Here is a 243,793-nt window from a genome sequence, read left to right as displayed (position 1 = left end):
ATCGCTACAAAAAAACATGCAAGTCATTCAGAGTCCCCGTCCGCCCTGTAGAGAGCACATTACACCACAACACTGTCTTGTTGTCAATATGGCCCGCTCTGCTGTATTGCTCTATATTAACTGTGTGCATTAAACATGTTGATCCTGTCAAGACGCACATGAAACCCATTTACCATCCCCGGATTAAGGTTACAAATCTTCTTCACGCTAACAACCAGCACAAACAGAAGCCGTCAGATGGAGATGATAACACACAGCTGTGAGATCCGCATTGTATTCAGAGATGTTTTGAAGAAGGAGGTCCGTCCACCTTCTTCCTGACAACCCGCAGAGCCTTTCGGGCTTCACAAATGAACCAATTGAGCCACGTAGGTAGCCCACTTCTTTAGAGGGCCGATGGAAATGTCATGACTGAAACGCTCTCTCTTCAGCTATTCAGATAAGAGATTTCAGCTTGACATCATTTGCATTTTTGTGTGAATGCAGCAGTTTTTTTTTTCACTTTGGGTTTGGGTCAGATGCGGCTGTGTGCTGAGCTCTGGATGAAAAACGGAGATCATCCACCGTATCGTGAGCTGCCATCATGATATGTGCTCAATGCTCAGTGATCTCATCTTTGTACTCCTCTCAAAGGCTTTGACATGAGGAAAGGGAAGCAAATGCGATGGGGGCATCCATCCAGATGTCATGACATTTTCAATTTAGAAACCCTGTAGTGACGGAGAGGAGACTGAAATATCTCAGATATCCTCTCAGCACCTCTAACATTTAGATCTATTCAAATGCATGCTGTTCAGATGGGCTATTTTCAAAAGTTTTAGTAGTTTCACCTTAAAATCTCCCACTTTGAGGAAGTTTAAAAAGGTCACATTATGATAAAGTTAAAAAAAAAAAGTGAAAAAAGTGAAATTTTTTTAGTCTAATTTTCCACTCTGTCATCGAAGTACATATCTCCAGTCAAAGCACAAGTCAGGTTGCCAACCACAATCAATTCAACAATTAATACAGCTTTTGCAAAATCTGTATGCAAATCCACAGTTGCAATCTCATTGAATTCAATGCTTTCCTAAAACAGTATGCAGGGCACACTGCTTTTTAAATGCTGAGCTATGATGACACCAAGTGGACAAAGAGGGAACACCATCAGCTGCATGGGGTCTGGTCTGAAGTTTAGTTGAGCCTAGGGTTATTTTTTTTCTCTTCAGGCGTGTATCTATTTGTGTCTGTGACCTCATCCACAAGCAATGAGACACTTCGGTCAGTTGTTTGTTTTCTGAGCGTTTCTGTCGGCCAGACCCGCTGGATGTGACACAGTCGAATCAACCGACTCTTCCCTCAGAAAACATCTGGGTGCAAGATGCCCAAACGCATGAGCCGCGTCTCTTCGCTCCTGTTACCCATTCTTCTCTCATTCATTCTTTTTTTTTTTTCTGTCTGCATGGATTCCTTTCTACTTTCCTCTACGTCTCCTCCCTGCTTCTGTCTCCCCACTCCCTTTTTTCTTTAGAGGTCAACGTCCAAATCTGTGTTTGTCTACAAGCAGAGTGAAGCTTCGTGATTAACCAGAAAATGAATACAGCATCTGCTGCTCACTGACAGAGTGCTGTAGGGAGGATGTCTTTGCGAAGGCCGGCCCAGACGTTAGCATCGTCCTCATCAACATGCTATTCTCACGAGTGGAATATAAGAAAACTATAAGGAGAACACAATGTGCCAAACTACTTTTTTTTCTTTTTTTTTTTGGAATAGTTCAACAATTTTGGAGAAATAATTAGTTGTTCGCTTGTGGAGAGCTAGAAGAGCAGATTAATTTATAATGGTTTGCACAGAGCTGTTTGTGCTAAGCTAACCAGCTGCCGGTTGTAGCTTCATATCACTGTCCATCATGCGTCTCACAGACATGTTAATGGCATCGATCTCCTCATTCAATCAGGAAACTATTTCAGAAAACTATAGAATTAATGAGCAAAATAAAAGTAACATCCAGCCATTATCTGAAAACTCTTATCCTTTTCAGGGTCACAGGGGGGCTGGAGCTGATCCCAGCTGACATTAGGCGATGGCAGGGAACACCCTGGACAAATTGATAAAAGGTAACATTTAACCTCAAATCAAACAATCAAGCCTCTGCTTACTTTGTCCTCGCTTCAGTTTCATATCTGAAAAGATTTGATTATGAATAGATTAACATGTCAACTTCCCCCTCTCATGTGTAAAACAGAACCCATCGGGCCGGTCCATGTGTTTTCAGCATGTTGTTTATTTCTCCTGGAATGTTTACTTGTATTAAACTCTGAGCGGTAACAGGTGTGCAGCGGATGCACTTTGAATGGCATCAGAACGGTGCACGGTAGGACTTAACTGACATTGTCCGCTCAGATCTGTTTGAGCTTGCTGTTCCCTCAGACTCTTATCCCCCTGTTCCTGACAAACCAGCTCCTCCTGAATCCTGAGTCCAGACGTTTCCTGTCCCCCAGGGATTCAGAGCAGCATCTCATCCGTGTGTGACTGTGAGTGTATTACGATCGAGATGTGCACTGAATCCTCAGGGCTTAGGTTAACAGAGAGTCTGGAGGTTGTGACGGGGCAGTCGCCCCCCCTCCCACCTTCCTCTTCATTCCAGTCCGCATTTCATTATGACAGGAATCTTAAATCATAGGAAGGCTTCAGGGACCGGTCCAACAGGAGGGATCAGGGGGGGATCTGGACATGATCAGAGGAAATGGTTTGTATGTCAGAGAGAAAGAATCTAACCGAGACAGTCCTCTTCATCATTCATCCTCAGGTCTGGGAGATGCATTACCTTCTGTGCTTTTGGATTTTAAAACTAAACTTCTTTTCATATTATGGTAATACTTCATTTTACATGTCTGTATATTTCCTAATAATGGCCCCAACAGTTTCCTCTGAAGTTTGCCAGAATGCATTGTGTAATTTTTCCACTCATAAAAGGAAAAAATCATAGACAGACACACATATGAAATTTGTCAGTAGCCACTAACAACTATTTTTCAATTTGGCCTTTTCCTTTCAAGACGTGACGACATGCCTCTGCCATCGTTGTCATCGTCTTTCAGCAAGAAATGTTTTTTTTTTGTCTTTTTTTCAAGTTCAATTTATAATGTGTTCAGTATTATGATGGAACATTTTTCTGACATCACGATGACAAAAATGCGGTTCCCTCGCCAAAGCAGCCGAAACTTATTAAAGGAAATGACTGAAAATGTGTTGCTTCTGTGCACAGAAATGAACATAATGCATGTACTGAATTTATCACACCTTACACTCACTCTTATTTTTCATTCTTAAAGGAGCTACAAGGACATTTCAACATTGTTGATTCTAGTGGCCCCTGTGGACAAGAGAGGTATGAGTACCACCGCCTCCTGTCATTAACATCCTGAACTTCCCGATCTTTTAACATACCTTTTATCTTTTTTAAGCAGAGATGTTTGCAGAATGTATAGCGATGAGGTAATGTAACCTGTTGTGGCTATGTAAGATCTAAGTACAATCTGTATCAGTGCCGTACCATCAGACTACAGAGCAACTTCTTTCCTCAAGCTGTGAGACTCCTCCATTCAGTTTCAGCACTTCGCCACATGAAAGCGTTTTCATTTTATGACTTATCCAACCTGCATAAGTTGGAATCTGACCAGGTGATTTGCATTAAGAATACCTAAACAGTACAATCCAATCTTCTTCCTGACAGTTTTGTTTGCTTATGAAGGTCATATGGAAACATCATTATTACATTAAAGCTGTTTCATAAGCAGTTAAAAACTCCTTATAGTGCATTTTAAACGTCTTAAATATTGTTTCACCATGTTCAATCGCACAACTCTTTGCATCTTATGCAATGGTATGTGCGCTTTAACAGTCAGGCCAGAGGCAGAAAGAATGTGTACATTTCCTGGTCCATTTCACACATATGTTACGCACATATGTTTACAGTACTCCGCCACACTCTCTCTCCAAGAGGCCCCGGCCCCCTGCTTGGGGAGTGCCGGACGAGAGGGAAGGAGATAGTGAGCGAATAAGAGGAGTCTGATCGGAAGCCAGTGTTGGCACCGCTTCCCTGCCCCAGCCGGACCTCAAGCGTGTGGGCCCTTGGCGGGTGGATAGACAGGCGGTTCTGGGACTTGGAGGAGGAAGAGTGGCCAGCTGGAGTGGTAACAGAGTGGTATTGTGAGCTGACTGACCGACTGACTGACGCCTCAGCGGAGCAGAGACGCAGGCTGCCGGGGTGGCCTCTTTCTGGGCCCCACAGGGCCCCTCTGTGCTGACGCACTGCTGGAAGTGGGTCAGACAGACACAAGAGCTCAGTGGAGAGTGATCGGAGAGTGTACACTCAGCAGAGATCCCAAGACAAAGAGGCATCTAAACAGAGAAGCTTGTGTACAGTGAGCTGGAAGAGACGGACAGAAGGTTGACGTAGTGCTGTGAAAGCTTCGGTGGAGAGATGATCGTCGGATCTCAGATTCTGCCTGATCACAGAGCAAGATTCATCTGTTTAATGCGAACCATAACCTAAAATGGGAAATGACATCTGCCTGATGCATCTTTATGTCGATTTATTAGTGGAAATCCATCAGTGTGCCCAAGATTCAGCCTCTGTTTCTGTCATTCATCCCTGAAAAAAGCCAATGATGTAACAGCTACTGTGTTTCCCTGCTGCCACATACAGAGTAATGATTATCACCAAGAGGAGTTGGACAGCTTATGACAACATGAAAAGGCCTCTTTGAAAAAAAATGTTCAAAGCAAGAGGCTGTAGCTTCTCTTGCCAGAGGGAGGCAGTGTTCTCATTCAATGCACATTAACATTCTTCACAGCATCCATTTTGCCTCCAATTCTTTGCAGCTCTTAAGCTGCAAAATGATCGCCAGCCACAGAAGCAGAGAGCAGCTAGTTATCTTGTTATTGATGTGGGCACTTTGAACAGAAAAGGGCTGCCACACTCTGGCAGACGACAGGCCGGAGCACAACAAGACAATAAAATAGAGATCTGAGAAGTCAGAGGAATGTGAAGAATGGGAGAGTAAAAACCTCCCTGAGGACGGACAGAGGCGGTGTCACACTTAAACCTGAAACATGCTTGGAAATACAATAAAGTTATGTTTATGAGTTTGTTCAGGGCATCGTGGCCACACGCAGCTGAGGAGCGATGCACTGGTAGAGCGAGGCGCTCAAACCTAAAGTCAAATATGTCAAACCCCACCTTCACTTGGCATTTATGATCGCTGTGAAAACAGAGAATGAATGGCTTTTGTGTTCGACTGTGGCTTTGAGTCTCGTCCAAACATTTCTCAAAGTGCACAGCAAAACAGATTTTATACCTTGAACAGTTTAAGGAAAGTTCCACTTTTAGCAACGTGTGTATGTTTGTGGAGGATAAACCGGCTGTGAGGTTATGATTTACATGTGTCCTGGCGCCCTGTCAGAGCATCATCTGGTTACCCGTTGTGTTTGTTTAGAAACTGAACATGCTTTGTGTTTTTCCTCCCACACGCAGCCGCCGCAGCAGGGAATCCAGTGAGCTGAAATGGATCGGAGTTTAAAGATAAAAAAAAAAAAAAAAAAAAAACTTCTGGGAGAATGAATGAATTGCACAGAGGAGACGTGCAATATGGACACGAGACAGACCACACCGTCACATGCTTGATCTTGGTAAATACTTTATATGCAATTGTTTCTTGATCTTTGCAAACACTGTATAGAAAACACTTAAGGTAACATTTGTCAAACATTTAAAGCGCGTCTGAGCTTTCAGACAGACATGACACAGTAATCTACAGCTTTTAAACACTCGCCCCCCCGCTCTGGTCTGTCCATACACACCTGTCACTACACTTCCCCGCCACATACAACCCCTTCCAGACACACACACAGACACAGAAACACACACACTCACACAGCCACCGCTATCAGGCTCTCCACTTATTATTCACAGTAGGCTTTATAACACTGTTTCTGTATTGTATGATGGTTCTCAACAATTTTTTTATTATTTAAAATAGCTATCAACATTTATGCTGTAATATTTGGAAAGTGATACATTTGTATTTACATAAGCTTATTGAGCAAGATTCAAATACAATGTATGTGTACATATGTATAATTGTATGTAGGTGTGTATATTTGAGTGAGTGTATGAGTGTGTGTGCATGTGTGTGTGTGTGTGGACCAGAGCCACCCGATCGTTCTGTCTGAATTTCCACTGATAGCGTTGAGTCTGTTCAATACAGTCCAGTTAGAAAAGGAGTAAGGTGGCGCGGAGCTCTGATGAGTTTCTGCTCCGCGGCCTCAGCCGCTCTGAGAGGTGATGCAGAGCAGAGTGAAGCTGGTCACCGACCGTCTCTTACAGCTGTCTGTGATAGCACGAGGAAGTTATGGGAGACTGAAGTGACTGGAGATGGTGCGAGGTGCTCACAGCACGTTGGACTCATCATACATTCAAGCAGAGGCCAGGAGGTGTCAGTCGTTATCTTGGACGGCTGCGTTTAAGGGTCCTACAACCTCAGTGACTGGCACATTCAGACTCTCACACTTTTCATTTCATTACGAGATAAAAGTAAGAAAACGTGGCAAATGGTCACAGTACCATGTCTGATTTTTTTTTTCTTTTTAAATGCCTCCTTTAGCATCAAAAACGGATGCTTCCGGGGCGATGAGAAGTCTTCACTTCCAGCTAATCGTACAACACCCCATCTTTTAATCTTCTTCTCTTTTCTCGTTCACACACAGAGATGCAAGCACTCACGTGTACATTCATATACACAAAGTACAGAAGTAAGCAATTACACCTACACACACGGAGAAAAAACAAGGTCGGCACACACGCACATGGCCACACATACACGCTGGGACCTGGGTAAGAGACCAAACTAATGTGAGAGGAAAGTGAGGCACATAATCTGACAGGCCAAATCCGGCCTGAATTTTGGTATACTCAAAACAGAAGTCAGATGCGGATGATTAAGGTGTCGCAGACAGGCCCAGGCTTTCAGCCCAGTGAGAACTTCTAAACTGTAACGTCTATATAGCACCTATATTCTACCAGGTGCCTTCCATACTCTGAATCTTTAGGTACCTATTAGGCGGAGACAGCGGTAGAGGCTCTGGCTCCGTCGTCCACATGAGCAACAGCGATGCCGGCGAATAATTTGGGGGTTTGGACTAAGGTACCGTAGTGATGATATGAATAGTGCTTAAAGGCTTAGCTTTTCTTTCACATCCTCATTTGCTATTACCGAGGTCGAAGGCATTGAAACAGAGATCCACATAATTAAACATTTAAAGAATTTATGTGCTCCAACAGTCTCATAAACTGGGTTGGGACCCTAAATAGGTCACAGGCCTATTTCTGCCGGGTCCCTACATGGCAAGAGTAGCAATAGGTTGTCATGAGCTGGGGTCAGAAGAACAGGGAGGAAAGTTTGTTGTTTCCGAACTGAGAAAAAAGCTTAAGAACCACAAACAGTGTCTCTGCTGGGCGCAGGAGTGACAGTGGTTGAAAACAGAAATGTCGTGTCAATCTCTTGAGGGCGTTTACAGAGGTGCTTGAATGGCCCCTGTGGGTCTTTGAGAGCCATTTATTCAAAGTGGCAGCACTTTGCTATCCCTGTATGTAAATGTATTTTATAACTCCTTTTTCATCTACCTTCCCTTTAAGCTACTTCATTATCCAGGGTCAGTTGATTTTGTTTCCTAATTGATAACAGAAAGTGATAGTAGGGGAGAATGAGAGAGAGAAGGTTATCTATCCATCCTTCCAGTCGCCCCTCGCATTGTTAGGATGGGGACAAGGAGTCTGGGCGAGTTTCAGTTCAACCGTCGTCCGGGGTCGAGTCTTCGGGGGTGGATGAGTCCTCAGCAAAGTCGTCCGACGAGCCGCTCTTGTGAATGCGGCCATCGCTGCGCATGCTGTGGAAAGTCTTGCGGAAAGCCTCCATCATGGAGTGCGCCAGCTTCTTGGCCTCAAGCTTGCTCTCGCACTCCACAGCGTGGCAGTCCATCTGGAAGGACAGGTCGTCGTTGATCTCCCGGTAGATCCAGGCAAATACGTTGGGCGTAATGTTGTGGTCGGCTGTGCAGTAGGCGATCCGCGCCACCTGATAGGTGTCCATGGTTACAGAGGCCTCGCCGTGCTCGTCCAGGTGGTGAAGACGCACCTGGAAGGGTCGAATTTCCAGCAGAGAGTTGCCTGCGGGGATGGTGCCCTGCTGTTGGGCGATGGCACGACGCTCCACCAGACCCACCACCGCCGACTCTGTGCAGCCAGACAGGAACTGGGTCCCAGAGATGGTCACCTTACCAAGGTAGGCCACCTGCAGGAAATGAGAAGAAGAGACACTATTAGACTTGTCTTTTCTAAGCAAGGTATAACTAAAGTAAATATGCAGTCGGCTACATATACACCACTATGCTTTCTACTGCAGTGTTTCACAGAATTCACACAATCAGCTGCAGAGGGAAAAACAGAGACCCTGCCTCAAACCCTAAAATGTATTAATTAATTCCAGTAAAGGAATGTTTTGAGAAGGGATTTGAAAGATGTTACAGATGTAGCTTGTCTAATCTGAATGAGCAGTGTGTTCCGAACTCCAGGGGACACCTGTTGGAATAACCCACAGAGCCCATTCATCTAACGAGTTGCACCGACATGTAGGGGGTCTGCAAATCAGTGAGATATCTGGGCACAAGGCCATTTAATGCCTTTGAAGTCAGCAATAAAATATTAAGATCAATGCAGAACTTTACAGGGAGTCAGTGTAATTTGGTTAGGACTGGGGTAAAGTGCATTTATCTCTTGGTAGCGAACGTAATTCAAGCAGAAGCGTTCTGTACCAAGTGGACCTGGTGGAGGGAGCACAGACTGATACCACCATAAAGTGCATCATGGTTGTCCAGGTCAGAAAAAAATAAAAACTTAATGTGAAGGGACAGGACGTGTAGGACACAAAAATGACCAAATTTGAGAGAAAGGCAAAATAACTAGTCATATTCGTTCACTCATACGTCCAGGGAACAAAGAGCTGCTTCAAAATCAACACCAAGATTTCAAGGAGTCTGCTTGGTCCAACTAACTACTAAATCGGTCTTTTCAAAAACATAAAATGTAATAAGCGACAACATTTCTGGCAGTTTTCAAATATGAAACCATTACTGTACTGGGGACTAATCAATGTGGAACAGATTGAAAAAGTAATGTTTCACTGCGAGCATGTTCAGTGTAGATCTGTAGGTTAATTAACCTCAAAAACCGGGGTGCTTTCAGGCTCTCTCGAGTGGTGATGAGAGGCTTTTCTAATTTTCTGTGGTTACAGTGCTGACATGCTGAAGGCTGTGCGTGTGCTACTTCCCAAAGAGGAGAAATAACGCTGCGTTGAGCTGTGGCTGCAGCAAGGACCATAGAATACCATAGTAATGACACCGCATACCAGGAGAGCGATAGACTGAGGAGATGGAGAAGGATAACAGGAGAGGGAGAGGGAGAATTAAGCTGGAGTTTTCTATGGGAATGTGGCCAATTCGAGAGCGGTCCAGGAATAATGGCTGACTTGTGCGCTTTCTCTACATGGTGTTCTTTATAGCTTTATAAAAATACACAGAGGAGGAGCCTGCTATGAGTCGAACCCTCAAAGAGTTTTCACTCCTGTCTGTGTTTATACTGGGGCAGGGGAATACTACTCCCTCTCAAGAGTTCATTACAGCTGGCTTACATGCAGAACACACTTGACACATGGCTGCAGATAACATGAGTGCAATGATAAGTGTGAATACCAAAAGGAAAGATATGTATCGTATAACACTCTGGAGCATTTATTTAAGATGTGGCCTGTATTCGCGGCCCAATGTCATTCCCTTCAGAAATGTAAATCTTTTTAGTTCTTGCTTTGTATTATCTGACAACAGCAGATCAACAGATACAGCAGTCAGACAGACATGGTGTGGAGGACCCGAACAATGACAAAAAAGCAGGAGTCCCGCTTTTATTCACTGCGTTGATCTGACTGCTTCTCTTCTTTCACAAGTTTTGTTTAGTCTGCAACCATCAAGTCCACTTGCCCTCATTCTCCGCCATGATTTTGACTGAATGGGATCTTTCAGAGTAAGCGCGGAGGACAGTCAGCCAGTCACTCAGTCCTTGAGTCAACCGACCTCTCGGTTAGACAGCCAACAGCATTTGCTGTGAAGCCACGAAGAAATGCAAAAACACCAACGGCTCTGCTGTATTTTTCTGTAAAATCATGCACTGTCTGTGATACCAAAGCCTGGACTCCCCAACAATTTAGCTCATACATGAAGGATTACAAGAATTGAAAGATGCTAATTCTAAAAAAGGAGGAAATGAAAGTGATGGCGCTACAGCAGAAGGGGAGATAAAGAGGAAGCTAGTGAGAAGCAACAGGGAACAAACAGACATGTATCCTTGGGAAACAATGAGGCATTTATCTTCCCTGACTGTAAGTGACCCCTTTCAGATAATATCCAAAAATACGCTGGCTCACTTTCTTTGCAAATGTGAGATGAGAAGATTGATATTCATGTTGTAGCATAAGACTGAGAGCAGCAAGAAATAGCTAGCCCGACTGTTAGGATTGGGCGACGCCAACCGTTTTGGCATATCACGATGTTTACAGCGAAACAGTGCGATTGACGATGATAGCTAACACCAAACAACACCGAGAGAAACATAAACAGCAGCCCAGAGAAAACAAACACCACTGCCAACGATGAAACCTAACGTCCCGGGTTCACCAAACTAGGCAGGAAAATAGTAAATGGGGCACTAAGAGGTAACTTTAGCAGTTACGATCCTCTATGGATGATGGTACCATCCATCAACTCAACCACACTGGCTGTCCACACATTTAAACACCTGTCTCCTAGCTCACCTGTTAATGCACTGAATTTTATTTGTTAAATCCGTACTCAAACTGAATTGAAACAATGACTAACTGTGGTTTCAGGGGTAGTTAGATATATTATAACTTCACTACCAGAAAGGTGGATTAGTTCCCAAAATTGCGGCGCGACATGACACTGATTCTCAGTTTCCTATAGGCAGCAGTAAAAGATCCAGGCAGTGAAAGCAGCTGCCTCCTCATGCCTGGTTTTCATTAGTGGTGACCGCGGGGTGGGACATACGGCCTTTCGCACCCGATCCATCATCCAGCTGAGTACCACAGGTCTGCAGGAGCAGCCTGGAGGCGGGGCGGTTTGCTAGTTGACCACACTGACACCCTCTCGCAGCCAAAAGGCGGTCAGTCACTCAGCCAGCCAACACATCCAAAGACTGCGCCAAGATACATCAACCATCCACAGTGTGCTGTTTGTATGTCAAACAGCCATAAAGAGTCATTGTGGACTTCTTTTCTCTGTCTTTCCTGTTTTGATATCCGGTTACTTGTTTAAACTACGAACGATTCTACTGATTTCTTGCCTCCTTGATGAAGGAAGGCCGACTGCTGAGCCAGGTTCACTTCACTTACAGGGACTGGGAGGAGGCCAAAACCCAAAAAAGGCAATTAATGTTGTCTCACAATCTACATGTGTCTTCTCCAGTGCAATCTGGTTAATGTGCCTGGTTTAATAATGTTCACCACTTGGGATGAAGGGCCACCAAAGAGGGGCTCGGTGAAGAGTTGCAGCTGCTTGATATTCAGCCTGAAAGAACCATTCAGACTGATGTTGTCTCCTTTTTACCAAGGGAATGATTTGATTATTCTCTAACTAATCATTACTGACTGGTATATCCGCTACAGTGAGTTAGTATTAAAATGTACAATAATCACAGCTTCCTGTGATCATAGGATGTGTGAAAATGAGGAGACTAGTATGAATAGTAGGGCAGTCCAGAAAGAGGGGACAAAGAAGGAAGATGGTCAGAACAGAGGCAGCTTCATATCTGCATCCAAAAACTACAGCAGAAAACACCCAGTTAATGTTAACTTTCTCTCCGAATATTCACTTTTAAAGACAAGTTTGATGACAACATAAACTTGTACACAACAGGTAAAGTTGCTTGTGTGTGTGTGAGTGTAGCGGGTGGAGAGAAAGATAAGTGACAAGTGTGTGAGGTGAGGAGGTCACCAGCCTGAGCAAACATTACATTGACGTTACATTGCTCGAGCAGAAAGATGAGAGACGATAGAAAATGCTTTTTTTTTTAAAAACTGCTCATAATGTTCATAAAAAACTAAAACAGCAAAACTGAATCATCAGTTAATATAGCATGTGTACGAGAAAAGCTGAATGTTTAAGCATTTATTTTATGGACACTGACTTTTCTTTATATCATTCGGTATAAGTCATTCATGAACAGGTCAACATATTACCATCATCATCAAATTTGTATATGACTGCTCATTTGTACATTCTCACACACAAAAAAAAGGAATTAATGTGGTGTTTTAGCTGCAAAATATTCAAGCAGCCAAGCTCAGTGCAAATCCAACCAAGGATCAACTATCTGGCTGTGGGGCAGAAAACATCATCACCGCAGGCAGAAATACGACTGCTAAAATAATGGACGTACACTAGATAATTTGCTCTCTGGAGCCAACAAGACACTCAAATTTGAGGCAGCAGTCTAGAGAGACAAAAAAAAAACTAGACAGGTGCCACTGAAATACATTTATAACCACCGATATGGTGCCTACAAGTTACCACTCATGAGGGATGAGATCTGCTGAGCCTACACTTTCTCAGTAAACTTGTCCTCAACATAACTAACAACATCAGCCAGTCAGACCGCGTACAGGTACAGTTGACATAAATACATGAGTTCTTGTTTACATCATAAGAAATGACGATAATCTCTGGACTGAGCTCAGAAAATAACAGTGATCCACTGAGCAGCTCTGCCCATCGTAGGCTAACTTAGACCTTATTCACAGGATGGCCTTTTTTGCCTCCAACTTCACGCTCAGGGTGGGAAACTTGAATTTGCTGGGATAATGTTATGCTGCTGTGTTCCAGGTTGCAGCTCATACAAACAATGACAAATTGTTGCCATTTTACAGCTACGCAATCTATCGGCAACTGAAAAGATAATGAGCGGTGAAGATTTGGTGGTGAACCCACCACATTTCAAGGTAAAACACATTTGCTTGCTCGTCAGCTGGTGTTAGCGTTCAAGATGTTCCTATCTTTCACTACACCCTGTGTGTTTCACCAGATTTAGACAAATGTATTCAAGATGTGTGAATTAATTTAAACCTTTCCTAATCGTGTTGCATCAAAACTGTGTCGTATCAAACAGCGACATTAGCTAGAGTTAGCTAGGTTGAATGCTAATTTCAGCCAAACCTGTTGATTAACAAGTATGGTCCAGTGTCCCTCTAAATTTGTCTTCACAGTTATTAATCACTCAGGAAGTGGTGAAATGATAATTTGTCAGACTGCCTCCATTTATATGACTTGTACCCTTGAACACAGCAGTATGACATTTGAATTTAGCACCTGAGTGTGACGACGGTAATGGCCGCCGTCTTTGCAGTTGTTTGATGCAAGAAAGTGTACAACAACACAAAAAGATTTGGACTATTTTCCGCTGGATCTAATCCCTTTAATTAATTCTACTTTTGTAGGCTGTGAAGCAACATTTGGTATCAGTATGTGCTTGATCACATCAAATACTTGCTGATTATGTGAAGTGGTTTTATTTTGAGTTTGCAGGCATCAGACACCAAAAAAATCAACTCCACTCAGGCTGAGCCACGAACTTGAAAAATAAAAAAGGCACATAATCTGGCAGATAATAACAGGAATATTGGCCAGCAGAAATAACACATAATCAGACAACTGTTTTTTTTTTCTGATACTTCCTTCCAACAATTACTTCTACTTTCTTGAAAATACGGTGGAGACTTGAAACCTAGCCCTCTGATAGAATAATACTGAAAATAAAAGACACCATTTCATCACCAGCTGGGCAGTGCATCGCCCAAATCTTGTTTTGGTTCGTCGGGAAACTTTACGGAAAGTCATACTTTTGCAGGCTGAAAGAAGCCAGGGAGGGATGCAGATAATCGCACCAGATTGAAAGCACAAATTTTTTATCTAACATCTGACACCAGCTGAGTTAAACAGCAGGCCTCGAAGCAGCAGCACGGGCGGCTCTGTGCACCATCTGTGCGCCTGGAAGCGAGCGAACACAGAGGAGGACCTGAGACACTTTCGTGGGTGACTTTTAACAGCTACAGAGTGCGTTTCTCAGAGTGTCTCTGTGAACGTGTGAGAACGTCAGGACGGTTTCCAAAGGTACAAATCATGGGCTGTGATTGGAACAATGGAGAGACGCACTTCAGTTGAACCGATCATAAATTCTGCAGCAAGGGGGAGGCATGATTCAGGCTGGACTCTGTGAGCTGCTACCACGATCTCCAAGCAAAACCACGGGGGCCTGCGTGAGTCAGTGTTTGTGCACCGAGCCACTCCAGCTCGAGCGTTCTACACATCAAGCTCTGGATAAAATTGATACATCAATCCATCCGTCGTCCCAGACCAGAACACATCTGCTGTCCTCCGCTCTGGCAGCCTGCTCACCAGTCGTCTCAGTGCTGGCAAGTCAGGCGGGCGGCTTAAATCATTCCAGAGTCCTCTCCTTTGTTTCAACTTTCCATGTGTTTCTCCTCCACTCTGAAACTCCGTTGTCTCTCCTTCCCTCCACTCTCTCCTCTCTCTTTCCTTCTCCCATCATCTGTTCCCCCCCCCCATCCGGTCTCTCCTCTATCCTCACATCCCCTCTTCTGTTCTGGACGGCCCTCTGCAGCTAACTCTTGCCAGCTCTATACCATCAGACTGAATATATTGATTCCATATGAAGCGATACGGAGACAGAAATAAAGATTGGTTATGGGAACAAAGGCCTCGGGGGCCGCAAGGAAGGAATGCTACAAAGAGAAATGGAGCAAACATGGACAGAAACACAGACGGATTGGCTGAGGGAAGGAGCTGAAATTCAAGCCATCCGCTGGATTTGTGCTGCAGACAAGAAACAACATGTGTACAGTATGGATACCTGAGAGAAGGAGAAAAACAAAGAAATGGAGTGTGAGTTTGTTTGTGAGTGTGACACAGAGAGTGGGGGAGTACGGCTAAACATTTGCATGTGTGGTGAGACACGTGGCCACCATTACTGACTCTTGGCTTACGGAAGAAAATTGTCCTATTCTGTTCTCTCTCTTTCTCCTACAAGGAGAAGCTCCTGGCGGACCCGCAGCGCGCAGGTCACGCGACCGACAGCGACAGCTGAACTCGTTGGTAGCTCTGTTAAATCGCCTACTCATGCTATAAAAGTGCAAATAAAAATTCACATTTTAGGAAATTAGGTTTTGCAGAGAGTTAGACAAGAAAAGCGCTACACTCAGATGCCTTTAATGCCAGTAAGTGTTAGGCTACCACCAGCAGCTGGCAAGCTTAGCTTAACACACAGGCCCTGTTCAGACACGGTACTAACCTCCATCCTGTGTGATCTGATCACAAGAGGGCAGCTCAGCAGTGAATTCCCACAAGATGCACTAAGGGTGAATTTGAGATCCTATCACTCGGACCATATTCAGAGGTTGACCTGGAAGCATATGGCCAAAGGACTACCCTCACTGATGCCCTCTGTAGGTACACGCCTGCAACAACAGCTGTCTGATGCCGTACTTGGCATCTCTTTCCTGCCAAAGTTAGCAGCAAACGTTTCCGCCATGAGAAGTGACTGCAGTATATCACCAGACTCCTTTAAAAATCGCACATTTCTAAGAGTTGAGGAGAAACTTAACAATCTTTTTCAAAACAACTGCAGCAAGTCTCTGATCTTTCTTCTTGATCTCAAGTAAATTTGGCATTAAATTCAACACATTAAGTGGTTTTTTCCCTTGTGGGTGCATTGCTGTTGTCGCCTATCAGCTAAATTACATCACATGAGGAGACTCCCTTAAAAATTGCCCAATTTTGTGAGTTGGTGCCACTTGAGTAACTTTATACACTCTGTGAAACATTTTCCATGACAAAATTATTATTATTTGAGCCTTCTAGTAAAGTGGACAAATGTTTTATATAAAGTTGTTTCTTTTTTTGTCAGTTTCTCCCAGAGTGTTGGCTACTACTGATGGTCCCCTGGTCACAAACAACAATGCATTTTATTCACTGCAAACGGAGAGAGAGCTGAGAATTGAGACCTGATCACAAGTGGTCGCTCGAGACACAAGAGGAGATGCATGTTAAGGTGTGAATGGTAAACAGGGGGTAACAGCTAGCATAGCTCAGTCCAAAAGTATCCAAATCTGCAAAATCCACAAGTAGATATCGGTATATTTTAAAGGACCACAAGCCCAAAAGGTTGTGAGTCACTGCCCCCCCCTCCCACCCCCAAGTCTGGCACTTGACTTATCAGGGGGGTCTGTACAAATACGTGCAGCACAGCTTAAGTTCTGTTTGTGTTTCTGCACTACAAAAGACTGGTGCATGCATGCCAGCACAGTCACTCTGCCATCACTGTCATGCCAACAGGAATTATTTCTGTTTTTAAGGATAAATGAGGCAAACAGATTTTAACATTTAACATGTTTTTGATGAGTCACTGGATGCAAACCCAACAATGCCTGAAAAACCACAATTATGGAATGAACAGGGATAAACAGACTGAAATGAAGGAGAGGAGAGACGGTGACTGAAAGTTATTGCTGTAAACAGATGGAGGAAAAAGCAGACAGAAAGAAAGAAGTGAACGCAAACACGGACGGACGAAAGTGAGCAATACGCAGAGGGAGACAGGAAAAACATCCGCAGCCCAGCGAGTGAGCTGGTGGGAAGAGAGACAGGAACATCCTGGTCCCCTCACACACAACACACACTGTCTGTGTGTCTGTCTGTGTCCATAAGAGTCTGTATTAGTGTGTAAGCACACAGGCATGCGTGTGTGTATGAGAGGTGTAGATCTGCAGGGCAGCTGCTGCCGCTGGAGCCACAGCTGGTTCGGTCATCAGCAGAGAAACGCAACAGAGGGGATGAGAAAGGAAAAGAGGAGGAGGTTTGGGAAAAGGAGGAGGAAGAGACACTTAGTGGAATCAATGAGGAGATACCTGTCCCTACGGAGAGGTTTTGGGAACATGGAGAAAGAGGACGAAAGGGGTCTGAGATGACAGGAAGAGGGGCTGCGAGCAGAACAAGGCAGCAGTTGTTGAGGAAAGCAGCTTGGTCCTGTTAGATCAGGTCTGGGAACAGACTGTGCAGTGAAGGTACAAACAGGCAGCAACACTTCTGGAACCGGCCCTCACACCATCAGGCACTTTCCCAGAAACTGGTCCAAGGACAGAGTGGTGGTGCAGACACAACACACTGTCTATGTCTCAATATGTGCCTGTTTTCTATTCCGCCTCCCCCCCCCCATGGGCAGGTTTTGTTCAAACTAGTAAAAGTTTGTTTTTCCAAATGGCAGGAGATGAGATGTCCGTGTGGAAATACGACTGTTTTGTTCATGACTCAGTGGCTGGCTATTCGGAAACTTATCAGGTTTGTATCTGGCAGTGGTGATCTTCTGTCGGATGCCAAAAGTAAGAAAAATATCTGGTATTATCAGTGTCTTAAGACATGCTTGTAACTTCCAAAAAGTCGAGCTATCAGGAAAGAAAGAAAAGATGGGTTCACAAGAGGTTAATAACTAACAGTGACGGTGATCTACGGCCAGTTTATGTCGATGGCCAAGAACTCTTCACAGTTTAGTCTATTCGTTCAATTATAAAGCCTGAGACAAACAATATGTTTCACTTTCTGCTGAGAGTTAGATGTTTGTTTGTTAATTCTGAAGGTACCACCAGTAGCCAGTCGCTTAGCTAAGCATAAAAAACTGGAAACAGGAGGAAAGCTATCTTGGTTTTGTTCAAAGATAACAAAATCAACTAATAGCACCTCCGTAGTTCAGTAATCTTGTTAATCTTGTTGGGTCGATTCAAAAACATAGGTGTAGAAATGACAATTCTCCATGTTACTGGTGGTTTACCGCTGTGTTTCCACTGCCTGGTAAGACTCAGCTTGAACTGACTGCAGCTGGACTCTTAGCTGATGACATCACTTTTTTGGATTTGTACATAGTGGTGTTAAATGTGGTCCACAACAAGGACTATAACAATATCAATAAATACATTATTCTACAAATCATTCTCACCCAAGAGGATGGCAGAGTCCACACCACAACTATAAAGACAACGACAGCGGGGAACGATATGGCAGGCATCACTTTCAGAGCGATGAACGATTTGACCGAGACAGCCACAATCCATCCAAATATACAGCGCCATTAGTGATCACCTTTTTTTCACCAAGAGTACTAATTATGTTGGTTTCCAGTCATAGCTGACCTCTTTTACCAGGATAACTGATGTTGAATTAAAAGTGTAACTAACATTTGTCTTGAAAAGACGACAACTAGAGTGCTGCATTCTCCAAAGACCTCATCTTTGAAGAATTTTCGTAAAACCATATCCCTCTAGGGATTTTCCTTTCAATATACAGCAGTAGCAAGATATCAATATTCATTTTGCTAAGCCGCCGACACAGCTGGAACGCTCCGTGTGTGCTCAGCGCTGCAGTTCACAGAACTTAATCGTTCATCAGTGTGTCTGCTCGCTGATCATCATCATTACAGTTACTGTTATAGTGATTGTTCTTGGTGTGGACAGCCCAGAAAAGAGAAGTGAGTGGGTTAGGGGTGGGCTTAATATATTTTTCAGGTACGCGAGTAGGAAAAGTTTTCAAGCAGACAGAACTTACTAGTTTATTCTACATCTGAAAAGTGTCCCTCTTAAGTATGCATAGTATCGAGGTCAGAATTTCATGGTTTTGTATCCAAAATATGTGTTGTATATTCATCAACCAGTATGTAGTTACTGGATTTTTGTACTTCCTCCCAGTACAAAAATGATGCAGCAAGTTCTAGCTAATACACAACTGTCCCGCTGTCAGAGATGGAGGTTATCCTGGTGTCGTCCCTCAGTCGGCCCCTGCGTCTGGATCCCCCAACATGACTGGGAATGCGCTGCTTGGGAATGCGGCATTCCTGAGGAGGTTGTTAACATTCCTCTAAACTTATTGAATCAGCACAGTGCAGCTGGCTCCGCTTGCCACGGCATGCAAAGATGGATGAGGGTTTATTTTAAAAAAAAAAAAAAAAAAAAGAAGAATAAGAAGCGCTGTGTGTATTTGCTTGTTTGTGTTGCACGGTGAGAAGACGATGCTGCGCGCATGTGTGTGTGTGCCAGTACAAAACAGAGTCTGAGTGTTTGAATGTAAGTGAAGACAGGAGCACCTCAGTGTATATGAAAGACGCTTTCACATTGCCTGCCCTTTACATACAGCCTGCCATAGGGTGAGATTCTCAGTAGCCCAACGACGGCAGTAAAATGTGTTTAAGCTGAGCCGCTCATTAACTTTCCACTCGAGTGACACTGGTGCCAGTTACGTTTTCAATCCCCGGCCACAAAATATGGTCTCACCCACACAAATCTGCAATGCAAATGAAAAAGGGGCATTAACAAGCCTTATTTTCTTTACAAACACATGGTATTAGTCCAGGCACACAAAATACTGTATCTACTGTACATGAGGGCCACACCGGGTCACTGGGATACGACTGCAGTGCACTTAGTCCAGATTTCTGCACAGTGAAAGTTTTGAGCATTACTATAAAGATGTTCTGAGTAGGCACAGCACACACTGTCACAGAGCCATCATATGCTTAGACTGAAGTTGTGCCACCACTGGCTATCCAGAAAGTACTGTCTGTTATATGGGAACAGCCTGGGTCAATCAGTTGATCTGAGGGAAGTCTGGAGAAACAGCGCCACCAGAGACGGCACGGGCGGCCTTTAAACACCACAACAAACACACTTTTCAACACTTTAAATTTCACAAACATAACCAACTTAAAACAGTGTACTTTCCAAATTCTGTCAATTTTGCATTCTCCAAATATGGTGACAGCCAAGGTTGTCACGATACCATAACTGAAGATACAATACTACCTAAACTAGGATGACATTCATCAGAATGCACACCTCCACCAAAGCAGCCTCCTTTATCTGCATCAAACTGATACCAGCCACTTAAATACACCTCATTTTTTTTTAAATCAAGAGATCAACATTCTTGGATCAATCCCTTTATCCAGGTCTGCACAAAAAGTTGGGTCTATTCTGGGCCGAGAGCCGTCCTCCATCCAACTTCTGTGGAAATCCGTTTAGCAGTTCTTGTGTAATCCTGCTCAAACACCAACCAACCGACAAACAATGGACCCTTGGCAGAGGTTAAAAAACAATACAGTGCCTCTTTCGATACAATGACCAAAACGAGAGGTCTCACTTCCCTCTAACCTTACACTCTGAGAGTGTACACCGACTCATGTGACATCAGTTGATAAATTTATAAGACTTTCGGCAGCTTTCTCTGGAGCCTAAAAGACCTCATACAACTTTTCCACAAATGCAGTTGCAATCACCAAAACCAGTTCCCCTTGAAGCAGGGAAAGACAGGAATGTTTGTACCTTGCAAAAGCATAGAAAACATCTGTTTAAGCACACACACATAATAATAAAAACACTGATACAAAGGCTCCATTAGATAAAGACACAGACACACACACATTCAGCAGCGAACCGCGAGCACCGGTCATCCCACCCCGGAGGTTAGTAATCATCTAAATGTCATCACTGTGTGTTCTGTTCTCTGGAGAAGAAGTGATGGTACGTCCAGCAGCACACTGACTGACATCAGAATACCAAGTGCAGAGAGACAAAAAAGGCCCTCTGCCTGACAGATTAGATAAAGACACGGTGGGACCGGCACGCTCTGGGCTGCTGGTGTGAATGATGTCAGTGTGGGGAGAATCACACACTCACACACACATACACATCACTGGTTGGGTTTCACTGTACATATAGTGCAATGAGTGAAATTATGTCCAGCAGAAGCAGCAGGTCGGTGCTCTCAAGTGTCATGCACAATGCAAGGACCCTGAAACTGAAGCAGCTAAATGGAATTCAGCCATCATCATTATTTACAACTTAGGCACTTTCTGTCGACGCTAGTCAGCGTGTAAAGAGTGGAAAAGAAAAGAAACGTGACAGCTGGTGTGATTTCTGCCAGACAGAAGCAAAAACTCTCTTTTTATTAACACCACCTATCGACAAATTCAGTGGATACTACTCTTATGTCTGGATGTGAAATATAACACTACAGCCACCAGCTGGTTAGCTTAAGTTAGCAGAAGATGTTACTGTTCGCACCCAAGAAATAATCTAGTAGCAGGAAACTGAACTTCTCTTTTCAGATTTGTTTATATTCAACAAACTAGATGTAAAATGTTATTCAGTGTATTTTTGAGCTGTTTCCCACTTTGTTTCCAGGCTTTGTGTTGGGCTAAGCTAAATGGCTGCTGATATAAGAGTGGTGTCACGATCCTTACATAATTCTTGACAAGAGAGTGATTGTATTCATGTCCTAAAATTATATAAGAACTAAAATCTAAGATAAGGAGCAAATCTTCACAACTGAGAGGCTGGAACTAGGAAACATTTGGTACTTTTGCTTAAAAACTACACGGATACTAGAGATCGCCATGTTCTAATATCAACATCTAGCAACTACTTTTTTCAGTTTTCAGTACTGACATGTTACTTGCCAAAACGGAAAATCTAGTTCCCACTTCTATGCACTGTCTCATCGCTAAGCTGCCACAAATGTAATGTGGACGTGAATCAGACACTCCTGCGCTCATTTACTGTACACAAGTTATACATGCATAGCCAAAGGGCTTCATGCAAAGGTAGGCATTTACATTTTTTTCTTAACAGGCTTCTAACCTGCCAACTCTGAAGAACTGTGAACTCCCTTCTTGACAGAAGAAGGAAAGCGTAAAAAGGAAAGGCTTACTACATACTCTTGAAAGAAGAGAACGGACCAGATTCACACACAACAGACTCACGAGGAAGGAGCTGTATTTTGAGCAGACGCCAGAGTAATTTCACCATTGTCATGGACTATGACCGTGGAGCAGAACACATTTTCTCAATGAATGTGGAGTGGACTGCTTTGACAGCAGCAGGCCGGGCAGGGCAATGAGAGGTGGCCTTTCATCCTTGCTAGCTATTAGCTTTGGCAGGGGGACAGTGGTCCTCAGCCAGCCTTCCTGCCTGCCTGTAAACTGGGAGCGCAACTGGGGGCTGGGAGAGAGCAGACCGAAGGAGAAAGTGGTGAGAAATGAAAGAGAGGGAATATAAAACACTCCACGAGGACAATAAATGGTATTATATTGTTCTGTAGCATATAAAAGCCAAGCAGGAAGGCCGGTAAGGCTGCAGTAAGACCACTGTCTCCTTGCTTTTTCTCTCTTAAATAGAAAATAAAGTCTCTTTGAGGTCTAGGCAGAGGTGCTGAAGCAGGTGGGCAGACAGATATGCAGCCAGGCAGGTAGTGACTCAGACAGGAAGTTACACAAGCCAGCAGATGCAGGCGGCGAGGCAGACAGACTTGCAAATAAGGAGGTCGCAGACAGATGAGGGAAATGATTTTTTTTTCTTTTTTTTGTGCGGCTGGTATTCTGCTGAATAGCTGTAGAGCTATCCATGGCAACACGGCTTTGGCATGCTCAGAAATGCTGGAAGAGCAGCGAGTGCAGAAGACGAGCGGGCAGCGAGTGGATGCTGGGATTCACACCAGACAGAGAGAAACAGCGAGTCCAGATCGGTGCAGCGTGCACCCAGGCGATATATCAATATTTATCCTCTATCATAGCAGTGATTGCCAACGGGATGATTCAACGGGCTGCTGTGTGCCACTGATGCCTGTATTCCCACTGGAATACTGTACATTATTACACTGTTTAGTTTGGATAAACAGCTGGCTACATCTGGACGCTCTGATTGCCATCTGAGATTCAAAACATTTTCCAAGTTAAAGGGTAGTTTGGCGCGCCACAAAACGCTGCCAGTGCACGACCGGTAATTAAAAACAATTAAGCATGACGCACTGAACACCAGGATGCTGATGAGTCAGAAACCTGTGATATGATATTATCTCTCTGAGTAAGGAGGGAAAGTCTTAGTTCTGATCTTGTGTCCCTGTGTTAAGTTTTGTTATATTATTGAGTATTTATATGTTGTGGTCTAATTGCTTAATTTCCTCCATGTGACAACTGAAGCGAGAAAGGTGTCGGTAGAGTATCTTCAAGCTAAAGATGATCTAACCTCGGTTACACTGGGCCTTTAAAAACAATCAATCAATTGTTCAACTGTGCATCTTTACTGTATTTAGTTAGACTAGACAGCTGGTTACATCTGCGCACTTCAAAACATTTCCGGAGCATGACTAATAATTAAAAACAATTAGGAATGACTCAGTGAACACCAGGGTGCTGATGAGTCAGTAACATGTGACAAAATATTACCCCACTGAGTTTAGGACGTTTAGTAAGACGTCTTACACACAGAGAATTTGGAAAAATACATTATCCAAGTTCATCGCTCAACAGGCATCGCCTACAAGGCTGTTCTTTTCCTACAGTCCTCTATTGTGCACTTTGTCACGTTTTTGTAGGTTGAAATATTGTATAATATTGTATAATGATTTTTTAAAAGTCGAAATACAGTTGTGCATGCATCCCCATTCCAGCGCACGACAACACAGCTTTACCCAAAACAGGGATATCCAAGGCATCAAAGCAAGGACCAGTTCAGGGCCTAACTGGGCCTTTAAAAACAATGAATAAACTGTCAAAACTGTTGCCATTTTTAAACATTTATAATTCCTGTCAGTCACCTTTGTACATATCATGGAGAAGTACAGTGAAAAAGGAAAGGTGTTGGCATCAGTTCCAGTCAAGCCAGCTTCAGCTGTGCATTCTGAGAATTTCGGAAGCACAATTGCAGAAGATGAGCAGGAAGAGCAGTGTAACAGCTCGTCCATGTCACATCATGTTCTTTTGTTATCGTCACAGACACTGACAATCTGTGGGATTTCATTTCATTCTCATCTTAATTCAACGGATTAATAATAAATCATAGTATTATTTAAGATTTAGTTACTACCGAGGGTGGGCCAAAGGACGGCAAATTTGGATTCTTTTATAAGATTTTTATCAATGAAAATGCTGCTAGTTAATAAGACTTCAGTCTTCTGTGTGCGTGTATCTCTCCCAGCCAGACCAAACTCGTCTGTTCTGCCAGTGAAGGCCGTCTTACTGACTTTCACTTCATGTTCATCATTGGGAAGTGCCGATTAGGACTCAGCAATTTTGGTCTTTTAGCTTCTTTGGAAAAGGTTTTATACAATGTGTGCGCACATATTTATCGTGTGTGTGTGTGTGTGTGTGTGTGTGTGTGTGTGTGTGTGTGTGTGTGTGTGTGTGTGTGCTCGTACATCATAGTGTGTGTTTCTGTTAGCTCTTCTGCAAAGCGATCCAACGAACACAGATTATCTGCAACAAGCATGTGGACTGTGTGTTCCATATGTGTGTTTCTTGGCAATACTTTCAACAGGGACACATTTTTTTCCCTCAAATCTGAACATCGCTGCCAGATACGAAACGTTTATTTTAGTTAGGTTAAGATGGAAAAGCTTCAGTTCCTGTTCCGACACGCTTGTTAATGGCGCAGCGCAATTGACCAAAAGCAACATTTCACTCACAAAACAAAAATCCTCACACCCACACAGTCGTCTCACATGTGCCCGCATTCATCTCATCCCGTTTATTTGTTTAGCTCACGCTGGTGTGGTGCGAGGCAAGACAAACACACAGAGACACACTCAGTTAAAGTGTTATGTGTAATAATAGAGCGTGGCTGCTATTTTAATCTGCCCCCCCCCCGTCTGTCTGTTTTGGGGACAGAGAAAAGAGAATGGGCTGTGAGTCAACAGCTCATTGGATCAAACTCTACATCTGACACTGAGCAGAACCAGGAGGAGTAGACACACACATGTGCAGGTGCCCGCACACACAGATTTTACTATTATTCAAGAATTCAGACACAAAAACTTCAAAAAGTGTGTGCTGAGGCAGTGCAGAGTGAGAATGAATAAAACGTGTGTCCAGAAAGGGAAAAACAGTTGGATTATGGTTCTATTAATGCTATTATCGAATTACTGTTCAGGAACAGAGGTGGCTTTGTGGATTATTAGGCTCATGTGATCCCACCTTGTATCCAGCATGGGTCCGGCTCTTTGTGAGCGGTGTGGTGGAGCAAAGCTCGATGGCCTCGGGCTCGTGAAAGATCACCGTGGGCAACGGCTCCTTCCTCAGCGTCAGCACGTTCAGCTTGGTCTTCAGCATGGTCTGGAAGTGCTGATGGAGACAAGAGAGGAACACACACCGAGCTTTAGGCAAACTTACAATCGAACTTACGATTCCTTGTTGACATTGCTCAAGGCTGTAAGAAATGCAACCTCCACAACGTCAGCGTTTTGGGGGTTTTGTCAATTAAAGGTGTGTAAAACAGAACAGGAGATGATGAGTCTCGCCTCCTTTAAGACTCGATTTTCCTCTGTGTGTAAATGTGGCGAACTTTCATGAGGCTCAAATGGTTAAAACACCAACGAGACACATCAGGATATTATTTTTTAAGCTTTTGTTAGACATACCAGCATGAAATTGAAGGCAGCAGTGTTCCAGATTTACAGGACCCTCACACACACAGAGCAGAGAAAACAAATCTCAGTGGTGAAAACTGGAGATGAAGACTGGAAGTGAGATGGTGTGAGAGGTTTACTCAGATTGAAGTGGAATGTGAGGAGCAGATGAAGGGGGAGCTGCCCTCGCCGCCTCCATCGAAACAGAGAGGAGAGAGCTCTCATACTACGGTCCATGGCCGGTGTTTCCTGAAGCCGAGCAGGACCACATGGTGGATCTGGCCCCGTGGAATTTTTGGGCCTTTTTGGAAATGGTCGAGACCAAACTCAGCAGCTAATGAAATGGCATGTCTGCTTGGCTGTGTGTCGGCAGCCACCCTCCATTATCAAAGATCACATATCGCTGGCAGCAAGTCAGTGGAAATCATTTCTTACACATGAGCAATAACCTTTGTGAAGAATACTTCACCTGCAGATGTTTTCAATCAGGTGTTTTTATATCAGTTTGTTACTCACTTTGCAATTTCTTGGTAACAGTTTTAACAGATTTTGAAAATGTCTAGAGGTGGAATTTGTAGAACATGGTCAGAATTCAAAGGTCACCTCAAAAACATTGGGGGCAGCATATCACCATAGTAACCAACAACAGCTGCTCTTTGCTAGCTTGGCTGTAGCTAGCTACTGCTAATTAGCTCATTGCTCATTAGATATGGAGCTGATGTTTGTCTGGGCTGAGATCTTGGATCACAGGGGGAGTCACACAGACGACAGAGCCCAGCTCAAATGGATCTGGCAGTCTTAAGTGAGAGTGAACACAGCTGGATACATAACTGAGACTGAACACGGCATCCAAGACCGACTAAGGACAGTTGGACAGCAGGGGACACAGAATGGAGGTGATTTACAGAGTCGGACATCAGACATGGACATGTTTTCACATCTTACTCTATGAATTCGGGATTTATTTCAAGCAAAGAAACAAGATTGTCTTTGGCGATTTTGGACAAATTGCTCTTTCAATTTACCACAGCTGCACTCAGAGACTAATAAAGACGCCATGTTTGGAAATTGCTTTGATTCGGACCTGCTTTTTAACTTCATAACTCTATGGGAATGTCGATCCGTCCATGTTGGTTTGTAGGTCAGTCTGCCACCTTGGTCCAGACCTATATATCTAAACAACTGTTATCTGGGCTGCTACGACATTTTGCACAGATATTCATGGTCCCCAGATGTTGAGTCTTAATGACTTTGGTTCCAGCCTTGGACTTTGGAATTTGATTCCCTTTGGTGATTACCACTCAGACAGCGCCATCACCAGGTTTGGACTGAATATCTGCTGAACTTAACCTCATCACACTCCACTGTACTAGTGAAGTGTCAGCATGCTAAAAAGCTAAACTAAGGCGAACATGGTAAACATCATACCTGCTTGACATCGGCATGTTAGCGTCGTAAGTAGCTGTTTTTCCATCCATGTATTTTTAAGCACGTTTAGAAGTTATCACATTGGAAAGTGTTGATAATTTAGGTTCAATAATATTTCTTTGAAGGACCACTGTTCTGTTTAGTACAGGCAACCTTTACAAATGCTTCCATTCACTATTTTCCTTTTCTGTTTGGCACTTCAAAGCTGTTTTCCAAGTTGGACCTGCACAATGTCAATTTTTTAAATGCAGCAGATGGTCAACATTTTCAGCCGATGAAAACAGTCAACCCTGCCAACAGAGGCTCTCATCAATCTTCCGTGTTGGTTTGTTTGGTCGGGACAAGCAGGAAAATCCTCAATCAACTTCAAGAAACAGGTCTGGTGTCCAGTTTCTAAATTTGACACCACTGCATGAAATATTGTTACATAAATGTACTACACATACTGAACTCAAAATATTTGTGAGGCTATTTTGTTTTTCTCATGGATCGGTTATTTGCAGTTTGGCTCATCAGTGCCTGTGACATATTAACCGGTACATCAATTTGATGTTGTCCTAAAACATTTAATCATTCTAAGATTTCCATATTGTATCCTGATTGTCCTTGTCTTCATCTGCGGCTCAAACTAATTAGATTTTGGGGTCCTGTTTGCCAAGAGCTGAGTTAGAAAGATTTGTGAAATACTGCATGCACATATTACATGTTATGTAGCATACAGCTAACTGCATGTCCTACAGCTACTCCTACTCCAACACGTCTAATTCTATGATGATGCTCTACAGTACTACAGACAACCTGTTGGAGCAGAAACAGGCCTGCTGAGACCACATCTGAACCTCCATGTTGGGAGAAGAATGATGGGGGGGGGGAGCTGTCAGGGAAGAGGAAGATAAGGCAAGAAAAAAAACAAGGAGCAGATGACAGAGAAAAGGAGAAAAGGCAAGATGGAGTTGTGAAAGTAAAGCCACATGTGTGTAAACGTTCGCTGACCTCCGCGTCAGCACTTTACAGCTTCCTGACAGCGGCTCGCATTCCTGCGGTTGGCCCCGGTACGGAGAGACGAGGAGGTGGGGGACTGTGGTGGACTCCCCAACTCCTCCACCCCCAGGAGCAAAAAAACCCTGAGCGGAGGGGCCGCTTGTGGAGTAATACTGGAATTCTATTCATAATATTTTCACAGTATTTCATTGTTTTTTTATTTCTCAAGTCCCGATAGTCTTCTCATCAAGTTACTGCTGTTACTGATTCTATTTCTGACATTGACTTGGACCCAGGCAGGTTTTCTGTCTCCACCATCACGGCAGTGTGGGTTGGGTGGGTTCTGAGCTGGTTACAAGACAAGGGTCCTGTCTACGCTTGAGATCTAAAGGCTAAACAATGGCTGCTGTCAGAAGAAAACCTCAAATCTCAAAATAACCGTCCTCTGTCAGGATTATGAAAAACAACCTTGCTTTTAGATCGACACTTGAGCAATCATTCAGGGGCCCGATCTCCACACATATTATGTAAATGTTTGTTTTAAGTGAAAGAAGTCTACACATTGAATATATATATCCAGGGGTGTTGGGATTCTACAAATGATCCATTATGATTTTTAATATTGATTTACACCAAAGCACTTTTTTTCAGCACTGAAGGCTATGCAAATGTTACCCGTTATCTGGATTTGTGAAGATCAACAGATGATTGGATTTATGCCCAGCCAACTGTAATTCATAGTTTCAAATCCTTCCTTCCGAGTACAGCTTGACTTTAGCCTGGCATTTTGCAGGTTAGGGTTTGGCAAGTTCAAATAATATTTATCCAAAATAAAGAATCCACAGGTCTACAAAAAGAACACACCCTTCAAGGATTAAACAATAATCGACAGAGATTCAGTTTGTGACAAAGTTTGGTTTCCCAAATCTGACCCGAGTAACCCTCTTTCCAAATAAATCATTAAAGGATCTCTCTATAAGTTTACATACATATGAAACTGGACTTTACCCAAACCATGTTCTGTTCCTCAACCTAGCCGAATAGTTTTGGCTCCAAATCCAAACAAAACTGTAACGGTCAGACAACATTAACCGGGTGTTTGTCTGGTACACCTGTCACTGGTGCTCTCCAATGGTCATATATGCTGTTTTGGGAATCATTGGTAGATGACCAACTCTCTTTTTTTGTTACGAGTACACGTTGCAAACCTCATAGTAGGATCTTTAAAAATGTCTCAGCTCTGCCAAGGTTTGAAAAAGTGATACCCAACAACCTGTCTGGCTTCATGTCCTCAACACCACTCCCTGGGATCTTTGTTGACTGTGATATGTCTGAAAACCAGCCCACATGTACCGAAACTGCCAAGAAGTTGACGTGTCAGTACTGATATCCATTTTATGATGGAGTGAGTCGATGGAGCGCATGATTTCTCCTCCAAACAAAGTTACCTTGTTTTGATGGATCCAGGAGGACTGTTTCAAAACAATCACTGAGATGAATTTTCCTCAGTGCAGCTGTTAATTATTCCATTACAGAGGGCGAACCCTCTGTCATGTGTTCATATATTAGTGTAAAGTCACAGAGCCAAGATATAAAGGAAAGCTGCATAAAATAAACGCTTTAGGCTTGCACACATTCATCCTGGACTCTGATTCTCAACAATTCACATAAATGAGAAAAAGATTCTATGTAATGCAGGTGAATGAACAAGGTTTATCTTTAAGTATATGATGCATCCCACAACTATTTTGCTCTAGTCTGCAACTTTTTGTCACATTGCACACCATTACATATCACTTCCTCTCTTCCTCTCACTTCTCTCTCTATATTCAGACTTCCTGCACATCCAATCAAACTTCTGTCATAACATTTAGGGTCTACATATTTCGCAGTATGACTGTAAAGTTAGATGCATCAGCACTGACTCATTGCTGCCTGCACCCATGTGATTAACTTGTATTTATAGTGCAAAGAAGTCACAATAAAAAAGGAACTTGGCATTTCCATTCCATTTCCAGAACTGCTCCTGCCTGTAACTTTTACGACAATTCACTCATTTATATTTCATGGATCCCACCGCCCGTAAAATACGTACAAAATCAGAAGACAAACTTTATCCCGCAATATGTGATATAGGCGGAGCTTTTGTCTGAGAGGAGCACTAGTGATTAAAATTGAGCGGACAACCAAGGTCACACAGACGCAGTGCTGCCAGCTAATTCTGAATGGCTGCACGTCAAGTATGTCTCTGATTACGGCTAGAAATCATCAAGACAAGTGTCATCAAGACAAGTGCACATGCTAATTTTCAAAAGAGTCTCTACCATAAAATAACTGTGAATTCTGCATTTGAAAATATGTAAATCCTGGAAAATACTTGAACAATCAGGTCCGAGCAGACAGGCTTTGGAGAGTGTCTTGGTGCAGTTTGACTCCTGCAGTGATGAGCTTAACAGGTCACAGATGGCAAGTTAAACTTTTGGCCCCCTGAGGGAGCATTCTTACAAGAAAAAAGGTTCTCGGGTCAATCTCATGGTAGGAAACTGCATAACAGGGTAGAAACAGACCTCTGCCACGCCTACTGACACTCACAAAATAGGGGTTATAGGGATGTGATGATGATAAACAGTAGAAAACAGCTGGAAATTATGATAGGAAACCAGCAGAAGCAAAACGGACAGATGTTCCGTGTCTAAGAAGCATGGCAATCTAAAAAAAAAATTGCCCCTTGGATGCAGAAAAAGGCTCATCCTGAAAACTCAAGGCATGGTTCATCATGTAAAGCACGTTTAGGAGCTTAACACAGACCTCAAGACCAAAACAGTTTGTCTACAGCATTAGCCTGCCTCGGTCACATCTGCGTACACCAAACCCAGATGCACATGTTGCGGGCTCCGAGATGAAAGAGTGTGTATAGCTCCGTGCCAGATGCTGTAGGTCTGTCGGGTGCTGGCACAGACAGTAGGACATCCCTGTTTGTTATCAGGTCGTCTGTTCTGCATCTCATGTTTTCATTTGCGAAAGAAGGACCAATCAAGTGAGGAGCTGGAGCTGGAAGAGCGTCATAAAACTGTTGGGATGGTCGCTTCAACTTGCCTGGAAGCAGCGTCATATGCCCCTGCACTCGGAACTGGGAAAAGAAAAACTACCTCCAATGCCAAACATCAAATTGGAACTCCAGGTCGGCTACTCGGGCATATTCACCAGCATAAACACACAATATCACAGCAGCATGGTGGCACACAGTGAACAATTACTTTTTAACCCTCATCATTTGTTGTGTGAAAAGTGCATTAAATACAACTTCGTAGTTGTCGTTTTTGCTTTCACGTTCATTCAGTTGATTTGTGTTCGACAGAAGTCTTGGAGAGTACGCAGCCGACTCCTCTTGTCTCTTATAAAGTGCTAAAACAGACTTGACAGGCGTCCATGTTTTCCCATGCAGTTGCACTGGGACGCTTTTAGTTTGGAAGTCAGAACTACCAACTTGGAAATATTGACTTCCAACAATGGATTGTAGCGTCAGGAAGGACTCTGGAGTGGTCCACTCGGCACAAATCGGCATGTTTATACTAGTAGTGGCAAATCAATGCGACCAACAGTGCCAGCGGAGAAGGCCTCCAAATCTCAAACAACTCTGTTTCCACAACTACGACTCATTAACATGACTTGTGTGTATTCTTCAGGCCTAACAAAAAAACATCTGCAAAGCTCATGTTCTGAAAAATCTAGAACCAGCATTCACATCCATGTTTGCTTGCTAGCAGGCTTCACTTCTGCCATATGCCAGTTCACTGGCATTTTTCTTGACTCCTCTGTGGAAAAGTAGGAAATCCTTGGCAGAAACGTGCATCCTGTCACCCACGGCTTTTGTGTCCTTAAAGTGAAACTCTTGCCAAAATGCAACCTAGGGTTTTTTTGTGAATGTGTATGAATCAAACCTTTTGTAAAAGCATAACTACGACGAAAGAGGCACTTTTAAGATTTACCATATTTTCGTTTTCGGGTCAAGCTCATTTTCAATGGGGGGTGCATGGGGCAATTTTACGCTAGCATCAAAAAAGCTATTCTTAAAACACTAAGAAGACTTGACACAACATGAAACACCTTGACTCTCCTCCATGTTATGTCGCATTGTGAAATCGACACTTCTTGGCTGCCATGACAACTGGGAGCGGAACAAGCTACTGCTAAGGTGAATTGTTCAAAAACTCCCTTTTTAGTAAACTCTGTGTACACAAACAATGTTCTCAGTGCTCATGTTCATGTGTAGATGTGTTCATGTGTAAAATGCGATTTTGATGCTATCATAAAAGGGCCCCTGCACTCCATTGAAAATGAGCTTGACCCGAAAATGAAAATACGGTAAATCTTATAAGTGCTGCCTCCGTCCTTATTATGCTTTTACACGAAGGTTTGACTCATACAGATTCAAAAAAAAAAAGCCTAGGTTGCAGTTTGGCGAGAGTTTCACTTTAAGAGTGTGAAAGACAATAGCCAAATAGGCACATGGTCGTAAAAACTCTGTCCAAATAACAAAACAACAGACATCAAACCAGCGTCACCACATCCCACATGGAAATATTTTGTGAATGGCTAACATTTGAATCATTGTTTTTCTTCCGTTGTGCCATTGGCCAGCAAGTAAACAGCACATCTGCTAGAGATACACATCAAATGAACTGTTTGTGAATTTGTTCCTCAAAATGGGGCCAGTTCAACCAACAGTCCGTGCCGTTCCCAACAATATCCTTACTTTGAAGCTTAACAAAACTTGCGTAATTCTGGACTGGCGACCAGCTCCATCCAGCCCTTGTTTGTATCTCATTTCTACACACAAACACATCCTCCCTTCTGGGACCTTACTGAAGAACTGCGCTATGGTCCACAGGTAGAGGGGGAGGAGGCTGTTCACTCAGCATATGTTGACAGTTACTTCCTCGAGCTAAAAGTCCGAGGCACCCCTCCAGTTCTTTGCATGGTGAGGATCAGGCAGTGCAACTTTCTAAACTGTCATTCTATGTGTTTACAGCCTCCCCCTCTGATCCTGGGACAGTTTATGAGAGGAAAGATGTCTGAAGGGGCTTCACCCAAACTGGACTGTGGGAGGTCCCTACGCAGAGGAAGAGCTGTTTTTCTCTACCGTGATTGGAGCACTGGAGCGTGTGGGAGGGAGAAGGCTGATGACAAAATGTCGTTATTGGTGGGTTACTTCTGCAAAAGGAAGTGGCCATTAAAGTACCCAAACCTCAGAGCCTGGGGGTGGCAATCTCCGGCTGGTAGTAAAAACATCAACAAGTCTTTGACGTAAACAATGAACCCACAGGAAAATCTTGAATAGTCTGCACAGAGTCAGGGGCGAAGAAAAAGGACCTGCTCCTGACAGAAAACATGGCCCGCTGTCAAGAACATGGACAGTTTAGATGTGGTCCAATATTCACCTTCCCATCTGATAGAAAACAGTGTACAGGATGTCCAAAATATTTTAAGAAAGAGCCGACTTTCACCTCCTAAAATGTCACTGGGCGGTTTAATGATCTGTCATCTGTTTGTTTATTCATCAGTGGCCAGTGTGTTTTCATCAGACATCACTAACGCGCTTATGATGAGGCCTGTAGCCTGTTCTCAACTTTAATTTCCACTTGGGTCCATTCATGCTACACCTCAGACACTGCTGTGCAAATTACTTTTGATTGTTGGCACTCTAGTCCAAATTATTACATTCGTCATGAGCTTCTTCAAACTACATTTCAGAGCTGCAACTATACACCAACTATTGATTGAGAAATTGAAAGAAAATTATCTACCGCCTATTATTTCTCTTAGTTTCAGTCATGTTGAAAGGAAAAGTGCCAAACCTTTGCTGGCTCCAGCTTCTTCTTGCAATATGTAGCAGCTACTCTGGTGGTATGCTGCCCCCTACATGTTTGGAGTATAAATTCAACAGGTGGCCAATTCTTACATATTGCACCTTCAAAATGTAAGGATCCACCACTTTTGTCTTTTATGACAGTAAATGAAAAGTCTGAGCTCTGGGAAAGTGAGATGAGAATTTTTCACAGTCTTTTGAAATTTTGCAGACTAAATGACCAATCAGCTACTCCTTAGTCATTAGTTGCCGCCCTGATGCATTCAACTGTAACGTACCTCTCTTCAGTGGCACAATTCCCAGCGAATGGAGATCCGGACCATTAAAAACAACATGAGATGAATATAAAAACAAAAGCCAGAAAGTATGAGCTATGGAAATGGCCTGTGCAGAAGGAAAAGCTAAAGAACAAAAATCTAAATTACATAGCTGCAACAGTTCCCTCATGACAAATGGGAAGGATCAAACTTTCTGTCAAATGCAAATCCTTGAGAAATTATAACTTCCGCAAATAGGAGATTATGCCCATTCATCATATACGAAGAGCCAAACCAGTGTGCCAAAAGCTATTTGTTCACAAGAGGCAAATGTGTGCTGGCTGAAAAAAAATCAACGTGTCGAGGGAACCATGGGAATTTTGTGCCAGTCTGCTCGTGGATTCCTTTTGCCACCAAGGACACAGTCTCAACAACATAGCTGTGGCCACAAAACAACCTCAGCCAGACAAAGAGACAGACAGACGGACCAAGGGTTAGACATACAAACAAATAAAGACAAGCAAGAGGCAAAGATGCACAGACAGAGGCTGGTTCTCACCGTGTTTGACCTCAGTCAGCCATTTCAGCGCTGTCAGGTCCACATCTTTTTATGCGCTCTGTCTGTCAGTGTCACACACATTAACGTGTCAAAAGTGGAAACCATGGCTAAAGAAAGAGCTGCTGACTCGAGGAAAAAACATGTTTGGTAGCCCTGGGGATAATCAAAAGGGAAGCATAATTTTTTGTGTGTGTGTGTGTGTATGCATGCTTAACCTGCCTGCCAACTTACATCTGTGCGTGTATCTGTGTGTGCATCTGTGCCCAGACCACTGTATATTGCGCAATCTGTCGTTGAACTAACATAGCCTCTGCCTGGGGGAGGAAGGGCCCCCCGAAACTGATCGAGGCATGTGGTCAGCGGGAGGCAGGAGGGATGAGGAAATGGACACAGAGAGAAAAACAGAGAGGCACGATGCAGCACCAACACACCGCGTCGTCAGACACACACACACACACACACTTTGCTCCCAAAACACTTTTTATTGTAAACAAGCAAGAAGCTCGGCATTGGTGATGCGACCTGTATCTCTTCCTCACCCCCACACACCTCCATCTAGCTCGTTTTTTTTTTTCCCCCTCCTCTTCCCGCCTGAGCGTGAGACAAAAATGCAGCAAGACATCAGGTGTTGCTATGGCAACAGAGGACAGCACAAGTGAGAATAATATGGACGGATGCCACAGTAAATGAAAACAACAAAACAGAAGATAATAAACACTAGTACATTCTGGATCAGCTACCTGAGGCAGGCTCTGGAAAAGACCGTCATTCCCCAAAAGAGGTGGAGGATACAAAGCAGGCAGGTGTTGCCATTTGCTGAACTACAACCTTTCACTTACTGATCCAAACGATCACTGACCGCCACGACTGTTATTCATAATGGCTTTTCGGCAATCCGGGTTGACCTTGTTTATTCTCCAAATTCTCAAACCAGAGTCATCCATCAAGTTAAATGTTGCCAATCAGCGTGTCGTAGTTTTGAACTGGACAGAACAGACATTCCAAACTCTTTATCAACTTTTGGCCACAGCTGGTCTCCAGGAGGTGCGCTGCTGTGAGCCAGGAATTGCAGGTTATTGGAAGTAATCTACCTTTTTTTTTTTTTTTTTTTTTCCTCCAGCAAGTACGGCGCTTCCATATTGTGCATTTACTTCAAGGCCACTTAACGGCGCCTGTCATTCAACCCTCCCTGCCAGGCACTGCTGCGTTCATGGATGGGAGCAATTCCTGCGCTTGGAACTACCATATTAAGAAGCCCCATGCTGGATCTATCAGAGTTTTCAAAAAGATCATTATGCTCAATACACCCATATCCCCTACCACTGAGCCCTACCCCTCCATTTTGTGTGTTCACATTTGTTTTTTCTTGTTCTCATACAGGAGTCGGGCTAAGTTTTGGGGCTATATGGGCCTCCAAACACCAACACCTCAAACAGAGACTGTCTGTTTTTTATAATGACCATAAAACAGTTGCTACTAGTCTCAGTAGTTAAATAGCTAGGTAGCTTACTTTACACTGTTATAGCTAATGTGTGCACAACAGTCGTATATTTTGACGTATTTCATTCTTGCTTCCCAACCTTTGATGCCTTAGGACGCCTGAAATCAATAACAAAAATCATGCATCAAAGCTGCTGCACTTATGTACCGCTCCATTAACGTCAGTGTTATCAGGCTGCTAATGTTTTATCTGCTGTCTTGATTGAGCGCGACATACATAAGCGCCATTGACGACTGATGATGATGTATGCAGGTCTTGAGACTTTAACCGCTTCCTGTTGTAGCTGTTTTCTGAGGGGCGGGGGGGCATTTGAAAACAAGAGTAGGGGTAAAACTTAGACATGGGATAAAGCCATATGTTACAGTTTGGCCGCACCTTTGGCTGAGGTATGAAAATTGAAGGTTATCATACCACGAACATCTGCTTATCTACAGCACTGAATTCTACATATAGTATCAATGTTTGGGTTTTTATCAAGTTTCAGGTCTGTTGGGACATGATATTTTGCAAAATTACTGTATAATAAAGCTTCTGTTCAACCAAAAACCCTTTCTGTTTTCATTCCTCTTACAGGCACCGTAGATGATAATAATAATTGTTTAACACTGTATACCATGAAACCGTGATCGTTTCTGAGATGGAAACTTGAGGGTCGGCGTGAGCGCTTATTTGCACGTCGGAATCTGATAATCACAATAACTAAATAAATGCCCGCATTTCCCTGTTTGTGAAGCAAGGCTTCCTGCAGCATACTCTCCCAGGCCGAGCTGAGAGAGTCCTGGTGGGATTTTCTCAGACTTTAGAAAAAGCTCCCATCAGCGGCCCTCTAACTGTTCTCACAGGCTCAGAGTCACACTCCCCACGGGAAGCAAACTGATCGTCAAGTGCAAATCCCCAGTCAGTGGCGGGGAATAGCTCCGACCACTGTTTCGCACACAATCTGAATCCAAAGGTTTCCCAATCGAAACAGGCGGTAAAAATCATATTTGTTCATTCACACAGAGAGGATGCATGACAGTGTGGATGCACCGTGCTGTTCTGCACTCCCACGAAATGTGAAGAAATCAGTACAGCCCTGCTGCACCGTGTCAGGGTTCGGTGAGTTGGCCCAGGGTTCACACGACACACTGGTCCTATCACTCTGTTCAGAGGGAAGACGGCGGCGAGGTGATAACTGGGGATAAATTCAAAATACATACAGTCGTGAGCAAAAGCATCACAACTAATTGCTAATTTCATCGCAGATTAATCTGCTGATTCACCGATTAGCTGTTTGGTCAATACTATCAGCTGATCCAACGATCTGAAAACTTCTTTTAGAGATTGGAATGCGAAACATGATACTTGGGATAATCTATAATTATTAGGGTTCACAGCAACAACTTTACTCTTTCAGTGCGCAGATGTCATTGTACACCAGTGGTTCGCAACCTTTTTAAGTGGCGACCCCCCCATAAAAAGACAAAGAGACAAAGAGAAGAGACATAATCTGTTTCAAGATAAGCTGTATCATTGAAGTCGGTTGTTAAACTGTCACAAGTGTCTGATTACTACACTCAATGATGATTGCACTAAATGTGTTTAAATGGGCCTATGTATCCATATTGGTTATTTTTCACTCCCTGATATTGGTTTTGGCAACAAAAGTCAAGTATCGGTCATGCTCCTGTGAAAAAAAATTGTTCGTTCTTTCCTCAAAGCTCAAGATGACGACCTAAAATGTTTTGTCCGCAACCCGAAGATATTCAGTTTAGTGTTGCAGGGGAGTAAAGAAACCATAAAATATTCACACTTCAGAAGCTGGAATTAAAGAACTGTACCTCTTTTTTTTTCTTAAAATTGACTCAAATCAAGTAATCATTCCAGCTGCGGTGAACACCCGTGTAAATAAATTACACTCACCAATTATTTCAAGCTTGTGCTACACGACTGTTGACGGCGCTTTATGTTTTTTTTTCTTCTTTAACTGTCGGCTAGTTGGTATGACTGGAAAGGAACTACTCAGGCTGCGGAAAATGTGAGATATGCGGTGTCTTGGTGACACTTGTTGAGCGGGACAATGGAGCCCAGTGGTGATCCAAAGCACTCCAGGTTCATCCAAAGATCACAACGCAGTGTTTGACCCGGTTAATCAATAACAGCTCATTTATAAAGCACAGAGGGAGAGCCATCCATGAGGTGCAGCGTCTGCGTTCAAATTAAAGGTGCAGTATGTAGTTTTGTGGAGAGGATGATGGCTAAACAATCTCTCTTTGTTGTCATGACTGGACCGACTGAGTAAACAAACCGAGCTTAAACGACAAAACAACTTCATACTGTTTTACGCTGTTTATATGTGGCGGACCCTGCCACGTTTCTAGCTTCAAACAGTGGGGCCTCGTTTTCCTCTGAGAACAGCTTGTTAGATCAATATATCTCAATGTGTATTATTCCCTCATGGATGTTGTAAATAAGAAGAGTCTCAGTTTGCAATCTCTTCCCCTAAACCGCGTAGTGGCCCTTTAATCCACAGAGTCGTGGGGGTCACACAGATGTGTGTTCGCGGGATCGTTTACAGTGGCCCCTAAACTCCACATCTGAGCACCGGAACTCTCGGTCTTTTTAATAATTCGTGTTTCCATCTTCTTGACGCCTGGGCAGAAGAGGGGATTGTGCAAGTTCACTTGGCAGGCAGTCCGCAGGCCGACATCTGGAGAGCATTACGTCTGCAGGAGACGTGAAGCCAGGCTCGGTGCACGGTTTGCCCCTGGATATCAAACTACGTGTCATTAACGCTGTTTTTTTTTTTTTGTTTGTTTTTTTTCTTTTTCTTTTTCTCAACAGGTCACACAGGCGGCAGGTTCCTGACCACAGTCTGCTCTCCTTCTCTCTCCCTCTGTCTTTTTCTTTTTTTTTTAAATCCACCTCACAGAGGACCGGAGAGATTATAATAAGCATCCTGATGTGACAACGTGAAGGGGAAAGAAAGAGTGACAACAGGAGGAGGAGGCCTGCAGTGGCAGTCAGTAGGTTAGTGTGACTGGAAGACCGACACGGGCCTGTGAGGGGGGCAAAACAGCCATTTTTAATAAAACAAAAACAAAAAAAAGCTGGGGTATGTTAGTGATTTAAAGCAAAATCTCCAGCGTTTGTAACAGCACAGGAATGCAGCGGGGCTACACATTGTTGCTTGCGTAACGTGGATAGGTGCGTTTAAACGCAGCACCGACAGGGACCCGTTCAGTGAGAGATTAACAAAAAAAAAACAAATGATTCACATTTAAAAGCACGACTAACAACAACCCACACACCGAAACATCTGTGGCTGCTCACAAGCCGTAGCAAGTCTCTCCAGGCTGGAGCCGTGCACACACACACACACACACACACACACACACACACACACACACGGCGGGCTCCAGTGACTGTTGCCGCGGATGAAGCTCCTGTCGACAGTAAACGCCTCACGTCTTACCTGCAATCGCTCCGACGCGGGTTGCCACATATTAGCAGAAGAGAGAGGTGCTCCGTCTTTACTACAGCTGCTGCTCTCCTCGTAGTCCGGCTCACATCTGTTCGCCTTCACGGCTCGCCTCTCTGTCCTCCTTCTCTCCGGACTGCTCGGTAATGAAGGATGTGTTTGCTCCGCCTGGCTGTAGTTCTCGGAGCGGCCAGCAGGTGGAGCTGGCTGCGCTGAGGCGGCGCGGCCTCTGGCTGCTGCGTTCACGTGATTCAGGGAACTCGAGCACTCGAGCAGAGAGAGAGCCCAGCTAGGTGATTTTTTTTTTCCCCAGCCTGAAGGATAAACAAGCTCACGTTTGCGGCTGTGATGGGAATTGTTTCATTTCTGTATTGATGACAGTTTTAGCTTATTGATGACAGGGTGGACAGGGTATAAACTGTAATTCTGCTGTTGGGAGTGTGCTGCTTCGCTTAATCCCACATGCAGACAGTAAACATTATTATTATTTTTCTCAAAACAGAAATGACTCTCAATGGACTTATTTGCAAGAAAAGATTATTTTTCAGTGTCATTTCAAACTCACCAAACATTAAAGGTACACAAATGGATATTCTTACACAGGAAACAAGCTTTGACTGTAGGTCCAGTGGGCCCACAGACATACACCTGAGCCTGCAGCTCCTCTCTCAATCTAGCGTCAGGTAATCATTTTTGGCTTACAGCTCCCACCGTTTCTGGTTTGATTTCACCCACTACCAGAGATGTGGACTCGGGTCATTTTGACTTGGTGTCCGCTCCAGTCCGGTTAGGGTGACTAACAACTTGACAAAAAAGGAAAATACTAGAGAATCGACTTGGACTCATCACTTGACTTGATGTCTGAAATGACTTGTCTGTTCGTGGTTCCAATGCAACTATTAGACAGGTATCCTTGTTGCCTTGTTCATTCTCACTATAAAGGTGAGACTGTAGTCTTGTCCTGCTTGATGTGTTAATTGGCAAAAGAAATGAATGAGTACAGCCTCAGGTGCATTGATGGAATGATGAATGAAACTGAAGAGTTCATTATGTGGCATCATGTGACAAATCTTGTGAAGTTTGTCACTTTGAGAAACAGGCTTTGACACAAGTCACAGGCTGAAGTGGCTGCTGCTGTACGAGCTGCTGAAACAATTGAGAAGCTAAGTCTCCTACTAATAATTTCAGCCAAAAAGCTTTACCAGCTTTCTCAATCATTTTAATATAAAATCACCTTTTAAATGTGATTCTCCAACTCGACACCAAAAGGCGCTCATAATGACACATTATAAAAAGAGGAATTCAAGGCCTCAGAAGATTAGCCACCCAGACCAGAGAGCAGGAATGCAGTTAAATGGAAATGATCGTATAAAAAGCTAACATAAATGGCATGGCATTATTTCAGAGGCGAGTGGCAATAAAAAGTTGGTTACTTTAAAAATCCTCCGCTCTCATAATTCCCAAGTAAACTAAGGCAGCTAAGGACAAAGTCTATGGTGAGGTGCCACAGTCGTGCCCACACGTTTTGATCTTCTTATAGCTTCTCAAAAACAAGTTGTCACAAAAAACATTCTGTCCGTCTGATTGTTTGGAACCGAGATTGGTTTGGTGTGACCTTGTTATTCTGAAAGTGAGGTCTGGAAAATCCGCTGAAGCGCCGTCCATTAGTTTGTGGAAAATATTGAATGAATTCATCTCACTGCTGCCAAAGGTTTGCTCATTTTTTAGACATTGGGTTTTGTAATAAAACCACAGACGTGCCTCCAGCCCAGTGAGAGAGTCAAGGTGGAGGTCCTGAAAGAGGAGGAGAGTCTCTCTAGCAGACCAAACAGTCTGCTGAGCATTCGGAGGGCAAAGGTCAAGCCCAAGGCCTACAAAGCAGACCACGAGCAAAGGTGAGGGCCATCAATAACATCTGCTGCTCTTGCAGTGTGTGCGTACATACGCACATAATATATAGAGGTGTGTTGAGCGACATGACTCCGCAGTCGCAGTCTCTATTTAGAGATGTTTACATGGGGAACATCTGGATGAAGCCTGAGGTCGCTGAGGGTGTTCACATTACCAACACTCCATAAAAGGTCTTTCCCACGGCTGACGCTTCAGTCTGGTGGGTATGACCTTGGGAAAAAAACAGATGCTTTAAAGACGTACGTTTATTTTCTGGTCCTGGTTTTTGTTCTGGACACACCAGAAACTCACTGCTGCATGTTATTGTTTCATCTCATCGTGGCTGAGTTAAAGATGTAGCAGACAACACTACTGCATTAAAATGTCTTAGAACGAGACCTTCGTTGCGTAGTTCTCAATAAAGACTGGCATACATTATCCCACAGTGATCTAAAATTACAAAGGTAGCTGATGTAAAAAGTTAATGTGGCAGATAATTAGAAAATAGAATAGAAAGAATGTGACATCTTGGAGTTTTGGTTAACTTGCGGAGCAGTTAGCCACAGTTGGATTCTCTGTTATCCAATGCACAAGCTTTTTTCATCAGAAGGGTGTATTGTTTAGGTGTAACCCAAACCATGTTTTCCTTAACTAAACCAAGTATTTTAGATCCATAAATAAACTGATTATAAAATAATAAGTGAACATTTAATATATAAAAATTTGTTCCAAACAGAACACAGTCCCTGGTCTCCTGAGTGAGGGAGTCTTGCACTTTTGCTGTTTCATAGCTTCCACCGATGATCCTGGAGCATTAAACATGAGTTATGATGCTGCAGGAATGACTCCAACATGGCGATATCAGATACACTGTCATCCAGCGGTGCTGTTAGTCGGTGAAAACTGGACGATGTATCTGGTCTTTTAAATGTTAGTAACATGGAAACTTGCAGGTGCTGCTACAGCCCTTCCAGGGTGAACATGTGCTGGATGAAAAAGCCATCAGCAGCCTCACGCGTGTGAACAAAGTTACGCTCAAGTTGAACTGGATGGAGATACCAGTGCATAGAGCCATAACGGAACATTACTGGTTATAAATTACTGATGGCTTTCCTCTATGTTGTTTTGTTGGAAAACAAGCATGTGATAGAGTCTTCATCTCTACCAAGGAGGTGGCGAATGCTAGAGGAGCACATCAACAGAGCTACAACAGCTGCATTAATGGGAAATACGCCAAATTCACATAAACTAGAAGCATCCTTTAAGGTAACTACTCGTTTGGTTAAATACCTGCAGCTGCTCCACATATTTCATTATCATATTAACATTAGAGAAACAGTCAGCAGCAATACTCAGTAAGGACTTAAATGACCTGAAAACCTAAACCTAAATGTACCCATGCTGTATTTAAATGTATTGAGATTGATAAGTTAGTGTTTAAACTAGCATGACTAACTCACAGCTGATACTGATAAGACAACCACTCATTTTACATTTTGTAAACTCTAGTTAGATTTGTTGTATTAAAACTCAACATTTGCCTGACCCTTGCAGAACACGTATGCACACTGCACACACCAACACACAACTGAGAGGTGCACACCACCACCCGGCCTGCGAGAGTGTGTAGATGTTGTTAAGTCAATAAAAGCAATTTGGCTTTGTGTTATTGCCTCTATTTACCCAAACTGATAAATAAACAATAATATACATTTCCACATAATTTCTCGGCCCAGTGTACACTACTCAAAATCAGTTAGGCATATTGGGCTATGGGTGTTTATACCCATGTGCCCATGTGCCTGGATATGCAATAAAAGTCAAATAAAAATGTGCTGCATTATTTTTGGAGACCAAATTCCAAAATTGATACAGGTCACAAAGCCAAGCAGTAAAGTAAAACGAATATCCCCAACTAATTTTAAAACATTAAGTGGTGTATACTGTGCATCCCTAGGTCGAATTCAAATATTTTGGTGCCGACTGGAATGTGTCCATAGCAAACATTTTCCCACACGGTGATGGATTTAAATAAAGGTGCTGGCCTTTGCAGACTGTTTGTATTTCTTGTACGGCCGCCTGTGTCTAGACAAAAAGTATTCACACGAGACATCGGGTGAGTAGTTTCACTTGGATCTTTATTGTTTTACATCATTCAACATAGATAATAGGTAATCATGTGGCTGCTGTGTTTGAAATGAGAGAACAGAAAGTCTGAGGGTTAGCTGAGCCTACTGGTAAAACATTGTTTGACCTTGAGAGGAGCAACACAGCTGCACACGGGGGGGGGGTTCCAATTGGCAGGACACAGAAGCACATATATGCTGGAGTCAATATCATCTCTCTCCTCCTCCTCCTCCTCCTCCTCCTCCTCCTCCTCCTCCTCCTTAAAACCAGCAGGAGGTCACTCCAGCAGAGAAACTCTCATCCAGGAACTATTCAACACTGTCAATACTAGAGGTGAATTTGTACACTGGCGTAAACAGGTACACTGAGTAAAACCGACTATATTTCTGTGCAGTGAGAAAATGTACCTACCTATTCTCCTAAATATCACTGAAATACATACAGTAGGATGGCAGAGTCACAGTACTCCAGTAAACCCACTCTCTTTACTATTCATACACCATTGAGAAACTTGCATGTAAAGAACAGGACGATATGCATTTTTAAAAAAAAGAAACGTTCCGTGACTAGCATTTTATACATGTATGTATTTGATCTACTAACCACAAATTACCCCAAAGGAAAATATTTGGCACAATCTCGACAGAGAGAATTATACATCTGCAATGAAAGAAACGTAACAGCTAACAACCAAGTACAAAGGAGTTTAAATGAATGCAGAGAAGAACACCAAATTTAACCATGCACGAAGTAAGGCAACCTACCGCATATTTTTCTTTTTAGATATAGAAAAAGATACAATGTTTGCACTGAGAGGAGCGCAGCTATTTCTACAACACCTGTAAGGACTGCTGTCAGCACTGCTGGCTGAGTTTACACTTAGAAATTTAGGCTCCTGGGTTGTTTTCCCCACCGACAGACAGACAGACAGTCTGGTGCAGACTAAAGTCATCACTCTTGTACAGCAGAGGTTACTGGTAGTGTTGATCAATAATCAATAACTTAAGTAATGCAAAGTATGCTCTTATGCTACAATAAAGCCTTGTCGTGGACTTTGACAGGAAAATAGATGTATCAAATTCCAGATTTGTTCTTTTTTAAACTACAGAGTATGTTTTGTATTTTTTTTCTTCTTTACAATCGATTTTGTTTTGCTGCTATTTTTTTTTTCTTAAGAAATACTTTAAGATTTATACTGACTTTCTGTATATATGCGTGTGTGTGTGTGTGGATGCACATGTGTACACATGTGCAGCTGGGATGGTTGTGTTTTACAAATCCTTCGTCTTGATGAGCGTGACCAAAGGCTTGTCATCAGGACTGTAGTCTTCGTAGGCGATGGGAGTGGCGTCGTACATGGCAGGCCTGGACTTCTTGCCAAATCTGAATAAGAAAGCGTAAAAACACCAACAGAGCATTGACATCAATTCATCATCAAATACAGCTTTACAGTGCAAGCCCATTCTTTGTAACAAGGTTTTGTTTGACGTGGTGCCTAAAAGTAAACAGGACTGAGTGGACACAGCAGAACAGACTGACCTGGGACACCAGGCTGTGTTCACTTTGTCATCAAGGAGAAGTTTATACAGAATCTCACAGAGAAAAACATGGATTTAAGAGAGATTCTCTTTGAAAAAATAAATAATATATGACCTGGGTTAATTCATCTCCCTGATCCTCGGCAACGGCCTTGTGTGGTATTTCCCAAGGAAAAAAAAAAAAACCCTGATGATGACACCAGTTATTTTTTGGATGTTTTAGGACTTGATTGTTCTGCAGCCATTGACTGTACGACTTGGCCCACAAGCTCCAGAAAAAGGGAGTATGTGGACCTTTAGTTGAGAGAGTTTTGTCTAGTATACTTCCCATTTACACAGCAAAAGTACCAACACATTAATCATTATCAGTGACAGGAAATACAGAAAGTGAACCTACCACAAAGCTCAGTCCATACATTCACATCATGTCACTGACCTAGCGTGGCGAATGGAGGCGATGGCGTTGCTGAACTCGCTGTCGATGCTGCGGCAGTTGTAGAACTCCTGGTAGGCGTGGCGCGACGAGCCCTGGTACTCGATGCGGCTGATGCGACAGATGCCCACGATGAGGATGATGAGCATGAGGACGAAGGCCACGCACAGGGCTCCGATGATGATGTAGAGGGAGTGGCGGGGCATGTTGGTCAGGGTGTCCTCAGTGTGTGCTGGCTTCCACTGCAGGTCTGACACACACACACACACACACACACACACACACACAGGGGCATGAAACTTTCCATATGTCAGGTTTTAGATGAATAGCTGAACAGGCGGCATCTGACAGGCTGACTTACGGATCTCACAGCTGGGCCCCACCCACCCAGGTGGACAGTGACAGGTGAAGCCATTCGACTGGTCGATGCAGGTGCCTCCGTGGTGGCAAGGGTTGCTCTCGCACTCGTTGACGTCGACCTCACACTTCTCCCCTGAGTGGACAGGTAAGGTTGTGTTCAAGAGCAGCAAGAAAAACAGCCAAGAGCTGCAACTCTGCCTCCCATCTTATTCTTTATCGGGCCTGAATGTGGCTTTTGTTTAACACGGGACTGTTGAACGCAATTATTTACCATATCCTGGCATTCATCACTAATAATGCTATCCCCACTAATAGACAGCTGGTCTGTTATTCAGGCTGATCGTGACGCCAGTGCTCACCCAGGTATCCAGGTTGGCAGGCGCAGGAAACGTTGAGTCCTGAGCTCTCGCAGCGACCTCCATTCTGGCAGTGCATCTTCAGACACGGATCCTTGTAGACTTCACAGTGTCTGCCTGCACACGCACACAAACACAGCAACAGTGACATGTGGACGTGAAGCTGATTTATAGATGTGCACCTTCGTCTGAAACACATACACACACACACACACCTACAGCGCATACGTACCTTCAAACTGTGGTGTACAGACACACTCGTAGGCGTTGATGAGATCCCTGCAGGTGGCGTAGTTCTGGCAGGGGGCCGACATACACTCATTGTACTCCTCTTCACAGTACAAGCCATGGTAGCCTTAATGGGACACAAAATAGCGTACATATTAATGTCATAGAGTTTTTTAAGAAGCAGGTCATTTTGCTGCATTGCTGACGCACACGGTTGATCTCTTCATTTATGAAGGAGAGGATTCTGCTTGCGCACACCTAAATTCTGTGAGAAACATGACAGAAATTCAGCCCTCCATTTCTCAGTGAGTCATTTTCATGTACAGAGCTTCATCCTAATAGCCAAATCTTCAGGTGTTGTTGCTTTTGGCGGTGCTATGGGACTTGCATGTCTGCAAAACAACCACCGTTATCAACTCTACTTATCATGAAAATGTAATACGAACAGTGCGGCTTCATGCTTGCTGATGGTGGTCAGAGCTGAACGCGAGTATTGTACTATAATAGCCAGCACCTGATCCGGATTTACCCTCTGAGCACTGCTCTCAAAGCTGGTCAGACCTGAGTCACATTCACTCAACAGCTTCATGCTGGGGAAACTACTGTGTGATGTTATTTTACACTAGCAGCTTATTATAAATGCTACTGAAATGTAGTAATGTTTTTTTCAGCCAATTACTAATTACTAATTTATCTCCGTTGCCTCTCAGAAATGGAGGAGGAAAAACCGCCTCTGCCTCTCCTGAACCTTACTACAACACCAGTGTAATGAAAGCTGAAAGTAGCCTTAAGAGCCTTCCTCGTTCGTTGTTCTTGCTCATATCTGACGTAGATGATTCAGAGATTTAATCAATAATGTTTTAGTCAAGCTTACACTGGTGTCCAACCTCAAGGAGGGGTTATTTGGCAGCCTGTATAGTACATCAAAATATGATACCATCCTACATTCATTTCAGAAGTTGTTATTTTTCACTACTCATATATGTCTGTGTGTGTATATATATATATATAGCCAGTGTTTGTTTGGCCACTGAGTTTCAGTGGGTCAGATGACATGCAGTGCACTGTGTTTTCCATGGGATGGCAGCTGTGTACTGACGCAGAATGAGCCTGCAACATCTGAAAACATGGAAAGTGCATGAGTAACTGACAATCAAACCCTCCTCTGCTTCTTCAGTGATAATTGAATGCTAACAAAAAAATGTCTAAGGAATGTAAAAGAGAATATATAGCTGCTTTTTATCAACTAACTTGGATAACACAGGTAGAGACTGGACGATGGATCGCTCAATATATGTGCTGCAGTGTATCAATACCCCTCTATAAAGACCTGGCTGTGTGTTTACATGTTCTATAATCAGGCTGACAAAAACAAGTAAGTACCTGCTCACACTCCCAAACCAGCTACTACACTTCAAAAAAATGTTCCACCGCCCCAGAATCAGCAGAGGACCAGCGTCCCCTGCACATGACTGGGGAAGCAATCTGTTTTCATTCGCTCTGCTCCCTCTTTGACTGACTACACTTCTCAGTTGTGTCCTGATGCTGACAAAGTTTCAACAAACCCCTTCCTGGGGTGAACAGTGAACATGTGTTTGTGGAAGGACAGAGAGGAGAATTAATGAGGAGCCCAGTTAGAGGCTCAAGGGAGTTCTCTGTGAAATGCCAGTGAAATGTCAAGTGCCTTTCCAAGACTCTGTCTGCTTTCTGTGGGCTGGCTGGTGGGCTGGCAAGCCTCTCATGTGTGCTGGATTACAGGGAACTGGAGGAGGGATCCTTCTACATATCAGCTCCCCAGCAGCCTTCTTTCAGACAGCCAGCGGCCATTTACACAACCCTGACACACACAAACACACACGGGCAGACAAGCACACAAACTAGTGCAGCCACTCGTACCTCAGACACCAGCTGGCAATCTGATGAGTCGGAGAAAAGGTCAATTTTGGTCCAAAACGTTCTATGTGCATGTGTGTGTGTGTGTGTGTGTGTGTGTGTGTGTGCGTGTGTGTGTGTGTGTGTGTGTGTGTGTGTGTGTGTGTGTGTGTTTCGATGTAATGTCTGGGACGCTAATTGCAAATCACCAATTCCACCAATCCCATTAGACAAGGCTGTCTGAGTAAAGACGTTTGATTGGCTGGCAGCATCTGCTCAACCGCCACGGTCACAGACAAAGACAATGGATCGGGAGCCACGCGCGCACACACACACACACACACACACACACACACACACACACTTATAAGGCAACTGCGTCACCATGGCAACCAGACAACATGAGAAGGAAATGAGGTGAGGTTAACGACGGAGATATAAAGTGGAGGAAGGACAAAGGGACAAACAGAAATATGAAAGAAATGTGAAGGAGAAAAAAATACGACTGAGGCTGCGGGGAGGAATGTGTAAGAAATGTGAGCAACGGGCGCCTGCTCTGCACACGTGGGCACAGTGAGAGTGAAAGCATTTGAATGAACATGAAGAAACATGACTTGCGGAGGGATTATCGACTCAAACCATAAGAATCATGTATTATATTTAGGAATCACAGAGCTACAACATCGTCACCACTGAACAGAAACACATCGTTCTGAATCCAAATCAATCCGTGAAAGATAAGCTGTGTAGTAATTTAAACGAAACTACCAGAAGACGTAGATAACACGCACAACTAAGACTATCCACTCCAACCAGCAAGGAGTGACCGTCGAGGCCGCTGATGTTATCTGAGCGGGAGCCTCAAATAAGAGATCAAGATGGAGACTGACTTCTGACAGACGGTACAAACACAAGGCAGAAGGGGGCAAAGTGTCAAATCATGTTTATGGGCCACTGGGAAAGTCATCTATCTAACCATCCAAGCAGGATAATTGCAAGACAATGGATAATGATAAGTCATCATTCCACTCGACTGAGTCCATCACAGAGGCGTCGGAACGAACGCCGCGATCATGGCGTCTAAAAATAACTCATCATTCTGCCAGACGATATTTACTGCTACTCTGAGTCTGAGCCGGTGCGCTTATGTGCTAATTATAAAAAAAAACACTTGATTTAGAGAGGCAACAGATTCAGAACAAAATTCAGAAGGTATCTGGACTGGATGTACTGGGAAATGGCACTAAAGTAATAGAGCGGAGAGTCAAAAGTAGAGAGTCTTGATCATGTTGTTTTGGCTCCTGATCCTTGAGTTCCAATACCAAGTCTGAGTGGATAAAACTTTGTATTGTATGCTGTATTTTTTTGTAGCCTTTGATATTCGATTGGTGGATGAGCTGCAGCAGGAAACACTGGTAGAGATTCTGACAGCTGAGCTTGAACAAGAGACTTAAGTTCAGGATCTATTTTGAACCAATAACACAAATTTAACCTACAAATTAACCCAGAAAGATGCGAAGAGGCTGGAGCAGCAGTGCTGGTAAGCAGGTGGAAGGTCCCAGGGTCCCATTATCTCATAGTCTGACTCACCGGCTGTAGACTTTCACTGTAAAGCTTGTCACTGGGCACTTGTCCTTCCACCATCTGCATGACAGTGTTTTTTTTTATTCCTGTCGCAATGTGAAACAAAAGCCTCCAAGACTCTAACTGATCAACTGGCTAAATTTGGCTCTTGATGCCCACAGCGCAGACATGACAGCAGCAGACAGCAGCGGACCAAAGCCTTTATTAACACTTCAGCTTACCTGGGACACACAGACACCTGTAGCTGTTGCCCACGCTGCGGCAGACCCCATGGGCGCAGGGGTTCAGGGCACAGAAGTCCACCAGCTGGGCACACGTGGGGCCGGTGAAGCCCGCTGTGCAGCTACAGCCGAACCCCAGCGGGCCGGGGCCCTGGGCGTAGCATGTCCCGTTATTGTGACAGGGGCTGGAGGCACACGGGTCCACCTTCTGCTCGCATGTAGCACCCTGGTAGCCTGCGAGAGGGGTAAGACGTGGACGAGGGTTGGAAATGGGAGGACAGGGAAGGAGAGAGAGAAAATCATAAAATCACTTGCGTCCCCAACATAGCTACTGGTCCTCATATGCCTGTAAGAAAACAGGAGCTCCGAAGCCGCCAATACACTTAAAATTGTTTCCACCCTTTTCCCAAAATCTCATTATGTGCTAGTGTTCTTATCTACAGGAAAACATTTAACAACACACAGAGAAAGCTGAGGTGCGAGTGCAGGCGGGTTGCCAATGCTGCCCGCAAAAGTCAATTTAGTCTCAGGAGTTTTTTCGTCATTTCAAGGCTTCAAAAGAACCTGCTTACACAACAAGGTGGGCAGAGCAACACAGCAGGGGTTGTGTTTTGTGTGAATCAGGTGGTGCAGTGCAATATGTGACATCCATTATGGTGTGAAATTGTACCCTTTTTTGTGTGCAAATGAGCTCACATTGAAAGGTTCGTGGGTTTGGTTGTCAGAGGCGTACACAAAGACCTCCAAACATGGACGCATGGCGGGTTTTGTCTCTTTCACTTTGGTTTCAAAAAGGTTCACAAATATTCACCTAAACATAAACATATTATTGTTTCAATGCACTTTAAGTTAACAGTAAGGTCGTCAGAAAGTGCTTGTAGTATGTCTGAGAGCCTTTTCCTCTCAGAGCGCTAACCTGTGCAACCATTCGAGGGCAGCAGGAATGTTTTTGTTCCTTTTGCAGTCTCTCTAACTCAAGTACCACACTATGCATTATAGATAAAGATATAGATAGCAGATATATACAAACCTTTGACACTAAACTTATTGCTTGTACAACCCAGTGCAGCGGTTTACTCCACATACTGTAGATTCAAAGATCGTTAGAAGTGTGTGAAGCAACAGAAGGACAGCAGTAGATCAAATTCCTCCGAAAAGCAAAATGATATGTTACCTAATGCATACAGAGTAATTATGACTGCATTAAACAAGCTTGCACACATCTGATCTGGTAACACTTTACATTTAAACAAAGCGATCTTTATTGTGCCTTACAGGTTCTGCATGTCTTGGTGCTGGGTCTGGGTCCTTAGACCTAAAATTCTTGTTCGTTAAGACTTTAAAGAAAGTGTTGTACGTTTTGGGAAATACACTTAATGTACATTGTTTCCGAGAGTGGGATAAGAATATCGATTGGACTGTAGTGTCTATAGCTTTAATGTGAATCGAGGGCCTGGAGGTGATTAGCTCAGCTTACCATTAAGTTTGTAAGCACTTGGTAACGGCTAACCGGGCTTTGTCCAAAGTTTCAAAATACCACCCATGAGCACTTCTTAAGTTCATTCAATAACACAGAAGTTCATCCAAGATTTAAAAATGCAATCATCATCCACCCACTCTCAGGTCAGGTGAAGTTTTGTGGTCGACAATCACTCTCCTGCACAACTGAAGAAGATGGGGAAGAAACCAAAGAGAACATAAAGTGGATCCATGCAGCTCGTCTGGAAGCTCCCAGAGCTTTGGATGTGTTATTTGAACACTGCAGCCGTGGCCGCTGAGCTGAAAGCATCTTTTCAAGTCAATTTGGGATCTTAGGGCTTCCAGAGACTTGGACTGTGCTGGACGAGCTGATACGGAGCAATCTAACGTTTTGTTTGGGGTTTTTATTTCAGCAGTCGCCATCTTCACCTGTTGCTCCAGACAATGCTGTAACACAATGCTCTGATGACAACAAAACTTAAGCCGGCCTTCCATCAGCTTGAGGCTGAGTAGATAAAGACTGTTTCAGATTTAATTTTGGGTGAACTTAAACAACACACTGGATCTCACTCGCAGAATTCATAGATGAACAGAAATGTAAAAATGACCATTTGCAACAGAGCCAACGGCTGTTACCTCCTGCTTTCAGACTTTATGCCAAGCTAAGCTAACACGAGAGTGGTGTAGAACTTTTCGCATCCATCTCTCAGGTAGAAAAGGTGAATATGTCAAACTATTCATTTAAGCCTCAGGTCTTCCCGGTTTTGTGGAAGCTTATGTGGAGTGACTGATCAAAAAAAAAAAAAAAAACATTCTGAGAAAAAGACAGCAAGTGGTTTGGCTCTACAACCTAACAAATCATCGCCTAGAGCAATTTTATGTAATGTTCTTTCTTTTATCCCTTCCTCCTCATTTCAAGAGAAAATAGCAGCTCGGCGGAGAACAAATCCTTGCAGTTACATGGATCGCTAACGATTGTGTGGTAGCAGTGTCTCTGAAGCAGCGTGGTCGTGTTTCTGTCACACCCATCTGCGCTTGTTCTGTGCATCCCGTTGTTCTTTGTGGCTGTCTGCCTGGGTGCTGCAGCCAGTGGTTTCTTCTCCACCTCCTCTCATTAGCCTGTGAGCCTCTGCCACTTTCACCTATCCCCCCCAATCTAAAAATAACTTCCTCCCTCTCTTTTCTCCACCCCTGCTCCTCCTCTACCTCCACCTCCCATGAGAACTGCCACCGTGCTGCAAAGCACACAGAGAGAGAGAGAGAGAGACTCCGTATCCCTATCTGCTGGTACCTCGCTGTGTGCTGGTCCTCTGATTTACAGTGACGCTGTAGTAAATCCCTGTGCTGACTGCACGGGAGTGCACACTCCATTGAGCTAATGAAGAGATCTCTCTCAGGCATCCATTGATCGGCAAGACTTTATCCCAGCCAGCGAGGAGGGCATTTATCATTCAGCAGCAGGGAGACAGGAGTAATCTGCAGCAGTCAGGAAGAAATCTCATCCAAAGCTCTCTCCGTCTCTCTGTCTCCACGGCCTACATCTGCTCCATCCTTTGCTTTTTTTGCTCCTGCGCCTCCTCCTTCCGCGCTCCCGTCATCTCCTCTCCATTCTCGTCTATTATACGCTTTCAAACACACAGATGCTGGCCCACACACTCACACAATTACACAAGCTCTTGCATAAATGAAATGTTATGATTTGTATTTGTTCCGTCATGGCTTAATCCCCTGCTTTCCTCTATGTTTGGCTTCTTTACGTGATTTCAAAAAATATTTAAAGGACCTCCACATCTTGAGCTTAATTTTCTCTTTCTTCCTTTGCTATCGCAACATAACCCCACACACACACACACACACACACACACAGACACGCACACACACCCATTATGACATGAGTCTTGGCAGATGTAGAGGAGTCTGTTTATTCTTGCTGCTGGCATTCAAACCTGCCAACATTAAAAGCAGTTAACAGTTTAAATTTAGCTCCCCCACTCGGCTAATTCTGACTGGAGGCAGTCGAAGCACTGACTCTCACGCTGCCTCCTCTGTCAGCGCGTATCACTGCGTGTGTGAGAGAGAAGGGGAGGAAGATAAAGCGCATGCCACGTCTATGAAAATCATACTATGATAACTGAAAGGTGGAGGGACAGCAGAGACCCAGATACTTCATCAATGTCCTTTTAATTTTACACGTCTACACAAGTGTTGTTGATGTCAGTCTTTGGAGTCCGAGGGTCTAATCTTGTCTGAGCCAGATTCCCATAAAACATGATAATATTTGTGACCCTTCTAGCGTCGCTGACTGATATTATTAAATGGGGAGCAAGCACAGGCTGTCCTGCATTAGAGAAATGTTTAGTTCACACTGGGAGGGTGTGAGGACAAGTTCTAGCAGATCTGGACACCTTTTACAGACCACTTCAATAACCTCTTCCAGTGCACTTTTACCACTTAATCCATCAAAATTAGTGCATTAGTGCAGGTTTTTTAAACACGAGTAAAACCACTAAAAATGGCCTCTTTTCAGGGGTCTGTTCATTTTTTGTCATTTTCATGAAGGCACTCATCTCTGGCATGAGATGCACATGTGCAGCACCAGTCAGAGCTGGAGACGATAAACACATGTGACGGCTGCACAGTCATTTGACGCAAGAGTGAATGCAGATTGTACCTGTTGTTCACTTTAAAGACAAAAGCCAGATGCAAGTGGGTGTTAGTGGCTTTTTTTGTTCAGTGTGAAGGGAGTACAACACAGCAAGCGAAGCAGCTTTTAGTTTCTGTGCTCTGCACTTGGAACAAGCTGTGTACCTGTAGATCAGGTCTTAAACTCTCACTGTTTGGCTTTTTCCAGTGAATTAAATAGATAACTTCTCATTTTACTCCAACAATTCATTTGCGTACATCTGATGTCTCCACCTTTTCTAATCAGCTTTTCTTTTCCTCTTTTAGTTACTGGTCACTATCTGTCGCCGAATGAGCGAACATATGGATGACTGAGCTTTTGCCCCGCTGATGAAAGCCCTTGGATTTGCTGTAATACCGAAGATGTACACTGGGTGTCTGTGGTAACTTTTCCAGAAAATATAACAAGCAGCGCACAGTTAGTGACGCGTTCATCCAGCAGTAGTTTGCATCATAATGACCGGAATACATCAGCCTAATGTTGGACAATGAATAAGTTTTTACGTAACGGCAGGTGCCATTTCCAGAAATCTTCGACTTCCACTTTAAACATCTCTGCTGCCTTTATGATGTGGCTCTGTGATCAACTTGAGATCACAGAGTTGATGCGCCTCTGATGACAGCTGCTACCCTTGACATGCCATCCATCATTTTATTTATATTGCTTGTGTCTGTGCAGGAACGCCTCAAGAAAACTTGAAGGGAATTCATGGATAAGAATGGCAGATTACTGCAAACACTAGCCAGCATGCCAAAATGAGAATCCGTACTCTGTGCATGTTTATTTGGTCGTTTGAGTGAGCTTACATTTCACAAAAAGTGACAGCTCAGGTTACAGGAAAGGTGAGACAACACTTCTTGTTTCTGATTGGATCGAACCCAAAGTCCCTGCCAACCGCTCGTTGTCATATCCTGTTTCTAATGTCGTCTTTCAAGCCTTGAAACTCTTTAAAATGTCCCAAGAATCCCTCTGTCCAATCACAACTAGGAAGTGTTGTCCCACCTTTTGGATAATATTTTTTAAATGTTGTGTTTTCTGAATTGTCTTGTTCTTCAAAATCTTTTTTTTTTTTTTTGGCATTTTGTGAAATTCGCATGCAAGCTTAATCAATCCCAGATCATCCTGTTTGTTGGTAGTCATGAATATTTAGCAAACCCCCAATTCTCCACAATGCACACTGTCACAGAACAGCTTTATGAAAATGAGAATATTTATTCATGCATAGTGTGTTTTCCTACAAGAGTGCATGAGTGTTGTTCGGCATTCTGATTCATCCGTTTATTGATTGGTCACTTGTCCAATGCTGAAGCTTCCTTGTTTATGGATTTCTCATTTACCCATGGAGTCCTTTCTTTCCCTGATCTGCAGCTCTCCCTGCTCATCCTGAAATGTTTCTGTATTTATTCCAATAAAAACAGTCTATTCCAAACTGCTTTTGCTCCTTGTTGCTGTGGATTATTGTTATGTTTTCATATTTTTCATTGTTTCACAGCAGATATTTTGGCGTGTCCCAGTAGGACAGCTAACCACATATTAACTAAACAGAAAAACTGTTCTAGTGCTGCGTTCCAGATTGATTTAACCAGCTGCTACCAGTAAATAAACATGCAGGCAGGTTTGTTTTCGAAAAATTTAAGTTACCTTAAATTGTCCAATTATCTTATTATTTTTTAAAGCACTCTCTGCACAGTTCTCACCACCACCATAACCACTGTTCCTCATATTTTATGTAAATACATGCAATCGTTTTATTTTTTGGCAGCCGCACATTAACAGTACAGTCAGGCGTTGCAGTGTGAGCGAGCCCTGCATCCAGATCGGGAATGAACTGACCGCTGGGAGCTGTACCTGGAACAATGACACAGCCTCCCCGCCAGGTTTTACATCCATCTACTGTTTCTTTAGCTATGCGCCTGAGTCCATTGTTACCTGATGTTATACAGTCACGACATAGTCAGCTGGTAATGTGTTCACCCACTGAAAGTGTGTGTATGTTAAAATGTGGTCCTGGATACACCTGTCGTGGTTTTGTAGTAAATAGGTGTGGTACTACCCACGACCGTGGACTGCTAATGTGATAATGTAGTAATGACTACTGAACGGTCATGGGTTAAAATATGAACATGTTAAAAGGCTGGTGTGATCCATCCCATTGCCACTGTGTGTGTGTGTGTGTGTGTGTGTGTGTGTGTGTGTGTGTGTGTGTGTGTGTGTGTGTGTGTGTGTGTGTGTGTGTGTGTGTGTGTGTGTGTGTGTACGTGCGTGTGCCTACATGGTGTATGTTAATAGCAAACTAGCGTGCTCTTGTTGAGAAATGCTGTTTCTGCAGAAGTTTTGCGGTCATGGGTTTCCCCAGAGAATGATGCAGGTCGCTGAGGCTATGAAGACTAATTAGGCGAGAGGAGGAAGGTTTAAATTAAGCATCTCAGTGGCACAGATACTGTTAAACACGAAGCAGACAAGACAAGTATGTAATAACTGGAATCAAACGGCTGCAAAATCCACACATTATTGCAGGAAATACACATTTCTTTTCTATATGTGTATTTTTTTTCTTTTTGTCTCTTTGGGCTCAGATGATCGTGAGACTCAGACTCATTTTCGTATCTGTATCTCTTATTTCTTCGTTTCACGCTGAAGAAGAAATGACTTCATACTTTAATACAAACAGATGAGAAAACGGATGTGGACTGTGCAGCCACTTCTATTATGGGCACACCGACAATGTATTTCTGGCACATTCCTTCTGAGCAAACATGCACGCACACATGCACACACACACACACACACACACACACACACACACGTACAGATTAGCTCCAGCATGCAGTGATTGGTTTCCTACCTTCGGGACAGTAGCACCTGGGCCCGGCCAGGCTGCTGAAACAAGTGGCTCCGTTTTTGCAGGGCTCAGAAACACAGTGGTCGACCAGCAACTGGCAGCGCTCCCCTTCATAACCTGAGCGACACAGTTTGTAATCAGACTACCGGATTTCTTTCATTACATTTGGTGGAATGCAGCTGAAAGTGCTGTGTTTAAGTAAATAGAGTGAAAACAATGCCGGCTACGATGACATGAAAGGTTCTATTTTGTTGTTGCTGATTTGTACTTGCTTTTAAAATATTTGATTAAAATTTATGAAAGATTGCGTTTCATTATTTGCATGTAAATGTTGGAATATCTGTACTATATTATTTTATTAATCCTAGGAGAAGAGTAGCAGCAAACAATGAGACTATGTTTCCTCAGTTTGTTTTAGTGTTCTCATTTACACTTTCCTCTGGTTCTCTTCATCAGCCCTTTATAGCATGCAAGGCGGTTTTAACAGTCCCATACCTGCATGTGCTATTTGGGAGTGTAAGCGCTCAATCTACTGCCTCTTACACAGGGAAATTGTCCACTCTGTCATGCATGGAGGAGTATACAGATCCCCCAACATACCCTCAGTCGCAGGTGTTAATAGTCCTCACAACAGGACAAAATAATATGACAAAATGGCCGCAGAATATGCTTTAACTATATAAAGTCAAATTTCTACCCACCAACAGCTGGAGTGAAATTAACACTTGGGACAGAGGGCATAGTGTCAGATCTTAGTACAGAAACTGTGCTTTAAAAAGGAGCCATCGGCATCTACTTTTAAAGTAAACTTAACCTTTCAGAGCGCTCCCGTTCAGGGGCCAAAAGCCACAAACACTGGCCTGTCACTGGAAGGTTTGAGCCGTCCAGCTGGGAGGGTACAATGATGCGCCTGAGAAGATGCCATGGTTTCTTCTGACAGCAGGCAGCTGTATCATTGTCAAAAAAACATGGCCATGCGCTCTGGGGCCACTAGAACTGATTAAACCTCCTTATGAATGCACACTTAAACACAGGGATTAGGGGAACTAGAGGAAAGTGTAAATGATAGCTCTGGGCCATGCTCTGTGACAGAACAAACACAAAATAGAGGTAAAATAGAGAACTATTTTTTTTCCTTTGCGTTTCCCTGTGTCCCATAAGGGGCGCCGTAGAGTCCTACAGTAAAGCAATATAGAAGTTAAATTCAAAGGTCCCATATTGTTGAAAGAGAATTGCATGTCTATTTAATCCTCAAGCAGGACTAGGTGCTATAAATATACAGCATATGTGTCAAAACACTCCATCATCCATGGAAAAAAAAAACACACAGCTGTGTTCAGAAGCTGCCTTTAAACAAGCTGTCAGATTTCTGTAAGCTTGTGATGTTACAGCTATACAGTCCCCGCCCTCATCTACACCCGAGCAAGGCTGCAGTTGCAAAAACCAATGCCGAAACCCTGGGGGAGCTGGCTGCTCAGGCTTGTGAGAGTGGAACAATCACAGCAAGGCTTTTGTTTGGGAAGGTGGTATTAAAGAGACAGGAGCAGAGGGTGAATAGCGGTGCTGCAGGGATGGTTAATGTTTTCAGAGAGATCCTTTTTTAAAACATTAAAGCTAGTAAACATTTTCTGATCGACAATCAATTTAAAAGTATGAACCTGAAAAATGAGCTTAATATGGGACCTGAATAAGTCATCATGTCATCAGAGGCACTGACCTGAGCCACCTAGTTTAACTAAATTTGACAATGCCGCCTCTAATCAACTGAGCACACTGGGTTTGTTAGCACTATTCCCTAATGGGATGTGACAGGCAATCAGTGGTCACCCCTGACATTTACCTTCCTACCAGAGGCCGTCTATCCAAGTCCCTGTCCTAAAATAAATCAGACAAGATCGAAGGGTCAGTGCACTCTCTATTCCCGTGTTCTAATTCATAGATTTCCTTAAAAGAGAGGGTTTCAGTTTTCACTGAATCATATACTCATCATAACTCACATCAGGACAACCACGACCACATAATCATGGTGAGAATCTGTCTCCTGGAAGCCTTGTACACATATGAAACACCATATCACCAACAGACCTAAAAGTTCAGAGTTACGATGCACACATGGACACACACACCTGGAGGGCATGCGCAGGTGAAGTTGCGTCCTTCACCCCCCTGCCTGACGTCGCTGCAGGTGCCGTTGTTGCGACAAGGTCTGCGGTGGCACGCGTCAAACTCCTCACAGAAGATTCCGGTGTAGCTGTCCTCGCACTCGCAAAAGAAGGTGCTCTGCAAGAACACAAAATGTCACACGTCATTTCAACAAGCCTTGAAGGGGAAACAGCGGGAGACAGGGACGAGCAGTGGGGGATCAACAGAGGAGAATCTCGTCCGCAAGATTTCCTATTCATGTATAAATTAGTACAGCAGGGTTTTTCTTGTAGCTTTATTCACAATGTTGTTTTGATGATAGTGAACACTCAGCGCTTTGATGCTTTGGTATCTGCTCTTTCTCACCTCAGAGGCCTGTGTGATACATTTGCCTTTCCCGGAGCACTGAGGGTCACTGAAGCTGCTGCCCGGCTCCACGCAGCTGCTGGCCTTCACCATCAGGCTGAGACGCAGGGTGACCTCCGGGGCTGTGGGGGAGCCCACGCGCAAAACACCTACAACAGACAAGTTCAAGGTTTTAAATACGATTCATGTAGCCTTTTGTGGTTATTGATTTGTCATGAAATTGGTACGTAGGAGTTAGGCAGGCTACTTCATTTTCAGCCATGCTGGCGGCTCTGAGGATTCTAATGTCCGTCAGTTGTTTGGTCAGCAACATTGCTGTAAGATTTTGCATTCATGGTCTTCAGAGGATAAACTCTGCTCGACCTAAATGACGTTTCTGTAATTTGTAGTTCTCACAGCTATGAGAAGAAGTGGTAGGAAACATTTTGGCCCCTCTCATGATAAACTGTCACAACACTGGTGACTCAGTGACTTTAAATCTATCGCCATTACTTTGGTTTATGTCGAAATAACTGATAAACTAATGACATTCCCATCAGTCTCACATTTACTTTGTGTTCAGTGCTAATAAGCATGCTAACATGCTAAACTTGGTGAACATGTCAGATATTTTATACCTGCTAGACATATGAATGTTAGTAGCCTTATTTGGACAATGTTGATAATCAGCGAGGATTTAGCTGACGTCAGCCTAACAGTAGCCAGTGTGGCCCACCTGTTGGTATTGCCTCCTCCCAGAGATGCTAGCAATGCTGTAGATTCCTACTCTTGCAACCAAATGTTGTAGGAAGGATATAAAATGATTCCTTGTCTGTAAAGTACACCGTAGCTGCCAACAGAAGACATAATAAGCTGTGGCTGAAAGTGTGAAGAAGAGAAGTGATGCAGGCATTTCTTCATTGAGACCAAAATAGAGCTTATGCCCCTCCGTCTCCATCTTGTCTCTCTGGGTCTAGAAGTTCAGAACATCTCTTATTATATCTTCAATCAAAGCTGACAGCTACACGGGCGCTAGGATAAAAATAGCCTCATGGTGAATATTAACTGCCATTTTTTAGAGGCCGACCTGAGCCAATGGGCTGCATGTCCATCAATGATGAGACACTGATGACGCAAGCCGCGAAAGCCAATCAGAGGGCCCCATGAACCAACTCGTGCCTCTCCGTCATCCCTCGCCAAATGTTCATCAGCCCAATGACATCGAAAGTTGGACCTGCACAGTCACTGCTCGCTCAGATTGTGAAAGCACATTGCCAGCATTCACTAAACAGTGACGTGTGAGGAGGGGAAACGCAATGTCACTGCTCCTCCCTCCTCACTGATGCATGCGTCTTCGCCTTCCTCTCGGAGTTTGACCTTCACTCATCCCTCCTTATGCATCTTTCTTCCTCTCCTCTAATCCCTTTGCGATCTCTTTCTTTTTCCTATCTTTCTCCCTCCTTATCTGTCTCTCTCCCACCCTCCGTTATCCTTCCTCCCCTCTGATTTAACTCCCCAATGTCATCTGCCCCGGTCTCTCTCTGGCTCTCTCTCTCTCTCTCTCTCTTCCTTGAAGAGGAAGCGGAGGCTGCGTTGCCTCAGAGTTAGCAGACGCGTCAAGGTCAACAGACAGGCAGCGTAGTGAAACAGCATCAGGTATGTTGAACACACACGGAGGTCAGCCAGCCCTTCAGTCCACGAGTGAGACTCCAATTAGCCCCCTCCAGCACCAACTGCAGCTCACACCACCTTTTTGGCACGATGTGTACTGTTTCACAAAATCCCTGTGAGCATGCCCTCGTGTGTGAGGCTCAGTATTAGACTACAGATGGAATACCCACATACATAACTCCCCTTTTTTTAAATATGCAAATACAATACCCGGCCTCATATATGCAAATATGCGATTCTCCCCAATGACGTGTTGGGAATAAAAGCTATAAAGACAATTTATTTAAATTCATTAATCCTCGGATGTTTTTTGGGGGGGGAGGGGCTCAGTTGTAAATGAGCTATCTGGAGGTACTTCAAAATGTTCTCTGTTTAGCCTCCCTGTGGTTGTTGAGCAAACACATCATGAATAGGATATAATAAATAATATAATAAGTGTAGTTAAAATGATACTGCGCCATGGCACTAAGGATTTAAAAGAAGCTAAATGATGCAGATGTGTAGTTGAAGTCCGTGTGGGGAAAAAGGCGTCTTAAACCTTATTTTTGGCAAAAGTCACAAAATTTTCGAGCATTGATTTTATTCAATTTTTTTTCTGATTCTATAGATGTATAGACACGTATAGATTCTGTATGTGCATGTTTTTTTTTTTGTCTCTCTGACCACTGAAAGTGTAGTTCTGGCTCTCTCTCCCTCATTCAGCATGGTTGCCTGCCCTTGTTAACCAGAAATGACCTTCCCGGGGATGATGCCAAGATGGCTGTAGAGTGAAGGACGTACCTCAGTCAACTCTTTCTGAGTTATTTGATTGTTGTTTATTTGCAGTTACAGTGGTGAGACCTAACAACGGGTGTGGCTAAGATTTTGAAGGATAAGGTCTCTTACCCCCTTGTGTACAATACGATAAAGTAGACCCGATAGTTACATACATTAGAACATTGGAGGCATCTTACTGAGGAAGTAGTTCTGTCCCATGGGCAGCAACTGATCCGGCACCACCAGTCCATCGGCGGCCTGCAGGAAATACAATGTGGTGCCGTTCACAATGGAGGAGTGCAGGAAGCCCTCTTCATTCACGCGCCACAGCACAGGCGCTCCAGTGGCATTCACCACCAGCCTAGTTGGAGAGACAAAGCAGGGGACGAGAGGATGGTGGATGAGGCGGACAGAGCGGGAAGAAGAATCATAAAGAGAATCTGATTATCGGGTGGGCCTGGACCGCAAGTTTCTACCGATTGCCGTCATCCCTTTTTAATTGGTGACAAGTCTCAGCTGCTCGCTCGGCTTTTGTACTGCAGGTTTGTATTATTCAGTTTAAATAATGGATGGCACCCACAGAAATATATTGAATTCACAAAATCATGAGAGCTCAATTCACACGCTGCGCCCTTATTATTTTCTACATCCAGTGAACACTGCGTTCATCTTGCAAGACATTTCTAAACCAGCATTAAAGATAAGATGAATGAGCTAATCCTCTATGTATTCTCTACTTTTTCTAATCCTTATTTTATTCAAAGTAAGAAGCTTAAAAATAAAATATCACCCTCCATTCTCCATTCTTTGGCAGTCTGAGGGACCCTTTGCCCTGTGCCTGAACCCAGGACTAATGATTAAATGAAAGTCTTTCTGTTGGTTACTCCCAATCGGGCATCATGGTCAGGTGGTGAGTAATGGCTGCCACTGGTCTGACTCAGCAGGGGGAATGTTGAACGGGCATGTGAAATACAGCCAGCGAGGTCGAGGTCTATCTTTCATCAGGACCTCAGACAATTTTTATCAAAGTGAGAAAAACGTTCAATGTGGATAGAGACAAGTAAGAGCGAGAGATAAATGGACACTTGATATTTGAATGTGACTCATTTTGATTTGATACTGTACCTTTCAATGATGACCCTTTTAATGATGTTGCAAGGTAATGCCCTTAGCTTTACACCAATATACATCACTGGGAGAAACACAGACTGCCATGACAGCCTGTCCTCATCCCATACTTATGTTTATTGTGAGGCAGCAAACTTTAGTGACCATAATAATTAAGAAAGGAGCAAAGGAGGATGTCAGGTGATGTAGTACAAAGAGCAACAGAGCCTTCGTATAGGTGAGGTTGTGATGGATGACCACTGATTGTACTCCATGTGAAAGCAAAAGTCAACGTTGACTTGTTTAACTTTGCAAATATGTAGCATACGATCATATTGGGAATCAATCTGTTTGACATCTGCATATGAGGAATTATTTGACTTGAAGGAACGATCAGACATACGGCACTTAAATGGGCAGATCAGCCCGGTCGCCAGGATAAAATGCTGGCAATGAACCACCTATATGTTCATATTTGTATGTGTTATTGGCTACAAAACATGTCATCACATTACTGGTTACAACCTGACTTTATAAACTCCAGACTACGTTCCAACATTTGCAGCCTTGAAACCACCAGCTATTTTTAAGGAGACCTCAGGACATCTCCAGCCAGTTCTCAGGCCACCAAAATAAGGTTTTTATGCCAATCATAAAAATGTCAAATGATCAATGATCAAATATGACATGATCTTTTTCTGACCCTAGCCATGTGTTTTTTGTGCCTTAACCTAACCAGATCATTAGCTCTGCATTGTCACAAGATGAACCCAAAGGAGCATAAGATTGCAACATAAATACAAACTCTCAACATATATGAAACTTATTGCCATTATTGCCAACATTTACTCAGTGGGTTGGCCAGATAGCCAGGATAGACCATATTAGACCATATTAATGCTTACCATGGGATGACACCTTTCAAGTGCCGACCCTCAGGTTGTCAAAGGAATGGTGAAGGGTGTTTACTTTGGCAAATATTCTGATATTATATATAACAATACCTCTGATATGGCTCACACTGGGTACGTCTAAGTAAGGAAAGATCACATATAACAAATAAATGTTGAGGCTAATGTTAAATAAAGGATGTATGAAAGGATGGTGGTGATTAAGCTCATGACTTCAACACACTGCCTGCCTGCTGAAGAGGAGCTGAGCAGCCACAATGAGAGAAGTCCTCTTGAAAGAGAGACAGTCGGGCAGAATTAAAACCCCGTCGCCCAGTGCTGTGAGAGAGGTGCTGTTTCAATGAGGCTCCTCACCGCTTAAATGCTTCCAAGCCCCTCTCTAACCTCACTCCCACACCTGAAATAATCATTCTCATATTAAAAAACACAAATTACAAATTGGTGATTATCCTCTCAGCCCATGCCTTTGTGCTCCTGTTTTAACTGACGAGAACTAATATTTTCATTTCCTCGACAGTATCTTTCATACAAAGAGAAATGACAGTGAAAAATAATATCAGAATGATTCATTATGTGTGCTAAATTAAAGTGGAAACACACAGGAGCGTTAACCGTAAACTCTTTGATTTGGAAAATGAAACATCAGAACCAAACCTGCCCTACGCACCTGTTTTTTATGCATCTTAACTAAAGCAAATACTCAAGATGTGTTTTTGTTTTTTTGTTTAGTTTTTTTTTATAAAAAAAGACAATTTAGAGCTATAAAGGAGAAAACATATGTTGCTCCATACTTGAGCTGCCTTCAGACGAGAAGAGTCCTGCCTGGCACAGCTCAGGACATAAGAGGATATATTTTAGGTCAAGGGCAAGATTGAGCGTCGTAGGTGGATCGGCCCCAAATTTTAAGGTTAAGAGGGAGCTGAGCCTGAAGGAGAGGCCGTGAGCGGAATAATAAGATGGTGGACAGGCAAGCAGCAGCTGAAATGAGTTTTCCTTTGCAGGGTGTCTGGGCTCAGCCTGAGGGACGACATGAGGAGCTCAGATATCTGGGGAATAGACTTCTTCTTCAAGCTGAAATGTGCTATTTGACATATCAAAGGGGGAGTTATCTAAAATGACGAACCATTTTTTGAAATGTGTTAGTAGAAGAAGAAGCTTCACATATATTTTGTTGTCATCTCATTTGCCAAATTCATTAAAGTTGATGTTGTGGCCGGTCAGTCCAGAACTTAATTCATTATTGTTACAAAGCGATTGTATTAATGAAAGTATTATGTAAAACGGTTGATATTCTCATGAGTAAAGCTCTGTGTCAGCATTGCTGATGTTGTTACGTAAAGCGCTTGTATGTGTAATTGTTGGCACATAGGGAGGGTCTACAGTGATATGACAACCCCTCTCTCTCTTTCTTCAGCCCCTCTGGCGCACAAGATCTTTATTACATTGTCATCAGCTTCTCTGAGAGCGATGTCACTTTTGGATCACCGCTTCATTTCCAAGTGTTGCATGTGCGCCTGTGATCTAAGTGTCCTTCACTGCGCTCAGGTGTCGCGTGTAATTATACAGTATGAAAACAAAGCAGCAGCGGTTGATTACCTCGCAGCTCCCAGTCTGCGATGGTGATGAGGGCCCTGAGTCGTGCCTCACATCCACAATGAGGGGCAACATCGAGGGCGCCGCGCGATCACCTTGACCGACCGCCTCTGCATTATTCATTGACCCTTATTTACCGAGCCATTGTTTATGGGTAAACACGCTCCGAGAAGATGGAATACACCTGGAGTGGTGTACTACAGGTGATACAGAGTCTCGGGTCCCAGAGGTGGGTCAGTCAAATGCAGGGTGATTAGTTACAAAAGACGCAAGCTGTGTTGTGTTGCTTTGAAAAGTTGCTGCATGGAAAGTATGCAAATAAAATGCTGCGCGAAGAAGATTCTATTGTGGGTTCTTTTTTTTCTTTTTTTTTTTGCTTTGCGGTGATTATGCAGACTTTACTCTGTGCAGCATGCTTTGTTGTTATTCTTGTTGATCAGCAGCCAAAAAGCAGGCTGAATTTGATTAATTAAAGCAGTTTCGGGGTTAGAGTCTGCTTGTTTGTGTCCTTATTTAACGCCAAGCTGAACACCAATGTATCACTGACCACTTCTGGTTGAAAGTTTCATGTCTGCTGCACCTGTAACCACATCCTGTGTGCACCTCTATATCAGGGAGGTAAGCCTGCATTCCCATTATATCTGTCGGACTGTAATTAAAGCAGCTGAGGTGGAAAATAACCTTAACTCCCGTTTGGTGAAAGAACTACAGAAGTGTTGACACTTAACACAACAGAATAGAGGTAAGGACTTAATCCACATGAGGTGAGAAAAATATAGAGATTTTCATTTAGTGTTCACGTTGCTTTTCTCTTTAAAAAAAGCACTGCATACCTAAACGGGTGTTTTCACTTCTTCTGGCTGATTACGGCTCTGCTCAGGTTGGAGCTTTTCCACTTGATAAAAGAAATGATACAGACGTAACCCTCAAGAAGTTCAAGAAAACTAACAAAATATGTCCATCAGGCACAGTCTGTACACACCCACACAGTCCAGAGAAGTGCGCCAATCAGGCACACAAGTGATAACGCCTGTGTCAGTGGACCATTTACTGTAACAAATACTGAAGTAGACTAAAAAGGCATCCAGCCTTTAATGATCAAATATTCACTTTTTAATGATTTTCGTAGGGTTTTTTTTTTTTTTTTTTTTGGCACAAGGGTTGCCATTCAAATCTAACCACCGTGGTAATAAGTAGGTGGCCGACAAAGTGTTCAGATTTTAAAGCGGTGACATAACAATGTGGAAAAATAATTACTGATGCATTCATGTGAAACAAATGTCGAGCTAATTGCTACTACTTTATTTGTACTGCTAGCATGAGTATTTAGAATGTAACCCTTATTTGTTGATTATACGAGTTTTATTTTTCTAAATTTGTGAAGAGACTAATAACTGAAGACATCAGATAAATACAACAACCTTATGATTCAGAGACAGAAAGAAAGAAAGAAAGAAAGAAAGAAAGAAAGAAAGAAAGAAAGAAAGAAAGAAAGATGGTTGTGATACCCATATCATTTCAGCTGATAACATGCTTACATAGAGTTTAGTAGCATAAGTTGGTTTCTGGCTCCTTAAATCCCAAATATAAGGAAGCTGCCATCTGTAGTCTGCCATGAAAACTGTAACCGATGGGTACTTAAAGGCAACAGGGCAGATAAAATGTAAGGAGAGTGAGAGAAACTGGGCATAACTGGGAGCCTACAGCGACATTTTGGGCCCTGGCTGGTTAATCCGGCCGTGCTCTACGGGGACGGCAGTCACTCATAAAAGGTGCTTAATGTTCCTCTTACTTTACGGTCGTCTCTTCGGGCACCTCCAGAGACAGAGTCAGAGTTCCTGATGTCAGCTCACATAGCTCAGGGCTCACACAGTGCAGACCCTCCGTCACCTGAAGCACACACACACACACACACACACAACATGTAAGGTCTTTGTACATTTCAGAGATAAAACCCACAGGAGCCTGAATTCACTGTGGGACTTATCTCACCCTGTCTGCCTCCCATGGCACCACCAGCAGCCTCTGGCCAGGTTTGGGTTGCCATGGCTGCAGGGTGGGAGGCGCCAGCGTGGTGGAGGGGACCGTGGTTGGCTGCGGCGGTGGCTGAGTGGCGGCTGCGGTGGTGGAGGCGACGGGGGTGGCCAGCTCGGGAGCGGAGGGGGTAGAGGGGTCCCAGTCCGCGGCCGGCAGGTCCAATAGGATCTGATCGCACCTCTCCCCCTCGTAGCCCTCGGTGCACTCGCAGGTGTAGGCCGGCTCCCTCTCCTCCCCGCTCTCGCTCCGGCTGCAGTTTCCATGGAGACAGGGGCTGCTGGCACACGGGTCTGTGAAAAACTGAAAATAACAGAGAAAAATAAATAAAAACAGGAGGAGTCAGAGAGAGAAAAGGAACAAAACATGATTATCTAAGTGTGTTTTTTCACCAGCTGCACTGCTGTCCTCGACTCTGTCTCAGCACCTTTTCCTTTGTCACCTTTTTACAATGACAGCTCACAATGTCAACCTGGGACTCTCCCCACTGGGAAAGTGTAGAAGTGGTTCAAACTCCTAGTGATCATTTCCCTCTTTTTATGCACCTCAGCAACTTCTTTTACAGCTCTCTGACTCAGCTTCCTTTTCCTCGGCTCCGTCCTTGTATTTTAACACATTTTGACTCTTGTTTAAAAATTGTCCCGGGTTTGCATCTTTCCCTCTTTGGCTCCATCCTCCCCCTCTACAGTATGGATGTGCTCACACCTGCACACGCACGCGCACAAACATGGCTTCCCTCGTCATGCGCCAATGAAAAAAATGCGTCCTGACAGCCTCCTTCATGCTGGTTTCCCCCATCAATAATTGATCATATTTGGAGGAAAACATTCCGGTATAGCTATTGAAGGTGAAAGAGGACAGAGCCTAGCTTACGGAGCTTACTGCCTGACACCGTGTTGCCTTTTGCTTGGCTTTTCGGAGCCTTCTTAGTCTTTAAGAAACCTCTATAATCCTGTAGCCTCTTATTTTTTGGCAAATTCTCCAAAGCAGCCTCAGGTATCTTCGGCTCCAGCATTCAAATGCGTTCAGATAAGAGTTTGAATAAAAAGACAGAGAGAAACAACAGAGAGGGGGAACAGAAGGATGGTAGCGATGCTGGTACCAGATCCCCTTGCGCATGCTACGTGCATGTGAACGTACATGCGAGTGTGTGAGAGTGAGAGGCTGCGTCATTAACAGTCCGCTCTCCACGACCGAGTCTCAGCTCATTAGTGCTAATCTCTCTCAGGTTTTTTCTCTCTTTTTTACTCGCGACGCCTCTATGAAACTCTCTCTCTGCTGTGAGGAACAGCAGTCCCAACAGTCCCAGCAGGCCACCGCACACAGTCTGCTGCTCTTATCTCCACCAGGGATTGAGTTTATCAACCTCAGGGCAGCAGCGTGTGCTTGTCTGGGTTGGAGGAGGAATTAAGAGTCCAGCTCGTGACCTTTTTCATCTGTCAGTCCTGGTTTCTTTTGCACCCTAACAGTCTCCACCCGGGCTGTACAGAGTGTTCTTGAACAAGGCACAGAGAGCAACACAACGGGTCTGATGAAAGGGCAAAACTGTACGATCTGAAGTCCGCAGCACAAACACAGTGGCACAGTTATCCCAGTAACAATAAATGCAACATTTTCTGTATCCATTAGCAGATGATATCTCCTGTGTTGTGTTGTTTTGCTTTAAACCCTCCATGGCCACTTTATTAGGTACAGGTAATTTAACTCTAAATTCACAACAGAGGTCAGTTAGCGCTGTTTTAATGGACTGCATCATATAGAAATGTGTTTCCACTCTCATGTTTGTAAAAGTAGGTAGGCAAAGTAGGCAAAGCAATTTTAAATACCTCTGTGTGATGCAGTCCAGTTCAACATCACCGCAAACTAAAATCTCAGTAAATTAATTTTTATCATTTTCAAAAAATAGGATTTATGGCTCAGCTAATTCCATGTGATTAGATTCTTCTGATAGTAGCACTGTGTGACAATTGTGTGACAATTAACAATGTTTTTAATTGTGGTTTAAGTGATTTATCAAGCAAAACTGTAGACCATTCAGGTCACCAGTAAAGGTTTGCTGCTTTTGTCCATTTCTAATCACTGTACACTGACTTAATTAAGGTTTGTTGGCCAAGCAATTGATGAAGCGATCACCCTGTAAAGATATCATATGTGCGTTACATGCTTACATTATCTCAAATGTTTCCTATAATAATTCCTATAATTTAAACCAAGATAAACAAGTCGGCTCAGTGTTTGATTGAATGCCAGTGGGTGTTGTAGTTGTATCAATTACATTTTTTTATCTAGATTATTATTATATTTAGATGATTTATATCATAAACTGTACTGTAGGTCTGTCAGAGATTCAATATGCCCTACACTCTCATGTTTCACTTGTTCGCCTGGTTAGACCTCTTTTCAGGACAATGGAGGTTTTATGAACTTCAGCCCGAGTCTTTAAAAGCGCGGTTTATCTCACAACCACAACTTCTAACTTGGTGGCAGAACTATTCCCTGTATGTCACATTCTCTGCAATGCCATTAGTAGTCATGTATTAAGGCCTATCTTCCTCCAAGATGTTGCGTATTATTCTCCAGCACCTAACAGCTCATCTGCCCCGGGCTCTAGCAAAACCATGTGAATCAATTTCTCCTAAGCAGCTGATAATAACCCACATTAGTCCCTTTATCTATATTCCCACATGGAGCAACAAACAGAAGGAAGAAATCCTCCAAGGCTAAATTAATTGCTTCACAAGGTGCTGTGATCTATTTGCTAATTTGGAATAGCTGCCCCAAGGGAAAGCGGATCAATACGGCCGGATGGGGGGAAACGGCCATGCTACTTAAATTGTTGGCATCATCAGTTTAATCTGGTGGAGAGGCTGGATGAGTCTGTTTCACACACACACACACACACACACACACACACACACACACAATGAAACAAACTGCATAAGATCACAAAAGGAAATAATCTCAGTTGCAGGTTCGTACATTTGGAACGTCATAATTTAAATATGAAACTCAGCAAATGGATGATTTAATTTAAAAAAACACTAAAAACACTGAAGCCGTGACCACTGTGTTATATCTCAGTCTCCACACTGGTAACATATTAATAATGGAAGTGAAAAAGGTTAGACATACACAAATGGCTGACGCAGCCTGGTGTGAATGTCCTTTTTCCATAACTCCAGCTGAAAGTCTTTTTATTGAGTTCAGCTGCTGCTAAAACACTGAGTGTGCAAGATCGAGCACACTGAACAATGCTTTTTGTTTCAGGAGCCTGTTTATCTGCACACCTGACATCCTGACATCCTCTGGCCCTTAACAAAGATGTCGATGGTGACGTGCTGTCACGTTTTTTATTGAGGATTCTAACAGCATCCTGACAGGAAAGGAAATGTTCATAGCCTGATGATACAACCTTCCTTTGAGCTGTAGCTTTATTAAAGGCGCAGTATGTAATAATTTTGGTTGGAAACATTCAAAAATGTACTAAAACAATCCAACCAACTAGCCCTGGCCTGGCATGGTCCAAAGCTCCTGTGCTAGCCGTGTAAGCATCTGCACTCCTTAATATTTATTAACTTGCTAGTGGTATCTTATGTTAGCAGCATTTAATGCTAACTCTGGTGAAATGAAGCACCCTATTTGATTAAATTAGGAGTTTGACGGTTGGTCAATTCTTACTTATTGCACTTTTTAATAAAGAAGGCATGGAAATGTAACCACTCATGTTGTAAGTAAGTTTAAGTTTTTTTCATAAGAAATACATTATCAATGTCCTGAAAACCGTTCAGAAAATCATTACGCATTAAAAAAAAATGAAGCCCTATAATCTGTTACATCACTTAAATGGCATTTGCCACTGTTGTGCTAAAGTGTTCAAGGCATTAAAGACTGTTCATTTGGGCTACAGAGCTGCTGATTAATGAGACAAACTTATTTTAGATAGGCAGACTGCCAGAAGTGTCCTTGAGCAAGTCATTACCGTAAATCCAGCCCAGCAGATCTGAGGCTGCCCTCTGACCTCTGAGAGTGTGAAGAGAGAATTTCCCCACATGGATTAATAATTGTGACAAAGCTGCCTGCTAGCTTCTTTATATGACTCCACACTGAGGCTGAGATGAGTTATTCTGCAGCCTGCAGAAGGTGTATGTGGTAAACTGAGGTGGGTGGTGATGAACAGCGGGCAGTGATGTGGTGTAATGATTTTCTCCACAAAACATGCACTGCCAAATTTTCAAGAGCTCAGAAAAACAGTCTTGTTTGTAGCCTGGACATGATTGAGCAGTATGTAATCCTTCAAATAAAGCTGTAGAGCGATCAATAGCCGCAGTTACGAGGTTATGAGATTCTGGTTTGTATTGCCTGAATCTGCTCAGGAAAACAGCAAAAAAGTTGAATGTGCATGGTGTGTTTTGCGCCTGTTTGTTGTGGAAGAACACGGCCGGCCTGCACAGAGCCCTGAACTCAGCTCAATCCAACACCAAACTCAAACACTGACTGGGGGCCAGACCTTATCGACCAGCATCAGCCTTGGACCTCAATAATAAGAGCAAGTCCCTGCAAAGAAGGTACATTATGTGCACAGTCAATCCCAGTGGGATTCAAGTGGAGCAAGAGGCCTCAAAGCAGATTTATCACCTGAATCTGCAGCTCCCCCCATCCTGCCTGGTTTTCAGCTCATTGTTCAACTGTCCAGCCCAAAACTTTACCGTTGTAGGAAACTCTTCTCAGCAAAAAAAAAGGGTCTAAAAACTCACCGGACACGACCTGCTCAGCATTTAACTACTAATTAACGCTAAAGGACCTTAATGCAAAGCGTTGCTGATCACTGTTTTATTGAAGAGGGTTTTTCTCTGAACGGGAATATCAGCGGCAAAGTTCAACGAGCACCTGTGAACCGACAGGCCTGATGGAGCTGGAGCCATCAGCCGTGTATAACAGCTTTAACTGAGCGCTCCATTTCACCAGTTTATCAGCCACTTACTGTTTATGGGTGACTCATCTGAGTGGTGGGCCATAATACTTCAGGGCTTCACTTTAATGGCCGGGTCGCTTAGCTAATCACACACACACAAAATTAGTTTTGAAGGGCAGTCATGACTCATACAGAAATACAATTGAAACATAGACAAACAACAGAGTTTCATATGAAGGGACTGTAGAGAAGTACTGCAGTGTGACCCCCTACAGCTGTATCAATACTTTATTTGGACTTCATAGCCTCCTCCTGGCCTCCACACTTTCCTGAATCCCACAACAACACACCCAATCGCAGGTAAAAGCGAGAGCGTGCATCTCCTTGAGAAGCTGATCCGGACACTCAGCAGTTCGCCTGATATTGTTCTACAGCTCCTCTGTAATGATCAAGACGTGTTGCCATGGCTACAGTAGCTAGGTAACGTGAGAGCAATTAGCACAAAGTACAGCATGACAAGTGTGTTTGTGCGTGTGTGTTATCACACCCCCACCCCACCTGTTCTCCACACATACAGTATCAATATTTGCCCCAAAAAGTCCCATCATGCTGCAGAGAGACGATCCATCTTACGATCCACTTATTTCCTCATCTGGGCTGTTTATCACCATTTTGCCTCCCTCAGTCAGGCTGATAGCAGCCCCCTGCTGTGGAGGGAGAAAAGATACTGAGAGAATTTGCTTAATCACTCTCTCATGAAAACACTTGCCTCTCTGTCCCTGCAGGAGCTCAGAGAAGCTAGATTTGTCAAAGGGTCCCGCAGGGATGAAGGGAACACATATTGGGTCCTCGGTAACATCTGGATGGCGCCTTTACTGTAATCCACTGATGCCACGGTGTCTGCTGGTGAAGTTTGAACCCTGGCCACACAAACTCTTCAGCCACGACCCTCCACTGAATCCGAGCTGCAGCTTTGAAGTCAGTAACCATAATTACTTCCAGGAATAGTGTGCATTGTTTGAAGCAAGACTTCTTTGCTTTCTTTTTCTCACTGGTGTCAGCTGGGAGAGCGACTGCATCACAGCCATCGACGAGAGAGGAGTTCTTCTTGTGCACAGATGTAATGAGAACGGCTTTCTGAACTTCACTTTTCATGCAGTTAAAACTTATTACAGAGTGAAAGCCAATACACTGACTGACTGATTGGTTCTGACTTGAAAGAGAAGAAGAAAAGAATGCCGTGATCGTCACATGCTTTTGTACACTTTTTTTTTTACACTTTACAGTTACAGACTCTCTCCACATCCCTAAACTTGTATTTTGATCTCGAAACATTTACCAAAAACAAGACAAAACACACAGAATATAAAGTTAAAAATCAATTTGACAGATAGCCCTTTCTATTTTCTAGAGATATTGCGATGATAACACGTCATCCCTACAGCACTCTATCTACAGTTTTAGAGATGGAGGTATTTAGTCAAAACTAAAGTATTGGATCCATTTAAATGTTGCAATGTCGATCTGTTTATACTACCGAAAGAAACACTGTCTGTACTGTGTGTGATGCAAATGAATCCGTGTGCATCAGTCTGTTTTTTTCCTTTTGAAGCTAGCTGCACTCGAGCATGGCAAGAAAAATTAATAGTGTGCAGCACTGCCACTTTGACTTTCATTATTGTTCACAGCAGGGTTCTCTATCGCTACCTCTGTTCTGTATGTTTGTGGTGCTGCAGTGGTGCGAACCAATCACAGCCTGACCTGAAACATAATAAACACCTGTGTTTGAAATTGAATTGGAATCCAGTGGCCATCTGCCACTTTGAATTTTCCATTTCTGGTGCATTTCAGCCACGAATGTCTGCTCATAGAGGTTAGAGGGTAATTTAATTTTGTTTCACCTGGTGCCATTTTGAATCAGTAAGACGGATTGTCTGTGCTAAACATCATCCAGGCATTCATCAGAGTGCTTATTCTGAAGTTTCATCAGCAGTGGTGAGTGTTTACCCACGGATGTGGGAACTAGGGGTCATGTGGGTGCTGTCAGATTTACAAGAAGGCCCAAACTCAACAACTCACAAATTTGGTGATTTTCTAAGGGGAGTCCGGGGAATTTCTCTCCCCACTGTACTTGATGTGGTTGCTTCGACCTGTGATATGTCGGTGTTTGCCGTCTGCTGTAGTACAAAACCCTTTCAAACTGCCAAAAATTATTGTTAACAAAGATTAGATGCACGTTATCCTGGCCATCCGATTAATACAAAGAACATAAATGTCGCGCACCATCAGAAATCTGGTCTATCGTTTCTTTTCGATTGCAGCATTTCAGGCTATGATGAGGCAGTGTGCCGACTGCAGTCTGACTATCAGCAGCAACTTCATGTGTCTACAAGGGTCTTATATTTCATGTTTTACTAATGAGAGACACAGTTAAAAATTGATGCTGGTCTGAACTAGATCCATCTTTCTTTTTAAGACGGAGTGTGTACGTGTCAAGCGTTCACTGTTTGCTGAATTCGAGGCTACCAAGAGAAAGTGGAGCACCTTCTCTGCACCGCGTTACCTCAGAGACGCTGAACAAATATCAAGAGGAAAAAAAATCAGGCAGGGGGGAGAGTACAAAGCTGCAACACACAGGCCACGTACTTTGCAACGCACACGCAGCTATAACTACATTACTCTCCGCGGTGCGACAGCTGCGAAACACACTGCATCACCACGGTGGGCAGGGAATTACAAGCAGAGCTACAACAGCCAAGGAACAAATAGTCTGTAATTATATAATCAATCACACAGCAATTAGCTAGATGAACCGAATTAAACTTTCATATAGCCAGCGGTAATTTTTATCTCGAAATGTGCAGGGCTTAATGAGCACCCGCAATCCAGCTAAAACAAAATATTTAATTCATGATAGTGACAAAATAATACTTGAAAATCATCCCTAAATAGAGCCATCCCCCACCCCCCCGGCAGTCGCCTACTCTCGTGAGGTTTGAGCCCCGGGATGTGATCTGATTATACGAAGACGAACCGAAAACAGATCCAGAAATTAAGTCAGTACATTCAGAAAACCACGAAAATTGCCGCTGGTACGTAATTAACTGTACTAATCAAGTGTAAAATGTGCTGCTGTCAAAAAATGTGTGTGTATTGCATGTACTGCACACAAGCTTTTTGTGAGTTTGGATTTTTTTTGCATCCGCACAGTAAAATGTTGCACTTTCCCAGAGTGCATCCCTGCTTTACGAGTGGAATGAGTCGGGGATTTAAATGCAGCCAAGCAGGAGGAAGTGGGCCAAATGAAGCATAAAGTAAAGCAAATAAACCGAAGAGCGAGGAATCAACAAAGCAGAAAAGTGGTTCAGACGGTGGTTGATGAAGACACAAGAGCTTTTCTGGATACCAAACAGTCTGAAGCCAAGAGGGAAGCTTTCCTCTAATTATGAGACACACGGGGCTCTGTGGGAACCACGAGCAAGGATCGGCCGACCCCAACAGAAACAATGAAACTGTGGAAATATCTTGTATGGATTTGCTCAGTCAAACTGTCTCATACTGCAAAGTGACTACAGGCTTGTCAATGGAACAAGCTCAGTCTGAGGCTTTTTATGTAATTCTCACATCATGATGCAAGACTGTGTCAAACATTTCTATCCTTGGCAGCAAAGTGACGGTTTTGTTCGCAAGAGGATCAACATTTTTGCAAGTGAGTCTAATCTCTCTTCCTTTCCATAACACAAAGGCCTGACAGGAAACCAGCTGAGTAACTGCTTAAGTGTCGAATAAAACTGAGAGACTCGATGAGTCACTGCAAATATGAATGTTTTTGAATCCCTTACGTTTTAATTTCAAAACTTTGTGAGCAGCGAGAACACTGTGGTTTAGTTCTGAGGTTGATGAAATGTGAACAAATGCACTGACACTGTCAAAAATGTCATTTCACTTCAACTCCGAGGGCATTTGACATTTAGTGACTCGAAACAAACACAGTTTCTTAAAGTCAAAATATGCGTTACGCCTGAAAAATTGAATAAACTTAATAAATTTCACCATCATGTCATAACCAAGATGGCTGCTGTTGTAAGGTTGCTTGCCTTCGACCAAAAAGTCAACCCACTGTGCTAAACAGCTGCACTTAAAACAGATAAATTTAACATCAAATGACATTAAAAGGCAGGCGAGACAAAACTCTGAAACGGGAAAAGGCCTGGATTTAGCATACAAGACACAAAAAAACAGAGTATTAGATAAGAGTCCTCATTAAGACAAACAGTATTTTCCATAAAAACGTTCCTGGTAATTAGCATATAGTGTAAAAAAAAAAAAAACAGACAGTATTGTTTACTGGCATCACAAATCATCAAAACCCACATTTTTCAGCAAAAAGGCATTGATACATGGATTCTAAGCTAGGCTACCTGTCTTAGCTTAGCACCAAGTAGCAGACAAAGTTAGCAACTAGCTAGTGAGGAAGGTCTTGCCTGAGCTAAAGATCCAGAGTTTCCTCAGGAGTCGGTAAAGAACAAAATAGAGTTATGAGAGTTAAATATTGGACTTACTTTGTTATGTGGCAATGAACACGACCCCAGCTAAATGCTAACGTTGCTCTGTGTCAACCCAGATGCTGTTTATTTGCTAACTCGTTGGCGACAGCAACTTTCAGCTGAGAAGAAGCAGTGTGTTTGAGATGGCATGACTATGTTTACTATAATATTTTATGATCATTATAGCTTCTATAATTGACTCAAAGTATCCCACGATGCATCACGAAAAGTAGTGTACAACCTGATGGTCACTAAACATGCATCATATACCATCATGTGGGCCTGTTGCACTGGACGGACAAAACCTGAGCAGACTGGTGTCCAGATGTGTTTCTGTACTTGACGGACGAGCTCACTCACTATGTAGTCCTCGATACTGGACTCCAATAATTTGAGGTCACCTGACCAGCTGTTTTAGGCACCTGCGACCATATCAACTCAATCATTTTGAGAAACAGGGTAATGTGGTATTTAAGCAATATCCAGTCATTATCCCAGGCAAACATTATTATTGTTCTGATTTATTACCCTAATCAGTCAGAAATCCACCCAGCATGAAACCCCTCCTGATCCAGCTTCATTACGTCTGCTGTCAGTGCATACACAACTTAAAAATGCCATCTGAGACGCAAAGCCAGAGACTTTTCTCATTTCTGCTACGGTCATGAATGAAGGAGCAGGTGATTGGTAGGATGTACTCCACTGTTATTCTCCTTTAAAATGTGCAGGGTGTCACAGAGACAGGATTGTTGGACAAGCAATAAAGGCACAGAAATCATCAAACAACATTTTAATCGTTTAAGCCTTGGAGTGAAACTGAATAATTGTGTTGTCATCTTGGGACTCAGGCTCATTAAAATATATTAATGCTCTTGTCATAAGAAGAACCAACAGAAACAGACCATTGACCCATTTTAAAGGACTGTGCCTTTTTTAAGAAGCACCACTGTAAAAGAAAACAGGCCACAGGCCTTTAGCAGACAGAATCAAATCATTAACGGAGAGGAGAGGGACAGCTGTCAAGTGATATAAGAGCTGGGGTGCAAACAAGGCTGTTGTAAGTACTTTAATAAAGAAATATTACAACCAAAAATCTTGAGAAAAGAAACACGGAACAGATCAGTCAACACTTTAATGATCCCCGCTGGGAAACTGAGAATGAAAATAAAGATTGAAAAGCTTTTGTTGTTGTTGTTGTTGTTTTGTCAGCATGATTTGTAATGCTGTAATATTGAAAATCAAAAAATGGTACAAAGAGAAAATGAAAAGACGAATGACCCACATGCCCAGATGTCTTCTTGTGGTTCGAGCACAGTGGAACAAGTAGTCAAATATGTTGGCCCAGTTTGTTCTGTGAAAATCCAGCTCTGCAGCTTCAACCCCGAAAGAAATCAGTTTCTACTCGGCTGTCTTCACGAGTGCAGTTCCAAAGGGTCTTCACTGACTTGTATAAATCATGTATTTGATCACGTTGTAAGCCATTTTGGGCTGGAAGTTAAACTGGAATGAAGAGTGTCAGCTGTCGGTTCTGCTAACTGTGGGATGATTGACAAGTGTCAGACAGAGCTGACGCAGGAAGACGAGGTGATCTCTGACAATGAACAACTGACCGAGAGGTTAAAGCTGCAGTCATCTGAATCCCTCACATCAACAATAGACTTGAGTGTGAAAAGATATCTCTCAAGGTGTCAAACCCGCACAGATTTGTTATCTTTTCAATTAGTATTTTGGCTTTCCGGACCACCATTCTGCAACATGACTCCAAAGCAATGCTAATGTTTCTATTCGTCTCCTATTCTGTCCACAAGGTATTTTCAGCTTGTTCCACTGACCCTGAGTGGCAAAAAAAAGCAGAAACAGAGCATTGTTATTTGAAGTCTTGTTTCTCGCAACTTGATTCACATTCGTTGTTTTTGTCTCCACCAACTCCCGACGGTCATACATGGAGATAAACACTCCACTGTGCTCACCAGTTTGCTGCGAAATGTGTAGGTCTACTGTTTTGTGCTGGGTAGCGGCATTTCTCACTGAAAACAGATGGTCAAGAGAGCTGCTTAGAGACAGGAAATCAAAGAAAAGATGCCTGAAAGACACTATAAAAAGTATTGACCATTGTTACCATAAAACATTTTTAACAATTCCAACCGTACGTGAAAATTATGCAGAGCTTTCCACCAGATATACAAAGATAGTGAAAATATTACATTATTAAAAAGACCAACGAGCCAAATTCCCATAAAGTTTGTTGAGCAGCATCATAAAACACATTATTATTCACAGCGAAGCCTGAGGGGGTGTAGCAGGAGAAAGATGGATTGGACTCATTCACGCAGTCCTAAGAGCTGCCCGCTGATACCACTAACAAGCCTTGCTCAGAGGTTATTAAAGTGCACATTGTCTGAATCCAGAGAAACAAATGACTTCCCTAAAACAGATTTTCTGCATCAGAGCGAGCCATGTGACGCGTCTTATTGACGAGTTGCCATCTCTGCCACAGTACGTGTTTACTTTTACCTCTGTTAATATAAAAACCATGCAACGGGTCTTTCTATTAAACTAAATTTGGCTCATGGAATTGAATTCTTCATTCTTCCATAAGCAGATGAGGAGTTTATATCCCAAAACCATTCTGGGATCTGCAACCATCTGCTTCACATTCATCCAAGTGGTTGTACCAACTCATAACGTGCGCTGTGGCCAGAAAAAGTGTGTGTGTGTGTTTTTTCCGAGCGATGCCTTTAATGTTATCTATTTCTGCACATCAAAGCGTCTGCCATCCCTCCCTCTCTCTCTCTCAAACTTCCTGATCACTTCCCGGCCCGGCGGCTTCAAAGCGCAAAACCCCTCTTTCAAAACTCGGATCCGTGAAGCCAACACAAACATGGCCGATGCACCTTGATAAATTTCAATCTGGCCTTGATGCATAAATAGATGTAAATAGGTGGTGAAGTGGAAGGGGAAAAAAACAAGCTAATGAGGTGAAACTCAGATTTGCATCACCGCATTTTGTCTATTCCTCTCCTCGGGTTTTTTGATTGGAGCTTTATTGTTTTGGCGCAAAAAATCTGTCACTCAAAAAGCCGATACGCAACGGGAGGTCATTTGCTCTGCTCTGCAAGCGTCCCGGTGCTGTCATCAAACAAATCACATTAAATAATCTCCCGTGACAACCCTCAAATGTGGGAAAAAAAAAAAAAAAAAGACATTGAGGATTGATGCAAGAAAAATAAAATCAAGAAAACAGTGGTCGAGATGCGGAGGAATACTAAGTGAGAGGAGGGTGATTTAAGAGAGGAGGTGCTGCAAGGATCTATTTATACCTATCCAAGAAGAGCCGGCGCTGCAGGGGGGGACTCGGGCGTCTCTTCTCCAGGGCCGGGACACAGTTGTCTTGTCTTCTTATTCTATCAGACGGGGACTAAATGGATCAGAAGCCGCTCTTGCACTGACAGATAGAAGGTGTTGTGTTGTTTTGTATTACATCTCCCGTGTGCAGCTTTCACACGTTACGGTGACAGCGAGTGTGTCCGCCTGATGGATAATTTCTCTAGCGAGGGCTCCTCACGTCGCAGCAGTTATTCTGGATAAGCTGTGACTTCATCAGTAATGCCAGCAGTCTCGACTGGAACTGACGACAGCACAGCTAAACTAATGCAGCACTTAAGCGGACATGCAAAATGAATAAATCAGACACTTTGGAGCGACAACGGCCCTTAACAAAGACTTTCAGCTGCTCTGTCTGATTTTTCATCGTATCATTATATAAATACAAATTAGCTCACGATGAAAAACATATGAGTGAGCTCACTAAAGCAGAAAATTAGGCTTTGGTTTGGACCAGTGTTCTAAAAGCTGGACGGATTTTCCCGTGCGGCGTCTGTTTTAGGAGAAAAAGATGCAGTGTCGTCTTCATGCAAAGCTTAAACGATCTGAGAACAGGAGGTTCAGACTCGATGACACGCTGTGAACAAAATCAAACTGGCATGTTCACACCGGAGGAATAGAATGAATAGTAACTCCTAACACAACACAATGAATTTGATACAGGACATGATGTCATGTCTGTTGGGCCAAGTGTTCCTGGTTTTCCCTCCATCAGGCACAAACTTGGACACCAAGCTCACCCAGAGTGCGCTGCTCCTTCTTAAGTCATGGTTTGACTTTCTAGTTGTGCCATTTCCTGTTTTATTTTGAAGTTCCGTCCTCTTGTGTCATGTTTTGCTTTTTATTTCCTCCTATTCCGTTCTCACCTATGTTCTATTAGTTAATCACCTCTTGCAGAGTTAAGTCCTCATCGTCCCCTCTTTCCTTTTCAGTTCGTCTGTTGTTTTATGCCCTTGTGTTGCCGTGTCTCCCTTTCTTATCATCCTGTCATGTTTCTGGCTTTTGGTTCCCGATTCCTCACGTTACTTGTGGTGTGTTCTGTTTTGCTTTTGTATCTTGGATTTATCTTCTTTTGTTGTCTTCCTTTTGCCACTAAATTTCTAGGATTCAGATTTCCAGCTTTTGGTTACTAAAGCTTGTTTTTTTTGTTAAGTTACTTGTTTGCTTACCTCAAAAGGATATGCAGCTACATTAAAGGGACAGTTCAACCCAAAATCAAAAACACAGTCTTTTACCTGTAGTGCTAAAGTGCTTCTCTTGAATATAACTAAATATAAGCCCTTCAGCTCCTGTATTGTTGCACTATAAATTAACATCCATGCGTAATGTGTGCAGGCTTATCGGATGCTGTTGAGGTGATGGTGACGGTTTATCATCCACAGTACGAAATGTGAGTTACATCTATCTTTGCAGTTGTGGTCTGACAGCAGACATACTGTAAGCGTATCGCTCATACATTAGATATCAAGGACATTGCAGCAGTAACTATGTGCGCAGCAGCTTCTGCTGTACTGTTCTCTCCGCCGCCTTCTCTAAACCATTAAATCAGATGCAGCCTCTGCTGTGCTCCACAGAAGACTTAATGATTTGGATGGACGCCCTCCTCCTTGCTTTTAAGCTGTCTCTCTGTATGACATGCTGTTTCATCATTACTTTCTGCATAAAAAAGTCATTGCCCACTGAGATCTGACTTACTGAGGAGCAGGAACATTAGTAGTTATATATTACAGTACATTTGGAGTAACAGGTTCGGATATATATACTGTGTGGTTTGTGGTTATAGCATAAATAAACGTCTTTCTGCAGGAAGTAGAAAAACACTATAACGCAATCTGAACGTCTTCCTCTCTTTCAGGCCACAGCTGGTGGAGATGGATGTCATTCTGTGCCGTGATCTACGAGCCCGCCGCTCGCTCTGACCTACATACACAGAAGGTTCCTTGCAGAACAAGATATCCACTGTAAGAAAAAAACAGGTGACACCTACCACTGACATGATTAAGCAGGCGCGGGCATGAAAGCAAATCAGTTTTCAGGCACTAAATCAAAGACACAAGACATCTTGTTGATTCTGAAAGACTGTGATTTTCAGGTCACATTTTATTGTTTTTAAATAGGTAGTGGCGTTTATTAAAAATAACCAAAATCCCTCTTTGCTTCATGTCAGGCTAAAAATGGGTCTGGAGTTGGTCCTGCTGCCACAGGGAATTAGTCACTGCAACGCTGGAAGTGGAACATCCTGTTCCCATTGTCACCACAGAATGTGACATAAATTATCACCGATCATTTTACCTGCCTCTCAGGAAGCCAGGTAACACAGGGAGGGATAACTGGATCATACCAACTAATATTATAGAAAACATGCCATACCTCCTGCTGACTGCCCAGTGTGCTTAATGTGGGCCACAGGATTCGTTCTGTTCCCTTTCTGAATAACAAAAACACGTACAGGAAGTGGCTCTGACATTTTCTCTGTAATGCGCTCTCCACCTGTTGATCTTTTGGCTCCCGTCGTCATTGCACTGTTGCCATGGCGACCCCAGAAGAGCAATGGGGGCACAGCAGTGAAAACTGGGCCTCACAGTGGGAGGCGACACCGGACATGTATCAGCGCTGTCCTCCCACCGGCATTTGTGGGAGCAAATGCTTTTAGAAGTGACGACAGCACAGACGCAGCATTCGTTGCATTCTGTTTGAGGAGCCCCAGACCGTCTGACAGTGATCTGCACCACCACCCACAGAACATGCTCCAATGACGACAGGAAGAAGGGTGCGGGAGGACAGGAGGGATAATCTGAACCGACAATACCTACCTGGCAGAGTTGCCAGAGACATAACATAAATACATATTTTTCCTCTCACCTGTAGTGCTATTTATCCATCTTTTGGCTTGAGTTGCCCAGTTTTTACAGTATTGGCCATAGAGGCGTCTGTCCTCTCTGGAACATTAGGACCCCGACATACCAAGCCGACATCCGTGAACTAGCAGCGCCATCGGCTGACAGGAAAAGGTGGAGAAAACGGTGAAATCATCCAGTCAGAGTGATTTAACCACTGATTCTATACACTCAATCTGCCAAAAAGCTGCCAGCAGGGCCCGCCAAGTGCCAACCATTCTGGACATACTGCTACGACTGAGGCCACAGATGCTCACTGATGACCCCAACATTAGCCCAATGTGTCAGGGCCCTCATCAAACTAAATGGCACTCAGCGTGTGACGATGGTTGTGGTTCTTAAAGAAAGCTTAGAGAAGCAAGCTTGTGGTCATTTTCAAGTGAAAACTTGCATTTGTCTCGCCCTTGTTACCACCACTAAGATGCCTCTGAGCAAGGCCTTTAATCCCAATGATAAAAAAAACTCAACAGCAATGTCTCTTTCCAGAAATCACGACATACTTAGTAAAGATAATCCACAGACCTTGTTGTGAGCAATTTCAAGTGCATCGAGGCGGCTTAGCTTTAGCAAAGTAAGCTAGCTAACGTAACAGCTCAGCCCGAGGAGGCGGCCATTAATGTTCACAGGAGTGCGAGCCTCTGGTGGAAGGAGACCAACATTAGGTATATAGGGACATCTGGGGTTGTAAAAGTTAGAATTTGCAAGTAAAAGCTGAATTAAGATGTTGAAACCTCAACAAAATAACAACACAACCAAAGTATGTAACAGTCACATCATTTAGTTTATCTGGACATTTTGGTTTGGCGTGAACGCTCACGTTAGAACCTTCCTCCATCTATAATTAGTTGCGCTTTTCACAAACGCCCAATTTCTGGCGAACTCATTTTTTAAGACTGAAATTTCACTTTTTGATGAATACATTTCCAGCACAATCCCCAGACGACAGCCAAATTTTCCACAGCTCCTTTCCTATCAGCTGGCAGACAGGCCCAGCTGTTAATACGAGCTAATCTCTGTGTCTAACGCCCGAGGCTGGTGACTGCGCCCCGCTCCTCTGTCTGTCGGAGGTGCTCTGCTGGTCCTGAAGGGATTTTTCTTTTTTTTTCTTTCTTCTTTTTTTTTTTTTTTTAGTTTAAGCTCTCATTTATTGTCACCAGCTAACAGAGGATGTTCAGGACACACATCAGTACACACACACACAGACACTGCAGCATACTGGCTTGTCTCCCAGTTGGCTTCATTAAATAACACATTGTCAGATCAACTTAACTGACAAGTTGTGTGTGTGTGACAGCAGGAGTCAGTTCTGCATCTGCTACTGAGTCACCGTCATTTGGAGGGAAGGAGGAAAACAGAGCAGAGGATGACACACACTCCAACTCAGCCATCAGCCCCTCGTCTGCACACTCAGACACACTCGCGTGGATCCGAGTCTGTGGCGTCCGAGTCTGTTTCCTCGTGGATTTGTGTTTTCTCTTTCCTGGAGCCCCAACCAACCATATCCGCATAGCCATAGGAACATCATTATTGAAATTTGGACAGTACTCAATGGGGAGAGACAAATAATCTCTTGATAATGCTTGAATTGTGCAATGGATCACACATAAGATGTTTGTTAATTTAAAAGGTCATTTTCCAAGTCCAGAAAGTTGCAGTTTGTCGTAGATAAAGTTACATATCATCTAGTTAGTCTTGCTCAATACGTCACAAACATCAACATGGCCGCCAACCCGACACAGAAAGAGCATTAACAAGGCCGAAAACAACAATAAATCTGTCCACAGTGACAGCTGCGCTTATGTGAAAGGAGAGTCATCAGTTCTGTGAGCTGCTAATGCAGGTTACAGGTCTTGGTGAGCATTCAACAAGAGGACGTCCCTAACGCGGCTACTGGCTGAGCAGTCTTTGTTATCACATATTTTTACTTTTCTTTTAAACTGACATTGACACATTGTGTACATCCCAACTCCCCATCAACCTGTTCCTCCTCACCGCTGCAGACTGCATCCCCACTGAATACCTTACACCACGTCTATTTATGTCCATCGCCACATTTAATGCTATTTGTGAACGCTTGGGGATGTAAAAATAAGATGAGATACAAAACAAAAACAACATTTGTGTGTGGGGGCGAGGGCAGCTGGGACTGAGTCAGAAACACTTGGAGGGCTGCAGCATGAGGAAATATGGACACAATAAATGTAAGTGTGCGTTTATGTGTAATTTAACACTATATGTTATTGTTACTCTGTATTTATGAAAATCAAGTGGGAACAAACAAACGGGAATCCAAACAAAGAAATGTGATTCTTATTAATAACACAGTTTTGTTTTCATTGAATTCTTAAAAAAACAGTTAGGAACTACACAGCCACTGACCACCAAACTGAACCGAACAAAAAGGTTTGGATCAACGCAAGGATTCATGATTTCCACCCCTAACACACACACACACACACACACACACACACACACACACACACACACACACACACACACACACACACACTTGCCTCCTGTCACACACACTCATTACGTTGACAGCAGCGACAACAAGCCCAGTCATTAGGAGCGACAGTACAATGACAGTGTCAGAGCAGAGGGTTACTACAGGGGGTGAATTGCTGCTGAGTAAGAGCCGCTCTGCCCTTTTTGACATTATACGACACAACTCGCTTCTCCGTTAAAGATAAAAATAGCAATGAGGGCAGACAAAAAGCAATAGAAAAAGAAAAAAAATGAACACCTAAACTAAACCACCGGGAGAAATGTAATGACTTCATTTTCTATCCAGGACAGAGAGGGAAGTTTCACAGCCAGACTCGAGGAAAATTAAAGAGCCAATGGCGCAGAGATAAGAGCCCTCCTCGTGATGAGTGGCGCCGATAAAATAAGAAATATGGGCGGCAGATATGCGAGCAGTCAGGAGCGCTTGAAAAATGCGGCAAGTGATTAGACCGTAGTTAAGGAAGCAAGAACAAAAAAGAAAGAAACACGAGGGGGGAAGCAGAGATGAAACATGACTGTAGCCTGATGGATTATATTAGGTTTAAATCGCAGCTGGCAGAGGTGTGTGTGTGTGTACACATTACCATCATTACTCTTGTGAATAATATTTACCTTCAGCTATCTGGCGGTTAGATAACACATTTAGCACTTTCACTTTTAGGGATTCAGGTGTAAAGTGTCCTGAAATGCAGCAAGATTCACCATTTTTAATAAAAGTCTACAGCCATGCTACGTGGATGCTAACACGCTCACTGTTGGCGGCTGCGGTGTAGTGTTTTAGGTGTTAAAGGGATAGTCCGTGTCTTTTAGATGACCATCAGCTCGCCCCCCTATTCAAATATTTGCTCAGACCAATCACAGTGTTTGGCAAGAGTGACATGGGCCGATTGTAACGTCTCCACTGCTTGAAGCAGAAGATGCAGAGCCGTAATATTCACACTGTACGTGGTCTCTGATGATACCTCTCTGCCCGCCAACAGACAAACTGATGTCTCATACCTGTCCAAGTTCTCCTGCCAGAACTCATTGTCGAGGTGTTTTTTTGTTTTGAGTTTTATCATTAGTATTTTCCACATATGCTCTTAACCTTAAGTACTAGACCAATTTCTAATCTGTCTGGTTCTGATGACCGTTCTGTTGCTGACCATTTGATGTCTTTGTCAAACGTTAGCCCTGTTGTTTGGAGCCAGCGGGGCGGCTTGTTTCATGAGTTGTATCACGCTGTGTTACAGTTGCTTCCAACACCGTCAGAACAATGTGCAGCTTATTAACAACATCAACACAGATGACTCGTTTTTCTGACAATGTAAGAAAAGTGTTCTCGTGTGCAGTTGAAATCCCCGTGTTTATCATAGTGACGATCCCTCTCGGCCTGCTGACAAACAAACTAATGTCTCACTGTCAAACACTGTAAACTTTGGACTTAAACTGGAGTTCATCATTTCAAAGATATTAGATTGTTTTAATTAGACCTGTATCTTTATTCTTGGAAGAGTATTGTGGTCCTTGGTATTTTTTATATAGGTGTTACCTGCACAGGGGGGCAGATGAAGTGAATATTGTGACTCTAACATTGATCTTAGAAACATTTGATGATTGTTAACAAGTAGAACACAGATAACTCCATTTAAACTGTATCCAAATAGTACAAGAGGTGTTTGAGTAATGACAACAAAATCAAAAAATGTTCACAGCTGCCCCCTAGTCATTTAATGTCACATAGTTAACCTACCAGCTAACTAAGGTTAGCTAATTTACCTGTTGGGCCGCAGCCTCAGTTTACCAAGAACAAGCAGCTAATTCGTAAGTTAGATGTTAACTATTGGGTTGATTTAGCCGTAACTCATCAGAGATGCTTGCAAAGTGACTCAGTACATACTGTAAAATAAGCTCAGAAGGAACATCACACAGGTAAACTACATCTTTAAACATTACAGTCGGCTGAAAACGACAGCAGAGGCAACAAAGTTACATTTTGGGGCTACATCTGGGGCTAAAAAATGGAAATATTTGATCTGGTTGAACAGATCAAGCAAAACTAAATCAAATGTATGACTTTTATCTGTCATAACGGAGCCGTACATTAGATTACTGTAGCGATCGATACCCACAGCATTAGCACTTGGTATTGAGCCGCACATGTCCGCTGCAGGCCTCCATCATCCATATGTATCAGGCCTCACCAGCCCATCATGCCGCCACCTCCTCGTGCACTTCCCACAGATCAAAAGGCCAGGTGATGTGTGATATGGAGATGACCAAAGCGATTGGCCACGAGCCCTCCTGTTCAAAGGCAACGCGGCCTGCCTCGTAACATCTAAGGACATCAACATGAATAGCGGCGATAGCTCGTTGATAATAGCTCAAAGGAGATGCTGATGGGTAGCTGCTGTATCAAAGGCACCGGCAGGGTTATAAGCAGCCGGTTACCAAAGTAACATCCACGCTTTCATCAAACCATCAGTAACTGATTACATACGGATGTGCATGTTTTCCCCTTTGCAAACAATGCAACAGTTTGATGCTGTTCACCGTCTTTGACTGTGAATTCAGCGACAATCTACCTTCATGCTGACAACAAGGGTTGTGGGAAGTCACTCACAGCAGGGGCATCATTGTAAATGGTGTGGGACGTTCATGTGTTTTGTATTCCTTTAAATGGGCCAGAATGACTCACACATAATAGCTGTTAACAACAATTCGAGAACATTTTGTGCCACAGCAGACAGCAAACTGGAACACCAACACGCCACAGGTCAAAGAAGCAACATCAGCTACAGTCGACAGCGGCAAGGGAATGAAGTAGGAGAGAACTTCTCCAGACTCCCTTATGAAATCTCTCAATTTTGTGAATTGTTGAATTTGAGGAAACTTTCTAAACTTTGTGAAACGCTGTCTATGACAAAGTCTTAATCATTTCTGCCTGCTTGAAAATTCGGCATATGTTATACATTAACTTTTTTATGTCTGTTTGCCCCAGCGATGTGTGTGTGTGTGTGTGTGTGTGTAAATTTGTCACTGTTAACAGACACTCCAGTCTGCAGTATAGTTATTACACTTGATTGATAAACCACAGAAGTGTAGAGCTACTCCAGGCTTTACTTCATCACTGTATGGTGCTGCAGCCCCCTCACCCACTCCTACTTCTTGCATCCATGCTCGCAAGATATCTTATAATCTACAAGACACATGTTCCTCCATGCTTCAGCTGAGCTGCTTTGATTTTTAATGATTCTGCATCCCTCCCCCTGGCTCAGGATCTACACAGTTAGCTATCTCTTTTATATTGTAGGCTGTGATGAACATTGTAGCATCTACGGGATGAGGGTGCGGCATTTCAGAAATTGAGATATCCTTAACAGTGACTTCAGTAACAGTGCTGACAGGTATTTTTAGTGTGACAGTGAGGGGGACAGAAACATTGCAGTGGCCATCGGAAACAACTTCGAAAAAAACCTCTATGTTCAGAAATAGAAGAGTGATGTTTAAGAGAAGAGACACTGATGAATAAATGAATATGAGGATAACACTTCTTCTCATCCCTCCAATATTATTATCACCTCAATCATGGAATCATTTGAAGGAAGCTCCATTTTCACCCAAGAACAATAATCCGTTCGTTGGATAAGCGAAGTGTGAGACTGTCCTTAACGCTCATGTAACCATTGCAGCACTTCTTCCTTCATGCTTTCACAGAAATGATAGCAACCCTGCACAGAATGCCCAAATGATCCTCTGCTCTGCACTCTGGCGAACCAAAAATATCCAACAGTGACATTTCTTCAGAACACATAAAACAATATCAATTATATGTGACATGCAGAATTACTCCAAAGGTTAAATATTTCGGATTTTGAACACAAATGCGGGAGCGAACAACTGACTGCGTTGCAAAGACAACGGCATCCTGAGCCATCATCTGAGAGCCGAGCTTCTCTGCTCTTTGCTTTGATAGCCGAGGCGGCCGTGCATGCACGCTGGGTGCATGTGAGTGTTCCTGGAGGAAGACGGTTGATTGTTTAGTTGGCGAACAACTCAACCCCGCGACTGAGATTTACCAATCAACTGCCTTCCAACGCATTCACTCACCCCACATTTAAAACAAACATCCTGATTTGGATCTGAAACAATTCGACTGTTCACTGTTTTGCAGCTCTACTTGATTTCATAAATACTTTGAAAACCACTGTGAAAGGAGTTTATTTATTAGGAGGGGAGCACCGGCACAGGTTCATACGCTTAATCCTCTGATAAAACGACACAATTCACCGGCCACTGAGTTCAACAGAAGTGCGTCACTGAATGGAGCAATAAAAAGAAGGCCCTCTGTAGGAAAAAAGGATGAGAGAGTCCATTGATACACACATATACTGTATGTACTGTATATGTACTGTATATATTTAGATTGATCCATATTCCTTGTGGCTTCTGTCACAGCTCTGACTAACAAGCGAGGGATGTCAGAGAGACCAAAGGCTGGTGATGAGCTTTGAGCTCGGCTTAATTGGATGCAGCTCAGGCTCTATCTGTATCTGTAGCAGCAGCGGGAACGGCCATGGGAGACAAGAGCTGACCAGCGCACACACACACACACACACACACACACACACACACACACACACACACACACACACATACTATTTTCTCACAATTACAGTGACAGCTTCAAGACCCGTCTTTGTTTTACTTTAACTGAGTCCGGTCACAAAGTGGATTTGTTTGAAGGCTTGTGCGTGGGATGGCGGTCACATCCCGCCTGACTGGTAAAGTAAAACCTGTTTTCTGTCCGTGCCAAATGAACGCTACTGTTTGTTCGACAGCATTACAGGGATCGCGGGTGTAAATGGCAAGTTTCTCGCCTGCTTTCACATCTTAACATCTAATCAACATCTTTATCCCGCCGCTGAGTGTCTGAGAAGACAAATCACTCCCGCCGAGCGTGTGAACATTTAACTTGTTTCTGTTGCGGATCAAGTTATGTGAAGAATATGGCAGGAACATGAGTGCACGTTGTATTCTGACAGCGGGGCGTTGCATCATATGTCAAGATGCTTTCACTTTGGCCAAGTCAACACCTTCGTAAATCTTACAGGAATAGTTGGACATTTGTGAAATACGTTTATCCCTTTCTTGCGGGGAGAGTCAAATGAGATGACTGATACCGCTCTCAGGTCTGTGTGCTAAATATGAAGCTCGAGCCAGGGGAGGATTAGCTTAGCTTAGCATGAAGACACAAAACACAGAAAGACAGCTAGCATGACTGTCCACAAGTTAAAATTCAAAACACCCCTTGTACAAGCGTATGGGGGATTATGTCGGGGTTTTTTTTATATGTACAGTCTTTTAATTTCTGGGATTTAAAAGTGCTTCAGAGCAGATTTGGTTACCTTTGGACAGAGCCAGTCGTCATGCTACGCTAATCCACCCCCTGCTGCCTGTAGCTTCAATCTTCTCATCTTCTCATCTTCTTCTCATCTTTTGGCAATAATGTGACTCAAAACTTCTAGTGCTTACATCTCAGAATATTACACAGAATCAGCCTAGCCTATTTTGAAAGGCCCGAAGACTTGAATTATGCATGTAAAAACTGTGAAACAGAGGAACGAGCGGGAGAGCAGCTGTACGCGTTGAGAGAAGGAACGACCGGGGGTAAAACCCTCACATGAGATGTAGAAACCATCATCGCGAGGATCAAACAGCCTCCAGTCCATCACGTCTCTGACACGCTCTGCGCCGGCTAATTAGGTTATTGCAGAACTATGCGCTGCAGAGACGGCTAAATTACTTCAGCGGCTCCTCGGAGGCACCGCCCGCTTCACCTCGTGCTGTCCCACGTCCCCTTTCCCAATAACAGTAAAACAAAAACAAAAAAAACAGCCGTGTGTTCATAATGCCGGGGCGGAGAACTTCCCTGCAAGAGTCTGCCATGATCCACTGCTTTCATAAAGCGGAATCGCTGAGCGACCCAGCCGGAGCAGCCTTGTACGTGCCTCATGACAGACGGCTGGTTTCGCGCCACCGCGGCCCTATTGTTTTGCGGAGCGAGTTACCAAATCCGTCAGGGCAACACAACAGGCCTTTCAATAATGAATAAGCTCGAGACTGAGAAGCTAATAACTCACAAAAAAGGCCAGTTGCAGTGAATTCCAACAAGACAGCTTACAGGCAGCCATCCAGAGGAGGTGCGGGCCAATATTAAAACTTGGCAATTCTAACAAATATATCGGGTTTGTTATCCCCTCGGTGCCCGCTGCTGCGCTTTTGCATTTGGCTGCTTTGATTCCTGCAGTGTAAAACACAGCCGACGATGGGGGGGGCTAAAGTCACAAAACTGGGATTAGCAACTCAGCCAGATAATTTGAAAAAAAAAAAAAACAATGCTGCAAAATATCTTAAAATCAACAGGCATGACCGTGTTTTTAATCCCCAACCTATTGGAGTTTTGGTTTCACAGGTTCAGCCTGGTCTTTGCTCTAATCCCACTGTGTGAGCGGCGCCTCAGGTTTGACACAGAGTTTGAGATAAAAGAAGAGAGAGTGAGAGAAGAGGATGAGTACGTGACACTCATTTACAGCGATATTTCTTCACTAAGCTGCAAAACCAGGACTTGACTCTCTTTTAAGAAGAGATCCATAGTTTTCTTCCACCCCGCCTTTTTCCTCCGTCTCTTAAATCCTGCCCCCTCTACTCATTTTCTTCTCCTCATTTTCTTTCAAGTTCTACTCCTCCCTTCTTACTGGACCGACCGTGTTGTGACGCAGGCAGAGGACGGGGGGATAGCGAACCAGCACCAGGCTCAGCCAATCAGGTCATTTACCAAATCTCAATTGACTGCTGCTCCAGTTTCCATGGAGAGGAAACAACCAGCGGGGGGAGAGTGGAGGGGAGGGGAGGCAAAAAAAATCAATGATTTTCCCCTCGGGGCCCCGGCTTGAGGCCCGGGCCGGACCTAAGATTTGGCGCATAAGAAGGATAAAGCTGAAGTGGATGTTGTTTCACAGCAGAATACAGCACTAAATGAGAGATTTATTTCCCCCTCAGCATGAGAAATATGAAAACGTCCCCTCCTCTCCCCCTCTGCAATGTATTGTCCAGCCTCAGCTCAGGCTGTGTGACAACACTGTCCTCTGTGGTTTGTGTGGAGCCGAGCGCAGTGAAGCAGGCTGCAGAGGTAACACACTGCAGCTGCTTTCTATTCTGAGACGTGAAACCAGGACAGCCAAGGAGACGGCGATCAGGTCCCTGGCCGAACGCTCCACTGGAAGCCTTCAACTCCTTGACTGCACACCTGCACACGGCTTTCACCGCCACGCGTCCCTCTCCATGTAAACACAAGGCGGGGATGCGGCTGCCACCTGTTGGTGATTCAGCTAAAACTCACGCAGTCACCTTGCTGGTTCCCCTCCGTGATGCTGCAGCAGACTCATTTATCCTCTCTGCTGCTGCTGCTGGCGGACGTTCTCTTTCACCCCAGCATGACTCAGAGGCCCAGCTGACTATTGAGCCTACTGCTCCTGAGGCTCGGCCACAGCTCAAATGAATTTCAAAAAAAAGAGGACTGCTTCAGAGCATTTTGAATGTCCTTGACTGGGCAGAAGTGTGAAGACTGAGTGTAGGTCAACCTCAGGGACAAGTGAGAGAATGGATGTATGGAGGTCTGTGATGCTGTTTAGGCATGAAAATCAGCCTGTGACAATTTTCTTCTCTTCTGATTAAAATGTCTTCTTCAAAACAACGTGCTGCACCTTTAAGTACTTTTTCTTATTCCTGACTGGTCAGACATTCCAGTGAATGAATGCAGTGTTGAGACTGGTCATAAGTGTCCCAGATGTCAATACATTTAGCCATGCTTTATTTACTCATTTATTTGTTTGTTTATTTATGAATTTACTTATTTATTGATTGATTTATTTCAGCAGGCATACACATGAAAATTAGAGCACCCCACAGACACGCACCCATCACCATCACCACAGATCCACTGAAACTTCGCTCTGCTTTCTGTCTGCACGGAGGTTAAAACAAAACTTCACACAATGTTTTCGACAACTCACACAGTACATGGTCTCACACACACACACACACACACACACACACACACACGCACACACACACACACACACACACACACAGATCTATAGTCTTCGCTCGCATCTCACTGCTGCCGCTCTTCCCTCCTGTTGCCACAGCAACGCAGCGCTCGTCTCCATGTCTCACTGACAGCACATGCTCCCTTTAAAAGAAAACACACGCACACACACACACACACACACATATCCAACTGCGAGGAGACGCTCGCGCACACCGTCCACCAGGTGTGATGCAGGCTGATCACACACACACACACACACACACACACACACACACACACACACACACACACACACACACACACACCGTGCACAGTGAGCCCTCGCTGGCTCCAGCAGGGAGACGAGTGGTGCTGATGTAGTTACTGTCAGCGGTGAATGATGACGGGAGGAGCGATGATGGATCTCAAAACCAAAAGAAACTGAAAGAATTCCTACTGAAACAGACAAATAACAAGCAGATACAGATCTTCTCTCTCTTTCTCTGACTTTTAAACTGTTTAAAATGAGGACAGGAGCGTGTTTTCTCTGCGTGACGCCCAAACAATCAAATAAGAATAAAAAAGAGCCCTCACATCTTGTACTTGTTAACGCTGCTCTCTCTCTCTCTGATCCTCACACACTGATACCTGAACGTGTTCTTACCTCACAGTTGCGTCCGGTGAAGCCCTGGCTGCACGTACAGGCGTACTCCCAGCTGTCCTCCGGCCTGCCGGCGGACGGCAGCGCCAGGCAGAACCCCCCGTTCAGGCAGGGTCGGCCCTCGCAGGGGTCCGGGCGAGGTGTGGCCTGGGTCGGGGTGGGCTCGGCCGGGGCCGGGGTGTCCGGGGCCAGCTGGAAGGGAGAGGGGACGGCCCCGACGCTGCTGCCGCTGCCGCTGCCGCTCCCGCCGCACAGGAGCAGCAGGAGGAGGAGGAGGAGGAGAGGCGGGGGCTGCGTGAAGCTCCGTGCGGTCTGTGCGGGACGGCGGCGGGGAAGCGCCGGCACACTGCACACACTCATCCTCATCCTGATCCTCTCACTCTGGACTCTGTTCTGCTCCTCTGTCCGGTACTGTGCGGGAGTCTTCCTCCGGCTTTGCTCAGAGCTTAAGCTGCTGCTGCTGGTGCTGCTGCTGCTGCTGCTGGTGCCGGCTGTGCTCAGCGGCAACTGAGAGGTGAGTGTGTGTGATAGAGTGAGTGTGTGTGTGTGTGCTGTGATGTTGAGGCTCAGCTGTGTGCGGGCACAGTGACTGAGAGCAGACTGGCTGCTGCTGTGGAGGCTGAGCGAGAGGAGACAGGGATTCGGGAGGAGAGAGGGAGGGCTCTCGCTTCTTTTTTGTCTCCGAGTCACTATGACGATGATAGCTGACGACACACACACACACACACACACACACACACACACACACACACACACACACACACACACACACACACTCCCCCCTCTCCTCTGCTGCACCCTCCTCATTTGGAGTCTCATCATCCATAACCTCTCCTTGAAGCCGGGCTCTCAAGGAGGCAGAGAGGGAGGCTGTAGTTTGGGAAGATGGAGGAGGAGAAGGAGGGATGGTGGTGGTGGTGGTGGAGGTGTTGATGTTGATGGAGAAACATCCTCATCAGCTTCGCTTTCCATTGACAAACAGGCGGTGTAAACCACAAGTGACATGATGCAGTTCTAAAACAGCAGACTCACGTACAACAACTCCACAGGTACAGTGAGCATGTATGTCGGTGCTGCTTGGGGTCTGCTGATCACAACAGTAAAGCAACAAAGAGAGTTGTTGGATGACGTCATGAAATGGGCAGACATCAGTTTCACCTACAAGGTCACGCTCTTGAGGTGTCAGTCACGTCACCTGTCGTCTCGTCCCGCCTCTCTCTGACGTATCATCTGATGATTCCCCGGAAATCACCGCAACAGAGAGTGTGAAGTAATGTGCACACAACTCCACGCGCACAGTATGTGACACAGGTGCTCTTAATTGCAGTGCACGTGACTCCTGGAACAAAATACACAGCAGCTCATTAATATGAATCCTTTTATACCGTTTGGCCATCTTAGAAATTGGATGTAAAATGTCCCAATTTTTATTCGCAGTTGTTTTAAAGAGCTGATTTTTTTTTTAAATGAACATTTAGTTATTTTAATCACAACTGTTTACTGATTCATTGATTGACTGACTTCGCAGAGTTTATCTGCAGTTCATATGAGGCATCAGCAGGCAAGAGATCTTTTTAATACAGATTTCCATCTTTGTGTTCCCCCAAGTTGTCCCGTGTTGAACTGCTGTGGTGATACACCCTTATTTAAGGATACATTTTTATTTAAAACACTAAATATATCTTACCTAACTTGAAGCCTCATAACATCTGAAATAAAATGCATTATGCCTTAATGATGAGTGTGAACAGGAGGAATGATACAGCTGTTTTGATATATGTTGCGGACTGTAAAGTTTTTGAAAAGTGTGAGTCGATCCCTTAAACCAGAAACTTCAGGTCAGGATACTTGTCTCTGAAACGTTCCCAAACTTTAGCTAGTCTAATATCAAATCACTGAAAAGCCCCTTTAATTGCCTCAATATGAACAGAGTACTAATCCCATTTGAAGAACTAATAAGACTGAGGGAAACACAAACTCCCTCACCTCCTTTTCACCACGAAGGAGCAAAACTTCTAGCCGTCCTTGACCTCGTCCTCTCCATCACACTCTCACCAGTTGCTGTGAGATTTACCACCTCCACCTTCTTTATTCAGAGTAGTTGCATGTTTCACAGCGGGCTGCCGCTCCTGTATGATCAGTGTAAAACCTTGGTGCTTCAGACCTTAACTCTGGCCTCAACTCATCTCCATAAGGAATCCTCCCACAGTGCAGTCAATCTGTCACCTCGCAGCACTGCAGTGTGCTCAGTGTGCTCAGGTGCTCCTGCAGACAGAACACTCAGCCCAGCCTGTTGCTGCTGGTTCTAATGAGCAACACGCAGCATGTAGACCAGTGAGACTCTCCTCAACACAGACTGAAAGTGTTCTCTCTCGTTTTCAATAAAAAAAAATAAAAAGGGAACAGACTCTGAGTGAAAAGCAATTTTAAAGCCATAAAAGTGAAGTATGTCGCGTTGTTTCAACACCTACACACACGTTATGTAATGTCAAATCCACGGCTAAGCTTCCCTCTTCCTTATTATAAGACTTTTGGAGCAGCTTAGAGGCCGAGTGTTGTTTAACCTGCTGAGATCTGCAGAGCAATACTTGTGGTTAATCAAATAAATCGCCTGTGTCACCATCTCCATGGTAACTAAGTCAAGTCCCACAGAGAATAGTTTCCAGCCTGGTGATCCTGAGCCCCACTAGATGTCGCCAAAAACCTCAGATGAGGTCGCACTGTCTTTTAAGAAGGCTCTAAAAAGGTACTCTGTGTAGTTGAGGATGATATTTTAATCAGGAGACCTTCTGATTAAAGTCTGTTTTTTTTAATGTTCAAACAAACCAAATAAATCTGTTATCATGACTGAATTAATAAATAAAATATTAGATGGACCTTTTCTACTTCAAACAGGGTTTTTGGACCTTAAATTCTTAGTCTGAAGTTCTTCTCCAAAACTACATAGTGCCCCTTTAATTTAAAAAGGTATTTTGCTCAGTGTGCATTCATTTCTGTGAAGACTAAGCCAAACAAATTGTTTCTTTTTTTTTTTAAGAACTTTTAAAATCTCAAGAGGATAAACAGAATGAAAACCAGAACACAAGCTATATTTCAAGTCAGAACTCCGCTAAACAGTTCATCCAAACTGCTTGTTTAAGATGAATTCTCTGCTGTTGATCCAATCATTACATATTTTAAATGTTAAGTTTGTCGGTTGCCCCACACTACATCTGAAATGTTCATAAAATATAAGTCCTTTGTTCAGAGGTCATAAGTCTCTCAACAACTCAAAAAGTCCCTTAAAGGAAGAAGGAAAAATAAACAAACTGAGAAACCATCACTTTAGAGGACCAGAGAGCATCAAGATCCCCTCTGACAAATGAACAATCAGAGGACACACTGAAACCTGCTCAACATCAACAAGTGAAGTTCAGCACATCAACATGGGAAAGCAAAGCAATGATGGGTAAATAAAACTAACAAAGATGAGTCAAACAGTTACTTTATTTATGTTCAGGTAAAAACATGAACCTGATGCAGTAAATTATTGCAGATCTTAGAAACCAGCACATGAACGATTGGGGCCAGGAGAACATACAGTGTCGCCCTCCCCTGGCCACAGACTGCAGGTGCACACCACGGTTTGTTCCAAGCCAGCAGTGCAAAGAAAAAAATAATAATAATAATAATCAACTACAGCAAGAAATAAAGACAATATAGAAAATTTTAAAATTAAAAAAAAAAAAAAAAAAAAGGTAAAGCAGACATTCGCACCTCAAACTGGGTGTGAAACTGCATATAAACTTTATTCCATAAATGAACTTGAAATGCTGTCTGGCCATGAAAACAATAAAATGCGACCAGCCAAAGTTTTGTGCCCGGCTACATTATGTGTTGAGGGTTGCTCAGAGCTTGGTCTACCAAGATAACCCTACACATCAGGTAGGGCCCAACAGAAAGACGCTAACTCTATCAAAATAAGAGCAAAACAAATTTACCTGATCAACACATTGGTTACAACTCTTCAATTGAGCTGAAGCTCTCTAGAATAAACGAGGCCAGAACACAATCTCAACTTGGGTAGAAGGAGAAAAAACAAAAGATAATATGCGCTCATCACTACCCGCATTCAACCAACTGCAACTCTCGTTTCCACAACTTGAAGCAAAAGACACACGGGGGGAGGGGGGCCGAACCAAAATGCAACACACAAACTCGGGCCAATATAATACAGAACAAAATGTGAACAGACGAACTGAGGGGAAGAGACATGAGAACAAAGAGCTATTCTATCAAATGTGTAGAATGAGCAAAGTCTGCAAATTTGTCTGTACAAATGATCTTTGGAGCTAAAGTAAACCTAGCTTGCTCAATGGACCCCCCCGCCCCGCCCTCCCCTCCCTATCCTCCCCTACGCCCAATGACGTTTGTCCACCACTCCGGAGAGGAGACATCCCTTTTTTAAATATCACATAGCAATGCAATTTAAAATGTCACCCAGATGTTTTCATCTTTTTTTTAAACATTACTCAACTACTGATATAAGTTTGACTCTCTCTTTTTTTATATTTTAAGTTCTGTGAGTCATGGAACACCTTTCCATTTTTTTATTTTTTAAGGTTTTTTTTGAGAGACAGGGGCAGCAAATATATATTTAAAGTCTTAATTTTTCTGCAAGCTGCTTTCTCTAACAAGAAGGCTGTACACGTAGCCTTAATGTATGTGATTACAAAAAAACTAAGAAGGAAGTCATGATTTCATCAGTCGCTGTAGAAGGCATTTGAATGTGAGATGTGGCGAGATCAGGAAAGGTGGAACGACTGCTGGCCCTCGCGAGCCGCAATCAACAGTTTCTCTCGCATGGTCTCTATGCTGGAATAGTCAGGCAGCTTCAGGTAGTTGACGCAGGTCATGACTGAGGGGAGGAAGTCGTCCGGGTTCTCCGTCGACTCGAATGTCTTCCTCACGATCGTCAGAGGGGGATTTAGGCTCCGGAAACCTTAGACACAAGAGGAACACCAGGTGTCAGGCATAGAGGGTACAGTCGTGGCCTCACATTTTATACATTCAGACAAGCTTAAAGAAATATTTTTTTTTTGTATAGGCCAGAGATCTCTTCATATGTTAAGAGGGCAACATGAAGTGACTCACCTCCGACGGGCAGTCTGGGGCTCCCTGTGACAAACTGCAGAAAGAGTCTCTGCTGCTCAGCGTCGAAGCTGCTCAACACCTCAAACAGGAAACGCACAGCACGGCTGCAAAAATATGTATGAGAAATACACATCAAACACACGTCCTAAAATGAAAGTTTTAATAAGGCAGCTCCCTCCTATTCGGAAAAATTTGTAAGGGGTCATAGGTTTGACCGTCTTCACCTGTCATGTGTGTAGCCGTGGTCCGGTCGACAGCACTCCATCAGCGTCTTGACGTCCCATGTCTCAGATTTACTGCCACACAGCAACTGGTCAAGCTATGGTAGGGGAGGAGAGACAACAAACAATTCAAGAAAAGAAAGAGGGGGCACTGATAACATTTATTTCTGCTAAAAAAAATAATACATACACATAAAGACAACAAAACTAACAAACATGTATGATCAGTAAACGAAGACCAACAACAGCTACGACTGACGGAGAATAATGAAAACATTAGATATGCTTACCTCTTCTGGATAGAAATACTGCAGGTGATGCAACGGGAAGACTGACTCGAAACCTTCCCTGAATGACTCGAACTGTCTGGACACTCCTTCATTTAGAGTCCAGTACACCACCAACTGAGGGAAGAGAAAAGAAAGATTAAGACTGCTGGGAGGAACAAAACATCCGGGCAGACAAAAAAGTACGAATCAGAGTGAGAGTTGCAAGAACAACTGTAACTCTTACCCTGAGGTACTCCTCCAGGTTGTAGATTGTGACTGGGACGTCTTTGCCACCCTTTTTCAGCTCAATGTTTGGGAATCCTGGTAGGGTGAAGTCCAAACCCAGGTCCTCCACTGAGCAGCCGTTCATATTCAGGCTCTCCAGTGCCTGCTGTAGGGTCTCCCTCGTCTGGTGCACACAAACGCAGACACACACAACTTCATTAAGAGAGCAAGAGAAGTGGAGGAGTTTTGCTTTGCAGTGTATTACTAAAATGGGTTATCTATCATAAACACTACGGGTACCAGGAAGCGGGCAAAGCCAAGACCAGTGTTATGACCAGATTCTATTTTTTGTGATGTGTTGAGGATTTAAACTGAGACTTTCAGAGGTAGACACTTCCATGAAAAGTCGAATGCCACTGAGAGACCACAGATGACCTCGGTGCTGTACTTTACCTGTGATCGGTCCTGTTCCAGCCTCTTCTTCTGGCGTATAATATCCTCCAAGTGCTGGATGGACTTTGCCACGCTGGGATCAATGTTCACCAGGTCATGGGAGCTTATAGACATCTCATGCCGTAGCATCCACTTATAAAACGGCAGACCCAGGGGCAGGTCCAGCTGGAGAACGGGAGCAGGAGGAAATAGAAAATAAACACCCGTTTGACAACATAAATGCAGTAAAAGGTGTTGTTTCAAAAAAAAGCAACATTTTAACAGATGTCTTAAGATTATAATGGTTATATCTTAGTTTCTAAAAAGACTTAATAACCAGTGGTAAAAGACAGTCCTAAATGTCAAAACTCCATAGAAAGCAATAGTCTATTAGAGAAATTGAAGTGAAAGTAGAAGCAGTTACCAGTCTGAAGTCCATAATGGCTTTGGCCATTAGCTTTCCTAAGAAACGGAACTTCATTTTGATTTTGGCTATGTGTGCTGGTTTGGTCGTTCTGCCAAAGGGAACAGCAAACAGTCCTCTGGTGCTGAACATGTACTTAGTTCCCTCTTGGCTTCCTGTTGACACAAAGATACAAGTGTGGTCAGAAAAAGTCATTATTCAACATCACACTTTGTATCTACGTCCAGTGTGGCCATATTTAGGTGTAAAATGTTGATCATGGGCCCATCAGTGAGGAAAGACCTGCTGCTCCAAAAACATGCGCTCAGTTTGAGATACCTCATTGATACATTCTTAAAAGAAGTGAAAGCTAACATGGCATCATATCTCTCCACGAGAGAACCACGATACCTTTAGGATTGGCGAGTGTGACCTCTTCACCCCTCCACAGGCCGAGATCGGCTCGCTGGAGCTCCTGAGACACCAGAGCGTAGAACTCCAGAGTGGGGCCAAGCCCTGTGCCAACCTGAGGGAATTTTAAGAGAATCATTAAGAATTACTTCTCCCAAAAGATGAATCAAGACCATTTTATTCATTTATTTATCATGAGCCACTTGTGAAAATAATGTATAATACAAATACCTCATTCTCATACTGAATCTCCAACATTGCCCTGGAGCTGCCAAGGTCCTGCATCACAGACTCGGCCTGTTTTAACAGCTCATCTCGGTTTATCGTCCTCTGAAAACACAAGACAAGGGAGGATAGACATGAGGTTCAATTCAGGTCAGAAACAACTCTGTTTTAACAAATAAGAAACCATATTATAAAAACAGAAAAATTATAAAAAAATCCATTTAGATACAATCAATGTTGATGACTGTATGGATTCCATCATATGTAACATAAGTCCAAAGATTTAACAGGGCAACATCTTGTACCTTCTTCCTGTCAAGACGTGGTGCAACTCTGCTGTCCTGAGAATCTGATTGGTTGATCTCAGGGTTTGTGTCCAGTAGGCGTTGCATGGCTCTGTCACGATCAAAGGCAGTTACGTAGAATAACATCTGCCGGGTGTCAAAGGGGAAGAAGAAGGGGCTGGACAGACAGAGGGAGCAAAGTCAGAACCTGGTCATATTGGCCAAACATAAACACCTCCCTTTAGTCTAAATGAAACACTTACCAGGTCTTTCCGAGCTCAATGAGCCAAGTAGGGATGTTCCCCGTCATGATGACCAGTGGGTCTTGTAACTGACGGTTTGCTTTGGCTGTCAGCTTACTGTTAATGAACTCACTGGTAGGGATGATTTCCTTACACACAGCATTCTGCAAAACAAAATATATTCATCAAACTATGAACAATACTGTTTGCCGACAGGCCTAGGTTTACAGAAAGCCAGTGCAATATTTTAAATGTATTGTGTCTATAACTTTTTTTCACTGCTTTAGAATCCGAGAAGTGTTAAATCCTGTTAAACACTCAACTAAAATATGAAATAAAAACTAATACTTCATGAGACAACAAACAGACTCAAGATGATCCCTTCCTGTAGTAATTCTTCTTTAGAAAAAAAAAAAAAAAAAAGACTTACTTCATACAAGTAGAACCAGTATCTACTGATGGAGTGCAGGACCCTCAGCAGCAAGTTGACCTCTAATGAGGGGTCATCAAAGGTTATGGTCTCTGGTGGCTCCGAAGTGAGGTATGTCTCTAAGGGATTGATGACACTGGGACACACACCATCTGGAAATGATGGGAATCAACAGTAGTTATGAAGTTGACTGTTTATATGGCAAACCTCTAGTTGTCTTGAATCTGTACACAGTACACATGTACTGAGCTAATTAAAAGGAATAAGCAAAAGCAGCTTGTTTTGCCTAAATCTGCACTGGACCAGCCAGCAGCTATATTGTTTGAGATATAGTCTGCAATAGTGAACAGAATTTGAGCAACACATCACTATGAGATGTTTAAGATTCTCACCATGCCACAGCTCATCCTGCTTCTTGGCGTTGCGAGGTGAGGTTTTAGTGGGAGCTGTCTGGGCTCGGCCCCTCTTTCCACCCACAGCATCTTTGCTGCCGTCCTCGTCCTCTCTCACAGGCTTATACCTGTCATGAAACAAGATACAACAGTTTGCTCTGTATGTTTCGATGAACTTCTTCATCAGCTGCAACAGCAGAAGCTGTCAACTCCTTACTTTTGTGATGAGACTTGTGATGCCAAATAGCGCACGATATATCAGGTTGAGGCTAAAATATTACACATTTTGATTTAAAAGAAGATATTTACCATATTGTGTGCGTTTTGGTCCAGATGCCGGCTCGCCCCAGTGGGTTTGCCTCATCATCCGTTGACTCCCTTTCTTCTTCCGCCTGAAGACTGTACTGCCGTACAGCCTGGTATACTGTCATGTTGTATGGTAGCAGGTGGTCACCAATGTAGAACTGTAGTCTGTGACGCACACTGCCAGAATTCAGAAACTGCGCCGCCTGAGAAACAAAACAGATTAAATATTGGTATAACATATCAGTTTTTTCATACTACTGATGTGAGGCGATAGAAGGAATTGGCTATCAATACACATCAACACAAGATTAAGTGTGCTGAGATTAAAAGATGAGCCTCATCTGGTATGAACGGCATCACGTACCAATGATTCATCGATTTCATCATCTGAACCGTCATCATCACTATCTTCATCCTCTTCTCTGATTCGGCCGTACCCTGTGGAGAACAGATTTGAAGTTATGAGCCCAACTGAAGAAAGACTGAATAATCCCTCTTAAGGACAGTTAAGGGGACAACTTTTGGCATTTGGACAATGTGGGGGAACAGCAAGTGCCTGAAGAGAACTTAAATGGCTGGCATCACCTCTCCAATTCTAATTAAACAGTTACTCACCTCTGACAACAAGATATCTCTCAATGGCCTGCACCAGGGCCAGAGGGTCTATCTTCACAGGGCCGCCTTTCCACTGTTTAACATTAGTGCAATCAGGGTGTCTCTGCAGCTGACACTTGAGCTGATGTGTGTTGAAGAACTTCAGCGCCTGAGAGCCCCTGGAGAGATGCATTGAAATCACAGTTTTAAAAATACATACCAAAAAGGAAAACTGTATTTTAACATGACATCGTCATTCTGAATAAGCTGCAAATAATAAACACACAGACCTGCTGCCATTGCCGTTGCCACTGGGGAAATCATGCACTTTAACTGGGAACTGCTCCATTTGGCTCAGGCAGCTGTTCATTTTGTGCACCAGTGCCAGGTACGGCCCATTCTCTGATGGGTCCAAACGACCTACAGGCTCCATTCCTGGAAGCTGCAAACCAAATTGGAGGTTAAAAACATTTTTTTAAATTAGAGACAGTAAAATAACATGTTTCAGTTTCTCACCGGACAGCCAGAGAACACATGGAGGAACCTCTTGAGCCGCACATCACGGCTGAGCAAGTCCCTGTCTGTATTGGAGGTCAGGTAGACCAGGAGCTGCTTCACCAGCCCACTGTGCTGGATCTCAAAAGATGACACATCAGATTCTGATACAATACTGGAGATCTCCACCAGGCACTCCATTCCACCATCCACCTGGGAAACAGGAACATACAATATCAGATAAATGAAGCCATTCAGACAAGCTCTAAAATAGAATACATGTAGTTTAATGTATTGGTAAAGACTTGATTGTATTATCAGTGTTCAATGATGTATCCATTACCTGCAGGTTGAGCTGCTCTGTGGCTGTGCAAAGTCTCTGGAGTACATTCAGTGCAGGGTTACTGCCATCCACATTTTCAGAGTTGAAGTAGCGTTCCACAAACTTACTTGCCTGTTCTTTGATCCAGGCCTTTATTTTGTCTCTACAAAAAAATAAAAAACATAAAACTGATTACCATCTGCAGTCCACACAGCCAGTGACTGTTTCTCTGCATCAACATGAGAAAGCAAGCATGACTAATGACTAACACAGCAGCAGAAAAGACGAAACTTTCTTCATTAACTCTCGTTATCATACCTGTTGTTTGAAATTGAGTCCTTGGGAGGTGCCCTTGCCAGGCCACTCACGCCCGCTGTACGTGAGGGCTCTGAGTTGGCATTGTTGGTCGTGGCACCCAGCTTGCCCCAGGTCTTGGGATTAAGACTGGCCAAGAAGGAAGATTTGGGTGACTGAGTACTGGTAGGGCTCTTGGCTGTAATGAAACAACAAGATGCATTAGGAGGGTTATCAAGGGGCTAAGAATGCCATCACATTTTGTAACAACTCATCAAGTCATGGATTAGTTTCATCACCCATTTCTAATGCAAATGTAAGACTGGTGATATGGTTAGACAAAGTAGCTCAGTGATACAAAATATACAAAACATACATGTAAAACATTTACATTAACATATACTCCTTTGAGGTGTGTTTGGCTTTAAGTTGGCCCTACTTTGGCAAATTCTTGTGTCAATATGTCTAGTGAGGATTTTTTAACATCACACACACATACACACACACACACACACACACAAACACACTCTCTGACTGCAACACTTTACTCACCCTGATTGTCTACTTTATCATCATCTCTTGGAGGAGAGTATTTGGGCCTTCTGGGCCCTCTTTTAGGTAGCCGTTTCCTTTTTAGGACATCGCTTAATCGCCTTGGTTGGGGAGAAAATGTTACGGGCATATATTAAAATACATCAACAAATGAAAGCATGTGTCAGTTACTGAATGAACACAGTACTACTGTCTACTATGCTTGGATTTCCAGTTTCAAGTAGAATTTATTGAGCCAGCTATCAGGCAACATATTAGCTCCAGCTGTTGTGCAAGTTGTGTTCATGAGCTTATTTTCCAGTATGACCCAGAATTTGGACTTGTGCAAAAATATATTTTTACAACACTTGTAAACAGCCAAACCGAAGCCACACGTGGCCAAATACTCACCCCTGTGGGCTGAGGTCCAGAGAGTCGTCCATGCTGTGCTGGAAGCTGGGTGAGCCCAGGTCAGGAGTTGCATTATTAGCAGATGTGGTGGATGCAGTGCTGATGGTGGTTGTGCACAAACTGGCAGTACCACTGGGGCAAGCCTTCGGGGGACTAGTGACAAGAAAGCTCTCAGATTCAGAGAGGTTCTTCACCTGGTGCATCACACCTTGAAGAGAAAGGAGAAAGACATGCATTACAAACTGCCTAAGGCCTTAAATATAGCAGCAATATACTGCAGCTTCTAGGACCTGGCTGAGGACTGTGGATCAATGTAAAGCAACACTGACAGAAACACATTTTACTGCCAAATAAAGTAAAATGTTTACAAACTGCAACGACTTAATGCATGAGTTTTCCATGGGGTTTATAACCTACCTTCTCTTCTGAAGTAGACACTGAAGACATCAGGCAGTTTCTGCATGAGGATCTCAGCCATCTGCAGAGAACCCACTACAATCTTCAGGTCCTGGCTGGATAGCATGGAGGCAATGTGACTGTAGAAATAAATACACAAAAAAGATGAAAGTCAGTGTACATGAAACTCAAGGAAAGTCACCAGCTACCTGGTGTCTGAGATCTAGGTTTTGTATTTGTTGTTGTTTTAATATAAAGCTCCTTAAAGACAGCCATCAGAACCAGCTTTAGTGTCAATGCGAAGAGAGTCCAGGCAATTTTACCTGGACACAGCATGGTTCCTCAGCACATCCTTCAGCAGCTCTGCATCAGCAAAGTAGATGATCCTGAGGATGGCTCTAAGGCACTTGTGTCTGACAGCAGGGCCAGCAGATGAGCTGTACACCTCATACAAGACCCCAAACAGAGTTTTGATAAAGCACTTTGCCAGCTCAGGGTCCTCCTTCATCAATTGGGCTCGTGCATCTTCTCGACGAACCTCCTGATGACTCCCTGGAGGAAGGCAGTGAACAGGTCAGGTTTATTTCATTAAAACTCACCACAAGTTCCTCTTTTATTTAAAGATAAAATACAAAACATTGTTATGTCATTTGCCAGGACTTGTATTACCTGTATTGGGGTTGGCAAGAGGATTTGGTTTCCTCTGGATACCGCGTGCCGTTCCTGTGTCTTCATTGATCTGCTGCATAGAGTTGAAGTCAATTGTGTACACACGGCCCAAGGTTGACAAACTGATCTCATCCTCCCCATTCTGGTGGGCTGTCTGCAGGGCAAGGTAATCAAATACACCCCTACTGTCAGAACAATCACTTTCCACTCACTTCTTTGTTTTTTTGTGAATAACTTATTGGTTTTTGAAAATATCTTATTCTTTTCTATTCATTTTTCTTTTACTTTATGCATATTTGTCTGATTCTTGTCTCCTGTACTTGTTGCATCTTTTGCAGTTCTTTAGCTGTTGCAACAAGTGAATTTCCCTATTGTTGGATAAATAAAGCCCATCTAAACTAATCTTATCTAATGGATATGCTCAAATTGTGTGAGTAAATGAAATGACAAATACTGACACAGCTAATAGACTGAATATTGTAATGTAAGGCAACATTCTAAAAGATTCAACCTATTATTGATCCTTCAAATAGTATACTCTTGTAATGTAGCAGAGGTCCAGAGCGACTGACCAGCATAAATTCTGTCTTGCAATACAATGTCCAGCAAATCACAACTTAAGAGGTTTCAAACATTCAGAAAGTGGGTGACAAAGTCACCTCTGACGCATTTTTATACCTCAATGATGCGGCTGTCAATGCGGTTGTAAGGATGCCAGAGTCCCCGGTCATCCCTCCACTGCCAGATGGCTCCCTCTGTCGTCTGGGCACTGCCCTTCTTCAGCATTACATCAACTGCAAAGATGCCCTCTCTAGGCAGGCAGGGCATCAGCTCACTGCAAGAAGAAGAGCAGGTTTAAGAAACAACACAGTTCTGTTATTCTGTTACATAAACAATCATCAGGTCAAATTAGTTAGATTCCTATATGTTAAAAAAAGGGAAGATGACAACCATTGTTGGCCAAACATTTGTATCTGTGCTTCTGGGAGTTTGGGAGAAGCATGGGTAACATTGGTGGCACTGTTCAGTATTTTCTGAGACTGTGGCGCTGTACTTGTGTCATAGGCTACTTGGGGAATTTCATTTTTTTTCTCTGGTTATAATGCTCTCACACAGCCATCAAGAACTCCCCTGCATGGGCTTGGAATGAAGATTCATCTACTATTGTAAAGAAATACTATTATTTGTTTCAGTAGATATCTAAGAAAAATAATGTACTGTGTTGGACACAGATGCCGATCGGGTCGGACGCCTAGAGAGGTGGGTCAGGTTTTATGATTGCCATTTTCAAGGTGTCACTTAACACCAGTCATTATTAGTGACACAAATAATTAGCTTTTATATTTCATATGAGCTCATTCATGCGTGCTTGTGCCCTCCCAGAACTCCCATTCCCCACGCTGGCTTACTTTCATTTTCAAAAACTGCATCGGTCCAATATTCCTTCGGGCGTTGGTACCAACTTATAACGGGTCAGCTCGGGTAAGTAATGCAATTTGTGCTAATGTCAGAAAACGGGTCGGATACGGTTTTAAGTATGGCGGGTTTGCAAAATATGACCCGTGTAGGACTTTGATCTAACTAACCATTTTAATCCTCTAACTCATTATCAAGCTAAATATCCAACATGCTAGTTAACGTCAACGTCTGCGGTGGAAGACGACGGTAAAATATTTCCTTTCTCTAACACTGGATTTATTTATGCCAACGGTTTTACATGAAATCGGATTTTTTGTGAACATAGAATAACAAACTAGATGCTTCTGATACTCTTCAACTCACTGTACAGTCAGTCATAGATGACATTTTTGTCATTTTGTAACTAATTCATGGCTGCTTTAGAGCGACACACAGACCCACCATCTGTCACCGTGTGTGTGAGTGGAGGAGCGTCCGAGAGCGTGAAGCGCACTGCTCCAGGTTCGAAAACAGCTTCATATTATTATTTTTTCACTAATAAAGCCCTGAATTAGCAGTTCTGAAGTCATTAAAAGTAATGCAAAAAAGAAAAAAAAAAAAAAAAAAGAGAGAGACTGACTGAAACATCGGTATGCGCTGGAAAGGCAGAAATATTTTTTTCACATTCCATATTTAGACTATGATGAGCCGCCACAGTCTCGTCAATGTATGGGAAACACTGAATTTTTAAGGTGTGGCGGCATTTATTTTGCCGTGGTAGTGCTCCACAGTCAATTAAATATAGGGGAAACCCTGCTGTTGTTAGAGATTCTGTAAACAGCAAACATAATACAATGCAAGAACATTTTACAGGCTACCAAGTCTGTCGTGAATTTTTTCATTGTCGTAGGATATTTTGCAGGATTAGCACCCCCAAATCCCTATTTTTCTTGTCATCTTTCCCAGCGTTTTCATAACACACACACACACACGCACAGGCAAAATATATATTACCATATGAGGGAGGTCAGTTCATAGAGCTCCTGGGGGCTCCGAGGTACCAGTTCAATTTGCTCCTGGCAACTGCCGTTTGAAGCACCACACAAGAGGAAACGCAGAGTTTCTGCAATATCTGTTTAGAAAAGGTTACAAAAAGAATAATCATCATCAGCATCTTCAACACACAATATTCCTACACCACTGCTAAAAGTCTATCAAAGCAAATTATTAGGGCTGTAACGATACACATATTGAAACTGAAATTGTGACACTCATATCCACAAACCTGTCTCAACACAACTTCCAGTCCAGATCTAGCCCTATGAGCTATAAGTTGCCCCTTTCACTCAGAGACTCCGCATTAACACCACAGCGGTGCTTTGCCAATTCTCCGCCATTAGTTATTCACACAGAGCGAAGCACCACTGGAGTAAAGATGAACCGCTGTGTAATTCACACAGTAAGCCGGCACTGTATCTCCTAAAGAAACGTGATGGTACACGTCATGATGATGGTGTGTGTGTTTTCAAGGTGTTTCCCTGGTGTCTCCCCTGTCAATCTAAACCCGCGGATCGTTTATAATCATATGGATGCTGTTTTAATGTTTCATGATTGAGATCCTGACCCACCAAACATCCTGGAAGGTGACAAAGTTATGTTTTTCGCTCTAAATTACAGTTACATAAACGCCATCAGTGAACAGGACACTGTCTGACTCTGTCACTCATGAGGACATAGGCTGTTTACAGGGGGAAAGTTCACTGAGGTCTTGCAGAAAGGCCTACCGTTGCGGTGATTTATTTTCATTACAAACACTCAGTGAGTTAAAGTTTTTTGCCGGTGCCAGAGGTTGTTTTACAGGCAGAAATGTGACGAAGAGTCAGTAGGACAGGTGGGAGAACACATATATCTGCTGTATTTTTTTCCTCGTAATTTGCCAAAGACAGTTACAGTTACTGCCTTACTTTTGTTTGACATGTAACGTTGCTTTGTGGGAAATTTCTCTGTATTAAGTTGCGAGAAGGACCTGTGCAGTTAACTGACCATCCGATCGACACGCCCTCATTACACGAAGCCATCTTATCTGTTCACACTGGTTTGGTTCTGCAATAATACGGCCCTGATACCACCTCCAGAGGCATATCAGCGCCGGAGCGAAATTTCACCCCTCACCACCACAGAGATTCACAGAGACGGAGGCGGGTAATTGGCGTACTAAAATCACCAGTGTGAATGGGGCTAGTTATTACGTTACCTTAGTTTGGCTCTGTAATGTTGCTTTGTGAGACATTTCTCTTTATTTAGTTGAGTGAGGGACCTGTGCAGCAAACAGACCATCCCATAGACACGCCATCCATACGCACAGCCGGCTCATCTATACACACTGGTTCAGTTTCACAACACTTCCTCTCTGATACTATCAGACGAATATCACATACAGAAGTTATTGAAATGTTACATAAATAAAATGTTTAGTTAAACAAAAATAAAATAATTAATAATAATTAATAATAATTAATAATAATAATAATAATAATAAATTGCGGTTTGTATGGTACAGTGGGTGAATCGTGAGTTTGGTGTATCATTACAACCCTACAAATTATAGAGGCATTCAATGAGCTGCAAGTTGAAGTTGACAGACAGCACAACAGCATCCTGTGTAGTGACAACATACTGTACTGAAAACACACACACACACACACACACACACACACACACACACACACACACACGCAGAAACAGTAATGACAGATGCGACAAGTAATAGGTGAGTGGCAAGGGTGTGCCCCACTGGGTATGAGCATGTGCGGGTTACTCACTCTGTTTCATTAGCTGGACTGCCAGGCAGGGGCAGTTAGAGCACATAAGGGAAAACATGCGCACCACCATGATAAACATCCCCGAGCTGAGCACAGGCGGGGTCACTACCAGCAGCTGCTGAATGTTGGTCAACAGGTCCCGTGATGCAACCTCCTGCAGCAGGTTCTGTTGACAGACACAGTCACATTAGCGGGGGAGTTGTAGGGGCAATGGAGGAGATAATACAAAAGGTCAAACACGGAAAAAGCAAAACGGTGTAACGTCTTGAAAAGAAATTGAAATATAAACCTCTTCATGCTGAAAGTTGTCCACCAGTCTGGCAAAACAGAGACAAGTGCTTTCGACGGATTTTTTATCCTGAAAAAGAAAGACATGAATATAGCCATTAGTGATTCTTTAGTTAGGTTTAGTTCTTTTTCTGTTAGGTTACAGAAAAAGAAACTGAAATAATCACAATTAAAAGCACCAATGTATGGTTGTGATACAGCTGAGAATTAAAATACTTAAATATGGAAGTAAGCCATTATGACGAAATCCTGACTTCTTTGTAATGATTGACAAACACAAAAGAAAGAAGTAGTAAAACTTCTCTAAAAAGCTGTTTTTGCTTGTTTAAAGGCATGTTTACAGCAATGTTATTTTACTTATTTTTTCCCCTAAAACACGATGTATGATTTTTCATCTTTGTTAATTTTTGTCATTCTTTAAAGCTACTCACACAAAACAGGAGGTGACATTTTTTTAATCTATGTTACGAGACCTTTTGAAAGAGGGACACCAGTTAACATACATTCTGTTTTTACCATGGTCTGGGGGAATACTCGATTCTGATTGGCTGCAGGGTGTCCATTAACCCCTGATATATGGACACCTACTAAGCAGTTCCAGTCAAATTGTCTGTTCACCTCTGTAAATTAATGCACTAGCTGGCTTATCAACTCTGAATATTTAATCTCCAGCACTGAGTGCAGTCCATAAGTCTTTCAGTGCCTTATCCTCTGAACACCACAGGGTGGCGACTGTAACACACAAGCTGCAGAAAGTACAGTTCCCCTCCAAAGCGAATAATCTCACATCCCGTTCACTGTTCAGCTCTCTGCTTCAGGCTGTGGCCACAGTAACGTTACACACAGCCGATCATTTGTTCTTGAAAATCTTGATATCGATTTGGGGACAATGACATGACTGGATAGCTAGCTAGTCTTGTTGTAAAACATGCTGTCAAATTATATTTATTGTTTGTCAACCGTACGCAATGTTACTGACTTTGAATCTTGCTACCATAGCATTAGCTTTCTGGTTCATCACTGAGCGGGCTAGAATATCTCACGTTGCCAAGTCGTATCTATAGTCTCTCCTATTTTCTGGAGGAGTGAACAACGTTTCTGTTGCATAAGAACCTTACGGGAGGGTACTGATTGTTCCAGGTATTAGTCACACCCTCATGTGTTACCAGGGAAATTCAGTTATGGCTTGTGAAAAACTTCATATTTCGATTGTGAAACACATGAAAATATAAATTAATGGTCTAAATTTCTTTTCTTTGGCAAGTGACCATGGTAAAAGCGGGATAATGCCCTTCAAGGTGTCCATAATCAGGAATTAATCGACTTCGCGGAGGCAACCGTCCTCCACTGCGCGTCAGACGGTTCTTAGGCCTCCGTGACGTCCATTAACTCCTGATTATGGACACCTCGTAGGGCATTATCCCTTAGCAGGCGGTTTGTATTACACTTGATCATTTTATACTCATGCCCGTGTGTTTATAATCATTTAATTTTTGGAATGGAAAACTTTCTGCAAGGGGGCACCATAAAGCACTACCTGTGCCAAACCCCTGCTGTGATGGCAATACAGGGAAAAAACATACCTGGTGTGTGAGTCTCTGAGTCAACAGTGGCAGAGAATCAGCAACAAAGTGAAACTCATCTGGAGTAATACTCTGGCAGCAGTTTGCGGCAATGGCCAATGCATTTCTCTGAGCATTGATGCTAAAGAACTCCAGGTACAGGAGGCAGTCAGCGAGCCCGCCCTGTATTAGACAATAAATGGTAACATTATTGTGGTGTATTATTGAGGCTAACAGAGAGAGGGTGATTGAAGAGTGTGATAAAAAGAATGAGTGCAAGTGCAACACTTACAGCCTGCAAAATGGCTTTGCTGTGTCGCCTTGACAACATCTCCAAGGCTGTCAGGGCCTGCTCTGCTACGTCAATGAACTGGATCACCTGAAGCTGCAGACAGGAAGGTGGAAAATGCATTAGCACATCAAACGGCAACCACTGCAAATTAACAAGTGATTAGGGACATAGCGTGCAGTGTTTTACCTTCTCCAGGAAGACAGGAATAGCATCGACCACCACAGCAGAGGATCGAGGGAGCGCCTCCATCATATATGTGAGTGCACGTGAGGCGTGATTCATCTGTGTGCAAACAACAAAGGCATGTCAAAATGGCAGGAGCATTACAAAAATCAATCAAACTAAATGCAACTACATTTTCAACAGTAAAAGTTTGTCATACTCACAATATCAAAGTTATGCTCCATTTGTAACAGTGTAATCTGGGGAAGAAAGTTGAGGGTTTAATAAACAATCAAAAAAGTTGAAACTCATAAAATTTTAAAAAATAACTTTCAACTTCTATGAAAAGATTCTGCAAATTGTAAAATTCTGCAAATGTAAATTAATATTCAGGTGCACATGAAAGACACCTAAGTATAACAGAGATATTTAATGACTAAACAAAATAAGACTAACCAAAGCGGGCACCACATTCTTGACAGGGAATCCGCCAAGTGTTTCCTCATTGCCCATCACCAGCAGCTGGCACATCTCAATAGCCGCTTGAAGCTGCTGAGACTCGTCACCTGTGGCCTGCAGGCCCTGGAGTAGCTGCTGTGCCTTGGAGCCTGGACAAAGAGAATTGTTCAGCTTTTTGAGCTCACCAAGTTCAAAGAACACTGATGCGCAATTAAAAAGGTTGCACTTACTGGCTCCGCTGCCAATGGTCCTGTGAAACAGCTGCGACATGCGAGGTCCAAGAGGCCCGAAAAGATGTGGAGGCAGACCCCTGGCCTCCAGTAGGGCTATAGGGACCAAACAGTGAGGTTTAGAGAGCATATTTACAAATTATAAAACTAAAAAACAACTGTTTACATCATTATAACTGGAGCTATAGCATTAAAATGGGGGGTGTTTGTACAATGGCTTTAACATTTTAAGGACTGACTGGAGAATCTGAGTATCTGAAGGGGATTAACATACCCTGAAGCCTTCCCATTTCAGAGTCATCAGACTCACTCTCTCCAGAGGTGGTCATGCCCACTGCTCCGGCAACTGAGCTCGAAGCTGAACACAAAAAACAGCATTAAATCAATATTTCAATTGAAAAATTTTTAAAAAAGAGGTGGAAAAACAGTTTGTCACACCTAAAAAGGAAAAGGAGGTTTAGTTCCCAGAAAAAAGACAGTGGAAAATTCTCATCATCCACAGATGAATGACACAAGGACAGTTTTTCTACTGTCAAACAAGAATCAATAGTAGTGACATGATGGGTACCTGAAGCCCCTTGTGATGCCTCATCAGTGCGAGCGGCTGATGAGTTGGCCCCATCCTGGTTATTGTCGGAGTCGGCCATTTTCTCCTGTCGGCGAGCGTCGGCTGCCCCGCGCTTGCCTAGGCCTGAGCCCCGCCGACTGTAGTATGATTACAGATGGACAATGTGAGTGAGCAAAAGAGTTATCACACTTTACAGTGCATTCTGTAGCATGAGAATCAAAACTGAAATGTATCAAGACTACTACGGGACTTCATTACAGTCTCTGTAGCAAAAAGCTTTCACTGCTGATAAGTTCAAAGAAGGACAGACAATAAGCATGACACCTGGGTCAGCTCAGGTCTATTTCAACAAGTGTGATGGTGGGAGCAAATGTGAATGTATCCCTTTTTTGTTTTGTGAAAAAGCTTCATCAGCTTGACAGTACTGTCTTTGTCATGTCCAATGGGCTGTTTAGCCATTTTGCTTTAAAAGCTAATCATCATCATCATCATCCCGCAATGGCTGTTGGTTCCAATTGCTTGCGTAGACAGGTGTTTTACACAGAAAACAACAGACTAGTCATCCCATAAAAAAAATTAATTCTGGCAAACTTTACATCACCACACAGCCAAAGTTAGTTTTGATTACTACCATTTGAGAAATTCCCATTGTGTTTGGGGCAACCGTCTGACAAATACAACCACAACAGAAGACAAAGGTAGACATCTAACAACAAAGTGCTCCACAAAAAGAAAACTTAAAAGGTTCCCGAGTTCTTGAACTCTGGAGAGTTTTTCTATGCGAGTACACAGTTGATGTGAAACCTTTGGGACGACTGGGTAACCCACTACTATACTGATCTAGAGGTAGCAGCGAGATATGAGACGGCAAAGTCACAGAAGAAGCGCGCCTTTAGGGTAGCTCGCCTAAATGTTCACTTGATTTTATGATACTGATGATATTAAAGTGGCTCAGAAACAGCAACATTTAAAGTAGCAGAAACATTATGTGCAGTCTTTGTTTACACAATGCTGTATTCTATAGTTTGTGAAGCAAAAAATAAAAAAAATCCCACCTCCTCCATTCAGAGCCACTCTTCCAAAATACACAAATGTTGACTGCCTGACTACACTGACTGCCCCAAAGCTCTCGCTGCTGGCCAGCTGGAGATGTTTTAGTGGGTAGTTTGCTACATTCACCATGCTCTCTCTGCTTTTAAGACAAATAAATACATAAATAACTGCTGAAAATGCCACATCAAGCCAACACAAGCAAAAAAAGGCATCACGGACATACTTTAGTCAGAAAGGCTATCCAGCATGACAGTAACATCGGGTGAGTGATTTATGGTAACATTGGCTGTTGAAGGAGGCCGTTGGTGCCGCCACAGCTGTTCGGCTCAGGGGCTGTGTGTTTTATGCTAACTTTAGCTGCTACAGGAGTGCGTCGCTGCTGCAGTGACTCTTTTATTGGGTTCAGGGGTTGTGGGCACTTCTTGGTGGTTGGTTAGCAGCTCACTGCTGCCACTGCACACTTGTTCTTCATCTTAGAGGCTTTCTGACTCATGTAAATGAGTGATTAAGTTGCTGAAGATCAGGAGTGCAGAACATCATTGTCATTGCTAACCATACCCAACTACCCAATGCCTCACTCACGTGTTAGAAAACACCTCATATTGTCATAAAGACCATAAACAACAAAAAATGGATATTGTTAGCACTCACTGTCAGACTAGCATTTTAGTAGTCCAAAATTTTGGCTAAACTTTCTCTGCCATTCTTGTTACTAGCTCACTAATAACTTCAACAATGCATCTGCCCAGGCAGCCTGTCCAATTTTTTTCTTAGGATTAAATGTGATTGGAGGCCTGCAACAACCACAGCTACAGCATGCAGAGATTCAGAGACTGAATTAAATATGTCAGAGCATTTGAACTACTCATTGCTGTTGGGATATTAAGAAATTTTCTAGATGATAAAAATGCTTTAAAAAAAAAAAAAAAACAACCCTAGCTCAAATTTTCTGAGAGGTATTTCTAATATTTAGGTTACCCTCATTAGTGTGCACACATCATCAAACTATGATGTGTACACACTATCTATACTTCCAAAATGTAATGTTTTTCTTTAGGCATCAATGCACTAAATCACCACTGGGATTTGTACCTGGTGCTGGCACAGGAGCCCGTGGTCTTCTGCCGTGTGCTCCGCCGAAAGCTGGGGAGCTCTGCTGGAGGAGACTCGCTGCGCTTCTTAGTGGATTTCCTCAAACCTGACAAAAAAAAAAGGTGACATTAACCCGACTGTGGACTACCCATCAACACGTCTATCAATGTATTATGAAAGAAATATAGTCTAAATACAAAGCAAATTGAAAACCAGTCTGATATCTGTGTGGATTCGTAGGCCAGATAACTAACTAAGATAATTATATTTGGGTTGAACTATTGACACAAAATGGTGCTTTACTTGTTATACTTTCAAGTATAATTTGGCTGAGGTAATACATTAGAAACCATCTCTCCATCATGATTATTGCTCATAAGTGAGTGAAAAATCCAGTATAGCTGTTTGAGCAAAGAATGATGCAGACTGTTACTTTTGCATATAGTAAAGGCACTACAGTGGTGCCTCTTCAGAGCCCTGTATCACTGACTGGATGGGTATAAATAGTACCCCTACCATGGCCCTATGACAGTGCAACCTTCATTCTAGATCTGTGACTCATAATTCTGTGGTTTAAAAATAAACATTTCAAAAGTTAAGACCAAAAGAATTAATGATATATGTACTATTATTTCCTTTGAACTTATCTTTGTATCATACTAGATCATGTATCAATACTTCACACAAATTTCAGCATAAGTTACCCAAATAAAGCTTAATTATCTAGTCATTTAAAGCAATCGCAAGTATTATCCTATTGTTTAGGCTGTAGTAATATTACTAATTCAATATGATAAAACGGCCAACTGTGCAATGGAGAGCCAACACAAGTAACTGAAACACAAGCAAAGTGCATTGTATATGCTTACTCACCATTATAGCAGATAAATGTGTGTTAAAAGATATCAGAGCCTAATGGATGAAGATCTTAGAGAGATATAAAATTCTTTCCTATCCTGACAGAAGCCGCATATGAGTCCTTCCCTGCCCTCAAACATACCCCTGGTCAGCTGGTGGGTGAACAAGCTAAGCCAACATAGGAGGGGTCTCTCCATTTGGGCCTAGGGCCCAGGGCACAGAGCCCACCTCAGTTTCTATCCTTTCCACTACCTAGAAAAGCCTGACCCCACACTGACCTGAACCGCTTACACACACTTAATCATACACAGGAAATCTCTACTGCAATATCTGTGTGGATGTGAACTATTGTTCGACAATTTCTCCCTTCTTCCTACGAGGGGTGCGTACCTTAATACTTCTCAAGTACTGCAGCATTGCATATTGATAACTGTCAGGCACCAAAAGCTCATTTGATTTCCTCAGGTCAGATATTGCTTTATGAAAGTCAATGTTTAGTTGATCTTCTATAGTACTTTATTTAGACTTATTTAGAGTTCTTGCATGGCAGTTTGTGTTTTCACTGAATCAAGTATGGCATTTGACAAAGTATATTTTAGAGGTCTGACCGATACATCTGATCAGACATCAGTCCACAAACCCAGTTTGTTTGTCCAACAGGGAGCGCAAAAAAAATATAAGGTCTCTTCATTAGAATTCTTTGTAATGTGTTTATGATTGTTTGAAAAACTGTATTAAGCTTTTTGAAATAATAAAACAATATGTGCCCAAATTTACACAGACATTAAAAACGGAATTCAATGTTAACAAGCTAGCTTCCAAGCTATAATACCACATTAGAATACATCCTGAGATAAAAATGCTACCTAGACACCATAACCACATCAAAAGAAATTAACATTTATGAGTTCTTGGATTAATGGTTAGGTTACAGGTTACTAGATAAATACTACCAGAAAGACAAGATATTCTACTTCTACACCATACCTAAGAGAAATCACACATTTGCCTTTATACTGACCAGCAGTATTTATGTTATGATTAGCTTTTCTCCAGTTTCAGGCTGCTGGTGCTTAGCTCTGAAATCTGAGCCAGTTCACCAGCTCAGTGAAGCCTACACTCAGCACATGTGAACTAGATATGGTAGTCAAGATACACACACTTTATTGTCTGCAGTGTGTCAGGGTCACAAACTGTGTTTATACATGATACATGGACATCATGATATGAGTTACACAGATGTCTTGATAAAGGCTTCGGTGCCCAAAACCACTATTTACTAGAGTGGACTGTATTCACCCTTGTCCATATCATCTGAGTGTGTGTGTGTGTGTGTGTGTGTGTGTGTTCTGAATGTGTAAATGTATACACTGTGAATGAGGGAGTGAGCTCAGACACAGCCTTTGTGAATGTTTTACCCCTGCATGTAAATGGATTGTCTAGTCTATTTTCCGACTTGAGCATTTATCAGTATGTGTGCTGTAATGTTACAGTTACAACAAATAGGTTTGCTCCCATAGGTTAAGAGTTAGGTTTTGGAACTGATGCCGTGAATCTATTTGGCTCACAGATCCTGTTCCTAAACATGAAACCTCCATTCATCATTACTTCTTTCACCATACTCAACTTCTCCGATCACTAAAAGAGGGATAATTTAACTCTAATATGACACACTATCTACAATTATGAAATAGTACCAGAGTATTGTATTAAAGCTGTTAAAGGGCTGTATAAGTTTATGGTGTGAAACAGAACCAGTGCTTCTATTATGAATACAGGGGATCCATATACAGGTAATGTGACTCACTTGCTAATTTAGCTTGTAATCCTGATGGCCCAGGTTTGGAGGTTTCAGTTTTGGAGGATCCGGGCAAGGATAGTTTGGGTTTTGGCAGGTTGACTTTGGGGTTGAAACGGGCTGCCCACTCAAATTTTGAAGAGCTGGCGGTTTTGGCCTGCTCCTTGTCACGAGTACTGCGTCGTGGGGAGGGGCTGGAGGCTGAGCGAGAGCGTCGTGCCTTGGTCTGATCTTTTCCTTGTTTGACCCGGGCACCCTGCGTGGTGGCACTGTTGGTGCCTGTGGTTGAGGAAGAGGAAGAGGTGGAGGCAGAGGAGGATGAATCCGTCACGTTGCTACACCCAGCTTTGGCTGAGGCGGCCGATTTAGACGCCAGCTTGGTGGGTTTTGCAGTTCTGCCCTCGGTACGATTGGGGAGGGACCCAGCGGTGCTACTTAGACCGGGGAGAGAGTCCGCTTTCTTCCGTTTCTGGATCGGTGAGGCCCCAGCGGCCCCGCTCTTCTTGCTCTGGCCTCGACCTGACGATGCAGGTGGTTCTGACGCAAGTGATCTCTTCTTGGACTTAGCTGGGCCTTTCTTGGTCTCTGAGGTATTGTCTCTGGGTTGTGGGATTGATTTGGGCTTCTTGGCAGGGGTCGGTCCAAAAGTACTAATTTGGTCTGGAGCTTCGCTTCGCTTCAGCCCTCGGGTGCTTTCACTCTTTGACTGGTGGCCTGGTCGCTCTTGTTCAGATGTCCCTGCAGCTTCTGGCTCGTCTTGTAACACAAATGATGCCACGGACAGAGTAAGACCGCTTCTGTCAGAGAGTAAGAGGAACAACAAAACACCATCTCAGAAAACTCCTCAAGCTGTGGAAAGCGATCAATTACAATGCCATATTCATTGTACTCAATTAGATTTAGAACAAAACCCAAAGCACGCACATAAAATAAGCACCAAGTAGAGAGGAGGGGTACCTTCTTGAGCTGTGCCCTCTGGACTGGCCAGTGACTGAGCTGGCTGTGGCTTTGGAAGCCTTAGAATTAGGTCTTCTACTTTCAGGTGGGGAATTTGCTTTATGTTTTACCTGCTCTGACTGCAACCTGTAAGGTTTAAAATTAAAGAGCAAGTGACAGTGTGGGTTTCTGTAATCAAGCCACATAAAAGAGTCTTGATCAATCCCCAAATCATTTTTGGCTGGCTACATCTGCATATCCTGTGATCATTTACACCTTTAAAGTAGCAAGCAAAAACAGAATTAACCCCCATTTGACTCTGATTAAAGAACAAAAGATAAGTATCCCCTTTGATCACAGAGGATAGAATCATTCTGCATTAAGTTAAAATAAACTAAAGACATACACCCCCAAAACATCAAGTACAAATATTCCTCTACTGAACACCTCATTATTTACTTCCTTAAAACCCCAACTAATATTTCCCACAAACCTTAGTTACTGATACTTATGCTGTATTTCGATTTTAAATTGAAGTAAGTGTGCAAGTCAACTCACCTTCCTGCGACTGTGTGGTCTTGTGGCTGGGCCGCAGCAGTGTTCCTCTGTGAACGGCGCAGTGACCCCCCTGGATTGGAATTAGGCCGGTTGGACATTGGCACCTCTCTCCTGAAGGGACATACCCTTTCTAGACACTACCATTCACTGCAATAGAAGAAAGAAAGTAACCACATATGAACAATGACAGAAATCAACTGTAAGCCCTTTCTCTAGGCTCTCCTAAAACCACTGGGTTGTCCTTGGTTTAAAATAAATTGCTGTGCTGTAGGTGACAGCTTCTTGAATTCTTGTACCATCACACTTAAGCTCAACTCTTGAGCCCATTTGAGATGAACAGGGGAATGAATGTCTCATTGATTTTCTGAAGTCTGTACATCTCCGGCTACAAATTCCCTACAGGAAACAACTGACCAATCCTATGTTGACCCTTTGTGTAGGGGCGATAACAGGCCAAAAGAATATCAGGACAAGGAACTGGACAATTCACTGTTGATACTATTTAAAAAACTGGGCTAAGACTTTGAGTGTTTTTTTTTGTTTTTTTTTATTTTATTTAAACAGTATATCTACAGTAGATTTCTAAATGAAGACAGTAATATGCTTGTTTCTAGATAAACAATAAACAAATAAGGTCCACACATCTCAGTTTCAGTTCCCAGATTCATCTCTTTTTCCAGTGTGAACACAGTCTCCGAATTATAGTCACAAAAAATTCTAGACTTATGTTAACTACTTACAATACACCACTAAACAAATTTCAAAGGTTAACGTACAGTATGCACAAAATTATAATTGTTTTACAGACTTTAAATAGGACAATTCTGTCTACCTGCTTCATGAATACAAAGTCACATAGACCATTTATTTTACATGTGTACTTTTACTTTGCTTTTAACCATTTAACAGAGGAACAATCACTTTTGATTCATCCAGTATTAATAATAATAGCAATAATAATCCCCATCACCAGAATATGAGTTAAAGATATTTATACTACAACCCAAAACTCCATCAAAATAAACCTACTATTAAGGAGTCCTGCATGTCAAAAAAGCAACACAGAGAGAATTATTATCATTAATAATAATCATTATTAAGTTTTAAATATCTTTTTAATGAAAATCAACTAATGTAAATATTGTTACTATTTATCGTTATAATTACCATAATATCCCATAAACATCTAGATACCGAACCAACGAGGCTTGTTGTTGGGGAAATTTTAGTAATAATTTTGTGAGGATTTGAAAGAAAACTTCTTTGACATATAAACTCAAGTACAATATTAATCTAAGTCTCATGAATTAATGACATGAGGGTACTGATAACAAAAGTGATTGATATCTTTTGGACAGACACACACACACACAGCAGGATGATCTAATCAACTGATACACAAAGACTATTAAATCACAACCTAAATACTTTTTGCCATTAAGAAAATGAAGATTAGTAGTTTGCCTATCTAGTAAGACTTTAAATCATGATATCATTGATCATAAAAATACGCCACACTTGGCAAGCTCACAGGGCCATTTTAGGCCTGCACTGACAGTGCATCCTCGTCTTTGTTTATTCGTCCATTCTGACAACTGGTGCAGCACACTCGCGTATAATATGATTAGTAGAGCACATCAAATGATCGGCAGCTTTAAACACTCGCCGGTACAAAGTTTCTGCTACTACACCACTTAACAATCACGACAGTATCCGTTTTTTTATACCCATGATTTACAGAGGCCTATATTTCTGACGTAGTTCTCTACCACCACCGACTAGCATGTTTAGCCACTCATACCCTAGCGACCCATACATTTTGACAGAAGCTTAGTCGCATCCGTATCCACGCACACAAAAAACCCAACAACCCAAAAGCGAAGCTCGTAACCACTGGATATTGAATATGGTGACGAGAAAACGCTAAAAAGCCTAGTTACAACATACCAAATACTCGTTGGTTAAAGTTACGTTGGCTAACGTAGCAGTGGGTACATGGAAATGCGTAGTTGGCGTACCGGTGTGTCAACCAATTTAGCTCCCTATCTAAACGCAATGCCAAATTGAAACAGCTACCTTGTTTGTACAATGTTATGGTATGAAACGGCGATTTTCAACATAATGGTCACGACGGGCCCTTTACGTGCCAAATAACGATATCGTTCACCTGAGATTAGCAACACATCGAAAATGGCAGCATCGGCTTGACCGTCTTTCGAAAGCGGTTTAATGTAATATAGCTAGCAGGCTACCAGTAAACCACTGTATGCTAACTTGGTATTCTGACTGCCATGACACACTGCTGTGTCTGGCAGACGATCGGGTTTACAGGAAAAAATATACATGTCTCGCACGCAAGTTAGCTTACCTTCTATACTGTTTGACAGGATGATCGAATCAAAATTACATTACTGTCAAGTCGCCCGGTAACCAGGCAGATCCTGTATCACTCTCTTAGCAACTGTCAACGCGAATGTTGAGTACACAAGTATAGCTAACTAATGTTAGCTAGCTACGAGGATCACTAATGTTTTCTAAGCTGACTTAAGGCCAATGCCTGCCTCTCATCAGGACACTGGCTAGCATTTTAGCTAATGCTAGCCAGGCAGAAACAAGTAGACTCCTAACAAGCAACGTGTCAACAAAGTCCATACGTTCTTATTTTGAGTTGGATGAAATGGTCGAAATAACGCCAATTATCTTATTTGGCCAGGCGTCTTGGCCAAAATGACAAGTTTCGGGCGAATAATTGGCAAGCTAATGCTAGCTTAGCCCAATAAGATAGCGAATGTTCCTTCAATGACTGTTCACTCGTAAACAGTAAGCTGACAAAAATAAACAATTGGCGGTTAGCTAGACGAGCTACCGTTACTGGTTGGTGTAAATTAAGCTAGCTGCCTAGTTGAAAATAAACCACTAACCTTATCAATACCGAATTAGCTGCTGCGGGGCAGTCACGTAGCTGACGTTAAGCGTTGTCAAACCAAACAAGAGCGTTATAGCTATTACCAGCTAACCTTGGCATGCAAGCTAATTAATATTAGCTAGCCTTGTTGTCGCTGGCTAACGCTTTGCCAGCTCGACAGGATGTTAATGGGATTTATTAGACAAACAACGGCCTCGTCACAACTCCCGAATTCAGTCTTTTGGTAGCATTTTTGTCAGTTTCGTTTAATTTTACAAGTTGTCTAGCTAGCAGCTAGCATGTTAACGCTAGCTAGCAAAAAGAAATGGCCTCTGATACCTTTTAGACACAAAAAAACAGGAAAGCAGGAACGGGATTCGAGCTTTTTTCGCAACACTGAACCATAATTCCTCCGATGTATTTCGGTATAAATTGGTCTCAAAGGTCCAAGAGACTGTTGGCTGAGATGTCACTGAAAATTTCTACCTTTTTGTATAATGTTGTTACCTATTTGTTCCAGTGTTGTAGTTGTAACAGGCAGTGCACCAGCTCCTCTTTTCTCTCTCTACCCCTGCTAGTTTCACATCAGCTGAGGGGCCTACAACTGCAATATACATCCGCGTGATTCATCCGCTCAGGGACTACTTACGTCTGATTGTAGCTTTCAGCATCTGCTTGTTTTTTGCCAACAATGCCGCTGCAACCACTGAAGGTATTGCTCTGTAAAAAAATACTTGTCAGCCGCAGAGTCTCCAGACACAAAGATGGAGCTATATTATCCATTTTTTCAGACATAATCACTGCAACACTGAAGTCATTAGTAACATTAGCTTGTCACAGACATAAAGTATCAATCCGCTGGGTCGTGACCCCCCCTCCCCTCCCCCTTAATAAATATGCATTTAGAAAATCATCTCTATAAATTCATTTGCTGTCGTGCATTACCTTTTATCATCACACCACATCGGTGTTACATTATAATCAATTAAACTGAGTCCTCTGCCACTAAATAAACACTAAATACGGTTTCTTTTCAGTGGTCATGGTTACAGTTCTACGTCCAAAATAGCGTTCTTGCTTAGGGAGCATCTACTTGACTCGAGGGGTCAAAGTCCACCTCCAACAAAAGATTTTTTCCAACTTATCATAACCAAAACTAAGGTTGAGAATTTGTATTAGCTTACATATATAAAGCAGAGTCTCAAGGACCAGTTTGGTAAAGAGTTAAGTCTTGATAAAAAGCACTGTGCAAATGTAACTGAGGCTAGCTTAATGTGCACCTACAAAGAGAGTTGACTAGCTAGCTAGATATAAATGATATCTAATGTTACATACCTTGTAGGCTAAGTTGAAGGACTTCTATACCAATCAGTGTAATTATCACATCGATCACATTGATTTGAGTAATCAGGTTAACAGTGAATTGTTGGCCAGGCCTGTATGCAACCCTGTAATCTTGTTCTAGGGATGTAAATTTTCATCTTGCCTCAGGTCATTTTGGATTCATACAATAGTCACCATGTTCTCCTAGAATGAACTCATAATATCTTTTCTTTGCCCTAACTGTTTTGTTTTTTTTCTAATTTTTGGGTTATCTGAGAATCTCACTGCAGCAGTACACATTACTTCATACTGAAAACTGTTTTTTAATTTTGTTTGGAGAAGTGTTACATTTGGCCACTTTGTTTGGGCCCAGCATTTGATTAGATAGAAAAAGTGTGCTCCTCTAGGTTTTCAAGAATTTGACCCACCAAACTCTGATTTGCCTCTCGTGATCTTTAGAACAGGTTGGTGCTGTTTTTGCGTAGAGTATCCTGGGACATACCATTTTATTTTGTCAAGGAAAGATTGATTACCTGGAGCGCATACCTGATGTCACATTGCTCAGGATCCTGTCTTGCACACAGCAGGAAGATATAACACTGGTGGCACAGGTTTCACATAGGTTCAGACAGTACAGTGTTGTCTTTATCAGACGACACAGGCGTTGTGTGTAACTCTTTACAATTCTTTCTCTCTCTCTCTCTCTCTGGCATGTATGTTGGTGCTTTTATGTATCTATACATTGTACACCTATACATCAGCGTTGTGTTTTGTGGTTGGGCTGAACCAGCTCTGCAATTCTGAGACATTTTGGAGCAGATTGTGAGGAGTCAGTGTGCTGAGGTCACCTGTGACATGGAGGGCGTAGCGAATGTCATGGACTGGTGTGAGATCTTTTTTTTTTTTTTTACCCTTTTCAATACTAGTGGTATAGAGAAGCAAGCAGTGAAGCAGTTGGACAGTTTCATTACTGTATTGATTTTACACTGTGAAACAAGAGCCAGTGTTTCAGTGTGGTTTAGTGAGTGTTCTTTAACATTTTAGAGCTGAGATATGTGATCTACAAATATGTTTATTCCATAGGTTTCAAGGTGCAATGTGTGAAGACCTGTCCAAGGTTACTCCAAACAAACAGAGGGCTGCGTATCACCAGAGTAACCGCAAACTGTTGCTCACTATACCCTTTGCTGTGGTCATCTCTGGCTGAAGTCACTGTAGGTAGTTAGCTCAGTTCGCCGTGCAGCTAGTAGCCCAATTTGGTGACTAGAGTCTTCCTGGACTGCAACTTTGATTTACAGGTGAGCACGTTGGTGTTTACACTGCAGGCAACAGAGCCCGGCAGCCTCGCAATCAATATGGCTAGACACCAGACTGAACAAACATAGCCTCATTGTTCTAATGTTTTAACTAAAACTCTGGCCACATCTTTGACGTTGCACCACTAAAAGTGTTGAATACCCTGCAATACAAACCAGTATTTTGATGCATTGCCTTTTTCTTGTAACACTTTGTATGGCAACAATTACCACCAGCATTCAACGGATACAGGCCATTACTTGCAAGTTATTTATGCTGCAGGGAGAGTAAAGTGAGCATTATTACTTCTAAATTAAATAAGCATACTGTATGATTCGGGCTGCAATGGTATGAGATTTTCATGGTATGACAGACATCACAGAAAACATCCAGGTTTCACTGTGTTACCGTACAGATCATTACATTATCATCATCATCATCATCATCATCATCATCATCAGTTAAAAAGACATTTAAAAGAAAGAAAACAGAAGGATTTTTTTGTTGAATGAATACTTTATTATAATTTATCGATGGATATACAATGTGACATAAACTTGAAATACTGTTTTTTTAAACAGCACTAGTACAGTGGAATTCAATACTACAGATAAGCAAAGGTACATGATGCAATTACCACCCATTTTCATACCCAGTTATATTTTGAGAGTGGTATATTGCTGCAATACTATGTATAATACAGATTTAGTGCAACATTGTGTTTCCTGATAAACTAATAAAACATAATCTAAAAAAGACTTATAACAAAAAAATATTGGTTACTGGTTTGTTTCTATTTTCCTCACAGTCCCAAATAACAACAACACAGCACCAAACGTGAGTCTATCCAATCTTTCAGTCTATAATAGAGTTGAGGAAGCAATCATAAATGGTGCCAGGCTGCTAAAGGGCCAGGCTGCCAGGCAGACAAAACTGTACAGTGGAAAGCACGGTTTGCAGGGAATCAGCCTGAACGCAGGTGGTTTCGTTATTCTGTATCCATTGAATTGTCCAATCCATTTTTACTTCATAATGTCAAATAAAAAAACTTGTTTATAGTCAGTTAGAGCAACCAGAGTCAACATATGGAGGTAAATGTTCAATTTCATGTTGTACTTCCTGTTTACATTTGCCAGTGAACTGTTCTTGCGCCCTCTGCTGAAAGCTCCTTGGCACCCAGTGCTGTCTCTGCCTGCAGTCAGCCTGCGTTTGTATGTACTCTCTGCACTGTGTTCATTTGTGCAGCCAGCAGAGGGAGCAACATGGCAGTGAAAACTAGAGTCAGATGATGGGAGGAGGAGGAGGATCAAGCAAATAAACCCTTGGGTAACGTGTGCAAAACAAGTGTAATTCTGGTTACCATATCCAGGCCTAAAGAGTACAACGCACTTATTCTGGATTGAAACCTTGTTTCAGATACGTCTGTAAGGGCATCTGCCTCTCCGGTGCGACCTCACCTGAAACCAGTTGCGTAAGACAAAGGTATGCACTGTCTTTTTTTCTGTTTCTAACAGGTACCTTAGTGGATCAGAAAGAACATATGGTACAATAAATGTTAACAAAACGGCTACGTACTAAAAGTACCGTCTTTGTTATTGTCACAAAATAGAAACACAAACATGAGTCATTCCAATATTTTATATTTTGTTTTCCAGGACATGTTAAAAAGCAGGTCATTTTCAAACAACAACAACAAAATTCCCCTCAGTATTAAATAATCTCCTGCCTGAATGATAGCTGGATGTTGGAATGATCTGACATGACCGCATACAGCCCTGACGGGTAGGTACTATGGCCTATTATTAGCCTCTGAACACTGGATACCGCCTTCTCAGCTGAGTCTGGTCTGGGAGGAAAAATATTCATTACGTAACAATAAAGGATCTGTCTCCCGACCCACTTCCTGAATACCACAGCAGCAACTAGGCCCCAACTGTGGCAGAGCGGAAGCCTCATCCATTTGTTTGCTGGAGCAGTGGCGGTTGTTTGCTGCTTATCTCTTGCCTCCACACATTCACCACGCCACCCCTCCTTCTCAGCTCCTCTTTATAGGTCAGTGATGCAGCGGGAGTGACGCAGCAGCCTCCAGAAGGCAACTCTACACAGCAGGAACAAGGAACCTCTGCCAGAACCATAGTCCACAGGCAACATCCAGACAGCAGTGAAGAAGGAAGATAGTGAAGGCCTAATCTAGGCCAAAGGGAGAACGGTAGCCTTTCCTGCTTCTAAACAAACAGCGGAGAGACATCCACAGCGGCAGAGACGGGCCCAGCAGGACCGTCTGCACAGAAACATTTTGGTAGGCAAGTCCAAGTACGAGTGCTTGTTAAGGCGGCAACATAAGTGCTACCAGGGATGAGTGTCTTTGTATGCTAAGAGTGTGAATGCTTTGAGAATGAGGATGAGGCCTAGTCAGCCTTGTTCTACGGTCTGTGCCTCTCTGCTGATGAGCGTCTCTACAGGCCGAGGCTGAGTTTACTGAGCATCAGAGGCTCAGAGGCCGGTAAACTTTGTCCTGTTTTTTTTTAAATGCATCCTAGCTGTGATGTGGAGGGCTGGTGACAAAATGCTGCTTACATAATACGTCAATATGATCCACTCTTCAGATTAATATCTAAGGGTTTAAGTCTGGGCAGTACATTTGATTTCATTTGCATCTTTGATTTCACATTTAACTTTCAGACTAAGAAGAAATGTTTTCCTAGTTAATTCATTAACATTATAGCCTGACTAGTGCTGGAGTTTTGGGGCTGTTGCCAGTGGTGATATTGGGAAATAAAACAAATCAGATATTGATTAGTGGCTGATGTAACAGAGCCAAGATATTTACAATTTAACAACAAAACTTACTGTCCCAAATTACGAATGTATCTAGAATAGGCTAATATCGATCAATTATATCTGCTAGCTGGTTCCCAACTAAAGATGTTCCTATATGTTCCTTCCCGATACCGATATATGAAGTAGCCTATTGGACAATACTGAGCACTGATTTGATACCAGTGCGTTAAAAAACATATATATTATTATCATTTAACAGCTTTATACTGCTAACCCTGGATCGATGAGATATGATGATGCCTGATGTGATATGATTGTTGTCACTGTTGTACGGACTGGCTCAGGTTGAACCCTCTGTAAAAAAAGTTTAAAAAACACATACAGAGAATGACTGCCATAGAACTATCTTCAATACATAATTTGATCAGTCATAATTGAAAAAGAACACAAATATCGGTCCTCAGTAATGTGTAAACTTGCCTACACGAGACAAGAAGTTTAGCTTGTGTCAGAGGCATTTCCGATTCTAGTACGGGTATCCGTACCCTATTCAGAACCCTGTAACCTGCCCGAATATGGAAAATATTACTGATGGCTCAGAAGTTAAAAAATGGTCCACTATGGTAAAATTTTATGTTAAAAATTATTTTGAAAGCCACAGCTGCATTTCATTCTATACACAGTTGTAAGTAAACAGTCTATACAGTTCATACAAATTAGCAATTGTTTTGTGTTCACAGGAAGACTATAAGATGGACGTTTGCACAAAGACTTAAGCCTTGTGGTCTGCCCCGAATCAAAACCAGCATTCACTTCAAGTCTCTGAAGCTACTGCAGAGGACTGGAAATGAGGACACAAACTAAAAATGCTCCAGAGATATAAATGTATAAGTATTCTCTTTAAATGCCACTGATGGAATGACTGCCTAGATCTTAGACACTGGCTCACAGAAAACTGCAAATATACTGCAGTCAATTAAAATACATAAAATTGTCCATAGCCTAGCTGTTTCTTTGCTGTGAATTTGAGAACATTTTGACCAACAGGAGTCTCTGGAAATCACAGTCAGCTGCGGTGGCTGCTGCATACTCGACCAGACTCCCCCCTAGTTTCCCAAATTTAGATTTTCTGGCTCCTATTACAGAGAGTATGTACTGCAGCAATTTTAGCCACTACGATTGTTATCTATTCTTTGGTCTTTAGGTGTCACACCAACATGGCCCAGTGTCACACACATTTTAAGGTTTAATTACCTGACAGACTGGTACACTGGCTGGTCCCTCAGGCTAATTTAAGGGGCCAACAAGTAAGCAGGCTGTCAGCACCAAAAGTAGACCACTGAGCCTGTGGTTAATTGTGTGTTCATTAAACCTGTATAATGTGATATATCAAGGACAGAAAAGGGGAAAGGACAATACATCAGCTAAGATTTAGCGTGATTGCTGACTGTATTTCAAGCGACGAAAGCACAGACTCCCCTTAAAAAGCACATTTCATTCCTTTAGGACGATGAGTGCATGCATAATAATACAGCACCTGCTACTTTGTCTTTTGAACTCAACAGTACATACAATTACATGGCACTGAAACTAGATTAAAGTAGGTCTCGGCCAGCATGAGTAGAGGACCCACACAGTCATATGACTGCACTGAGTTGTGTAAATAAAAGAGCTGCTTCCGAGCTCAGAGGCTAGCGAGAGGCTCACAGTGCCATGTCGGGTTCAGCTTCCTCCCCTCCCCCTCGTCTGCAGTGCTGACGCATCTGCTGCTTTTGCATCAATCAGCAGCGTCTACATAGGTATACCGAGAGTCCCCACTGATAGCAGGACTCTCTCTTCCCCCTCAGCCTTGCATTCAGTTTGCACGCTTACTGCAAATGTGAGAGAGAGCATCGATGTTGATCGATGAACATCTGTCCTGTGACTGCTGTGATGCACAATAGGACAGCAGATTCTGCCATCTTCTCTCGGCTTCTGCATTACCTAACCACAGTGACTGCGTAAGCACGGACGAAGGGCTTTGGTGTAATATACTGCTGCACAGACAGAGAGTCTGTGTGCACAAGCCTGAAACAGATGGTGTAGCGTTATGCATTCAAGGTGCATGATCCCTGTTCTATACAGATAATTTAGTTTCATGCAAGAGACGTTTTTGCTTTTGGTCAACATCGATGCATCGGGATCTAGTCGATGCGGTGCTGGGGAGGTTTAATACGGCATTTGTTGCACTCCTCACTCTACGCTGCTACCAGCAATACAGCTGAGTGTTCTCTCTGGCTGTAGCATCGACTACTGAGCTCGCGTGTGATGTAGCACCCAGCATCTCTCCGCTCTCCCTACAGCCCTCTGCCATGCTTAATAAAAGTTGCCGTTTCCTGCTCAGTGGCTCCAGAGCGAACGCTTCAGTTGCCCAGCTAGCACAAAGGCAGACCCATACTCCGGTTTAGCTACATGCTGTATAGCTGTGAGGAACTGCGAGTTATTTCTATAGCTGTAGCAAGACAGAAGAGGGACAGTCAGAGGAGGGCAGGGCAGATCTAGCCCAGGACCTGGGCTGCATGGACAGAGGCGAAGGACGTTGGAGCTTGAGAGATCTGCACACAGAGAGGGAGGGAGAGGAAGAAAGACGTCAGAAGAAGCTCTGCTTCTGACAACACCACCGTTCAGCGACCATCATAGAAAAAAAAAAACTACTTTCGCCTTGCCCTCACGAAACTGTTTTTCACGTATAGTTGGGTATGTTGAGGGTTTTAGAAAAGGGATACTGCACAACACTGTTCCTGTTCGCCCAGCATCGTTTTCTCTGATTTACTAAGGTATGTTTTGCATGGTTTCCCCTCAATTTATAACCTGTTTTGTTGCGGAAGTACGCTTTGCAGAGGTGCGTGAAGTGTCTTTTGCTTTGATATTTCGCTCTTTGTTTGACAAGACTGTCTGTATGCTACACTGTCATTTCTTGGTTTGTGGTTTAGCATGTGGGGATTTTTATTTTACAAGTCGAGACTTAAAAAAATATTTCACATGAGCTCTGAAGGTAAAAGAAGGTTGGGGTGTGGCAAAATCATAAGCACTGATGACAAATTCAAAATTTCCGCTCAGCATGTGGTGGCAAAAAAACCACAACAATTGGTATAAATTGTTAAAAGTGAAAGTGGTAAAGTAAAATGAAAACAAAGAGGAAAAGATGAAACCGTGTCTGTGAGCTGCACCAACTGAGAAATTAGTATAAAAGCGGTGGCACATCACTTGCTGTTATCAGATGAGAAAGTCCTTTGGGTAGCATTTCTCCTGCAGACAAAGACACACAGACCAATACACATGCACAAAGTACATTAACGCGGAGACAAAGCAAACCTCGATTGCTCTGTAGATTGCTGTGTGTTGCAGGTTCTCAGAGAGGGCAGGATGTTTGTGGGAGAGAGGGGACCAAATACCCGGACAGCTAACACGGTCACTTGCCATCCAGCTGAATCCCAATAAGTGCTGCGCCATAGCATGTTGCCATGACAACGGAGGCCTGTCTGAGAAAGAAGGCAGGAGGCTGGTTGTGTTTTCAGCAGCCTGAGAAGCTTAAAGAATGGCGGCCATATTGCATTTGTTGCACGAACGTGAAACTGGAAATTAGAGGGAAAAAAAAAAGATATAACCATTAAATGATCTACATCACTTTGGAGTTTAACAAAAAATACCTTTAAATCTGTTACCTTGAAGAATTACAAGCGATGCGTGATGCAGGGACAGAAAAATAAGCAAACCACGAAACAAAGTTAGATTCTACGGAAGCCAAGAGCAGCCATGCTTGCATATATTTTTGCTCTCATCTCGAGATCAAGTTAATTATTTCTTTATCTCGAGATAACAACACTTGTTCTCTGGTAATAACAGGTTAATTTATACATCATATCAAGAAGACAAGAGGCAGATTTCCTGAGATAATGAGATAACTGATTGAAATGATTTTTGTTTCTCAAGATCACAGGATAAGTAATTGACGTAAGACTTCTGGAATAAGAACAGCGAGAAGTAACATTTCCAGCTCAAATCGGTTGTTATATATTTGTCAAGACTTCTTATATGCATGTCAATATGGCACTCCTCATCCTTGATAAACATTATGAACATTATAATGATAAACATTGCCGGTAATTTAATGTAACTTGACTGGAATACACTCTGTGCTGACTAAATCTCATATGGCGTAATGACAAAGAACACGCGAAGGAGAGACATAAAATATAATCATGGTGCCTCCGGGGCGGCAGATAGCCAAATCATCTCCGGAAGAAACGAAATCATCGTCTCATGCTAAATAGCAAAGTCACTGTATGACTCTGAGTCACAGTAATATCAAAAATAACAGTAATATCAAAAAACAACTGCTCTCTGATCTTAAATTGGATATTTAATTAAAGGCGATGCAGGTGCAATGATTCATCACTTACAAGAACAAGCTGAGTGAGTCTTAGCGGGTACAGTCAGCATGCTACATGGGGCACACTAAATGACTCAGTATGGACTCAAACCAAACTGACTCTGATATTAGTAGGCCACTATTAGAACAACATGCTGACTGATACATCCTCTTTCCCAGTAAGAATGGATGAACTTTAACTTCCTCTAGGGGTTGCAGATTGTAGATTATGGTAGTTTACTGTCAAAATTCACAAATGCTTATTTGTCCATATACGAAAACTATGCAATACCCTGTCTGACCAGAAATACATAAGTGTGTGCCCAGGTGTAACAATTGGAAGATGTGCGTCCCTATGATATAGTATTACAATGTTTTTTTATACAGCAGCTTCTTTGAATAGGCTAGAGATGTTATTGTTTCTGCTCTTCATGGCAGCGATCACTGTACTTCTGTGCTACATTACATTACAACAGTGGAACTTCCTGGCAGCCATTTCACTCATGAGGCATCAATTAACTGTTCCCTGTCGTTAAAGTTGACAAAAAAAACGTACAGGAGGAAAGTAAAAGGGCGCCTCTCTACTGCCGACTGACAAACAACCGAAGAAGGGAACGTATGAGTCATCAGTGCGTAACTGTCTGCATGTCATTTTCACATTAACCTAGACGACTGAACCAGAGCTAATGCAGAGCTGTGGTAGCACACCAAATAGATTACCACCAAAATTGAATTATAATAAGTGATGATAACAAATAAATGTATGACTGAGTGCCCTGCAGCATATTTTGCCAGGTGCAGGTTAAGACCTCTCACATTAAGAGTACAGTTGTTGTTCTTAGAAAGATGGGAGTACTCTCGTGGCTTGGACCTGGGATTAGTTCATAGCCTACTGGGGGTGGTCATAACAACAATATTCCATGTATAATAAACTAGTTAAACCACAGAGAAAATGATCAACTGAACAAAAAGGAAATTAGTAGGCAGACCAGAAGCCATTGCATATAGGATGTTATTAAGACATCAAGCATTTGGTATCAATATAAAAAAAAACTTTTGAATCACAACCTTAACACTACAATTACAGGTCAGAGGCAACATGTCTGGCACAAATTTAGTGTCCTTTGACAAAAACATTTTTCTTGCAGTACCAACAGTATCATTAGTATTGTCAACATGCCTTCCCACATAATTCTTAATAGCTGGGATTTTAAAGAACACCCTTATCAAACATAAAGTAGTTACTCAAAACTGGAATAGCAATCAATAGGTGCATATCTCCATCAAGGCCAAATTCTCCCCTTCTGTACTCACATATAGATACCAGCCAGCTAAATATGCCTATTTTTTCATCAAGATCCAAACACATAATGTTATAGACAGTGAGAAAAAGATCCTGAATCCATCCCTTTATCCAGAAGTTAGTGGGTCTATTCTGGGTCGAGAACCATCCTCCATCAAAACGATGTATTTGTTAGTCCATCAATGAGGTCTTCCCTACAATAATAGAATGAAACAAGGCTTTACACAATGCCTTATTTAGCCTCTAGGAGAGATTAAAGATTGCCTCTACACAGGGAAAACAAGAATAGGATACAGGAAAACAAAAGACGGGAAAAGACTAAGGTTTCACAATTTACATTAGATAATCTTTGATCCTATGTGATCCTGTCGTCTGTCCTAAACTCAGTAGGTGACCCATTCATGAATGTTTAAAGTAACCCTAACCCTTTGCAGGGATTTTCTTTAATGAAACAGGATGGAGATTATGATGCCTTGACTCACCAGAGCTGTTGACCAGACTGTTGGCACTGGAGCTCATCTGTCAGGACATTACCGCCATCTAGTGTTGTAACACTAGAAGAGCTAAAATTATTTTCAAATACAAAATGTACACACATCTTCTGGATATTTTTTTACAGTATTATCCAGATCCACCATTTTGTAATAAGCTGATATTTCTTGTCTTCTTTATTTAGATGACTGTGGTGTCCCCATGCACTCAGAACCTGATGGATAGTGCTCACCCTCACACTGTGCTGAGCAAACTCAACGAGCAGCGCTCCCAAGGCCTCTTCTGTGATGTTACCATCGTGGTGGAAGATGTTAAGTTTCGGGCCCACAGGAACATCCTGGCAGCCTGCAGTGGGTACTTCAGGAACGCTCTGACAACCCCTGAGACATGGAGCTCAAGCCAAGTGCTGGAGCTGATGGACCTGAAGTCTGAGGTGTTCGCCAGTATTCTCAACTTTATCTACTGCTCAAAGGTGACCTCACCTGGAGCAGAGGACACAGGGGGGCTAGTGGAAGCTGGAAAAAGACTTGGAATCCCTTTTTTAGAGAAGCTTGCAGAACAAGAGAAGCAAGATGAATGTGTGAAATACAATGACCCCAGCACAGCCCCATTGTCGAAAAAAACAAAGAAAGAAGCTCCCAGGCCCGACGAGATAGACAGTGCAAAAGGGCCACGTATCACCAATGCCTTTTCTATGACTGAAGTGTGTCCTGGGAACAATCTTTTCACCCCTCTGGTTCAAACTGATGGGGAGAGGCAGCCACCAGATGCGGGACAGCTCCCATCAAGTTGCCCCATAACCTCTTGCCTCAATGGAAGCAATGAGACAACCCAAGCCCTCTCAGAGCACTCATATGCAGTGAGCAAATCTACGGAAGGCAAGGATAGCAGTCAGTGGGACAACAAGAAGGTCTGTAAGCCAGCAATATCACAGCAAAAGCAACTCATTTACAGGAATGCAGGCCCACTTAAAAAACGCCACAGGCTGAGAGGCACTTTGGGTAAAAGTATACTTCCAACACCAGCTGAACCAGAGACAGATAAACCAAATGCAATAAGCCCCACATTACCTGATGATGTTCCTGCAGCACCTACTACAGCCATGACACCACCTCCACTTTTCTCAGAGGCAGAAACAGACAGAAATACAGACCATGGGCTTCCTATAGCCACTGACAATGTTCCAATGGAGTTAGGTCCACCAACCCTTTCACCTCACCCAGAAGAAAGCATTTCAATCTACGGGTGTGATCACTGTCCGGAGATATTCACAAATAAAGCTCTTCTCACCATTCACTCAGAGGTACATAAAAAGCGTTTTGTCAGTCATTTGTTTTGCAAGTTTTGTCACAGAAAGTTCATACACCTCAAACGACTACGCAACCATGAGCAGGTCTGTCCCAGAGTAGCAAGAGGCCCGCCTAAACTAGACGCTGCTGACTTATCAACCAAAGAGGTCCATTCGGATGACATGGCCGACATGGAAAGCATCCCATCACAGATTCCTTCTGCTGACCTCTCCACACCTTACGCCGCTGAGCCGCTTCATGTGGACCAATCAGAGCCTCCACAGAGTGAGAGGCTACTGAGGCCAGGTGGCAGTCAGAGGAGATACAACTGCAGTGTCTGTAAAAGGGTCTATGTCACCATATCCAGTCTGAAGAGGCACGAGAATGTACATTCCTGGCAGAGGGCTTATCCCTGTCATTACTGTAATAAAGTGTTTGCTTTGGCAGAGTACCGTACTAAGCATGAAATCTGGCACACAGGTGAACGCCGTTATCAGTGCATTTTCTGCCTCGAGACATTCATGACATATTATATTTTAAAGAACCATCAGAAGTCTTTTCACGGCATTGATCCCAGTCTAGCCGTTAAGAAAAAATCCGCCAACGGTGGGCTGAAAGCCAGCGTTTATCCAATCAAACTCTACAGGCTTCTGCCCATGAAGTTTAGAAAGAGACAATACAAGACATATAGTCAGACATATTCAGAGAGTGTTGAGAGAGGGGACCAAGCTCCACTAGACAGCAACTCCCTCATCCCTCCTTTTGAAGAAAGTGGTCTGATCAGCCACCCTGATACCGCTTCATTCCCTCTGACATTCATGGCAACAACAAAGATGGTGGCACCGGTCATGCCTCGCATCAGCTTTGACAAGCCATGTGACCAAGATACTGATCAAAGTCTGGACAGTGAATTGGATATTCAGAGAGGCACAAGAAAAGAGGGGGAGAACAGAGATTCATCCTTCATCAACTATGCTAGTACCTTCTCTTTTCAACCTGGTACAGAGTCTCCTTCACTGGATGATCCTTCAGTTCTAAGTAACTCAGGGCACATCAGTCATAATGTGCCATTCTTAAACTCTTTGAACACCGTTAAAAAGTTGAGTGAGCTATCAGCTTCAGCAAAACGAGTTGAGGAAATGACCAAGGAGATACTTCAATCAAGCACTGAGAATCTGGTGCGCGATAAGATGGTGGGGGCAAAGACAGAAACATACATTGCCAAACCCGCATGCCCAGGCCCATCTGTGGATGGTGCAGCCATGCCTCTCTGTCAGATAACAGTGAAAATAGGCAATGAAGCCATCATCCGCCGACAAATCAAAGGATCTAAGCTCTTCCCTAGAAAGAAAAGGAGAATCAGAGATCTGAGTGTGGAGGAGAGTCTGTGCACTCCAACAAGGGAAAACTCAGAGAGCCCCAGACTCCGCCTCAGACAAGAAGTCACTGCTGCCACAGAGACAGAGACGTATGACGATCCCAATGACTGCGACACAGCTGATATGCTTTGGCGTCCCTACTATTCTTACAAAGCTAAAAAGAAAAGGAAGAAGTTGAGATTCAAGCACAGAAAAGCTTTTTTTCACCGTCATCCCGAAACATCTGGGGACAGAATTGCTGATAGTGAAACCCACCTTGATAAAAGTAGTTGGCTGACAGACGGCATCTCAGGTGTTAGTGCAGAGGGGAAACGTGGTCTTAACAGGAACCCCAGCCCCAGGGCCACCTACAACTGTGACATCTGTGACAGCTCTTTTATTACAGAGACCGGTCTCAGAGCTCACGTTATTGGTTCCCACCCATGTTTCTGCCGGACCTGTGGAAAACAAGGTCCCCCTGGTGAAGTACCTGCCGGAGGTGATTACATCTGCAACAACTGTATGGAAAATGGCTCCTGCTTCGATAATACACCCCGGAGCCCAAACCCAGAGAAGAAGTATCGCTGCTCTTTCTGTCCCCAGCGTTTTCTCTACCTTGCCACCAAGAGAAGCCATGAGAAAAAACACCAGGAGACGAATGAGGAGGGATATAATTATGATAGCCTCACACCATGTTCTAAATACTCAGCACACCTGAGTGAAGACAACAGACAAGATACCATCAAAACAGAAGACAGTGACAATCAAGGGAGCCCAGACATAAAAAATGAAAGGCTGGAAGGAGGAGGTTTTTCCATTGATAAAATTAAGCCTAAAATTGAGGATACAACTGACTTTATGTCTTTGACGACATACCAAGACACGTCATACTCCAACATTAAAGGTCCACCGTCACCCTGCACTGACCCATTGCTTTCCTTGACGCCCTCAAAGGTGAAACAGAAAGTGCAGAAGAAAAGGCTCAATGCACATCATTCTATGCATCTCATCTCAAAAAAGCAATCCCGTGACAGAGACAATGACAGCAACAAGGATTTTTTGATGGGCCCAAGAACGACCAATCACAATGATTGTGAGAAGCCCTTTAAACTGTTTAGGAGAAATGACTCTGAAACTAAAGGCGCCCACATTGCTATGCACAAGCCAGATAAATGGATGTGCAAAGAGGAGCCATTTTTTTAAAGACCTTCGAGAACTGCGGCAAACAATAGGCAGAAGAGAAATTGAGGCTCCGCTTCAAGCCACTGCATTGGTTAAGAGATCTAAGAGTTGCAATGTTGTCTTTGCAGCTGAGCTCAATAAAATGTTTTGAATGGACGACACTAAACAAAAGGACCTAATATCAGCGTAGGCGGCAATTTATTCCTTCCTTAACTCGATGAATGACTGATTTTTTCACCTTTGTAGAAGTTGTTTTTTGCATAATATAGGACCCTCTGACACAGACTGTACTTTGTCCATTGTCTATGCATATATGGCAGACTCAACGGTAACCTCAAGAAAATATATGAATGTTGGTAACGTTGCTACAAACAGTGTGCGATTTCAGAGCATTGGTAGAATGTGTTCGACAACTGAAGAGCTGTCTTGTGTGGTTACATCTTCACTTCTTCAAAAATATGTCTGGGAAAACAATATGAATTTTACACATTTCTGAATCTCCCATTCAGTTACTGTAACTGGCATTGATAAGTTGCACTTTATAGTTAGACTATGCTAATCTGTTGGTTAAATACTTTGATAATTCAATTTAAGCACCATTGATATGATTCTAATTTATAATTAACACATGGCACCATTGAGATTAAAGTTACTACTTTTGTGTGTTTATGTATAAAATGTGTAAAAGTATTTAAATAAATGTTGTTGATATTCTAAACAATTACATCCTGTCCTCCTTTAGCCTACTTAGAGATACGGTAAATGCTATGACTATCAATTCACAGTAATTAGTAACCACTGACCAACACGTTAGACTGACTGATAAGCACATGTACTGATACGACAATTTCCCTAAAAGGCATGCAGTTTTTTGTTTTTTTTGTTTTGGGACATTTTGAATAGCAAGATTTAAATCGTCACAAAACCTGTTCCACAGCAAACAATTTCTTAAGTACAAAACCACATGGTGGCCTTCTGCTCCTCCAGGTCCTTCAGGGACCTGCAGCCCATCTGAGAAATTCATTCATCCCCTCGTTCTTTCACCCAAACTGCATCTACATGTAGAGCTGGGCCCCGAGACGCAATTTCCAGATGTTTCCAAATTATTTGCTTCTTTCTAAGACTGGTCAAGTGATGTCACAGATGAGTCATAAATTGTGGCTATAAGTTGCTGCTGCACACTGATTATGCCACGATTATGCCATGGAGTCACCATTTTTACCAAATTGTTCTCAATGTGGCGTGTCATTTAATAGAAGATATCCTATAGCAACACTAATGGCAACAATTAAAGTGATGTTATTGGTGCTATTACAGATTGAATGTGAGCAGAATTTTTATTTACTTTGTATTAATAATTGGGAAACATAGCTAATGGCACCGGGGGCCATTGGATTTTAAGATAAGGACATATTAGTTACTTTAATGTAAAGTAAAATCTTCACATAGTCTGCAGGCAATAACTTCAATGCAAGGCTGAAAAGGGCAAATGATCACAATATTGAAAAATAGTTACTATTGTATTTTAATCAAATATACAATAAAAATCCTACATATATACAAAGTTGTCACATATTACAGTTTTATACATATGTTTACAGTTATTTGTATACTTTAGTAGTTCATGTTTGTGCTTACTTACTCTTGTCGAACTATCTTTCTCTATTTAAATCATAGCTATATTTACAATGTGATATTCCTATTCTCAAGGGAGCAACTGTAACATGCACAATTTCTCCCACGAGGATATCTGCTTACACATAGGTGTTGTGGATTAGTATGTTCACAGAACACACAACTATTTTACAGATGCTCATAATGAAGTTAAAATCCATACCTGAATGCCCTTTCAGGCTCCCTGTTGTGTTTTCACAGAGCCAAAAGCAACATCACCTTCAAAGACAGAAGCACACACAATATCAGTCAAATCAGAAATTAAAATGGGATTTTAATGAAGCTTAAGTTGAATAAATTGCAAATGAAAAATGTCTACAACTGTCTATGATTAACTCATATATGTATACTACACATTCCAATGAAATAAGCATTCACACAGTAATCAGGAAATCCCACTGTAATTACTACCTCCGCTATTTTCCAATGATTTATCCTGCTAAAATCTGCAACCAAGGTAAGTCACAACAACTGTCATATACAATAATGTATTCAATGTAAACGCCACAAACATTACCAGCTGTCCTTTAAATAAACATTTATGAAACGGACCATGGCAGTTGATATTACTATCCTCAATAAGTAGCATGATACCAATGATTTTGGACAAACTGTTGATTTTTAAAATGGCTACATATTAGCCTGCTAACTTTCCCGAGAACATTAGACAAATGAAACTAACATGGCTAGCAGTGGTATTTGCAGAGTTATAAATACTGTCACTCACATTTAAATATAATCTGCCTACCTATATACTTTCTGATTAATGAGTTGTGCGCCTCAGACATTGGTTTTAGAGCAGGGACAGTTCATTCACACCCAGTTCGGTCTGTTTCACACAAGCATGTCATAAAGACACGGTTAGCTAACCTAGAGCACTAGTAACCAAGATAAGCTAGCTAAGCTAGCTTCACAAGTCAAAGTGTAAGTTCTTTGTGAGCACTGTCGTTGCATAATGAGCAACGGCACAGAGACTTTAAATCCTCTTTAAACCTCCTGCCAGCTCCAGATTTAAGTACTAGCCAGAGCGAGGAGCTCGACTTTTGAGGAAGCTTGATATTTCTCCGAACGTTTTAGACACCAGTGTGTACGGACGGGACCTGACGTGACGCGGCAGTGGGGCTGGCTTTCCTCCACTCTGCCTGCATTCATAAACGGATATGATAAACCAGCGCTGAATGCACCGGAGCAGCGACAACAGTCAGCTCTGACCATGGCGGAAGAGGACGACGCGAGGATTCGGATTTTACAGAGCCTGCGGGGTAAAATATGTAAGTTTGACTGGCGAGTCGAGGTTTTCCGTTCTTCACGGGGGGAGAGAGGTCGGTAGAACAGGCGGCGAGCGGCGACAGGGGAAGCCGGAGGGCGCGGCGTGCTATCAACAGTCGATAGTGAGGAGGCAGAGACAGCCAGTTCATCTGGTCGGTCTGCAGGCTGGTGCTCAACGTCAAGTTAGCCTAGCATGCTAGCAGCTGCTACTAGCTTGTTGTGAATGATTTCATTCATCGAGTACGGCCACACGACCACCAGTGAAGGCATTCAAGCTGACTGGGTGTTTTATACGCATTAGATATTAAAATGTGTTCAAATTGGGGCCGTTTTGCGTGGACCGAGCTGCCCTGGGAGCTAAGTTAACGTTGGTGGCAAAGTGGGCTAGCGCGTACCAACCGTCTCAGTCCACCGTCACTTACTCATTCAGTTATAACGTTACAGGTAACTTGGCTGCTGTTAGATAATTATTACATTGTGCTCAGCGGTAACGATCAGCCCAAACGCAACGCTTGTCCAATAACAGCTCAGGCAGCAAAGTAATGATCACTCACCGTTTTCAGTTTAATGGAAGCTTGTCGGGAGTTTAATTGAGACGCCAAGTTTATGTTTAATATCAAACGTTAGAATAAGCCGGAAACATGATATCTCTGTCATCTGTAGTGTCAGTCATGTCATATTGGCTCACAGTGGCATGCTGACTGATTGGTGACGGAGTGACCAACCTGTCGACTTGTCATCAAGTCTTGAGTTTGTTTAATCAGCCCTCTGAATCTCCATTCTTCAGGCTCTCTGATCTGCATGTGGAGGGATTCATAAAAAAGACAGTAAAATGCAATCGTCATGTCGCATCAGTTACGACCGCATCAATGATTAAACCCATCATGGGAATGAGTGAGTTGTCTTGCCCGGAGCAACAAATAATGTATTTTGCAGTTGCCCCAGTGTAGTGATTATGGTATTACAATAGTCGTGCATCTAAATCGGAAACATTGGCTCTAAAGTGAAATGCTTGTCAGGCAAGTTTCCTCATCCTCATTCTCAGGTGGGGCTGGTCCACTGGAGTACCTGCATGCTGTGCACCTGTTGGAATGTACAAGTGTGGTTTTGGCCCATTACTCAAATTCAAGGTGTGAATTAATGCTGTCATCATAAGATTGAGATTCATAATCATGCACTGGTACACAAAGATAACAGGCTGCAATTTTCAACTAATATCCATTACAGTCTTCGCCTACTGCAGCACCATCCTGTTGGTGGTTGAGATATTTGGTTAGCATCCGGATTAGATTTGCTCCCGTGCCATTCCTTATCTCAGTGGGGAAAGTAGAATTAAGTGCTGTCAAAATTATTTAGTTTGAAATAGCTGGTACTGAAGCAGACTTTTATGTTCTTGTTATCATCTTAAATGTGTAACGTGTTTGACAAAACAGTGAGTAAGTAAACGTTAATGTAGACCGTGTAATGACCGGTTATAAACACGGCTGGGCTTTTTATATTTACTGGAAGGTGACTAAAGACTCACTAGTATATAAGGCTTGTATGCACAGCACACAATAGGAAGACAACAGTTTCACTACTATGAATTAATGAGAAAACGGTAAGCAGAACAAAATAGAGGAACTATAATGGCATGTAACTCACTTTGCAGTCTTACGAAACTCCATTCTTCCTCGTTCACACTTTGTCCTTTTTCCTTTAGCCTACATCAATGGAGGTGGTATTCTGTGAAGATGTATTCTCATAGCAGATTTTAGATACAGGCCTGTTTACTTTGATATGTTACCTTGGTTGCGTTGTTGTAGGAGCTAGACATCACAAAAAAGGCCAGCTGTTAAAAAGACAAACTATTGTTTACTCTCTGACCTTTAGGTAATGGTTGTCACAGGTGACCTGCTTCTGTTTTAGTGAGATTGTTGTTGAAGAGATGGCAGTAGGAATGGCTGGCCATAGTACACTGGATGTGTTTGTGTCTGCTTGCATATGTGCTTTACTCCCACCAAGTCACTCTGTCAAGCTTAGTGACAACATGGCTGTTTTCCCTGACCATTCCTAAGATTAGCCATACACCATTATTAATAGCCCGTTAAAAAGCTGATCTCACCAGTGGCTTTACTTAATTAGGACTCTGCGTGGACTTAGGATACCTAACCAAAGCTAGAGAACCAATTTAGACTCTTGTCTTCGCCGCTCTAATCCACCAGTCTAACTGAGACTCATTGTGAAGTTATTGACAGTGCTGTGTTTGACTAACTGCCAATTAGCTGCTCTGTAGATTTAAGTTCAATTCATCTGGCTTTGATTTGGTATCTATTATACATGTGTTGCACAAAACATCATGCAATGTAATCTGGGTCTGCCTGCGATGTAATGCAAGTGTGTGCAAGCAGCGTGTGTTACAAAGGTGTTTGTCATTTGTGAATCAGCGCTGCGTCGTCGCCATTGGTTATGCTGAGGAAGTCAATGTTTCATGTTTTTAACCACATAGGAGCCTCAAGTCTACTTGAGCTACATCCGCTCTGCAGCTTGCCCTGACAACTGACAAGAGCCCGTGTCCCCATATGAAGATGAGGATGTTGATTGTAAAAGCATAGTTTAAAAAGTGTGCGGTGTATGATTGCAATCCCATGTGCTTATATTGATTCAAGATAAGCTCACTCTCTGTCATCTTTAGTGAACGGAAATGTTTATGTTTTTCTTTATGTTGTTTTTTATGTTTAGTTTTTCCATTTTGATTAAGATCAATTGTAGAATTTTACTCTTCTAAATACGTGCATTCTTTTTAGCTTTTCTGAGTTTTTTATACTTTAAGACTGCTACTTTAGTTCACTTCTAAGTCAGGCATACATAAATGTAGGGCTTCACAATTAATTGAAATGACAATATGGCAAAGTGCAATATTCAGATGACAAAAAGATGATTTTTATTGTTGTGTCATAACAGTCACAACAACAAATGTGTTATAAAACAGCACTGACCTACAAATCTTGTTCTCCAGGTGTAAGAAAACCTTTTTGTTTGGTTTGATTTTATACTTTTTTCCAGTGAAAATCAAAATCGTGATGCAGAAGTGTTCATTCCCACTAAACCTGAATCATCTCATTCACAATAATTGCCAACAAATAATTTATACTTCTGAAAGAATACTGTTGTTTTTAGGCATGTCAATAGTAATGTTGTTCCTCTCTCCTTGGTGTAGGTGAAGCTAAGAACCTGGGTCCGGTCTCAGGTCCAAATCGACAAAGGGATCTCTGTACTTTTTGCACCATAAGTCTGGATCAGGAGGAGGTGTTCCGCACCAAGGTGTTTGACAAAAGTGTTAGGTAAGCAGCAAGTCATTTATTCTATAAATTAAGTAAACTTTCATGTTGATTACATTTCTAAACCCTTATTATTGTCTTTTATCCAGTTGGAGTTTTTGTGGTTTACAGCTATTAGTGTACAGTAAGATGTTTCATGTCAATGTAACTTCCTTCTCTAAATTTAGAATCTACACCATGCTTACTTTAGTAACATGAAATGCTACTGGACTACATAATGATAAATGATGTGCAAAATGTTTGTGGTTGTCCAAACAGTAAATTGATCAGGCAGTGTCAGGAAATGTGTATGTTTTTCTGTTAATGTAGCGCAGACTAGCTATCTTCTGCTTTGAAGAACTTACATGTTAATGAATTGTAGATAGTTTAATTGAAGAGAAATTTCTTAAAATTGGTTGGATGAAAGTACTTAGCCACTGATTGTATTGACACAAATAAAAAGCATTAAACGGGTGGCAACAAGAGATACAAATACAGAATAGTACAGGTGGAAGGTAGTGTCAATTTAGCTCCAGTGATGTAGTTTTAAGTGTGCAGTGAAAATACTTACGGTAATCCACTCAAACAACAGGTTCACACCATCAGTTGAAAAATGAAATGCATGGTTGAATATCATGATTAGTGTGAAAGTATTCATGAACTAGTTTCCCAGACAGTGTGATAATTTAAGCAACTCAGAAGAAGAAAGAAACCTTATTCCTGAGAGGAAGTGATTGCAGGTGTGTACAGAGATTTCAGTGTCTTGGGTTTTATCATGTCCAGCATTACACACCTCAGCTTTAGCAAGTAACACCCCTCTGTTTAATCACAGGCGGAGGTTTTGGGTTCAGTGTCATGTCTGTGCTATTTCCTTCTCATAGTGAAGTCTTTGAACTGGTAGTGAACTTTTTATAAGGTATTGGATGTGTAGCTTGTCAAAACTTTGTGAAAACCTTGTGAAAACTTTCGCACTTTTATTTGTGCATCCTGTATTGAATGCATTTTTATTGTTTTTGACTGTGCCATGTTAGAATGTAGGGGGTTATTTGTCTTGGCATTTTGCTTGATTGACTAAGTAATTAATAGATTATTGATAATGAAAGTATTTGTCTGTTCCAGTCCCAGTAATATTACCAAAAATGATGTAGGATGCTGTAAGAGAGCTAGAAATACAAGATATTGCAAGATAACACCATTCAACACTAGAGATGTCATGGAAATGTAGTTTTTATCTGCTAATGCAATGGCTGTTAAGTTGCCATGATTGTAGAAAGAAACTGGTGCTACAGCTAACTGCGGCACTATTAATCAGTAAACATTTAGTGGTGGAGTAGTGGACAAAACATTGGAGGACAAATTGGGAAACACTGATCGACACACAACATCGACAATTTTCATAATTTTCTTACATTTTATGGACAAAACAAACAATCGATAAATCAATCAACAGATGAATCAACAATAATATTTTTTTCTGGATATAAGACACAGCTTACTAACATTAAATCTAGAGGATGGCCTGGAGTTCTGGAACATTACTCTTGAATGCTCTTATTGTGTAAATTACAGTTTGTTTAAAGACTCAAAGTCAAAACACAGCTAGAGAGAGAAAAAAAAGAAAATAACATGTTGAGGAAATCCCTCATATAGAAAGGGTTATACTTAATTCTGAACCATCTACATTTGCAGCAGGCTGATCGCAGGAGAAATGTCCGGTTAGAAATTCAGCCATTTGATTACATCTTACAAACTGTCTGTGTGTGACTCAGAGCTGTATGTGTGCGGGGTACCATTTTAGCTGGGAAACATTAAGTGATTCAGACTGAAATTACCTATTTTACCAATAACTTCATGTTCACAAGCGATTCAGAGAAAGGTGTGGGAGATGGGCACCAGAAAACCTTTCAGCTTTCTGTCTACATCATTGCACATCTGGCTGTAAACATGGGCCTGCCTTCTCTAGGTATTTCACAACAGCTCTTTTTTTCTCTCTCTCTCTCCTGATTTCGGTGCCGTTCAAAAGGATTTTACAGTCTCTGAGGAAGTGTGTCCTCCCACGCTCTCCCCTGTCTTTCTCTCTGTGTCACTCTCAACTACCTTAGCCTCTGTTTAGCACATCTTAATAATCACTCACATTTGGCCCACTGTTTCTTTTTTTTTTTTTTAATGGTGCTTGACTCATGCCTGTTGTATGGGCTTCTTATTTCTAATGGTTTAAGGGCTGAAAAGGAAGCTCTAATTGCAGCTAATCCCTTGGATAAAGCAGGCATGTTCAAACAGTTGTGGTCAAGTGGCTCTAGCTAGCATGATGACAGCAGAGGGGAAGGTAGTATAGTGTGTTTGAGTGTGTACAGAATAAAGAGGTTACAAGTGCATAATTCCATGTGATGTTGAGGAGAGTGTGTGGGCGTACACTGGATGTGTTGGCCAAACCCAGTGCGGAAGTGTCAGGCAAGATATTTCACCATCCAAGATGCATGAATTGTAGAGCGAGGCCTCCATGCAGCGACTGAAGAGCTGTAGGACCAGGTTCCCTCTGTACTCACGGTGAATATTTCCACAGATATGCCTTTTTACAAAGCTAATTTCCAGGTCGTGACCCCTAAACTCCAGTAATGTAATGTTTGACAGGGTAAGACATGTCTGAGCTGCATTCCTTCAGTTTATTTTATTCACCAAGCATGTGTCTCATTGTTCATATGCCAGATGCTAATTATGTGACGCAATATTTATGTTCCAACTAAACAAACCTCAACACTTCGGCACTTTAAGAAAGCTTGCAGTTTTACTTGAACATACGAACAGTTAATTCAGCACAACTTTTAAGCACTGCTCCTTCTGTTTGGGACAGGTGGTCCAACATGCAGTCAGCACCTGCACTGAGGTAGAGCTTAACCTACAATCGGCTATGTCAGACCAAGCTGTCTAGCTCGCAGTCTCAGTCGTGAGGCGGTTGTGTTGGCAGGGCCAAGTGGCACAGATGCTTGAGCCCTCCATGTTTGTGCCAGCTCCCACAGGGTTAGAGCTGGACAGAAGCGATGTAACCACTTTGCTGCTAGGCCAGGTTATGCAGCATTATAGCACATGCTGTGTTTTGATTGGAGTTTGATTGGAGATGTTGTCCCAGTGTCTCAACGGGTGTTTTCTCGGTGCTCAGGTTTCCTTCCACACTCGAAAGACCTGCAGATTAGGTGCACTGGACCAGTGACCCATTGCTAGGGCTTGATGATATTGCTGATAAGAATTGTTTTCTGACGCAAATGCATTAAAAAAGACTTTTTGACATGGGATGATATGAAAATGTAATTTTTCATATTCATTATCCTGACCAACATAATTACAATTCACAATATAATTCCAGTAATCATTAAAATATTCATACAACTTTAAGATATAAAACTAAAACTGCCCTCAAATATGCTGGAATAAATTTGACCTTGGAATTAATTAGCAAACAAGTATTTTTACGGCACCACTGGTAGGACACACATCTTTTAAAGTGAAAAAAATAACAACAGTAGAAACTTAAGTAAGGCAATCATAAAGAAGAATTTCATCCTTCAAAAATAAAGGAAACGTAAATAGTGGTGACCTTATCTTCTGGTTGTTTTTAGTTTGGAATCTGTAGTATTGACACACATCCGATTTAATTTGTTTTAGTTGGGGATAGATGTATTCTTTCCTGTGTCTTGACTGGATGACAATGTAAAGTTAATTTAAGATAAATAAATAGAGGCTTTTCTCAGTAGATTGTTTTCCTTTTTAGCTCTGCTATTTGTCTGTTCTCAAAACCACATTTTTCAGCACTTAAAAAAACCCAAGTCAGCCCAGTTTCTTTTCAGTTTGCAGGATATTATCACTGTTGGCATATTTTGTATTTTCCCATTTAATTTGATGGCGTATAGGAACATAACACAAGTGAGACTTCACTGATAATTGTGACAGGCCTTGTACACTGTTAGGCTGCATATTACCGAAATGACAAGAGAGGTTGTGGAGCGAATGGACAGCAAAAGTGACACACAACATAGCAAGAACATTCCCCACAAGCCTGATGAGTCATAAGGGCACCCTGTGTTGTCCACCTTCTGCTCAGACAGTTCATTTTCCAGTAAATTAACAAATCCTGTGTGTTCACGGTCATGCTCAAATATAATAATGTTATTACACTTTGCCTGGTGCAATTAAATCAGTTATCGTCTATTTTTCCTACTTAATCTGAGGCCATAAAATACAGCCTTATATCTAATTAATTAGATCATTGTAATAAGCAAACAGCTGTACAGTACATGAGGAATTTGATTTAGTGATCACGTGATTTGTTAATATATGAATAGGTCAGGTGGACGTCAAAGATTAGATTGAATATATGTAAATGTACAGACAGTATGAAATGATTGTAACTGCCTCCATCACTGTGTACAACTGTGTAACACTTATTGCATTGCTCACATTACTTGAGCATGTTTTAGCTGTCGTCAGCTGCTACTATAGGTCACTGTCTTTGTCTGTCCAAGCATTTGTGCAAAGGTTGGATACAGTGATATGGGGAAGATTAAGTTGTGTGTTAGGCATCTTCACTACACACAGGTGCAAAGTGAGATAATAAGGTGCTCATGGTGTAGATGTTTGTTTGTTTGTTTGTTTGTTTTTTATCAGCATTAAAACACTTATCCTAATCCTAATTCTTCATTTTATCCTAATTTAATATATTTACATTGGTGTCAGGTGAAATAAATTGGCTGTTTTTTCCAACTTGTTGAAATTAATCAGATTTATTTTTAACAAAGTTTTAAATAAATGTGATTGTTTTAACTTTGTTTTCCAGAGTAGAATTTATCACACAGATTAGTTGTAGACTACTGTAACGGCACGAATGAGGAAATCAGGCGATGGCTCTTAATCTGGTCACAGTTTATCAAACCTCACACCTCTTAGGCTACTAAACACGTTCTCACCCTGAAGGATTCAGCCATGTTTGCTAATTTAAATCTCTTCCTTTATTTACAGCCCTTTCTATGGAGAGGACTTCTACTTTGAGATCCCACGCCCGTTTCAGTGTTTATCCTTCTATGTTTATGCCAAGAGCGTTTTCCAAAGGGAACTACCTGTTGGTAAGCTGCATTAAATAAGGCATTTACAGAAGTATATTTTCTCATTCGAGTGGATGAGTTGTAGTTGAATATGTGCATGTTTGTCTCTTCACAGGCAAGGTGTCAATCAGGAAGGATGACCTGTGTAAATACAGTGGGAAGGAGCTCTGGTTTAGCCTTCACCCAGTAGATCCTAACTCAGAAGTTCAGGTAATTTTTACTTCACTGTTGAAATGAAAAACTGGCTGTCAATTCATGACAAATCTCATCATGATTTTGATCAATATTTGACTGCATGTTTGACTCTCATTTCCACGTGCTTGAACTTAATTACCATTAATGTTATTGATAATGACGCTGCACCACTCCCTCCGGTCTCAGGGGATGTACGCTTTCACAACTTGCAGCACCCCAACATAACAAGCAGGAAACTCACTTGCACGTTATTTAAAATTTGCATACAGATAAGATAATTTCCATGTCAAAGTAAGGTTTAATAGTCTGTCCAAGCCGGTGTGTTTCTCACAGTTTGAAATCCTGAGACAGGCTCAACTCTGTTCACCGACTGGCTGTTACTGTCAGCAACCATTGAAGAAATGAAAATAAAATCCAATATGTGAGATTTAAAGTATTACTGAGTCTTCTTGAGATTAAAACAAGAACCCTTAATCTCAGTTTAGAGGTCTTTGATGTGAAAAAGTTTGAAAAACACTAACACAAAGGAGACTATAGACTACAGTCTGATATTTTTGCTTTTAGACATATTATTACAGAAAGCCCATGACCTAAATAGTCAAACTTTCTGTCATTGTTCTACCTATGATGAAATTATAGTGAAAATGAATTATTCCCTGTTTTTTTGCTGGGCACTGCCTTGAACTCCATCATAGGTCCTCTTACTCACTTTGAGATCCGCTGTTATTGCTTAAGAGGATGACAGTGCAAACGTTTGCACATTGTAAACACTTGCGAGACAAACCTGTGGAAGATGAGATCATGTTTTTGGCATGCTAGCAGTATATGTTCACTGTTTTTTTTTTCTCACCTGCAAGATGTAAATTTGTCCCAAATGTACAACCAATGTTGTTTTAAAAGTCTGGATAAAATTCATGAAGCACCTGTCACCAACTGTCACCAACTGATTTCCATCTTATATGATACAAATAGAACCAGTACAGCCTTAAATACAAGTAGCCGTTATTTTATACAACCACCATGACAACCTGCCCAAAGCCTGAGAGGAGATATTCTGATGGTATCAATACTCTGTGCTTTGCAACTAATGTCATCGAATGGGCTATGAATTACTTAATACACTTTTTTGCTGTGTAAAGAAGACAAAGACGTTTTGTAAAACTGGTTGCAGTTGGTTAAAGTTAGTTTGCAGCTGGAGCATTCACTGATGGCTATCAATCTGACGCTACTGGCTGTTTCAGTGGTACGCTTGTGTGCTATGACGCAAGTTCAGATGTGGCATGGAATTTTTTTTTTTACAGCCATATATTATTACTGAAGTAAGCAACAAGTATTACTGAGTTTTTAATTTACCATATTAGTCCCTTGTACACATCCATTTCCTAATACAGAGGCAAACTTAATACGGTACAAAATAAATAAATAAAGGTGAACTGATAAGATAACATGCTACAGAGGCTATTTTGCATGGGTATGAAAACAGGTGTGCCTTGAAATTTTCAATGGTCTTTTGGACACAAGAAGTTTGAAACCCATGAGGCTATATCCAAACTTATGTGTTTTTATTTTAAAACAAGATGATTTCTGTCTAGATGAGCATTTTTAGCACCAATTCAAATCTGAACTCTGTCCATGCTAACATGCCTGAAAATGCATATTACCTGACCATTCACCGTAAACTGGGCGTGCGTCGGTGGAAACAGGGAGCACATTGTCTACTCTGTGGTACTTGCATGCAATAAAAACTTTTTCTTCACTTTACCTACTTACTCTTGCTTACTTTTATTATGAATTACCAGACTGGTACCAAGGCAACAAATCATTTTTCCTGAAAACAGGACAAAAATGAGGCAGGGAAATGTGACTCCTCATCACATAATCTTCATGGATAATGCTATTTTTTTAAAACATTGTCAATAACATTGAAAATACAGTGACGGAAAATACATTTTAAAGTCTAGATTATATGATATCCATTCTGTCAATGTACAAACTCAAATACCTCATTATATCATAACACATACACAGTTTACATTTGCCAGTGATGCTTATACAGTAGATTACATACGTGTACTCTTTTCTCTTTAAACAGCATTTGACTTGCAATTGCTTCACATCAGAATGAACCTTTCTCTTTAATCTATTATTACTGTACCAATTCGCAGCACCTTTGTATCTAGCGGCACTGTTAAACAGAAAGACAGTAATTTAGTCCAACACGTTTTTTTTTTTGTCTTCATGTGTTGAAACTCTCTTTTCTCCTTTGTTTTTCAGCATTTTATTGATCTTCTTTTCAGGGCTGCAGTTCTAGTTTCTATCACATTTAGGCCATATATGTGGGTTGTTCTATTTCAACTGTACATTTCTTTGATCAGATCAGTTTTTGTGGTCTGGTTTGCGCTGGGTGAAACTACAGCTACACTACCACTTCTGTGCTGCTGTAGCTAACGTGTTGACTCTAGCTGCCATTAGCCCACGCCAGACTATTCTGGGTATGTGCTGCTACACTGATTCACTCACAAGTAGACACTTTCAACTGCAAAGTTACATCAGTGAGTGATGGAGGTGTTATTGCAATGCCTCGCTGCTTTGGTTTGTAGTCAAACAGAGGGTTGTGTGTGTACCCTGTGAGTACTGTTAGCACATATTCCAGTCAACCTGTGCTGCTAATGAAGAAGACTGCAGCGCTGGGAGACAGATACACACATTTTCAGTCATATCATTTCCTCAAAGGAAGACGGGTGTAATGTGAGTGTTAATTTGCTTATGATATGGGCTCATTTGGATCTAGTCAAGATTATATTGGCTTTAAGGCCTGTCTTGCATCAGAAAGAACTACTCGCCATCTCAGCCAAGTGCTGAATTGCAGAGACAGAGTGCAAGTGTGTGGGCGTTTTGTTTATCTCTCTCTTTCTCTCTCTCTCTCGCTCGGGCTCTCTCACTCATTCTCTCTCGCTCACTCCCTCTCTCTCTCTCTCTCTCTCTGTCTCTCTCTCTCTCTCTCTCTCAGTCTTTCTCTCTGTCTCTCTCTCTCTCTGACACTTCCAAAGGCGAGACCAGCAGCCTTCACCACATCCGACCCCGTAAAGAGCCTTCTGAGTGATGACAAAATTCACAGCTGCTGTGGCTCTTGTCATATGGTCCCTCCATTAACCTAAAATGACATGAAACAGGAGGCAGAGCCTGGCCGCAGGTGGCGAGAATAAAAAGAATTAACAGATAGAGAAATTGAAATTTGTTTTTACATATATGTAATAAAATGATGAGGGTTGAAGGAATTGCATTTGACATGCTCATTTTCTCGCAAGCCCATACTGCAGCCCACATTATCAATGTTCTTTTACAGCCTACACATAACTTGGGATTCAGCTTGAAACTTTTTACTTGGTGTACGACTGAGATCTCATGATTTGAGTCATTTCTAACTTCTCACTGGGCGATCTCCTCTCCTTATTTTCAACAGGGTAAGGTTCACTTGGAGATGCGTTTGAATGAACTGATCACAGAGTCCGGATTAATAGGCCAACACTTAGTTGTCCGGTGAGTACCAAGGTTCCCTTGTTGCCAGTCAATTGAGCTCTGATCCAGTTGGTTGTCTTGTGAAATGAGAATGTTAGCAGGGAATTTGAAATCAAGATAGAATTTTAAAAACTGCAGATTAAACCAAATGAGTTCCTACACTGATTAACTTTGCAAGATTCACGGCTTCTGGTAAAAACTTCACAGGCTCAGAATAGTGCGCTGCAGAAATGTGTGGGAGAGATGGAAAATTGTCCAAGATGTTGATGGAAATTATGTGTTTGCTAAACCTCCGGAGATCGTCAGAGCGACTGAGCTTTCAAACTTGAGCCCAATAATGTGCAGTGACCCGGCGAGTTTTTGACTTCAGGCTTTACTAATCAGAAGGACCTATACATTGGTTGTACATTTGCAAATTTTAACAATCTGTTAAAAACATTCTACCTTCCTCATTATAACAGCTTTCAATATTTATTAGATTACAGACTTTGCTCAGTCCCAGAATCTAAAATCTCCTCTAAATTCAGGGCTCAAATCTTTTCTCTCTCCCTCATTGTCAGACATTCTGTATTGCTGTCATTTTGACGCTTTTGCCTTGATTAGGACCAGAGTATACTTGGAAATCAAAACTGGGGAATCTTTCCCAGAGAAAACTTGGGATGCTGCTGAGAAAATAATAAATGGAAGTACCTCTTGTGCCAGACTCGGCTTGATTCAATTTAATGTCCTCTATTATATCCGCTATTTAAAAGCCAAACCCTCTACAATGTATCCTCATTTCAACAAGGCTTGTGATGGATGTCATGGTGCTCCAGGCTGACTTTATCCACATGTTCTGGATGTGCCCTGATCTGTCTACCTAGTGTGATAAGATGGTGAATAACCACCATCGCAGAACTTTAAATCAAACAATGTTTTAGCATATGTATCATTATTGGCAACAAGAAGAATTTTATTAAACTGGAACTTCCCAGCCCCACCTAAGACCTCATGATGTTTTTTGAAACTTGAGAAAGGCTTATTTTATTCCACATGATCCACTACTTTTTTTTGGCTTGAGAGTTTTCTGTATGTGAAGGGATTTATTTATATATCTATACACTTATTGCAAAGTGTTCCTTAATGTGCACTCTAACTTAGTTGGCTGAATAAAAATATTTTTTACAAAACTAAATACAACAAATTTTCACACACTAAAACATTTACAGCAATGATAGAGGAGGGGGGTCTGCTCAAAAGAAAAGCGCTCAATGAAGGTTGAGGTTTAGCACGCAAAGCGCACCTACACGTACATGAGTGTGTGTTTCAGACCTCAGGCTGTTTATGTTGTTTTGCATCCCCCATTCATATTTGCAGAACAGGGTTATGAGGTGGAAGTGATGGCATCTGAGCAGGAAGCCTGTGCTTCTCACACTGCAACCGCTGTGGTTTTCTGCTGCCGTCATTCACTGTGTAACTTGGATTGTTTGCTCAAGCTGTCACCTGCTCGCTGTTAGCTATCACCATGTTATGCGTACACGATTAATGCTACAGGCCCCCTTTTTTCGTTTTTTCTCTACTGACCAGACGAAGCTAAAACCAAAGGGGGTTAAGCTTATCATTTGCACACTTTTAGTTAGTTTGTTGCATTATGATTAGTCACCAGATATGTCCGAGCAGAGCAAGTTATGCTTGAGTTAAGAACAGGATGCAAAGGAGGCTATAGGGAATAATGTCATGACACCCTGGAAGAATATGCACAAACATCCTGACATTGGCTCTGCTTGCTTTCTCCCTCTGGCATCACTTAGCGTTGGACTGAATTCATTCTTATTCTCTGGTGACTTGTGCTTAGCAGCCACATCCTGTTTAGGGTGCCTACAGTGTCTGTTTGTTGTCACCTGAAACATTAGTGAAAAAAGCAGTGGTCCCTGTGTGACACGAGCCGAACATGAGGGCAAAGCATCGCTTGTAAATGAAGACTGCGCCAGCAGATTGTCCCTGCATAGTGCTGCTATCTACTGCAGAAATTTTAATGATGGTGTGTGTGAGAACTTAGGACCTGGCAAAGGAGTTGTTTTTAAAATGATGATCTTGACAATTAATGCCAGATTAAGCATGTCTCAGAACTGATAAACTGGATGAAAAAAAACTTGATGTCAATATGTCAGCCTTCTCCTCTTAATGTGGCCTCTAGACATTTTGAGCGAATGAACAAAGTACAACACTGCCACATAAATCAACACTGCATGAAGAGGACACGACCCAGTAATTAGAGATGGACACATTGTACTGTATAATGTTAGCTCTATCATACCAAGTCATCACAAAACTTGTTTTTAAGATCATGTTTCCATTTTTAAACGTCATAAATGTTTATTGGGTTTGGTCTCCCCCCATTTTCCCACAAAATATAAAATATTACTACTACATATTCACTTTTTTTGTGAAAAAGCATCAATTTTTAAGTGTGCGGAATTTTAGAAATAATTAATTTAAAAAATCGAATCAATGATTTATGTTTGTTATATTAATTAATATAGTTTAAGCAAATAGAAATGATATAATCCCTTCTCCTTTTTAATTTACTTTTTTCACAACTATGTAAATAAAACAAATATTTCTGACTACTACTTTGAGGGTAATAATGTAAATTAACTTGTTGCTGAGGATATGCTTTCTGAACTAATGTCCTTGTTCACAGTATTTTATTAACGGTGTGCCTCCCTGTGTCATTATGACCTCCTCTAGGATAATAGAGTGCCAGGGACTGCCTTTGATCAGTGGGCAGAACTGTGACCCCTATGCCACCGTGTCACTAGTTGGACCTGCCAGGTAAGTCTAAATGCCACGCATATACCAAAGGAAGCTAGGATTTCCTGACAACAAACACATGATATTATTTATATGCTGCAAGTATAGAGGTGTGGAGTGCACCTTTTGACTTGTCTTACTTACATAAATAATATGAATAGTTGCGGCTGTATTTAAAGTTCTGTCACATATAAACCGAAGGAAGCTAAGATTTCCTAATAACAAACAGTGATTTTCTTTTCATTTATATGTTATTAATTTCAAAATATCATGTTTAAAAAGGAGCAAATACTTAAAACATGTATACTCCTTCCAATTTCCTTAAAATTAATGCAGTATTATCAAATTTACAGTTAGAAGACAAAAATAAAACTACTTCCTTACTTGATTTTTTGTCAGTAAAATTCACAGCAGGGAAAGTTGACTATCAGAGTTTCTGTTACGTCTCCCCAGGTCTGACCAAAGGAAAACAAAGGTAAAGAAGAAAACCAGCAACCCTCATTTCGAAGAGACCTTCTTCTTTGAGGTACATGTTTTTGCTGTTTTGCCACATCATAGGTTTAATATGATCCTTCGATTGCATTACTGTGAGATTCCTTGAATAAAAGACTCTACATGTATAACTAAGCCTATGAATAAGCCTCAACATGTTCACCCTCAGGTCACACGGTCCAGCAGCTACTCTAAAAAGTCTCATTTCCAAGTAGAGGAGGAAGACATTGAAAAACTTGAGCTTAAGTAAGTCAACGTTTTTTTCTTCTTTCATGTTTGTTTCACTTTCAGTCTCTCTTTCTCTCCCTCTCATTTCCCCTCTATGGTCTCGTTGGAAGAAAAATGATTTCTTAACAACTTGAGGACAAAAAAGTGAATCTAGATCTGGTGTGTTCTGACTACTGATAGAGAGCCTTGGGTTTCTGGTTAAGGATATATGAGGCGTCCATCACAGTGGACTCATAGCTCACTGGGTAAGACTAGACAGATTCAAAGGTAACACTCATGCATGGTTTTGAGTTTTGGATTTGAGGTGGTTTCATTGCACGGGTCTTGTGTTGGCTTTTAAGCACCAAGCAGGTAAGCACCACTCAGTAGTGATATTTATTGTTTCCCTTTTTGCCATATTTGAACGGGGTGATATTATGTGTTTGTGCTGAACACACACAGAGCAACTGAATTATATCTTACATGGTGCGTGTGTAGTTTTAGGATATATTTTCATAGATCAAATACCTTCCTCAGTTTTCATTTTCTCCCTTTGCAGAGTGGATTTGTGGAACAATGAGAATCTAGCTCAGGATGTGTTTCTGGGGGAGACGCGGGTCCCTGTCAAGGTCCTGCGAGATGACCACATCCACAAAGCCTGGTAAGTACTAGACGGAAGAGGAGGTCTTTCCACCCTGCATTCACATGCCCCTTGAATGGTCCCATTTCCTGTGTTGGCAAGTCATTCTTCTGACTTTGCCTGTTCATGATCTTTTAAAAGATAAGTTTGCCCAAAAACGAATATCATTCATTATCTACTCACCCCCATGCTGATAGAAAGATGGCCGAAGTTCCGTCCTCCACAAAACATTTCTTGAGCTTTATAGCAAAACAACAACATTCTCCTAAACACCTCAAGTAGATGGGGACTACAGAAATAAAGCATAAAGTGACTCTGCACATCTCATCTGGCATGATCCATTTCACTGTTTATCCTGAGATTCCAATTTAATTTGAAACCCTTTTCTAAATTGAAGTCATCACTGTAGCTGCTACGCTGAAAGTGTTAGTGTGCAACCTTTCTGAAGTGGGTGAACACACTTGATTCCGCATCAGGTGTGTAACAAAAATTAAGTAACGTATTTTCAAATAAATTTGGGATCTCAGAGCTTTCAGAGACTCGGATTATGCCAGCTGTAAGGATCAATTTTGTATTAAAGGACATTTTTGTTGTTGTCATTGTTGTGTTCTGGTTTTTGTTTAACTTCTTCTTCAGTTTCTAACCATTAGCCAAACATTAACTTTCGTTTGCCAACATCACAGGAGGCCTGTAGCAACTTTTTAGTTGTTTTTTTTAACTTGAGGGGGCGGTCAAATGAATTTTCCAAGTCAAGAACTAATTGTCTTTCTTCACCGCATGAATGCACTGTAATTCCTAACATATACTGTGTATTATAATTGTAAAAAATTCTACACCCTTAACAGAGTATGACAAAACAATGTGCTTTTTAAGAGATACATTTAACGTGTTTTCTGTATTGAACAGAAGTGATCCTTATAACTCCAGATCCTGACTGATTTCTGATTTATCAAACTATGACATTAATTTTGAATTTATTCTTTACAAAATACAAATCATGCTCTGTAATTTGATTTAAATGATGTACATTTTAAAATCTGATGTCGTTCTGTGACTATCTCTAGACAACAGCTTCTGGAGTAGATCACAATGACTCCTGGTATAGATATGAATTCCAAAGGCAGAGACTTTTATTTCCCATGACTGAAAATGAATAGGCCTATTTTAGATTTCCATGGAAGATGAAAGACTGTCAAGAATGCATACACCTTTCCAGCTCTTGGTTGTTTACCACCACAGATATGACTTTCTGGGTTTATATTAAAAAAAAAACATTTTTCAGTAGATCTAATTGTGCTGTGGAAACATAAGACGCATTGATTAAGTTAGTCTAGGACGTTCTTTTATCTATACCTGACTAAATCTGATGAGTTTGTTTCTTCTTAATAATGTGTTACAGTTTTTGCGATTAACAAATCGAACCAGCCTGTCAACATTGTTCGCTCTGACTCTGACTCATGGCCCGGTCATCTTCCTTTTAACAGATCACTTCTTTAAACTCTCCATTCTTTGGAGTCTTTCTTTTTAGGAACTCTGTCCTGCTTATCCACCAGGACTCACTGAACTCGTTTTCCTTTACGATTTTAAAAGGTGTTTATTAAAAATCTTCCTAGATTTCTCTGTGTTCAGCAGTTTTTTCCATTGTGTGGGTGTCTCCTAGCTTTGCGTCAGTGTAGGTGATGTGGGATTATGCCAGATAGCAATCTGTGAGTACATGAGGGCTGGTAGTTGAGTGCGTGGGTGGCTTTTTGCATGGTGGCAGTACCTCATGTCCTGTGTTTATGCTGGAAATCGTCCATTTTGCACACATAAAAACTGTTCAGCCTGGTGAAATCAGCTCAGGTGATCTGTTGACTTGTTCAGGGAAGCGACTCTCTGCCTGTGTACCATGATTACAGATCAAGCAGCTTATGGACGAGCCTACAGTATGTGGCTGCAGCCTTTTGAAGCACTGCAGCTCAACTCTGCATTTAAACATTCTGTGTTTTGCTCCACCTGTTGGCTTTAGAGAGACATGCATGCTGCAGAAATATGAGCAATGCTCTCTTGAACAAAGTTCACTATAAAAGCTTTAATTTTAAGTGGAAGTTATCCAGTCCAACATAATTATTAAAACAGCTGGGAAATTAATGAGTTAATGTCAAAGACAGTATAGCATTTGCAGGTAGGAATTAGCTTTATTGAGCTGTGAATGACTATGAATGCCCTTAACAGTGAGTTTGAGCTGCTTTCATCTTGATAACACTTCAGAGGACTGTGTTCTTGGCTTCATTGTACTGTATCCAGGCATTTATGTCCAAAAAGTATGTTCAGCTGTTGTTTTTTGATGCAGAATGGTATTTTCATGTAGAAACCATCCAATATTTAGAAAAGGCACAGGTTTACAGCACATTAAGGGTCTTCATTTAACAAAATACTGACTGATAATGATGTTTTCCTCCAGTGCAGTAAAGCTTTTGCAGATTAAGCCCTGCATTCTCTCCTTTTTTTTCATTTTAGCTCTCTTTTTTGCCTGTAATTTTTTGTTACAGTTGGTTTCTGATGTGTTGAGCAGGTGGTTGCAGGGCACAGAATCAACCTTCCGTCAGCCACCATTTTCTTAAAGCTGTAGAAGCTTGAAATTATTAGACTGATATTGATGCTGTTTTAATATCAGGCTATATTTCTTACGAGATTGAAGAGTATTTGTTTTTCCACACAGCACAACTCAGTAACATGATGTCTGTCTCCTTCTGTTTTTCACAGGTATCTCCTCCAGCCCAAGGGGAACGGCAGCAAGTCCAAGTCAGACGATTTGGGATCCTTGCGTCTGAGGCTGACCTACATAGAAGACACGGTGCTGCCATCTGCCTGCTACACACCACTCTGCAACCTGCTGCTCAAATCCCCAGATGTGAAGGTAGGAAAACAGTTTAAGTTACTGTAATACAGAGGGGAAAACATTTAAAAGCACATACATGAATGTAAATTTCTCTTTTCTCTCTCTGTCTGCCCGTTTAGCCCATCTCGGCGTCAGCAGCACACATCTTGGGGGATATCTGCAGAGAGCGATACGAGGCTGTGCTGCCGACGGTTCGACTGCTGCTTCACCACAATCGCTTTGTGCCTTTTGTCTCTGCTGTGGCAGCGCTGGAGCTGGACAACACTCAGTGAGTACTCACACATGCACACCTACAGTAGAGGTAGGAATGCATAAACAGTTATATGGATAAATGTCATGACCTACACTTTTACTTCTCCTATCCATTAAGAGTTTAAGTTAAGTTCCTGTTTTTTATATGACAACTTGGGTGTTTCTGCCATCCTTCCTTCTGGCTGTGATAATGTAACCAAAGCTGAATTTGAAACAGGAAGCAACTCTGAAATACAATAGAGACTGAAAGGGGGAATCTGCGCAATATTCATGTTAATTTTATTTCACTCAAATAAACATTTAAAGCCGTTCAGGAGCATCACTGCGTCCTCCTGATTGTAAAACTAGTGTGGTGCAAGAAATGTCATACCCAGATGCTGAAATTGAAGCAGGAATGATGGCATTACTACAGAAATAAGGACATACTGATCTGTATTTTCCTTAATAACTGGGCTGGACTGTCAAATGCACTAAATATATGTTTAAAAAAAGAAGTGTGTGATGATTTTTTGTCAGCAAATGTGGTCAAAAGTCGTCCTAATGTTGCTTGAACATTTCTGTGTGCCCACAGGGAGGCTAACACTATATTCCGTGGCAACTCACTGGCAACACGCTGCATTGATGACATGATGAAGATTGTGGGAAAGAATTACCTGGCGGTTACCCTGAAGCCTGTAATAGATGAGGTATGAGTAACAAGGATCCACACACGCACACACACACACACACACAGTGTATATGGCAGGGAGTGCCATGAGTCACTGAGGTCAGTATGGAAACCTCGAGTTGAACAGTGACAAATAAGCAGATGTGCAGGCCTAATTTGTAGGTTTAGAGTTCTTACAGAGCGCTGTACTGACTGCCCTGGAACCCTTTTTCAATAAGATTCTGTACATGGCCTACATTCATGACAATTAATGTCATAATTTTTGGCTCAGTTGTTCATTTGTGGATTATTGGTTCTGATCTGATCTTCATAATGTGCCATCACTGTGTAATTGGTCGACTGCATACTGTCTTTGCAGTCGTAGTATTTCTGTTTTTAACAAGAGTAATCAAATACATTTGGAGGTTGGTTTTTTTTGACATTTTTAAATGTTTGCTGTACTCTAACTCATCTCCTGTTGTTTTCATTCTAATTTCACAAAACACGCACAATCTCAATCTGTGCTGTTATCTCAGTGTTGATTTATGTTTGTTCTTTTTTGTCCTTTTTAACCTTTATATAGATCTGTGAATCCAACAAAACATGTGAGATAGACCCCAATAAATTAAAGGAAGGAGACAATGTGGAGGTCAACAAGGTAAATACACTAAACTAATTTTGATCAGGCTGATTTATCTTTTGCTGCTACAGTAAATGTTCACATAAGATCATGTCATAAAACAAGCCTCCACTGTATCATTGTTGATCTCAGTGACTTTTACCTTCAAGAAGTTTTTTTCCTCTTTTTATTAAATGTCTCTAAAGTACTGTTTGTGTTGCCTCTGCAGGAAAACCTACAGGGTTATGTTCAGAAAGTCTTTTCCTCCATCACGCAGTCCAGTTCCAGCTGTCCCCCACTGATGTGTGATGTCTTCAGGTCACTGAGACACTTGGCCTGCAAACGATTCCCTGGTAAATGCCAGAAAAACAACAAAACCCATCAAGACATGTGCATAATGAATCAGTGATTATCAGTCATCGCTTCACATAGTTAGTCTTCATTCCTCTGAATGCTGTGCCAACTATGCTGGCGAACATCAGTACCAGAACAAATTACTTTACAATTAACTGATTAAGTTCTAAACATTTTCTCTATTCTTCTGATGTTTTAATTTCATCATGTGCTACAGCATGTATTTAGCTTTTGATAATTGCTTTGGGAGGCCAGAATCCTTCATTAGCATGTTGCATTTCTCTGCAGGTGACCCACATGTTCAGTACTCAGCCGTCAGCAGCTTTGTGTTCCTGCGGTTCTTCGCTGTTGCCGTTCTTTCTCCACACACCTTCCAACTCCGTTCCCATCATCCTGTAAGTGCATGTCCCTGGCACCACACTTCAACGTTTCATAAATATACTGGAGGACATATTTGTATCTGACTAACAGTGCATTGTTGTCATGATATGTTTTCTTTGATTCAAGGATCCTGAGATTTCCCGCACACTCACACTGATTTCAAAAACAATCCAGACTCTGGGCAGCTGGGGTAGTTTGTCAAAAAAACTGGTAAGATTAACAGTCAAGATGATAAACTCTGTTCAGCCAGTTAAAGCAAAACAATATTCATAATGTAGAGTCATGACATATTGAAAAAGGTATTTGTGAGAAACTATCAAAAATTTAATTCTGTTTTTTTTTTTCTCTTTTACAGTCTAGTTTCAAAGAAACCTACATGTACGACTTCTTCAAATCATTCCAAGAAGACAAGTGTATAGAAAAAGTAAAAAAGGTATTTTTCCCCAATACACATAATGTTAATGTATTCATTTATCATTCTAAGTGGTTAGCACCAACATCATTGTCAATTCTGTTCTACAGTTTCTTGATGAGATCTCCTCTAACGTCAGCAAGGAGTCCAGTGGACTGGAGGATGCGGTAGTTCTCAAGGAGGGGTGAGTGTTCATCATGGGGCTGGGGGAGGATCAGTAACAAGAACTTTTGGCTGCAAAATTTTCCAAATGTTTTCCTGGGGAAATTTTATTTCTTTATGATGAGTAAAACAAACACTTGGCTCTACCTTGTGACCCATAAAATATTTTAAAAAAACCCTCTCTTAAATATGGGGCAGGGCTAGTTTCCTGATAAGCAGCACCTGAGAGAAGGGAAGTAGAACAGAGGAGAAAACACAGAAGGGGGGAGCATGTAACAAGTAGACCTGCTTATTTCATCAACAAGTTAAGAGTCACTGGCATCAGTAACTGAAGCTGAAGTTCACGTAAGCTGCTTTAGAATAAAATCAACATTTGTTCAAAGGAAAGCTTTGTCCAGTAACCATTAAGAACTTACAGAGCCTCATGTAGAGCAGATTAGAAGTACAGTGATATTAACTGAGATTAGTGAGAGGGGTAGCTCCATAAATGCCGGCTCTCACATTATCCACAGTGCAATTAGAATTTGATATGGATCTGAAAATCGAGGGGTAAAGATTTGCACAAAACAACAACAATTTTTAAAAATTATTTGCTTGAAATTCATATTTTTTTCAGTTTTTTTTTTTTTTTATCTCCAATCAGAGCTGTGTAATTTTAAAAAGAAATAGGAAAGAAATAGAATTTTCTTTTTTACTTGAATCTTAATCCTGTGTGTGTCCATTCATAGGGAGGTACAGAAACGTGCCCAGGGGAGGAAACGCCTGGGCAAGAGAAACTTCAAGAAGAGATGGCTCAGAGTGACCAACAGGGAGCTCTCCTACCACAAACATAAAGGTGAGACCAGTTTCTATAATCTTGTACTCCAGTCTAATATATCTCACCTACAATTTGAAGCATAAAACGAACAGGAGATGGCCACATGCTGTTTTCTACAAGAGTATAATTCTTAGCCAGCAGATGGCACCAAAGTAAAGATGATCTCAAAATGCTTTGCTCAGTATGAGCTTTAGTAGATGATTAGATTGGACTAGTCATTCTCCCTCAATAACACTTCATAAATATGAGTTATTCTGACGTGACAAAACACTAAACCACTAGTCTTCATAATGTATGTGTGTGTGTATATATATATATATATATATATATATATATATATATATATATATATATAGATATATATATTTATATATTTTTTATATATATATATATATATATGTATGTATATATGTATGTATATATATATATATGTGTGTGTGTGTATATATATATATATATATATATATATATATATATATATATATATATATAATTTTAAATATATATATATGAAATTTTAAATCTTTTTTCAGCCACTTAAGTCTATTCAGTCTTAATGAAATGTTATTCAGGGAAATTGACTATTCTTGTGACACACAAAAAAAAACCTGGATAAAAAAACCTGCACGCTCTAACTCCCTGTCAGTAAGTATGTGCCCCAAGCAAGTGCCTCACTGTGGATGTACCAATAAATGTCAGTTAATGCAGCTACAGTATGCAGACGTATCATCATGTTTTGCTGGTCCACACAGCGTCTGGATATGTGCAGCTTCTGTGTATTGTTTATTCTTGTGGCACCTTAAAAGACCCGTACTCAGCAAAGCATATTAAGAAAGTAATTCATGTACAAAGTTTTTCTTACTTCCTATAGATTAAGTAGTAATAAGGAGGTTGTAGAAAGAAAAACTTAAACCTTTTCGTATTTTCTGCTATTACAAATGAGCACACAAGGAAACAGCCTATCACATATAGTTGCTTATTGCTACCTCTGAGTGTAACTGTGTATTATTCTGTACAAATGTTAAACAAAATAACTTCTGCTTTTCTCAGGGAAAGAGGCCCTCTGCATCATCAATGTCAAAAATATCAAGGCGGTGGAGAAACTGGATGAAAGTGCCTTTAACCGCAAAAATGTAAGTCAATTCCCCTCAGACACCCAGTCATCACTTCTTAAGTATGGCCCCTTTGTACTGACAACTTTAGCCCCAGAGCCAGTTCACCGAGTTGAAACATACAGTTGATAAGAGATTGTATTATCTCATGTTGGCCTCATGAGCATTTGTCGACACCCCAGTAAATGAGTGTAAGAAATGTCAAATGTTTGTCTCTTGTGCCAGATGTTTCAGGTGGTTCACTCTGAGAAGCCTCTGTATGTGCAAGCAGGAAACTGTGTGGAGGCCAGCGAGTGGTTGGAGGTCTTAGGTCAGGTCAGTCGCTGCAATGAGGGACGTCTTAGTACCTTCCATCCGTCGAACTACACCAGTGGAGCCTGGCAGTGCTGCAAAAGCCCGAGTAACAACGAGCCCGGCTGTAAGCCCTGCACAACGTGAGTCTTTACCCACATCGCCACCGCCAACACCAGGACAGACAATGTTTCAGCTATGAAGTATTGTTTCACGGGACATATGTTGCAAATCACAATAAACGCCCCATAAAATTGCTCACTGCTGTTTTGAACCTCTGCCATTTGTGGTCAGTTTCACCAACCATGTAGCTGTGAGTCATGAAAACAGGAATGTTGTGTAGGAAGAGATTTTCATTCTCACAACTGATCTGTTTCTCACGTATAGAGCAACATGCCTCTTTCAGACATTGACATACAACCCTTTTTCTCCAGGAAGCTTTTAGAGGAGCTGAACTTAAAATGTATTTGATAATTGTGTGCAGGAAGGCGGAAGTAATCAGGAAATTCTCAGCAGACGTTCATTACTGTAGAGAACGACATTTGGCCTTTCTGGGGTTTTCTTTCAATCCATTTTTCCACCTTTGCTTGTCTTCTCTCAACATCCCTTCAAATTGTGCACTGTTTTGCAGCAGGTGGCTAAATTACAATAAGCCTTTGTGCTGTTTTCACTGGAGTATTTGTCAAAAAGTATTACCAAACATCTCATTCAGTTTCATTTATGATCTACACAGTGTCACAACATTTAGGGGAATTGTCGTCGTATATACAGCTCACAGAAAATACATCCCGGCCTCAGCTGGATTTGAAACAGAAATATTACATGCTTCTATTCTCTCTGCTGTTCACACCTGGATGAGATCGCCTTACATGTTTGTTGTCTCCTGTTTCAGCACCGTGCTGGCCAACCTGCAGCTGGACATCGACTGTGACCGAGAAACGGAGAGAATTTTCTCCCTCCTCTCGTCAAACGATACCAAGCTCCAGAACATGGAGGGTCAGTTGGATTGTTGGAGCATTACATTGTGAAAGATCGTAACCTCTGATGTTGATTTATGTATGGTATCATATGTGTTAACACACCTGTGACGTGATTGTTTTAGCTCTGCTCCAGCATGATATGGATTGGTAATAAAAGCCATGACTGTGAGGTTAAAGTTCAGACTTTCAGTTTGAAGAGATGAGGTCACCCAAAACTGAAAGAAATTCAGTCATTATGTTCACTCATGCCAGTGGAAAATCGGGTGAAGTTTCGTAGTCTAACTAAACTTGTCTGGCGCTTTGCAGCAAAGCCATGTGTAGTATTCTACTAACTTTTTTGAAAATGTTAAAGGGTCTTGTCCAGTAGAATCCCAGAGTTTCCAAACTAAGCTAAAAGCGTTGGCTTGCACCCTGTTGAAATTGGCTGCATGTGCTCGACCCGCTTCGAAGGTATAAATAATGTTGTTTCAGAACAGATTGAGATCTCATGGGTTCTGGAGACTGTGCCAGATTAATGCCAGTAGCAGCTCCAGAAATGTGTTTTGGGACAATGAAACTTCACCTGACATTTCATCCACATGGTGAGAAGATTTAGGAAATTTGTTCTATAAGCTTCTTTGCTTTGATGTTGTTCACATCTTTGTTGGGTAAAACAAGTCAAATTAGTTGTATTTACATGGGCCATTTTCACTCATCACAAATGTGTCTCAAGAGGGTTTACAGTCACTGCAGCTAACAACACCCTCTATCCTCAGGCCCTCAACTCTCTAAATACAAAGTCCTCTACAAAAAACAAATACAGGGAACAAGTAGAAAATGCCTCTGGAAGAGCCACAGAAAGTGGAATCCCCTACCCAGGATGTACAGGAAGGCGATCAATGGCATGTGCAGACCAATGTAGTAAAATGACAACATGGACGGTCAGGCAAATAAACTAGCAGCCCTTTTTATAAATAGTCTCACAATTTTGACCACAGTAGCAGCAAAAACTGAAATATAGTTTGTTGTCGATCACCTTTGCCTGCAATTTCACAGTAACTATTCTTCCTGGAGTCCATGAAGGCCGACTTCAGGCCAAAATTCACCAAAACGATCAAACATAAAGAATGTGTATAGATACGATAGATAATCTAGAATCCGGTGTACTCCGTCTGCTCCAGTATAACCCGATCCTTGAGCTGCACCATGCAGCATAATGATGTCTGTCCTCTGTGTAGATGCTTGTGCCAGTATGGCGGTGTACCAGGGCCCGCAGCGGGAGCAGGAGGACTACTCCAAGTTCACCATTCAGGAACCCAAAGAGACCTTTCAGACACTGAAACAGCTTCGGAACATAATGGAGGAACTTCAGAGGCAGCACAATATCAGGAACGACACCGCCGCACAGTACGGGAGCCGGTAAGTCTGGACTGCTGTTAACTTCGTGCTACATACAAACACATACTTACACATGCTTCATAACTGCTCCTATCAGAGGTTTTACAGAGTAATCAACTAGGCAACAAAACCACCAGTCAACACTGTGCACCCACCTCTGTTGTCCTGCTCTGTTTCAGGGACAACCCCATTGTAGGGAAAACCTCTTAACCAGTGCAGGGAGGTGTGGCCTGAAACAGCCATACCAGCAGGGGTCGCTACACCACAGTGAGCGCAAAGGGAGCCCTGGGAGTTTTCTCAGCGAGAGCGCCCTCTGTGTGTCCAGGAGAAAGATGAACGATACACCCTGACCTCCAGACATCATGAGTCCACTACAGCAGTGACAGCCTTAGAACAAGAACCAGAACGAGCTTGTGAGCTCCTCCAGGATCTCTCCCCGGTCCTCGAAAACGAAACGAACCCTGAGGTGTTGTTTTCTTTGGCAGTACGTTGCCTCATCTCCTCCCCCCCCCCCCCCCCTTATAAAGAGACTCTTCTCCTCGTCTTAATTTATGTCCTCTGTGTGGAAAAGGCATCATTAGATGGTGTGTGAATAGGCTGCTAATTTTTTTTATTCACCCGGTTTTATATCAACAGCTGTGATGATGCTCTCCCAACCTTTTAAGGTTTTGCTCTGACACCTGTCTTTAGAGTTGATTTGATAATCATCATCTTTCTAGAGGGTCGACCTCTACTTGTGCCCCGTTTATCTTTCTCTACTCTTTGAGTGTCCTTCCTCGTCTGAACAAATGTGTATATATATTTTCAGAGGACAGCTGAGTAGATGAAACCGATCTGCCTTACTTCAATGGATGTTTCTTTCACATTAAATGCTGAGGGAATAATACAGAAGCACTTTAAATATTTGGAGCACTCCAAATGGAAATGATTAGATACTTGGTATCAGCTTTCCCCATTTCGATCAGTTACATGATCTCGAGTACGTTTATGTTTCATTCCTGTACAATAACATTTTTAGCCTGTAGATTTTAAGATATTTTTCTTGACCAAAGACAATTTCATAGGTTTGACTTGAAAAAAAATTAATGTATTTTGAATACAGATGTTTTAAAAATGGAGACAAATATATATATATATATATATGTGTATATATGTGTGTATATATACATATATACATATATACATGTGTATATACATATATATATGTGTATATATATATATATATATTTGGTTTCTGTTCCTGTGTTTGCCTCTACTTTGCTACATGCAGACTGCATGCTTTCGGTTTTGAATCCTGATAGCACATGATTGTGGTTATAGAGTTGTTTTTGTGTTTGTGTTTGATTGTGAATCGTATCGGTACGGTGTACATCAGATCTGTGCTGTCCTGTCGAGAGCATCTCAACATATCTATAGTGGCTTATGTGAGAAAACGGAGGAGAAATGACCAGAATGACAAATTAACCCCCATCATTACTAAATTAGTCCAGACAATCGCGGCACCTGACAAACACATCATGTCCTTTGTTTTTCTTTTTAACTTTCCACACCAGCAACACTCCACAGCTCCAAGCTGTTGTACTCAAAAGGTTTTAGAGAATCAGTTTAAAATGTGACACTTTGTGGCTTAAAGTTTAAAAGTCAGCTTTTAAACTAACAGCTGTTAGTCACAGCACTCCACTGCCAGAAGAGTCGAGTAGAGTCTGTGTAGTAAAACAAGGTTAAAGGAAAAAATTATAATTCACATTATCACAATCTGTATGTGACTAATATTTTAGCAATCTTAATCACTTTTATCCTAACATCAAATCATCAGCATATCTTACAGAAGTAGGGACAAAACAGTTTTGGAAAACAGTCTATAAGTTGTCAAAGTTGATGATAAATGCTCATCACAAGCTGTCAGAAACCAACATGAAGAAAAATGTTTTCCTGTTGGTCAAACTGAACTTTAAATATTCAGTTTGTAAGATGAAACCGATGGAAGCAACAGAATCCTCAGATATTTTGTCTCTAACCAGCAAATTTTTAGACGTTTCTACAGATGCTTTTTCTGTCAACTCATCAGTTAATCAGCAAATCTTTTTTTTTTGTGCTGGAGAAAATTGAACAATCAGACTTTTATTTCAATCCTGAATCTCTCTCTCTCTCTCTCTCTCTCTCTCTCTCTCTCTCTCTCTCTCTCTCTCTCTCTCTCTCTCTCTCTCTCTCTCTCTCTCTCTATTTTTTTGCCCATTTGAACAATGAAGTGTTGAGAAGATGCAAAAGAAACTTGAATTTAATTTAACAACCACAGTTGAACATTTAATGCTGATAATACAGGGTTGACTGTGTACTTTCCTTTCTCTCTTTGGTCCGTCATATATTTCTAACATGCATGTCTTTGTGTATTTAACAATATATTTTTCTAGGAAATTTTTTGTATCTTCTTTTTTTTTTTTTTTTTAAACACTGATTTAATGTGTTGCTATACTGGTACGGTACCTTGTTCCTTGTCCTGCAGCGCTTCTTTTGGTTTCGTCCCTGACTGTGTGTGGTTGTAGCTGCTGCCAAAATGTCCACTTATCGATAGCTTGACGCAGTGTTACTGAAGTGAATATTGTGTGTAATGTTCTACATGTTCACGTGCAGGCTGTAAGGTAATGAAATATCTAAAGGGAACCAAAACACAACTGTTGACTTTAGGAAATAATGAACTTTGCCTGTGTTTGTGAAAAAGGACCAAATTTCAACAGCGTACATGGATCTGAATCTTAACTAATGACGGCATTAAGTAATCGCTGTATGTGCTGTATGAGCTCGCATGTCGACTCCATTGCTAGTTTTAAAAAGGCCAGTGAACAGGCTGTGGTGCGCTCACCGTCATATGAAGGTGAACGTGTTGATGGCTTTTATTTCCACTCACTCGGTCACTGAATTATGTTTTTCATCTGCTTTTAAGAAGGGATATCTTCCGTGTCCACACATTGTCTGTAAGTGAAAACAGTCTTTGTCAGAATGTGGATGGAAATTCATGCAGTGGCCTGGTAGTCGCTGAAGTGCATGAGGCCAGTAGTCCTCCCAGCTTTGACGTGATGGACGGTGGCCAATTTTTTGTCATACTTTTACCAAACCGAAAGGGACGTGATCATATTTGCTTTGAACTATCACATGAATAATTCGCACATCCGATGTGTGTTTCTGAGCACTTCATATCAATTCCAGAAATGAGGGAAAAGTTTTTTTTATGCAAGTACAACATTTGATTCTTAGGGTCTGTCAACCCGAGTTTATTGTCAAAGCATCAAAAACAATGTATGAATTACTTTTCAAACCGGGGCACAGAATTGCAAAACACTCTTTTTTTTGTTCTGCCAATCACCTTACATCTGTTCTGTCAAAGAGAAGAGAGCACGAGTACAGTACACAAACAAAAGATTGTTGTTCGGAGATGTAAGAGTTTCTTAATGTCCGGTGCACAGTCAGACCGCGGAGCATGACTCACGTCTTCTGAATGTCTCCACACTGCTCGAGTACAATGTCTGTTCTTTTTGTATACACATGAAACATTTTATTTTCCATACATGGTCTTTACTGTGTCCATTTGAAACAATTTACAATAAACACTTTGTGAACGATTCTCCTACTTGTTGAGTCTCGGTGCTTCAGCAGTGGAGGACGTACGTACTCAGGACAGCCCACTGTAAAAAAAAAATGTGTTACCAGTAAATTGAAAACGCTACTTTAATAAAAAATATGTGAGTATAATCAGGAAAATTACCTTAAAATATGTAATGCAGATAGATATATTCTGACGGCTAGACTAATATAAATCATTAGATTATTATTACTCATGTATTATTGTAAAAGCAGGATTTTACATTCGATTTTTATTATCAGTTCATCTGCTCGTTATTTTCTTGATAAATTTATTGTTTGGTTTGCTGATTTTCAGAAAAAAGCCCAAAGTCACAGTTTCACAATGCTTGTCTGGTCCAACCCATAATACATGAGAGAAAACTGTACATCCTTTACTGTTGTGTGGTTTAATTCATAACATCATTTAACATTTTTAATCCTGTGTGGTTTGAATGCAAAAATCTTAATTTGTAAAATATAGTTATTATTTCAACATAAGGATATTGTGTCTTCATAAGTCACCCACCCCGTTGTATCATATTATTAGAATTATTATTACTACTACTACTTTGGTAAAAGTGAAAGGCACTCAGTTAAATAGAAAGGAACAGGCTTAAAGTATCTAAAATTAAGTGTACTCAGGTATCAGAAGTACAAGTAAAAGTATATTATTCATATACTTATGTGTATGTTTATGCTGTACGCTACAGGTCAAAGATTATCGTCCTGCCCTGTTATCAAACTTACTATTCAGCATTGTTCTGAGTATTGGAATCAGTGTCTTTATCCGTTTCCTCATGAAATAGAAGAAAGAGCAACACAAAAGTGTTTAATCATGCTCAAATGAAATGAATCGTGTTCCTTAGACTGATTTCTAAACCTCAGATGGGTTTTTTTCCCCCATGATCAAGTGATTTTCCTGAACATTAATTCCTCCATCTTTCATACTCCACCCCTGAAAACAGCTCAGTGCAAACAGCACAGTCACACCGACCTATTCAATAAATGTAACGTAGAAGAGGTTTGATTGAGACTCAGTCAGCGGCTGTGAAAATATTGCCCCGTGATCCTTCAAGTTCAAATCTGACCAAAGTACTTATGTTCTCCCGATCCACTTATTAATAAACTGATGAGCTATTATTATTCAGCAGCAGTCGGAGGAAAAGCAGTCATCCCTGCTTTTCGTTCCCGGCTTTGGCTCAGGTGCTGATTACAGGCATCCATTCATTATTTCATGCATCATATACTAGGGGGAAAAAATGATTCTTCCAGACCGAAGATCGATGGTTTACACAAAGATCGGGGCCAGTTTGTCCACATGTTCACCCGCTTTAGTCACAGAAATAAGCCCTGGGACAATGAGCCCGCAGATGACACTAAGCTCTCTGCGATTTATTGGTTTATGCGCTTCTGAATGAATTGTCATCAGCTGACAGCACTGTTAGCTGATCGCTATCTGCAGCAACAACAGCAGCGCAGAGAGAATCCTCTCTTCCCGCCGTCACGTAGCATTTCATCTTTCAGTTCACTTCGAAGCTCTGCTGGCGTGGACGTTTCAAGAACAATATTGAAGAACAAAATTTAAAATGGAAAATTGTAAAAGTAATTCTTCGTAGTTTTGTCAAAATATCGTACTACAAAATATTTGAATATTGCACTGAGGATTTTATCATTGCGCTTGGTGAGATGCTTCCACCTGTTTCCAGTCTTTACGCTAAGCTAATCGATCCTCTCATTTAAGGTGAAAAAGCGAGTTCTCTAAAATATCGAATCACCCCTTTAATCATTCAGTGCTGATTCACAGTGCACAATAGAGGCATTTGAGTCCCCACAAGTAAACTGGTTTAAAGGGTCAGCCTGGCATGACATGAATAATCACTTCTCTGTAACCTCGGCTCCGTCCTCATCCGTCACTGTCGGCATCACGCCGCATGTGGACACAGGCTGTCGTCACTCCTGCGAGCTGGGAACACAACTTTGAAAGTCTGTGATGGGAAAATATTTGTGTTTTAAGGGTCAAACTTGTACCATAGTGTTGTGAGACGTGCTAATGTTACAAAAATTCATCTGTGGAGGAAACCGGACACACCGATAACGTTATTATCTTCTATTAAAAGTTTAATTACATCTTGAATACACACACGGAGACACGCTGGGTTTTGATCCCTGAGTCCTCCTTACAGATATCGACCAGTGGTGCAGGAACCTCCTGTTCTCTGTCCCCTGCAGCTACCTGACATGCTTAAAGGGTCAGGCCACCCCAAAAAAAACAAAAAGCCCTGTAGAAGAATTTTACCTACAGAAGTGTGGCTGTGGATCTTCTGCCTCTAACGCAAAAATACCAACAATGGAGTATATTTTGTTTTTTCTCTACCGTAAAGTGCCCAAAAAAGCAGGTCATAAATTGAATAATAATAAAGTGATGATCTTTGCCAGTATCATTTATAACAGCCTGTTAAATGTTCTTCTCCATTTGCCTCTGGAGGTTTTCATAGAATCCCAAGTTCCCTGAATTTACTGACTCAGTGCACAAAGTGCAGCCATGTGCACAATCTAAGATCAAATTCATCATTAAATATTTAAAGAGAATTCTTTTGAGGAGCATCTTGCATTAGTTACATTAGTTTTCTCCTCTCTATCAGGTCATGTGTTGCATATGTGCATGTGTCATTACAGCAGAAATGTCATTTTTCTGAATCTCCTCTTCACAGCCATCTGGAAACGTTCCAGTCTTCACATTCACACTTTAACCTCAAGCATATTTGACCTTCAGATAACACCGACTCTGAGGCCATCTGAGCCTCTTTAGTTTTTTTGGACCTCTGTGTCTGTCAGCAGAGTCTCACAAGTGAATGTTCCCCCGAACATGGAATTAACAGTCCGGCTGCTCTTTATCCAACATCACTGGTTTGCCATCATGACACTGACATTAGGAGAATCATACAACTTTGTCTCGTTGACTGCAAAACCTCACCCAGCTCTCCATCCTTCATGGTGGAAGGCGTAGATAATGATTCAATCTTCATTTTTGCGTGAATTCATCCTTTAAAGCAGACGGTTTTATTGATTGCTGCCTTTTCATGTTTTCATAAATAGGGAATGCATCCATGAAGTTGTTCATGTTGCAATCGCAGCACTGTGTCCCACACACGCTGTCTTTGACTGGAAGTCAGGGGAGACTGGAGAGAGTTTTACAGGGGGAAAGTACCCCGTGCTTCTCACAGAGCTGGCCTCCCGTCAGTCCTTGTTATTCTCCACATCATGTTGCCAGACCTACCTCAAACTCCTCGGGCTCTGCCATGTAGTGTTTTGTGCCTCGGCGGCTTCCGCATAAACCAGGAAATAAGGATTAAAATAATGAATCAAACGACCAGGAAAATATATTACATCAGCGTGTCAACCAAGCAAATTAAATTCAAATGTACGACCACCTGATGCTGTAATCAGCATTTTGAGTTGAGTGAACCAAGTTAAATTTAATGGATTCATCCAATGTCAGAATGTATAGAGGACACCACTGCAAATCTGAAAGGTGAAGTTCAGTTCAGTTTCATGTCATTGTCATACAAAAATGTGTCTTTTATAGCTTATTTTGTTTTACCTAACACGGATACACGGATCAGCCACTACATTACAAAGACGGGTGATGGGAATGATGTTGATCATCTCGTTATAACACAGTGTTCTGCTGAGAAACCGGCGGAGGCCCCCTGCCACCCTGGAAGAACTGCCCAGGAGGGGCCGAGGGAATGAGAAAAAGAGCTCAAAATGCTGACCTGACCTCCAAAGTGTCCAGATCTCAACTCAATTGAACATCAGTGGGATGTTCCAGAGCAAGTCTGACAAATGGAGGCACCACCCCACACCCCGCAGGACACCACCAGAGCCCTGTGTCCACGGCCCGATGGGTCAGAGCCACGTCTCGTCCAGTCCTCTGTTGGATGATGTTCCTGGTCAAACCTCTTTTTCATGCTATACTGGATGGAATAAAGGTCTTTTTTTCTGAGTAGAAGCACTGTTAGCCATAATTAGACCAGTTCGGCCGAGCTGAACCACAACAACTCTTCCTTATGTCATGACAGTAAATAAACTATAAATGCAGGCTATAGATTCCAGTAAGGACAGCTGAGGCCCGTCGTGTTCATCTTTTATTCATAAAAGTGAAGGTTAACAGGAAGTGTTTCCATGTCAGTCAGCCACGGTAGCACCACTTTAAAAGATACATTTCACGTGTGTTTAAGTGTTAGTTCTTGTGTGTGGTTTCACTGCTGTTTGTGAAAGTTAAAGTGCTGTTTAGTCAAAGCCTACGGACCACATTTATTACATTTACAAACATTTAACAACTTAAGGCCTTTATTGTCTACAGCAAAAGCAAAAGCAGTGTGTTTATCTTCAGGAAGCTCTTTCCACGTCCAGTTTTATATTTTTAGTAAACAAAATCTTCATATTTCTGCATAATATACCTAATAATATATGATATATCACTATATGTTTATCCCTTTCTATTCTTTCTCCATACTGTATGTTTTTCAGTCATTTTCCGGTTGAACACTGCCGGTGGTGCTCAGGCAGAGAGGCCGGGGACTCTGTATGGAGGCAGGCTGGTCAGCGGGGTGAAGGGAGGAGGGCTGGACTCTGCCATGGAGCTGACGATGAGGGAAAACTGTGTGAGGCTGCCGGCCCGTCTGCTGCAGGAAAATACATCGAGGCTCCCTGGATGAGATGGACAGGACAGCAAAGAGGGAAACAAGTAATATATCTTCTGTGTGAACTCTTTTCTGAGTGAATACTGAGTCCTTGTGTTGCAACTCAACCAGTATAAAATGATAAGGACTAAAATGTTTTTCGGTCAATCAACATTTGGTAAGATTTTGTTAAAAAATTTTTAAAAAAACCTGCCTCAAGATCTTACACGTTCTGTCAAACTGCTGTTTTGGATCAACATTAAACATTCACACTTGTTCACCTTTGATTAGCTTCCACTGATGTGGAAAAACTGGTCTTCAGTATTCCTGCTGCTGAACACATTTACAGCACTGACCGAGACTGAAATGCTGCAACCAATTAACTTGATCAGATGTGGGTGGTCAAGTGTGGAGCGCTCGATGATCTTTTTTTCCACAGTTTGTGGAGAAGTGAATTTTGAATCCTGAATTTAAGACCTTTAAGATCTTGGAAAAGTGATTATGAAATTCTGTTGTAAAACTGCTGAATCACTGTCAAATCGACTGGTTAATAGCTCAAAAGGGTCGTTGCAATCGTATGTAGTCTTTGACGTGAGAAGAGGTTCAGACTGTCCACTAAAGATTAGAAGACTTGGGGTGTCTCTGTGTCTTGAGAAATACTCGCGGGTGGCTGGTTCTGGCAAAACATATCTTTATGAGTTTATTCTCCAGAAAAAGCTCGCCGGTTACTCCAAAGCAAGTGCTGGACCGACTTTAATTGACACTAAACTGCCTCTGAGTGTGGAGTCTTGAATGCAAAACAGGCTGAAACAAAGGAATGCTTTTGAAGTAGCAGCAGCAGGAAAAGTTAGCGTTAGCAGCTCTGACAGTGAACACAAAACGCTGAGGCTGATATCAGTGAGATTAAAATACATGCGTTTACATTAGACTGAAATCTGCATCATGACCTTTGAATCCCTTGTATGAAAGCTACTTGAATCCAGAGCAGGAAAGGTGATAATATAATTATCGAGCTGTAAACTAAAAATAAATGACTGCTTTCATTTCAGGAACCTTTTCTGCGATACTTAAAGAAACAGACAAAGTGTTCCTAAAGCTAAACCAAATGTAGTTTTCATCAAATAACACTTAGTCATATCTTAGTATTGATGACTAGCACCACTGATGAGAGCTTTTATTTTGAAAATAAGAGGTACAAGAAAAACAGTAGACATCTCTGCAACACAGAGCAAAGACGTCTTTCACATGACTTCAGCACTGTTGCTTCTCCACATTCTTCGTTCTGATGGCCTCTGTACAGCTTGCAACAGGGAACATCCAATGTCAGGCTCACATGGAGCGTCTGAACTCTGTTCTGAGTTAATATCTAAAGAGATATCAGTGGGAAACCTTCTGGATGTGCTTTGTTTTCATCAATCATGGTGGAAACGCTTTTAGGGTTGTTTAATGGATGAATGTTGGGTGGAGATGTGGAGGTGTGAGTCGATTAGATGTCTGTAAGATTCAGTGAGCGAGCGCTGAAAAATGAGGAGAGACTAAACATACACGTGTTTACTTGTGATGGTGCCTGGTACTTGTGATGGTGTGTCTGTGTGTGTGCCTGTGTATGTGTGTTTGTGTTGACCGCATACTGACTGGGTGGAGCTGGTGAGCCGTGTGTGTGTTGGCGTTCATCAGCAGAGGAGCTGTAGGGGAAGATGCTGTGCTCTCAGAGGGCTCGCTCACAGGGCCGCTACTCCTCTGACACAAAACAAAGAGAAAACACACACAATATTATTATAAGCAGCATGTCCTCTTTGCACACAGGAAAACAATAAAACAGTCACACACAAATGATTTACGGTAGAGACTGATTAGAGGCGATGATGACAGACAGTCTGCTTCAGGTTTATTTTGTTTACATTTCAAGTGTCTCATCTCCCAAAAGAGCAAGAGGCCAGTCGGTCCCATCACAATTAAAACATGTCGTTTATTTATGACTCTACAAACCTAAATGTGAACCTGTGGATTTGATTATTCAAAGACGAAACCTGGAAGACTGATGTCCAAGAACTGATCATTTACAGCAAACTGTTTCACCATTATTTCAATTCAAGTATTTTATACGCTCTGGTTAGGTTTAGGCACAAAAACACTTGGTTAGGTTGAGGAAAAGATCATGTTTTGGCTTATAACTATCCGGCTTTGCTGCCACAAACACAACTAGAAAATGTCCTGAAATCTTGTAAAAATTATCCAGTAGTGTATGTAGTGTCCATGTAGTATGTAGTGTGAAGATGACATGTTCACAAATTTGTGGTTTGCACAAATGTAAACTGCCAGATATTTAATTCTGGTGACTGAGCTGCAGCTGGCAGCCAAACAGCTGACGGTGGAGAGTGAATTAAATACAGCAGAGGCCAACCGGCCCATCTTCAGCGCTGCGCTCCTTATGTTAAAGTGCGATGCTGAAACTTTCACAAATCATCGACACATTATGGGAGTTGCCTCAATTTCTCACGTACTGAAAAGGCACGCAGTGAGTGACGAGCAGTCTTATCAGGCCATTTCAATCATGCAGCACACATTCTTTCCTGGAAATAAAGCACTGATGAATCTGGAACCTGTTGATTTGGTCTCGATTTGGGTGGTCTGTCCGTCTGCCGCACGCTTCAGATTAAATACAAAATTGTTGGAGGCTGTAAACCCATAAACTTTACAAACTGTTAGTTTGCCTGACTTTGATTTAATCTACTGCGGCAACACGGGCTGAAAAAATATATTAAACATCTGTAAAATAATTAATGTAAACATTATCATCGCAGAGGTATGTAGCCAGATAATCAGTTGCCACACCTACATTTCTGGAAACTGGAGGCACTCTGATATCAAAAGTCTCACACAGAGGAGTCAGAAATCTAAATACATTCCTACAGTGAAAAAACAGACGTAGCACCTGATTTAAAGATAACAGAGGATGAAGCCTGTTCAGTGAATCTAATCCCTTTATCATCATTATTATCCTGTGTGACATAATGAAAAGCTGTGTGGTCCTCTGGCGCTGATCTCCTGAGTTTCACTCAGGCCAGATCAGATCAAAAGTCCAGGTTCAGTTTTTCTCATAAGCAATTAACAGTAAAGCGGGCGCTGGCAAAGAAATTCTTGCTCTCATAAAGCTCTTTAAAGACTGTAACGTTGCTGAATCTTTGGTGTTTAAAAGACCGGCCACCTGTTGAAGGCTGCTCCAAACAGGATTCATTATGACCAAAGTGGAGGTGAATGTTGGAACAGTGTGAAGCTGATTTTGTTGGTTTTTTGTTGAGTCTGAATGAAGTTTGTTTTACAATGAGTTAATGAGGCAATTAAACCCGTCCAACTTCTGTAAAAAGAGAGAAACTTGAATACGGGCCGAGTCGGTGTGAGCTGGTTAGCATGCTAACATCAATAGACATCTCTGCAATGCAAGACATGAAGTACAAGTCTTTGACATAGAATTAAAACTGTTATTTTTTCAACATTTTGTTGATCATGTTAGTTCATTTTGTCATTTTTTATGTTTTAAGCTTAAGTTGTGGTAATATCTTACAAAGTGCTACTTTAAAGTGAAACTCTCACCAAAAAGCAACCTAGGCTTTTTTTGTGAATGTATATGAGTCAAACCTTCGTGTAAAAGCCTAATTACGACATAAGGGGCACTTTTAAGATTTATCATATTTTCATTTTGGGCTCAGACTCATTTTCAGTGGAGTTGTAATTATGCTTTTACACTCACAAAAAAAGCCTAAGTTGCATGCTGGAGAGAGTTTCACTTTACCTAGGCAGGTGATGGAAGCAGATTTCAGTGCTGATCTACAAGTTACATCTGTGGGATAGTTGAAGTTGCTTTAGGAATCCAACACCAGTCACATGATGGTTATTGCAAAGCTGGTAATTCATTGTTATATTAGCAAGGGAGGTTCAATATCCAATCAATATTCTTTAAGTGTTAACACTCTTATGAAAGCGATCATACTTAAGTAAAGTAATCCTACTCAAGTAAAGTTGTAAATTTTTCAGCTCATTCAACTTAAATTACATTAATTTACTTTTTAAAGCAAAGTCAACTTTAACAATGTCCAGCCAGGCTTAGATCATTTGCCAGACGAATCAAAAAATAATGTTGTTCTTCGTTTAGTGGTCGGTGTAGATAAAATGTAAGATGTTAGTGAACAATATCACTCGTATACTCCAGGAGACTTGAAATTGTTCATTTGTCCAACAGTCCAAAACTCAAAGATATTACATTTACCAACACAGAAGGCTGAGAAAAGAAGCAAATATTCACATTTGAGAAGCTGGAACCAGTAAATTTTAGACAAAAAAATAAATAAATTGATTATCAAAGAACAAAGGTTTTGTTCTTCTTTTCTCTTCCATCAGTCTCGTTCTTGTGGACTGAGCAACAACCAGACTGCCTGTATTAGTGCAAAACCTTAAGATTTCCCCAAAAAGTCAAAATGAATGCAATCCAAACTTCTAAAGAAAACCCAACAGTATGATGCATGATGACGATGAAAGATTATGGTTATAAAGATTATGAAAGAATTTAAAAGACTGTATCAAACGGTGTTGGAGTCTGTAGGGAGAGTCTGGAGGACAACCGTCTTTGACTTACTGTCTCTGAAGGTTTTACAAGCGGAAGCTGTGGCAGGAGGAGCGTAGGAATGCTTTTGATAAACCTCACTGATGGAGCGGGATTTATCATCAACAGAAAGCATGGGGTAACCCTGCTGACACATAGTATGAGGCCATGCTTTTACAGCAGGGAGGTGGAAGACCTTCTGTGACCATAAAACATGCTCGGACCAAGAAAGATAAGGGGAAGTATTTATCCAGGCAAACCTCCACCCTGGTACACCAAAGCACCGTCGCAACCTTTTACCACTTTAATGTTTCTAATTTGGCGGTGACTGTGTTCCAGCCATCAAACCGCCGCATGTGAAGACTCCCACGCTTAATTCATGCTGACACAATTTCTTGCCCTCAAAGGCAGCATGTGGCCTCGAGATCGTCTGGCTGAACGTTGGCATGCTGTTCACGGAGCACCACATTTTGCAAATTAGACGTAGCTACAAGGAAAAACCTTGTCATGGATCAGAAAAACAATATCTGCTCACGCTCTGTGTCCCCACCAGAACTCATCTGAACCAATCCGTATTCATGCTTGTAAAAAACTCACTCATCAGTCCCATGTATGCGTGACGTCAAATCTGATAAAACACCAGGAAACAAACAACACTGTGAAACCACACGGTCCACTGAAGGAAAGAAAATTGCATAACTCAAGACATTTGGTAAACATATCACCCAGCTTAGAAGCATCTCTGTGAAACTGTGCTTGAGTTCCATTTGGTTAGCATCTGTTTCACCAACTGGCTCCATCGTCTGTAATGCTCAGTAAATACACAGTGAAATTGTCTGGAACCTGCAGCTACCAAATATGTGACTCATAAGTCTACTGACCACAGTCATGATCTGCAGCCATAAGAAAGCTGAGCAGTTGTCTTCACTTTTTATGCTAAGTCTGAATATCTAAAATAATATCCCTGACATGAAGTCCTTTGGCTTTAAAATCTCTACAAGTTTTTGCTGTTTTATTTGTAACCATCACCGAACGAGTTGTAATGACCTTCAGTCCTCCCCTGAGCCCGATGCTTACTCACTGACAGGTCCGGAGACGTAATTTACGTTGTGCCCTGAGACAGAAAAAATCTGTGCACAATCAATCCCACTTTATAGATGGCACATGTACGAAATCTACTGTACATCCTGTGAGAAGCTTGTGCAGTCAAACAATAAGTCACAGAGGCTTCAGGTCAGGAAGGTTAAGGCTCAACCTGTGATTTGATGCTATCAGTTTTCACTGGCAGACATCAGATTTACATTATATGTTCTGGCAGTCATTTTAGTTCGATCTGCAGTTCAGTTGGCTGTTCAGTACTGTTAAGTGTTTTCGCCTGAATAAAGCTGAAAAACCTAAAGCATCTGAGCCCAGCTCCTTCACCCTACACAGAGTTCAGTTGGACTGTTGATTTTCAAAATAGTGTCAGCAGCTAGCATCCAGGGAAGTTGAAAAAGTGGGTGTAAGTGTTAATTTGTTTTATCTGTTTTGTGGAGCTGCAAAGTGAAAGACAACATGCAGAGCAGACTAAAAAAAGGTTTGCTGCCTTGCAAGACTAAATGTTGAGAAAACACAGGTCATCTTTGTCCTGCTGAATGAATATGAGAGCCAGCTAGTCTAGCACAGTGTGTGAGAAAATAAGCCAATTCTTAATAAGCCAAAACATTTTCATATCCACCTGGTTGCCATGTTAATATTTCAGCCAATCAGTGTTGGATATGATAAATACCTGTGAGTAGTGCAGAGTCATTTGACCTGTCATTTGTTTACTGAGCTTGATTTGCAAGACCGTAATCATGAGATCTCACAAATCCATCTTGCTCGCTTGTACCCAGACCACGGCGGCTGGACCAATCGGTGTCTCATGAGGAACTCCTGGCAGCTACGGGCATGGTTTAGGTATGAAACCAGTGAGGGAAGCATCTAGTTTGTTTGAAAAGAGCAAATGTTGCACCTCAAGAGGTTTGCAGAGCTGCGAAAGCCTCAGTGATATCAGAACTGGAGAGTATATTTCATTGAAAGTTTAGCAAGGAAGGCTTTTCTCGATGGAAAAACATGTTTTTACTCTTCATTGATCTGATTGGTTTGTCGATGACAGACGTTGATAGAAAGATGGTTTCCTCAATCACCTGCCAAGCATTTTTTGAAAGTGCCTGCTATTTCCCGACAGTCTGTGAAGACAACTTCCCAGATTGTTCTGTTAAACAATCAGGTGCATCAGGTTAGCTGACTGCACTCATTTCCACTGAAGACAAAACCCAGATGATTGTAGATATTTTTGGGTTTTCATCCAGGAAAGAACGGATTTTAATCATAAATGTACACAACAGGTCATGTTCACACACTATATGTATCTTTATAGATATGTGTCTAAGTCTGAGTCTAAGTCTGTGTATGTGTGTCTTACCCAGTTCTTGAGGCTGCCCAGCACCGCTGTGGTGAGGATGCCTGTGAAGAAGGCCACGAGGTTCAGGCCAGTGAGCGTCCAAATCAAAATGTACAGAGTGAGAACTTCCTCACAGCTTTGTACTCCAACAAACTCATAGTAGTTGCTGAGGTAGCCTCCACTGCAGAACAAAACAACAGCTTCATTTATTGCCGATGATTGATTCATTCATGATGGAATGGCAGTAGTAACAATACACTGAGATAATATCATAGGGAGATGATGCTCTGTCTCACTTGGCACAGTTGTACAGGTCGCAGCAGTAGCAGGTCCCACTTCGCACAGTCATGTTACAAGACTCTGTTGGATTCCAGCATGTCACCTGGAAAAGGCAACGCAAATTCAAAATGTAGTCTCACACACACGAAGCTCGCCCTGACTGTAATTCAGATTGTGATAACGTGTGTTAGCTGGCAGACAAGTTAAACAACTTTTACTCACAGAGGTGTAGAAATTCTCATAGACGTAGCTGCTGCCACTGCTGTAATACTGACATCTCCCTTCCTTCAGTGGACGCATGTCCTGGCAAAAGTTAATATAGAAAGAAACATCATCCACAGGGTATCATATCAGAATTAAACACAGTCAAGAATCAAAATAAACTGACATTTACTGCAAAACATCATCCAGATGGTTCATGTCTTTGAGTCACTAGACCTCTTTTGAGGTGAAGGCTGAGTTTGGAGTCGATTTGTGATCAATTTCCAAAAGTACAAATATTGTTTATGGCTCTTTTGAATTGTTAAAATAAGGTCTGCTTCACTAAATGGTTCATCTGGTAAAAGTCACAGTAATCACAGCTGTTTTTGTTACAATTTGAAATATTTTATGAGATTCAACATATCAGAATTTGTCATGGTTGGAACAGTTGAGTCCTGGACCCAACTTCCATCAGTGTCCCTGGCATGCTGTTAACTTGACCTACAATAGATATCTATGGTTTCTAGTCTTTTAATTGCATGATGTGTTGTGTCGTTGGTTAGATGATGATGTTATTGTTGGTTTTACATTGTTGTGTTTTGGGACCCCCTGATGAAAGGAAGGAAGAAATATGATGATGTTATATTGTTTAAAACGGAGCTCCAACAAGTGGAAAAAGGGGAGTAGTGAACTTTGTCTGGTTTTAAAGCGAGGACCTCTTGAACATCAAAATTTACTACACTGTGGACAGACTCACTCAGTAGTTTTGAGAATATATTCTTAAAGGGAGGTCTGCACTCATAACTCTTGCATGTACTGTGAGCACAACAGTTGTTGTAAGGAAACATTATATCATGTGACATTTCACATGAGAGCACTGGAGCTATTTATTGTTAAATCAAAGTCTAGTTTACATTTCCCTAATTTTTTTGGTACGCTACACTGTAAATGTATGCCAAAAGGAAAGCTGAAAATAATATATATCATTCTATAGAAATAATATTACCTGTATAGATCAGGCACACCGGGCCTTTGTCATACATTGACAGTTTGGTTAGGTTTAGGAATACCTGAATACCTGACGTCAATTAATGTCTTAAAATAACTCACCGTTGACCATCGCTTTAGACATGAACAGCGGCCTGCTGAATGAATGCTTTACTATTATGACCCTACCATCCGTCCCTGACTCATCTGACTTCCTCCTGCCGTTTTTTTGCTATAGTAATAACTAAAACCACTAGATAGAGCCGCCTAACAAGAAATGTAAATATAGTTCGTAATAAGCTGCTTACAGAGTCGACCTACATAGGCATTTTTTTTTCTGATGAGGACAGGCTGGAAGATTGATAACACTCTCCTGCGTGTGCTAAATATAAAGCTACACTTATCAGGAACTGGAATTCACACCAGTCAGAAGTGACAGAAGATCAAAAATGAATAATACATCATAAGGTTAAATGGTTGGTTTCAGGTATTGTTAAACTAATCAACAGTTTGCAGGATTCTTGTTTCTTCAATACTTCATTTCATGTAAGAACTTGCAAGTAGTTGTAATTTCACTCTGAGATATGAACAGATAGTTATTTCTCTCTGAGCAAGAAGAGGGAGTCTTCCGTCTGTCTTTTTTATTTTTGAGGTTGGAAACAGAGTTTCAGGTTTGTTTTTTTAACCTGTCCAAAGTTCTTTTAGGGAGGCAGCTCCGTATTACCATCCATCACATTCAGTAACTCTGTGTGTGATCAGAGGTCTGGACTTAAACTGAAAACACTTCTGCACTGATGGTGCATCTTGGTCCCATTTGCTTTCTCACATTATACTTTTACAACTGGTAATTTACTCTGTCAAACCACAAAAAACAAAGCTGGCGAAGGTTATGAAGACTAAGCTCTAACTTGTGGGAATTTTTCAGGGACACAGTTGTGTCAATATTGCCGACAGAGTGACGGCAGGCCAAATGGCTTTCCAGGTGGATCAAAGTGAACCAGCACAGTGGTCTATTATTGCTTCACAGTCTTCGATTGCTGCTTTGTTTCATCACCCACACGGTGCAATCATGTCTAGTGTTACAGTATACACATGCAAGAGCAGGTAACTCACCATGTTCAAGACAATACAGGCGCCATCAATCACCAGGCACAGAAAAGAGAAGATGATCCCGAAGCTGAGGAATACAATGGCAGCCGTCAGCTGGAGGAGGAACAAAGAAGAAAAGTATAAATGAGAGAATGTCCACTTAAAAACCTTTAAAAAAAAAAAAAAAAAAAAAAAGATAAAAAGTTGATGATATTATATTCGACTGAGTTTCACAAGAATGCAGCTTAATTCTGAGAAAAAGTTTTTTTCTCTTTCCAACAGATAAAAGTTTTGCCTGATATCAGTCTGAGAACAGAAATAAGATATGTGTTATTTGTTTAATAGCAACACTATCTGTTATTGTTGTGTGTGTTATCTGCCTACTTGAGATTCTGCAGAGCATGATGAACATGTTAATACTTTGTAGCTGACGGCCTCTTCCTGCTCTTAATCATTCAGTCTCATTTCACAGCATCCTGGTAAAATGTCATCGGTGGAATAAATTGAATAAGACAGATAAAAATTCCACATCCTTATCAAAAAAACCATGTGTATGAAAACATGATGCCAAATCCAAGAACCACAAGATCCAAAAAAATATCTGATGCAAGTCTTCTCCCATGCCCCTTAAGTCCCTCATGAAGACTGTTTTTAGTAGTTTTTTTTTTTTTTAGATAACCAAGATTGTTTTGACAGCGTGGAGTCACTGCTACTATATCAGAACCACAAATGTTTGACCGAGATATGACATGTGATATATGGAGAAAGACCTTTGGACAGTTAATTGAGCCGGTATTTAGAAAATAAGATGATTACAGCATGCATGTAGCTCGCCAACAACTAGAATGGTTCTTCTCGACAAAATCAAATTAACGTGCCTAATTTCCTTAATCCAAACTGTGAGGCAATACTTGAGTTGATATCTGATTTAATGTAATTACATACCTACCAAATAGTTTTTACTTGGAAAACTAAGCGGTGAGCAGGTAAGATGTAGTAAGATAAATCGATGTATGCTTCACAAATGTACAAAGGCCGGGGAGACACTGTGATGTGAAAGGAATGCATGTTGACAGATGGTAGATTAGACTGTTGTACTGTTCACCATTTATTTATGCTGCAGATGTTTACTGTAGCAGGACATGCAGCAGTTGGTGACAGAATCACATAAATACTATAGTCTGTGCTACACAATGAATACCATCTGTCAGAATCTCACATACAGTATATCTGTGATAGTTCTCAGTTCTGTTGGATTCCAGAAGCTGTTCATTAATAAAGAACATATTATTCAGTCTTATCTATGTATTGATTGTTTTCTAAGCCCACTCCTCATTGATGAATGTAAAAGTCTCTGGTGTCACAAGTGGATGGCCACGAGCTGTCCTCATGTGTTGCAGAGCAGCACCACTGGTGTCTGTGCTAACATACTGTTTCTGTTTCTTGGTAAAAAAAAAAAAAAACACCTCCTGTGCCGGGTCAGGGCTGGGTTTGCACAGAGAAAACACGAAGAAAAAATATGACAGGGAAGATGTATGCGTGTGCGTGTGTCAGATGAAAATATACACGGGGAGAGCAGCATAGCAGGAGAATATACCAGCTGTTTACGGTTTTCTTCCAGGAGGAGCCCCAGAAGTCCCAGGAACGAGCCGAGGGTCAGCTGCAGAGAACATAATACAACGAACACAAAAAGAAATAAAAAGAAATGTGATTACTTTTCATCAGAACTGTGACATTTTGTTATGGATTGGTTCTATTCCAAGGAAAGAAAAGCCAACATTAGCGCTGAACAGCAGGCCATCCTCATCAGAAAAATATAAGGCGACTGTGAAAGCATCTTATCATGACCCATGTTTACGTTTCCTCTTAGCCATTGACCTCTAGTGGACGTAGTAGTTTTGATGCCAGCAAAAGGTCAGGCGAAGTTGTACTGAGAGTCCACACAGGGAGGAGGTCACTAACAGATGATAGGGTCAAAAGAGCACAGGACTCTCACCCAGAAGGCTGCTGCTGGTGTCCAGTGTGAAATCAAAAGTCAATGCTGAGTTATTTAACTTACTTGTGCAGTTAAGTTGTGTAATGCACAACGTAACTGAAGATTTATTCATAAAGCAGGTAAGTCCATAAGTGGAGTTAGTTATTTAAAGCCAAACTGCAATGCTGAATGATTGAGGCCCGACCTTTTACGAGCCTGAACCGAACCAAACTGCTAGCTTAGGACGAACGTCTGGTACGCCTGTTGCTTGTAGACTACAACAATCATGTTGTTTCTGGGAATGGTAAAATCAATGCATTCAATCAGTAAGGTGTGAGGATTTGTTGCTGAACAGTGAGAGCTCGTATGGTCCAAGTTTAATAGCACATGTAGAATGTTTTATGTTAATTACTGTTGCAAAAGGTGAAAAAGAGATATAAAATTGATCATGACTCAGCCCAGAAGAAACTGATTTAAGGTGGATACAATGCAGGAAAAATGTGCCACTACTTCTAGAAGACTGTTGAAGTTCTTCCAGTTTCAAAGTTGGAGGGAAAAACTCGAATCAGCCAAGCATCTGTCTATCACTGCAGGAAGGGCTCATTTACAGGACTTCATTTTATCATATGGTATCATCATCCGTCATCTTACTGAACAAATCATGGCAGAGAGTTATCAAGGGACATGTAACCATCTTACGATCACTCCAGATGTGTATCCAGACACACTCAGGCTCTCTGTTCGGATTGTTGCGTAGACTCCCAGCACCACCAGCAGCAGGGACAGACTGAGCATGCCCAGCACCAGCCACATGGCTCCCCTGACTCTCACCATCGACTCTGCAACCCGCAGAGGAGAGAGAAACCCTCAGTCGTGTTATATGTCATGCAGTTCAGGTTAGGAAGAATTAAACACAATAAACTTGACGGCTGACAGCTCGCCAGCTGTGATTGTCTTGGCAGGAGTCTGCCTGCGTATTTCTACTTTAAAATCAGCATAAAGAAAACAAATCTAATTTGAAATGTTTGATTTAACTTAATTGTAAAAACAACATCTCAACCCTATGTCTCCACCTTGTTTCGTTTTAAATGTCACGAGTGTTTACATCTCAGGATACTGAAACAGTCTTTATGTAGGTACAAAATGCTGTGGACAACTTAGTGTATTCAGTAAGAAGGAAACTGCTGGAAAACATAAAAACATATTTATCCCTTTTTTAAACACATTTGACAAACAACAAATATATCAACATCTGTGAAAACCACAATATTTTTCCTCCTGTCTTCTTCATTTATTTTAATCTATCAGCAATTTATCTAGTCAACAACCCACCAGAGTCCAAACTGTATAAAGAAATGGTTTTTTTTAACTCAACAAACTCTATATGGTCCTTCATCGTTCGGCAGCCCATGAACTGCATGATTTTATGATGTGCTATAATAACAATGAAAACACCAAAATGTCCACACATTTGTTATAAAGTGTAAGCTGAGACAAAACCTTCAATTCTGTTTATTTTGTGTCTAACATGCCTTAAAACTGGTGTAGAGATCCTGTTGTTAGAAGAACCAAATGGGGGAAAACATCAAAGTATAACCTGAGGGTTTGTTGTACAAATATTCTATTGAAACTGTGAAAATCAAAATGCGACTGTGTATAATATCATCGCTGTTTACTCAGTATTGAATATCAGGACATACCAACCCTCTGGCATGTGCATACAGTCCTTTGATTATTGTGACTCTATAGTGGAAATACAAATTGATGCAGCAGAGCAATGTTATAAGCCAATCAATAAACTGGATCATTACAGTGTTTTATTTTGAAATTATTCAGCACTCTGGGGAAGTCAATGAGAGGCAGACTGTTTATGTGTGTTGCTCATCTTAAACACACCTGTTTGACACACTGTAGAATAAAAAGAACTGACCCATGATCACTACACAGATCTTCATTGCCTTATTTCGCAAACTTTTCTCAGCCACTAACAATAAAGGTCAATGCTTTATTGTTACTGGCTGAGAAAAGTTTGCGAAATAAGGCAATGAAGATCTGTTTCACTGTCAAATACATGCAAAATGACCCTGAAATGTACCAGCCTGAAAACCAAATGATCTAGGTGACATTATCAGCCAATATTAGGCTGAAAGAAAACAAATCCAAAAAAATGCAATAAGTTCAACAGGTAAAGTCATGAAAGTAATCCTGTACCTGACCACATCACCACCTCCACGCCCAGTGAATTACCATTTGCTCTGCTTCGTGGCACTGGTTTGTCCATGCCCGCTGCTCCCTGAATCCTTGCAGTCATGATAGATCCCCTCTTTTCCTCTGACCAGAACAGGTTTCACTTCAGACTCACAAATCTTCTCTAAATCAGTCCAGAGGGCTCCTTCGGTGCTGCATTCAAGGACAGCCAGAAATGTGCACCTCTACTGCACTTGAGGATGTACAAAGGCAGGATTGTCTTGGCAAATTCTAAACATTTGACTCTGTTAGCTGCAGATTAGTGTGTTTAATGTGCTGCTGCAGCAGAAGGGGTGGGAGGTTGGATGTGCCGTATGTCTCCTGTTGATCAGTGGGAGTTTAACTGTAGGCATTGCCAGATTATTGGGTCCCTGTTTTAACCCCTTGTGTGTGCGACTGAAATGTGTTCATCATCTATCTATGATACAAATGTCTTTGCTCATATACAGTATGTGCAGTGGTTTACCTCAACTCGTAACATAAGCACAGATGTGAAATAATGAAAATCCTAACTCAAGGGTCCTGAAGCTTCATCACTGTTAAAGGCTCTTGTCCTGCCAATAAATGTAGAATGAAAATCAAAATTAGCACAAACGGGTGAGCAAAAGTTATCAGCTTGAATTCTTGCACACTGAAGACTGTGATGACTGGTTAGTCTGTTGTTTGGAGAGAGTCTGACACATGAGTGGACAAAAAGCACTTTTCATTTTTCTTGTAGCATTTATTTTCCTTCTGATGTTTTTTTGTACAAATGATTTTATATTATGCAAACACTTTATAGTGACCATCATTAATAAATGGTCAATGTATAATTAATCAAAACTTTAGTCAATAGTTATATTAAAGTTAAGAAACAATAAAATGCTGTATAAAGCTTCATTGTAAAGCTGAATCTGATAAATGGTTTATTAGGCATTAAACTGTTTGTTTACAGTAAATCTTGGTTGACACGTCTCTGCAACATTGCATGGCAGTCAGGGGCAGTGCCTCTGGACTGGCAGACCGGGATGGTGGTCCTCCTATTTAAAAAGGGGGGCCGGAGGGTGTGTTCCAACTATCGGGGGATCACACTCCTCAGCCTCCCTGGGAAAGTCTATTCCAGGGTACTGGAGAGGAGAATTCGGCCGATAGTCGAACCTCGGATCCAGGAGGAACAATGCGGTTCTCGTCCGGGCTGCGGAACACTGGACCAGCTCCATACCCTCCGCAGGGTGCTCGAGGGTTCATGGAAGTTTGCCCAACCACATGTGTTTTGTGGACTTGGAGAAAGCATTCGACCGTGTCCCTCGTGGCATTCTGTGGGAGGTGCTCCGGGAATACGGGGTCGGAGGCCCTCTGTTAAGGGCCGTATAGTCCCTGTACGAGCGGAGCAGGAGATTGGTTCGCATTGCCGGCAGTAAGTCAGACCTGTTCCCGGTGCATGTTGGACTCCGGCAGGGCTGCCCTTTGTCACTCTAGGCGCAGCCACGGGCCGGAGGGGATCTGGTTCGGGAGCCACAGGATTTCATCTCTGCTTTTCGCGGATGATGTGGTCTTGTTGGCTCCTTCGAGCCGGGACCTCCAGCATGTCCTGGGGCGGTTTGCAGCCGAGTGTGAAGCGGCTGGGATGAGAATCATCACCTCCAAATCCGAGGCCATGGTTCTCGACCAGAAAAAGGTGGCTTGTCCCCTCCGGGTTGGGGGAGAGCTACTGCCTCAGGTGGAGGAGTTTAAGTATCTTGGGGTCTTGTTCACGAGTGAGGGAAGGATGGAGCGTGAGATTGACAGGCGGATCGGTGTTGCGGCCGCAGTGATGCGGTTGTTACACCGGTCTATCATGGTGAAGAGAGAGCTGAGTCGAAAGGCGAAGCTCTCAATTTACCGGTCAATCTACGTTCCTACCCTCACCTATGGTCATGAACTTTGGGTCATGACCGAAAGAATAAGATCCCGGATACAAGCGGCTGAAATGAGTTTCCTCAGCAGGGTGGCAGGGCACTCCCTTAGAGATAGGGTGAGGAGCTCTGTCACCCGGGAGGAGCTCGGAGTAGAGCTGCTGCTCCTCCACATCGAGAGGAGCCAGTTGAGGCGGCTCGGGCATCTGTTTCGGATGCCCCTTCCTCGGGAGGTGTTCCTGGCATGTCCCGCTGGGAGGAGACCCTGGGGAAGACCCAGGACACGCTGGAGCGACTATGTCGCCCAGCTGGCCTGGGAACGCCTTGGGATCCTCCCAGAAGAGCTGGAGGAAGTGTCCGGGGTGAGGGAAGTCTGGGTGTCCCTGCTTAGACAGCTGCCCCCGCGACCCAGCTCTGGATAAGCGGAAGAAGATGGATGGATTGATGGATGGACCTCAACAGACTTTAAATTAACCATTCATTTGTGATGATTATTAATTAGTTGTCTAAGTTTCACAAATAAATATTAATTAAAATATGTTTGTAGAAGTACATAAAGATGCTACAACTGATGTCCTTATTTTGACTGTGTTTATGAGTACATGCATACATGTTACATTTGATATATATCAGTGTCTTACATTAAATGGGTGAAAAAAAAACTAGCTCAACAATGAGAAATCGCAGAAAAAAGATTCTATGCTAATCAACACTATAACAGTAACTGCATGTACAGATTAACTAATTACACAGGTTACAATTAGACTGATCATCTCCAAGTATAAATGCTTTCCTAATTCAGACATACGTATTTATATTTAAAAAAAAATTAATAGATAATTCACAAAACAATAATCATCATGTGCAGTCTGAGAGAATGATAACACTAATCCAAACAAGTTCATGACATTTTGTTGAGTTTATCTTTTGGTCTGTGACATCCCAGTCATCGTGGTAATAAATCACATACCAGCTGGACAAAGTTAGAAGAAAACTCTACATATAAATGAGCTGGGGAAATTTATTGTGGAATAAACCACTTTTATGGAGCTGACAGGCAGGCTGATACATAGAGATACAAGGAGTCAGCTCTACGTATAGCCCTTCCTGACAGTGATTTAGTGAAGTGGTAGTGACATTGGACCCCCAGTGGGAACATCAGGCCAAACTCGAAAATCACAGATGATCACATACTTTAAAAGTGTCATTCAAGAGGACACGGTGAAAGAAATCCTTGACATCACTGTCTCTTTAGTGTAAATAATCTCTTACTTTGGCGCAATAAACACATCTCACAGCTGTTTAAAATGTGTCTGTAACCATAAAACCTGCATTTAGAGCTCAAAGTAATCCTCCTGTAGTAGCAGTGACTCTCAAACCTTAAACGTGGTTTTTCATCTCCCGGTGTGTCTCACGCTGATCCCGGGTTTGACGTGCAGAGTCAATGTGGGAGGGCTGCACATTGTCTGAAAGAAAAATGTATACACAGCTGGTGTAAAATTGACAGATTGCACATGTGAGATAACACGCATCCATCTCCAAGTGATAAACAAAGAGAGGGGATTTATTATATCTATTTATTTATTATATTATATGACTTCCAATCAAAAGAAATGTGCATGTAGTACATGAAATGAGTATCCACAAACACTACATCATTGTCTGATTTATACAGCTCATTGGCTCTTCTCTTAGTTGTCTCTTCTCTCATGTGCAGCATTTTCATAACGCCAAGAATGAAATATAGTGTAAAGTAATGTTAAACTACACGGTCTTGGATCATAAACAGTTAAGCTATGTTTATAATGTCTTGATCTTTTATTATTTGCTAAAAAGAGCAGATGTCAAAACAAGGAAGTGAAACACTGTAAAGGAGAGGCACCAGTACATGAATGGTACGCCTAAACATGTAGAACGTAGATTCAGTGACTACCTTTAGATCCAACAGACATGGTGTAATTAAACTGTAATGATGATTGTAAACATTTATGTGCTGACTTGTGAGTTGCTGTCTGACCAGAATCAGATTTTTTTTGTGGGATAATAATGAGCTTTAAGTTATAAGTGGTAAGGGTGAAACTGATGTGTTGAATAGTGTTTATTGTCCACACAGATGTTATTGTCATTAACTTATTCTTAAATATCGGCTAGATTCATGGACAGAAGGAAAAGGAGATGAGAAGATAGGAAGCATGTAACTGTAATGAATCACATCTGCTCTTTTGTAGATTATATTCAAATGTATGTGTTCATTTTGTCTCTGTGTGTGTTTGTGCTGTGTATATTTTTTGGTTATGTTTACCACACAGACTTAAAGTCCTGTAAAACAGCGCCCTCTTCTGCCGCCATGGACTCAAGACGCGTTGCTAAACCAGCTAGCGCTAACATTAGCGTTGCTCAATAGTTTCGTCCATTTTGTTTAGCTGTTGAGCTAGCCCGGCTAGCGTTACCGTAGATACAGCGCAGCAGAGATGGATGACGGTGACGAGCCGGGTATAGTCCTCTCTCACAACACTTCTTCAGGCTCTAAGTCCGGCGGGGACAAGATGTTTTCCTTAAAGAAGTGGAACGCCGTAGCTATGTGGAGCTGGGACGTGGAGTGTGACACCTGTGCCATTTGTCGGGTACAAGTGATGGGTGAGTCCGGGGAACAGACGGTGTTAGTTAGCCGGCTAGCTAGCTTAGCTCGGAAACCGGCTAATGTAGCTAAGGTGGCTAATATTTGCACTCATGCCGGGGGGACGCTGTCAGAGTGCTACTGTAACATGTCTTTTGTTGATTTACAGACGCTTGTCTCCGGTGCCAGGCGGAAAACAAACAGGAGGACTGTGTTGGTAAGTAATAAAACGTTATAGAAGCGTTGAGTCACCAAAAAGTGAGCAGGTTAATCCAAGAAGCTAACATTAGCTTTAGTTGTAGTGTGTCGGAGCTGTCAAATTAAGCCGACCAAGCCAGCTAATCACAGAGGAAGGGTTTTTAATTCGAGTCCTATCATGTAAACTAAATCAAAGGGAGATTGTGTCGCTGTATTGTTTGGTTTATACATATTATATAGTTAATATGGCGTTGGGTAAATGTTTGGAAATGACTTGTTAACAGATATATTTAGCTTTAAGTGCCATCTGCAGAGCAAGTACTCATAATACAACTAATATCACGAGTGAAGTGGTGAAAAATAATCAAGTTGTATATACGTATGTAATCAAATGCAACTATATGCAGTATGAATGACCCTCCACACAGTGACTGGTGCTGTGATTTAAGAGGATTTACTGGATAAATGCCCTGTAAATCACTGGCTTTATCAAGCTTAATGTGCATATAGTGTATGTGTCTTAGGATAATTTAAATGGGCACTGTGTAGTGTTGGAGAGGATCCCTAAACCTACAATATTAATTAAGTAATGATACAAACTCAGAAATATTAGTTCTTCCATAAGTGAATAAACAAGGTGGCAGGGTCCGCCACATATAAACAAAGTAAAACATTAAGAAAGTGTGTTGTCCTTTAAGGTCAGTTTATTTATTTAGTGCACCTTTAAATACAACTTTCGATCAGTTTATCTCAAGTTTAAAACCTTTTATTAAGTGTGATTTTACCTTGTTTGACTGCACCAAGGCATGGTAGAAATGTAGAAAATAAGGCAGATCTTAAGGCATAAATAAATGTCACTGACAAACTGAAATTAAATCAGTTTTATTCAGCATTGAAATAATTGAAGTTGTGCTTTTGTGTTCTGTGAAACCTCAGCTGACAAATTATAAAGTTCTCCTTCTCATACTCACTCACTCTCCCATGTCTCTCTGTCTTCATCTTCTTTCAGTCGTGTGGGGAGAGTGCAACCACTCCTTCCATAACTGCTGCATGTCCCTCTGGGTGAAGCAGAACAATCGCTGCCCCCTCTGCCAGCAGGACTGGGTGGTTCAGAGAATCGGCAAATAAGCTCCAATTCCAGGCGGTCTGATCCTCAGACAACACCTGTATGCACCCAAAAGTGGTGACAGACTTGACAGTGATCACTGCAGCATCCTGTGCAGAGCCACTAGACATCAGCAGCTGCCCTCCTACTTATGATTGCATGTTCCAGTAGTCCTGGTCGAAGGAGGACTGTGTATAAATTTGAAGCATCGAGGACGCGTTGGTCACCAAGGGGTCGATGTGTGTGGACATATTAAGAGTCATTAAGAGAAGCATGAACCTCGTTGCAGTGTTTGGTCACATGTTAGGATTACTTTATTGTCTGTGGCGGTGTTCAGCACACCTTGAATATGTGACTGTCTTTTTAAAAATAAACAATTGTGTATAGCTGTAAGCATGTATTTTTTCACTTAGGTATTTGAACATACTTGGTGTATTATTATTATTATTATCATCATTATTATTATTATTATTATTATTATTATTATTATTAGAAGCAGTTTTATATACTGTAGTTCTTCAGCTAATGTTTTAGTTTAGATTAAGAAAAGTACTGTCAAGTACTTACATCTGGCATTGAATGCTAACCAAGATTCATCTGGATTCCCACTTATTCTTAAATCAGTTTCTGTTTAAAATAATACTTTTATCCCCTTGTTGTCTCCAGAGGTCTGTATCAAACCATTATATATAAATTCCTGGTAGTATAAGTGAGCTCCTGAACACAATCTGTGGTTCACAATCAACCCCTGACCATAGAAACGTCCAGTTAAAGTCTCAAATCCTCAAGTCACCTTACAGTCTTAAGTGCCTTGGCAGTCAAAGTGAACTACCTGGAAAGTGGCCATGCTAACCTCTCAAATCTGTTATACATGTATGCTGTGTTTGGCCTTGTCCCATTTTGCAGCTTAACCTGATCAAAGCACCAGTGACGGTTTGCAACTTAGAACATTTACTCAAGTACTGTACTCAAGTACACATTTAAATTATTTCCATAAACAAATACACATTGTTGCAAATAAAACATCCTAGCAGTCCACTGTATAAACCTGTTAAATGTAGCTCTACCTTTGCAAGACTCATATGCTACTTAGACAAACTTCCAATCAAAACATAATAAATTTAACACAATAAATGGATTCAGGTTGCACAATAACCTAATACTAGTTAATACACTGAAGTGTATTTCCTAACATACGTTGATGACCGAGGCTACCGTACCAAGTGCACACAGTTGTCCCTAAACAAAGCGCCTCACAATATGTCTTCACTTTGCCATTAACACAACCACTCGCATGGCCAGAACAGCAAAAGTGAGGGTTCAGTACCTTTCCAAGGAACACTTGAACATGCAAGGACAAGGACACATCTACCTGATCCAGAGCCTCCCCCAGTGTTGCATGCTGTCACTCTTCCAACAGCTCAGGAAAATTAATTTCTTAGGCTGCCCACTAAACCAATTAGGGTTGATTTAAGTCTTCATTCTTTCTCCTGTAATAAGCAATGAGGTGTACATACTTTGCTGCATACTTCACATATTATAAACACACAGCTCTCTCGGTGGCTTCTTTATCTCTTAACAAGCTAAAATCAACCATAACTTGTTCAGGTCATGATCTGCCACCTCCATCATGCTGGAGTCCCAGTTACTGTACACAAGCGCCGTTCATCTTCTATAAATAGATGGGCCTAAAGCTTCTTAAGTTCAAACTAGATAAGTTGCTTTTCCTTGGTGCCGTCTATGAATAAGCATGCAAAGATACTTAGCTCGCAACAAATCCCTAAGGACTGTGGTACTTTTAATTCTCCAGGAGACGCAGCACAAGAGGTGGAGGATGTTCAGGAGGTAAGTGCTAGAGGCGCTCACTTGTGCCTGGAACCTGCAGATAGGTGAACAGTAGGTATGTAGTTGATCTGGCCCAGGTATGTCACAGGATACATCCGGTGACCTGGTGGGACTGGACACCCTGGTAGCCAACACAGCCTACCTGAGGGCTCAGAATGTAGACCACAATGAGCTGAAGAAGCAAAGACTCTCCCTGACGCTGCCGAAACCGAAGAAGTCCTCTGCTCAACAGCTGGTTGGGGGGTATAAGTACGAGTCCCTGTGCGAGCGGCAGCCTATTGGGAGGAAGCTGTTCCAGCAGTTCCTCCTGGCGTCTGACCTGCAGTATGTGGCAGCCGCTGAGTTCCTGGAAGACCTGAACAGGTGGAGCCTTGCCGAAGGTGAAACCAGAGAGAAAGCAAAACAGACAATCCTCACTAAGTTCTGTCGGCCTGAATCCAGGAGTTTTCTCTCCTACCTCACAGGAGAGGAGGCTGAGAAATGCAGGAATTTATCAGCGAAGAACTTTGATGAGGTGACAATGGACCAGATAAAAGAAGCCACAAGGGACTTTCTGAGGGGGAAACCTTTCTCCGAGTATCTAAAAAGCCCCATTTTCTACAGGTTCTTGCAGTGGAAGGAGTTTGAGAAGCAGAAGATCACCAGCAAATACTTTTATGAGTTTAGGACTTTGGGGAAAGGTGGCTTTGGCGAGGTAAGTACCAAAAATACCAGCACGTCAATTTCAGTATAAATCTGAGCTTGACTGATGGCCTTGCACCGGGAGCGAATCTATGTTTCCAGTGTTACGACCAGGGCCTAGGGGAAACTCTGGCACAACATGAGAGTGAGACAAGGTTCTTCTTCTATGTTCAGGGACCAAAGTTACCACTGTCCTATGTTTTGAGGGGCCCAGTTCATTTGAAAATGAATTAAAACTGTTTTTCTGATATGTGAAAAACTGAATTCATGAGCACCCTGGCACAATTTATACACTATGGGGTTTTGCTGCTACTTAAGTTCTTAGTCTGGTATCACCAACAACTAATGGGGACCAATGTTAGCTGCTGTTAGTAAACTTTAGCTTAATATTGCTTCGTAATAGCTGATCAATTGACTGACTTGGTGATTTTCTCTACTTATGCTCCTCTTTCGTCATGTTTTAGTTTCTGTCATTGTTACACGCCAACCCCCTAAAAGGAGCATAAACACAATTCCATGGTGACATGGTAGGGACTCAAAGGGAAGTTGCTCTGTCTTGCAGGTGTGTGCCGTGCAGGTGAAATACACAGGCCAGATGTATGCCTGCAAGAAGCTAGATAAGAAGTGCTTGAAGAAAAAAGCTGGTGAGAGGTTCGCCCTTCTGGAGAAGAAGATCCTGGAGATGGTCGACAGCCTCTTCATTGTAAACCTGGCTTACGCTTACGACAACAGTACCCACCTGTGCCTGATCATGGACCTCATGACTGGAGGCGATCTCAAGTTCCATATCTACGAGCTTGGGGAGCGGGGTATACGCATGGAGCGTGTTGTTCACTACATGGCCCAGATAACCTCGGGGATAAATCACCTGCACTCCATGGACATTGTGTACCGGGATATGAAGCCTGAGAACGTGCTGCTGGATGCTAAAGGACAGTGTCGGCTGTCAGACCTCGGATTAGCTGTGGAGCTGCCAAAGGGCAAAACGATCTGTCAGAAGGTTAGTGTGGTGACCTGTCCCCAGACTGACCTACAGCTGTCCATGTTGACATGCACTCTGTAAGGTGTGCTTCTCAACATAATCTATGTTCACACACATCTGCTGACCACCCACCACAAGTAGCTTACTAGAAATAGATATAATGTGCTCTCCAACATCACAGGCGACCAAACCCTGTTTGACCCAAAATAATCTGATTAAAAGGTGACTGACCTCATCCCCATTTGGATGGCTGGGAAATGTACAGAAGACTGACCCTTAGCATTAGCTGCTCAGTCTTTGCGTTACTAATACCAGGCATGGCCCCTGTGTGTCAGTAAAAGGAGATGAGTCTGTACATTCACAGTCAGTACTCGTAACTTAATTGCGTAGATAGATGCTTGGTGGAGGCGACGTTTATGTCACACAACCGCAATGTAGTCTGTTTGTAGACTAACATTAGCTTTTTTGCTTTTATTGATTTTTTTGAATCCAAAATCCAGGGAGCCAGGGCTTAGCAAACTTCTGGGTTGGCCAACAAAAACACATCATCCCTACACCACTGTTTGCCCTTGTGAATGCCCCTGTGGTAGATAAAACATGATTAGGTGCCCTTTCAGAACCCTTTTTGTACGCTGGTTCCCTCCTGCATAAAACTGGTGCACTTTTAATTTTTTTCCCACCCACTGCGAGCAAACAGATATCTCTTTACTTTATTGTTTTAAATTATTTGTAAGGGACCGTACATAATGCACATGATACTGAATTTAAATATTACTATTTGATGCATTGTACCACAGTTAGCTTGTAGCTTAGGGACCACACACTCATTGCTTTGTGATAGGGCAGCCATTTTCCTCTGATATCATTCTCAGGGTGGGAAGCACAAATGCTTGGATGATGTTAAACTACTGTGTTCCCAGTTGGAAAACACATTTTACCACTTCCCCATAGACCATATTCACACAGCAGCCATTTCCCTCTGATATCCTACTACATCATACATGACATGTTTTACCCCTGAAATATGGCTGAGTGTGCCTCCAAATCAGTGCTGTAGCGACCATCGAGGACACTGAGGTCATGTCCTTTGTAATTTTTCTGTATCTTTGATACCTTGAGTGTAAGTATTCAAAACCTAACCCACACTGGGGACGGGAGTTAAACGAAAAATCGTTTTAATGAAAAAAAAGCAAGGCGTTCAAAATGAGGCGGCAGCAGTTCCCAGGACGTCCAAAGCTGAAAGTCCAGAGCACGGGAGACACACCGGCTTAAGACAGGTGACTGGTGATCAGTGTAGATGGACCACAGGTGTGTGGAGCAGCAGGTGAGAGGAGTCTGGCTGATGAGCAAACACTGACAAACAGACTGAGGGAGACAAACTTGCAACAAGAGGAAAACACAGGAGAAACAAGGGGAGATAGACAGAACGCTGCAGATCCTGACAGTCATATCGTTAAAATAAACAATTCTATATTATGAATAACTGCATATTTATAGTTAATCCAACTTTATTCAACAGTTGTTTAAATGTCACCAAGCAATGAAATGCTACATAAACTATTTACTAGAAATTGTTTATTGGAAAGTTGCAATTGATCATAATACTTTATAAATGGTTAATAAATACTGTGTAGTTCATTTACAGACATTATTTGGATGAGCTGCAGCTGATGCTTTTAACCTTTACAATTACTTAATAAAATTTTACTTTATCTTAATAGTAAAAATGTTTTACTAAATCTAATTATCTATAAAGTTTATTTATTCATGATGATTATTATGAAGTGTTAACCATGTAAATAAGTTATTTTTAGCATAGAAATAAGTTGAATACATTTAAGTTGGTCATATTTGGTACTTTTCTTCTTCTTCATCTGAGGGAATTTGAGTCCAGTTTTCACTTATTTGCTGGCACTGCTATTATTTCCCAAGCAATTAGTCTAAAGGCAGACAAATGCACAGATTTATATTGAAGTCTTCACAATGCTCCTAATGTGTGGGTGGACAGGACATCAGTATTTCTAAAATCCTGGCTACAGCCCTGCTCCAAATGTTGTCATATTGCTGACATTTATACGACTTGTAACCTGGACGATGTTACATTAACCCAGCATTCTGGTGTCCCACCTTTGAGCGTGACATTGGAGCAAAATGGCCTGGCTGCGTGAATACTTTCAGCGAGTGAAAAGACGATGAACATTGTTTTCTGATCCCCTACCCTCACCCCTAATCATTTTTGTGCTGTCCCCGACGCAGGTAAAACAGAGTACAGTAAATATGTGAGATACCTGTGTCCCTGCTCCCAAGAATTGAACCAAGCCTTAACAAGTACTACTGAAATTAAACCCAGTAGACTTATGTTTCTTTAAAGTCTCTCTCACACAGTCTCCCCCGTGTCTGTGTTGTCAGGCTGGTACGACGGGCTACATGGCCCCTGAGATTCTGAGGCAGGAGGGCTATGGCGCGTGTGTGGACTGGTGGGCTCTGGGCTGCAGCATGTACGAGATGCTGGCCGCCCGTTTGCCTTTTAAAGACTTCAGAGAAAAGGTGCAGATAGAGGAGGTGACCCGTCGCACTCTGGATGACGACATCAAGTTTGAACACAGACGCTTTGACGCTCCCAGCAAAGACATCATCCGCTGCTTCCTCAGGAAAAAGGCGCAGTATCGCCTCGGGTTCCGGTGGGTAAAAAAAAAACGTTCTTAAGCACATAGAGTAGTTTGTGAAATGAGGTTGTTATGTGTCGACGCCAAAGAATAAACATCACATCAAGAAAATGTGTAATGTAAGCCGCATTCTCCATTCAGTCGTTAAACACATGCTGTGTCTTTTTACCACTTGCAGCGATGACCCACGAAATCACGTGTTTTTCAAGAACATTAATTTCCACCGTCTGGAGGCCGGGCTGGTGGAGGCCCCCTGGGTGCCAAAATCCAACGTGGTGTACGCCAACAACATGGACCGGTTCAGAGACACCTCAGGGGATGAGAACATTACGTTTGATGCCAAAGATGAGAAATTGTTCAAGGAGTTCAGCACGGGCGCAGTCTCCATCAAGTGGCAGAAGGAGATGATCGACAGCGGAGTGTTCGACGAGCTGAACGACTCCAGTCAGAACGGCTTTGAGAATACATGGACGTCCAAGCTGTGCGCCATTTTGTAAGCGTGTTATCTCCTCATCAATACGTGCAACTAGGAAAACTTTTTTTCCTTTTTGAGCACTTGAAAATACCCAGAAGTCCTTTAACTTAAATGTCCAGTGAGAAGGATTTAGTGGCATCTAGTGACTGCAAGTGACTGAATAGCCCCTGGTGGCTGCATGAGGACAAAGGCCCCTCTCTAGAGGCAGTGTTTGGTTTGTCCTTTCTGGGCTACTGTAGAAACATGGTGGAGGAGCCACTTCCGCAGTAGATATAAAATGCTCCTGCTAAGATAATGAAATACAATTCTTAGTTTCAAGTCATCATACAATACACACATAATAAATCCGTAATTATGAATATTTTATTCCCTACTTTTCCCTAAATCCTACACACTGGACCTTTAATATATTTAAAGTGCCTGGTACATGACGCACCTCGGGTACCTTTTTAAATAGCTACCTCATTTTTATCTTAATCTGAATGTATTTCTTTACAAACAGTGGTGGAGGAAGTACTAACACCACACTGTAAAGCCACTTTGTCATGTGAAGGCAGGATGTTACAGTTGTAGCTGGCTGAGGTCATCAGCTGATTATTTCTTCCATCAATCGACTGATCATCAAGTTTGTACAACGTTCTAGTTACCCAGAGCGACACCTTCAAAATGGTTTGCTTTGTCGAACCAACAGTTCAATCCTCAACATTATCAAAAATACATTTAACATTTCAAAAGCAATGAGTTGATTATAATTGATGGATCATTTCAGCTGTACTGAGAACTGTTAATTGTTTGATGGTTTAATTTGTGAGAAAACAGTATATTTTACAAGTTTTGTATGAAAAGAAATCTTGATTTGTAAAGGAACTTAAACTGTCAAATGCAAAAAGGGATGTTAAAATTAAAAGAGCCGTCCAAGCAGAAGCACCACAAAATTTTTCGAAATTCAGTTCTTAAGTAGATGCACCAAGTTGCAATCCAGCACTGGTGATTACTGAGGAAACACCTTTGAAGAAGAACGTATCACATTTATCAGAACACTGTCGTTTCTGAAGCTCAACGTGACTCAGTGTTAAACTCAAACACACTCTGACAGCGTGCTGCGACTTCTGCTTCACACTTTGCCCTCTATTCCTGGTGAGACAGCGGACCCCAGTGCATTCATACTTTCCATTACATCACTCGGCCGTGTTGGCAGGCCTGAGTGTTTACATGTGTTTGTAAACAGGCTCCATTAGTGCTCGTGTGTCACTGAATAGCAGCAGGATTATTAGCGGTGTTTGCAGTAAGGTGCCACGTTTGTCCGGCGGACTCGAGTCTCACACAGATGCCATGAATGCCTTTTTTGTCTCTGCGACCTCAGTGCTGCAGGCCGATGCGAGGTCTCTCAGTAGCACGCTCTCACCACTAAGTGCCGCCAGACGCCCGTGAAGCTGCCTCCCGCAGGCCCCCCATCACCCTCATTATCCTGGCTGAGCTGCTCAGGCATTTACAAGCACTGGATGACTCGTTCAGCTTTAACGAGGGGGTGCAGGGAGACAAATTGTCGTATGTACACATAGTTTTTCCACTTAAAAAAAAACAACACACGTTAACGTTAAATCTTTGGCTTTAACAATGCAACACCCCTTTACTACCCCCCAAATCACCCTGTGAAAGAAACAGACATTAACTGCTGACAACATAGCAACAACAAACATCTATTAGGCTTCCACACATGGTTGGTTCTAGTAGACATATATGGACTGAGACACCACTTTCCCAGAACAAAGGAGGTTTTTATTTTTCTTTTGAGTGCTTCTTCAGTTATTTTGGGCCTTTATTTGATAGTGAGCATATGGAGGAAATTTGGGGGGAGCGTCAGAGGCCTCTGATTGGACCAAACCAAAGACAATATGCTGATATTTTATTCTTCATTTTGTTTTAAGCTTTATTTATACCAGCACATGTCCCAGTGAGATAGAAACAAACCATCATGTGTTATGAACACACAATCGCTGAGTACGTGGCATGACTATCGACCAAAGTTTAAAAGGAACAAAGAGCAAGTTCATCCAAGTATATCACTTTGAGCAGAGACACACACACACACACACACACACACACACAGTTTGGGTCTCGAGGTCTTTCAAACTGGTTTTAAAATAACTGAAAGAAATCAGATCGAGGAGCTTTAAAACAGTCTTCAGTTTATTCCCCAGTGGCGCCACCATTGGAGGGACTGGGGGCTCCATGGCCTCTTATACATTTGTTGACCACCCCGAGGGTCCCCAAATTGCGAGTGCCCCGCCTTTTGGTGGTGGCATTTCAGACAACAAATAACGTATAAGTATAAGGTACTTTGCAGCACTCTTCTGTAAAATATAATCACAAGGATAGGATGAATGCACCCTAAGAGTTGCCTTATATGTTCATCGTCTTTGACCTTCAGCCCTGCAGGGTGTCTCAGGTGTTTTATTTCTGACTCAGATTATCATTCTTATACTTTATTCTGGTTGTTACGTCTTTGTGCAGTCAATTGTACTCTCTCGTGCCTTTCTTTACTCATAACGCACATAAAGAGATTGTTAGCTCGTGACAGTGCCAGTGATATTTTGCAATATTTTTAAAATGTGACTTCATAACCATGACTCAACCTTTTCCCCCATTTTTTATGTGACTGTTTTGGCTTGTAATGATTTTATATGCTGTTTATAGCCATCTTGCCTCATGTGTGTGTTTTTCACAACAATGTTTTGTGCTTCTTCTTCTTCTTTTTTTCTACCCACCATCAAACCCAGGTGACAACATTTTTATGAGATGTGATGGAAAAGAGCTGGAGCGAAATAAAGCAGATCCTCATGCTACACTGCTGCGGTGATTTCTGTTTACAAATGACTCTTGGTAGCGATGACATTCAAGGTCTCCTTGCTCATTTCATATCATCCATCATCGTTTGTCCACTCTGAGAAAAGGAAGGTGCTTGTCTCTTTAAAACACTACAGCGGCCCGCACTACATTCATAATTACAACATAACGTCATTCAGAGTGAATCATCCGTCACTCAGCGTATCACTCCAAAACCTCAGACACATTACGGTAATGTGGGACACATAAACATGTGTTGTGCTAATTCCTGTGAGGGGCTGACCTTACGGGGCCGAAAAGTGGTTCCACTCACGCTAGACTGCCGTGAGATTAGAGGGTGGTTCAGATGGAAATCCAAGATGCAACCTGATCACTGCCGGCCGTGGAGGCAGAGTGGGGAGTCCACTGTGGACGACGTGACGACAAGACAAACTCGGCAGAAGGTCTCCAGGAACATGTTTTTACCAGGCGCCTACAAGCCTCTGCCAGGGTTTAGTTCCCCAAGGCCTGACCCTCCAACACACACACACACACACACACACACACACACACACACGGTGCACATATCATTGCACATTTGCACTCATGCATGCAGACACACACACTCGCATGAACATTTATGCATAACTGACGCTGATCGTGCAGAGAAAAGATGCACACAAGCCCCTAAATAAACACTGTCTTGTACACACACACACACACACTCACACACACACACACAATCTTATTACCTCTGTAGAAGCAGGCATGGGGTTTTAGAGATCAAAGCGGGACAGGGTGTAATTTGGTATCTGCGTTTGTTACATGCCCATGCTCTGGATTCACATCAAAGGCATGTGCCACACTTCAGCTCAGCCCTGGCATCCTCAGGATGGTATCACACCAGCGATATTGCTGCTATTTCCCTTCTTTGGCTGTGTGCGCTTGTGTGTGCGCGCATTTGTGCGTGCATTTTTCCATAGACGTAAATTGCACTGATTTGTGTCTTACATGCGCACGGGTGTGTCCCACCAGGGTGTGCGTGAGTGTGTAGGATAGGTGAGAAAGTGGTTAAACAGCGAAGACAGAGAGGCCATTGTCTGCCGAGGGAAAGTGAGAGCCGGCCATGTGGGAGAGAGATTGAAGGAGGAAGAGGATCGAAGCTCGTTGTCTCGCACTCACAGCGAGCTCCACGTTGGTTTTCTTATGCCGTTTTAATTCACCAAAAATAAAGAAATCTAGACCCAGATCAGGACAAAGAGCGTCATTATACCGAGCTGCCGAGGTGATCCCACCACCACTCAGGAAGTGTTTAGTTTTTGGTCAACATTCAATTTTTCTGAGCTTCATTGCTTGAATTCTTAACATTTCCACAAATAAGTGAATTCCTGCAGGGCGGTCCAACAGAAACACAGTGTGCGTGTGTGTGTGTGTGTGTGCATGATGTTCTTCCCCACTGAGGCCCAATGGGCAGTTTCCATGGCGCCCAGACCTCAGACCCCTTCCACTGCCAGGGGCTGGACAACGTCATGGATAGAGCCTGATCACACACACACACACACACACACACACACACACACACACACACACACACACACACACACACACACACACACACACGTAAACAGTCCCACACTCTCAGCCTCCGTCCTATCTCTGCACCATGTTTGGTCCCTTTACTGCATGAAATCATCTGTCTATGTCATTTAATCTCACGTTCAGACTTCAAGATTTATTTTTCTTTCAACAACAAAAAAATGCTGCCAGTGGGGCCAAACAGTGCCTCCAGCTCCCTGTATAACCCCATGTTTTGGGAATTGCCCAGAAAAGAGTATCAGTGTCCTGAATCACTGCTGCATGGCATGAGAATCAAGAGAAATGACATGTCGGCACAGAAATCCTTTGTGTTACAAGCAGGGGAAACTTTAGGCTTTAAGGATTCAGAAAGAATACTGGCAGGGTATTGTGAAGATCCTGCGGAAAAAGTTATTGCTAAATGAATGAGTTACCAACCCAGCTCTCACCTGTGTGTTCCAGGGATGCAGATTTACTTTCTTTCTTTTCTTTTGATTGGTTTACACAAACTAATACACACGAGAAACATTGAGATTGTCACTGAGATCTGCTGAAGCCTGAAAACGGCCTTGTTACAAATTAGAATAAGGGGATGATTTACAAAGATCATCCATAAGGAAAGCATAATGGACATGAAACACCTTTAACAGCTTTCTTAAATTGTGCAGATGTTGTATGTCAGATCACTGAACCTCTGTAAACTTGCACAATATCAACCAAGGCTACTCCCTTATATCTTAATCTCACATCTTGAGAGAAAAATGTGAGTCAAGTTACAGCACCATCATTGTTACGCTTCATGTTGTGCTCACATGGTGCTGAAGTGAATCTGGTGAAGCACTCTCAGCTTTCAGCGACAACAACAACAAACTCATTAAGATTGTTCATGCGTCTGGCAAGATTACGGCTCAACAAACGGCACAGTATGACCCTGCTTTGTGAGGACGGGTGCAGCATTTTTATTCTTTGTTGTTGCTGATTATGTGCAGCACTGTTGTTAAATGTCTGTCTTTGATTGTTTTTGTTTGACAGTTTATGCCGACACACAATTGATTTCTGAAAGTGTAGTTAATGACAACTAACAGGACACATCATGTGGCCACGGTTGTATATGTTTACATATGTATTTCTTATATATGTTTTTCTCTATTTTTTTTTTCCGAATCACAACCTTGATTGCAAAGAATGTCGGTACGCTGTAGCGTACAAATAAAGCAGACTGTGATAGTTTGCTAATCCTTCTGTGCACATACTGGATTGAAAGACAGTATATTTAATGTTTTACCTCATCAGCTGTGTGATTGTTGCAAATGTGTACTTATTCGGAATTAGTTGCCAGCAACACATGTCGAGCAAGATGGGATGGAGGCTACAACTGACTGGGAAAGTCGTGGAATTTTCCCGATCGGGTGGGAAAGAGGGCGTCCTCGGCTAAAGAGCATGAACAAAGATGTGGCGAGGTCGTAAAAAACAGGATTCTGTTTTTATTTACGTTTTCCACACCTTTTTGAAACCGGTGGTGTAGCGAAGTTGCTCTACAATCTTGCCCATCCACCCTCCCGGCAGCTGCAGTATCCAGTGTGTCGACCTAAACCCGCCGGGTTTCAGACCTGTGAATCATCGCCGCTCAATCTGATTATCAGTCTGCAGCAACTTCACCAATCCTTTAAACTCCCATCCTACTTCTTAACTTTCACAGTTGCCCGTTTCCACCATCAGGGCTCTCTCTCTCTCTCTCTCTCTCTCTGCCACATCTCTCCGGTCACCTGTCACTAGAAATAAAGTTCTCTCCCGCAAGTAGAAAATCCCAAGGAAACAGCTTAAAGTTCAAAAAGTTACAGCATCCTGAAACCCGAGTCGACTGCAGCATAAAGCTTTCTGATGTTCCTCGGCCCTCCACTGCAGGCTGATTGAAGATCAGCACATCAAACGAGGGGAGAAGGATATAATGATACAGAATACTGCATCAGGGAAACACTTTACAACCCCTCGTCCTGAACCGCGAGGGGCGGGGGAGAGAGCAGTTGTGGAGCATGTGCTAATGTACTTTAATTACAGCAGAGACCAAGCTGGTTTTGACATCTGTGTTTATGTGGACGACTCGGTCTGCCCCGTCAGAAGCAGGTATAATGGAAATCGATTCCACAGTGTTGGATGAGGGCGACACAAGAAAACAGAAATATAAGCTGCGGGCTGGTATAACTTTCTAAGAGTGTATCCAGTTTGATTTAATTAGCTGGTACTTATTGCATTCTTTGTCAGCGGTGTAATATGACTGACAGTTGGCGCAGCAGGCAGCCTGGGCCCGATCCAAGTCCATCTCTGCTGTGTGTGTGTGTGTGTGTGTGTGTGTGTGTGTGTGTGTGTGTGTGTGTAACCCGCCTCTTCTAGCCTGACACTGTGCTTCGAACTCTCAGTATCACCCTGTCTGTCCGTCTGTCTGTCTATCTGTCTGTGTGGGTCTCACTAATTGTAAGCTCATCACACCGTCCTCAGACATCTGGGGTGTGTTGAAACACAGCTGCTAATGGATAAAATTCCACAAAGCTGTTTCACTAATAATGAAGTGCAGGATGTGTGTTTTTGTGTGTGTGTGTGTGTGTGTGTGTGTGTGTGTGTGCGTGTGTGTGTGTGTGAACGAGCTGGTTTTGGTTGAAAGACAAAGGTCGGGTGTGTTTGTAACGCTGAAGAGGGAGGCAGCCATGCGGTGTGTCCTCACAGGTACTCCTCTCATGCCGTGACTCATTTGGTCCTTGTTCACTCGCGGGAAGGAGAAGAGAGGAAGAGGTCCATTCGCGCACTTTAGTTTGGACTCCTAAAAGGATGCACCTTGTCCTCTTTTTCATTCATTAAGGACAGGATGTGTGTGTCTCTCCGGGTCTGGATGATGTCCGGTTCGGTGACAGCAGCCTGGCACCTCTGTTGTTTTTCAGATGGCGTCATGTTCGTGGCCTCAGGTAGAGAGAAGCAGCTGCTCCGGGTGGAGGAGGCTGTGAGATCGACCGTCAGTAAACTGCATTCGTTAAAAAAATTAAGTAGTCGAGCCACAGAGGGAATCATTTTGATTTCTTCATGCTGTCCATCAAGTTTTTTTTGTTAAATATCCGGACTCTGGAAGTCGCAAAGATAATTCTGGTAGATCTTGCAGTGCCGTGGGGGAACAGTTGCCAAGAAGTACACAAGAGGAAAGCCTCAAAGTATCAACTTCTAGTGTCGGTTTGCAGAGATGGAGGGCGGACAGCCCGGTTGTTCCCTTTGAGTAAAACAAGTACAACAGGTGATACATTGAGGTTTTTAGTTTTGGCAGCTAAGATAAAAAAAAACCTGCATCAGTCATATAATTATTGCTGGCCCTCTTTTAAATCTAAACTCTGTCAAGACACCTTACAAAGCAGTTACAGAGCTAACCTCCCCTAAAGTTTTGATCGTGTAATCTACAAAAAGGATGTTACGAACCGGTCCCCGTTGGTCTGAGAAGCTTCTCTGCAGCATCAGCTTCAAGATTCCTGACTTCTCTGGGAATAAGCGGAAAGGAGGGGAAAAAAAAAAAGGGGGGGAACGAAAGATGTATCTCACCAAATGGAGCAGAGAGGTGAGTCGGGGACAGACGAGCGATGATTTAGCCCCGTTTCGGCAACTGCGGGGTCTAACTGCTGAGTGTCACAGTGCCCTGTGAAAGTTGTGGACCCTCTTGTGACATATGCACCTGAAGCCAAAATCAACAGTATCATGTCATGGCAGCTCAGCCGTCACACAGACAGTAGAAAAGATGCTTCAGATGCAAAAATGACAATATGTGCAAAACTCTGCACTGATTAGGACGTTTACCACATCACAGATATTTGAATGGATGTAATGTAGTATATGTTAATGTTAACGTTAAATGGTGTCAGTTAAAAGAAGGCACAGTAGTCCAACACAGTTTAAGCAAATGGTAATGGGAACTAACTATCTTTTATCCGAATGAGCCTCTTTGTGTTTGTGTGATGAAAGATTAATAATTAGCTCCCAGATGGAAACACAGTTTTAACCACTCTCTCTGGACTTTGGGCTCTTTGTTGCTGCAGGCCGTCTCTTGGCGAACCCAACCAAGCTCAAGTTGCCAGTCCAGTAATGACAGTCATAACTCGTGTTAAGAATACTTTTAGTGGCAACATGCCTCAAATCTAAAAGAACTCCACGCTGCAACCTTACCGCTCTTAGTTTTACCTTCGGTCAGTGACGTTTGATATACTCAGATGTATGATGGATTAATGGGTTTTATCTTGTGATCATCACGAGGATGTGGTCTCCCACACACAAATGCAAATATGCCAGCATAAACACACACACACACACACACACACACACACACACACACACTGCCCCCAGATGTTTCTTGACATGGTCTGCTGTGACTCCAGCCCGTTTGTTTATCCCTGCATGCGTAGTTAACTCTCCACGCTCTGCACAACAGAACTCTGCACTTTTCCACAGGAACTGTTTTCCACTCGCTCCTTCTTAAGTCCTCTGAACAGAAACACAGTACAAATATCCGTTAGTACGCTGAGAATGTATGTCTTGTATACTTTGACATGAAGTGATAGTTATTGCATGGACGTAGAACGAGAAAAAAAAAAAAACTCATGAATACCAAAAGGCTTTGCCAAAAGATGCCACTCTGGTTGTCACACATCTGCTCTCTGGCGTGCAACGCCAGCAGCAAACCAACACACATATTTCTATGACTGTATTCTTAGACATGCCATGGCAGGTGTCCCAAAAGTGCATCCAGATGAGCATTAAATAACGCTGCTGGGAGGATACTAATGCTGTTCTGCGAGAGTTCAAATTTGAGACTTTCTTCATACTCATGTTTGTTTCTTGTGCTACTATGCACTTCAATCTAACCTCTGTGCGCTCTCTCACAGGGGGGTTCAATTACTAATTAGATGTCCAGTTGGGTCAAAGTTCGACGCTGCTGTGTAGGGATTTACCTGATATCACAAAACCGGGGTCAGTTGAGTATTCCAAAAACGAGGGTTTGTGAATGTGAACGTGAAGCGAAAAGTAAACTGCACTGCTACAAGAATCCAACTGCACCACACACTGATGTGATGTGATCTTTGGTAATGCTGCATGGAATTGTGGCATAGCATTGTCACTGTGACTTCATGTAGTGTCAGAAAAAATCTGAAAAAAGGTTATAACTCCGACAGGGAAGATTCATACGAACAGCCTGAAATCAGAGCACCAGCTTGGAAAGCCAGAAAGCTGAAAAAATATCAGATGAAAGTGAAAGTTGATAGTTACATAAATATGCATGACCTGCTTTGTTTGTACTTCCTTGTCATTCTAACACCTGAAACAGCTGTCGATGTGTTGTTTAAATGCTCTGTGATAAAGAGCGGCAAACTGCAAAAACATGTTGCTCCCACACTCTGACGTGTTCCACACCAAGGTCGGACGATCGACTTCTGAACGTGGGAAGTGGGACCAGCGGGAGACACGTGAACGCAGTATAATGCTAAAGGAGAAAAGAAGGGAAGCACCTGTACAGGTCTTACCAGGGCTACAACTTCGATCCCTCCAGGGTCATTACGCTCAGTGTGAATCTTCCTGAGCAAAAGACTATTTGATTGAGTTGTAATTCAAATGACGAGACTATTATTTGTCCCACCCTGACAGGTGCAATAAAACTAAGGGGAGACTGCAGGAGCTGTCAATCAAGCGAGATGTGGACACGCCCACAAAGTCTCATCAGGCAACTTTTAGAAAACACCTGTGTGAGGATTACAGGTGTGCACAGATTGTAACAATTTTATTTTCTTGTCTCTAGCCTCTTTTATCTTATCAACGGTCTGATGAGCATTCTCTTGTTTATGTATCATTTATTAGGATCAGTACTTCAGATATGCCTACCTGTGTTTGCACATTGTGTATTTTCCATTTTAATATCTTTGCGGCACTTTGTAAACGTGTTTTCATGGCATATAAGCAAAATGTATTATCATTGTGATCATAATTATGATAAAACTATGCTTGATTGGAACTGAAACTGATGAAAAAATGTCTAAAAAGAGAAATATTTATTGTAACTGCACTCCCTCATGGTTTTGCTTGTTGTAGGTATGGGTGTGCTCACTTTGAGTTTGTCCTCCCAAGAAAGTGTCGGCCTGTTCGTAGCCCTGATGGACATGTTTCTACCAAAGTTGCCAACTTACAGAACTTTGCTGAGTACAATATTTTTATCATAACAGAACGGAAGGGGGTAAGTGATGACCTGCAGGTCCAGTCATCCAGGCATCGTCTTGCTGCAGATCTCATTCCATCTCAAGGAAAAGTTCTCTTCACCCACCAAAGACATCTCCAGATCTCCACCGCCACCAGTGTCAAAGGGTGTAGCTCCTAGCTGGCACGGTAATTTAATCGTCCAATGGATAAAGACTCCTTCTTCACCTCCAGATATTTCTTTTGCTTTCAGAGTCGCGCCAGGAACTCTCCTCTCCTCGGGTTTCTTTCCTTAATCTCTCCTGCTTGAAATTCTGCAGCCACCTCCGTGCTCCTGTAGGTGAGAGTTGTGCAAACAGCTGCTCTGGGTCACATGCTCCGTCACATTGTTAACACATAATAAGCCCACGCACCCTGGTACACATCAAAGACCGTCTTCTTCGCTGCACGTCAATGCAGCGTCCCCTCTGTTGTTTGGCTTTGAACATATGCACCGTTGAAACTGCTGGTGTCAGGAGACGAGAGAATTACTTGGAGGATGTGTATACCTTATATATATATATATATATATATATATATATATATATATATATATATATATATATATATATATATATATATATATATATATATATATATATACACACAGCCAAGGGCATTTCTGAAAAGAACCCTTTGATGGTGCGGCCCTCACTCCTCATTTGCCGTTTGAGTTGGCATTGGCAGAGTTCTCCTGAGGTCCCCTAAACACACACACACACACACACACAGCCCTGAAAGCCTCATGGAGCCTGCAGGGAGTCAAACTGCTCTCACCTGTTGTCTCTGGCAGCCTAAGAAGGGACGATTAGCGCCCAGCACTGACAATATGCTCTTTGTTCCCCTCTTTCTCTCACTCTCCCTCTCTGCCATCTCACACTTGCAGTCTGTCGCTTCTGCCACTGCTCGCTGTTCTCCCCCCTGCCCGTCTGTCCTCCTCTGTTTCTACCTCTCAACGTCTCGCTGTCACTCTGCGTCCATCTTGCTCGCTTACTATTTCAGTCCCCCTTCCCCTCTTCCTCCCGCTCGCCCCGCTTCTACCCTCCTCTAATGGCCTTGTGGCCATGAGAGCAGTGTGTGGAAAACAGTTGAGCACTTTATCACAGATCATTGGGGTAATCCCTTGCAAATACGCTCCACCATGGTGCTGCGCACATGTGCTGCGGAGGTCTCATCAGTGGACCCAACACATCGACGGAGGTCAGATTTAACTTGTTTCGCTCCGCCCTGATAAAGACTACGGGGAGGTCAAACGTTTTAAACATTAGCAACGACGTACAGTGCGCAGAAATGTGCAGTTCGCAGCACTCTGCATGCATTAGCATTTATTAGCAAGGCCCCGGTCATTCTTGACTAGCATCTGTGGGTGAGGGGGTGTAACAGAGAGCGTCTCTCACGCCAGGAAGAGCACAGAGGGCACAAACAGCCCGGCTGTGACATTTCCACAGGCTGGGTCACAGATGTACAGCTGTATAAAGTGGCCTTCATGACCAGAGGCGAAGACCTCTGTGAGATCTGGGTAAGTGGAGCCGGCGTTCCTCCGTACATTGAAAACATAGTGGACAGTATTGGGAGGTTGCAGAGAGGAAAGGCGTGTCTGTCAGCTCGGTATCAGCTACACTTAAGAATGAAAATAGCATTCTTAAGAGTCTCCTCGGTTTCAGTCTTACTCAGTGGACGATCAAGGAGAGAAAATCCACCCTGAAGTAGAGTTGAACACTGCATTTTAAATCAATTTTGTTTGGTATTAACATACATTCTGTGTATAGAAACTGACGAAATATAATGTAACCTTACAGGAGTTGCAACACCAACTGCAACAGACCTTTCATGTAACTAGAGGAAGAAATTCAAATACACCTGCTTCGGGAAATTTGACATTTTAAAAAAATAGCTGAAACACTGTAAGAAGCTGAAGTTGAAATTAAAGTCTGACTGAGGTGAAGCTGGACTGTAATTTTAGCTTCCATTAGCTAGTTAGCTCAAGTAGCAGTGCAGCTAGTGGTCTGGACTGTGAGCACCAGGGGAGTGTAGTTGCTTACATCGGTAGCTCGGGGGCTTTGGACAGGGATGGCTGGTTTGCATGCTAATATATAAATAACAACAATGGTTAATACTTACTTATGAACTAAAAGAATATGCGTACGTGCAGGCTGAAGTCAAAGCAGCTACAGTATATTTATGAATATACATGCATGATGTAAGTACAGACAACAGAGAAGGATAGTCTGACAATAAAAGGCACCTTTGAGCTATTTATGTGAACATTCAGTCTGCGCTAGTCATCTTTGTGGATTCACGTCCAGGGAATTTTATTTATAGAGGCCAGAATAACAAAATGGCCCCACGGGGTTAAATTATCTGCTTAAAATATGACTCTCTTCACCGTGAGACCCTCTACTTGGATGAGGACAAACCCAACAAATAGACTTCAGAACTGCAACAGAGGAGGACTGGACAGAAGTAATAGCAGTAGAATGGCAATATGATGTAGCAAGAATGACAATAATGAGCATGTTGTCCTGCAGTCGGAAGGTCTGTGGTCGATCCCCAGCTCTGGCTGCATGTTCAAATGTCTTTGGGCAAGATACTGAACCCAAATTGTTCCCAATGGCCGTTCCATTGCAGGATGAATGAATGGCTGAGCATAAACATATTGTTTCATTATTTAATTATTATTGTTTTTATTATTGTTTTTAAGATTACATTTTATTATATCTGGGAACTTTTGGGGTGCTGTATCACTCCTGATGAGCCCGTCAGCACCTTGCACATAAGCCTCTACGTCAGTGTGAGAATGGGTAAATGTGGTAAATTGGTGAACTAGAAAAGCTCCAGTCCATTCACCATGATTAGAAAGTAAAACTTTCTTCTTCTGTTCAGAGCGTCTGCAGGAACCGGCAGGCCTCGTGTATGAAGTCAGCAGCAGCAAACCCACGGATCAGTCCAACACGATGGGCTGTTTATTTGACTGTTAGCTAAAATCTTATCACACCTGCTGATAAAGTGTTTCCGTTCACCCTGACCACTGTGCAAACACAACCAACATCAAATGTACAATGTACACATAACTAAACAATGACTGCAGTGTGAGTGGAGAGGTAAAGGTAAAACAGAACCACATCGAGCATCATAACCACACCAAATTATATCATGAAACGTGTGGAGTGACCAAAGTGTTTTACAGAGAAATCAAAAACACATTAAGGTGATTAAGATGAAAATAAAAAAAAAGATCAATGCATCAGAGATATACACCCGGCTTTGGTCAACAGAAACACTTACTCACCTAACTGCCCTCTTGTTTCTGTTGGCCCCGCTGACGCTGCAGCGGAGTGACTCGGTTTGAGTTGGCACCGGAGAGCAGCTGGAGCACAAACACTACCTGTCAGCTCCTGGAGGCTCCTATCGTCCCGCTGTGGTGCCGTCTCCCGGAAAGCAGTGGCAGCCGGAGTCTGTCTTCGACATTTAACGCTAGGCTGTGGTTCATACATGTATCCCCTTGACCCTGTGAAGTAATCCAAACTGTCCTGTGTCACGTTAGCGGACCTGAATGCCTTTTTTTTTTTTAACCCTGAGCTGTAGTGACAAACCCTGGCAGAGGAAACAAAATGGTCTCTGAGCCAAACTCTCAGTAGTTCTTCCACCTCTCATTGATGTCAGGAGTCATTAGGACATGACTGAAGAAACTCGGCTGCTTCAGCTGGCTGCAGAGAGCACCAGCTTCACGTCATACTTTATGTCTGCTACATGCCGAGTACAAACATTTATTATGCTGTTACTACACTGTTAAGCATAATGTCGGCGTTTTGGTATTAGTCACTTAGTATTGTTACTTCAGGATTGTGAGATTAAAGGGGCAACATGTAAGATGACCAATTACTTTTATCATTTTACTACTTTTGACCAAAAAGAAAAATATAACCACAGACCTTCTTCATTCAAACTAGTCTTGGTTTGTCTCTCTACTATTATCTCTGGCTATGTCTCACGCCTCTCTCACGGAGGGGCCCTGCTGTGTCCTCTCATCTCCTGGGGTCATAGTATTGGTCAAAATTGCTGAAAATCACCTCTGTGGTTTATCCTCAGTCTTCAAACTGGCATCAATTGATCCCAGAGACCATGGCCAGTCCCAGTTTGGTGTCCAGCCATGTTCACAAGGAGGAACACGGTTGAGCTGAGCCCTGTTGATGACAGTGACTCCCCCGACATCGAAGGCAGCGGTCCGGGCAGCCTCCAGTCAGGCTAACTGGGCCACTTGCTAACAGCAGCTAGTTGCTACAGCAAAAGATAGCAAAGTATAATGAGTCCAGCTACTTTTGAATTATGTCCATTTCTTACAAGTTACCACTTACCTTTAAGGCCACCATGGGTTCAGATTTGAATGGCATGTGTGCACCACACAGTGTGCTTAAAAACTCACACAATATATTACAGAACATTGAGTATGAGTAGTAAATTTAACCTAATCAATGCTTAAAATCCAGGGCAGCAATTGTAATACATGTTTGTAGTATATGTACTATGTATAATGTACATACAGGACACATCTGCCCAGTACCTGAATATGCTCTAAATGCAACCATGTATACCTGTCCAAAACAGTCACTAGCAAACGTAATCATAATCATAATAAGACTTACCAAATTGCCATTGTTACTGCTACCTTTTCTTGTATTATGGTGTAATGCACTCCACGCATGGTTTGTCCAAGTAGTGTTGCCGTACCCCAAAAGAAGCTGTTGCTCGACTGCTGTAGGCACAATCAACGTCAGTTTACTGTCTCTGCAGTTAATTTCTTTGAAACGTTTCTTTGAAAAGTGTTATGTATGTCAATTGTGATGGTTTCTGTGAAAGTTTTTTCAGTTTTATGAATGGTTAACATCTGGCAGTGCTGAGCTGAAATCTTGTCAGAACGGAAGCTACCTAACATAAATAAATATATACAAATTTTATCCAATTTGTTAATTCTTTACAGGCGATGGAGCGATCCTAGACCACCCAGCAGATTTTGGCCCCCTCCAGTGTTGACTCAATTTTTGCGTGTGCTACAAACTGCATTACACAGTGTTTGTCAGTCAGCATCAGATGTCTCATACAGTTTAGGGCTAAGCCTTGTCAGCCTCCACAGAGCAGGCGCATTGGTCATTCCTGTGTTTGTGGGATGGACTGTGGAGTGGAGACAGCAGCTCAGACCTGCTCCGTAACAAACACCGCCCCAGTGAGCTGTTAGGAACACAGCCATTGCTGTGCTTTAGGGCTTCACTGATGGGCCATGACAGATTGAGTCCCCCCCATGGATCGGGGCCTCTCTACTCTCAGACATGCTGGAGCTTTATTAGACTTCAGTATGCCTCCCTGTGGAACCACGTCACCCAGCGCAACCTGCACCGCTCCAGGCCCTGATTGGCAGTGAGCACCCGCAGCCAAGGGCCGTGGCTCTCTTGGGCCAGGGGGGGGGGGGGTCCTTGACACGTGCTGTAAATCAACAGCCCAAACAGTTCAGACACGTGCTGTAAATCAACAGGCCAGAACAATAACACCCAAGGAAGCTAAAACTCTCCTGTCGGTGAACACGCACCATAACTCACGTCTGTTTAACCTGGATAGAACAGGGTCTAATCTGAAGGGGCTGAGTGCTCAATACTTGAGCCAAACTGAAAAGTTACATTACTTAATGCGCACTAACTCAATCATTCATGACCGCATTCTTGCCCGTGCACAGTGAGAAATGTTTCTTTCAAAAGACGTGGCTATCTATCAGAAATTCACATACAGTATTAATGTTTTTCTCGATCCTGGAGACACAAGGTTCTCTGTCCAACGGCTGCGATAGATGGAGCATTCTTGCTAACAGGATTTATGTAGAGAAGTGAGCGCAATCAATGTTTTAGCTCATCCCTCTGTTGAGACTGAGAGAGTTTGTAATGCTGGCTGGAGCTTTATAGGATCAGGAACACAGTAAAGTACATTATTGAATGATGACAGGCTAAGCTCTGGCTGATTAATGCTCTACACAGTGGCGGCTTTCCCAAAATCATATCACTGCTGACATGCCGAGACAACGTATGAACAGAGAGAGGCAGAATATATTCACCCTTCTGCTCGAGACAGATCTCAGTGCACATATTTTGTTGCTTGGCCTGAGTTAACCCAGTTTCAGTCAAGTTTTGGTGAATAAGAGCAACTTTGTCCAAAAGTTAAAAGCCAGAAACTCAAGAAAACACATCTAGTTTAGCTGCACAAGGAGGTTGTGGATAACTGCAGCGTCCAGGGGCCTCCCAGCGTGCACTTGAGCAACAGAGTTGCAAATGTTACGTTCTTGTCATATGAGATTAATTAATTGAGCAGCAAGTGTTGCATGTGTATCCTTCTCCCCGGGTGCCGATGATCAGCCTACTGCAACTGACAAACATGCACTTAGCAGAGTCTTAAGCGATACGTGACACCCAAGATCAAATCCTGATGTCATGTCCTGTCTGCCCTCTGCTCCACGAGCTTCTGTAACTCGGTGCAATCCCTCTTTCAGCATTTCTTTCATCTGTCTTTCTGAGAAAATGAAGCATGTCCCTGAGGTTTACTGTCCATATTCTGAGATAAAACAGCTCTACTGCTGCACTAGATATTAGCATAAGTTACAATCTCGTTTTGACCCGAATTTCTGATGCCTAAACCTCATCAAAACCTGCTGCCAGGTAAAATCAGATATCAGATATCAGACATATACTTATTTATCACTTTGCATTGCCATTGTGTGAATGGATGTGTGAATGTCCCTACTCTCACAGCTGTCTTTAACAGTCTGTGGACTGATTTCAACATGAAGCACTCAAGACAGGTTTGCTAGGAAAATCCAAAAGGTGTGACTTTTTTGCACGCTCCTGAGCACTCTGCCTCTTTTCAACTCCCCTGCAGCACCGACAGTGTGCAACAGTAGCTAACGTTAGAGTCCACTAATGTTAACGAACAACTGGCACCCACCAGAATAAAGTCTTATCTAGTGAAGGCCATCTGTCAGATGAAAATTTGATCATGTTTTTGCTTACCTCTTGCCACAAACTCGGCTTGTAATTCTCTCGACATCACGTTAGAAATATCCAGTCTTGCTGCCACAAACAGACAGCTGGTTTGGTTAAAAAATTACCACAGTTTTCACCCTTACAAATGATGAAACTCCATCTCCAACAGTGGTCTCTGACGACATGCGACATATGGAATGTACAAATTTGAATTCATCCGTGTTTTGCAGAAATGTAAAATGACAGTCCGGTCCAGTCTACATCACAATGTTTTCCAGCATGAACGCAAGAAACGGGATGCCGACTGCACTTCACGTAATGCCTGCCAGTGTCAACTAAAATTCTTGCATAATGCACCTTTAACACTCTAATACCATAGGCAGCTCTATGGAGTGGGGTAGGGATGGGATATTTTTTGTAGGCCAACCCAGAAGTTAGCCTCAGATTGAAGACAGTTAGTCTGGAGCCCTGCACGCTAATCTAAAAGTCATTGTCGGAGCAATATGAGACAGAAAATTCCAATGAATGAGAATGAGATGAATGAGATAGCATTTCTTTTTGAGCTGTCAGTTTCGGTCTTCACTGGGAAGAAAAATACAGACTCAAAGCCGTGGATATATCTGTGACCATGACCCTCCCCGCCAAACAGACAACATAAAACTCTCGCTGGAAACATGACGAGCCTTGTCTGTTTTCTTCTCTGCCTCCTTTCACTGACCATATCTCTCACTCCTCCACATGTCAAAATCATTCAAGGTCTTTCTTTCATGCCCGCTGCACTGAGGAGGTTGTTATGAGTCAGAGCTACTGACTGGAAACCTGAACATCGGTGTGTTAGATCTTCATTATCTCGGAGATCAGTTTTCTTCTGTACAGTTTAGCATACGGGCACTTTATCTCACATCATCCTCCCTACAGCGTGTCTCCTAATCTCCCCTCACCCCGTGCCTCAGCGTTAGATGAGGGCACGAGGTGATCTAACACACACACAAACGCTTACAGTTCAGTTAAAAACCCTCCTTTCTTTGTGTAACGATGATACAATTACAGCCAGACTGAATTTGAATGAATTCAAAATGCTACAAGCCACCTCCGATACAGACAGCACTGATGTTCCTGCTTCTTCTTCATGGGAGGGTTTGGATTCGGAGTCGAGGCTTTTGAAAGAGTAAAGAAGTCACCGGAGGAGAGTGAGTTCTAATATTTGAGAGTGAGTTCTAATATTTGTATATTTGTAATGTATGTTTGTAATATCAAAAAGTCAACAGTCGGGACTCAGTAAATGCAAGAAAACGCCTGCTCTGCCGAATAAAGATTTGCTGTAGTTTTATCTGGTTGGAAATCTTGCGCAAGGAACCGAGTGCGGCTGTTATTGTTAATAGTTCCCCTTGAAACGGGCATGAGTAATTGCGAGCCACTTGATGTGGAGTTTTTATACTTATTCCACAAAAACACAAACAGTCATTCACCTCATTGGAGTGCGTCAAAATGGAAAGGGCCGAGCCAAATGTAAACTTAATGTGTTGTTTTTCCAGATCGTTGGGAGAGACGGGGGTAAGGTGAGATTGGATTAAAAAATCAAATAGTTTTTTGGGACGAATACAAAAGAAACAGGACTTTTATGTGTCCTCGTCAGAGCAGGCTGTGTCGGTTGGCGGCCGGTGAATGTGTGCTCTATGTTCTGACAGACAGAAGAATGAGCTGCTTTATTGCCTCTGCACACGGCTGCCAATCATTATAGGTATCCCTCACACTCACACTGCAAAAACAGCCTGAGTATACTGAGATATTTAGCTCCAGGTGCACATGTATTCACTGTCGCCCCAATACAATAATCTACGCTGCGTGCAGAATTCCTGCGATGAATAACAAATTCCCTCCACGCAGAGAGGATTTTCTCATCCCCACCTTTTTTTGCCATGCACCTCTGTCATTTTATCTGTTGTGGAAAATCCACATCCTTCCATCTTCCCCGACCATCTCCACACTCCACCTACTCCCCAGTGTCTGACCCAAATCCCCGGCTGATCCTGTTTTATCACCACAAAGCATCCTGGAGCCAGCTCCTCCTATCTGATGGTTTTGGTCACTGCCTCTTCTCTAACTTTCATTTCCAGTGTTGATAAGCATCGAATACTACTCATGGCAAAACAGATTGGTCATGGATCGCACTGACAAAACAGTCATCAGCGGATGGAGTTTGCTTGGAGGTCAAGGAGATGGATCTGTGGACAGCTGTTATGATTTCCTCTGTTGCACTTTCAGGACTTTCTTTTGCTCATAAGTAAACAATAAAAGGATTCTTCATCTTGTAAATGGTAGTTTGACAAAATACCAATTGGAGGTTTACATATTTTGCTAGTAAGCTCCAGAAGAAGCATGTAATTGGACTCGGATTCCAGCTCTGCTCAGTTACTATTGAGAGGTTTAAGAATCAATTGTTGTGCTTCTATCCGCGAGCCTTCCTCTGCGCTGACAGCGGTAAATCACCTGGTTTAAGCTGATTGTTAGTAAGACACAGGACAGTATCTTGATTTATTTGCTTTGTTTTAGGTCCAAAGCTCCTGTGCTAGCAGCGTAAACACCAAAGCTCGCCTGGTAGTCCAATACTGCTAACTGAGCTAACGAGCTAACAGTAGCTGCAGGCATGGATGTTCAAATAGAACATAGTTAGCAGCAGTTAGCTGTTACTTTGGCAATTTGCTGCCCATAGTTGTAGTTACATATTACAACTTTAAAGACGTGCTATGTCAATTTGGATATTAACAATATTAATGAAGTAATAATACAAAACCTGAAATGCTGAATTATCAAGCTGTTCTCAGAGGCAAAAAAGGTCCAGGTCACAGTTTGAATTTACAAAGGTGGCAGGGTCCGCCACAAAGAGTAAAACAGTGTGAAATTGTGTTTGTTTACTCATTTTATTCAGTCATTAAAACAAAGAAAGTTTGTTTATTTAGATTGTTTAACCATAAAAAAATCAGTCAGTGAAGATCTTTCCTTGTCTGATTAAAATTTCTCTTCAAAACTGCATAATGTACCTTTAATAGTTAGAGTTTCTTGTTGCCTAATGAAGCAGCTATAGCTGCAACTTACTGCACATCCCCTCTATTAAGTACGCCTTACTAGAAAGTGACACCTTGAAATATAAAACGAGGTTTACAACCAGCAGCTCTTGTATATTTTTAAAGCCTGCAGCTACTTTGCCGTATTACTGGAAGCTGTTGTAGCCTCTGAAGCATCCACGGAGGGTAACATCACTCTCCTCAGGGGCCTGTACTTAATTCGCTGTATGCTGTTGGCACCAGGGCAGTAAGGTGATCTACAGGCTATCAGCAGGCCATCAGTATCATCCAGGGTATCTGTGTCATCTCCGGCATGTTCCAACCCAGGAGCCAGATTCTGTCTCTATTTCCATTACTCCATCGCAAAAAATCAAAGATGAAAGATAGCCGCATGCTCGGGGACCAGACAGCCCGCCATCGGAGAGGAGAGGCGATCTCTCCCCTTCATTTCAGTTTTTGTAATTAGGTCTTTGTTTAATCCCTGGCTTCTCTGTGTGTTTTCACATGCCACCCAAAATTCCATAACAGTGCTGCTTTATGCGGTGGTGTACCCTGCCAACACTTACCATATCAGTGCACACGACTGGAGGGAGCCAAGCGTTTGTTGAACCTCACATTTTCAGGCACGCTCAAACACAAACGCTCGCTCAGGCACTCACCCTGTCAGATGGCATCGGTCTGGTCTTGCATAAAACAAAAAACCTCGAAATCTTAGACAAGTATCAGAACAAGGCAGAACTCTGTCTAGCCTGCACACACACAACCCCCCTCCCTTATACACACACACACCCCGCCCGCTGACCCCCACCACCATATGCCAAAAATTATCATACAAGTTTCTCTTTGTATCCATATTTAAACATGATGGAGAAGAATTGAGCCTTTATACGAGGGGGAGGTTGTGTGTTTATCCAGCAGCGCCAGCACCAGGAAACAAGAGAAAGCCCCCATTGCTGCTGGTGGAAGCAGGAAAGGGTCGGAGACTGCGGGGCTGGCGGGAGGAGAGGTGAATGGAGACGTGGAGAGCGAGAGAGAGGCAGAAGGAGAAAGGAACTCTTTGAGTGACAGTAATTTAGGAACCTGGACTTTTTATGATTTTCCTGCTTTTGGGAAAACATACAGACTTCTGGGTATGGCACTTGGGACCAAATCAAAGACGTCTTTTACCATCAAAAAAGTGTGTATGTGTGTGAGTGCGTATGTGCGCATTTGTGCATGTACTTGCTTATTTGCTTGTCCGTCTATCTGTTTTTATATATATATATATATATATATATATATATATATATATATATATATATATATATATATATATATATATATATAGTAGCCTACATAAAGTAAACCAGTCTCCAAATAAATCTTCAAATCCAACTAAAATGATGGATTTTTGCATATTTGTGCACATTTTCCCACTTTCAAGAGATGGATACAGTGACATCTGCTTTTGGAAATCTTTCTATAAACATTTAGCTTTCGGCCTCTAAGTCGACTTTTCTCTTGGCACTGGCTGACTGACATTTGAGAGCCATCACTGGAGACCCACTGGTAACTTTTGCGGCGTGCCATCCACCTTATTCCTAGCTTCCGTGTTACCTTGCAAGAATTAAGGGCTCAACTTCCAGGGCAACCTGTCACTTAACCGGAACCTGCAGTTTCCAAGGCAATAGCCCCAACATGTACATATATCTTACAGACGTTAACGAGTTACGTTGGAAAGAAGTGGAATGGGGAGCATTTGCTGATTGGGCAGACAATGGTGAGCTGTAGATCAACGCCGACTTCTCGCCAGCGTCTTCCCATTTAGCAAACGCTCCCCATTCACCTTATTTCCAGCGTAACTTCTATTTGCTTGTATTCCAATCTTGGAAGCTAACAAGATAGCAAACTAGTTTCCCTTTGGGAAATGTTATTAAGCCTCATTTGGTAATGTTAGCTCTGATTCCCACTAGACATTAGCCCATCCCGAGTCACAGGCAAGTTAGGTTAGTTAGTTAAGTCTCAAACACTGTGTTTAAAAAGAATATGCGCTGTGTTTGTCCCACATAATAAAAAGCTAGCTCTAGCTGTTTCTCTTCCATGTGTCTAGTTGTGGTGCAAACTGCGACCAGATCTGAAAACACTATGATTGTAATTGTGACTCAAATCGAGAAATGAACATGCTCAAATCACACTATCCTAAGTTGCTATAGCAATGACATTAGCCCCACAGCTAGTTAGTTACCCATGTGTCCAGTAGAGCTAGCCAACTTCAGGACATGTCCTGGAAGTACGCCAGTCAAATTACTGACAGTTAGTTGAACAAGACAAAAAACTAAATTAATTATTTTTGTTAATCAGACCCATCATTCTGACCAAATAAGCACAATAAGAGACTGAATACCAATGATATACGGATTTCTTGACATAATTTAAACTTTCAGGAGGTTCATTTGACTGTATTTGGCTAAACAACCCAACGTTTTTTCATGTGTAACACATAAGGTTCACACATTTGCTATAAATATTTTGTTTTACTGTTTCCTCAGGCAGCACAAGTCCTGGATCCCTTGTAAAAGTTTTAGTATCATCAGTTGAAATTTAAAAGCGTAAGCCAACTCTAAGATGCCGTCCTCAAAATGCTTATTTTCATGTCATTTCCTTCAACACTAGATCTGATGTTTTTAGTGCCAGCGGCTCTAAAAGGCATGAAATATTCTGTGACTACGGGCCAGAAAATTATTAAGAAGGGAACAAAGTGCAGGAACGCAAAGGTTTGTAAATGGTCCTACTGATGGATCTGTGTTTTTCGCCAGTGTCAAAACAGAGCCAGGACTGAATGGGCCTCCTCATGACCCTCTGGCCTCAGTTCCAAATTTCAGGCTGCTCAGGAAGGCCTGAGGTTTGGAGGTTTCTAACCACAGCGACCTTCTCGCTCCCTCCGCTTCATTTTTTAGCTTTTTTATCCGAAATGAGACACTGGATAAATTACGTTGACTATGAAGGGCCCCCTTGTTCACTTGGAATAATAAAGAAAGGATACCCTGGTGGAGAACTTTGCAGTCATTTTGCCTGTAAGTGTTTGAGTTTGTCAGGGCTCAAGAGCTGGCTGAGCAGAGAGAGAGAGAGAGAGAGAGAGCAGGGGAGAGCCTGTCTCATTTCCTCCATGATGGATGAGCCTATTAGCTGTCTGGTGTTAGCGCAGGTTTAGCCTTACACCTCGGCCTCGGGACGCACACACGCTCATTGTGGGGAAAAAGAAGGAACTGCTGAGGACGAGGTGCAAAGATCACTATCCCTGCATCTGCATAACAAGTTTTGAGGTTTGACACCTGATGTCTATCCAAGTCACTCTCCTGTATCATGTTATAGCATGACATTTATGTTTGTTTATTCCAGCAGTACTATGTGACGTCTCTCTGAATGAAGTGCTAATGCATCAACAACAATGTAAAGAGACATATGTGAGCGTGTCAGCATATTTAAATATAATACTTTTGTGGTTTTCTGGAGATATTACACCCAAATAAAGCGGTCGGATCAGATTTTACAAAGCAAAATGTACTCCGGGCTCGTGTCCACACAACGTTTGTTTCTGGCGGTCAAGTGCTGGCAGTGTGCTCGGGAGCGCTGGGATGAAGCGCTCGTGCGGCGAGGGAAAAAAAAGCAGCGCTTCAGTTTTGATTGACACTAGCTAACAGCATGGTAACAGAGGGCTGACTGCACAGTTAGTAGCATGCTTACAATGCATAGAGTTACAATAGCACCACAGCCATCAGCAACAGTCAGTGTATGGCTGTTCTGGATGGAGACACACACTCTCATGCAGTAAAAAGAGATAAGACACTTTCGATCTATGCCCATTTTATCCAATCAGGACAGAGAGCTCCATAACAAGGCGGCTCTGTCTGTTAGGGGAGCACACAAAGGGCAGGATTCTCCTCCATCGTACTCCAACGATGGTGGAACAGGTAAAACGGGTAAACAAGTGATGGCTCATAGTAAATGAGCCAACAGTGCTTCACAGCAGCTTTAACTTCCATCAGAGTTTTGCACACGAGATTAAATTTAAATCATTTTGCAACCAAAAAACGAATCCCTGTTCATCATGGAAATGACTGAGGAGAATAATCCAGACTGCAGTCTAAATGTGTGTTGTTTTAAATCATCATGCGTGTTTACTGATATTTTCACGTGACACGATCTGACAAAGACTGTGTGACCACAAGCGTAGAAAGCGTCCTGAAATAACCATCAGAGCTTTGAAACAGTTCGACAAAACTATCCAAACTCAAGGTTGAACTCAGATACAAATACAAGAAATAGGGAGAGAAACGGACAAGGGATCTTTTTGCAAACAAACCAAAAAGAAGGAAGAAATAAACTTGACTCTGTTCCCACATTTACAGCCTTACATTAAGTCATGTGATACATTCCAGTGCACATTCATAGGCACAAATGCACATATGCTAACATCCAACCCCTCCACACACACACACACACACACACACACACACACACACACACACACACATACATTAACAACACACACACACCCCTTATATGTGGACTCTTTCCAGAGAGGAGTCCACCTGATTCCCTCATCCATCCACAGGTTATAAATAGGACTCGTTTGACGTACCAGCGCCAAGGCTTACAGGGTGGGCCTGTGGGGGGGCGGGGCAGGGTTTTTTAGGAGGCGATGGAGGGTCAAAGATAGTTGATATCCCTGTGCTTGTCCTCTAACCGCTCTCCCTCTGTATATAACCCCCCTGCTCTCCCTCTCTGTCTGCTGCCAGCTCTGTCTCACATGCATCGCCTTCTCTCCCTCGGCCTCTGTCTCTGCCCACCATGTGTCCCCCCTCACTCACTCTGTGCAACATGTGTCACTCGCACTCTCTCTGGCATGCGCCGTATCTGTCGGGCGCTCTCTCCCTGCCTCTCTCCCTCCAGCTGACAGCATGTAATCGAAATGGTCAAACACATGAAAAACATGACAAATGGTAAGAGGTATTTGTGCCTCATCATCATCATCTTCTTCTTCGCCGCGTCTCGCTCTCCCTTCAGCTGGGGCCCGGTTGACAGCTTGTAATCTAGCCTGCTCAGACGCATGGCAAATGCTCAGAGATATTTGTGCTTCATCATCATAATTATAACGGACCCCAAACCGTCTCTCTGCTCCCCCCTCCCCGACCTGAACATGTCTACACACTTGGCTGCAGCACAGAATGAGTCGACATGTGTTAATATACGAATTACGATGCCTTGGCCTGCACATGTCCAATTTCCCGACAGCGTCCCTGAGAAACGGGATATGCAGATTAACGAGATCAAAGACGATCAACGAGATTAAATGCAGTGTCTAAGTGAGCGGAGAACAACAAATTGATTTCAAACCCCCCGTCTTTAGTCTGAGTGTATCATTTTTGGCTCACGTTGTGTGATCGCTGCTGATCCGCCGCTGATGTGCCCTAAAACTAAACAAGCCAAACTTCCTGCATGGTGCTGTGATGGAGGCTTCTTCTGGTAAGAAAACACAGATAAAAAAACGTAATCAAGATAAGACCGGAGGAACCACACTGAGCTGCTGGGACCTGGGTTTTGTCACCAACTGTCAGTCCTGACAGTGACGTGACACAGTGATAATAAGGTGATGGGTCTGGTCACACTGTGTCACTCCAATCATCCACAAACTTTATCAAAAGATACTGACAGACAACATCCACCCGGCCACAGTGTGTTCACACTGCTGCCATCTGACCAGAGATACAGAAGTATCTGCTGCTGTTCCACCAAACTACAGAGCAGCTTCCATTCTTTTCTTCTTCTTGCACTGCGTTTTTACAGAGGAATTGACAGACTCACCACCAGTGTTGTAAAAAGCACCTAAAAGTCATACTTGACTAAAAGACAATGTGGTCAAATGCTACTTTGGTAAAAGTGAAAGTTGCCAATATACAGTACCCGAATACTTGGGCAAAAATTCCAAAGTATCCGGTAATAAATGTACTTTAACAGTAGAGATTAACATATATGTACAGTATATAAACCATAAACTGAGGGCCAACCCAACATCAGCATGAATAATTATCAGAGTTGATATTCAGAACATTCTTTTTTAAAAAAAAAAAAAAAAAAAATCTGATTGATGGTAAATTTAATTAAATCATAAACGTGTTGTTATGACTCTGTTGCAATCTGCAAAGTAACTAGTAACTAAGGTTGACAAATGAATATAATGGAGTAAAAATTTCAGTATTTGTCTCCAACATGAATTGGGGGGGGGGGGGGGGGGGGCAAACCAGGTGCCCACAGGTGGACTCCTGACTGCAGCTTCATGTTAACCACAAAGACATGAGAGAGGTATCAGGCTTCTCTCAACAAGAAAGTAAGTATGCATATGCCTTTTATTAAATGTTTCTTCCAACCATGATTACCATGGTGAAGAACTTTTAGTCATTTGCATATTTCATTCCCATTGTTCAGACATGCTTGTGTATCTTATTAATGCACTCCTCAACAACAGATGACGAAGATTTGTGATCTGAATTAATAGACTTATTTCTTTAGATAACTAAATAACTATTTCTTATTTTGCCTGTATTTGAAAGGAGAATAAGATAATGATAGCAGAGGTTTTGTTGTTGAATAATTATTTTCAGGATAATGAAAAACTGAAACACGACACAGATGTCCTTCTGTAACACAACACCACCCCGGGATTCCTCCATGAACAGGCCTGGTTTTAATGGTGTCTTAAGAGTTTTTCAGCCTTCAACGAGGGTCTAAATCTGGCAGCGGAAGAGAGGCTCCACAGCGTGGATCTGTGTGGGTTAGTTTCATTAAAAAAGATGCTTTCATTTGTTTTGTGGAAGAGTCTTAACTAGTTATATATTTTAGTTTTTGTGATGGCATCAGTCAAACAGACCAAACCCAGTCTTAACATTTTCAAACTTACATATCTCACATTTACTGCAGACATATCACTATACATTGGATTGCAACTTTTTTTTTTTTTTTTAACTTGACGTAGCACTGTCTATTTGCAGTGTCTGGTCTTTTTCTCATCGAGGTATCAGTTGAATCAGGATCCAAATAAAGCTCAGCGGTTAGAGAATCGTTTGTGTCTTTTCATTTCAGAGCACAGAGCGCCGCAGGCAGACTTAAATTATACCGTCCTGCTGTTTTATTGCAGCTAACTCATGTCGATAATGATTTGATAACACGACACTACAGACAATTACACGCACAGGAATGTCGGCAGGGAATGCGACGTCTGGAATATCAACAACTGCTCCCTGCTGCCAAATGCATAATCAAGTTGTTTTGGTATCTCCAGCTATCTAAAGCAGCCATCTTTCAGCTATCCTAAGCAGCTATCTTATGTCTCTGTCCCCTCCAACATCAGACGGGGGGACAGAACAGTCAGAGGCAGACAACACTGGATACACTGATAGTGCAGGGGTCTTGTTTTCCCATGTGCGTTGCCAGGATGTGATGTATAAATAGGCACGGAGCTGTTTGTGTGTGAGTGCAGGCTTAAGTTATGTGACTATAGCTTGATAGGGGCTGTACGAGGCTGCGAGGCCGCGGCTGGGTGGGCAGCTCTGCTGGGTCGGGCTGTCGGTATCTTCTCATGTCCTGAGATCTAAGAGGCCTCTCCCAGGAGGTGGTGACGGGCGGCAGAAGGGCACGGATTCAGAGTATTTTGGTGTTAATTGAGCTTATTGGCCTGCTATTCACAGCCTTGACATGTGATTGATTTAAAGGCTAGTGTGAGGCTGCGACAGAGCTGACCGCTCTGGTGGCGGCTTCTTAGATATGGCCTCAGGAACTGCACAGCTGTGAGGAGTAATCCTCTCCCTTCGTTTTTTTTTTTTTTTTTTCAAAGAAGCGTGAGCGATCTGCCCTCCTCCAGTATTTTATTAGTTTTCCGACAGTCCAGAGATGAAGAAGAGAAGGAGTGAAAGAGAGGAGGGGGAAATGTGAGGGCCTGGCAGGGGGGCTGAGACTTGAACCTGTGCACCGCGGAGGGTTCACAGACTGGAGCACAAGTCGGTCAAACAGCTATTAAGCATTTACCTGATTACTGTATTACACTGAAAATATCTTGTGACTAGAATTCAAGGCGTCATTATCTACGACTAGACCACAACCAGCCTATTTCCTTAAATAACAACGCAACAGTATTTTCATCCTCTCACGCAAAGATGATGATGAAGGCCTAGATTAACATTTTAGGATATCTACTTAAGCACCAGTTTAGCTTAGCATAAAGACACAATACAGCTAACTTTGGCCAGTGTCTCAATCAGAAGCAGCCTACTAGCGCCATCTCGAACTATTCAGTTCGATCTGATAACAAAGAAGTCCAAACACCTCACCACTTTCTCTCATACTCAGTATGATTTTAAAAACAGGATTAACAAAGCATATTTGAATTTCACATTAACCTCTGTATGTGTTTCGTTCTGTACGTACAGTTTTGAAACATGATTGACAGGCCTTGACAAAATAAACAGCAACTGCAAGTGTTATTTCAAGTCAGATATGCTACTTGTTCCTTTAACCTTGCTCACTCCACCAACCCCCTCAGTCCATTTTTAGTCCTTCCAGACCAGCCTGGCCAACAGTCTACAGTCTTTCACTAGCTGCTCTCCGACCCATAGTGAAATACAATCAATCCCAGTAGTTACCAGCACAGGATGCCTGTGGAGAATTCATATTCTGGGAAGGAAGAATATAACATCTTCTCCAGTTATACAACTTTGGCACACTAGGCTTTGTTTCTTCTCATGTCCTCCCGCAGAAATTCGAACAATTTCAAACAGCAAAATATCATTGTTTAGACTTCCCTCCCCTTAAAACTTTATCTTTAAATATTTCTAAATCCTCTGACCCCACTTTCCCTCTGTGCAAAGCCTCAGCCATTCAAAACACCCCCACCTCCCTCCACTACGGCTGCATGACCGCGCAGTAGTATTGCTTTCAACTGCATTGCTCCCCAAGGACATCCAAGAGTGGACCTGAGTGTGCCCAGAAACTTCAGCCTTTAAAAACAAAGCAGAGACGTTTAACTGTTGCAAATTGAGTCATGCAGCATTAGCTCTCCAGTGCAAACATGCACACATTGCATGCTTGACATACATAAACACACATACATCACGAGTATATTTCATTTTGTTTACACGGTGAAAGGACAGAAGATTATAATCCACATTTGCTGAGCTCCTCATTTCGACCTCTTTATTTTTCTCTTGTACAAACGTTTCGGACACTGTTGATACTTTCATAAATCCCTCTCACAGGAACCAAGGAGCCCATTTGTTTTAGAAAGCCCTTTAAAAACGTTTTGCTCATGTTGGCACCTCACATTCATAACATATTTACACAAGAACAAGAGAGAGTGTTGACATCTGGACCTCATGATCCCGCTGAACTATGGATAAACATCCTGAAGCTGCAAATTTATAATCTATGCTGATGAATATGAATTACGGTTTCTTTACCTACACTGTGAGAAAACTTCATCACAAAACCTTGCCTTTTCTTTCCACTGAGGACACTTTGGTGCTGTTGTCAACATCTGTGGTTCTATTTTTGTGTTTCTAAGTTGATGATTTGGCTGCACACTGAAACCCTATGGAGCTCTTTCCCACAGGAGCCATTTTGAACTTATGTCACACTCGGGGTGGGATAGTTCAGAGCAAGGCCAGCTGTTGTGCACCAACTGTTTAACTGTCTTTGCTAGACAAAATATTACTCTCTTATGATGATATTAGATTATTCATTTGCAGTGATGAATGCAAATCTTTTTCTTTTTTTAAATGTACAGCCTGTGAATAAGTGAAACCAGTTACGGGAGGAAATTTTAGTGTGGATATATTCAACAGGGGAAGGAGGTGATTTACAGAGTCAGACAGCAGCAGTGGTTGAAAAAAAAAATTGTCGAAGCTGAATGAAGTGTGTTTTGCGATTTAACAAGGAGCCTGTGTTAGTTCAGTTAGAAAGAGAAACTTGAAATCAGAAGGTGTACAACTGTATTTTTAAAGTGGCATTACAAGCAAGAAAGAGCTTGTTAGCATGGTACCATCAGTAGACATCTCTCAACACAATACATAGATGTCTTTGACACACCGTCAACACTGTTGTTTCCTCACACTGCTGATAATGTTTGCTCATTTTTTTATGTTTTTTTTTAATGTTTTTTTATGTTGTTTTTCAACTAAAAATCTTGCTCCTTGAAGAACATCTGGTAACAAATCTAACAATTTTTTTCCCCAAAACAGGATGCAAATGCAGAGCAGGTAAAGTTAAAAAAACTGTTTTCTTGGTATTGATTCAAAAACACGTTAACAAAAGGCACTAAAGACCAAAAGGGGAACAGACATGTGACCAAAGACAGAGGACAAAACCAGGACTGATGAGAGCAATTCCACAATAAATAATGCAGCAATTCTGTACACTACAGGTGTATAACAGGTGGCTGATGAGGGGAATGGGGGACAGGTGTGCAGACAGGTGATGGTCAGGTGACTGGTGCATTATAAGAAAAGCTGGTGACAAAAGGCCTTTTTTTTTTTTTACAGAGGATATTACATCACAGTCTAAAGCAGAGCTATAAATAAAAATTGCAGAATCTTCAGGCTGTTCAGTTTCAGGATCCTGGTATTGTGTGTTTAGGCTCACAGTCACACTGTCATAGCTCAGTGGGAAACATGAATAGAACAGAGACGTAGGTCTAGTTATCGAAGCGCTTATTGGAAAATATCTGTTGAGAAAAAAGCCAATCGCTGTGTTTTGAGTGAATGACAGTGTCTGGAATCGTAGAAAATGTTGGCTGCAGGTAGATAATGTCATAAATGGCAAAACATCACAATGCCTAAATACAACAACAACTACCAGTTCTGTTCAGTTCAGTTCAGTTCTGTGTTCACCTCTCCTTACTCTGAACAGAGGACTGTAGAAAACATATCCTGTTTATATGAGCCATCATCTGGCAAGTTGTAGGAACCTTTTTAGCAACAAGTTTCTCCGTCGTCTAAAGAGAGCTGGCAACACTGTGAAAACGTTGCTTGTAGCCAGCTGGTAGCAAAGACAGATAAGTTCTAAATTCAACCTGTAGCCTAGTTTCCAGTATTAATGTTCTGTTTATGTGTAGTTCACAGACCAGCTGTACAAATATAACAGTGCAGGATGGATTTTAAGTTCAAAACAGCTGCCGGAAATAGCAGCGACTGTTCACTAATATATAGAAACATCTGTTTACACTATGAAGTATACAATGTATATTCACTGCTTCGAGGAACAAGAACAAGAAACTACTGAACCAAACTCACTTTTTATAATCAAGAAAATGTCTGTACCAAATGATAGCAGCTATTATGATCTGAAAATGTATCTGTCAAAAATATTTTCCATAGATTTATTACTTTAATTTCTGTGTTTTGAGCTGTTGTAACCATTGCGCCACCATGCACACTCATTTAACTTTTTTCCAGCTGTGAGTTGGTCCCTTCATTTCCGCTGTGTACTGCACTGCGGGACCATCAACAGCACACTCATAAATCAAGTGATTATAATATCCATGAGTGGATATACAACCAAAGAGGTTGATAGTTTTAAGAGCTCATTTGGCTTGTGTGCATTCACATTCTCAGCTTTTATCAGTTACTTATATGCCAAAAGATTTCAAAGGATCGAGGTTCATTTGGAAACTTTGTGCCGGCGAAACGGCCACATTATCCACTTGTTTAACTCCAGTAATGCTGACATTTTGAGGATATGACAGCAGCGTCATTCTTGCTACCTGCCGCAGGCTGTAAAGGACATTATCTCATTTCAAAACACTGGAGGATGAGGAACACAGATGGGCTGAGGTGATGAATCAGGCCCATTCACTCAGTCACTTAATAGCACTACATAAAATTGCATAACAGTGAAACTGAGACATTTTGTGCACACTGTCCTCTCATTACAGCAAATAACAATTTCAAATTGTGGACTTGGAAAGAAGTGAACAATGTCACTTAAAGAGACATCATAATTCTCTTGTCGTGATTAGAAAAACAAGAAAACTCCAACTGCTGCTGGGTTTCACTCGTCTCCTGTGTCTGCTTATTCCTCTAGCACTACATAAATTACTGCACAATGCGAACAAAGAGATAATTACATGATCCAAGCCTCAACAATTTGCCATTATACTCCCTGTCACAGGCAGCACACTGGGCCAGATGTATTGCTTTAAGTGTGAGGTGTCTCTTATTACACCCATAACAGTCTCAGACAGGATAGTAATGTCATGCCGGGCTGTGGCAAGGCTCTCCCATTGTTCTCCATGGGATGTTTATAGCTTTGTGCCTGATATATGATAACCAATAAGTAAGAGGTAGTAATTACAAGGCCCACACTCCACCGGATCGCCTGATGAATGCGTGAAATAAAAGATGGGGGGCTCTGTGTGGAGGCTGGTTATTACAAAGACATACAGAGACTTGACATACAGCAGTATTTTGAGCGGGAGAGCGCTAGCAGCGGGAGAAATAAATAGCATATATCCATTTCCTCCACCAGAATGGTAAAGTAAATAGCATTGACCTTCTTAAAACAAATCAGCTGCAAGCCAGCGATTGTCCAACTCAAAATACACAGTTTGCAAGTATTCCTACTCTTTCCCCATTCTCCGTTCAGGTCAAGACGAAATAACACAATTAGGTGAAATAAAAACACACAAAAGAAAACACAAGGGTATCCTATTGTAGAGCCCAGGACACACAGCAGTGGTGCGGTCAGACCTCGTGTCTCCTAAACTGATCAGCTAAGAATCAGAAGCCACCCAAACTCAATGTGCCCAGCTGTAAATCAAGCCAGAAAGTTGTTTCACAATGGATTCAAGGAATGGTTTGACATGTTGGAAACTACAATTACCAGGTGACTTTCTTGCCAGGAGAAGATCGATACCACTGTCATGTGTATGCGATAAACATTAAGCTACAGCCAGTAGCAAGTTAGCTTAGCTTAGTGACTCAAAACAGAGGAAAACAGCAAGCTTAGCTCTCTCAAAAACAAACAACATTTGTTTGATTTAAGAGGGGTTCCTAACTGGAATAGAAACTTTCTGAAATATAAATATGCCAGCTGCTAAGCTTTAAAGTTGCTGCTAGGCAAGTTTTGTGAGCCGTGGACGCAACCAGAGGCTACCTGGACCATTGTTTCCAAATTTTGTGAAGAAATAGTGCATTTTGGGAAATAGGGGTATTTGCTGTATTTAATTGAGCATATCATCTGTCACCAGAAAGCTAGCTTGTCTTGGTCTGACAATTCAGCAACTCTTAAACATATCAGTTATGTTACTTCTTGTTTGTTTAATCTGTACAAGTTTAAAAACAACCCAACAAACAAAAGTGTCAACTTGAATCAGGTAAGCTGTCATCCCTTGTTTCAGTCTTTATGCTCAGCTAACCGTCTCCCATTGCTGCTAACTCCTCAGTAAGGAAAGTTGCTATCGGGTGTCCTAAAAGTTGCTAAATGACGTCATCACCTAATTTGCATAACTGGTCATGTGCATTTAAATTTAATGGGCACTGTAGGAGAGAGGAGAGAACATTGTGGGAGAGACTTAAAGTGAGTAAAAAACACCCTTAATATGTTTAGAACTACAAATGAACTTATTTTTAGTGCAGGGATTTATTTTAGAAAAAGAAAATTTTACATTTACATCAACCAGTGATGGTTTCACAAATGCACGATTCACAGTATGGACGCGGGGGTCTGAACGTCTCCCGCGCCGATCGCAGCTGGGAGGGACTGTTGAGCGAGGACTGGGGGAGGTGCCCACGACAACACCCGCTGTGTATGATATGTGCTTTCAGATCAAAAAGTCTCCAATGACACCAGAAAAAGTCACTAGATTTGTCAGTCGTCATTTTTTGAAAAAGAGTAGCTAGAGGGGTCTGAAAACTTGCTAAATATAGCGACAAAGACGCTAAGTTAGCAACACTGTCTCCTGCTGGTAGCTTCAGATTTGCCCTGCAGATGTCAAAGTGGTTTTCTCATCTGGCTCTCATGAAAGCAAATATTGTTGCCGTAAATGTTAAAATATTCCTTTAAATCACATACAAAAAATATTTTGAGCAAAATGGGGGTTGCTCTCCTTAGTTCAACCCTCCCTGATACAGATTGAGGGTCAATCATCTTCAAACTGCTTTAGGGGTCAAACCTTGATCCAGAAGCGCTCCTGGAATAAGAGGCTTTATGACTTGGATACTAATGCATCCTGATATGTGCTGCTTACCTTGGAGAAAGATATCAGTCCGATAATAATCTGAAGCCTTCTAAGGGCACACTCAGGCCTCTCCAGGCCCTCTCCAGTGACCCCTTGTCTTTGAAGTGTGAACTCAAAAACGTAAAAGTGGAGAGGCTGCTGAGTAGTAATGGAACTTCAGTCAAAGCATTTCTATTTGATTCACCAAAAGCCTCGGCGCTGACGTACAATGAGATATCATCTCGGAGTCTGGAATGTGTTTCCTCCCCCACTCGATCGGTCTTAATTTGAAGTTGGAGGCTTTTTTTTTTCTTTACCTGATGCCAGATCTGATAAAGCAACACACACTGCCTTCATCGAGCCCAATTTGTCATCTAGCGAGCATAAGGACAGATTTCCTTTCATAAGGCAGCAGTTAATTCACAGCCTGATAATACGGAGTGCAGTACTTAAGCAGTAGTGTTTTCACACTTCACCGGACAAGATCAAAATATTGTGGGATGTAATCGTCTTAAAGGAATGGTGTGCCAGTTGCTTCGCTTCTGAGACTTAAATAATACGATTGACACCACTCCCACATATGAAGCTAGAGATTATCTTAGGTTAGCAAAATAGACTGGAAAGGAGGAGCAGCTCGTCCAGCTCCTCCAGCTAGCCCTCCAGAAAATAATCTTGTGTGTTTAATCCACATAAAAACCTAAAGCGGAAACAGACAACCCTACAACTCCCCCTTCCTAGTGTTTCCATCTGATATTACCTCTGCCGCCATTGTCAAGAAGCCTGTTAGCAACAGCCTGGCTACTGTCACAAGGACACAATTTAGGACACTTAGGTAGGTAGGTTGTTCCATCGTTCCTTGGGTATAGCGACCGAGGAAAACAATGACATTTCCTGTTTTGGTTGCACAATGGCAGATGCACTGCCGTATACGCCTTGACTCAACCTTCACTTTTGCCGGAAAAATCAAGCCCATTGCCAAACCACATAGCATAATAACTGTGAGGCTTAACAGCGAACTAATATATACACAGATGGTGTCATTTTATAGGTTATAAGTCGTCCTTGCCAGTTTAAATCTAAAGGCTACAATTTGTGGTTTTACAGCCCAGAAATATTCGCACAAACAGCACATAAACCACAATAAAACAACAAATTGAGTTTTTTACACTACATGCTTTGTAAAAGATTAATTAAACAGCATATCATTTATTAATTTGTGCGTAGAAGAGTTGCTGGTCACCTGTCACCTGTACAGAAAGCAAGGCAGCTGTTTCGTTTTGCTAAACTAAGATAATAGCTGTTGGCTCCAGCCTTATACACACTGAGCATACAGATATCAGAGTGATATTGCTCATCTCACCTCGGGGGAAAAAAAGTGAATAGGCTAATGTTTATTTCCCAAAATGTGTAAAAATGCCTTTGAAAATGTGTCATTTCTCTGTTTCTCAGCTAGTAGTGATCTAAATTTTACAAACATCGAGTCATTCCCACTACAAACAAATGCAGACCTGCCTCCTGCAGAGTTTTAACACAGGGGCTAATAGAGACAGTATGCAGTTGACAACCAATTCAGTCCTGCAGGGCAGGAGGCCAAAATCCTTGAGTTCCACCCCTGTTTGAGAAAAGATCAAATGTTCAGAGCAACAGCTGTGGAGCTGCAGGCTCGCCCCATTCAGCCACTAGATGGAAACAATAGTCCTCTGCTCTGCACAGTCACTCTGCATTCATTTGTTGCACGTTGTGTCTGATTCTGTGCACCCTTTAGTCTTTTTCTCTCCCTCAATTCAAATCAGCCCATTTATGGATTCACTGTTCACGTGTATGTGTGTTTTTCAGGGAGACTGTCCTTGAGGCACCCACGTCTGCCTGAAGTGTCCTCAAGCAAGGCAGCGAAACCCCCCACCAGCTTTGTTTTACAGATGAGACCTGACCTGCCAGGCTCAATAAAGTTTCAAATTATACTGCAAGAAAACATTAGCAGAAAATGGTGACAGGGTAATAATGAGTCCGCAGCAGTACAACACTACTGGGACTATCACTTTACAAGAAGAGCGTGCATTTTCTTACAACTGTGCTGGAGAAAAAGTGTTGACAGGTTTCTTATTACGGATCCGGAGGGGAAAGTTTTGCTACCCTTTCTAACGTTCTTCTGTTTTTTATAATTTCTTCATTTTAAACCCATTTTGTGGATATTAATATAACCCTCTAACAGACTGCACAGTCATCCAGCTGTTGTTCTTCAGTCCAGCACAGAGGTAGTTGTACATTTCTTGAATTTCTCCAATTGATATCACACTTTGACTTCAGCAGATTGATTTGAGAGTTTAAGAGACTTTGCAGATTACAATTAAGATTGTTATACAGCAATTTAAACACTCTCAACCGTTTGCTACAATGTTAAAATCCTGCTTACATCGTACCACCACAGCAGAAAAAAAGCTAAAGCAATTTTGATGTGTTTAACTACTCCAATACAATGTGACATTAAACCTGTTTAATAATCAATAATAATAATAATAATAATCAATAATAATAATAATAATAATAATAATAATAATAATAATAATAATAATAATAATAATAATCAATAATACTAATAATACTACTAATAATAAAATAATAATAATACAAGTAGAGGTATATAGTAAATATACATTTCTCTTGCAGTTACCGTCACCTTCTGTTCTGCAGACATTATCCTTGATGGATTCTTAAAACAATGAATTTAATGAACTTGTAACTCATATAACTCAAGTTGAAGGGAGTCAAGTTGGGGCCTGCAACTCATTTTTGCCCTGAGCCCCCCAAAGAAGGTTAATCCGGCCCTGTTTATACTCAGTGACAGAAAGTTTTTACTTGTAATGGAGTACTTTCATTATGCAAAGAGATGAAACACCTAAGCATTATTTAATTCTAACATCTTTGTACTTTTTCTGGTTTATAATCTCACATTTGCTTTTGTAGTTTAAAAAATGTATAATATATCAAATAAATAGAAATGTATCTTACTCAAGTAAAGGGCAAGAACCTTAAAATGGTAATTTACGTATAATGCTTAAATGTGACACACATTCCACTCCTGCAATGTGCATTTTATTGAGAAATCTTCCATCTGGTGTCATTTTGAACGCAGCATCTTCCCTGTAAACGAGCACCTGCATTGTCGTGTTGCTCTTTCACCACGCTGCAGGCTGAGAGTTAGATACACATCGCAGGTTTGTTCGCCATCCTGCAGCATCTGTCTGATAATTTTCCTTGTGTGGTGCTGCCGGCTGAAATGTGAGCGTCACGGAGCGCCCTCCTCCTCCTTCTCCCTCCCCTCCTCCTCTTCTGCCTCTCCCCCTGACTGGAGTCCCACTGAGCGGCTCTCAAACTTCAGTGTCGAGCCTGAACGCGGAGGACGGAGAGCAGGAGCCCGACAGGCGGCTAACACAGCCCTTTTGGACCGGCGACAAACACACGCGGACGGCCGCTTTCCTGACCTGCTGTTCATCCCCGCTCGCTCGCCGACGGATTTACAGCCGGAGCTCCGTGTCTCGTTTCTTTCTTTCTGTTTTTTTTTTGTTGCTATTTCTCCCCCCCTCCATTGTTTGTCGAAGTTTCCCGACTGTCACGTCTCAGTTGCGGACCTTTATCTCGACTGCATGTGGGATTAATCGTTTGTTTTTTTTCTAATTCAACACGACTAATCCAGCAGTCAGCCACTTTCTGCGCGAGGCTGTTTTTTTAAGGGGGCTTTTCTCCTCTGACGGAGCGGGAGAGGAGACACACGGACCTGCCTTCGCCATGGGGAAATAGCGGGGATCTCTCTCCCGTGTCCGACCCCCGTAGTTTTGACTTTTTCTTTTTTTGAAAAAAAAAAATTCATGATTGTTTCTCAGAGACTAGAGCTCGGCTTCTGACTCGACACGATGAGCGTGGACGGCGTCCCGCTGAAGGTGGGGATCTTTCTGTGGTGTCTGCTGGTGATTTCTGGCTCCAGCTTTGAGATCGGCTCCTACGACCTGGAGCGAGGCAGACCGGCCAAGTGCGAGCCCATCGTGATCCCCATGTGCGAGGGGATCGGCTACAACCTGACCCGCATGCCCAACTTCATGGACCACGACGACCAGAAGGAGGCTGCCATCAAGCTGAACGAGTTCGCCCCTCTGGTGGCGTACGGCTGCGACGTGCACCTCCGCTTCTTCCTCTGCTCCCTCTACGCCCCCATGTGCACGGACAAAGTGTCCACCTCCATCCCGGCCTGCAGACCCATGTGCGAGCAGGCCAGGGAGAAGTGTGCCCCCATCATGAAGAAGTTCAGCTACACCTGGCCCGACTCGCTCGACTGCTCCAAGCTGCCCACCAGGAACGACCCCAACGCCCTGTGCATGGAGGCCCCCGAGAACGAGACGCGGACGGAGGTGAAGAAGGGCGAGGGCATGCTTCCGGTGCCCCCTCGCCCCAGGCAGCCGGGCACCACCGGCGGCCGCTCTCCGGGCGGCCCGGGCTCCTGTGAGAACCCGGACAAGTTCCAGTTTGTGGAGAAGAGCCAGTCGTGTGCGCCCCGCTGCTCCGCCGCCGTGGACGTCTTCTGGTCCAGGCAGGACAAGGACTTCGCCTTCATCTGGATGACGGTGTGGTCCATCCTGTGCTTCGTCTCCACCGCCTTCACGGTCCTCACCTTCCTCCTGGAGCCACACCGCTTCCAGTACCCCGAGCGGCCCATCATCTTCCTCTCCATGTGCTACAACGTCTACTCTGTGGCCTTCATCATCCGCTCGGTGGCCGGGGCCGAGAACATCGCCTGCGACAGGGAGGATGGCGAGCTGTACATCATCCAGGAGGGGCTGGAGTCCACGGGCTGCACCATTGTCTTCCTCATCCTCTACTACTTTG

General features: G+C 42.3%; 9 protein-coding genes across 21 annotated transcripts in view; 5 read left to right on the top strand and 4 right to left on the bottom strand.

Annotated features, from left to right (window-relative positions):
* Positions 1-5,661: 5,661 nt before the first annotated feature.
* On the bottom strand, positions 5,662-39,841 carry pid1 (phosphotyrosine interaction domain containing 1). Its single transcript, XM_037085417.1, has 3 exons — positions 39,667-39,841; positions 25,187-25,333; positions 5,662-8,330 (listed from the first exon to the last, which is right to left on the bottom strand). Exons 1-3 carry the CDS (start codon positions 39,694-39,696, stop codon positions 7,830-7,832), a joined length of 678 nt encoding a protein of 225 aa, XP_036941312.1. The 5' UTR covers positions 39,697-39,841; the 3' UTR covers positions 5,662-7,829.
* A 3,840-nt stretch (positions 39,842-43,681) lies between these two features.
* Positions 43,682-95,513, bottom strand: dner (delta/notch-like EGF repeat containing). The gene is made up of 13 exons (XM_037085966.1): positions 94,828-95,513; positions 67,803-68,147; positions 67,603-67,700; positions 62,397-62,560; positions 59,794-59,942; positions 59,412-59,565; positions 57,289-57,402; positions 50,282-50,515; positions 46,609-46,731; positions 46,380-46,493; positions 46,022-46,153; positions 45,664-45,910; positions 43,682-45,072 (listed from the first exon to the last, which is right to left on the bottom strand). The coding sequence occupies exons 1-13, from the start codon at positions 95,188-95,190 to the stop codon at positions 44,961-44,963; spliced, it is 2,349 nt and encodes a 782-aa protein (XP_036941861.1). The 5' UTR covers positions 95,191-95,513; the 3' UTR covers positions 43,682-44,960.
* Positions 95,514-98,291: 2,778 nt separating this feature from the next.
* Positions 98,292-125,488, bottom strand: trip12 (thyroid hormone receptor interactor 12). Of its 8 annotated transcripts, XM_037080426.1 has the most exons (43): positions 125,436-125,488; positions 125,140-125,210; positions 121,586-121,732; positions 121,049-121,174; positions 120,101-120,888; positions 117,436-117,541; positions 115,291-115,427; positions 114,997-115,080; positions 114,723-114,818; positions 114,490-114,641; positions 114,258-114,293; positions 114,058-114,153; positions 113,872-113,964; positions 113,601-113,762; positions 112,019-112,087; positions 111,730-111,895; positions 109,922-110,039; positions 108,188-108,344; positions 107,510-107,663; positions 107,164-107,392; positions 106,862-106,980; positions 106,445-106,652; positions 106,055-106,155; positions 105,527-105,701; positions 105,230-105,371; positions 104,908-105,099; positions 104,682-104,833; positions 104,413-104,570; positions 104,162-104,235; positions 103,801-104,000; positions 103,492-103,619; positions 103,100-103,251; positions 102,691-102,833; positions 102,449-102,605; positions 102,150-102,248; positions 101,919-102,033; positions 101,529-101,683; positions 101,126-101,290; positions 100,692-100,856; positions 100,469-100,582; positions 100,182-100,276; positions 99,958-100,061; positions 99,609-99,805 (listed from the first exon to the last, which is right to left on the bottom strand). In XM_037080426.1, exons 3-43 carry the CDS (start codon positions 121,681-121,683, stop codon positions 99,609-99,611), a joined length of 6,177 nt encoding a protein of 2,058 aa, XP_036936321.1. In that variant the 5' UTR covers positions 121,684-121,732; positions 125,140-125,210; positions 125,436-125,488. The 8 variants fall into 8 exon arrangements, with proteins under 8 accessions (XP_036936361.1, XP_036936321.1, XP_036936310.1 ...); XM_037080415.1 differs by lacking the exons at positions 125,140-125,210; positions 125,436-125,488 and adding an exon at positions 124,998-125,135; XM_037080449.1 differs by lacking the exons at positions 125,140-125,210; positions 125,436-125,488 and adding an exon at positions 124,830-124,950.
* Positions 125,489-125,561: 73 nt separating this feature from the next.
* zbtb38 (zinc finger and BTB domain containing 38) lies at positions 125,562-140,649 on the top strand. Of its 4 annotated transcripts, XM_037080493.1 has the most exons (7): positions 125,562-125,706; positions 126,897-127,111; positions 127,691-128,435; positions 128,526-128,591; positions 129,149-129,408; positions 130,631-130,775; positions 136,281-140,649. In XM_037080493.1, exon 7 carries the CDS (start codon positions 136,281-136,283, stop codon positions 139,944-139,946), a length of 3,666 nt encoding a protein of 1,221 aa, XP_036936388.1. In that variant the 5' UTR covers positions 125,562-125,706; positions 126,897-127,111; positions 127,691-128,435; positions 128,526-128,591; positions 129,149-129,408; positions 130,631-130,775; the 3' UTR covers positions 139,947-140,649. The 4 variants fall into 4 exon arrangements, with proteins under 4 accessions (XP_036936388.1, XP_036936395.1, XP_036936380.1 ...); XM_037080500.1 differs by lacking the exon at positions 130,631-130,775; XM_037080485.1 differs by lacking the exons at positions 125,562-125,706; positions 126,897-127,111; positions 127,691-128,435; ... (1 more) ...; positions 129,149-129,408; positions 130,631-130,775 and adding an exon at positions 132,483-132,706.
* Positions 140,650-142,451: 1,802 nt separating this feature from the next.
* rasa2 (RAS p21 protein activator 2) lies at positions 142,452-173,009 on the top strand. The gene is made up of 24 exons (XM_037080521.1): positions 142,452-142,870; positions 146,068-146,191; positions 151,178-151,281; positions 151,376-151,470; positions 154,919-154,995; positions 157,705-157,788; positions 158,221-158,293; positions 158,429-158,505; positions 159,026-159,127; positions 161,852-162,005; positions 162,107-162,255; positions 162,811-162,925; positions 163,469-163,543; positions 163,734-163,857; positions 164,147-164,253; positions 164,366-164,449; positions 164,595-164,672; positions 164,762-164,835; positions 165,542-165,648; positions 166,681-166,763; positions 166,968-167,176; positions 167,926-168,029; positions 169,231-169,411; positions 169,570-173,009. The coding sequence occupies exons 1-24, from the start codon at positions 142,813-142,815 to the stop codon at positions 169,598-169,600; spliced, it is 2,469 nt and encodes an 822-aa protein (XP_036936416.1). The 5' UTR covers positions 142,452-142,812; the 3' UTR covers positions 169,601-173,009.
* Positions 173,010-177,143: 4,134 nt separating this feature from the next.
* Positions 177,144-195,958, bottom strand: LOC119012592 (transmembrane protein 255B). Of its 3 annotated transcripts, none has more exons than XM_037086576.1 (12): positions 195,821-195,958; positions 194,750-194,836; positions 191,963-192,050; positions 191,497-191,689; positions 189,949-190,088; positions 188,872-188,934; positions 187,299-187,388; positions 185,220-185,300; positions 185,015-185,100; positions 184,740-184,899; positions 179,329-179,433; positions 177,144-177,721 (listed from the first exon to the last, which is right to left on the bottom strand). In XM_037086576.1, the coding sequence occupies exons 4-12, from the start codon at positions 191,558-191,560 to the stop codon at positions 177,614-177,616; spliced, it is 897 nt and encodes a 298-aa protein (XP_036942471.1). In that variant the 5' UTR covers positions 191,561-191,689; positions 191,963-192,050; positions 194,750-194,836; positions 195,821-195,958; the 3' UTR covers positions 177,144-177,613. The 3 variants fall into 3 exon arrangements, with proteins under 3 accessions (XP_036942471.1, XP_036942464.1, XP_036942479.1); XM_037086569.1 differs by having other exon boundaries at positions 191,497-191,649; XM_037086584.1 differs by lacking the exon at positions 195,821-195,958 and adding an exon at positions 195,673-195,812 and having other exon boundaries at positions 191,497-191,649.
* On the top strand, positions 195,758-197,683 carry rnf7 (ring finger protein 7). The gene is made up of 3 exons (XM_037086595.1): positions 195,758-196,007; positions 196,157-196,204; positions 197,195-197,683. The coding sequence occupies exons 1-3, from the start codon at positions 195,842-195,844 to the stop codon at positions 197,311-197,313; spliced, it is 333 nt and encodes a 110-aa protein (XP_036942490.1). The 5' UTR covers positions 195,758-195,841; the 3' UTR covers positions 197,314-197,683.
* A 1,531-nt stretch (positions 197,684-199,214) lies between these two features.
* grk7b (G protein-coupled receptor kinase 7b) lies at positions 199,215-204,365 on the top strand. Its single transcript, XM_037079352.1, has 4 exons — positions 199,215-199,829; positions 200,379-200,816; positions 203,208-203,479; positions 203,643-204,365. Exons 1-4 carry the CDS (start codon positions 199,215-199,217, stop codon positions 203,959-203,961), a joined length of 1,644 nt encoding a protein of 547 aa, XP_036935247.1. The 3' UTR covers positions 203,962-204,365.
* Positions 204,366-241,609: 37,244 nt separating this feature from the next.
* fzd9b (frizzled class receptor 9b) overlaps positions 241,610-243,793 on the top strand; it is a 3,525-nt gene continuing 1,341 nt past the window's right edge. Inside the window, exon 1 of the mRNA XM_037085645.1 lies at positions 241,610-243,793. This exon is cut by the window's right edge and continues 1,341 nt beyond it. Within this exon, the coding sequence (XP_036941540.1) occupies positions 242,827-243,793 (967 nt within the window). The 5' untranslated portion in view covers positions 241,610-242,826.

Source organism: Acanthopagrus latus, chromosome 2 (genome assembly GCF_904848185.1).
Source record: "Acanthopagrus latus isolate v.2019 chromosome 2, fAcaLat1.1, whole genome shotgun sequence".
NCBI lineage: Eukaryota > Metazoa > Chordata > Actinopteri > Spariformes > Sparidae > Acanthopagrus > Acanthopagrus latus.
This window is presented reverse-complemented; position numbering and strand designations above follow the sequence as displayed.

Excerpts from the sequence above, each read along its gene's own strand:
- trip12 (XM_037080426.1), bottom strand. The coding sequence starts at position 121,683 with ATGTCCAACCGGCCTAATTCCAATCCAGGGGGGTCACTGCGCCGTTCA. Across the intron at positions 104,236-104,412 it reads GAGATATCTTGTTGTCAGAG|GGTACGGCCGAATCAGAGAA; the intron begins GTGAGTAACTGT and ends TGTTCTCCACAG. Across the intron at positions 103,620-103,800 it reads ACCAAAACGCACACAATATG|GTATAAGCCTGTGAGAGAGG; the intron begins GTAAATATCTTC and ends GTTTCATGACAG.
- pid1 (XM_037085417.1), bottom strand. The coding sequence starts at position 39,696 with ATGTGGCAACCCGCGTCGGAGCGATTGCAG. Across the intron at positions 25,334-39,666 it reads CCGCGTCGGAGCGATTGCAG|CACTTCCAGACCATGCTGAA; the intron begins GTAAGACGTGAG and ends TGTCTCCATCAG. Across the intron at positions 8,331-25,186 it reads GGACCCATGCTGGATACAAG|GTGGCCTACCTTGGTAAGGT; the intron begins GTGGGATCACAT and ends CATTTCCTGCAG.
- dner (XM_037085966.1), bottom strand. The coding sequence starts at position 95,190 with ATGAGGATGAGTGTGTGCAGTGTGCCGGCGCTTCCCCGCCGCCGTCCC. Across the intron at positions 46,494-46,608 it reads CTGTACACCACAGTTTGAAG|GCAGACACTGTGAAGTCTAC; the intron begins GTACGTATGCGC and ends GTGCGTGTGCAG. Across the intron at positions 45,911-46,021 it reads GGGGCCCAGCTGTGAGATCC|ACCTGCAGTGGAAGCCAGCA; the intron begins GTAAGTCAGCCT and ends TGTGTGTGTCAG.
- rnf7 (XM_037086595.1), top strand. The coding sequence starts at position 195,842 with ATGGATGACGGTGACGAGCCGGGTATAGTCCTCTCTCACAACACTTCT. Across the intron at positions 196,008-196,156 it reads TTGTCGGGTACAAGTGATGG|ACGCTTGTCTCCGGTGCCAG; the intron begins GTGAGTCCGGGG and ends GTTGATTTACAG. Across the intron at positions 196,205-197,194 it reads CAAACAGGAGGACTGTGTTG|TCGTGTGGGGAGAGTGCAAC; the intron begins GTAAGTAATAAA and ends ATCTTCTTTCAG.
- grk7b (XM_037079352.1), top strand. The coding sequence starts at position 199,215 with ATGTCACAGGATACATCCGGTGACCTGGTGGGACTGGACACCCTGGTA. Across the intron at positions 199,830-200,378 it reads GGAAAGGTGGCTTTGGCGAG|GTGTGTGCCGTGCAGGTGAA; the intron begins GTAAGTACCAAA and ends TCTGTCTTGCAG. Across the intron at positions 203,480-203,642 it reads CAGTATCGCCTCGGGTTCCG|CGATGACCCACGAAATCACG; the intron begins GTGGGTAAAAAA and ends TACCACTTGCAG.
- LOC119012592 (XM_037086576.1), bottom strand. The coding sequence starts at position 191,560 with ATGACTGCAAGGATTCAGGGAGCAGCGGGCATGGACAAACCAGTGCCA. Across the intron at positions 185,301-187,298 it reads CCTGTATTGTCTTGAACATG|GACATGCGTCCACTGAAGGA; the intron begins GTGAGTTACCTG and ends AACTTTTGCCAG. Across the intron at positions 179,434-184,739 it reads TGGGCAGCCTCAAGAACTGG|AGGAGTAGCGGCCCTGTGAG; the intron begins GTAAGACACACA and ends GTTTTGTGTCAG.
- rasa2 (XM_037080521.1), top strand. The coding sequence starts at position 142,813 with ATGGCGGAAGAGGACGACGCGAGGATTCGGATTTTACAGAGCCTGCGG. Across the intron at positions 158,506-159,025 it reads ATTGAAAAACTTGAGCTTAA|AGTGGATTTGTGGAACAATG; the intron begins GTAAGTCAACGT and ends CTCCCTTTGCAG. Across the intron at positions 162,926-163,468 it reads TGAAGCCTGTAATAGATGAG|ATCTGTGAATCCAACAAAAC; the intron begins GTATGAGTAACA and ends ACCTTTATATAG.
- zbtb38 (XM_037080500.1), top strand. The coding sequence starts at position 136,281 with ATGACTGTGGTGTCCCCATGCACTCAGAACCTGATGGATAGTGCTCAC.